This window comes from Sus scrofa, chromosome 14 (genome assembly GCF_000003025.6).
Source record: "Sus scrofa isolate TJ Tabasco breed Duroc chromosome 14, Sscrofa11.1, whole genome shotgun sequence".
NCBI classification, from domain to species: domain Eukaryota; kingdom Metazoa; phylum Chordata; class Mammalia; order Artiodactyla; family Suidae; genus Sus; species Sus scrofa.
The window spans coordinates 85458852-85747209 of record NC_010456.5 but is presented as its reverse complement, the minus strand read 5'-3'; the positions used below and the strand labels follow the sequence as shown (position 1 = coordinate 85747209).

Genomic DNA, 288358 nt, shown 5'->3' with positions numbered 1-288358 from the left:
TGAGATTTGGAAGCTGCCCACTGTGATGGTCCGTCTCATCCATGAGGAAGGGGGTAAGGCAGACGACCACGTAAGATTCAGGATAGGGGATCAGCATCCGTCATACTGAAGGCACCTTAGGAATCTACCCAAACCTGTGCTTCAGACCAGGGAAATGAGGTATGCTGAAGGGACAGTGGCTCATCCAAGGACACACAGCCCTCCAGGACCCCAGGATTCAACCTCAGCCCCTGGTTTTCACTCACGCCCTTACCTCCTTCCCTTGCTATTCCCCACCTCCCATAAGGTGTATGCCTGAGCAAAACAAGGACCCACAGCTCTGCAAAGCCTCACAGGTAGTGCCAAATCCTATGGGTGGGTCTGCCTTTCCACAGGCCAAGGTCAAGAGCCCTCTATCACACTAAGACATATTATAAAGCTCCACTTGAAAAAGGAAACAGTAGAATATCAGGTCTTTTATAGGACTGCATCCAATGATTCTCAAAGTGGGGTTCCAGGGCCCATGAAGGTCCCCATGACTTTTTCAGTGGGTCCATAAAGTTGAAGCTATTTTCACAGTAACACTAAGGTACAATCTGGATTCTACACTCAAGTTCTTGCATGAACACACAGAGGACTTTTCTGAGGTGACTTGAAAATATTGCTACAGACTGAAAGGGGCTCCTGAAAGTTTGTCAAATGACGAAGAGGTAGGTGCAAACTTTATTCTATCGAATCTATTGAATACAAAGGCAGAGATGAGAACCCAGCTGTCTCCCATCAGCTAGACATAAAAGAAAGGTACAAAAATATAAAGCAATGCCACTCTTCTCATTTTTTATTCTAATTTTTGAATTAGAAAACATACTTATTTTTAAATGTTAGTTTTAAATGTTAGGTTTACATTTTTAGTTATTTACTTAGTTATTTTTAAATATTTAAATGTTTTATTTTTAATGCGTTCATAACCATATACATTTAAAATTTACCTTTTCTAATTTATAATATCATAAACATTGATTGCTAGGACCCACTTAAACAAAAATTCTTTGGGATCTCCACTAATTTTTAAGAGTATGAAGAGGTCAGAAGACAAAAAAATTTGAGAACCTCTAATTTTATTTTCCAGCTTATCTTTCAGTACCCTTCCCTGCCCTGACCCCAGCACCTGCCCGTGTCCCCCACCTACAGCGGATGGTCCTCCTCTCTCATCCCTGTGTTCTCAAGGGACATCTAGCACATTTCCTATCAGGTGCCTCCCTCTCCCTCTCCCTCCCTCTCTCTTTCTCTCTCTGTTTCTCTCCCCTCACCCCAAGCTGTGTCCTGGCCCCAGGCAAGGCTAGGCCGACAGTGTTCTGGACATAGACTGGTTTTCTTTCCTCTCTCCTGCTTTCCTGACAAGCTGTCTTTCCTCCTTCCAAGTGCTTCTAAAACAGCACTTTTCCCCAGAGACTGGCCCCCAAACCTCTTTAAGGGGATCACAGACTGAAGAACCTGAGAGAATAAGGCTCACATCTGCCTCTTTATCATCCAGACATCATTTCAGCAGCCCCAGCTCCATGTCAGATGCTGAGGATCCAAAGATGAGAAAGACATGTCCCTCAGCCTGCCTACAGTTTCCAGGGAAATGAAAACAGAGCTAGCAGTTCTGTCTAGGAAAGCCGGGAAATGCTTCACAGAAGATGTGACATTTGACGTGGATTATACAAGATGAGGAGGTGTGTAGGGGGTGAAGAACGGAAGACATTTGCCTTGTGAGAGAAGAGTCACACAAATGTGAAAATGCACAGCATGTTTAGGGAGCTGAATGGTTCAACGTGGGTAGACTACAGTGAGTGAGCATGTGTGTGTGTGAATGTGCAGGAGTGTATTTGTGTGTGTGTGTGTGTGAGCATGTGTATATGGCTCTGTGTGCATGTGTGCACATGCACCTGAGTGCATATATGCATGTGTATGTGTGTGACTATGTATGTGAGCTTTGAACACATGTGTGCCTTGTGTGTGAATATGTCCATAAGTGTGTCTGTGAATGTGGTGATGATGAGACAGGAGCACCTCTTGAGAGAGAGAGGAGGAAGTGGGAGGGAAAGAAATTGTGTCAGACACCTTACACATTTTCTCTTATTTAATCCTGGCCACACAGTCTTGCAATGTGGCTGTCATGGTACCCATGCTACAGAAAGGATTAGTGAATTTTCCAAGGACATGCCAGTACAGGTGATGAAGCTGTAATTCAGGCCAAATCTCTAACCAGCCCTGATCACAGGGAGCTGAGACTAGGACACTGGAATGTTTGGAAGCCCAGCTCTCCCATGTGTCCACCTATCAAGTGGAATCTCACTGAATCACTGAAAGCCTGTGCGGGGCAACTCTGCACCTCTGCCACTGAGGCAGAAGCTAATACTTTTTTACAAATGTTTTCTTGCAATTTCTCTCTCTCTCTCTCTCTCTCTCTCTCTCTTTTTTTTTTTTTTTTTTTTGTCTTTTTAGGGCCACACAAGGCATGTATGGAGGTTCCCAGGCTAGGGGTCTAATCAGAGCTATAGCTGTCAGCCTATGCCATAGCCACAGCAATGCAGGATCTGAGCCATATCTGGGACCTACACCACAGCTCAGGGCAACACCGGATCCTTGACCCATTGAGCAAATCCAGGGATCAAACCCGCAACCTCATGGTTCCTAGTCAGATTCATTTCTGCTGCACCACAATGGGAACTCCTTGCAATTTTAAGAGCGAAGTGTTAACACAAACCAGGATTTCAGTCTTCTGGAATGGTCCACCAGAAAATAAAGTGGGACGTCAAGGTTTGAGGAAGTTGGGAAGGACCATCACATCCTCTCTGCTTGACAGGGCCACTGAGTTCTTGGTTTAGCTCCACACAGAAATGTCCAGGAGAGGCCAGGCATTGCCAGGCTCACTGACCTGGGTTCTCCTGTCCTTCCTCCTGTTAAATCTGTTCCCTAAACAAAGGTAACTTGAACTCAACACATCCCTGCATCTAATTCAGCTAAATGAGAAAGAGACTCCTCCTTCCAGCAGGTACTAGGAAGTGTGTCCTGTGCCAGACATTGTCCATCCCCTCACTTCAGCCATATCCATGTTCTATAGGCTATACTATATTTCCTATATCATGTTATATAAAAGTATATCATACATCATGTATTACATATTTCATGTACCTTTATTATATATTTGATACATACATATTTTATACATTTATACTCAATTATTTATGTATAAATATATAATTAATGAAATACATATTAATTTATGTACTTGACAGTTAATAAAGCTAAATATTTTCTATATTTAACACATAAATACATAAATATTAAACATATCCCATGTGCCTTACTATACATTTTATTTTTAGTATAATCATTTGAATCAGTTATTAGTCACTCCATGAGAAAACTAAAGCCCAGCAGGCTTAGATAACTTGTCTAAAGTTCTGCAATTAAGAAGTGACAAATACACTTATGATGGAGCATGATAATGTGAGAAAAAAGAATGTGTACATGTATGTGTAACTGGGTCACCATGCTGTACAGTAGAAAGAAAATTGTATTGGGGTAAAGTTAAATTAGTTAAAAAAAATTTAAATAATAAAATAATAAAAAATTTTAAAAATAGGAGTTCCCATCGTGGCTCAGTGATTAACGAATCTGACTAGGAGCCATGAGGTTGTGGGCTCAATCCCTGGCCTCTCTCAGTGGGTTAAGGATCCAGTGTTGCTGTGAGCTGTCGTGTAGGTCACAGACACGGCTCAGAACCCACATTGCTGTGGCTGTGGCTTGGCCAATGGCTACACTTTCCATAGAGATTAGACCCCTAGACTGGGAACCTCCATATTCCGCGGGTGCAGCCCTAGAAAAGACAAAAAAAAATTTAAATATAAATAAATAAATAAAACTATATAATTAAAAAAAAAAGAAGTGACAAATGGAATCCACACCTACATCTTCCTGCAACCAGACTGTGCCTTTTTCTTTGTGTCAGCTCTTTGGATGGATCTCATGCTCAGTCAAAACTAGGATGTGGCCTAAGGCAACCTGGACCCTGCAGCCTCACCTCTGGGCATCCTCCTCTGTCCCCAAGCTTGACTTGGGGAGGGGGGGGCCCAGTCATCACCAACCCTTCACATCCTGAAGGTGGTGGAAGCACTTATAAACTGACTTTTAAAATCCTGGCCTGAAATTATTCAACACAGTGTGGATTATCTGGAAATATGATATTACAGAGCCCTTAAAAAGCATGTTTACAAAGTGTTTTATGGCCCTGGAAATAAATGCTTATATGTAAAATTAATAATAAAAAAATAGTAATAGGTACACATTCACATTCATAGCATGAGATCAACAATGCAAAAAAAAAAAAAATTCATAGAGGAAAAGCCAAATAGGAAAGTCACCTAGGGCTGACAGTGGTTATTTCTAGATGATGAGCTTAAGAGTGTTTCTTCTTTTGACTTTTCTGTATTTCACAATCCTCCACAATAGATACGCATTGCTTTACAATGGGGGAGGGGGGTGATATCTAAAACCTGACTCGCCTTGAAACTGCGTGGTGCCCCTTTCCAGTGTATTTCAAAGGGCCTGAGGCTGGAACACGGTTCCCCATCTGGATAACCCGCCAGAGCCTCTCAGCGGGAGCTCAGCCCTGGGAAAACACGGCAGCCCTGCGTGGGCCTCTGGTTTGATGTCTCTGCCCTCTTGTTCTCCATTCTCACTTCACCCAAATTTCCCTGGAGAAAGCAAAGTTTGCAGCCTGAATCCAATCTTCCCTCCCCAACCCATCTGCATTGCTCAGCTCTGCAGCCTCCGAACCAGACACCTCGGCCTGACTGCTTCCAAAAACAAGTGAAACAGGTGAGAGACCTCATCCCTGGGGGTCTCAAAGCCCCGCCCCCTAGCCCTGTATGGGAAAGTGTGCAACCCTCTCAGAGGACAGGGCCCAGAAAGGCACCCAGATATCCAGAGTGCCAAAGGAACTGCATCCCCTCCCTCTCTGTCCATTGCTGTCACCCAGGACCACATATGTGGCACTAGCAATTCATTTCTGCCTCTCACAGGCATTTAATCAGGGCTTCCTACAGGGGAAGCTGGACAGCTCCTTCCTGGAGGAGGTCAACATCCACTGGGGGACAGACTCATAACAGCACACTGGATGGGCAGCAGAGGATCTGCGCCATGTACAGAGGAAGGCAGTGGGAAGAGCAGACCCTGCGTCTGGGAAAGGCTGGAGAAAGCAGTTGTGTCTGAGCCAGGTTCCTGAAAGATGAGGTGCAGCTGAACAGGAGAGAGGTAGGTCAGAGTTTTGTGCAACGTAAACAGTGTAAGCCAAGGAGCAGACACACAAACCAGAGTGTTTGGGGTCTCTGGCGGTAGGTAACATGTTTAAGATAGGAGCTGAAACCGTGTGCAGTGCCTGGGAGGTAGGAGTCACTCCTTTTTGCAAAGAGAGCCAGCCAGGTCTGTAAGCAGATGAGCGACCATCAGGCTTGTTCTTAGAGGAATGACGATGGTGGCACAGGAGAGAAAACCGAAGGCAGAACAGCCACGGGGAACTACAGTGGACACTCTGTCTGCCCAGCCCCTACCACTGCAGTGGAAACCTACCAGAGAGTAAGAATCTCATATTTATTCTGTCCTGGTTCACAAATGAGCAGTGACATAAACAGGACACATTACAGGCCCTTTCGCAGTCCCAGGCCTGCTGGGGAACCTGATCTGAGCTGGCCAGCGAGTCCCATGCCGGGGAACTTGGCACTGGAAACCAGATAAGCTTAATTTCATCTCCTAAAGGACCCTGGTCTATAACCATGAACCTGAGAGAAGCTGGTGGTCTTATGTGCTACCAGATAAAGCATAGAGGGAGCTATTCCCCAAGAAATGAAGCAAATGATACAGGAGAAACAGAGAGAGGTGAGGTCATGATGGAAAGCTATCTGGGCTCAGCACTGCCCAGTCTCTGGTCCCACTTCTAAGGCCCAACTTTGGCTCAGTCCTTCCTTTGCATTTCACGGGGTTAGAAGGAGAATCTTTTTTTTTTCCTTTTCGGTTAAGATTTCAAGTTCAATTTCTGTTACTTGTAAACAAAAAGTCCTAATAAAGTTTTATTTAAATGTTTGAGCAACACAGTGCGTTGAAGAGAAAGGGAGTTATTTGGGAACTACTTAGATTATGAAGTCAACCAGACAGGAGACTGGCTGCTTTGTCAACCAGCCAAGGTCAATTACTTATAGAGAGCCCCCCCCCCTTTGCCTACCCTCCAAAGGCATCGGTAGGCTTCAAAAAGGGCATGCATCTATCTAGGGCTCCAACTATCTAGAAACCACCCATCTGCAAGCAGGTGCCAGGGTAGCTCAGGAAAAACAAGCAGGATGTCCTCTGCATAAGAAGGGGATGGAGGGTCCTGGGCAACTGGTGAGTACCTTGGCCCCTACACCCACCTAGAGGGTGGCTGAATAACTAGCACTTTTGAGCCACTCCAGGCTGAGTTCTCTGTGGCCCAGGGATAAATGGCATCCTTGCCTTGGTGGGGAAGCAAGGTGCCCATAGAAAACTAATGAGAATACAGGCATCGCCAGGGACAGGAAAAATGGCAGACGCTCCAGGGCAGGATGGAGCTCCACGGCTGGTCTGAAGACATCCACTCCACCCCCACTCCTCCAGTGTTTGTAAATGTCACTCAGAAGTCACTGAGCCCTTCAATTAGAAACCTCTGTATTCACACTTTAGCTGCCAAGTTCAGTAGCTTCATTTTTCAGCTTGGGAAGTTTTCCATCTTAAAAAAAAAAAAAATCATGCGCAGGTTTTTTTTGTTTTTTGTTTTTTTTTTTCCTGATCCAGATTTCCAGATTTCAGTGCAGCAGCATATTGGCTGGCCCCATTTAAGCGAACAGGAAGAGGGCTCAGCCAAGCTTCAACCTGGCACAATTTACCCTGGGCATCTTTTGGAAACAGACTCCAAACTAAAGAAAAGGTGTAGCCTTTACCAGGTGGATGGAGTTCAGCCAATTCTGACCCAAATCCGCATTGCAAGTATGCTAAATGAACAGGGAGGGCCTGTGCAGCCTGGGAGAAGCCCATTTCTCCCCTGCAAAAGCTTAGCCACTGCTGCAAGTCCTTCCAACCCCAGGGTTTCTGGAAGGCAGCTATGCTCACCACCATACTGCCAACACCCTCCAGGGCTTCTGAACAGAAGCAGTCTCCATTTCAGCCGAGACAAAGGCTGACCTCCACTCACAGAATCACTCCACAGGGTTGCAGCAGAGTTCTTTCTTTTGATACAGCCTAAAGACTCAGGAGATATTTAAGCATAAATGTCCTTCCTCCCTAAGATGAAAAGTCTTACTTTCATTCTTGTGGAATGGAAGAGAAAAAAAATCTTATTTTCTCCCCTCTCTGGTTTCGGGTGGGTTAAGCTATGAAGCCAATTCTCCTGGATTCTGCAGAAATTCCCTCCCTGACAGGGCCCTCAAACCCTTTTATAATGAAGGTCCTGAGCTATTTTACAAAAGGCTCTTCAAAGCTCAGAGCAGACAGGAAGGAACTGGAGGGCCCCACACAGCTGCCAGTATTGCAGAGGGGGAGCAGGTGGGCTCGATGGTGGGCCCTGTGACCCATTAAACTGTCCATCTTATGTCCCCTCTGGGGTGTGCAAAGCTCCTCAGGGTGGCTGTCAGGTACAAACAGGCAGCCTCTTTTTATTTCCTGACCCATGAAGCCATTCTCCTCTGTGCCTTCGCTGAATGTTTATTGAGCACTTAATATGTACCAGATGCCCTCATCATTCCAATTTTTATGACACTGTTTCTTTTTCCACTCTGAAGTAGGCAAAAGTTTTCAGGATTCTCTTTGCCCTTCAAACACCTCCAGTGTGGAATGCCACACCAGGGATAGGTATACATGGTGAATACTAGGTCCAGCTTTGTCCAGAGGCAGACAAATGGTCAGCTTCATGGGGCCAACCACAGCCAGCCAAGAAGGAGCTGCTGAGTTCTGTGGCTGGACCTTGAGACGGACTCAAAGAAAGTTGCCTCCTAGGAGCCCAGCTTCCTCTCCAGCCCCAGGGCTGTCACCACAGATAACTGCCCCCTTGTAGAAGCTCAGAGGACTCCAAGAAGATGTACTACAGCTCCTCTAGGTCTCCAAGTACAAAATCCTCCCCCTTGCCCTCTGCAGGTCCCAGCCTTGTGCCTGGGAGGCCTACACCTGAAGGGCAGACCTGGCCTGCCAGGGAGGGGAGGCCACAGCATCCAGATAGCCTGCCACCTCCATGGGGTCCCCTCTATCTCCCTGCCTTCCTCCCTGCAATGGCCAGAGCCCCTCCCTGTGATGCTGGAACAAAAGGCCCCTATGGAGCAAGAGCATCACTCCCAAGTGTGGGGGTAGGCGAGGGGGGCAGTAGGCCACTGAGAGCCAGGCTGAGGGAGAAGCTGAGCAGGTGACTATGAGCCTGGCCTTTCCACCACTGCGGGAGGATGCCAATTCTAGGTGGGCCAATCCTACAGAGCCTCTTCAAACCAATTTTTTAAATGTATTCAACATGGTAGAAGAAAGCAAAACAAATATTCTGTTAGGACAAATTGTATGTTTCTGTACTGAAGAAGGGGTTACTTTTATCTACAGAACATTATATAACATTTTAACAAATCCAGGCCTGTCTTTCAATTCTCAATGTTTCTACACCTTTCTTGAAAGCATTAAACTCACAGGAGATGAATTTAACTTACAAGGAAACAGTTACAAAATCTGGCTGAAGATATATTTAAAGGTTGTTTTGCTCTGGCATTTACCTCAGCAAAATATTCTGTTATCTAGGGTTCTTGTTCTCTCCTTGGATGTTTATTTGTTTGAGGGGATGTACAATTTTCTCAACCAGACACCTCCTGAATTTAAAAATTCCAGAAAAAGTAACAGCTTTCTTCCAGCAATCATGCATTCTTAGGTCTTAGGACTTCAGCCCACACTGACTGCCAGCATCAGGCAGCGGGCTGCTCCCTGGTCTCAGGCTGAGGGGTGTGGTCTGTGGTTGTTCCATTTGATCTACATACGTGCCTGTTACAAGATTTACATAAGAGACAAGAGACAGGTCAGCCCTGGAAGACCAAGGGAGGAGAGAGAAATCTTCTAAGGTGTGTGTATGATGAGTAGGGCATGTGTAGTGGTATTTGTGTGTTCTGTGTTTGTGTGTTTTGTGTGGTGTGTGTATGTGGGGGTGTGTAATGGGGGTGTATGTGGGATATATGTTGTCTGGAATGTAAGGTGTGGGGTGTTTAGTGTGTATGGTGTGTAGTGTGTATAGTGTGTATGTTTAGTGTGTAGTGGGGGGGTGTATATGATGTGTGTATTTAGTGCATAGTAGGGGTTGTAGTATGTATGATGTGTATGCTTGTTTGTGTGTGTAGTGTGGGGGTACGTATAGGAGCAGTGTATCTAATGTGTGTGTGATGTGTGTACAGAACGTGAGTGGGAGGGGGTGTAGTGTGTATGATGTATGTGTGTGTGTATAATGTGTAGTGGAGGGGGTGCATGTGTAGTGTGTATGGTGTGTGTGTAGTGTGGGGGGTGCTTGTATAGTGTGTGTGATGTATGTGGTGTGTGTTTACTATGTGAGTGTGGGGGGGTATGGTGTGTAGTATGGTGGTTCATGTGTAGCATGTATGATGTGTGTGTGTGTGTGTGTGTGGTGTGTAGTATGGGGCTGCATGTGTAGCGTGTATGGTGTGTGTGTGTATGGGTGTGTAGTGTGTGGTACAGTGTAGGCTGCATGCAGAGAGGTATGATGTGGATCATATTCCATCAGATCCCCTGAGCAAGCAGCCCCTTGTAGCCAGTGTCCTGGAAACAGCCTGTCCATCCATGGGTCTCCCTGCCTGGTGGGCACCTCTCCTTGGCAGAGACATCAACTGAAGTGGGCTCAGAGGACAGCAGGGCAGCCTGGAGATCCAAGCGCCCACCAAGCCCCCCTGGAGCTCACTGGCGTGAGTGGTGGTGCTCTAGAGGAAAGGTCCCCTTCTCTTGGATCAAGTTTCCACACAACCCTGTGAGGTTTTGTCCCTGTGCTTCCAGGGGACCAGGGTATCCCCCAAGGGTAAAGCCAAATCCACCCTCCTGGTACGAGGGAGGCTTGCAGTCTACAGACAGACCACTGTGTCTTGGCCACTCAGGCTCCAGTTATGAGCAGCCTGCATTGCCTTTACTGCTTCTATTCTACCTAACCTCACAGGGGTCCCCAGACTAGTGTCCCCTCACCCCTCCTCCTGAATGCCAGTGCCTTCTGGTCTGTTCCCCACCCCCACCCCACGCAGTCCTCTGACCCACAGTGGCAGTGGCTGTGAGAGATGAGTCCACATAAAACTGGATAGAGGCAGCGTACATCACAGTGGCATATCCTGTGGGGCTCACAGCCTATGAGAGCTCCTGTACCTCTATGCAGAAGAGCAGCCTGTTAGGATACAGACCTGACTCCCTAGGCCTCCCCAGTGAGCTTGATGGAAGGTAAGGGATCTGCAGAGGAGGGCAAGGATGGGCGCAGTGGGGATGACCTGCCCCGACCAGGGTGTTAAGAGGCCCTGGCAGGGCAGAAAATCATGGCCTCCACTCCAGCTAAAGTTTCTCCTTCTCCCAAATATCTCCCAACCTGGACAACAAAATTCAGTGATCAATAAATTAAAGCAGGGACCACAAAATTCAGTGATCAATAAATTAAAGCGGGGACCACCTGAGCCAGGTCTGTGGTAAGATGGAGGCTGAGGCCAGAGAACAGTGTAGGAAGGAAGCCACCATGGGTGCCCTGGCCACGGAGAGCCCAAGAGCAGGACCTGCCCTGGACTGGCCAGGGCTGGCCAGCCTTCAACTAGGTCATCCCGCAGAACAAATAAGCCTTCACCCAACGCACTGGGAAACCTGAAATAGGAGCCAACAATCAGGTTCCAGGCGGGAGGAGGGCCAGCCCACAATTGCTCTGTCCCATCAGACAGGGCTGGTAAAACCCCAGGTGTGCAGGCCACCCTACCACTGAGACAATCAGGATTCAAAACCTTCCCTGCAACTGAGGAGCTGATCACAAGGAACTGAGCCTAGAGGCAGAGAAGGCCAGGCTTGGGCTAAAAGCATTTGATAAAATGTCAGGGAGAAAATACAGGTGGTGGGTACCCAGTGTTCCCTGTGAAGGTATTTCCTCATTGCTATATGTTAGAAAATGGTTATGATAAAATATTGGGATGGTGGGGGAACAGGTGCACCTGCAGGAGACAGGGGAATGTGAAGTGATGTAGTTCATGTGAAAATCCCTGAGTCCTCAGGCCCTGCTCCATGCCCCACCCCAACAACCAATCAGCTCCTGGTCCTCAGAGGCCCTTCCGGTGAGCTCAGCTGTCCAGGGGTGTAGTTTTCTCTTTCCCAGCCCTATGAGCCACAGCCACCATGATAACTGGACTATCCTACATTCTAAAATTGTGTCCTTGATTTTGGCATTAAAATGTTACTCTTTATAGTCAATGATGATGATAACAGGTAGGCTTAAAATAAAAGGTTGGGTTAGTATCTAAAATTCTTTGGGGAAATGGAACTAACCTGTGAAGACCAGATCTGGGGACCTGTGATATAGGGGAGAATGTGAACTTGGAATCCTACAGGCATGGTCGGAAACCCAGGTTTACTACTCACTGGTTGCTCACTTATTCACTTCCAGGGGTGCAAGCGGGAGGCCCTGGTTTCCACATCCTTCAAAGCAAGAAACTTAATTGGCTCTTGATTTTAAAAAAGGGGGGGGAGATATTTTGGGAACAACTGGGAACGTTTGAGTATAGACTGGGTTTTAAATTATTTGGGGATGTTATTTTCTCAGGTGTAAGGATAGTATGGTGGCTATGTGGGAGAAGTTTCTTATTTTTAGGAGATACATGCTGAAGTATTTAGAGGTGAAGCTTTATGATGCCTGCAATTTCCTGTGAGATGGCTCAGAAGGGAAAAAAAGAGCCAGAAGCAAATTCGACAAAATGTTAACGACAGTTGAACCTAGATGAGCCATCTATAGGTGTTCACAACACTATGCTCTTAAACCCTCCACAGTTTAAAAGCTGGCATAATAAAAAGTTGGAGGGAAAGGCTTTAAAAACACTCCATCTGCTGATTTGGCCAGCTGGTTAAGTAAAACAATCTATCAGAGAGATTCTTGTCTGAGAACAAGGAACGGAAGGGCAAACCTGTGACCCAGCCAGTCACTCACTATTCTCAGGAGCCCCGTACCTCACCCACCAAATCAAGACAGTAGCTGAAGAAAGCCTTGATGAAATCCTGTTCAGGAGATCTATCTCCCCCTAGGATATTCTTAAGTTTCAACCCTACCATTAATGCTTATCAACGTGATTCTGGGTTGTAAATTTTATGTATATCTGGGGTTGGCTACTTGGCCAAGAAACCCCGGAAATAACAAAGGACTTCTAAACCAGTTGTGAGAGAGAGACAGAGATAGAGAAGAAGAAAGAGGAAGAGATGGAGGAGGAGGAGGACAGGGGGAGGAGGGAGAGAAAAACCTCTGAGCAGATACCTGGTCAGTGATCACTGGAAACTTTTCTAAAGCCCAGATAATCGGCCCAAGGGCACGATAAAAAATGTCTGCTTCTTGAGCTTCACTACCAACTTTGCTTAGTGCTAATCCTTCTTGTTAATGCTCTTAAGCCTCAGCATATGTTTCTACCTTTATACACCCTCTTGCAGAATAAACTATTTATGGTCCTTGACCATTCATGAGCTGAGTGCACGCCCAGGCTGGAATCAGCACTCCAGATGGCCTGGGGTGGAGTGGTAACACCCTGTGCCTCAGGGAGATTGGAGCCAAGGTTGGGAGTTGGGAAGACTTCTCAGGCAGGAGGCGAAGACAGTGCATATCTTGTTATCTGATGCTCAAGTCCTTCCCAAAATAGGAAAGCTCTGATCTTAAACCCAATTTGGCAAAACTGAGTAGAAGATCAAGTGCAAGTAGTCCCAGAGCACTTATGACACCTGCTGTGGTCAAGAGGTCCTTGAAAGGACTCCTTTGCACTTAAGAGGAGAGGGACAGTAAGCCCAGTGTGGGGCCCTGCAGCAATCTCAGACTAAAGACCAGGGAGTGAACATGAGGACCAGACCACAATGGCCAGAGGTTCTGGCAGCAGCCCACTACTCCTCTCCAGACTGATACTGTTTTTAGTTCTTGGTCCAAGACTCAAGCCAAGATTCACACCAAATTGACTAGTCAGCGGAAGTAAAGTAGAATAAAAATTCACACTGAGATGGAGGTTTATCCTACCCCTGAGGGAGAAATAAATTTACCTCCCTTTAGTGAAAACAGGAGGCAAAAGATTAACTGAGGCAGCCAACTTACCACCATCATGAGTAACTCACTACAGTTACCAATAGCCTGAGCTCTACTGCTCCCAGGACAGAGCCTTCCTATGTAGGAGAGCTGACAGATAAGAAGGGTAGATTCAGAAACACTCAGTGATGCAGCAGGATAAACCACAGATAGGACATGCCTGGGAGTTTTCAGTATCTCAGGTCCAGTGAACTCCTTCTCCTTTATTCTAAATCAAATGTGTCCACATACATATGGAGTCATTACACTCTGCATAGGCTCCTCTCAAACTGCAAATCACTTCCTCTCAAAAGATGATGTCAGTATCAATGAGACTTGGGGTTTTCAGCATAAGAGAACAGAAACACAGATATCAGATTGTTATGGTTAAGTAAAAACTCAGCAACCCTGAACTAGCATTGGAAGCGTCAATATGTATTTCATTTACTACATACATACAAGTACACATTTCCTAACTATATGTACTGGAAAGGTCTAGAAATAACAACAAGCCTAATAGCAATAAGTATCCCTAGCAGTCAGGTGGTGGTCTCCAAATCCCATGAAAGGGAGCGAGAGTTCCAAGGGGAAGTGTAGATTCCAGACCAGGATGTAAACAAGATGAGTCCATTACATCTTGTTAAACTGGGAAGTGAGAAAGCCATCAGTCACAAGCACAGGACTTAGAGCCACTTTTAACAGATTGATCTTCCAGGCAAAGAAGAGGCAAACTGAGCATCAGTAAGGATAAAAGCTACAATGGATTGACCCCTATTTGATAGATTACAATCCATGAGTTCCACAATGCTGCTCAATAGAAGAAAAAAAAATTTACATTGGTCACCTCTGAAGAATGTTCTGGAATCAGCTCACTGTTTTGAAACCTTACAAGTAAAGGGGAAGAATTAAGCCTAATTCTCATTCCTACACAGCTAGATTTCTAGATAATCCAATAGCCAATAAAGTTAGGTTTTTTCTTTGTAGATGTTTTCCAGTTTATAAATGAAGAAAAATGATAAAACTTGAATGACACTCTATTGCTACTTCTAATGAATTAATGGCCCTAGGTTATGATCATCGTGGCTGCAAATCATGAAAATAAGCAACCAGACATTCCATGACCCCTAATGGGAGTCACAACACCACCAAGGAAGTAGCCCTGCCAACAAACCTCTCCTGGATCTGGTTATGCCTCTGTATATATTTACAGGCAATACAAGAGACAAGGAACATGTAATCAATCCAGAGGATCAACCAAACTGATTGTGGGAAACTCTACAGGAGAGAAAACAACAACAAAATGCAACAAAATTTTAAAAGGGGGGAAGTTCCTGTTGTGGCTCAGCAGTAAGGAACCCGACTAGCATCCATGAGGATGCTGGTTTGATCCCTGGCCTCACTCTGTAGGTTAAGGATCTGGTGTTGCCATGAGCTGTGGTGTAAGTCAAAGACATGACTTGCTGTGGCTTTGGTGTAGGCCGGCAGCTATGGTTTCAATTCAACCCCTAGCCTGGGAACATCCATATGCTGCAAGTGCGGCCCTAAAAAGCTAAAGAAAAGAAAAAGAAGGAGAGGCTTAAAAGACATCAGCTAATCTCAAAATGTGTACCTTATTTGGATCCTGATTCAAATAAACTATTTAAGGAGTTCCCATCATGGCTTAGCAGTAATGACTCCATGAGGACTCAGGTTTGATCCTTGGCCTCTCTCAGCGGGTTAAGGATCCAGCATTGCCGTGAGCTGTGCTGTAGGTTGCAGACACAGCTCAGATCCTGCGTTGCCGTGGCTGTGATGTAGGCCTACAGCTACAGCTCCCATTCGACTCCTAATCTGGGAAACTCCATACGCCGTGGGTGCAGCCCTAAAGAACCAAAAAATAAAATGAAATGAAATAAAATAAAATAAAATAAAATGAAATGAAACGAAACGAAATGAAATGAAATAAAATAAAATAAACTATTTAAAAATCACATTTATTAAACAATCAGGGAAGTTTAAACATTAACTGAACATCGATGTTGAAAGAATTATTATGAAATTTTTAGATATAATTATATTTGGGCTATTTTTTAATGTTCATATGATTTGTCAGGGATTTGCTTCAGAAGGATTCAGGAAAAAAGAAAGCTGGCCATGGTTGATAATTATAAAGGCTAGGTGATGAATATATAGAGAATATGAGTTTCTCTTCTCCATTTTTGTGTAATTATTAAATAGTTCATAATAAGAACATTTTTAAAGAAAAGAGAAAGGTAGTTTCTTCCCAATTGTCATGCCTATCTCTCTTACTGTATTGCTGACCTAGATATATGTGTCTTGATTCAGCTGAATCAATACATGCTAATTCTTCTTTTAAAAGCATAATACTCAAAATATTTCTAAATACACACATCTGATAAGATAAATTTCCTAAGCATGCTACCTAACCTACAAACTCCTTATGTAAATTTCCTTTTTGATTAGCAACTCCCATCATGTCCTTCCCAACACCTGTGGCAGGTGTCTTACTAAACCTATGGGCATTCTGTAAAAACCAACTGCTGAATAGCTCCCTGACTCTCCCATCAACACCCTCCAATCTAGAAGCACTACAATGGAAAGTGTATCGACACATCACTAAATAAAAGTGACAGATAAGCACCACTCAGAGACAGGAGGAGAGGACATGGTGGGACATGGCCTTTGCTCTCCACTCAACCTGTGTCTTCGCTCTGCCTCTGGGCAGATTATATTCTCTGTTACCCCTTCAATGAGTTTTCATGGAGAAGGAAATAAGGTGTGTACCTATTAAAAAGAGATCCAGACATGTAGTTCCCATTGTAGTACAGCAGAAACAAATCCAACTAGTAACCATGAGATTGCAGTTTAATCCCTGGCCTCTCTCAGTGGGTTAAGGATCCAGCATTGCCGTGAGCTGTGGTGTAGGTTGCAGACACGGCTCAGATCCTGTGTTGCTGTGGCTGCGGCGCAGGCTGACGGCTATAGCTCCAATTTGACCCCCTAACCTGGGAACCTCCATATGCCGTGGGCATGACCCTAAAAAGACAAAAAGACAAAAAAAAAAAAAAAAAAAAAAAAGTCCAGACATAGAGAAAGTGCCCAAAGTAGGCAAGATTCCTTCCCACTGGCAGTGGAGGCCAGTAAGACAATGGGAAGCCCAGTGCAGTAAAGACGAGGACTCAGAGGAGCCACGGGAGCCAGAGACAGTGTTCAAGGCATAGTACCACGACTGGGAAATCTTAGTGCACACACGAGGTAGATCATCAGGTCCCAGGAGGTGGGGAGGCCACTGTGAGACAGTGTCCACACAGGAGATACAGGGCCACTGTTCACTTCTGACCTGCCGTCTCCATACACCTGCCCCTCACCGTACACCCGGTCACCCTGACCTCCACCCCACATAGTGCAGCTTCCGACCAGCTCAGCCTCTCCAGCGTGACCCAGTCTTTGGCCTTCCTCCCTGTGGCACTTGCAGACTCCAATTGGCATTTTTCCCTGGCACAACCTCTTTGTGTCTAATAATCTTATCCATGGGTCTCAGGAAATCTAAAGGGGGGGGGGCTTAGAGCAACAAATTCAAAAGATCCATGAAATCACCCCTTGAGGATCAAAAGCTACAGGCCTGCACCAACCACACAGAGCAGGGGCCCTTGCCACGCACAACCAGGGATTCCCAGACCAACTGCTCCCTCCTCCCCCGCCCCCGTAGAAGCCCCTCCCCTGCCCTAGGACCTATCCTCATGAATTGGCACCTAGGTAGGCAAAGGATAAAAGTAGAGATGAAGAAATGAAGGCTAGATTGATGTCTTTTCCTAACTTACCCTGCGGGGGCAAAGTGACCACAAGGAAAAGCCAAGAGGTCCTTTAATGAGCATCTGTGAGGTTCCAGACATAGGCTGGGCTGCCTAGGGCCGAGGTGAAAAGATGGCACAGCATGTGGGCTCCATTTCTTCCTGGCACAGGGCCCACCTTGATGCAGGAAGGCTGAGGCATATACAACACTGTGTAGCCCCATCTGAAGGGCACTCAGAGACAAAGGCCAGGGAGGAGAGGCAGGAGTGTGAGGCCTCTCTCAAGGGACAGCCAGAGAGGACCAGAAAGGAGACCAGAGAAGAAGAAAATGAGGGGATAGTTGTGATCACATGCGACATTCCCCAGGACCCCGAGATCTCTAAGCACAACTGGAAAGCTAAAATGCTGCCTTTGCTGTGACAGTAATCAGCCACCAGCTTTCAGATTAACATCAGGGATGTTATCTATTGGTACGTACATGCTGACGTTTCTGGGGTATTCAAAGCACACACATATGCTATGAGCGCCTCTCCGGAGAGAGTCAAAGAAAAGAGGCATCATTTTAGGCACCTAGGACACAGCTCCTTGCAGGAAGGACAGAGTTTATATTTGGCGAGGGAGACCAGCTCTAACTACACACAATAGCCTGAGATCTAAGGCAGCTTGAATACCACAGATAACAAGAAAGTTGAAATTCAGAAAAGTTTAAGGTCAGTATATGCTGAGGACTCCAGGGAGGCATTTCAGAAAAAAAAAAAAAAAAAAAAAACATGTTTGTTCTTTATCTGAACATTTACGAAGCACTTCTCAGGAGTGTGCTGGGCATTGCTCCAAACTCTGGGGACACAGAGAGAAGTCAGGGCTGCCCTCAAGGGGCTCGGAGCCTCGCAGGGGAGCGGGTTGCAGCCTTGTGACAAGGTCTCTGGTGCAGTCCATCCGGGGGCTGTGGGAGTATAGAAGGGGGCCACTAGTGCCATCCAGGCAGGAGGGAGGCACTAAGTCTTCCCAAGGTAAAAACTGCTCCAAGCTTAAAGCAAAGGAACAAGGCAAGTCCAGGCAGGAGAGAGAGCAGCAGGGCCCCTGAGCTGGGATGGTCTGTCCATGGGAGGTCAGTGGGGTGGGAAGTAAAGGTGGGTACCAGACCCCAAGAGTCCTTGAGCCCTGATGAGACAGGAAGTATCAGAAATGCCAGCTGGGAATTCCCATAGTGGCTCAGTGGTTAACGAATCTGACTAGGAACCATGAGGTTGCGGGTTTGATCCCTGCCCTTGCTCAGTGGGTTAAGGATCTGGCATTGCCATGAGCTGTGGTGTAGGTCGCAGATGCAGCTCGGATCCTGCATTGCTGTGGCTCTGGCGTAGGCTGGCGGCTACAGCTCGGATGAGACCCCTAGCCTGGGAACCTCCATGTGCCGCGGGAGCAGCCCAAGAAATGGCAAAAAGACAAAAAAAAAAAAGAAAGAAAGAAAGAAATGCCAGCTGGACTCCTGGCTCTGGGGAAAAGAGAGAATGAATAAGCTTCATTAGTCAGAGGGAGGCGCTGGAGGGGGAACCAGAGCATTGGGAAGAAAGTTCATCTCTGCAGCCTCAGCTAGTCTATCATCTTCCTCTAGGCTCCTTCTCTTCTGCAGCTAAGCAGGGGGTCCTTCTCTTCACACCAGATACAAGGACCCAGAGAACTGTGGTCTGTAAGAGTCCTAAGACTAGTCCCTAGTGCTGGAGCAGCTCAGTGCTGTATTCTCAGAGCCAACCCAGTATGCTCCAGGCAGCATCACACAAACAACCTGCTTAATAACCACGCACTCAGGATTGTAGCCAAGAGTGCCCAGCCACTCTTTTCTAGGTAGAAACCAAATCAAGCTGATTTATTTTAAGTGAGAGTTACACAAGTCATCACCAGGTCTGGATTTAAGCTTTAAGAATTAATGAAAGGAAAAAATTGTGAATGTGCCCAAACCACAATCCAAATGAAGCTTTGTCCTTGAACAATCGTAACTTAGGACTGTCATCTGTGGGCCTGATAATGAAAAGGAGACTTTATCCAGCCCCTTCTCCAAATAATAAAAATTGATTTTTGACCAAGGCCAATCTATTGTTCCAGATCATTAACTTCAGAGAATAAATCATTTTCTGATGCAGTAAAACTGGTTTCTGGGGGTTTGATGTTTCAGGTGGTTGGCAATGCAGAACTGAGAGCCTTTTTCAGCGGGAAGCAGTGCTGAGGAGGACAAAAAGGCCTCCCTTTTCTGATTTTCCGACTTCCTTTCAGGCATCTGAATTCCAACTAGAGCTGGGTGCCTTCAAAACAATCCCACTTTAGCCTTCTCATCCTGAGGCCTGAATTTCAGCTTTTCCTTTAGGAATGCCTTCTGCCCACCTGTACTCTGGGTCACACCACCAGCCACGGACCCATGGGGCCCTGGTTGTGCCAACCTGACTTGGAGAGCAGAGCAGGAGAAAGTGGGGTGCCCCTCACCCCCAGGCCCCAATCCATGGCGCTCCTTCTGAATCCAAATGAGCCATAAGCAAACCTTGTTATTATCATAAGAAGTTGGAATTGTAAGACATTCAGGAAAAAATACATTCTCTCTCAAGAGTGAGCACACATTGATATTCTTCTGATTTTTATTCTGAATCACAAAGGCACCTCTTCCCAGCAGGGGGAGAGGAACTAGCACTTTTCAAAGGATCAGCAAGTGGCAGATGTAGTTCGAGAATCAGCTTAACCTGTCATCTCACTTGATTCTCACAGTAATGGCATGAGAAGAATTTTTTTGAACCTTTGGAACAGATTGAAAAACTGAGGCTTAACGAGTTCCAGACCACTTATCTTTAAGTCTTAGAGTAACAGTTAAAACCCAGGCCTTTGAAGCCCCAGCCTCTGCTCTTGCCTCCAGCGTGGGGAAATCCAGGGAGAAGGCACTTCTGTGGCCCATCCTTCTGGAGGCTAGGGTGGGAGCAGGGGGGATGTCCCAGGCACAGTGGGGACAACCATAGCAGGCTTCCTAGTGCAAAGTCCTTGTCAGACACAGGGTCACCTAAGTGGGGGCTCTATGAGACAGGATCAGTGAGCATGGACCCATACACAGTGTAAGAAGCCCATTTGGGTCCCATCACCAAGAGGCCATGTGGCTGAATAGAACTGCATCCATACAACACTCTCTGTAGCCCCAGCCTGACTCCTGTGTGACCCTGAGTTTGGCCAAAGCAACTCCCTGGCTCTTGTAGCTATAGCATCAACGTTCAGAAACCATCAGGTCCAAGTTCACCGTAATCCCATGAGCTCCCTTCTCCCATAGAGGTAAGGGCCAGTTAGCCATGTGTGCAGAGTCACATACACACAAACACACAATCACACCAGGGTGGAAGTCAAAATGTTTAACCACTAGTATTACATGAGACTGGCAATCAGGACAGACAATGGTCACAAAAAGTCAGGACCCACCTGCCCAGTGCACTCACCAGCAGAACACACCCATGAAGCCATACTGGTTGCATCTAGTATAGACCTTGAAGTTAAGCTGAGCTGATGAGATTCTGTCTCTGGAAATTCAGAATTAGGAGAAAGAGGGACTAACCTCTTAATGGAGAAGAAGTAACTGGCCCATGGTTGACCAGCATTTGACATCCTATGGGTGCAAACAAGGGCCAATGGAAGAGAAAGAATAAAACTGACAGGTAGAAGGCAGAGGGGAGAGGCTCTTCTCATGGACTTTTCGGTTCACGGTTGCTATCCTTTCCTAAGCCCAGAGGCATTTCTGCCCTTAGAATCCATAAAACAATACTTCATTTAAAAACAACAATGTCCCTTTGCTTATGGATCAGGGTTGAAAATTATGCTGTGAAACTCAGATTGGAAAACAAAATTGCATTCTTAATTCTCCATCCCTATCCTCCTCTTCTTTGAAATCCCACTTCCTGCTAATGAAGCAGCTCTTCCTGGTTCCCTACACCTGCACAGGTGTGGGTCTGGAGCAGTGAGGGGGTGTTACAAGATTGTCAAAGATAAATCCATCTCTTTTGAGATAAAACAGCCTCTATCAGGTTAAATTTTATGAGTCAACGTTTAGACTTGCAGGTTACCCCCCTCCTCCCTCTCCTAGCCAAGGTCTGCTGTGTTGACAGCCCCCTGTGGCCCATGAGGGTGGCCTCAGATGTGTACCTGTCTTCCAAGTCCTCATTGGCTTCCCCTGTGGGATGTCGAATGGCCTCACTCAGCCCCCTGACGCCCCCTGGTGTCCTCAGGCGATACAACTGTAGGCTCCCAGTCTCCTGCCTCGCGGATACCTTTGGCATTACTGGCTGTGAGGCAGACCCTCAGGCATCTCAAGCCCTTTCTCTGCCTAAACATCCTATTGCCATTCTGTCCCTCAGCCACAGCCAGCCCAGGCCACTGGTTCCAGAATGTTAACTGCATTGGAGGTACAAGACCCCTGTACTTCTGGCTTCCCCTCAGCAGCCCCAAGTTCTTCTCTTCTCAGCCCACTATTCTATCCAACGCCCAGAAGGCCAAGTGGGAGAAGGGTTCCTTGTTCCTAGAACCCACATTTCCTACTCCCTAGACCTCTGAGTCTCAGCGTCCATCCTTAGATGCGACGCAGAGAGAAAAACTGCTTTATCCTAAGGGAAGTCACCAGAGGAGGCATTTAAAAAATATTACCCTCTTTTCATTTAAATAGTCTCGAGTCATGTTCTTTTACTTGTATTGATTCTTAATGAGTACAGGACGGGACAAGACATTCCTGCTTGGATCTTTCCAAGGACAGTCTTCGGGGCCTCAGCCTTCTGAAAACACAAGGATTATTGGGGGGAGGGGCTGCAGGGAGGGAGGGGTTCGACCTTTGATTCTTCTAGGACAGAAGGGTCTCTAAACAGGGAGAGGAGGGCCTCTGGGCCAGTTGCTGCCCATACCCCTCCTCAGGTGAGTAGGAAAGTCAAGGGACCTGGCTGTCTGGGGTTAGCTGCACCTGAACACGTGTGCCTCTTTCTACTTCCTGCACCCTGATCCCTGCAGGGCAGGGTCCAGCCCAGATGCCAGGTGCCAGACAGAGGCTGATACCCTGCTCACCTGCCCAGTTCTCCCCGTCTAGATTTGACCTTGTTCCTCATGAGCCAAGCCACTCACTGTCACAGACTCAGCAGAAATCACAGTCCTGGGTACCTCCCTCCCTCCAGGACTGGGAGGAGAACAGCATCTGGCCAAATCAGGCCTGAAGCACCCACAGCTCTTTAGATACTGTCATTGGAAAGCTTGCCCCTCCCACCTCCCAGATCAGGACTCTCTGCTGCTGCCAGCCTCACCTCGCTGCCCAGGCCTGCTCACTCCACTCCTAGATCCCGGGCCTCCCATGGCCATGGCTTCCCAGGTCACTGAGGTCCCAGCAAAATCAGATTGTCTAGGATGCAATGCTTCTGATTACTCCTAGATCCACATAAAATCACTCCTCAACAGATTGAAAAGGACACCACCACAAGCTTTTTGCCTCCCCCCAGAGAGTCATTCTGGCCTCAGTTATTTGTGGCTCAAGGACACAGGAAGCACGCCTAGAATTCTCTACAGGGTCCTCAGGTCCATTGGCACTGCTGCCCACCCTCAGACCTCTGTCTCCCCCTATGGGGGCTCTGCTCTTCCTCTTTGTGGAGTCACTGTGGCTGGGTAGGTTGAATCCGCTTCTGCAAATCCCAGAGGCTTGCCCTGGGGGAGGGGAGAGGAAGAACTCTGAGTGGGCAGGGGTGTGTTAGTTGCTGAGCTCCCTGGTTTGAGGTTGCAGAGAGAGAGCTGGGACAGTGGGATCACTGGGCTTCTGCACATTTGCTCCCTGAGGCAAGGAGGGCCTGCAGCTGACTTCCCTGCAAACCCGTCTTCATCGGGGACTGAGCATCTTTGACTGAGTTTAATATCTGGACTTGAAAATGTGTTACCATTTATAAAGTCATCTTTAATAATTTCATGCCATAATCTTCAAAATTTAATAAGCCCTCCAGAGATAATTAATAAAAATGTAACCTAACTTAAAAAGTAAAATGTAATGGCATAATATCTTCAGATATTAAAAGGCTGTTCCCTGGCGTCTTGTCCTGTGATCCTTTTCCCACCTTTCTGGGAAACTTGGATTTTTCCCAGAACTTCCCTCAGTGGAGGAGGGAGGGGAGATTCAGACCAGAACAAAGAGTTAAATCCTCACCTTTGAGCTCAATCCTAAGAGCTAGGTGCTTAAAAGGGAACTGGTTTTCCTTTGATTTTTAAAGAACATATTTGACTTGGATGAGGTGGAACCAGATCTCTGAGAAGCAGCAAGGAGTTGAAGTCCAAGAAAGAAGGAGGATGGGATGAAGGAGGAGGATAAGATGGGACAAAGAACAAGCTCCCTGCAGAGACCAGGCTGGGGGTCATCAACAGGATTTGGAAGTGGTGACACCAGGAATGGGACATGACATGTGTTTCTTTGAAAGGACAGAGAGAGCTGAGGTATGTAGAGGGAGAACCTGAAAGCAGAGGGTGGGAGGCTTCCCCACTTCTTCCTGAAATATTTGAACATTATCACCTAGATGCCTTACAGCAACATAGGACCCCTGGAGGACAGAGCTGGTGGTACAGTATGTTTAGGTAACATATTTATCAGGATTCTTGGTTTAAAATAAAGAAAGCAATTCTGACTAAATAATCAGAAAAGACATTTATCAGTAAGATATCAGAGTCTCCAAAGAACAGACAGAAGGGACATAGAGCATGCAAGCTTATTTGAGCAGTCAGCTGGGAGATCTCCGACCTTTGGCCTCTGCCCTTGCAGATGCCATGGCTGAGTGTCTGCAGCTGGTGCAATTCATTCTCTCTGCTGGCTGCACAAAGCTGACCCATGTCCTTCTGGAGATGATACCATCTTTCTTGCACTGCCAACCCTCTGAGACTCAGCCATGCCCACTTTTGTCCCCAGCCTACTCCTCACTCACTGGTAGGACTGTGCCACAACCTCTGGCAGGCACTACATCTCATAATCCTCAGCCAATGTCTGCAGCCCTCTCTGAGGGGTGCAAAAATTGTTGTGGATTTTCTCTAGGCTCTGCACAAGCTGAGAGAGCTAGGGTGGGTGGGTGGGCAGAAGCTGGTTCGGGCCTTCTCTGGTGCCAGAAAATATTTCTCATTTTGGCTCCCCCAAATCCAAACATATCTCCTATTTGGGGGAATGACAAGACAGAAAGGAAGCAGTTCTACCTCTGAAGCCAAGGCATTCAAGAGAAGGGAGAAAGTACTAAATCTTCCCACCTACCACCTACAGAGTGGACACATGACCTGAATATGGCAAATCAGGTGCTATCACCAGGCCTTGGCTCCTGAAAGAAGCCAGGGCTCAGGGTCAGGTAGCTGGTTTCCATGGTGGCAGAGGTGGGATGAAGTCCAGCAATCTAGCAGCAGCAATGCCCATGGCCAAGGTGAACAGGGCTCCACTCTCAGCTGCCCCTGTCCTGGAAGAGACAGCTCCATGATGGTACCTGGCTACACCCTGCCTTCTTGGTACTTTCCTAAGCCCTCTCTGCCACCTTCCTCCAAAGCCAGGACAATGGAGAAACATATACTGAGAACACACACTGAGAACTTATTTCTCCCCAGAGGTGAGGATGGGGCGGGGGGGGGGTGTCAGATATGAATTTGGCTAAATACTTAATCAAATGGACAACGTTTTAAACCAGAAGAAACTGCATTACCAAGATTAAAGTTGGTTGGTTAGTACGTGGTGAGAGGGTGGTCCTGCCTTCACTGAAAATGTAGTCTCCTGAGCATGTTCAGACCAGTGATACAAAATAAAATTGTTTTATGTCTGGTATAGATAGATTAATATTAGGTGTAGGGAGTTCCCGTCGTGGCGCAGTGGTTAACGAATCCGACTAGGAACCATGAGGTTGCGGGTTCGGTCCCTGCCCTTGCTCAATGGGTTGACGATCCGGCGTTGCCATGAGCTGTAGTGTAGGTTGCAGACGCGGCTCGGATCCCGAGTTGCTGTGGCTCTGGCGTAGGCCGGTGGCTACAGCTCCAACTGGACCCCTAGCCTGGGAACCTCCATATGCCGCAGGAGCGGCCCAAGAAATAGCAACAACAACAACAACAACAAAAAAAAAAAGACAAAAGATAAAATTAAGTGTAAAAAGCTCCTAAGAAATTATATAGAAAGAAGGCACTGCATATCTGGACATGGTAGGTGGCCACGAGTGGGTCCAGGGGGAAAGAGGAACTCAGCCATGGCTGGGGACATGCTCACACAACCAGAAGGCATCCCTTGCTGCTGATGAGAAACAGTCTACCCTGGAAGACTTGGGACAACACCTTTCTATTTTCTTGAGCTTTCCTGTCTTTTCCAAGACCCTGGAATTTTCCCTTTTACTCAGGATTGCACTCTCTTCCCTGTCCTAGGATGACGGTGCCTTTGGCCCTGTGCCCTTGGACCACTATCCTCAAGGCCCTGCACCACACCACTGCAGTATCTACTCCCAACCCAGGGCCAGGCATCTGCCCTGACCTGTGGAGCCAGTATGCCCAGAAAGATAATCAGACAAGGGGACGCCATCTCAGGAGAGATGAAGGAAAGGAACGGGGCTGGGACCAGACTACAGGGCAATGACAAGAGCCCACATAGAGCCAGGATGGGTGGCTGTGACTCAGGAAGGAGTGTGGGTAGTTGGACATAGGAGAAAAGAGGACCAACTGGCATTCCAGGAGCCCTCGCCAGACTCCCCACTCATCAGCAGACGGCAAAGGGGAGATGGGGCTGTGAACCTGGTACCCCTCTACCTGAGAGGTACATTTATTTTATTTTATTTTATTTTATTTTTGGTGTGGGGGGGGCACACTTACAGCCTATGGAAGTTCCAAGGCTAAGGGTGGAATTGAAGCTGCAGCTGCCAGACTACACCACAGCCACAGCAACAGCAACACTGAATCCACGAAGCTTGTGGTAATACTGTATCCTTAACCCACTAAGCAATGCCAGGGATTGAACCCACATCCTCATGGACACTAGCCGGGTTCTTAATCCATTGAGCCTTGGCAGAAACCCCAAGAGATATATTTCTTGATGGTGTGGACCAGAAAGAAAGACAATTGGACTGTCTACCTAGAACTCAGGGGTAGAGATGATTTCAACAGCTCTTCAGTGAATTTCCAAAGCCCCAGATGGACATCACATGTTTGGGGACAGGAGAGAGAGCAAGACAACAGCGTTCTGCTCGCTCACAACCACAGCTGACAGAGCCTGATCCTCACTCCTGGGCAGTCACTAACCGCTGAAGGTGACAAGGAAAGTACAGTGCCTCTAACAGCCCCAGAGGAGCCCATCCCTGCCCTTCCATCATAAGGGAGAAATTCCTACTGCTGAGTGACAAGACTCCCCACTACCTGAATTTGTGGTTAGGGACCCTGCTAAAAGCATCTCCTATACTCCAAGGAGGTGGGATTTAAATCGAGGTTGAGATTGAAGGTGTAAATTTGGATGAAATTTTAATATCCAAAAGAGACCTAAAAGTTACGGAATCTGACCATGATGCTATTAAGGATGGGAGAGAGATTCAACGGGGCATGGATAAAAGAAATGACTGGGAAAATATAAAACTGCTCATGTCTACATCCCTCTGATCTGAGCATCCTCAACCAGCCAGGTACTAGGAGGCTCAGCTCAGTTACCCACCCCCTGAAGCACCAGATGGGCTGAGAGAGAGCATCTGCTCCCATGTCATCATTTCCTTAAGGAAAGGAAACCATACACCTGGCTTTTCTTTTCCCCTGTTCTGTGAAGAGGCAAAAGGTGGAAAGAGGTGAGAAGAAGAGGAAGAATTTACACATGTTGGGCTTAATGCTTTCTATATACTGACTCCTATATCCAAGCAACCCATTCAACAGATAGCAAACCTGAGCCCCCAGGAAGTGAAGCAATGAGCCCCATTGTTCTCAAATTGACACCCAGGCATGTCTGACCCCAAAGTCACACCCCTTCCTCTATGTCACAAAGAGTATAAGATGACACAGCCCCTGCCTAAAAACATCTTCCCCTTCTTTGCTTTCCCCAATTCACACCACTCTGCATAGGCACCTCCCCCTACACCTCCCCCAGGGCCCAGGTCTGTCGTCATCAGCAAGACAGATCCTGACATCTTCCTGGATGTAGGGAATCATGCTGAACATCTGAATCTGAGCCCTCTTCTGCGGCCCCTGTGAGAAGGTGGCCGTGATGACAGACCTTTTTCTTGAGCCATACCCTGACCTCAATGGATGGGTGCCTTTCTCACTTGAAAATATGCCATCTTAGAAGGCAAAGTTCCTTCCCTAGAAAATGCTACTCTGTTTTTACAGGTTCAACTCCCCACACGTGGTCAACCAGCCTAGAAACTGTGCCCCCAGAGGGAATTTCTGCCAGGATTACTACGAGGGGCTTAAAACAGCTCATTTCCCTCCCCAGACTGCCTCCTACCCTGTCTGCTGGGTCTCATAAGCTCATTCATCCCCCTCAGTCATCCACTGGACTAGTCTTTACTGAGCACAGGGTGGAGAGGGGACCAGTTAGTAGGGAGAGTGGGGAGCCCCAGAATTCAGGTGGAGGTGGGGGAGAGCTGCTGACAAGACTCAGCAAGCAGCTCACAGGGGCCGAGAGAGATCTGAGAGCACAGCAGGAGGAGGCCCAACCGAAACCCAGAGGCCGGGATGGCTGAGGAGGTGACATGTCAACTGAGATTTGCTGACTAAGAATCTGCCTGGTGCTTGAGGTGGGTGGAAGTGAGGTATGCACTGGGGTGGACCGAGTCTAAGTCTAAACATGGTTTCTCCTGCTTCTGAAAAAGATGGAGTAACAGGGACTGGATTTACCCTCCTGCCTTGAAACAACAACAAAAACAGATAAAATGTATGAAATTATGGTTTTCAAGACACTAGATATCTCGCTTTGAAGAACGGTGATCTCTGAGAGATGGGAAACCCACAGGGGGAGCTTTCCTCCTTGAGAGAGCAGAGCGTCAAGGGGGAAGGCAGGGCTCAGGCAGGGTCCCCGGGCTCTGTGCATTGAGGAGACAGCAGGGAGAGGCCAGGGACTCCAAAGTGGAGGAGTTTGCAGAGGAGAGTGTGGGTGAGGACAGAGCAGCACAGGGAGGGAACCCCAGAGATGTGCAGGTCGTCCTCTCTGTACTCAGCAAAGGGGCGTGTGTGTGTGTGTGTGTGTGTGTGTGTGTGTGTGTGTGTGTGTGTGTGAACCACCTGGGGCTTGAGTGGAAGGCACCTGCAAGGATTAGAAGGATGGGCACCCAACAGGGCTAGCAATAGCATCCATTCCCAAAGGCCAGACTGGAAAACCAACTCATGAAATGTGGGTCCAATTTACAAGGGTCTCAGACTTCAGCCCCAGATGTGAAATCCTCAAAAGCCCCTCAGACAAGAACCCGCTTCTCGGAGCCCTGTGGTGCTTCTGGGCAGACAGGCATCACACTCCTGTCTTCACTGTCCCTACCCAAACCTCTCCTCCCAGGCAGCCCTAGGCTCACAGCGATTAAGTAGACCTCACCCATCTTGGCTGAAGCCGCAGCTCCTGTTGCCACCCCACTGCAGATCCATCAGACTGCAATCATGGCATTCAGTGTAGTATCCTGACACACCAGCTCTGGGTGTTCTCTTCCCTGGCCTGGGACAACCAGTTTGAGTGCCTTTTCTTACAGCTCTTTCATTTGGCTCAGTTTTAGAAGATCTGAAACCTCTTCTCCTTTGGAACTTGGAGAACCTTCTGGGGACTGGTCAGGAATCAATAGATGTAATACTGATGACCACACTCAAGACTGTCACTCCACATAGCCCTGAAACAAATGCCTGAGCAGCGGAGACTCCTGTTGGGGGGCACCCTCTTCCCCACAGTGCACACTGCCCAAAGACCATCAGGAAAAGAGAGTGAGGAGAAGGAAGAGGAGGATGAGGAGAAGTATCAGATGCTTTGCCAGGCTCTGCCCACCCAGGCTGGTCCTGGAAGACAGGAGAGAAAGGCAATCCTTGCAGCTGCCAAAGCTTTAAGAGGTACACCTACTGTGAGATCGCCTGAAGGGCAACATGAAAATGTACGAAAGCCCAGTTCACCAAGTCTTCAGAAACCACCAGCCATTTCTACTCATGCTGAAGCATTGCCCTTGGCTGTCCATTAATTTTTTTTCTCCAACTGAAGCTGAGGACAGTGGTATTGTCATTGTCCCTGGAGAACAAGCCCATAGACAATGGCTTAAGGAGTTTTCTGTTGCATGGAACACTTAAAGGGCAGAAAACATTAACTGTAGGAAATGAAACAAGGAATGTGTGCACAGAGAGAAGGCAGAGAAATAACTAATGAACACTTTCCTTCCAGGCCTTTCATTTTCTGACTAGAGGCACCTAGTGTGACTTAAACTGTTCCAGCAGATCTCAGGAGTTATTAAGAAGAAGGTTATATAGGTTTGGGATGTGTTTGGCACTTGCCTCTAGTGCCTTGCATTGCCGATCCTAGGGTTAAACACATATTCCCCTGGTTGCCCTTCTCTGCTCCTTCCAGCTTTCTGATAATTGTAGAGGCAATACTTTCACTGGATGAGTCCCAGGGGACTTCTCAAGCTTCTCTTCCCCAAGTACACTTCTCTTTATTCGACGTGCTCTGCCCTTCCTCATGGCTCCCGCACTTCATTCAAGTGTCTGGGTTTATTTTATCTCATCTCTAATAATTTATTTTCATTTCTTCCATACATCCTCAGAATTCTGACTTATGAGATTAGAAGTTTTTCACCTCTTGAACTATTTAAACCCTTGAGTAAGGAAACACTCTCAAAATACATAATATTATTTGATTAAACTCTCAGGAACATAGCATTGATATAAATACTTACATACCTTCAATTTTTTTTTAATTAGAAGAAATTTATTAGTAACTAATAAACTAGTTTCAATTACGGTTGATGTCCTCAAACACAAGCTATCTCCACCTCATACCTTCAAGTGTGTGTGTATCTGAACATATGCATATGACATTATGATCGGTGTCACTTAATCAAAATATAATTCACACTGCATAAAATTCAGCCCTTTAAAGTGTACCATCCTTCAGTGGGTTTTAGTATAGTCACGGAATTGTGTTCCTATCACTGCTATCTAATGTTAGAATATTTTAATTACCCCCCAAAAGAAACCTCATACCCATTATCAGTCACTCCCCATTTCACTATCCCTGAAGTTCAAGTGAACACTAACTTATGTTCTATTTCAGTGGATTTGCTTCTTCTGAATACTTCATGCAAATGGAATCAAAAAATACACACCCTTTTGTGACTGTATTCTGTTGCTTAGAATAATGTTTTTAAGGTTCTTTTATGTTGTAACATGTACCCATACTTCATCCTTTTTTATTGCTGAATAATATTCCATTGTAATGGATATACTATATTTTGTTTACACATTCATCAGTTGGTGGACATTGAGTTATTTTCTGCTTTTTAGATACTGTGAATAATCCTGCTGGAGTTCCTATTGTGGCTTGGCAGTAATGAACCCTACTAGTATCCATGAGGACATGGGTTTGGTCCCTGGCCTCATTCAGTGGGTTAAGAACCCAGCATTGCCATGAGCTGTGGTATAGGTCACAGACGCAGCTCAGATCCCACTTTGCTGTGGCTGTGGCATAGGCCAGCAGCTACAGCTCCAATTCAACCCCTAGCCTGGGAACTTCCATATGCCACTGCTGCAGCCCTAAAAAGACAAATAATAATAATAATGCTATGGACATTCATGTACATGTCTTATGTGGACATGTTCTCATTTCTTTTGAGAATATACAGTTGGCTGTCCATATCCACGGGTTCCATATCTGTGGATTCAAACAACTATGGATCAAAAATTTTTTTTAATCCAGAAAGTTCCCAAAAGCAAAATTCAAATTTGCAGGGCACTAGCAACTATTTATATAACACATTGTACAAGGTATTATAAATAATCCAGAGATGGTTTAAAATATACAGAAGGATGTGCATAGGTTATATGCAAATACTACACCATTTCAGAAAAATGACTTGAACATCTGAGGATTTTGGCACCATTTCAGAAAAATGACTTGAACATCTGAGGCAGAGGTCCTGGAACCAATATCCTATGAATACAGAGAGATGATTGCACATAGAAATGGAACTTGTGGGTCATATTGTAGTTCCCATGTTTAACTTTTTGAAAAACTTTCAAAGTATTTTCCAAAGTGGCTGCACTATTTTACATTCTCGCCAGTAATACATGAGGGTTCCAATTTCTCCACATCCTCACAAACACTTGTCATTATCGATCCTTTTTATTATAGCCATCCTAGTGGATGCGAAGTTGCATTTCAGTTTGGTTTTGATTTGCATTTCCATAACAACTAATGATATCGAGCATCTTTTCATGTGCTTATTGCCCATCTGGGTATCTTCTTTGGAGAAATATCTATTAAAATATTTTGCCCATTTCTAATTGGGTTGTCTTTTAATTATTAAGTTGCAAAAGTTCTTCTTAATATTCTCAATACAAGTCCCTTATCAGATATATGATTTGCATGTATTTTCTCCCATTCTGTGGGTTGTTTTCACTTTCTGGATAATGTGCTTTGAAGCATAAAGCTTTTTCATTTTGATTAAGTCCGATTTATCTGTTTTTCTTTTGCTCCTTATGCTTTTGGCAATATAATAAACAACCACTGCCTGACCCAAGTTCACGAAGATTAACTCTTTTTTTTTTTTTTTTTTTGGTTTTTTGCTTTTTAAGGCCGCCCTTGCAGTATATGGAAGTTCCCAGGCTAGAGGTCAAATCGGAGCTATAGGTGCCAGTTTATGCCACAGCCACAGCAATGTGGGACCCAAGCCGCATCTGAGACTTACACCACAGCTCGTGGCAATGTCAGATCCTTAACACACCGAGTGAGGCCAGGGATCGAACCCGAACCCTCATGGATACTAGTCAGATTCATTTCCTATGAGCTACAACAGGAACTCCCTAGTCCTATGTTTTAATCTAAGAGTTTTGCAATTTCTCTTGCATTTAGGTCTACAGTCCAATTCAATATGTATATGTTGTAAGGTAGAGGGTTCAACATCATGTAGATATCCAGTTTTCCCAGAAGTGTTTCTTGAAAAGACTATTCTCCCCCTGCCCATGAATTATTTAAAATACCTCCCTTATGGAGCTCTTAAATGGAGTTAATGAAATAATTTGTTTTGTCTGGTAAAAAGGAGGCACTTGAAAAATGTTAGCTCATATTATTAGGTGCCAGGCTCTGTGATGAAAATATATAAATCAACAAGATGATCTGCTTTTGAAGAGGTCTCGCTCTAGTTGGAAAAACAAAAATTTAATCCTAGGATAAACCATGATGGAAAATAATATATTAAAAATATAGTGGGAGTTCCCCTGTGGTGCAATGGAAAAGAATCCGACTAGGAACCATGAGGTTTTGGGTTCAATCCCTGGCCTCGCTCAGTGGGTTAAGGATTTGGCCTTGCCATGAGCTGTGGTATAGATCGCAGATGCAGCTCAGATCCTGCATTGCTGTAGCTGTAGCAGGATTTGACCCCTAGCCGGGGAACCTCCATATGCCAAAAAATATATATATATATACACACATATGTTTGTGTATGTATGACTGAGTCACTTTGTTGTACAAAAGAAATTGGCACATTGTAAATCAACTACATTTTAACAAAAAATCAAATAAAGACAGAAAAGGACACATATACATTATAAAGCACAGTATGATCCATTCCAGAGGTTTATAGGTGAAAGATGCTGTAGGAACACAGAAACTAGATCTTGGGAAAGTCAGGAAAGATTTCAGGGAAAGAAAGTGGTGGAAGGACATTCTAGCTGGAAAGGACTCCCTATGAAAAGTCACAGAGGCCTGGAATAGCAGCCATGTTTTAGGAAAAGTAAAAATATACAATGTGGCCCCTGTTTCAGATCTTAAGACAAGGATGATAACAGATGAGGAGGAGGGGGAAGTAGAGGTCAGTGCACAGAGGGTCTTGTGAAAAGTAAGAATGTAATTTTGTCTGTAATAAATAGCCCTCCAGGGAGAACCATGATTGGTATTGTGTTTGCAGAACATAGCTTGGAACTCTGGCAGCCATGCAGAAGGTCTCTGGAGGAGAAGTGAATAGAAGGAAGGGAAACAACAGAAGGCAAGTGCTTCTGTGTTAAGGTGGGTCCTCTGCCAAAGTGGAAGAGAAATTCTGAGAAGTAGCATTTAAGGTCCCAAGCCCTCTGCTTCTAGAATCTCTAGCCACAGGGCTCTAAATGGATGCTACCCTTGTGCAAAGATCCCTGGCACCTTGGGGAGAAAGGCAATAGAGAAAAGTCACTTATTGAGCACCTTCTATATTCTAGGAAGTCACTCTTGGAGGCATCACTTGCCTGTAAGGAAAAGAATCCAGCTGAGCTAACCCAAGCAAAATGGAGAATCCATGCAAAAATTCAGATAAAGCTCACAGAATTAAAGGGCAGAAGGAGCACCCTGGACAGAGTACCAATATTATAAATTTGACAATTAAATTAATAAAATGATAAAAAATTCACAACTATAACACCACAGTAGTAACTGCTTATAGGCAAGACTCACAGATGTATGCTAAAAAAGAGTGGGCAGGAGTTCCCGTCATGGCTCAGTGGTTAGCGAACCATGAGGTTGCGGGTTTGATCCCTGGCCTTGCTCAGTGGGTTAAGGGTCTGGCGTTGCCGTGAGCTGTGGTGTAGGTTGCAGACGTGGCTCGGATTCCGAGTTACTGTGGCTCTGGTGCAGGCCGGTGGCTACAGCTCCGATTAGACCCCTAGCCTGGGAACCTCCATATGCTGCGGAAGCCGCCCTAGAAATGGCAGAAAGACAAAAAAAAAAAAAAAAAAAAAAAAAAGTGGGCAAACTTAAAAACAAGGATATTTGCGTAGCCTTAAAATATCTTCACACACACAAAAAAAAAAACCAAAACATTTCTATGATGGTTTTAACACATGCCCCCAGAAATATTTTGGTACTCCTCCCTCTTGAGTTTGGGCTTGAATTAGTGACTCGCCTCCAGACTATGGGAAGGCAAAAATAGTAATTTTACACTGGAGAACACTGACAGATACCACCTTAACCAAGCGGTTCGAGTTAAATCACCAGTAATAAGTCATGTTGATGTCAGGTACCCCTGATATGATATAAGAAAGGCACTGCATCCTTTCACTCTCTTGTATTCGTAACCCAGGACTATTCACGAGAAAATACCAGACGAACCCAAATTCAGGAACATACACAAAATACTTGCCCAGTACTCTTAAAAAGTGTCAAGGTCACGTACATTAAGGAAAGACTAAAAATAGCCACAAATCAGAGGAGACCAAGCAGATAGGACAACTACAGGCAAAGTGATATCTTGTATTGGATCCTGAAACAGGAAAAAGACATCAGTCAGAAAACTGGGGAAATCCAAAAGAAGTCTATACTTTAGGTAGTAGGGTGACCAACCATCATGGTTTGCCAGAACCAAAGAGGCTCCTTGGGCATGGGACTTGAAGTTTTAAAAATCAGAATACCCCAGGTTCATCTGCAGCTGGGGGCTTCCTGGTGCAGGACACTTTCAATGCTAAAACCAGGAAAGTCTCAGAACAACCTGGATGAGTTAGCTACACTGGTAATTCCACTGTACCAAGTTCATTTCCTAGTTTTGACTCATGTATTCTGGTTATGGAATGGTAACATTAGGGGTAGCTGGTGAAGATTATACAAGAATAGCCTGTACCACCCTTCCAACACTTTGGTAAATCTAAAATTATTTCAAAATTGAAAGTTTAAAACAAAACAGTTGGACTAATAAAAATAGTGGGGAGGAGGCAAGAGGGGAAAGGAGATATAAATATCCTAAATGCCTCTCTTTTCGTGGCAAAAAGTTGAAAGATAACAGTCAAGGCTCTGGAGGGAAGCAAAAATGGAAAAGTGTGGAAGTAGACTTCCCTGTCTATCAAGGCTACGCCAACAGGTCTCATTCCTCTAGCAGCTCTTATGTCCTAGCAGCCTGACTTCAGTCTTCTTTCTCCCCAGCTTTCCCTCTCTGCACACATGGCACACGGCCGTCCCAGTTCCTCATGAAGCTTCATCCAGCACTCAGCACTATAGAAGCAGAGTCTCTGAGTCCTACTATAAATTCCAGGTTGGACAAATCCAGGTCTTGTGTCCCGCCCCAACCAATCAGCTACAGGCAGGACTGGAGGTGACAGCCCCCCACCCCATCAGCAGATGTAAGAAGGTGGGCGACAGGCAGGCCAAGAGGTCCCCAGATCAGTAATGCTTATGGTAGGATGAAGTGAGAAAAACACAAATAATACTAAAGAATACATAATGTTATTGTTAGTGTAGCTTCTAGAGAGATAAGCAAAGCTGTTTGGGGTAGAGGGTGGGTTTTGTGGGGGTGTTTTAAAGCGCACACTCATTCTTGCTCAAAGCAAAGACCAAAGGCTGCCATGACTCCCTGCCTGGGTCACATACAGACCTCCATGAAAGACCCCCTGCTGGTCCCCTCCTCCCCAGCTGGCCACCCTTTTCTCTGCTTCCAGGTGACACAAGAGAGAGAGCCTCCTCCTTCCTTTGTTTTCTCTCCAGTCTTATCACTTCAATAAAATTCTATACCTTGCCTCATTTGGGTGTGCCCTTTGAAATCTTAAAAGCCTGTTTGGGCAAACAAATAGTTGAAATTTGACTATATCTTGCTCTTTTTATTCCTATTTATCTTACTCATCCTGAAGACCACATGAAGGTCCTGACTGACTAGAGATGAGAATACATACAAGGAAAGCATACAGGAAATGGCAAATGTCAGGGGAAGACAGTAACAGAAACAATTACCACTGCATAACACAAACGTGTACCAGAAGAAAAAGTTTAACATGAGAAAAACTTGCAATAGACCTACATGATTTAAGTGTGTTTAGAGGTGATTCCTCCTTGGAGAGAAAAGATAAATATATCACGTAATCCCCAGATATTTGTCTCAGAAGATGTACGATCTCTGCCTCTTTTCCTTAATTTTGTTCTTTCCCTTCACAACCAAACTCGCGGTCAACTGGTTCAAGTCCACTGAGTATCTGATTCAGGTCAGAGATTTATTACTTTTGGTATGCCTAATGATTTCCATCTTTGATTCTATTGTTTTAAATTTATGAAACCTACACTTCCTATCTGCACTTTCATTTTTTCCCACCTTCCTCTCATTTTTATAAAAGAGGGACAAAACACCGAAGGAGCTGCATAAGGTCCTTCACTGCTGTGTCAACAACGGCATGCTGTGGCCAGAACTGGACTCTTGGCTGGCAGGCAGTTCCTCAAGCACCAGCTCAAAGGGTTGTTTATCAGCTGATGGGCAAATGTGTAAGTTCAATAATGCAAGGTTTCATCCCTTTACTAAATACTGTACTAGAAATGTTGAAAAGGTGTGTTGTCAAATGCTGAACAACAGAGTTGTATAAAGAAAAGTTTAGCTCTCTCACTCTCTCACATGCTTCACCCCCAGCGCTATGCCTGGAGATAATCAGTGTTCACTCCTTGGCATGTTTCTTTCCACATCTTTCTCTACACAAACAAGAATGTTTATAAACATATGTACACAAATATTACTTGACACTTTGTTGTATTATTTTTAATATCAATGGATTCATATTATGGACATTATCTTCCAACTTTTTTTTAAGTCAACTGTTTACAATGGACCATCTTCTAGATCTTTGTACAGAGATCTAGTTAATTTTACCTTATGCATAATATTTCATATCGTGGATTTATCAAAATTTACGTAACAATTCCCCAAGATGAACCTTCAGATTAGTTCCAGTTTTCTGACACTAAATTTTCTTGTACATTTATAGAAAAAGGATAGCCCTATTGTTTCTGTAAAAGAAAGATAGCCAAAACTGGATTTACAAAGCCAAAGGATTTGTATGTTATTTATATATTTAGATATGAGCATATTACAGTCCCAAAAGTTACAGAAATTCACATTCCCACCAGCAATATTTACAGGTGCTTATTTCTCACTATTAGGGTATATTATCAATTGCTTTAACATTTGCCAACTTGATGACTGAAGAATGGCATCTCGTTTTCGTTTGCATTCACCTGCTTCATTAGTAAGATTAAGCATCTCTTCAAATGTTAATTGGCTAATTCTGTAAATTGTCTGTTCATATTCTTTGCCAGTTTTTCTGTTGAGTTATTTGTCTTTTTCTTACTATTGCTGCCATAACTTGCTGCCATAACAAATTACCTCAAACTTGGTAACTTAACACAAACTTATAGCTATGAAGGTCAGAAGTGAGAAATGAGTCTCACTGGGCTAAAATCAAGTTGCTGGCCAGATTATGTTCCTATACAGAGGTTCTAGGAGAGAATCCATTTCTTTCCCTTCTCCAGCCTCCAGAGATCACCTACATTTCTTGGTTTATGGCCCTTTCCTTCATCTTCAAAAACAACAACAATCCCAGTCTTTCTCATGCTGCCATCTCTCTGGTTTTCTGCAGCCAGGAAAGGTTCTTTGCTTTTAAGGATGCATTAGATTGAACTTACCTGGATGATCCGGGCATAGATTTCCGTGTCAAAGTCCATTAATCACATCTGCAAGGCCCTTTTGCCACATAAAGCAACCTATCCGTAAGTTCAGAGGATTAGGGTATGAGTGTTTTTGTGTGCCATGATTCTGCCTACTACATTTAACAATTTTTGGTCATGCTCATGGCATTTAGAAGTTCCCGGGGCACAGACTGAACCCACACCACAGCAGCGACCCAAGCTGCAGCAGTGACAAGGCTGGATCCTCAATCCACTGAGTCACCAGGGAACTCCTCCTACAATTTGTTTTTTGATACTGTTTATGACTCTGCTCTCTTCAGATTTAGAAGTCATTTTCCTTTCACCCACCTTAAGGGTGCGTGATTATTTTGAGGTAAGCAAGCATCTCCTGCAGGTTTTGAGTCTAAGCACACACAGCTTAAAGAACCAGAATCACACCCCCACCAGATCTTTCATGGTAACAGATTAATAACGGGGTTGGACCCTGAGAATGGGGTCATTTGGGTAGATTTGGATGAAACTGAAAACGTGGAATTCCCAAATCTTTCTCGGATATCTTTGCCAAAAGAAGTCTCCGCTCTCGCCTCAGTGATAAGTGCATTGCTTTGCCTTGCGAGAGCCTTGATCTTACATGGGATCAAGAGGATTAACTACAAGAGGAGTTCCATTCTCCTTAAGATCAAGCCCCTTCACCCCACCAGCACTTGAAGACTCATTACTCAGTTCAGACCCCCAGTATAACACAGGGTATGAGTCTAGTAGGACAAAATGTGGAACTCTCCTGGTTTCAAGTTTGTAATTACTAAGGGAGAAATTATTCCACCAGTGACACTGGGAGTAGAGATTCCCACATGGCAATTTTGAGTTTCTCATGCCATTACACCAGCAAGCAATAATGGGGATTAACTACACAGACTGGGTTACCTGACCCTGATTATCAAGGAGAAATAGAATGGCTGCTTCCCAGTGGAGACAAGGAGGAGAATGTCTGAAATAGTGTAATTATATATGCAAAGTACTAACTGACAACTAAGAATGTTATCCCAGCATAAAAATCCTTTACGTCCCTCAAAATAAAGACAAAATACAGGCATTTTTTCAGAAAATCAAAACTAAACAGATCTGCGTTAAAAGAAACACTAAAGAAAGTTCTTCAGGCAGTAGAAAAACAATTCTAAATAGAAGCATGGATTTCCAGTAAAAAAAAGCAGACAGAATTAGAAAGGGTATACATACTTATAGACAGGCAGACATACAGATAGATCTAAGTGAATACTGACTATATGAAACAAAAACAATAATAATATCATGTGGGGTTTTAAAATATACATGCAGGAGTTCCTTTTGTGGCTTAGTCGGTTACAAACCCTACTAGTAACCATGAGGGTGCAGGTTTGATCTCTGGCCTCACTCAGAGGGTTAAGGATCCAATGTTGTCGTGAGCTGTGGTGTAGGTCACAGACACAGCTCTGATCCTGCATTGCTGTGGCTGTGGTATAGGCTGGCAGCTGCAGCTCCAATTCAACCCCTAGCCTGGGAACTTCCGCATGCTGCAGGTGCAGCCCTAAAGGCAAAAACAAATAAAATAAAAGTGCAATTAAGATACATGAGGAAAATAGTAAAAAGGGCAAGAAATACATTAAGTTAAGGTATCCTAAAGCCCCTTAATTACTAAGATGGGAAAGATAATTTGTTAGAGTTTAAAAAATTAAGGTCGCCACTATAATAGCTAAGATAACCATTTTAAAAATAGTAAAAAAAAAATATAAAAGCCATCAAACTAATAGAGAAGAGGGGAATTAATTATCAATTCCATTCCTGTGCATATATCCATACAAAAAAGTATTTCTTTTTCTTTTTTTTTTTTGTCTTTTTGACTTTTTAGGGCCGCACCTGCACCATATGGAAGTTCCCAGGCTAGGGGTATAATCTGCTGGTGTATGCCAGAGCCACAGCAATGCCAGATCCAAGCCGCATCTGTGACCTACACCACAGCTCACGGCAATGCCAGATCCTTAAGCCACTGAGCGAGGCCAGGGATCAAACCCACAACCTCATGGTTCCTAGTCGGATACATTTCCTCTGCGCCACGACAGGAAATCCCAGACAAAAAAATATTTCAAAAAGATACATTCAGAAGTTTCCATTGTGGCTCAGCAGTAATGAACCTGACTAGGATCCATGAGGGTGTAGGTTCGATCCCTGGCCTTGCTCAGTGAGTTCAGGAGCTGGTGTTGCCATGAGCTATGCTGTAGGTCACAGACATAGCTCAGATCCCGAGTTGCTGTGGCTGTGGTATAGGCCAGCAGCTGCAGCTCCAATTCAACCCCTAGCCTGGAAATTTCCATATGCTGCAGGTACAGCCCTAAAAAAAAAATACATGCACCCCTAAGTTCACTGCAGCACTATTCACAATACTCAAGACATGGAAAAAACCTAAATGTCCATCAACAGATGAATGCATTAAGAAAATGTGGTACATCTATATGATAGAATACTATACACCTATAAAAAGAACAAAATAATGCCATTTGCAGCAACATGGATGCAACTAGAGATTCTCATACTTGGTGAAGTAAATCAGAAAAAGAGACAAATACCATATGATATCACTTACATGTGGAATCTAAAATATCGCACAGGAGTTCCCATCATGGCACAGTGGAAACGAATCCGACTAGGAACCATGAGGTTGCGGGTTCAATCCCTGGCCTCACTCAGTGGGTTACGGATCCAGCATTGCCGTGAGCTGTGGTATAGGTCACAGATGCAGCTCGGATCTAGCATTGCTGTGGCTCTGGCGTAGGCCAACAGCTACAACTCTGATTAGACCCCTAGCCTGGGAACCTCCATATGCCATGGGTGCAGCCCTAAAAGGACAAAAGACATAAAATATCGCACAAATGAACTTATCTACAAATCGGAAACAGACTCACAAACACAGAGAACAGACTTGTGGTTGCCAAGAGGGAGAGGGGAGGAAGTGGGTGGGGAGTTTGGGCTTAGTAGATGCAAACTATTACATTTAAAATGGATAAGCAATGAATGAGGTCCTACTGTATAGCACAGGGAACTATATCCAATCTCTTGGGACAGAACATGATTGAAAACATATGGGTCACCCTGCTGTACAGCAGAAATTGACAGAACAATGCAAATCAACTATAATAGAAAAACAGGATTTCTTTAGGTTAAAAAAAAAAGAAAGAAAGAAATGCAAGAGGCCAAGAAAAGTGAAGAACCTCTTGAGGAAGAAGAACCAGAAGGAATAATAGGAGCTACTCAATATAATGACTTAGAAAACCAAAATAGTTAAGGCAGTAATTACAGCAATGTAATAGACTATGGAGTCCAGAAATAGTCAATCCAGTATGACTCCTTGGTTTATAACAAAGGTAACTTTGTATAGCAGAGGGAAAAATAATGGACTTTTCATCAACCTGGTGTTGGGTCAATTTGATAAACATGTGGAAAAAACTTGAATCTTGACCTCTATGCCACCAACAAAAATTAAACATATGTGTATTAGATGGGGGGAATGCTCTGGGGGTTTGGGATGGAAATGATATAAAACTGGGTTGTGATAAATGTTGTACAACTATAAATGTAATAAAATTCATTGAGTAATAAAAGAAGAAAAAAGAAAAAATATATGTGTATTATACATTTAAATAAAAACATAAAAATTCTAGAACAGAGGATATTTCTTCATTATCTTGGAGTAAAGAATCATCTCTTAAACAGGACCCAAAAGGAATTAACTTTAAGGAAAGTAACTACTAAGTTGAACCTGATTAAAATTGAGAACTCTTGTTCTCCAAAAGATACTGTTAAGAGAATCAAAAACAAGCCATAGGATGAGAGAACTTTTGCAATATACATATGTAAATAATAAAAGACTTGAATCTATAGTTTATAAAGATCTACTACAAGTAAATAAAAATAAGACACTGCAGGGAGTTCCTATTGTGGCTCAGTGGAAGACAATATGACTAGCATCCATGAGGATGCAGGTTTGATCCCTGGCCTTGCCCAGTGGGCTGAGGATCCAGCGTTGCCGTTGAGTTTCGGGGTAGGTCACAGACGTAGCTGCGATCCTGCCTTGCTGTGGTTGTGACATAGGCCAGCAGCTACACTCCAATTTGACCCCTGGCCTGGGAACCTCCATATGCCATGATTGAGGCCCTAAAAAGACAAAAAAAAAAAAAAAGATACTGCAATAGGAAAATGGGAAAGACTCCTGACTGAATGGGTACTTCATAAAAGAATAGAAAAACCCTCAATAAACATATGAAAATATACTCTATTTCATTAGTCATCAAGAATATTAAAAAAAAGAATGAAAGTGTATACTAAAAAAACAATGAAATATGATTCCACACCCACCAAAACAGCTAAACTTAAAAAGATGAGTAAGACCAAGAACTGTCAAAAATAGCAGCTGGAACTCTCATATTTGTTTAAATACATTATGATTCCATATATCTACACAATGGAATACCACTCAGTTTTTTAAAAAGAATGAGGTATTTATGAGTGCTTACATAGAAAGAACTCTAATTCATGTTTCTAAATGAAAAGAGTGAAAGGAAGAATAGTATGTGATCTCATACGGATTTTAAAAAGAAAAGATACAAACATGTAATATTTACATATAAGTTAATACACTTATCGCTACATAAACTTTTTGGAAATATACACGAGAAAGTGTTGAAAGAGTTTTTTAAAAAAATAGAACTGAAGGTAGAGAGAGGCTTTTACATTTTATAGTGTTCACACTTACCAAGTGCATATGCATGTGTACACATTCATTTACATAATACACATATACACAAACACATGTACACACTCATTATGCAGCTCACTGTTTTTTGTTTTTTTAGGACAGCACCCACGGCATATGGAAGTTCCCAGGCCAGGGGTCGAATCAGAGCTGCAGCTGCCGGCCTACACCACTGCCTGAGAAACATGGGATCTGAGCTGTGTCTGCAACCTACACCACAGCTCACAGCAACACCAGATCCCCGACCCACTGAGCAAGGCCTGGGATCAAACCCACATCCTCATGGATACTAGTAGGATTTGTTTCCGCTGAGCCACAACGGGAACTCCCCATTTTTCGCTTCAATGTCTAAATATCTAAATCTTTTTTTTTAAAGTTACTATAATCTTTTAAATGTTGGCAAACACAAAAAAAAGTGACTTGATAGAAAATTGACAGAACACTGTAAACTACCTATAATGAAAAAAAATAAAAATCATTTTAAAAATGACTTGTTTTTTAGAATATCAATCTAATGCCCTAATTCTAGAAATGATTATAGAATAGCCCAATCGACCACTGAGGACAGGCTCGGTTTAGGGAAATAAGATGCCCCATCCCATACTGGAGCCATAGTCCTGCCATAAGCAGGTCATGGAGCTAACTTCAGGGTGGAGAGTCAAGGCAGGAGGCTAGCCCTACAGAGGGAGTGAGGGTTCAGCTTCATAAACTCTGGGCACCCATAATTTGTTAAAACAATTCATATGCTACTCCAATGAGAGTGAACAGAAGCGATTCAGAGGAATTCCAGAGGCGTCATTGCCCATCACCTAGCACTTCGCTTGTTCTGACATTAACCTTGCTCCTGACCCATCCCCAATGCTTCCTGATTTCTGACTTCACTTTCACAGCTTTATCTTTGCAGTCAGCTAACTTTTATTATTTTAACAATGTCTGGGTGTTTTGCTTTGTCCTTTATGATCTCTAAAAATTTGATTCATTCTACTTTTAGTTGACTTGGATAGATAACCACTCCTGACTTTTTAAGACATAAATCACAGTCCTAGTGCCGTTGACCACCACCAGGCGAACTCTGTATAACATCCACAGGGAGTATTGATGCTGATCATGTCTGAGCAAGAACTTGCTTTTACCTAGACCACAGCACCCCTAGTCTGCTCACAGGAGAGCCTTGAGCCAAGGTGTACAGGCCTAGCATTTACAGCCTGTTCAACAGACCTTAGGAATGGTAACTGTGGGTTAATTCTGCCATCTGTACCTTCATTCATTACATTACTTGGGAAAAACATCAAAAGTATCTTAATGTACACATTATATGACAGCATTCCTTGATAATCACAGAAATTTTATTTTAAAATTTTAAAATCATGCAATGAATCACATTCATCATATGATTACAATGAATGAATGTGATACAGTGGCTAAATACAAGGTAATTTTACAAAGATCTTTAGACTGTTTTGTTTTTTTCCCCTGTCACAGTCAGGGAATTCCTAGCATAAACAATGAATTTGGACTGTCTAAACTGAAAAGAAATGTATGAAAAGATAGAGAAACTCTGGGAGGGCCAGAGATTCGGACGTGGCATTACTTATTCTACAGAATTAATTCTCCCACAGAAATGGAGCAGTAGGGTCACTACAACTGCCCTGACCAGGCCCAGGCATCGCAGCATGCGCCATCAACCCATAGATGCAAGGCACCACATGTCACAACCAGAAAATCTGTCCCTGCAAGTTTTTACGTACTTTACGTACTTTACCTCAAACATGCCAGAATGCCTCAGGACATCCTTCTACATCACTGGCTTCTGATTCAACGTCTGGAAAGATATAATTAACTGGCAAAGCTGAAGTCAAAGGCCTGAGTCTTGGTTTCAAGGGAGGATAGGAAATTTATAAAGGGGACATGGTCTCTGCCTCCCAGAAGATGCACAGAGTGGGAAAACTTCCAAACATGAGAAATGTGTGCAGTGCTTCTGAGTAGCCAAAGAGGATGAGAAATGTCCACTGTAGTCTCCCTTTAACTGCCCAATGTCGACATATGACCTTCTTCCATACCTAGCCTTCCAAATCCCAATAGTTCCACCTAAAATATGAAACTGTGGAGTTCCCGTCTTTGTGCAGTGGTTAACGAATCCGACTAGGAACCGTGAGGTTGCAGGTTCCATCCTTGGCCTTGCTCAGTGGGTTAAGGATCTGGTATTGCTATGAGCTGTTGCGTAGGTTGCAGCTCAGATCCCGCGTTGCTGTGGCTCCGGTGTAGGCCGGTGGCTACAGCTCTGATTACACCCCTAGCCTGGGAACATCCATATGCTGCGGGAAGCAGCCCTAGAAAAGACAAAAAGACACAATAAAATAAAATAAATAAAATAAGTAAAGTAAAGTAAAGTAAAGTAAAGTAAAGTAAAATAAAATAAAATAAAATAAAATAAAGTAAAATAAAGTAAAATAAAATAAAGTAAAGTAAAGTAAAAAGTAAAGTAAAGTAAAGTAAAAAGTAAAGTAAAGTAAAATAAAGTAAAATAAAATAAAATAAAATAAAATAAAATAAAAAAGTAAAGTAAAATAAAATAAAATAAAATAAAGTAAAGTAAAGTAAAGTAAAATAAAGTAAAATAAAATAAAATAAAATAGTAAAGTAAAGTAAAGTAAAATAAAATAAAATAAAATAAAATAAAGCAAAGTAAAATAAAATAAAATAAAATAAAGAAACCCCAGAAAAAGTACTTAAGCCTTTCCCTAAAATAGAGAAAATCCAAAGCCTTATTAGGTATTTCACCCAACTCTACATTTAGGCATACTGAATAATATCCATTCTTCCTCCAGTTCTATGGTAATCATGTATTGATATTCTGGGAGTGATGGGCCTAAATAGTAAAGCTCAACATCATAACACACCCTACATAAATTACAGAAAAAGGAAGACATGTACAAATCATTTTTGCAACTAGATATGAAGCCATATTTAGGGATTTAAAATTTCTGTCTCCACTACCCATCCTACAATCTCTTTGCCTTCAGCCAGTCCTTTAGCTGATCATGATTCTTTTCCTGGGTATTTCCCAGCCCAGCCTACCTCTGTCTAGCAGTACTCTGCAACGGCTGGGAGAATGCTTGCTAGGAAAGAAGTTCTCAGTGTGGGCAAAGTGTGAGGCCAAGCAGGTAGGAGGTGGGAGACCAGCTCTGCCTGCTGCTGACATCTGCCCACTGCATACCTAGTCCTTCCCAGGGCCCAGCGCCTTTTGTTCGAGGCCTCTGAATACTTGGTGAAGCCACAAGCAGAGGATGAGTTCTAGTGACTGCATGTGACGGCATACGAGCTCTGTGAAGCAGAAAACAGAGGTACTTAGACTGTTGCCAGAATCCAGTGCAATGCTTGCTTCATGGTGAGAAGATAAGGTGAGGTTTGAGTCAAGAGCACTGATCTGAGGAGCAACTGCTGTAGCGCAACGGGATTGGTGGTGTCTTGGAAGCACTGGGGCTCAGGGTTCCTTCCCCCACAGCACAGTGGGTTGGGGATCCAGGGTTACCACAGCTTTGGCTTGGGTCGAGACTGCAGCTCAGATCTGATCCCTGGCCCAGGAGCTCCATATGCTGCAGGGTGGCCAAAAATGAAAAAAGAAAAAAAAGAAAAGAAAAAAAAAACATAGATCTGAGGCCAGACAGTGCTAGATGTAAAGACAATCTCTGATTCTTGTTAGCTCTTGTGCAAAATTCTTACTATCTCTCCGTCTCCATTCTTTGTAAAATGGAAATAAGAATGGCAACTCCTTTGTAGAAGTGCTCACATGATTAAGTGAGATAATGCACACAAGTGCTTAGCATAGCTCTGGAACACAGTAAATGCTCAATATATTCAGCTAATATTATTTCTTCTTACCATTATGGGCACACAATAGATTTTTTTAACTTAATAAGTGAGCCTCCATTCAAGGAGCCTGGGGTCCCCAGCTTAGCCTGCTGTGCTGGGGCTGCCCCAGGCACCTTCCAGATTTGTTTTGCTCCTAAATAGAAGATCTGGAGGGAGCTATAGGGTCCCTTCCAGAGCCCTACCTACTGCCTCAGATCCAGGTCAATTCTGAGCTTCTACTTGTTCCGTTCTTAGCAGCATCTGGCTCTGGCATCCTTCTAAGCATCCACCAGAACAGAGAACCACTACTGGCTTAATCATCAATCCAACCACCACCCAGAGGCACAGGCTGCTGGACCTTGCTCCCCAGCCCTAGCTGAGAGGCAGATGCAGACCAGACGAAATCTTTAGCCCCTTGTTTCTATGGGCGGATGGCTGGCCTCTCCTAGTTGGCCATTCTCACTTCAGCCTTGGGCTAAGGTCATACTGAGGAAAAAAATAGACTGATTCACTGAAAATCAGTTTGCCAAAGCCAATTAGTAAATGATTGAGTTGTCAATTTTTTAGAGTTAACTGTTGTTTTAGTTTCTTCATAGCTTTTTGTAGCCATTCAACCACAGAGCAGCCTGCCCAGGTCACTTGCACATGAAATTCCTCTTTGCTTCACTATTCAAAGGCAGACTATTTCTTTTGTTTGTTTGTCTTTGGGGGCTTGGGGGGTTTTGGTTCATTTGCTTGGGGTTTTCTTAGCTGCATTCTCCATTTATGTAAGTTCCCAGGCCAGGGATGGAATCTGAGTCGAAGCTGCAACCGGCAATACCGCTGTGGCAACAGTGGATCCTTAACTCCCTGCACCACAGTGGGAACACCCCAGAGTACTTCTTAAATGGAAGGTATTTAACTGTAAACCACTGGACTTTCTCCTAAATTCAGGTTCCTATCTTCTTTATTTTTAAGGGCCTTTGCCTAACCCTAGCCTTTGCTTCTGAGCCTTCCTTACATGTGTTTCTTGCTCAGGCAACAGAACATTCACAGCCACCATTCCTAAACAGGGTTGAGGGGTTGACAGTTTTCAGTGATCTGGTCATTCAGTGATTTAATGATTCAGCAAAATTTATTTTCAGCAAATTAACTTTTGGCAAATTAGCCATTCAATAAATTAGCTTCCGTTGAATTGACCTAGTTCCATCGGCAATCTAAGTTCCCAAGTGATATTTTAGAATAAAATGCCAACTGGTAGCAAAAAAGAGTCACATTTTTCTTACATTGTAAGGGAATTAGGACTCACTAACTCTTAATCAGTCTGCATGCCAATATGCAAGAGTACACACACACATGCACGGGCGCACACACGCGTGCACACACACACAAAAGCACTCTTTTAACAAAGCATGAGGTTGCCGCATAGAGCAGCCAGAGTCTATTTGAACTGATCCAGCAGTACTCAAGAGAAAGGAGGTAAAGAGGATGGAATGAGGCCACTTGGCATGCTTCCACCTAGGAACAAGGGACTGTGGAGGCCTGCATACGCTCAAAGGTTGGTTAGTGAAAAAGAGAACCAAGTTCAATGGCTTCACCCTACACGATTGGGTCTAATAATCACAACAGCCAAAACATACTGAGCACTCAAAAGCACAGGCATCATCCTAAGTCCTTCTGTCAATTCTAGAAGGTTAAGTATTGTCAATTATCACCACAACACAGATGAGAGAAACCAAAGAACAGAAGAAACTGGCTCGATGTCACACTGCTAACAAGGGGCAGACTAGCATTTAAATCCTGCACCCAAGCCACTCTGCTTCTCCAGTGGTTGTCAAAGCTTGGTGGCAGCACTGGGAAGGATGACATCAGGGCCACAATGAGAAGAATGGAGCAAAGCCAAAGCCCAGGAGGAAGAATACGAGACCAAAAGGGAAAGAGGAGAGAGAAGAAGGACTAAAACATATTAAGCTCCTCTTCTGTGCAAAAAATCTGGTTGGTACTTTTCTCCAGTAGTGCTGACACTGAGGCAGTGCACCTGCTGCACCAAGACAGAAAATGCCCAGAGAGGCCAGCTGGACTGTCAGGGCTCACAGCTTTGAAGTGGTGGAGCCAGCCTTCACATTCAAATCGACCTGACTGTAGAACCCACAAAAATGGGGCTCAAACTCGGGGCTGAGAAAGCTGAGAAGGAAAAACAGAAGATGGGAGGATTATCTGCATGTGAGGCAGGTGAAGCCTGGTTCCAGAGAGAACACCATCTCTTTTCTCAGAGGTGACATTTGAAGAAAACTCAAGACCAGAAAGCAATCACCAGACTCTTGGAAGTGTTTTTTCAATGAGTGGAAGGACATTCTAGAGAGAGCCCTCGCCTCCTGGAGGCCTCCAGGCTCTTGCAGCCCTTCCCTGCTGTCAAACACAGTCCACCGAGCCATTTAATTTGGCAGAGCAAACACTGGTTATCAGTCAGAATGCTTATCAAATGTCAATTAGTGCTCTGCCATAATTGATGTCTAATTAACATACCATCGCCTGTTGTTGGATGCCAATTAAATGCCTAAACCATCCTTTTCTATTTTATTGTACCAACAAGACAGTAATTGTACATTTCTCAGTTCAGTAACTTTGGAGTTAATTTTATTGTGAGCCTTTTGGAATATGGAAACCCAGAGAGGACTCTCAGGCAGATATTTAATTGATATGCTGCTTTGATATTGCTAAAGTCTATCTGATGTTCACTACCTTCCCTGGGAAATCAAATCATTCCTTTCTGTAAAGGTCAAACTCTGCTTGAGGTGTTGGTACCACGCTTGGGCAAACACATGTGACAGGAAGGAGCTGAGCAGGTGAGCAGGGAAAGGAGAAAAGTACGGAGGACTCGGCTTCCCTCCCTCACTGCCCAGCCCGAACTGTCTCCAAGAAGAGGCCGTTAGAAGGGACTTGCTAACTGCCCCGGACTCAGCGGGATCCAGGCTCTAGAAGAGCCAGCAGTGGGGACGTGAACAAGGCTGAGTCTCAGGCCCTGCATGCATAGGATGTACTGTGCATGGTTCTCAGTTCAGTCTAGAGAGGGAACTCAGCCATCTTCACCCCCAAAGAAGGGTACAATGGATACCTGGAATCCAGGGCACTGCAGAGCAGCCAGAAGGCTGAGCAGAGCCCACCTGGCCTGTGAAAGGAAGTGGCTAAGAGACATGTCTTTTAGCATGAGAGACAGGCCTCAATCTGGTCCATAGGAAGATGTGCCAGGTATTAAGAAGCACCTCTCAGCTGGAAAGCCACCCTTTTATCTCAGCTCCACAGGCAAAGGACAAGTTCTTTCAACTCATGGCAGGAGTGGGAATTAAGCAGACATGACCACTGTGGGACTGCCAGTCAAGGAGAACTCTTGGCAAAGCCTGAGTGACATGGAGAAGGGAACAGGAGAGAGTGGAAGGCCATGTGGGGTGGTATCCTATCTGAAATGATACAAGGAGACCAGAGATCACGCAGGCAGCACAATGTCTGGCACGTGCAGTGTGTAAGCAGCCTGCAACCGAATGCTCTCACTCCCTCTACTTGTGGGCATTGTGGACGCCCCCCCCCTCAGTAGACACCTGTACCAGTTCCCCATCCCGAGGCCCCCCAGGGTGCTTCTGTCTTGGCTGCAAGTTCATTACACTCACCAGAGAGTTAAAGGACTACGTGTGCCCTGACAGAATTAGAATTTCAGGGAGTGGGGTCTAGGTTTTAATATGTTTCAGAAGCTATCATCACTTTCACAGCCACCCAAATAAGACTAACAGGCAGCTAGGTCTAAGGGTCACTGACTTACATCTGTGTTTTCCAGTGCAGCTTAAAACATGAGAATCACTGGGAAGCTTTAAAAAAAAAAAAAAATCCCAGCCTCTGGGCCCTACCCACAGGGTTTGCTCATACACAGCTCCTCTGGCAAGGGAAGGGGTGCCCCACCAGCCACAGCCACTGAAGTTGCTGATGGGGACTTGTTGTATAAATGAATCAAACATGGCCTCTGTATTGGCCTCCATATTGCTTTTACTTCTTCACCGCAGGCTGAGAACCCTTAGCTCAAAAGCCTGTCAATGCTAAACTCAACATTTTACACATCCAGTTTGCTTTGCTTTGTTTTGTTTTATTTTGGCCACACCCCTGGCATACAGAAGTTCTGGGACCAGGGATCCAACTTGTGCCACAGCAGCAACCCGAACCACAGCAGTGGCAATGCTGGATCCTTAACGCACTAAGCCACCAGGGAACGCTCCATTTTTTTTTTTTTTTTTTTTTTTTGTCTTTTTAGGGCCGTACCCGCAGCATATGAAAGTTCCCAGGCTCGGGGTTGAATCAGAGCTATAGCCGCTGGCCTACACCACAGCCACAGCAATGCAGGATCTGAGCCATGTCTGCGACCTACCCCACAACTCACATCAATGCCAGATCCTTGAACCACTGAGCAAGGCCAGGAATCAAACCCGCGTCCTCATGGAGACTAGTTCAGGTTTGTTAACCACTCAGCCACCACAGGAACTCCCCCAATTATTTTTAAAATAGTCCAAACAAGCACATTTTCAGCCATTTAGAGACTGCCTGCTTTACATACACCACCTCACCCAACTGTTGTTACCTATTGAGAAGATGGGGCTTTGCCGTCATAAGGCCCCAAGCTACTAAAGGGGCTCTCCTTGCCATGCTGCTGAGAGACCTCACCAGAAACATAAGCCCACCTCTCGATCCCCTTCTTTCCCGGGGAACTCCCTTGTTCCCCTGCCCTCTGAGTAGCAACCTTGAGATGCCACAGCCTTCTGGTCAGGACTCCTTTCTCCCATACACAACCCTGTTCAAGCACCACCCAACAAAGCTTATTTTTTCACTGCCTTTCACGGTCATATCTTTTTCCTTAATCAGCACCCCAAACCCTTACACCTCTCCAGGCCCGTCAATCCAATGGGAATTGGAAATGCACTCCAGAAAAGACTCCCCTTGGGACCTGGAACTCATTCTGTGCGTGGGGTCAGGCCAAGATTGAATTGTCCTGGTTTTCCAAATATTCTGGCAGAAGTTGCCACACCATCAATTAGATAATCATTTTTTCCATTGTTTTGATATGCCATTTTTATTGTGACCAAAATTCCAATATTACGTGAACATATTTCTTTTTTCTTTTCTTTTTTCTTTTTTTTTTTTTTTTTTGTCCTTTGTCCTTTTAGGGCCATGCCTGCGGCATGTGGAGGTTCCCAGGCGAGGGGTCGAATCGGAGCTGTAGCCACCAGCCTACGCCAGAGCCACAGCATTGCCAGATCCAAGCCGTGTCTGTGACCTACGCCACAGCTCACAGCAACGCTGGATCCTTGACCCAGAGTCAGGCCAGGGACTACATTTTAATATTGTCCATGTACATATTCATTTCTGGACCAGTGCCATATTCTTTCAATTTCTATCCCTTTATGATAGATTTTATTATATGAAGGAAGTTTAATTTATGGAAATTTTTCATCTCAGGGTTTTCTTGGCTGTTCTATGTTTATGATTTCTGACAAACTTTAAGAATAATTTGATTAAGTGTTTAAAAAATAAAATAAGACCCTGATAATATTTTAATTTAACTGGAATTCTATAGACAAACTCAGGGAGAACTGCCATCTTTGTGGTGCTGGGAGTTCTGGTCGTTTAATTCTTTTTTTTTTTTTTTTTTTTTTGTCTTTTTGCCTTTCCTAGGGCCGCTCCCGTGGCATATGGAGGTTCCCAGGCTAGGGGTGTAATCAGAGCTGTAGCCGCTGGCCTACGCCAGAGTCACAGCAACTCGGAATCCGAGCCACATCTGCAACCTACACCACAGCTCACGGCAATGCCAGATCCTTAACCCACTGAGCAAGGACAGGGATCAAACCCGCAACCTCATGGTTCCTAGTCAGATTCGTTAACAACTGAGCCACAACGGGAACTTCCGTTTAATTCATTTTTTGAATAAATCATTAGAGAGGCCTTCTACATGTGGAGTATACTGAAGGTGCTGGGGACACTGAGCAATGTCAGCTATGATCCCTGTCTTCTCAATGTTTATTTTGAACTTTGTTTACTTAAGGAAACACTCACACATACGTGAGAAAGGAACTGTGGCCACAGAGTGGCTGCAAGTGGGCCTTTGCTAATGAACATGATTAGGATTCCAGACTGCCATCCCCCACATGCTCCAGGGCAAATGATGGAAGAGACTCAAGACCCCATCCCCCACATGCCCAGGGTAAATGATGATTAAAGAGACTCAGGACCCCATCCCTCACATGCTCCAGGGCAAATGATGGAAAGGACTCAAGACTTCATCCCTCACATATCCCAGGGATAGTGATGGAAGAGACTCAAGACTCCGTCCCCCCATATCCCAGAACAAATAACGATGGAAGAAACTCAAGAGCCCATTCCCCAACCTGTCCCAGGACAAACCATGGAAGGGACTCAAGACCCCACCCTCCACGTGTCCCAGGGCAAATGAAGGAAGAGGGCAGTTGCACTGACTCCACAGAGCACCCAGGAGCTGCCCTCCCTCGAGTGTGTGTCCACACGGAGAGAGCCTGGAAGCCTATTTAATGACTCAGAACAGGAGTAAGATAGGAAGAAACTGTAAATGAAATGTCTAGATGTAAATCTTGAGGACTGTTGCTAATGGGTTCCCTTGGGAAGGGGACGGAGAGGCTGGCTTCTTACTGCCCCCTAAGAGCATAGGGATGCCTCGGGAAGAAGAGTTGTAACAAAATTGGAGTTCCCGTCGTGGCGCAGTGGTTAACGAATCCGACTAGAAACCATGAGGTTGCGGGTTCGGTCCCTGCCCTTGCTCAGTGGGTTAACGATCCGGCGTTGCCATGAGCTGTGGTGTAGGTTGCAGACACGGCTCGGATCCTGAGTTGCTGTGGCTCTGGCGTAGGCCGGTGGCTACAGCTCCAATTGGACCCCTAGCCTGGGAACCTCCATATGCCGCAGGAGCGGCCCAAGAAATAGCAAAAAGACAAAAAAAAAAAAAAAAAAAAAAAAAAGAGTTGTAACAAAATCAGTAGGATCCAGAGCCTCCTTGCTTTTCAGAGGACGGAGTTGAGAAGGGTCACTGGACTTGGCAGCCTCCCCGACCCCTTGTCCTGGCCTATAGGGGCCGTGCCCTCCTCACTCCTCACAGGGTGGGTCAGCTGCTCGTGCTAAGCCCCTTTCCCAGAGTCTCTTCCCCAAGGCCTTCTCTATCTCAAGCCGTCTTCCGCCTTCCTGATCTGCCTGGGCAACGACTCCCCTCTGTCAGATTCTAGGCCCCAGCACCTCATTTCTAGGCAGACCTACCTCTAAAGCAGGCTGTGCTCAGGCAGGTCACCCCTCTCCTACAGTCCAAGTCAGCCAGCTCCTCTGCTCCCCGTGGTTCACTCCTCCTTCCTCTATTCCCAGGAAACACTGGCGGGGGCAGCCTGGCTCTGGCCCTGAGGGAAATGCTAGAACACAAGCATGCAGCGATGGACAGGACAAGGTGTGCAACAGACAAAGGCATCAGCTCCACGATGCAGAGCAACAAACAAGCCACTAGGAAAACCATCCACTCACAGAAAAGAAAACTTGAATAACCAACAAACACAGGAGAAGAGGTGCAGCCTCACCAGTCACGGGGAAGGCGAATCAAAGAGAACTTTATGTTCTTCCAGTCAGAGTGACAAACAATTAAAAGTCTCCTCACAGTCAGTGCTGGGGAGGACTGAGGGCAGCCGGGCACTGAAATCCCTGGAGGGCATGTAAACAGGTACAACCCCGGTGAGAACTCAAAGCTCCTCATAGTTGAGGATGCATGGACCCCACATACTTATGAGCCCACATGTCCACCCTGGGTTATCCGTTGATACCTTCCTGCCTGGATCTCAGGAGACACGCTCAGGGGTGTTCCCTGCAGCCTGTTTATAACACTGAAGAGTCAACAACAGAGCCATTCACTGGGAGGAGAAAGGATAAGTAAACTAGGGCTTATTCTTAAAATCAAAAGCCCTCCACTGTGGTACAAACGAGCAAAACATATTTACACAAACCAGCATGATTTCTTCTCAAGAGCGTAAGGTTGCCTAGAGATTCCATCCAACTTCAGGAGCCTGGGAGCGGAGGGAAAGGGAATGGGGAACTGGGGTGTCAGTGGTATTTTTTTTAATCTTTATCTGTTCAAAGAGAGAGCTAAAACAAATGTGGCAAGCTGTTGTTACCTATTAAATCTGGGCTGTGAACATATTTGTTATTTTCTGTAGTTTTCCAATGTTTGAAATGTTTCACAATAAAAAATTTTAAAGGCTATTTTGTAGCACAGTCCTTAAGGAACGTCCAGACTCCTGGGACATGAGGCAAGGAGGCAGCTGTTAGAGCCAATAAGGAAAGAGCCAGGACTGAGAGCCTGAGAATAGACAGAAAAAGGCCTGGGAAGACTCAGGCGAGGCATCAGAGAAGGGGCGACATGACCTGGGTCCTGAGAGATACATAGGAGTTTTCTAGCTGGAGGGGGAGGTGACTGGGCACCTCAAGCAGATGTGTGTGCAAAGCATAAGCATGGGGAAAAGCACAATGACTGAAGGACCTGGAGTGATCTGAGGAGGCTGGGGTGGGGGCAGAGGCCTAACTAGGACAGGCTCTGTGACCACACGGACTCTGGCCTCATCCCATGGGGGGTAGGACCATTGGGATGACAAAAGAGGAATCTGACATTATTAGGTTTTGTGATCCACAGAAGGGTCTTGGACAGTAATGATTCAAAAGGAAAAAAAAAAAAATGGGGGCTCAAAACAAGGCAGCAGCAGCAGAGCAGGCAGAAAAGCGCTTGGACCTAAGAGCTATACGGAAGTGAATGCAGGACCCAGGCTGATCCACCTTCTGAAAACCTCCCACTGGGCTCTGGGCTGGACCCTGCTTCACCACCCTGCTTCCCTGTCATCCAGCATTGTCGGTGACTATAAATCACCAGGCTCTGGAGGTGACTCGCTCACAGAGGACCAGCATTTGGGGATTGTGGGATTCAGGTGGAGTCCATGGCCCCGGCCTGGCCAACCAGACCACGGTGTTTGAACTAGCTTAAGGGCTGTTTGAGGAATGAGCACATGGGTCAATCAGAGTCAAAGGTAGGCAATGACACTTTCCTGGGAGCCCCAGGAAGGGACTCTCTCTCTTTCCCCAGAGCCTGCCAGGATGTGACTACACTGCCAGGGATAGGGGCCTGACCGAGACGGGGAGTCTGAGACAAGACTCAACATAAAGGAGAATGGAGCACAAAGAAGGAAAAAGGAGAAGCAGCACTCTATGGCTTCCTTTAAGCCCAAATCAAGCCACACCTGAACCCCTTCTGCTGAAGCCAGGTTGCACCTAGTTTTCTGTCATCTACTGAGTCAATCCCAAGGCTTCATCCCTGGCCCAGCGTGGGGTCAGTTCCCCCATCTTCGATGTCCGGTCCCTTGCTTGGCCGCTTAGACCGTGGTCTGTCTCCTCCTCGGCCTGCTGTTGCCCAGTGACCTGAGGTTTGCATCCATCCCATAGGATCCCTGGGGTCACACCTGGGAACCGCTGCACCAGACCTTGAGGGCCAAATGCCTGAGAAGACCAAAGTGATGGCTGGCAGGACTCCAAGAAAGGGGCTCAGAAGGCCACACCCCCCCTCTTTTTCGGGAAACACGCAGTCATACACTCTTTGTTCATCCTCCTTATGGAAATGGGGCCTTCCACCTTGGCTACACTGCAAGAGGCATATTTAACATCACCCTTTTCAATCTGTGACAGCCATTTCTGCATTCTCTTCTCATCGCCATTAACATAGAAATAGCTCTATAATGACACCAAGCCGTACAGAGCATCCTTCCCGTTTATCTCATTATAAATGAAACTATCTTGTTATTTGGGTAAACTGGAAACAGAAATGTTCTGTGTCAGATGTCATGGGGCAATTGCTTCTCATTATTTCATCATACCGAAAGGAGTTGGAGTGGCTGCTGAAAATCTGCTCCTGTTTTGGAGTTTTAGAAACCACATTTCAGAAAAGAAGCTCAGACTTGGAACACAGGGATCCTCTGGGGTCCCTGCCTTTTCTGAATACTCCCTGGTGTTTTCTGTCTTTGCACAAACCAATGTCCAGAGAAGACATGTGACGGTAGGGAGTGGGGAGGGGGTGCAGGTAGGGGAGGGATCCAGAGCTGGGCAGAAATCCCCACCATGTCCAAGTGGGCAGCAAGGAAGGAAAGAAAGCCCACAGTGATGGCCAAAGGCCAGCTGTTACTGCCCTCCAGGAAGCCTCTGGAGGCTTCTACCTACTTGTCAAACCAGAGTGGAACCTTAGGAGCCTGCCTTGCCTCCTCTTTCTCCGAGTTCTAACACTGAATCTGTATAGTTTGCCGCCTGTCCACCTTACCTTGGCCCACTGCTCATGGAATGGTTTTTCCTGGCTGGTGGCTGATTGCTGTGGAATACCTGGCCTGGGCCCTCAGGTTCCCAGCCACAGTGCATTATAGCTCTGGGGAAGGAAACCACTTATCTGCTGTGTAAACTCAGCACAAATCAGGGTCTTTGGAACAGTGTTGTACTTAAATTACAGAAGGACTTGGACGTCTGTAATGCTTAGAAATATTCATCTAACCAGTGGCAGTCCCTGCTGTGGCTTCGGAATAGAGATGGGACAACTGCCCTACCTCCACCCAAAAGAGAAAATAAAACAAAATCAGAATCTACCCACAGGCATCAACATTTCTATAAAAGTTGGACTGGGTGGCTTAGCAGTTTTAGCAAGCCCAACTAGCATCCATGAGGATGTGGATTCAGTCCCTGCCTCAGCTCAGTGGGTTAAGGATCCAGCGTTACCGTGAGCTGTGGTGTAGATCACAGACATGGCTCGGATCCCATGTTGCTGGGGCTCTGGCGTAAGCTGGCAGCTACAGCTCTGAATAGACCCCTAACCTGGGAACCTCCATATGCCATGGGTGCAGCCATAAAAAGACAAAAAAACAAAAAAAAAAAAGTTGGACTGGGAGACAACAAACAATGAGGTTACAGTATCAAGCCAAGCTCATCTGTAAAGTCTAGGAGGACTTCCATCCAGGGATTGGGGCAGGGGTGGGGTGCTCACCTTGGACAGGTATGCAGGCCATTTGCCTGAGCCCTGACTACAAACTGTGTCCTCTCCCTGACAAACACATACACACACATCACACATACACACATTCATCACACACATGTACCATACACACACACTATAAAATCTCCTTCTGCAGGAAAACCAAAAGCAGTCTGACTTACACAATCTTCAAAATATTAGTGTCTCCATGAAGTTGTTTATATCATGGAATTGAGCTATAAATCATCCAGGCCTGACCCAAAAAAAGAGCACTAATCATTCAGCTTTGCCGAACAACCACCACAAACCCTCAGCAGTGTGTCACAATCAACACTTACTCTCATGCTTATGAGTGTGTCCCACTGAGGCCCCTGGGTCATGGCTGGGCTCCACAGGGCAGCTCTGCTTCAGCTGTGATCTGCCCACTGTGGGCTCAGGCCTGAGCTATACCTGCTCAGCCTGGGGCCCAGGATGAAAGGGCAGCAGCTACAGGGGAGACTGATCTCATGTTCAGTCCCCAGAGGGCAGGAGGCAAAGCCAACCCATCAAGCCTATCACAAAGCTTCTGCTAACCTCATGTCTGCTAGCATTCCACTGGCCAAAGTCATATGGCCAAGGCCAACAACAGGGCCAGGAAGTACAACCTGCAGAGCACGTGGCCATGGCAAGATAGATCCTATCACCAATACTTCAATCTACCTATGGAGACTTCTCAGGGTTTTTATGGATGAAATCATCAGATTTCTGAGCAAAGTGTTGGCAACTAGGTTCTTTCACAAGAACCACAGGAGATATATAGATATATATATATATATATATATATATATATATATATATATAGCAAGGACAAAGGAGTTTAAAATCAGGGACAATGGAGAAAATCATCTTTAATTGGGGTACTTGTTGGGGGACTTGGGCTCAAGAACTCAGACCCAAGAAACTTTATCACAGTGGGTCATGGTGAGGGGATGGGGGTGGCATGGACAGCACAGGCTGTAAATTAAGAGGTGGGAGACACCAGATACCCCACAACCAGCCTGGGACTCTGCACGTACACGTACTCTCCTCACTCAGCCTAAAAGGGAAAGGGGTGTACCCAGCTGAGTCTAGCTGCCCCACTGGTGAGTTGTGGAAGGGTGTGAGTTTCTGTGTGTGCAGTTGGGGGGTGGGGTGGGAGGCAGAGCTAAGTCTATACTTGGGAGGAAAGGACCCCCTATTGAAATAGGGATCTGGGTCAGGCAGAGGTGGGGGAAGGAGTTAAAGGGTGAGCCTGGGCCTGCCCCATCCATCCAAGCTGACCGCAGACATTGCTCAAGGCTGCACCTTAAACTCCCAGGGATGGACCTAAGCCAGGAGCTCAGGGCAAGACCTCGCCACAGGCACCCCTCACAGATGGACAGGGGATGAGTCACAGCTCTGTCATTGCTTCAGATCTAATTGCTGGTGTCCCCTAAAAATTTCCTACATTGAAATCCTAATCTCTGATTCAATGGTATTTGGAGTTGGGACCTATAGGAGGTATTTAAACCTTGCAGATGGTGCTCTTGTGAATGAGATTAAGGCCCTTAAAGCAAGGACCCCAAAGAGCTCCCTCACCCCTTCTGCCAAATGATAAGACAGCATTCAATCAGGAAGTGGGCTCTTACAGAACCTGACCTCAGACCTCCAGCCTCCAGAACTAGGAGAAATAAATCTCTGTTGTTTATAAAGCTAGTCTGTTGCAGCAGCCCAAACAGACAAAGACAGGCACCCTGTGTTAACCCCTCTCCCCCACAAAAGAAAAACATGGCTGGGCCTCCCCCAAAGGGCCGAAGGATGATCATCCTTGGGCTCTTTTACTTCTCCCCCCTACTTTTTGCTCATCTTCCAATTCTCTCTCTTCTATACCATCCTGTTCTCCCTCAGGGTCTCCGTAGGGGCTCCCTCCTTGCTGGCCTCCTTGGAACACCGGTACTGCTTCTTGTTGGAGTTCCCTCCAATCTACCTTCCTCCGTGGGGCCCTGTGGGTTGTGTGGAAAGCCTGGGCTCAGAGTCAGGCGAGCCCGGGTTTGGCTATAACTGGCATGATGACTATAATTAGGTGTGATGTGCATGTGGACACAGCAGGTGTGAAGTACGATTTCACACTGCCCATGTCCTTGTTAACTTGGGCTCCTTGGATGAGAAATGGTGGCTAGCAGTTTGGGTTTTACGAGTTGAAAGGTCATACAATGGAAGAGAAGGCTTTTCTTTGTTTCAGACCCAGCCCAACACTGCAGGGGACACCCCCTGCCCCAGAGCACCTGTGTGTGGTCCTCAAGATGGAGGCAATGGAACAGGCCCTGTGGTTGGGATGAAGAGGAGGCAAAGCAGAGATGATGGTAGGACCAGTGAGCTCCATAGGCTCAAGGCCTCTTGATCCTGGCTGGACCACTGACTCCCCAACTGAGGCCAAGGAGGGCAGAGGTGCTCCGATATGGGATGCCACTCTAACCCAGCTTCCTGCAGCCAAGTCACCCCTGACCCCGGAAGGAAAGGGGGAGGGCAGGCACATTCCCAGCCAGCAGACAGAAGCATTCACCTAAAGCGACCCCACTAAAATGAAAAGTGGCTGACTTACCTCAGATTGTCAAAGAGCTGCTCTCTAGTAGAAACGGGAGCTGTGAGTCAAGCAGAATTGTGCTGTAGAGAAATAACACGACTCTTTTGGTACATCCAAGTCCATGACTGTCCAATTCACATCTGCCGCGTGCTATGGAGGAATTCAAGCAGCAGAGTCGATGAGTCCCCCAGGGCTGCCCAGTAACTCCATAGAGGCGGCCGGGGCACCCCTCTAAGCCAGGACATATAGGCAGAGGCCGGAATGTCCAGGGCTCCTCCAGCCTACGTGGGCCGGCGCTGTGGGGTCGGCAAAGGAAGGCTAAAGGCTCTGCAAAGAGAGAAAACCCAGCACCAGAATAATGAGAAGTGAGGATTTGCTCAGAATGGAGCCTGAGCACTGGCGCTGTTCCATCAGGGACCAGCTCTGGTGCCCTGGGGACGTACCTGAGGCGGGTGAGATGTGGGCACGGGGCTGGCGGAGTTTCTTTGCGGGGAGGGGCCGGGGATCCACGCAGTGGCCCGCGCACCTCCCCTGCCGCCCAGATGCGCAGCCTTCTGGGGTAGAGACAGTGTTTGGGGCCTCAGGGGCCTGCAGGAGGAGGCCCAGCCCTTCCACCTGAGCTGGGTCAGGCACAGAGTTAGTGGGTTCTGCCCGCCAACCCAGGGAAGAGCACCACGCCACCGAAACCGGACGTTGGAGGCGGGCGACATCTAGAGGCCAAGACAGGAACTGACACCTACAAAGCCAGGCCGGGAAGCCAAGGGAACAGAAGGGAGGCCTTTACCTTATCTGAGGTTAAGTCAGCCACTTTTCACAGGCCCTCTACTTGAATCCCCATAGAACAGGCCTGGGGTACGGAGGGAAAAGCATTTTGGAGTCTTTTGGATCCGAGTTCAAATCTCAGCTCACCGCTTCAAGCCATGCGATGTGGATTAAGTTTTTTCCTCCCCCAGCCTCAGTTTCTCCCTCTGTAAAATGGAGATAATCAACATCATTCTATAGAAATGGTGTCTTCCATACAAGTGGCTCTGTGACAGCTTCTTGTATCCCTTCTCCTAGAAGCAGCCCTCTCCTGGCTAGTCAAAATCCGCAGTTCCGGGATGGCCCAATCAGAGCCCTCCCTTGGGATTCCCACACTGAGCCTGGGAAGCCACTGTGCCCAAGGGCCAGGGAAGAAGTCCAGAAGTAGCTGCATGGAACTGAAAAGCCCCCGTGCCAAGCTGAGTCCTGCCAAGTACACAGCCCTTACAGGAACACAGCATCAATCGGCAGGTGGTGCAGAGGCTACAGAAGGGTGTCTGGTCCCCCAACCAACCTTCCAGGTTTCCCCAGGACTGAAGGGGTCTCTCTGGTGGTGAGACTTTCTGTCCTAGAACCAGGCTGAATCAGGACCAGATGGTCAACCCTGGGAAGACAGCAGAGGACTGTGCCCAGACCTGGGTTCTGGAATCTAATCACACAGAGATGGGTGCTCATGCACATAGGGCTGGGGCATCCACCTGCCAAGCAGACTTTGAGAACCATGCTGGCCCTGGCTGGGAGCCCTGACTTCCAGGGCCACCAAGGGCTGATCCCCTGAAGGCCCATCCACAGGAGACAGTAAGTTCCCGGAGCAGGACCCTGGGGGCACTCATGTGTGTAGGAGCCTTGCAGCTGCCTCCTCAGCACATTAACTGGAGTAGCTTTTAATGATTTTAAATAAAACACTTTATGAAGGTCAAATTCAGCGTTTCTGCCTGCTGCTATCCAAAGTTTTAAATTCCACATTATCATACAGTCAAATATATTACAACTGTAACCAGCTACTCTTCTAGAGGACATTCACCTTTTTAGTAGATTTACTTGTCTCCACATGCTGGCTCCTAAAAAAAAAAAAAAGAAAGAAAAGAAAAAAACCATGAATTGCTGTCTCTAGAGCCTTTGAGAACATGACTCATCATTTTTAACACAGATGCCAGTGCTAAGGACATTGGGGGGCCCTCTATATGCACCTCATCTGCACCAGGACTTGCTTCTCCAGCCCCTGCAGCCTTGGGACGAAGTGTGGGTCACTACACACCCCTCTGGCATCAAGTGAAATGTCATCTCCTCCGTGACCCCTGCCCTTGCCTCCAGGTCAAAAACAGAATCCTACACACCCACTCGCACAGGCTCTTTCTCTCCTGTCCTGCTTTTTTTTTTTTTTTTTTTTTTTAAGTACGCATCACCACTTAAAGCTCTATTTATCATCCATTTTCTGTCTTTTCCACCAGAATGTAAGTTTCGTGAAGGCAGGGATTTGTATCCTTCTCCTCTCATTAATGCATTGCTAACACCTAGACCTAGGGTTGACATAGAGCAAACACCTGACAAATATTTGTGGAATAAATGAAAGCCAGACCTTCACTTATGAAATACAGAGTTGATGCAACACCCCCCTGGTCCTTCACAGTTGGAATTTTGCACCCTGGCTCTCTGAGAAAAGTATTTTCCGAACCCCCATTCTGGGCCTGGACCTGCCCTAGGCACCTTACAAGAAACCCACTTCACCCCACCAGGGCTGGAAGGTCTAGGCCACGTTAGACAAGGATGCTAAACTCAGACCAGAAAACTTAGAAGCTGCCACTACTAAGAGAGCAGGGATTCAACTTTGAGGTGACTCTAGGTCCTGGGGCCACAGAATTGCAGTGGTTAAGGTGAGATTCCACAGCCCTGCACCACCTACAGCTCGGAAGCTGTGGGCAAGTTCCTTAAGCTGACTGTGCTTCCTTTTCTCACCTGTAGGAGAACCATGAGCACCTATGTCCCTGAGCGGTGATGGTATTAAGTGAGGTTCCCCATGAGGCATGCAGTGCCCCCAGCCTGCATAGGGTGGTCCCCAGTCCCCACCTCCCCAGTTGTCTGTACCTGGACAGGGCAGGGTTGCGCCAGCCCCTCTCGTTTGGAGAGTCTGGAGGCTGGTTCTTGGTACCACTCAGGACGGGACAGAAGATCAGGAACCCCTGTTTCAGTTGTCAACTTTGTGGCCAGCCCATTTCTCCTACCTCAGAGGTTCCCCAACTGGGGGCACAGTCTGGAGCCCTGACAAACAGACCAACCGGAGGTGGGGAGGAGGCGAGGAAGAGTGGGGAGGCAGGGAGGAAGGAGGCCGGGGACTGCAGAGGGTCCCAGATGGGGCTCCCTGCCTACCTGCCTGTGGTTCCCAAGCCTCCGTGGCGCCCTGTCTCCTGTTCTGCGCCCCCCCCACCCCCCGCCGCCAGGAAAGAACCCCCAAAACAGACTCCAGTCAGTCTCCCCTGCACTTGAGAAAGACTGTGTGCCCTGTTAACCTCTTCCATCTCTCAACAACCCTGCAGAAGAAGCTTCTGTCACCTTTCCCGTACTATGGGCGGGAACCTGGGTTGTACAAGAGGTCCCTGCCAGGGTGCCCCTAACGAAGTCATAGGAGAGCCCCAGGCACAGCAGCGTCACCCACCCTCCCACCCTTAAATGCTAAAAGATGATCCAGCCCCTCAAAAAGGCACTCGAGGAGACGACCCCAGGCTCCTGAGACCCTAACAGGAGCTGTCTTGGGCCCCCAGGCTTCCTGCCTTTCTCGCTCCTCTCCGATCCAGACTCAGAAGCTGCTCGAGAGCGGAAGCCGCGCGCCCTCGTGTGGCTATTTATGGGAACTCGGATCCTGGAACCGGGCCACAAAAAGCTCAGAATCCACAGGGAAAGGCCCTCCAGGAAGAAAGAATTACTGGAGCAGGAGGAGGAGGAGGGAGGCCCCAGAAGCCCTTAGACAGGCCTCACTCAAATTGGAAGACACTTGATAGAACTGGATCTCATATGATAGCCACCCCCTGAGGAGTATCTCCCCTCTTCATCTCTCTCCTGTACCCCCAGTGTTCCTCTTCCTCTTGGGGGCTCAAGAAGCACCCTTTAGCTAGGGACTTGGCCTTCCCATGAGAGCTTCAGCCTGAACTGGATCCAAGGCCCCTCCATCTTCAGGCCTCTTAAGTTAGGCAAGCATAATAGAAATGATCCAGTGTAACAGATGGCAAGACTGACAAAGCTCACTAAGCTTCATCCCTCCAGTTATTCCTCAGGACTTGTGGCCTGTGCACCAAGAGCCAGTCTTTCCAGGCTCCCAAGCTGTGTCCTCTAGGTGTTACTAGAGGCTTTCAAATCTACCCCCCAAAATTCAGGCCAGACCTGCACAGTGAATCTTGTGTCTTTTTAGGGCCACACTCATGGCATATGGAAGTTCCCAGGCTAAGGATCCACCTGGAGCTTTAGCTGCCAACCTTTGCCACAGTCACAGCAACGCAGGATCCAAGCCGCCTCTGCAACCTACACCACAGCTCTTGGCAACACCGGATACTTAACACAATGACTGGGGCCAGGGATTGAACCTGCATCCTCGTGGATGTTAGTTGGGTTCATTTCCGCTGAGCCATGACAGGAACTCCTAGAGAAACTTTTATGAAAGAGAGACTCACTTCAGGTACACGGGGTTGTTCATTCTGGACCCCAGAAAAACAGACCTGCTTTCAGCTTCCACCTCTTCCACTGTTGACAATACTACCCCCACTCCTACCCCCATCCCTGTCTGGGGACTGTTTACCTGTTTACGCACAAGTTGTGTGGGCCTTTTGAACATTTTAGTCAAATTCTCCCATCCTAACCCAGTTTTGGCATAGTTCCTATCAGGCTTTTGAAAATCCTCTCTGGAGCCAGGTTGTGTTTGGAAAACAAGGACAAAGTCTCTCCTCTAGATGGCAGGGAAGATTCTCAGGTGTCTGGGACATAGCAGGGCAACCACCATGCCCAGTCCACCTGCTCTCTGCTAGGAGACAGGAAGAGGGGAGTAAATGTTCTGGACCAGCACCAAGAGAAATACAATGCTATCCCACACATGTGGTTTTAAACTTTTTAGAAAACATTTAAAAATTTAGAAAGAAATAAGTAAAATTAATTTAACATGTTTTATTTAACCTGATGAAATAATTTATTTCAAAATGTAATGAGAATGAACATTATTAATGAGCTATTTTACTTTTTTATATGAATTTTGGTATGGATTTTACACCCACAGGACATCTCAATTCAGACCAGCCACGTTCCAAGTGCTCACCAGCCACTTGGTCATGGATACCTTATTGGACTGCTCAGGTCTAGGCAGCTCACCACACAACTAAGCACTATAATTGTCATCCTCCAAAGTCCAAACCAGGGTGTCAGGTCCTTGGTGCTGCCTTTGAAACACAGCTGTGACCGAAGTACCATCAATGTAAGGCGCCTGGGGATGAAAGATCTAGTGGATAGTTTGCTGAAGCTTTCATAGGGCATTCCCATCCAAGGAGTGATTGTCTAGGAAGAAGAGGAGGCTGAGCTCCTGTTCCATGAAATAGGCACACCTGTTCCATTGAGATTCTAGGTTGGGTTTTCCAGGTAAATGGATGTCCACACGGAAGGCACCTCCAGCATTTTTAGTGCTATTGTTGTTGAATTGCCAAGACCAGGAAAACTCTTGTGATGTATTTACTTACTTTTTTTTTTTTTTTTTTTTTTTTTTTTTTGTACTGAGAAAAATAGAACACTCAAGTTCCCCTCTTTGCCTTGGCTGCCAGGAAACTCAGAACCAGTCTGCTGTCAGTTAAAATATTTTGCCCCAGTCACACATACATTATTATCTAGTTGTTGTCCCTTCACTCATACTTTAATGCCTTGGGTATTTTGCAAGGGTTCTGACTTCTGAAATACTAAGAAATTTTAAGTCTTTTGGAAATGGGCAAGGTATGTATGTGTAAGGAAGTTTCCAGATGGTACCACTAGATGGCAGTATGGTTCAATAAAATATTTTGGCTTCAGCTGGCCTGCTACCCCCAACCCTGCCCCAGTGACAATTCTGCTATTTAATAATGGAACTGAAGAGTAGTATGTAAGTTCTTATAATGATGATTGGTACGCACAGCACATCAAGTTTACTAGCTACTGTTGTAATTAACAGTAAAGCACTCATCAGAGCTCTTGGCACCGTGCTTATTTATAAACTGAGGTTTGTACTAGTTTGTCTGTGAGAATGAACCTAGGATGTTTGAAATGGGACTTCCATTTGGCCCATAGGCTCTTCTGTATATGAAGTTGTAGGATTGACTGCTGGCTCCGCTGATAACAGGGCACTGAACCAAGTCAGCTAATAGCTCAGTGGCTATCCTGTAAACAGAGATTGCTGGGTTTGGGGACCCCTGAAGGAGGCCAAGGATACATGTTCCTGCTCAGAAGTATGGGGGAGCACAGGAGACAGGGCACGGACAACTACAGGACGGGGAGAGAGGCAGATATCAACAGGGAGGCGACAAGGGATTGGCTCTAATGGATATTGACCTATATAGACTGATGGGATTTTGAGGGTCACCAGAGCAAATGGGCTGTCAGAGGGTGGGGAATGGAGGTCTCTCAGGCCCTTGCTGTTTTCTTCGTCTGGCTCTGCCTGTGTGTATAAAGATATGTGTGTGTGTGTGTGTGTGTGTGTGTGTGTATACATGTATATATACGATATATATACATGATACACATACATGATATATTTCACCTCATCTCTGAGTGCATCCTTCTCTAGGGTTTCGCTTATTTTTTTATATGTGGCTTCACGTGGTAAATAAAGTTAACAGAGAAAATGCAACAATTTTGTAGGCCATGCTATCAAACGTTTCTAATTTTCTTCTAAATAGCTCTTTGCATATAAAGGTATGTAAGTGGCCTGCATATTTTTCATGTTTTAACCTTTTGTACTTCTGTAGTTGGTCCATTCTGCAACTTAAGTAATGCTTTTTGTAGCATATTTTATGAATACAAATGGCTTTAAGTCCCTGGTCTCCTCTGCTTCTCCCTTAAAATTCCTGGGGAGCTCTGAAAGGCAGATCAGTGGGCTTTGCCCCTACCCCACCTCCCTTGGCCCAGCCCCAATCTCCTTTTACAATAAGAGCAAGTCTAACCAAGGTCCAGGGTTGGGGGAGGTGGGCCTGAGATGAGCTGCCCAGATCAGGCCAAGACCCTTTCCTGACACCTCCTCTAAGATTAGCCTGGATCTTTGAGCCTGATTAAGATGGCAAGGAGTTTGGAGTGCACATGTTTTCATCTCAGCATCACTCTGCAATACAAGTTTAGAGACAACATCCATTAATAATTTATCACAGGTCCTAGTATTTTTGAATTTCATTGCAATTCACATCTACACTTGAATGTGTGTGTGTGTGTGTGTGTGTGTGTGTGTGTGTATCCTAAGTCTCAACTAAAAATTTGTCAAAAAAAAAAAAAAAAACCGTCCCTATAACACAAGTATTTTGAACTCATCATTGCTTAAACGTCTCAGGCTGGTTAACTGTATCATTAGCTACCAGAGATTACATGATCATGATCTAATTTTAGTGTAATCTTTTTTTAAAAAAATTCTAACACAAATGCACATTTGCCGAGGAAGAAGTTTTGGAGGTGAGTTCACATGTAAACTGCAAACATCTCTTCAGTGATACTTAGTCCTCTTCCATTTTTCTGTTTGGAGATCTTGTTTTGTCCTGCTGGGATTTGATCTCTTCCATGACAGGGACGGTCTCATTCACCCCCTACCCCACGATCGAATCCAGGGGCCTGGCACACATCAAGTTTTTCAATAATATTTATTGAGAAGAATGGAAAGAGTTACCTTTCACTTTAGCAGATTAATGAGATGTACTTTTGCAGAAACTGTAAATCATCTAAAATATTAACAAAGAAGCATTATTCATACTCAAAATAGATTGCAAATGAGTGAATTTATGAGGGGATTAATAGGTCATATTTTGGAATCTAGAAAAACAGCAATGTTTTTATGGTTGAAAAATCAGAGAAATGTCTGTGAAGAATTGTTTTTTTCCACAGAACGAATGCTAATTTGAGGGTTATTTGGGGAAAATTCATGAAGGTTCCTTTAAATGACCTAAAATTTCTCCTCAAAGACAACAGGGCAAAAAATGGCAAGTAGCCAAACCTATCTACTAGACATACTAGACTTTATGTCTCTGAAAGAGGTGATGTAAGGAAAACAAAGCCCCAACATAAGTTGAATGTTAAAGGTAGACTTCAGAAAACTGAGATCTTATGGGCTGAGGTCAAAAAGGAAGGGTGACTTAAGACTGTTAAAAAAACTAGAAGTGAAGTCTCAACCAATAACCTAAAAGAGAAGGCAGACTATTTAAGAATATAAGATACAGCTGAAAAAGGAATTCTTGAATAAAATCAGGTTTATAAAAGGCCTGGTTTTCAAAGGGAAATGAAAGCATGTAACCAAGAACATAATAGAGACACAAAGGTGAGAATGGCGCAAAGGAATTAAAATCCAGAATGAAATGAAAGAAGGGGAAAAGGAGTTTTGCCCTTACGTTCAGAACAAGATAGTGCTGGAGGGGATGGTGTTAAGAACCACCTGTGGGTCCTTAAACTGATGGAGGCAGAGGCCATGGGCACACCCAGCAGCTAGAATGGTGATAACATACGTAAGGCGCCCCAGCAAAATTACTTAAACCCAATCAACAGAAGACGTTAGAATTAACTTCTACTTGTCCTTTCTGTGGGGGGAAAAAAGGATTTTCAGAATGGAAAATGTAGCAAAAAACAGTATGAAACAAATGACTGCTTATGATGACAGATTAAAAAGGAACCTTTTTTTAGTTAATCTAAAACTTGCTAATAACTTGGCCTTAAAACTGATAAAAGTGTCTTAAGATCCAGTAAACACAGGAGTCCCTGTTGTGGCTCAGTGGGTTACGAACCCAACTCCTATCCAGGATGCAGGTTTGATCCCTGGCCTTGATCAGTGGGTTAAGGATCCAATTGGTCCTAAGTTGTGGTGTAGGTCGCAGGTGTGTATCACTCTGGTGTTGCTGTGGCTGTGGCATAGGCCGACAGCTGCAGCTCTGTTTTGACCCCTAGCCTGGAAACCTCATGTGCCATAGGTGTGGCCCCCCCCCCCAAAAAAAGAATGCCATCATCAAATTTCCTTCACTCTTTCTGGCATTTATGTAATGATTTGGAGTTAATAGCATGACATAATCACCACATCAACTTTTAACATCCTATTATATAATGTCTATCACATATAGCTGAATTGTAAAATAAATTACGAATTCCCTAAGAATACTTTTTACTCAATCAGGGGAGAGTGATGCATGTGCAGAAGGGACTGTGTGAAATGAGAGTTTGAAAAAAAAAATCAACCAAATGAACAGTATTTTAGATCTTGTGGGGAAAAGATATGAGAAAAAAGTACACTGTGGACTTCAATGTTGAGGACAAGGAAACTTATAATTATGAACTTTATTTTTATTTACTATGCCAACATTTTCAGGAAAGAGACTTTACATCCAGTTTTTATAATTCACTTTACAAGCAAATTCTAATATACAGTATTTATTCTGAACTTTTTAAATCAATGGGAAAAACAATACTGCAGATATTAAAGATCATGGTGTTTCTGTCTTTTGTCAGTAATGACTTAAGAGATTTTAAATTCTTAAGGTCAGTATTATTTTGCTATGGTGATGCTTTACCAAGGAGAAAGTGAGTAGCTTTTTCCCAACAAGGTTACAACATATGATGTATCTTTAATTACTAGTACAGTTGTAGATCTGTGCTCACCATCAAAATCATTTCTCCGAACATTTCTTTCAAATACTGCAGCAGAAAAATTGAAGGGAGGTGTGGAAAGAAAATTTTAAAATATAATTCAGGCATCGGAATTAAGAAAAATAGCAAGGCCATCATCCCCAAGGAAAAACATCAGGTTATTTGTATTACAGCTATAATTAATGTTCAAGTGTGTGCATAAGCATGCAAACATAACCACCCCAACTAATTCATAAACACGAAAACTATTATGTAAGAGAATAAACTGAAACTATGCTGCAGTCTTACCGCTCTTCATTGCAAGCCTACTTAGTGATCCCAAATTCCATCCTCAGTGCCCTACAGACCAGGAAACCATCAGGACAACTCTGCTCAGAAATGAAGAGTGCATCTCTGTGTCTGTTACACCATCTATGCTACAAGATGATTAAGAAGTGACAGCTACGGGGGATCATGTTCTCTGATGCATTTGAATAAAATACTTAAGGGGACAATGAAACATTCAAAGAACTTAGTGCTTTAATGGGAAAAGTGACATGCTTAGGATATAACTGTGAGAGGCTGTACTTCAAACAGCAACAATACATAGAAATTCATTTCAACAAAGAAAGCCACACCCAATAGGAGGCATTTCGATATTTCAGGCACAACTCCAAGCAATTCAGCTCATTTAAAGTGCAAATCTGATATTTTCTTTCAGATTCAGATTTTTACTTGTTAAAATACTTAATAAAGTTCCCTAATATCTATATAAATACAATGAACAGTAGTCTATATGCCTGAAAATATTGCACAAATTAAAAGACTCCAAAAGAAAAGTGCTAGAAGGGTCTCAGTTATTAGAAACATTCTAAATAACTATGTAATCCTTTAATGCCTTAAAATCAACTGCACTTATTATACTGATTAACTCCTTAGGCCAAGCTGTCTTTAAGGAATTTGATATGCATCCCACTAACAGCCAAATGTATTCCACATACTCTATTTTCTCTTTCACAGATGTGAAGCTTCATCAACACCCGTTAAGACTTCTTCCTCAGGATTTGGAACTCTTGCACTGCAACCATCTTCACTGAAATCACAAGAACCAAGGAATAAAAAGTGATCTGAGTTCCCGTGGAGAAGGATTTGGCACAGAGTTGATGGGTAGAAGCACTAAAGAGAGATGAAGCCAAATCTGGGAGAGATCTCTGATTATTCCAGTGAGCCACATCTCCACCTCACTTCTAACTTAACTTTACTAAGGAGCAGAGAAGCATAATATTCTTGCAGTTTTTAAATAAAACTGCAGGCAAATATTTTATTGTTTCACACAAACATCTAGATTTTTTTCTCTTAAATATAGTATGCTTCATAATTATATTGTATTGATGAGCCTTCTGCCAAGATTAAGGCTCAACAGAGGTACAGAGGAATTGAACTGATGGATTAATATTTCTGAAAATTCATCAGGGAGAAAAATATAGATCAGGAGAAGAACTAGAATAAACACATCGCAGGAGAAACATTTTTAACACACAAAGACATTCCCCTCAGACTAAGGGGGTTAAAAATCAAGTAAAAATTTAACACTTTTCCCCTCAAGATAAAGGGTTACTTGTAAATGATGTTTCACAAGAGTCTATATCAATTTCTAAATAAACCAAAGCCTACTAAGCAGTATGTTTTACTTTAGGGAAACATCCCATTAGCAGTATCTGAGATCAGTTTTCTTTCTCCTTCAAAATGAAAGACTACATGTACCCACTTACAGCATCAACTATTACTGCTCCCCCTTGCGAGGAAAAGAAGCTTTCCTGATATGTCTGATCACTTAGTATACTAATGATACCTGGACTATGTGAAAAACTTTCTAAACTTTAGTGCTTCTGCAGCAGAAGTGCTATTAGATGAAAGAATGATACAAGATTCGTTACCCACCTGTTACCAAAGCCAAGAATGGCTGGTATCCAGTGAATGGCGAGTTTACTCAAGTGGTTCCCCAATGGGTAAGGGAAGATGGCATCAAAATGGTAAACACCTCTTTCCAAATCTCCACTAAAGCACCTGCTGTGCTGCTTCTTGAAAAAGGGATGATGTACATTTTTCATAGGGAACCTAGAAATTTGAGTGACTTTTTGGCCATAATCTCTTTTGGTAAATTTTTGGTCAGTTGATGACAACAAAACTGACTTTGTAAATACTATCTGTCTGAAATACATTAATTCTAATGAAAGCAGTAACAGGTGAACAGCCTAGAGATGCCATGATTTGGAAGAAGGAGAGGGCAAGTGCACTGAACCACTGATGAGTGGCCCACAGCACGATTAGGTTAGTGTGTGTGGTCCCTTGGCAGTTCCACAGATACCTTCTTAGCACACTAAAACAAGTAAGCATATTGCCATCGAAATAGCTTTTAAAACCTTTTAATAAAATGCAATTTCCCTTTCCAATTTTATTTTCCTTCCCAAATCTACTTTTCAAGAAACTGTTATTCAAACACGGACAAACATAAAAGGGAAACCTGGAAAACTCAGAAAAACACAATTACAAATTCCAGTTTTCTCAAGATAGTCTTACTTAAATTTATAATTATACTCAAAATATTTTAACTCATTTTGCTATAGAAAATAGTTTTAAATCCCTATGTTTTGTGCAAACATTTCAAGTCCATTATTCCAATCTTCAGATATTAGCAGAAAGTCAATAAATATAAGTATTACAATAAACACTTAATTTAAAATATATGCTGTGGAACCTTAAACAGCTATCATGGATCCATAAACCTATAGGGTTCAAAATGGAATTACCAGCAAAACTCTAGCACCAACGTATGTTACAAAAGAATACATCTTTAGATCAGATTTCAAGATGTATCCTCACTCAAGCTTTCCCAAATGTATCCAGTAAAAACAAACACAAATGGGGTGTGTGTGTGTGTGTGTGTGTAAAACAAAATGTTAAAGCAACATATAATTGATATGTTTATATATATTTATATATATATAAAATGTGAAACATTGTAGCCTGGAGAATTTGTTTGGTAAACAAATAAATATTGAGACTAGAGAGCAAAGAAAAATAAAATTTACATAAACTTCCCATTAAAAGCCCGATCTCCTTTATTCATCACAGAGCGTTTGCATAGACCTTTTATATATACAAATCACTGGCCAGAACTCTGTTTACAGACTACCATTTTCCATTATCATCAAATCTTTAGTTAAAATAGTAACCATATTCACAGGAGGGACAAGTGAAAAGGGTGAGGCTCTCAGAACCACAATTAACACAGACCTTAAAAGGACTAGATCAGCAAAGCACATCTGTTGCCCACCAAATGGAATATTATGAATTTTCTAATGTGCAGAGAGATGGATAACATGATTAGAGCCTTCTGTAGACTTGTGAGTGGGTAAGCAAACTTTTTGTTTACCTGAGACAAATATGCTCAAATGCTATGTACTTCAACCAGGATATAAATGGAAGAGCCGAACTAGAAGAAGCTTCCACATTTTAATTTAAGATTTGCAAGCTTTCAAAGGAACCTCCATCATGGTAGCAAACTGCACATAAAGCTAGTACAGAACAGATTGTTGTTGATTTTTTTAAATTGGCAGGTGATGGCTATGTATTTAATGTATCTTTGGTTTAGGAAGACGAGAATATTGATTAGAGGCCAAACAATCCCCAGAATTCAAATTGTCATTAGTATTCTGCATGATTTCTTTTCTTCTTGTCAGTGGCCTTGGGATGCTTGTCTTGGCCTGGAAGTTTTGAGGTTCTAGGCGGGGGTTGCTTATTTGTTTTTGTTTGAAAGAGCCAGAAGGGGGGCGGAGCTTAGATACTTTTGGATTTGGATTATTTGCAAGATTTGTTTGACTAGAGGTTGGCTGAAGTTTTGCTGAATTATCTGGTGTGATTGTTGGTGACTTCTTACAAGTGGGAGTCCTACCTGGAGATGTTTCAGGAACTGGAGGAGGTACCAAAGAATTTAAGATGGATGGCTTCAAAAGATGCAAGGACTTGGGCTGAGATGCGTAGCCCTCTGGTAAAGTTTGATTTCTTCCAACTCTCTTAGCCTGGTCTACTGTACTTGACGGGGGAAGTGTCTGAAGAGAAGTGGGTACAACTTGCATGTCATTAATTTGATCATTTGCCAAATGATAAGGCTCTTGACAATTCGTGGTCATGTTCAAGTTTGCTTCAGAAGGTGTACTCTTCACCACATCCTTAGTGAATAGCGGGCTCGGAGAAAAAGGCTGATCTTCCAGACCATGGTTGCTTTCCTGTTGCAAGCCATGTGTAAAGCCTTCGTCCAGATGTGCAACACCCTGATGTTTGCTCTGGACTGTGCACTCACTGTGGGCCTCGATATGTTGCGGCTTTATTAGTTTTCCCTGGGCGTGGTCTGTGGGTCTGGGAAGGCTGCTGGAAGGCTGTAGTACTGGAGGCTATTAAAATTAAAAATAGTATTAACAAGAATTCATTTTAGAAATATCATCCAGAATCAATATAAGTTCCAAATAGGCTGTGTTGATACTTATTATGTTTTAATATGGAAAGTATGTGGGGTTTTTTTAAATCAAAAAATAAATTGCAGTATTCAAGTAATTCATGAGACACACACTATGATAATGCAAACAAAGAAATGGTACAGGCAATAAACATTAAACAACATCCAAAATCGAACAGGAGAAAATAAGTATCCTAAAGTACTGATTCATTGCTGAAAAAAGATTCCTATCCTACTGGCTCATTAATTATTTAAAACTATATATAAGAGCTTGACACAGTAATTTCTACAGCACTTTGGATTAATCTCCATAAAATTTTCAGATAGTAACTATGACCTTCAGAATATTACCCATTTAAAAATTTTTTAAAAAAGGAAAATTGTATAATACCACTTCAGTACACTTTGCTAAAAGATGCATTAATTTAAACTATCAGGTGCTGTACTTCTATCAAGAATTAAAATTACCAGAAGATAAACACAGTTTAGAATGATTTTATTCTCAGTATATATGAAACTGTAATTAAACAAAAACAGATCAACACATTTATCTAATATTAACCTACCTTTAATATTCTTGTTGAAAAGTTTTAGAATAAAATGTTTTCACAGCTTATTTCTTCTGTCCCACTGCCATTCTGTTATGGCTGATATGGGGAAAACAGATTTACACTTCCCAAGAGTGAATGTCCATAAATAAAACTAAAAATAACCAAACTTTTTTTTGTGTGTGTCTTTTGTCTTTTCAGGGCCTCACCTGTGGCATATGGAGGTTCCCAGGCTAGGGGTAGAATCAGAGCTACAGCTGCTAGCCTACATTACAGCCACAGCAACACCAGATCCAAGCCAAGTCTGTAACCCACACCACAGCTCATGGCAACACGGATCCTTAACCCACTAAGTGAGGCCAGGGATCAAACCCACAACCTCATGATTCCTAGTCGGATTCGAAAATAACCAGACTTCTGAATGATGTCTGAGAATGAAACAGATGTGAAGTTGCCTGTAACTTGACCACTAAAGCTCAGAAGCCTACAATAGCAAAGTTCTTAAGGCCGATATGCCTTGTACACACTTCTTTGGAGCTCACTGTGTGATTACATTATATACAAACCAGAGGAAACATTCAACTTTCATTACTTTGGGGCATTCCGTAAAGAAATATGAATCTTAAAGTTATCTTTCAATGAGCCAAATAGTTAAAGTATATGGGTGATGAGCCTATTGGTCATATCGTGATATAGGGATGGTTGCTATAAATATTTTAAAACACATACACATACATACACTCACATATACTCTCTACTAACTAATGTGGGCTGAAAATGTCAAAAGGTTTGGCAAAGGGGCTTTAAAAACATTAACATTTTTGAAAGACCATTTTTTATTCATAAAATAATTTCTTTACCATGCTAATCCACAAACAAATCTACACCATATCTCTAATTTCTCCAACAGAAAGGGTGAATCTATTTATAATGCTTGTGTTTTGCTACTTTTTTCACCTCTTTGACTAGCACTTGACAATAAGTGCCAGAGTCAGTGTCAGGGATCAGATGGTGAAAGGGTTATGGTGACTGAGAACAAAATTCACTGATTCATGGAAAGATGGTTGGTCGTGATTGAATGGGGTTTACTTGCTATTTAAAAAAGTAATAAAGTCAAGAAAATGACTGCTCAAAATTAATCTACACAGAATATTAAACTCTTTCTCATCTTGGAATTTTTTTTTTTTTTTTAAGGGCTGCACCCACGGCATATGGAAGTTCCCAGGCTAGGGGTCTAATCTGAGCTATAGCCGTTGGCCTACGCCACAGCCACAGCAATGCAGGATCCAAGCCGCCGCGTCTGCAACCTACACCACAGCTCAAGGCAACGCCGGATCCTTAATCCACTGAGCAAGGCCTGGGATGAAACCTGCAACCTCATGGTTCCTAAATGGATTCATTTTCACTGTGCCTTGACAGGAACTCCTCATCTTGGAATATTTAAAATAAATAAGCTATCTCAAGATCTAATTCAAGATAAATGTCCTACTTAAATTCACCGGACATTTTCACAATATATTACCACCAAGATGATTTAGAGGTAAAATCACCAAAGAGTTAATTCATGGCTCTCTTCAAGGTAGAAAAAACTGACCAGGCCAAAGTGATACACATTTTAGAAAGATTAGTAAAGGTATAAAGGATGACCATATTAAGCAAACCAAAATTTACCTAAGGAAAAAACAAAGCAACTAAGCAGGAGAAAAGTACAACAAATGGCTGATTGAATGGGGATTTGTTTTCCCTATTTACCTTTTTTCATCTTTAAAAACAAGATATTCTAGTCTCGAGCTAAAAATCTTGAAGCAATTTAAGATCGTTGAAAATATCAGTGACAATTTTAAAATGATTTTATTGTAATATGTCTATTACCCATAAAAAATGTATAAACATGTACTATCAGCTCAAAGCATAAAAAGGTAAAATTTTCTAATTAAGACAATGTATTAAACTGATTATTAAGATAATCAAGCCTCAAAAGTTCCCGTTGTGGCTCAGCAGTAATGAACCCAACTAGTATTCATGAGGATGCAGGTTCAATTCCTGGCCTTGCTCAGTGGATTAAGGATCCGGCATTGCCATGAGCTGTCATACAGGTCACAGATGTGACTCAGAATCTGTGTTGCTATGGCCAGCAGCTGTAGCTCAGATTCAATCCCTAGCCTGGAAACTTCCACATACTGCAGGTGTGGCCCTAAAAAGCAGAGAAGAAAAAAATAAAGACAATCAAGCCTCCAGAAAAGGGGCAGTATGAACTGTAGATAAATTATCCATTTTCAATTTTCTGATTACTTATACTACCCAAATAACTAATGCTTATAAGAGAACTAAATGGAAATACATCAGAGTGTCAGAAGATGTTCTGCATGTATTAAATGCAATAAAGCTTAATATCAAATAATAAAGATTAGAAAATAATCAGGTTTTTAAGAATAATAAAATTTTGAGTTTTTTAACTGAGAAGAGTTAGAGTCCACGATTACACAAAAAAAGTCTACAAAACATTTAATTACATTAAATAAATCCATCATTTCTAAATGTTGAATAAATAGTATTTCTATTTTTATTAAAAGTTTATTTTAGTGATATAATTTCCCTATCCCAAAATAAACATCTTGTTTTATTATTTATTATTATTTAGTTTGGAAATCCATTCTGCTACTTATAAAGAAAAAAGTCTCTTGAAGAAGATCAAGACATCGCCTCAGTGAAGATCAAAGAAATGACTTACTCCTGATGTGCAAAAGATTGTGTGGAACTGGTTTCCCACTAAAGACTGGACTGTTATTAATTACCTGCTGGCAAGTTGAACAAGCTAGTTGCCTCTTAACATCTGCAGGCAAAGCAGAGATGTGTTCTGACAGCTTGCTGCTTGTAGTACAATTACCCAAATTCTAAACACTCCCACCATATTAATATAAAGCAAGATGTTAAAAATTCATCTTACCCAGATTTACTACTGTACTACTACAAATGGTTTTTAGAATGAATTCTAAATATAAAAAGAAAAATCCCATGCTCTCATGGATAATAAGATCAATAGGAAGGAATATCAAAAACCACTCAATCATTTTTAAAACTGTCTGGCATATCGTGCACTGTAGTAGGTATAGGAAAAAAAAAGAAGCTGAAAACAATGCATTCCTGTGGTTGAGAGGCTTCGTGAGAGAGTGAGAGAAAGACAGAGACAGAGTCACATAAAAAAAAATGAAGAGACCATGTCTCAAGCATAACAACATGTAGGAAAAAAAAAAAAGAAAACACGTGCCTGGTTCAACAGGTCACAGAAGGCATCCAAGAACTGCAAACATCTTGACTGAGTTTTAAGATGAGTAGGAGTTTGCCAAGTAGATAAGAAGGGAAGAACATACTAAACACAAAGGCACAACAAGAAAATGATATGTTCCAGTAACTTCAAATTGTTAGACTGAACTGGCAAGCACAATGCTGGTGGGAAAGTGTTGGCAAGGGCCAGCTCATAAATGAACGCAAGTCAGACCAAGTAGTTCTCATTCTGTACAATAGATGAGGGGAGACATTGATGAATTTTAAGCAGAGGAATCATAATATCCAATGTGTATTTTGGAATGTCACTCTGATGGAATCAGTGAGGAATGTTACAGAAGGAGATGAGACTGTTAAGCAGAACAGCCAGGTAGTACGCTATTGCTTAACAGCCCAAGTTATAAATATAAGAGTTTAAAATTAGGATGTCGGGAAGGAGGAAAGTTGGAAAGGATAGAAACAGATTTTGAAGGTGAGACAGATAGGTGGCTAGCTGGGAGAAACTTAAAGATGAATTCTGGGTTTCTGGTTTTGAAGATGTAAGATGTGGTACTGCTCTGCATCAAAAAAAGACATCTGGGGAAGTTGCCCACCAGCCCATTCACTTCACAGCTTCAGTGGCCCACAAGACTCAGAGACAAAAGGAATCTCCCCACTTCTGGGGGGATGTCAGGAAACCCCATGCAGTCACAGACAACCAGAGCTTTAGTACTCCATCCCTGCAACCTGTAGAAGGGTTGCTTACTGAAGGTTTAAAATGTGGACCCATTCCTAGACTTAAAGAGCTAAGTGCTTCTCATTGGATTCAGCAACTTCAAGTCTTACTTTAGCAGTCAGATAATACACATCAGCACATTACTCAGAGAATTCTCAGATGGAACAGTTATAGGTATCAAGGTCAAGAGGGCCAGCACCAGGCACTACTGTTGCTGTTATGCAAGGGATTGATAGGCATCTTAAATGATAATTTTTTGGGGGGAGGGGGTCTTTTTAGGGCTGCTCCTATGGCACATGGAAGTTCCCAGGCTAGGGGTCAAATCAGAGCTGTACCTGCCGACCTATGCCACAGCCACAGCAACACAGGATCCAAGCCATGTCTGCAACCTACACCACAGCTCATGGCAACACCAGATCCCTAAGTCACTGAGAGGCCAGGGATCGCACCTCTGTCCTCATGGATACTAGTCGTATTTGTTTCCACTGTGCTTCAATGGGAACTCCTTCAATGATTATCTTAAATGTCTACTCTGTGCTGTTTACAAAGATAACCAGAGACTATGAGCTCCTTAAGGCAGGTATCATGCTTTATTACTCATTTTTTGTTGCTGTAGTTAGTATCCTCAGAATTAGGCACATGGTAGGGATTAAATATATATTTGCTAAATAAAATAATAAATGAATATTTGTAAGTAGTACATTCCAGAATTGCTTTTTTGGTAATAAACTATCAAAATGGTATTTCTCTATTAGGTCAATGATAACAGCAGTAATTTCAACAAGTTTTAAAAAAACACTGATGGAAAACACATAATTAAAAAAATTTTTTCTCTAGGTAAGCTTGGGGTCAGCTTAATGATTCATGTTTGAAGCATAGCATGAAGGATTCATTATATGTTAACATGAACACAGCACTTCCCAACATGACCTGCACCTCCTATAATGACCTACCAGCTATGTCAAAAATGTTTTTTAGTTGAAAACTAGGTATTTCTGGATGAAGTGTGTTAGGGAAACTGTCTTAACATACATTCAACTACTTTCCATTTCTAATTCTAATAATGAAAATGACTGTAACGTGTAAAACATCTAGGATAGGACCTCACAGAACACATCAAAATTGCTCAATAAATGTCACTCATGGGTATTAAAAGTTGTGAAGATGATTAATTCAAGCCAAAGCCCTTTTGTAGCTGGGTCTTGGAAAAAAGAAAGCAAATTCTAAACTAGTTGCTATATAATACAAGGTTTCTAGGCTCCAAAAACATATTTTGGAGTTCCAGCTGTGGTGCAACAGAAACAAATCTGACTAGGAACCATGAGGTTGCGGTTTCGATCCCTGGCCTTGCTCAGTGGGTTAATAAGGATCCGGTGTTGCCGTGAGCTGTGGCATAGGTTGCAGACATGGCTCGGACCTGGCATTGCTGTGGCTGTTGGCGTAGGCCAGCAGCTGTAGCTCCAATTCGACCCCTAGCCTGGGAACTTCCAGATGCCATGGGTGTGGCCCTAAAAAAGGCAATTAAAAAAAAAACATATTTCAATAATGTCATTCATATCTTAATGTTCAAATCCACAGCAGGCAAAAATTTGATATGACACAGAGGTCAAGGTTCCTCAAGTGCCCTCCTGGAGATAAACCAGAGCTAGGACAAGCAAGACACTTTAATGTTTACAGAGAATGTTTAATGTATATGAAGGAGCTGGTATAACACTCTTAGCTTTTGAAGTCAGACTGATCTGGGTTTCAGTTCTGGCTCTATCACTATCAGATACTGGGTAAATTATCTTACTACTCAGAAATGGGATTTCATAACTGTAAAATGAGGATATTAAGAGTACCAGCACCTCATTCAATTGCTGTAAATAATTAATAACATACACACAAAGTGCTTATTATATTGTCTGAAAAACTACAAATATAAGAAGTATACTCTGGACTCTAAAAGAAGGGCTCCCAATGGTAGACAGTCCAACTCTTAAGTCTGCAGGCATGATCTCTAATTATCACAACACCCTAAGTGGAAGGCATTGTCTTCTTTTTGAACATAAGTAAACCGAAGTTTAATGAAATTAAGTAGTATGTCCAGACTCACACACTTTATAGCAAATGGCAAATCCCGAATTTGAATTGACGAAGAATTTTAAATGCAACACTAAAACTTTATTATTCTGTGATATGTGGGTTAAGTCCACTGAGTTCACAGACTTTCAGAATATGCAATATAATCAGATAATTATTTTCAAAACTCAAAAAGCAGATTTAAAACCAACATTCAGGTATTAACAACATTCAGGTAGATAAAGCCCTATTTCCTTCTTAATTGATCTGTCTTACACAGGATAACACTCAGACTCCAAATTCAAGCCATACTGTGGAGCAGAATTTCTGGGAAAAAGTAGTTCCAAATGGCCCACTGGAGGAAACACACTGAATACAAGGAAAGGCAAAAAGCACTCATCACTAAGAAAAACTCTTCACCTTTACTATTTCATACCAATTCCAAGTCTAGCATTAACAAAAGAAAAAAACGCTCGTATCAGTTTCTGTGAACATTCTTGTCACCAACAGTAAGATGGTAGCTAGTCAAGCCCTGAAGGAGTAAAAATATGTCAATGTGTGTATGCAGGAGGGCAGAAAATGTTCTAAAGCATAAAAACACTATTGCATAACGGATACAGGAATTACCTAATATTATTTCTTGGTTCATCTAAGTTTATTATTATTATTAAATACATTTTATAGATTAAAAAGAAAATGGAAACAGGGCCATCTGTAACATGCCTGTAATTTCATGCAGGCTCTGACATGCATCATGCAAACTGGGGAAGGAGGTGATAATGAAGGTGGTAGGAAAAAATCTGAAATTGTACTGTACCACGCTTTGTCAGAGAAGTAATGGACTAACTTCTCAACTCCTTGCCAATGGCATAATGGGAGAGCAGAGACAAGAAAAAGACAGGACAATGGTGTCAGAGACCACATACAACACCAAGGAATTGCCATGACTGGGTAGCAGCCAACAGTTATTTACTTTGCTTTTGTTGCATTTTTCTAAGTATCATTATTTTAATATATTTATATAAAATGAAAACATATTTTAATAGATTTATACTTTCGCTGAAGTTGTCTGCAAGTTAATACAAATATTTATATCCACAGAACAGTGTATATAAATTTCTTACCCTTAAAAGGAACCACTTGAAGAATCTTACCAAATAGAATATTGAAAATAATTCTGACACAATGAATATTCATATTCCAAACATCTAAAAAGGTTTGGCTGCATGTAATCCTTAATAAAGAAAGTAGAAATTATTTTTAATAATTTCAGGGTCTTGCATATTATAAATAAACACAACTCAATGTTAGTTTATTACTGCTGCTGCATTAAAGACCAATTAGAGAATAATCTAATCTTCAAGTATGTCTTAAATATGATGTTCTACATTGCAAGGCTCAATACATCACTAGAGATGGAAGACATGATGAATCCCTAGTGTAACTAGATCCAAAGAATTCCACTCCAAAATTCACAGGAACCTAATCACAGCTTCCAAGGATTCCTGGGGACTAGAAATGCTCTTACTCCCTAGATCTCAGAAAAGTGCCTCTAAATCTAAGAGAACTTGGGGAAGACACCTGACTAATAAAATGTTATAAACAAACAATTTCTGAAACAAGGAATTCAATGGTTTTTATAAGTTGATCAATTAACCGCTTTTAAAAACTAAGTGAATAATAGTGACTTAAGCATTTACAACACAGGCATAATCAGTGTGAGATGCTGAATTTTCTAGAGCCTACATCTCTAAGATACAGAACCCATTGGCATTTACCTCTGGGATGCAGAACAGTTCAGAGGAAAATAAAAACCTAAATAACATCATAATAGTACAATTCCACTGGTGTGACCAATATGCATGGCGTATTTATCCAGAGTAGGATACTGCAGGCACTATGATACAGCAACAAATACAGCTAACAGAACAATTCCACAATCTATAGAGCAGGTTGTTATGAAAGGATTATACAGATAACAGCAATTGCTGTGTTTCTCGTAATTGTTAAAGTATTGAGGGAGAAAGTAACCTATGCCTATGTTTATGGGATGGCCTCCTGGACCATGAGTTTGATGCACATTTCTAGTCAATTACCAGTGACGAATATGCACTTCAATTAGCCGCAAAAATGAACACAATGACATATTCTATATCAATCACACTTTAAAAAAATAGCTTACTGTAAAATCAAATTGTTCAGTTTTTATCAAGTTATTTACCCTTTTCCATTTCACCAATGAATATATTTTATCTTTATGAAAAGTCATTCCCAGTGCTAATTTCTCATCAAAGCACTAAAGCTGATGTTCTCCTTACATATACAATTGATTGCAGTCACTTACGGAAGCCAATCAAATTGCACCATGTTAATGTATACTTTATGAATATGTTTGACAGTTTAAGAATACACATTAAGCACCTCTACAAAGAAAATACCCCTTAATCAAGTACCATCCTTCTACTGCTGACACTGAGCTATACAAAATAATAAACTGCAATTCAACAACATCTCTAACAGGGGAAAATGGAAACAATATCAATGTCAACAGCAGGAAAAAATTAAATAAATGATAATATCCCCATGATAATGTATTATCATGCAGCCATTAAAATGATGTTTTCAGGAAATATTTACTATATGAAAAATGCTCATATGATACTACATGAAAAAAGCAAAACAAAAATGGAGAAAACATGATCATTTTTCTAAGAGAAAGCACTGTTTCATGAATCTTTTATCTAAATTTTAAATATACACACATGTATGTGTTGGCTGTAAACACATAGTTTCATTCAGTAAATACATACGGGGCTATGATGTAAAATGAATTTGTGTCACTTGCCAAAAAAGGTTTGTGAAACAACTCCTGAAGATTATAAGAGGAGGAGTAAAATATAAGACAACAGAATGTCATCCATAATAAAATTCTGATGAATAGACTTAGTTACTATTATACATTTAGAAATTATGCAACATTGTATCAAGAAACTACTGAGCTATTAAGGGATATGGCTATTAAGACACAAACAAGTATTATTTTTGTTGCTTAAAAACTTTTTCTTTCAATTTAAATTACTGCACATGGAAGGTAAAGGTAGGTAGACTTCTAGTCTTTAAAGCAAAGTGCTAAAGAGCAAATTGTAAGTCTTTTTAGGCATGGTCAGAAATAGGTATTATCTCAAAATATACTTTTTGAAAAGCCAAGTATTCCTAGAAGCATATGCTCTGACAAGAAATGTTATCTGAGATTACCATAAAGGCTTTTACTTGCTAAAAGTAATTATTTCTATTAAATTTCTATACTGTGAAACCTAAATTTTAGGCTACACTTATCATTCCTAATTTTACACAGTTGGAAATTAGAAAGAGTCTACCAATGTCAGTTAAGTCAATTTGGACAAAAATGCCTACCAACAACAGGAAGACCCTTGAATGTCTAAATGTAGATTATTTTCTGCTAACTTAGAGAAAATTTTAATTTGACACTGGAAGATAAGCATCAAGTTAAGACTGGTAATACACTGAGAAAAGAAATAGAAGTCAAAAATTTCCTGAGAAAGAAAAAAATATATTAAAGACCAGAATGTCCCTTTTATTCGCCCCCCTTTCTTTCCTTTTTTTTTTTAATTTTTATTTTTTTAAGGGCTGCACCCACAGCATATGGAAGTTCCCAGGCTAGGGGTTGAATTGGAGCTACAGATGCTGGCCTACACCACAGCTATAGCAACGCCAGACCCAAGCCGTGTCTGTGACCTACACCACAGCTCACCACAATGCCAGATTCTTAACCCACTGAGTGAGGTCAGGAATTGAACCTGCAACTTTATGGTTCCTAGTTGGATTCGTTTCCACTGCATCACAATGGGAACTCCCCTTTTACCTCCATTTTTAAAGAATCATTCTTCAATTCACCAGGAACATTGGCCACTGCAGCTTTCTGGAGTGACCACAGCAAAGCAGCCCATGCAAACATTTGTTATTTCACTCTGCAGTATCTACAATAGGCTACCTTTTTAGGCCTAACTACTCTCATACATTTTAAAAAACAAGACCAGAATAACAAACTTCCTTACAAAGACTAACAGCCAAGTTTACCTGGCTTCTGCATTTACCAAAAAAAAAGGTAGCTCACTCAAGCTGACATTCAAGAGGGCATCAAAAAGAATTTATTATTGAACATGATAATGTATGAGGAAGAGGATTCTCTCAACTACCTACCATCACGTACAGAATCAACCTCTCCAAAAATCAGCATTAGCAAGCACATATTGACTAAATGTGGAGATGAATATTATTTTACTGAATATGTACAAGTTTAGTATAGGAAAAGGGGAGATCCATTCCAAAACCCTCTGAAAAACTACTGGATTTACCCTTATAAGTTCATACCCTTTTCCTTCTCTATACTTTATCGCTATAAAATAATAATTATTATTGAACTCCTCCAGCTGTTATCAGGGAAAATTAAAAATAGTGTAGTAGTTTAAACGTTTCCATTAAAGGAAACTTGGAAGCTCAATCAATACTATCAAAAAGTCCTCCAGTCATCACTTTCCACAAACAGGGTCCTATGGTCTCACTGATCAAGTCTTAGGGCCAGTTCTCTTAGCTGCATTAGGCAGGAGAACTTACCCAATGCATTTGTCTCTTCTAGGCGGCAAACGCATCCAAACTCTGGAGAACCAAAACTTTCTCTTTGCTAACTTGGAGATCCAGAGAAAGGATTCTGATCTAGAAAAGCTAGAAAGACATCTTGATAGTAGTGTTGAACAACAGACAGTGCTGCTGCATAACTGGAAATGAAAAAAATAGCTCAGAACCCAAAAGGAAGTAGGCCAAAGACTCAGATGAGGGACAAGAAAATTCTAAAGCTATACAAATGAGAAACTAGTGAAATGGGTGCTCCTTGGAAACATGTTTCCAAAATAAATCTAAAACTAGTTGTAATACTGAATAATTAACCTTAAACTTCAATTCCATTTTACAGCTAGCTGAGAGGCAGAATAGGGGAGGAGAATAGTGGGGAAAAGCGCAGAGACTGAAAGGGGCTTCAGAAAATTTAAGGTAGGTACATCAATCTGAGGTAAATCTGTCAACCATGCAGCATACTGCTTAGAAGCCTAAGAATACATTATTAAATGTTATAAATGCCCTTTAAAATTCAGATTAGCTCACTTGTAATTTAGTATTATTCTTTATATACTAGCAATCTTTAGAGGAGAAAAGAAAACAACTTTATTGAAGAAAAGGAAGTAAAAAGGAGGATTTACAAAGGTGATAGGAGATGGAAAAGGAAAGAAAGAGGGATGTTTCCGCTCAACAAATTAACTTGCTACTAAAAAATGATATAAAAGCCTATGTAAACTCTCTATTCCACTGTTAAAACAGTGTAAAAGGGAAGGAAAGGTATACTGGCCAAAATATAAACTTCAAACCTTGCCTCAAATTTATGTTGATACCTCATAACTGACTAATTCAAGAAATAAATTTCTATTTGAATAAATCACAATAAATTTTAAGTGCTTAAAATATCCTCCTTTTAGACCTTTGATACTTCACATTACTTACATAAGGATAGTTTATGAAAAAAACTGATAGGAATCACAAATCAGGGCAAATACATGGAGAAGGCATAAAAGTGACTGACAGTATTTACATCTTTTTCATTAATATTAGCTTTTGGGGGGTGACTTTTCAGAAAAGATAAAATATAACCAACTTACCAGGTATACTTAAGTACAAAACACAAAATAATAAACACTGTTTTGGAAAGCAGATTTAACGTAAACAAAAACATTTTTTAAGTCAAACAATTACTAAATCATTAGAAATGTTAGTAAACCATGCATATTCAGAAGCCATTTCTTCTTACTGTAAAGCAGCTGATAAATTACAAGGACATATTAGTTGTTAAAAAAAAAAAACCCTTAAAAATTATTTAAAAGATTTTTCTATTAGATTACAGTGAAACACAATCAAAGCCTTTTGATTAGGAAATATTTAAAGAAATGTGCAATGGTCTAGTAAGCCTGCTCCCTAAACAATATGCATCTGTTCATTACACCACTGTGGATAGTGTATACATTTTTAATATGACTAGATTTAAAAAAAAAAATTTTTATTCATATACCTCAAGGTCATGAAAATAGAAAATACATTAAAGACAGATGCATGTCGGTAGGTCTAGGGTCACTGGCAATAGGTTTAAACAGCATTAGAATGGAATTAATCCCAGACAGCTTTCCTGAGGCTCTAAGTAGAAGTCTATTTTACATGCAGTCAAAGAAAGTGTTAATCAAGAGTGGAGAGCCCAGGGAGTGCTGGTTTAGCATGTGCCTGCAGGTCACTCTGGACGGAAGAGAAGGTGCTGGGGAGGGACAGTCATGCAGAAGGGAATACCATGAACAGGAAGCCAGAGCAGGATAGGAGTGAGAGACACAGACTCACTCTGTCTGCGGTGCGGCGGAACAGTCCGTGGGATCCCTTGGAAGGAGCCCTGCCAAGGAGAGAAGGAGGGAGCAGAATACCCACCCTGTGCAGAGAGAGATGGGGGCAGGGAGGTATAATAAAAAAGGGAACCGAAAAATAGAGAAACCACAGTCACACTTTTAAAAAAATAACAATAGTGTTAATGAAAAGATAGATTTCATTTTTTAAAATATAGGCAGTCCAAATCACTAAAAATACATCATAATCCATATCAAGTTATTTTTCATATATTAAGAAAAAATTATTTTCCTCTAATATTTGTAGTTAGTGCATAAAATAACATTTTTTCTAGCATACAATTACATTTATCATTATGTATCTTTTTTTAAAGTAGCAGGTTCCAGGGGGTTTTTTGGGCTTTTTGTTGTTGTTTTTTTACAAAAAATGAAAGCATTTAAAAGGTAAGATAGACTTTAGGTGTTAAACATACAGAAACTTCATCAACAATAAATCAGGAAATAAAAAATTACCATACAAAAATTTGCACTGCTTTTTAAAATGATAGGTTTTCAAAGGATTAGCAGGTAAAATAAAGAACATCAGCTGAAGATAGCAGAACCAACAGAGCATTCAAAAGACTTAGGATGTGAGAGTGAGTACTATGTGACATATAGGCTATAGGTTTCACATGCAAGCTTTTTTTAAGGCCGTATCTGCAGCATATGCTAATTCCCAGGCTAGGGGTTGAATCGAAGCTGCAGATGAGACCTAGGCGACAAGCACAGCAACACCAGAGCCAGATCCAAGCCACATCTGCAACCTGTGTGTAGCCTGCAGCAACGGCCAGAGCCTCAACCCACTTAGCAAGGCCAGGGATTGAATCAAGATACTCATGGGCTATGTTGGGTCCTTAACCTGCTGAACACAATGGCAACTCTCTACATGCAAGCTTTTTAATTTTAATAACTTGTGGTTTCTTAACTTTACTTATTTTAATCTGATTATCAGAACTGGAATACAACTAGAGTTCCATTGTGGCTCAGCAGATTACAAAACCAACTAGTATCCATGAGGATGTGGGTTCAATCCTTGGCCTCACTCAGTGGGTTGAGGATCTAGCATTGCTATAAGCTGTGGTGTAGGCCAGCAGCTGCAGCTCCGATTCAACCCCTAGCCTGGGAATGTCCATATGCCACAGGTGTGGCCCTAAAAAGCAAAAAAAAAAAAAAAAAAAAAAAAAAGGAATACAACTGAAATGTCATTTACATCAATTTCTTCATGTTCCAAGTAAAACTGGGTCTTTAAGAGAGAATTGTTCAATGTAACACAAATAGAATCAGATTGGGTTTCGTGTCTCTCTGTTCCTAGTCTCCTCATGAGACAATTAATCTGATATAGAAATGATGTGTTAGAAGATTACTATTTTACTGGTGTTCAGAGATTCTCAGGAACATTGGTCAAAATAAAACACTTTTATCCACCCTTGTATCAATATTTCTTGATTCAAGTTCAGTATAATCAGACACTTCTTTAAATTTAAGAGCAATCACTACTCACTATAAAACAAAAACCAAAAAAGATCCATTTTGTATGGTGATAAAGGGACAAAACACAAGAAACTAAATAAAATTAATGATCCTTAGAGCATCCTAGTAAATAAAGATCCTACCTTTTAAAATTATTATAATGTCTCCACCAATTTAGCCATGTATACTTGTGAAAATAGAAAATATTTAACAGGGTGATGACCCCAGGGGCTTTCCATAGATATTACATGATACAACTCCATTTTGCTGTTTCAGAGATGTTTTGACCAAAACTTTTACACAAAGTAAGTCCTTAGCCAAGAAGCAGCATGAACTTCCCTCACTATGGGTTTCATCAGGGCCAGCTTCTACTCACCACACTAGGTAAAGAAACTTTCAGATAGGGATTTTTACATAAGCTAAACCAGCTATAAAATATGACTGACTAAACCTTGAGACTAGGCAATTTCAGAGACAGCAGACATGTGAGCAACACCAAGCAGCAGCACTAAGAAACAGCATGTGTTGGCTCCTCATGGTTCCATGTCTACTGGAAGTGTTTCTACAAAAGGGAAACCCTAACTTAGAAACTTAGATGACGCATAATTTTTACGATGCAAGGAAAGGGTGGGAAACCTGATTTTGACAGCATTACCAATGAAAGAAAAAGTTCTCAGATGGACTGATCTGTTCCAGCGATGAATGCTGGAATACACTGCACTCCAGAATTGAAGACTGCTGGAAGTCAAGGCAGTTTGAAGATAGATTTGAGAGCCAGAATGTCTAGTCCCCACATCTGGAAGACATGTCCACCATCTTCTGGCCCAAAAACAAGGCCTCACTGACCTATCATCTGATTTTATACTTTGCTGTCTGTCCATGAGTGTCATAAACAGAGTCAGGCAAAGTCTTTGATTTAGTATCTAAAGCCCTTAGCACTGAGATTGAAATATAGGAAAAAAAAAAAAAACTGGTCAAAGTTCACTGAATGAATGAATGAATGGACCTATACTTTAAAAGCTGAGAAATTTACTACTGAGAGGGGAGGGGTTGTCAAATCCTACTACCTAGTCCAGGTTTAAAGCCAAACCCAGTGACCTCCATACAGATGCACTGTCCAATATGGTTGCTGGCAGCTAAATGAAGCTAGTGGATAGTCTGAATTGAAATGTGCTGTAAGTGTAAAATACACACAAGATGTCAAAGACTTAGTATAAAACAAAAAACAAAAATTCAAATGTAATATATCCCAATATTTTCTTTATATTTATTACATGTTCAAATGGTACTATTGGGTTAAATAAAACATTTTATTAAAAGTAATTTTGCATTTTTATTTTAATTTGTATACTGAAGCATTTATATTATATATGTAGTTCACATTATATTTATATTGGAACACTGCTCTAGAGGACAGAGAGTGCATTAATTCTTTCTTAGTTGATGCCATAAAGATCCCTAAGCTCTGCCCAGGAAAGGGCCTTTGCTCATGTGAGTCTACTTTAAATCTTGTGTTGACTTTTATGATGAAATGGTATATACGAAATGCTTTCTGCTGGACCATCCGTAGTGGCTGTGTATAAAAATAAAAAGCAGTAGGTATATATAAATATATCACATCCAAGGGGGAAAAAATATACTTGTAGGAAAACTTAGAATACCTGACATATAATTTGATCATATGCCTAGTATGTAGCTACCCTTCAAATCTGTGGGACAAAACACACACATACATATACAAACAAGAAGAAAATGAAGGAATAACAAAACATTAAAAATAAAAATACAGGAGTATCTGGACTCAGGGTTTAGAGGAACTTTCATTTCTCTCAAGATAGTTCTTATGGAGACCAAATGAAAACATTTTTCTGTGCACTCTAACTCTGAGATAAAAGAACTGTAAGCCAAGTCCTCCAGAACACTTGCAGCTCTTCCTTCAGCAGCTACTTTTTCTTAAAGCAGAGATGAGAAGAGACGAGAGTTACCACCCGGGGTTAAAGGATAGGGAATTTTTATCTTAGCACTGAAGAGATGAAACTTTCCCTGATTCATGAATATTAGTTTGCTTGTGTCTCCCTCTTCTGGGAGAGCTTAGAAAGCCTCCTGGAATGGTCTTCCTTGCTCCCAAAAGTGTCTGCGGCACATGGCACTGTAGCACTGAGCTTTCTTAGTGGATGAAACTAAAGATTTCTGTCTTCCAAAACATTCAAGGCCTCCCTCCCCTACTCCACTCTGAATATACATCTTTATCAATCTTCTCCTGTACCTTCCAAGTTCCAATCCTACATATTCAAACTCCTCTACCTTACTGTCCTACCAGAATCTCAAACTCAAGTGATTAAAATGTATATCTAAAATCTTTAGCAGTTTTCTTCCCAAATAAAATATTTCCTTTTGGTTCTCTGATTTTCTTAACTGGCATGCCATCCTTGCAGTCATCCACATTTGATAACATATTCATCTTCCATTCTTCACATTTTTTTCATCTAATCACTTATCAAGACAACAGATTCTGCCTCCATCTTTTCTCCATCTCCATGAAAGCTTAAAAATCACAGGCTTGGAGTTCCCGTCGTGGCGCAGTGGTTAACGAATCCGACTAGGAACCATGAGGTTGCGGGTTCAGTCCCTGCCCTTGCTCAGTGGGTTAACGATCCGGCACTGCCGTGAGCTGTGGTGTAGGTTGCAGACACGGCTCGGATCCCATGTTGCTATGGCTCTGGAGTAGGCCAGTGGCTACAGCTCCGATTCGACCCCTAGCCTGGGAACCTCCATATGCCGTGGGAGCGGCCCAAAGAAATAGCAAAAAGACCAAAAAAAAAAAAAAAAAAAAAATCATAGGCTTGTCTTTATCTCCTCTTGCTTAGGCTATTACAACTTCTAAATAGTTTTCCATACCTTCAGTCTGTTCTCACTGGGATTGATTTAATTTTGCTGGGCCCTGTGCTAGGCCACTTGGCACACAGGAAGGAATGAGACACAGCCCCTGTCTCAGGACAGTCTCAGTTTTTCCTCTCACATTACTTTCCTATAGCAAAATATAATTAAGTCTGGCCCCTGCTAAAACTTTCTGGCTGCAGAATTAAGTTCAAAGTTCTCAGTCTAACATTAAGTCCCTCCATAATGGGATCCAAGTATAAATCTTCAAACTTCTCTCCTTTCTCATAGTATTCTTATGTACTCATTACTACTACCACCAGCAATAACTACACAAAAACATGGCAAAGCATATTAAGTTATTTTAAAAAATAGAGAGGTAACAATCCAAATGTTAGTTTTAATAACAGAAGAAATTTCCTCTGGTTGGAAAATGTGTATTCAATCCATGCCCAGGTATACCTTCTGGGCCTCTAGTGCCCAGTGATCTCATACATAATCTTACAGAACACCAAGATTACTCTGAGACCATGGTAACATGAAACAAAACAAGGTCACTTCATAATTTTGTCTAAGTACAGATAAAAGCTAGATCACACTGTTCCAACCACAAAGTACCCTAGACTTCTCTATGTTCTGATAGCACCTAATCTGAGCAAACCCCTGCTTCCTGAGACCCTCCCTCAAATGACCCAAGAAAAGCTCAAATCCTATAAGTTTCTTTCTGACCCAGGCTTGAGATCATTTCTCATGATGTCCTTGTGTTCTCCTTGGCCAAAAGAAGTCATCCACCCAACTTGTTTCACTGAGTATACACCTGGGGTTTGGCTCAAGGTTATTGACACTTCATCGCTCTGAATGATCAGGATAGCTATATTGTTTAGAAACTTTAGGACTAAGTAAGAGAGATATTATTTTCTGCTATATCAGGAATATCAATGTAACTTGTTGAAGGAACCCTGTGAGCACAGTACTAAAGAGACATTCTCTAGGAAAAAAAATTTAGTTACATCTGACATTTAAAAAATAGTATTTTTAAAATTATCTGTAAATACATTTTTCTAATTACCTAAGAAAAAGAAAAGTTAGAATGTTCCAGAATAAAGGCCTAATAAATTACCACTCTGCTAGCTAAAGAGACTAAAAGAGGAGCAACTTTCATTACCTCTTACGGAAGCTGATTAATTTATTCTGAGAGACTGATTTGATTATGCTACTTCTTGGAACGCTAACCGAATCATCTATGCTCACTGCCTGGTGTCTAATATTAAATTCTTTCCTTCTTTTTTTTTTTGGCTATGCTTGTAGCATGTGAGCTTGTGGAAGTTCCTGGGTCAGGTACCGAACCTGTGCCACAGTAGTAGCCCAAGGCACTGCAGTAACAACGCTGGATCCTTATTAACCCACTGCACCACAAGAGAACTCCAAACGTTTAATTTTTAAAGTAAAATCTATGTCTTGCCAACACCCTCAACATACAAGTCAGGAATCAAGTAATTTAATGTAAATTAAACTACATTACACAAATGAAATGGATCCCAGTAGTGGAAAATTTTGGTGCTGTCTTTTGTTTTCTAACTGCTATGCAAACAAACTTTGCTTCTTTCAGTGGATATTTTAAACAAAGCTCCAAAAATGCCCACTTTAGGGAGTTCCTGTTGTGGCTCAGTGGTAATGAACCTGATTAGCATCCATGAGGATTTGGGTTTGATCCCTGGCCTCACTCAGTGGGTTAAGGACTGGCGTTGCCATGAGCTGTGGTGTAGGTCACAGCTGCAGTTCAAAGCCCATGTTGCTGCGGCTATGACACAAGCCGGCAGCTGCAGCTCAGATTCAACCCCTAGCCTAGGAACTTCCATATGCCACAGGTGTAGCCCTTGAAAAAAAAAAAAAGAGAGAGAGAGACAGAGAAAAAATAACTAAATAAACAAAAATGCCCACTTCAGTTCTGGTACTCTGTATTAAAGGACAGTTATTTAGATACCCTTAAATATAATCAGAGAAGTCACTCAACTGCTCTAATATCTATATTTAAGTTGTACCTAGCCTTGAAAAGCAATTCTATTTTTCAGTTATTGGTTTCAGGTACTATTGTTTATAAAATCCAGTGTAAAAGACACACATAATAGAATTCTTGTGTTGTCATTACATGCATGCTAGAATGTAATGCCTCAGTCCAAAGATGGTTCCTATCAGCATTTAGCTCACTGAAACATGGGCCATATTCAATGTTCAATGTCTAACATTGACTAAACATTATTGTATGACCACATGATAAATATCACATTTATACACCAAAATGTGTGTGTGTGTGCGTGTGTATGTGTGTGTTTCACTTAAAATACTTCCAGTGGCATACTTTAAATATAAGTAATAGCAAATGTAAACAAATAAAAGACCTTGGTAAAGAAATAAATCCCTTAATTCCTTCAGAAACATAAATAAATAGGAATGTAATGTCTCTCCAACTGGGAGAAAATGGCACATCTAAGTTTAAAATCAGGACACTAATCTTAACATAAAAATTAGCCAATAATGCTGCCTACTCCCAAATCAGAAAGGCATGTAGTCTAAAAGAAAAAGGACTTAGGACAGAGTTCTTGAGACAAATCTTTGAGTTACATTGTTCTTTTCATTTAACATTTCATCTAATCCCCCAGGCAAGGGGGAAAAAAAAAGGAGCAGAATTTTTTGCTAGTACATATATCAGGACTGCTAAGACTAGGTAAATTGTTTCTCCTTTGGGAATCATAAACAGTTGATACTTTTTTTGTGATATGTCTGTGATAAATTTTTCTTATTCAATATTTTGTTTTATAAATAGTTACAATAGGAACACAACCATGATATTTTGAAATATATGCATGATCCAATAAATCTGAGACATGAGAACATAATTCTAAGTACAAAAGATTACAAATAATGCTGACCAAATTCTGATTCTGGAATTTATATAAATTTTATTCATATCTACTATATCTTTTAGTGAATAAAACTTTGATTCAATACTAGAAACTAATTCCAACAGAATATTCAAAATTGATACAAAATTATCTTTCTCCACTGCTTTGCTATATATAATAGTTCTTAAAATTTGAGAAAACTAGTATCAGATCAAATTGTGTACAATTTGAGTTTTAACTGATAAGCAGCTTTTCTCACTGACACCACTTCTATACTCAATTTTCAGAGTAACCCAGGCTGGGTCATCATGTGACTCTTTTGGGTCCAACTTGCAATCCCTTCTTTGAGATTCAAGGGCATAAATAATGAGTTTTGAAGGTGTGAGTCTAGAATTTTTTAAGATGTTCAAGCAAATGTTCTGTAAAAATATATATCATGAAAATTTAGAATTTACTTAATGTATAAAATAACTATTCAAATCAAATACTGATGTTATATGCTTTTAAAACAATATTGGAAATGCATAAAAAGCTTATAATTCAGTCAGAAATAATGCTATTTATAAGAACATGCATGTACAAGGATCAATACTGTCATACCATATTCAAAATAAAGTTTTATAAGTTTATACGTTTAAAGTGTATCCTTATTTCTCACATAATCACTATTTTCCTGCATACTCCTAGTCTCTTCAAGTATTCTTGAGTGAATGATTAGGCACCTTCCACAATGTTATCCTTCTTTTCACGTATCCATTTCACCATTTTGTCTGGGTATTCTGTCCCTCAGATGAGAATATTTGATCAGAAGCACAGTTATCTAGTCTCCTTTGAAGGCACCATCTTTTCCTACAACTCATCCTTAGCCCTGTCCCTCTTTTTTTTCCATTACCTAAATATGAACTCCATCTTTTTTATTCTCCTTTGCTTTCTTCCAAAAATTACCTTCCCTGACTTTCCCTTCACTTATTTCTCCAGGTAGCTTTCCTATATCCATATCAATCTACTTCATCATTAACTCTAGAGATGCTTTGACCAATATGGTATCCACTGGCCATATGTGGTTATTTACATTTAAATTAATTACAATTAAATATTATTTAAAATTACCTTCTGTAGTCATGGTTCTGAACCACATTTTCAAGTACTCACTAGTCACATGTAGCTAGTGGCTACTGCACTGGACAGCAATGAAAATTCTATGGAAGAGTGCCAGAAATTCCCGTCGTGGCTCAGGGGTTAACAAATCCTACTAGCATCCATGAGGATGTGGGTTCAATCCCTAGCCTCACTCAGTGGGTTAAGGATTTGGCATTGCCATGAGCTGTGGTGTAGGTTCCAGACGTGGCTCAGATCTGGTGTTGCTGTGGCTCTGGCATAGTCTGGTGGCTACAGCTCCAATTCAACCCCTAGCCTGGGAACCTCCATATGCCGCAGGTGCGGCCCTAAAAATACAAAAAGACAAAAAAAAAAAAAAAAAAAAAAAAAAAAAAAGGGAGCCAAAATAAAGTAGCCTCTCTTTCTCAGTTCTGGAACTCATCCTTATCTACTCACATTTTTGCTTTCTATGATTCAACTACTACCTTCACTTTTCTCACCAGGCTCAATTGCTACCTAGACATTCCCAATCCTTTGACCCTTACAAAACTTTTTATGCTTTAACTATATTACATCACTAGTTCCTTCAATAAGCACTTGTTAATGGAGGAATCATTATTCGTCTGTGTATTTTCTTCCCCAATCCCCCACTTCCACTTCAAGAGCCAAACAGCTGAAATGAAAAAGGCTCACCAAACTTACATGGAAGAAATTATTAGCACTGTACTTTATATAGAGCACACAAAAATAACTACTTATTACATAAAAAGAACTATTTTATAAACCTTAAAGGCACAGAGCTAAGTTTTAAAAATCAGATTGTTGATTAATTAATTATTGTAATTCCCTTTCCACTTGTGTTACTAGGACTCCTGCATAATATAAGGCAAAAGAAGAGTCAAGGCTGGCTTATCAGGTCTTCTCTTGCCAAGAAATACCTATTACTTGCACCATACAATAGGATAATGATGACTAATGGCCATGATAATTCTCTGGCTCAGGTACATCCTAAACTGAGTTCAGAAAGTATATTTTCAGCACTAAATACGTTTTAAAATAAAATATTTTCTGAAAAACAACAAAGAAGACAGGCTGCATGGTTATTTTCTACTGTTTAGAAGAAACCATTCCCTACCCTAACTATGTCTAAAACATAACCTTTACTGTCTGTATCTTAATCCATTTATACTTTCTAACAGCCTTGACATTTATTTGAGTAATCATCATAATAGAAAGTATTTGAAAAGTGTCAACAAAAAGAACATGCTACATCATATATTTTCAGAGTCACATGCTGCTAAAGAGAGAAGACTGCACTTTGGATGTGTTTCTTTTCAGGCATGGGGAAATACTACTCTCATAATACATGCAATGAGAGGGAAACTAGACACTCAAATAAAATGACCTACAGTATGCAGAACAGAAAAGCTATTAAATGCACATTCATTCATAAAAGACACAGAAGAGAAGCTTTAGAAAAAGCACATAAATACTGAAGAGACAAGGAAAATCAACTTACCTAAAAAAAATTGACAGCCATGGCAGGTACAAAATTATTAGAGAAAAAAGAGTAGAACAAAACATCAAAATAGTAAATGACAAGAAAAAAATAACAACAGCATGAATTACTTACAGGAATTCTTCTCCAGGGTGTTTGGGTATATTTATCAGCATATGTACATTTTTCTTCTTTAGATTTTTGGTTGCAGTTACACCGAGTTGCCTGAACAAAAACACAAATTTTTACATTGGTATAATTCTACATATACACATATACATACAAAGTAATCAGGGTCTCTCTTAGCGGATTAACAAGAAAAGGGTAAACATAAAGGTCTATTCAGTAGTCTCCCACCTTTTTCACAGATTGGGTTTTAGAATCACACAGTAAGGCTAAAATTTTCAGTAGTTCAAATTACCCTTAGCAATCTCTTATATTGCCCACAAAACATACTACCTATGATTTTATGTATAGAAACAAATGTATATAGATGTAGAATATATATAGCAATATACAGTACAAAGAATTTAACTCCAAAACTTTAAATATTTCCCTCAACTATTATGTTACTACAGTCACTGATGCAGGGGTTCTTAATTTTTTTTTTTTTTTAGGGCCACACCTGCAGTGTATGGCATATGGTTCCCAGGCTAGGGGTTGAATCCAAGTTGCAGCTGCCAGCCTATGCCACTGCCACAGCAATGTGGGATCTGAGCTGCATCTGCAACCTACACAACAGTTCAGGGCAATGCCAGATCCCTAACCCACTGAGCACAGCCAGGGATCAAACACACATCCTCATGGATCCTAGTCATAATCATTAACCGCTGAGCCATGAAGGGAACTCCCTTTAAATTCATTTTTGATAGGGCTCTGTTAGATATTAAACACCACCAGTCTACAAGTAAGGTTGCCTCTTCACATGTAAAATGCTTTTAAAAGTACCTTTAATAATGTGTTGATTTTACTGGACTGGAGTATTTTGAAGGATCTCTGCCCTTTGACAAAGAACCATCTGATCATCTCAGTTCATAAATAAACTCTCATCACATGAATTCACTCATTTAGTCATTTATACAACACAAAGTAACACACCTATGGTCTCTCAAATAAATACCAAATTTTAAAAAAGAAAAGACTGATAATGAGAATTTCTCCTTAGTGTGAAGTTGGAATATAACCTTATTATTTATTAAACAACCCCGCTGGAGGTAAATATACTTTCTTGTAGGAAAATCTATATAAAAAATTCTTGATTACTGCATCAGGCTAAAGTACCATTTTTCTTTTAAAATATTCAAATTCTTTCTTAATTGCAATTAGATCATCACAATTTCCATAATCAAAATAAAATCTAATCAAAACAAAAATCTCTTTAGTACAGACATATTTCCCATTCCAAAACATGAGATAGTTATTGAAACAAAATTCAATATATAAGCAGATCAACTTAGATCTCTTGGAATTAAACATAATAGAACTTAATTTTTAACATATATGGGATATATGTAAAGAAGGAGAAAGATAATACAAAGCATTTATCTTAATGCAAGCACATTTTATTATAGCCTGACTGCTGCAATTCTAGAAATAATTTCCTTTCTGTACCCTAACATATGAAGAACAACAACTGGCAAATATTTGAATTTTCCTAATTTGGAAAAACCCAGTTTTTAGTGACATTTCAAGAGACAGAAAAACATCTACCCAAATCATTCCTTCTGGGTGGCATATTTTTTGGCACATCAAAGATCTATGAATATGCCTTTGTATATAAATAAAAACGTGTTTAGCTACAAAATATGAAGGTTATAATCCTTTTTTCTAAAGTGCTCTAGATACAACAATTTGTTACGCTCTATAATACATTTTTGCAAAATTTGAAGCTTAATTTCCTAAAGGTGCCTTTTTTTTCTCCCTAAAAATTGACTAGGTTGGTTGGGTTTTGTCTCTAGCTTTTAAATACAAATACTGGTCTCACTCTTTTCAAAATTTTATATTTGATAAGTCCTCAATTTGCAATATTCGGTTATTCTTTTTTCACATTCGTAAGTTTTCTTTTCTGACACCCTTAATCATAACATCCGATCCATCTATCCTTACTCTTTATTCTTAAACTGGATTTCTGATCTGACCCCAGTGGCTCAGAGTTCAATATAGTGTATCTTTTATATTCTGAGTGAGATTACTATTTCATATTCCTGAATTGCTTTGCTATGCCAAAAATGAGCTTTTGATTTTCCACAAAGATTTTCTTTGGTCTGTTATGATTGTTATGCCATTCTGTTCTTGTTATCCTGGCCTTTTGTTATTACAAACTAAATTATAATTAAATTCAAGAGACAGCACATACAGTTTTCATATGGAACTAACACTTGATATTGTAACAATTACACAATTATAGATATTCAAACATAGCTTTGAGAGACTACCCAACATCAAAGGAAGAAACTTTTTTTAGAATAAACTTCACTCCAACAGACAGCCATTCAGATTCCTAAGACTGAATATCCAATTTCATTCATCAATAACATGAATGTTAACTGCTGAGTTTATAATTCCCAAACAGAGGCAACTGAAGGTAGGTTGAGTTTTTCAGCTTGAAAATGTGTTATTTAGACTGAAAGTTAAACCACATACTTTTATTAGAGTGCATATAACCTAAAAATAACACAATACTATGTGATTTTAAAAGCCAAATATAAAGTCCAATTTCAATTCTGGCTAGTTTTATTAAAAATATACATATTACCCAGTTTGAAAACCTTCATTTTACACACTACAATACTTACAAGCTGATGTTCTAATAGTTGGATTTTTTCATCTTTTTTCTTTATTTCCTCTTTAAGTTGATTTATTTCATTTAACAAATCTTCATTCTGAAACATTTAAAAAACTTAACATGAAGCATTTAATTGTACTTAAAAACTCTAATGATAAGCAATAAATCAATGATAAAGATTGAGTAAGTAACTGTTTATTTAAGGGGGAAATTCTTCTTAAATATGCCAGCTGTTAACCATTAAAAAAAAAAAAAACAAAAACCACTTTGGTCATCCAAGAATTCATAGCCTAATGTAGTCTGACATGTAAACAATGAACAATAATGGTAGCTCACACTCACTGAGTACTAATCAGGTGCCAAGAACTAAGTACTGTTAGGTATCCTAGCAGGTGATTGCAATTCTGAGGTAATTACTATTATTCCTATTTTACAGATAAGAAAACTAGGAACTAAACCATGTAGTAAAATAAATTACACACAAAACAGTAACTTCAGCTAGATTCCAAGGAATATATAAAAGTGTCTGTCAAAAGAAACGAAAGGCTCAACCAGCAGAGGAAACTGCATAATTAAAAGCACAGAGTCATGGCTGGTTCGGAAATCAGCAGAAAGGTAAAATGTGCCAGAAGGTAACAAGGCCAATTCTTTTTCCATCAACTACTTTCATGATAACTGCCTAAAACAAAGCTTAGTCTATAAGAAATTCTAAGCAGTATTAGTGGAAACCTATCATCAAGGTAAGTAGGAATCCAGTTACATTTCCAAGTATTACTACCCTAGAGTTAGGCCCATTTTGTTCATTATTCAATTATATGCAAATACACACTGATGAAGTAGAAGCAAGTAAATTACAGTTCACTCTTGAAACAGTACAGGGGTTAAGGGCGCCAACCCTCTGGAAAGTAAAAAATCTGGGTATAACTTTCAGTTGGTCTTCAATATCCACAGTTCTTCCATATCCACAAGTTTCACACGCTTGGATTCAACCAACCACAGATCGGTGTAGGGGTATTTACTGAAAAAAAAACCGCATTTAAGTGGACCCATGAAGTTCACACCTGTGTTGTTCAAGGGCCAACTGTAGAATATGTTAATGATATATTTTTCCATAAAGAAAAATGAGTAAGCAAGTAATTATGCGTTAATGAGCAAAATATATCATCTTCCCCAGACACACCGAGAACAAAAAAAAATTATTCAGTCTCAGAAGAAGAAGAGATCAGAAACAGACATTTTATGAAGGTTTTGACATATTAAGTAAGCATCGTAATGGGGAAGAAACAATGGGGAAGGAAGGATTTTATTTTATTTTAATTTTTTAAAAATTATAGTTGATTTTTCCATCATGGTCTGTCCCAGCAGACTGTATATAGTTCCCTGTGCTAAGAGTAGGACCTTGTTATTTATCCATTGGAAAGATTTTTTAAAATACTGTTATGTATACCATAATTGGAAAAGAGCATTTATTGTATATATTAAAAAAAAAACCTTCCAGTTGAATTTAAAGAGTTTAGATACTTCAAAAAAAACCATAAATCAAGACCCCAAAAATAGATGGATTACAAATCATTAAGGATACATTTTTAAGCTAAGTAGTAAATGAAGCTATTAACAAATGATAAATATACTTGGTTATATAAAAATTTAAATCACCTACACAATTAACATTACAGTTAAAAGCTGGTGAAAACCTATGCTAATATGACAAATAACTTATATCTCAAGTATGTTAAGAGCCTGTTCAAACATATAAGAACGTTTTTAGGCCCCAATAGATAAATAGTCGGTTCTCACAAATATGCATACAACTGGCAAAATGTTCTATTTGACTTATAGAAGAAATACAAATTAAAGTATTAAAAAGGTATTGTTTCATAGGTAATAAAATTAGGGGGAGAAATACTCAATGTGATTAACAAGACTGCAGAAAAATGGTACATTATCAGATATACTAATTGACCTTTCTAGACAAACATATGCCTGAATATATAAGAATCATAAAAATACTTGCACTCTCTGATTCAGTTCTCCAATTCCTATGCCAAAGAAATGATCTTAAGTACAAGAAAACCTATAAGATATTATCTTAAGTTTACAAATTTACAATTGTCCTATAAGAGTACAACTGAAATGTAAGGTAGCAACTTGATGGAATACTACAAAACTATCATTTGCTCATTGCTAGGTTCTGCTGGTGTTGGAGGAAATGGACTTAAAATGAAATCAAAATACAATGCAGTAATAACATCTATAAGCCAACATGCATACAGCACTTATTTTATGATAGGCACTGCTCTAAGGATTTTACACATGAAGACAGCCAAAGGAGAACACATCAGGAAATGGGTTAACTCCAGCAGAGTCTTAAAGGATAAATAAGTTCTGAAGACACAAAATTGGCAACGTTTGGTTTTAGGGTAAGAGATTTTAAGTGTCATAAGACAATGCAGAGATGAGGTCAAATATAGTATATTTGGAGAATGACAAGCAGTGACGCTGTTCCACAAAGGCTGGGGTGAACAGTGGAGAGCAATGTGGTCAGTAAACTAGGGAAGGACCAGATCATAGAGGGCCTGAGCATCAAGCATGGCTTTAGCCACGGAGTAACTGATAGATCTGCATTTGGGACAGCTTTGAAGGCTGTTTGGAGGATATATTTGACAAGGCAACAACAAAACTAGGCTAGGAACTGGTTATCAAGATGTTGTAATACGCCAGGTAAGAGCAGGAACCTGACTCAAAAGATTGATCATAGGGAGGAGAAGAAAAAAGAAAAGAGGTTTTGGTGGTTCACTGCATGTGAGAGAAGAGCAGTGAGAACAGTCAACAGTGACATCTCCAATTTCTAGCTTAGATGATACAGTGAATAAACAGAGACTGAAAGAGGAAAAGTATGTCCAAAGAGGTTGTTTTAGAGTTTCAAATATATTGTTAGAGGGACCTGTACGTGGGATACACAGTGCAAATGTCTAGTGGGCAAATGGATTACCAAGTATGAAAGAGACTGATTTTATGTATTATCAACACATATGTTACATGTGAAATCATGACAGTAGAAAGTTCAATGAGGAATGGATTGAAGATATAAATCTACACTCTAAAGAAGAAAATGAACCTGCAAAGAAAATGGGAGAGGGGGGCAGTGTTGAGAAGCATATAGGGAATTCAAAGAGAAGTGACACAAAAACAAAAGACAAAACAAAGGCCATGCCAAATGTCTACAGCATTAAAAAAGTAGCTATTATCATTTTTCCAGGTTTTCACTTTAACTGAAAAGGTAGTTTAAGGAGAATCAAGAGAAGGTTTATTTGATTTACTGAACTTATGATATAGAAATAGAGAAATTTATAAAGTGAGGAAGAAGAGGCAGTAGAGAAAGCACACAGAAGAGAGGAGAGGAGGAGGATGTACTTGGGTCTTCAACAGCAAGAGAAGACAGAGGCGAGAACATGAGAAGAAAGGGTGGTCTGCCACAGCATAGTCATCACTTTTCTGCCATAATTGGAACAAAGTGAATGAGAGTAACATAGGTACAGATAGGTCAGATGTCAGGAAGGCAGAGAGTAGAAGATTTGCTTGACAAACCCAGGCTACCTGCAGAAGTTGAGAAGAATGGCTGAGTAGAGTGTTCAATGTCTGTAACAGCACCACAGGTGAATGAAAGCGGGAGCTGTCCTGAGATAAAGGAGACATATCAGGTCCAGCGGCGACTTTAGACCCTAAATTTGAATGGCATTACTCATCATATCGTATCATTTGAAACTGAACTACAAATCCATCTTGGATGAGGTGATGAAAATGATGGATAGTCTAGTGTACCAGAGAGAGGTAGTATGAGCTACTGCATCTAACCTTAGAAAGAAGGAAGAAAGACCATGAATGATCTGCCTGGAAGGAAAGGTAGTAGGGACAGGAAATAAACACTGGGTCAAAATGGACCAAGGACCTAAAACATAAGGCCAGAAATTGTAAAACTCCTATAGGAAAACAGGCAAAACACTCTTTGACATAACTTGCAGTAAACCTTTTTGGACCCACCTCCTAATGAAAATGAAAACAAAAATAAACAGGACATAATTAAACTTAGAAGCTTTTGCACAGCAAAGAAAAACATAAAAAAAAGAAAGAAACCCACAGAATGGAAAAATATTTGCAAATGAAGCAACCGACAAGGGGTTAACCTCCAAAATATACAAACATCTCACACAGCTTTATAAAAAAAAAAAAAAAAAAAAAAAAAAAAAACTCAATCAAAAAATGGGCAGAAGATCTAAATAGACATTTCTCCAAAGAAAAGAGATGGCAAAAAAAGAGAGAAAAAAACGCTCAACATTACTAATTATTAGGGAAGCACAAATAAAAACTACAATGAGCTATCACTTCAGACCAGTTAGAATGGTCACCAGCAAAAAGTCTACAAACAAGAAATGCTGGAGAGGGTGTGGAGAAAAGGGGACCCTCCTACACGTTGGTGGGAGGGTAAGCTGGTACAACCACTATAGAGAACAGTATGGAGGTTCCTTAAAAAAGTAAATACAGAATTACCATATGATCAAGAAATTCCATTCCTGGGCATATATCTAGATAAAACCATAATTTGAAAACATACATGCACCCCAATGTTCACTAAGGCACTATTTACAACAGCCAAGACATGGAAGCAACCTAAATGTCCATCAACAGAGGATTGGATAAAGAAGATGTGGTACTTATATAAAATGGAATATTACTCAGCCATAAAAAGGAATGAAATAATACCATTTATAGCAACATGGATGGACCCAGAGATTATTATACTTAGTGAGGTAAGTCAGAGAAAGACAAATATCATATGATATCACTTATATATGGAATCTAATAAAAAATGATACAAAATAACTTATTTATAAAGCAGAACAAACTCACAGATTTCAAAACCAATCTAAGGGTTACTACCATAGGAGAAACCATGGTGGGTAGGGAGGAACTGGGAGGATGGGAATAATATATACACACTACTGTATAAAACAGGTAATTACAAGAACCTACTATATAGCACAGGGAAATCTTACTCCATAGTCTGCAATAACCTATATGGGAAAAAAAAATAGAGATCTATATTTCTGGTTCACTTTGCTGTACACCTGAAACTAAGACAGCATTGTAAGTTAACTACACTCCAATAAATTTTTAAAAAATAAATACTGTGTAATAATATGTCTATCATATAATGTTAAATAGAGACAAACTATAAAGGAACATGGAAAAAAATAAAGACACTAATTCAGTTAAAAAGAATTTCTTTATATGTGAAAAACTTTTCATAGGAAAGAATTCAGGAAACGTCAACTTTACTTCTAAAATATCAGTCACAAAACTTAAACTGAGAGATAATCAGAAATCATCTAAGTCATTGTCCTCAATACATGTAAAATTTTTGTTAAGAAAAGATGTCGTACTACAGACCTATTATTGTGCTCACAATAGGATAGAAGCCCAGGGATGGGAAGAAATTTGCACAAGGACAGGTAGATAACATGTTGAAAAGATTAGATAACTAGATACAACTACTATCCTATATTATTTTGATTTTTCCTTTTATATATAATTTTGTTCCTAATAAGTCAGTCCATAGCCCATGAGAGAACTATGCTTCTCTGACCCCTAATCCCAAACTTGGCCACTTGGCCTATTTCAGAAGCGACATGTGTCACATCCAAGTGGAATCCACAGGTTATTCTGCCAATGCTACTTTCCCTCAGGTATGAAATATATGTCCCAGATTAAGGGCTGATACTTCAGTCTGGATCCCAGAATGAAGAGGACACATGAAGTCCCACTGATCTACAACCAAATGTAACACACTGAGAAATAACAAGAAACAAACTTTTATTACTATAAGCCATCAATTTTTCAGGCAGTTAATACAGATGAATAGCACATATTAGCATACTTTGAAAACAGAATTTGAAAGGAAATAATTTTACTTGGAAATATGAAAGAAATCAAGAATACTTATACGTGCTTAAGAAATAAATATGTGATTCAGGTAGCTACGAAAACCTAAAAAGCTTTTTTCAATGCAAAATAGACCTAAATATGAAAACTATATAAAAAGAAATACCTTCAAATACTAAAATGCCTCTGCATTCTATAATTATATCTTTAAATACAAAAAAAATTAATCTCACTTTTAGTTAATATTTTTTCAATATCATTGATTATATATGAGGCATCTATTATCCATTTTAATTTTTATTAGTAATATTTTTAAATCTTTTATTTGTAAATGTGAAAAAAGAATTTAATGATTTAAAAATTTTTTGAAAAAGAATTCTGTAACCAATATTAATACAGGGAAAGATGATTATTCAATTGATAAAACAAACTCAAAGTACCACAAGGATATCATTTTATCTTAATAAGGTAGTAAAAGTCAAAGTAACTCTAATAAAAACCCAAGACAACAAAGCTGCAGGTTTTAATACACTTATTATTCAATGTTTTAATTTCTACTGCTTTATAATTTTAGTAATAAAAAATTCTTTTGAAAAGTTCAGCAAGGCTACCTAGTCATCATACCTTGTATATTTGATCACTGTCTTCTGGTTCTGGACTGGATGGCAATGAGAGCTGAACATCATGCAATGAACCACTTCCATCATGCTGTGAGAAAGAAGTAAAGGAAAACACAAGATCAATAAAATTAACTACAGCATTCAGTTCAATCTAATTAACCCCTGACCAAATGCTAGCATGGTAAACAGGAAGTAAGATTCTGGAAATCTCCTTTTCCTCTTTAAGCAGATGGAAATGTGAAAGAGGAAACAAGAGAACTCAGGAAAGAACACTTTGTTGAAATAAGTAACATACACTATATAAGTGGATGACATAGAAAGCCACTGAAAGTTTTAGAGTGAGAAAAGGAATATGGGAAATTTCCTTAAAAATTTTAAGATTAACTCACCCAAGTAAAAATGTAAAATAAAAGCCAAATTAAACTCAGATGTGGTGTTTTGAGTATAAAGGAGTCAGAAACAATATTAAACGGCTCAAAAAGGTCAGACCACAAAAATCATTTGTTTAAAAATACAAGACACATGAGTATACAGATATATGGCATGTCTCTATTTATATATGAATGCCAAGAACAGGCAAAACTAATTTATGGTACTAAAAATCACAGTGATTAACTCCAGGGAAAGTGTTTATTGACAGTAAAGAGCAATGATAACCTATAACGATGTTGGAAACATCCTATAACGATGTTGGAAACATCCTATGTTTTGTCTGTATGGCGGTTACATGGGTATATACAAATGAAAAGTACAAGCCTTACACTCAAGACTCAAAACTTAAGCACTTCACTGGCTGTATGCTATACCTCAATTTAAAAAGTTGAAGAAATTAAATTTTTTATCCTTAAATCCAATTTTTAAAATGACAGGATAATAATAACTCCTACCCCTTGCTGAAAGGGTTAAGGAATAACTGGCTCAAAAATGGTATTTTCAGTGATTCACAGACCATCTCAAGAAAGATGAAACACTAAAGAATATGCTTGGGATGATGGTGAGGAGCTGAGCTCCTGACCAAGGCAGTACAACTGCAATTCGATACTTTATTTGTTCAGATGGTACTTATTAGCTGCCTTGGGACACCCACGAAGTGAACAGCCTTTAAAGAGCACGACCCTAACAACATTCCTCACACCCATCTGTCCTGAAGAAAATCTTCTAGACTATGGATGTCCTGCACTGAAATAGGAGTGCTAAAATAGGAGACATAAATATGTAGAACATTTTCTTCTTTATGTATTATACTGTATATCTACTAAATCAGAATCTCTAGGGATGGGGCCTAGAAATCGGTACTTAGAAAAATTCAACAGGTAATAGCGATTGATAGAGTGCCCGTTGTGGTTCAGCAGGTTAAGAATCCAACATCAGGATGTGGGTTCAATCCCTGGCCTTACTCCATGGGTTAAGGATCTGGTGCTGTGCTTGTAGCAGTGCAGGTTGCAGATGCAGTTTGGACCCAGGGTAGCTGCGGCTACAGCATAGACTGGCAGCTACAGCTTCAATTTTACCCCTAGCCTGGGAACTTCCATATGCTGCAGGTGCAGCCATAAAAAGAAAAAAAATTAGTGACTGCCAGTGAAGTATAAGCATTTGTCAAATTTCCAACAGAGATAAGTCACATTTTTATTGGTGACGCCATATAGAAAATAAGAATTGGACTTGAGAGAGATCATAATGTCCTAATAAATAAAAAATATTCTCAGAACACCACATTAAAAATATTTTAGGGGAGTGGGGGGATGTGCCTGGGTTATGGGATGGAAATCCTGTGAAATTGGATTGTTATGATCACTATACAACTACAGATGTGATAAATTCATTTGAGTAATAAAAAAAGAAACAAAAAATAAATAAAAATATTTTAAAAAAGAAAAAGTCAGAAATTTTACAAGACTCATCTCAGTAAAAAGTTCATCTCTGGTGTAAATGCCTTGACATATAAAAACAGGGCCAGTCCTACATACAAGTATATATTAGAGAAAAGAGGGACTGCAAAATTTAACTTATTTCCCAACAGTCACAATATCTTCTTGCCCACTACAAAGCAGGAACCCCAAGAAACAGGAGACAATGTAAGCACACACACTGTCTTTGCCTGGGAAATGGGTACAGTTGCGGGAAGGGTGCAGCACAACAGGAAAAATAACAGATCAGCTTTCAATGTGGAGGAATAATGAGGAGAGCCCAGAGAAACAGAAAATATCAGTAAGACCATCAAGAAAATGACCCCAAAAAGTTGCATATAAATTTCTAGGTTCAACAACCTTGAGCACCCCACTTGCTTGGATCTGATCCTAATCTGCCTATCAAAGCCTTTGAGAAATAAACTAAGACTAATGCCCAGGTCCCAAGGTAGTCTTTGAAAGGTATACACTCAGAATAGAGCTAGCAAGCATGGGTAGGATTTGTAAACAACTGATATTACAACCACAATCCAAAAGTAGCTAATTAGAACTTGTAGTCTGACTCCAACCAATTTATTTTCTGCTTAAAAAAAAAAAAAAATCAATATTCTCCAAGGGATTTAAACAAGATCAAGAGTTTGATAACACAACATTCAAATATCTAAGATGCAATCCAAAATTATTCAATGTACAAAGAAAACCTCAACTCACACAGAAAAAGACAATCAACAAACATCAATGCCAAAATAAAAGAGCAGCTAAGAGCTATTATAACAATTCTTTGAAAGTAAGAGCAAACTCTATAAGGGAATGAAAAGAAAGTCACAATAAAGACAGAATACATAAAGCGGAAACAAATGAAAATTTTAGAACTGAAAAGATTCAATAAGCAAAAATTTTAAATGCAGATGAACTAAATACCAGCATTTGAGATAATGGAGTGAACTTACAGATCAACAGAAACCATCCAATCTGAACAATAAAGAGAAAAAAAGGGGAGTATGGGGGAAAAAACAGAGCCTGCTGCAGAAGCTGTGAGGCAGTAACAAAAGAGCTAATATTTGTATCATTGAAGTCATAGAAAGAAGGATATAAGGTAGAAAAAATATTTGAAGAAATAATGGATAAACATACCTCATATTTGGTGAAAAACATAAACCTATATATTTGAGAACCTCGATTAAAAAAATAGAAAATAGAAAATAGAGTGAGCTTTCTGAACAAAAGGTAATTTAACTAGAAGTAAGAGAAAGATAATCTTCAAACATTGGGAAAGTAAACAACAAACTTCTAAATCATCCATGGGTCAAAAGAAGACGTCTCAAGGCAAATAAGAAAATATTTTGAACTGAAGGAAAATGAAGACAGCACTTATCAAAATTTGCAGAATGCAACTAAAGCAATGCTTAGAAGGAAAAATCATTATATGAGATGCTTATAAGTAAAATAAAGGTATCAAATCCATAGTTAGAGCAAAATAAACCTGGAACAAACAGAAAGAAGAAAATAATAGAGTAGAAATTAATGAACTTGAAAATCAAGAAACAGAAATCAATGAAACCAAAAGGTTTTTTTAAACAAATGCAAAACCATTAGCAAAACTGCTAAAGGAGAAAGATAGAAAGCACATGTCAGAACACAAGACATATATCAAGAATGAAAGCAGGGATACCATTACAGATATCTCAAGCATTAAAAGTAAATAAGGCAAAAAATACTATAAGTGACTATGCACATACATTTGACAACTTCTATGAAATGGAGAAATTACTCAAAAACCACAAACTATCAAAACTTACACAAAATTAGACAACCTGGGTAGATGCATGACTACCGATAAAATGAATTCATAGTTTAAACCCTTCCATAAAACAAAGCCAGATGTATTCCTGGCAAACTCTTCCAAAATTTAAATGATTAATATCAGTTCTATACAATCTGTTAGAGAAGACAAAAACCAAGTTAATTAAATTAGAAAAATAATCAAATCAATTAATGATACCACTGTATAAGACTACAGATCAATATTTCTCAAGAAGAGACACAAAACTCCTTTACCACTATATCTGTGAATCAAATAAAAATATATATTTAAAGGAAAACACATCATGGGCAAGTGGGTAATTCTGAGAATGTAAAAGTTAGTTCAGTAGTCAAAAAGCAATATAACCCACTAAATCAAGAGATTAAAAAACTGTATTATTATTCCAGCAAATACAGATAAAGTTTCTGACAAAATTCAACATCCACTCACAATAAAACTCAGTGAACTAGGAACAGAAGAGAGCCTGTTAAAAGAGGAAATTCTAAGAATTCTCATCACAAAGAAAAAAAGTACTTTCCTATTTCTTTAATTTGTATCTATGATATGGTGGATAGTCACTAAACTTACTGTGATAATCATTTCATGATGTATGTAAGTCAAATCGTTATGGTGTACACTGTATACACTGCTATATGTCAATTTTACCTCAATAAAACTGGAAGAAAAATACAGAGAAATAGAAATAAAGCCATCTCCATTTAGACAATATAATTACTGGTGTAAAAAAAAACCCCAAGTATCTATAATATTATTATGAGAAGTAACAATTAGGAAAGTACAAAGATATAAGACCAATACACAAAAATCTACTATTTCTATGGCAAAGAACTGGAAATTTAAAAAGAAAAATTAAATGCCACTTATAACAGACCTAAATCCACAAAACAAGCATAAATAAAAAAGAAAAAATTGAATTCCAAAATAAAAAAAGAAGTACTTAGGAATAAAACTAGCAAAATATAGACAAACTTTCTATATCAAGAAATAATATATATATGAGAAAGAAAGCAGAGATGACCTAAGTAAACAGAGAGAAATACTCTAATGATTGAAATGCAGTATTACTCAGATATCAACCCTTTTCCAAATTCAATTAGAGATCAGTGTCTTCCCAACCAATATCCCAGTAGGATTTTTTGTAGAAACAAAAGAGCTGCTTCTAAAATTTACATAGTAGAGCAAAAGAAATCAAATAGTCAAAAAATTCTAAAAAGAACAAAGCTGGAGGAGTTACACTTCTTTAAGACTTACACTAAAGTTATTTTAAGAGTGAGTGATCAAAAGGACAAGCATTGATCAAAGAAACAGAAAAAAGTCCAGAAAGACTCACGCATATATGCTCAAAAGCATTTCTGACAAAAGTGCAAAGACAAATCAATAGAGAAAAGACAGTCTTTAAGAAATGGTCTTAGAATATCCCTATGCAATAAAATTCCTCACACCATATACAAGAATTCTCAAAACAGTAAATCTAAATGTTAAACTTCAAACTATTAAACTTCTCCAAATAAACAGAAAATATTTGTGACCTTTGGCTGGACAAAGATTTCTTAAATACGATACCAAAAACATGATTCATAAAAAAATAATAAACTTGACCTCAAAAATATGACTTCTGTTTTTTTTCTTTTCTTTCCCCCTTTTTTTTTAGGGCTGCAACTATGGCATATGGAAGATCATGGGCTAGGGGTCGAATCAGAGCTATAGGTGCAAACCTACGCCACAGCCTAGGCAACATGGGATCCAAGCCACATTACACCACAACCTGCGGCAACACTGAATCCTTAACCCACAGTGAGGCCAGGATTGAACCCGCATCCTCAAGAACACTATGTTAGGTTCTTAATTGGCTAAGCCACAATGGGAAGTCCTGAGACTTCTGTTTTTTAAACAAACAAACAAACAAACAAAAACTATCAACAGAATGAAAAGAGAAGCCACAGATTAGGAGAAAATATTTGCAATAATTCAGGTAAAATACTGATCATGGATTCTAATTCCTGGAGAGAATTCATAAAGTGACTATTATTACAATAGTAACAACAAAAGTAATAATAACATGAAAGTCTAATGTTTTTAACTGACTTCATTAACACATAATTGTAAGTACTTGCCCAAAAAGCTAAATCCATTTTTTCAAATCATGTATCTACATGATAAAGGACTTATAAAGAACCAACAAAAATCGATAATTGGGAGCTCCCTTCATGGCTCAGCAGTTAACAAACCCATCTAGGATCCATGAGGATGCAGGTTCTATCCCTGGCCTCACAGTAGGTTAAGGATCTGGCACTGCCATGAGCTGTGGTGTAGGTTGCAGACACGGCTCAGATTCAGCACTACTGTGGCTGTGGTATAGGCCAGCAGCTGTAGCTCTGATTTGACCCCTAGCCTGAGAACTTCTATATGTCATGCGTGCAGCCCTAAAAAACAAATAATAATAATAATAATAATAATAAAACAGATGTTTTTGTTAATAGGCAAAAGAACACTTTATCAAAGATATACAAATGGCAAATAAGCCTATGAAAACATGTTCAAGAGCATTAGTCATTAGGCTAATGCAAATTAAAACCACAATGAGATACCAACACACACCTATGGAAAGGGCATTTGTTCCCCTTTTCAGCCACACATGAGGCATATGGAAGTTCCTGGGCCAGACATCAAATACAAGCTGCAGCTGCAACCTACATCTCAGCCACGGCAATGCCAGATCCTTAACACTCTGTGCCAGGCTGGGGATTGAATTCAGGTCACCAGAGAGCTGCTGGATCATTAATCCACTGTGCCATAGTGGGAACTCCTGGGAAAGGCTTTTGAAAAACACTGACAATACCAAGTGTGGATAAGAATGCAGAATAACTAAAACTTTCATGAGCGCTGGTGGGAATACAAACTCACATAACCACTTTGAAAAACAGTTCAACAATTTCTTAAAAAAGTTAAATATATACTGGAATTCCCTTGTGGTACAGTGGAATAAGGATTCAGTGTTGTCACAGCAGTGGCTTGGGTCAATCCCTAGCTGCGGGTGCAGCAAACAAAAAAAATTAAATATACACTTACCATACAATTCAGCAATCCCACCCCTAGATATTTACTCAAAAGAAACGAAACCACGCTCACATGAAAATCTATGCATGAATGTTTATAGTGAGAGGCTTTAGTCAAAACTGCCCCAAATTGGAAAGAGACACAGATATCCTTCAACTGGTAAAGGATAAACAGACTATGGTATATGCATATAATACTACTCAGTAATAAACAGAAACAAACTACTGATACGTGTTATAGCATGAATGAATTTGAAATTCATTACAGTAATTGAAAAACCCAGACTCCAAAGACTGAATAATACACAATTCCATGTATGTGACAGTCTTGAGAAGGCAAAGCTACATAGCCATAAAACAGAGCAATGGTTGTGAGGAGCTAGAAGTAAATAAAGGGATTGACTTTAAAGGGGGGAAAAGGGAAAAATTAAGGTGTAACTGTAATAGCTACACAGATGCATGCATATGTCAAGGCTCACAGATCTGTACACAAAAAAGACTGAGTTTGACTGCATGTACATCATACCTCAATACAACAATACTAGGTTGAATGGTGTCCCCCTACAAATTCATGCTAACCCAGAACTTATGACTATGACTTCATTTGGAGATGTAATAAAGTTGAAGTCATACTGGGTGAGGGTAGGGCCTAAATCTAACATCACTAGTGCCTTTATAAGAAGACAAACTTGGACACATGGGTCATGTGAAGACGGAAGCAGATTTGAGTGATGCATCTACAAGCCAAAGAATGCCCAGGCCTGACAGCAACCTCCAGAAGCTAGAGAGGCGAAGAAGGGCCGTCTCCTAGAGCCTTCAGAGAAAAGATGGCCCTAATGACACTTTGTTTTTGTTTGTTTTGTCTTTTTAGGGCCACACCCATGGCATATGGAGGTTCCCAGGCTAGGGTTTGAATCAGAGCTAAATGTAACTGCTAGCCTGCACCACAACCATAGCAATGCCAGATCCAAGCGGCATCTTCGACCTACACCACAGCTCACAGCAACACTGGATCCTTAACCCACTGAGTGAGGCCAGGGATAGAACCTGCGTCCTTGTGGATGCTGGTCAGATTTGTTCCCACTGGGCCACGAAAAGAACTCCCCTAATGACACTTTGATTTCAGATTTCCAGCCTCTAGAACTTCGAGAGAATAAATTTTGTTATATGCCATCCAGCTTATAGCACTTTGTTATGGCATCCCTAGAAAACTAATATAAGACCTGACTAATAAAAAACAATTAAAAGCAAACAAAAAGAAACACCAGACAAATCTCAATAATCACAAGTAAAATAAAGCTGACATAGCAGTATCACTATAAGAGGTTATAATGAAAGTATAATTAAAGATGAAAAGCATTAATGAGGGTAAAGAAAAACTTTAATTAGTGATCACAGAACAATCCACCAAAAAGACACGCCAATCATAAAGATTTATATACCTAATAAAATATCCTAAAGACACTAAAAGATTAATATAATAATATACTGCTACTTGAAACATAGAGAATATATGTCTTATTCAAACAAATGAAAACAGATCATACTAACCCAGGGGTTAACAAACATAGTCTACAGGACAAATCCAGTCAACTGTCTACTTTTATTACAGTGGATAAGCTAAAAATGGTTTCTATATTTTAAAATGGTTACTTTTTTTGGGTCTTTTTAGGGCTGCACCCACAGCATATGGAGGTTCCCAGGCTGGGGGTTGAATAGGAGCTGTAGCTGCCAGCCTATACCATAGCCACAGCAACACCAGATCTGAGCTGCATCTGTTACCTACATCACAGCTCATGGCTCCTTAACCCACTAAGCAAGGCCAGGGATTGAACCTGCGTCCTCATGGATGCTAGTCAGATCGTTTCTACTGAGCCATGACAGGAACTCCATAAATGGTTAATAATTAAATTATTTTATTAATATCTACATAACTTCAATTTTGCCTCTTGCCTAAGACTGCTAAAACTATTTACTATATGGCCAAAAAAAAGTTTTCCAACACCTGCTTTAGGACACAAAGGAAATACCAACACATTTCAAAGGATTTATATCACATAAATATTATTCTTTATTATTAATGTATTAAGATTAGAAATCAATTAAAATATGAAAGCCTCATATACCAAACCAGTATTTTTGAAAAATGAAAAAAATTCATTGAAATAAAATAAATTTATAGTACAGCCCAAGATAATTGGGACAGTCAGTAATGATTAAGGTATTGCCATGCCTCAAAGGGAAAAGAAAAAAGGCTTTCAATTTTTTAAAACAGTCTAGTAGTCTAGACTCATGAGATCAAAGACGGAAAAAGCTTATTTCCATCAAAGCATAAGAGCTTAAAGATCATGAATGTAATCTTCAACTAAATCAATAATAAAACCACCTACCCAAATAACTTTGATATGAAATAATGGTAGTAGTCTCTATAAAACCTTGACTAAGATGAATAGTGTTTAGGCCAAAATCAGGAAACACTCTGAGAAAAGCTTTTTAAGCACAGGGGAAGGGAATCATAAAATGTAGAGAAAACATTCTTTTAAAAAAAAAAACACATTGAATAACAAACAACTATGAACGAAATGTTCATGCTTCACACTACACATCCTAAGGAGCTAACATTTACTGACCAGTGCTGGCCGCTGTTTAAGCATTTTACATAAACATATTTAATAAATGCATTAATGAAAAAGTAATACATAAAAATTATAAAACACAACTGCACAAAAGTAAGCAATTCATAGTTAACTGATTGTCCAAGTATTCTCCCTACTTTACTAAGTATCTTAGCAGTCTCTATGGGTTCTAGTTAGGATTTTTAAACTCTGAACGCAATTAACCTTAAGCTGATTAACTCCTGTCATTAGCATTTTACTACAGATTCAAAAAGACAGGAAAAACTTCTGTTCTAGGATCGCTTAAGAGAACCGATGCCAGCGAACCATCTATCACTTTCGTTTTTTGACAAAGCATAAAGATAAACTTGTGTTCTAATATTAAACTCTTTGTATTAACTTGTTAGAAAACCCTATAACAAACTCAGTCTTACCCACGTGGTTCTTCCATGCGTTTGCAAAAACTGGGATCTTCCTATGAGTTCCAGAGCAGCTGCAATGGACATGGACACTTGAAATGACTAACCAAAAAGTTTGGCAGTGTTGACTAATCTCTGCTGACAAGCATCATCAGTGATGTCAACAAAGCTGCCTGTGTTTCAAATATGCTACAACACAATTACAAGAGGCATCCTAGGAAAGGGAATAGAGGAAGAGAAGAGGTGTTTTGTTTTGTTTTCATTTTCTTTTCAAAAGTCACTTTAAAAAAAGTATATGGATGAACACCACATTATACAAAATGTAGAATGTGCACTGAAAATAATTTTTGAGTAATAATATAATTCATCTATGGGATTTAAAATCTAGTGATCCAAACTACATTTAAGCCTGATTTGCAGTGTTTCAGAGACGAGCTGATCCTCACAGATGGTTGGGACAAAGACATTTTAGAATCAGAATAATCTACCTGACATTCAGATTGACAGAACATTGCTGTATATGGGTGAAGTCGGTAATATTCTAAACAAACTTTACTTACAAATTAAAAGTTTAGACTTTTTAATTAAACCTGTGTTTAATTTGTACATATGTGAATCAGGATATGCTTTTCTATAGGTTTCCTTTTTTCACTTAAAAATATTAGCTGTAGATTTCTAATTATTCTACATTTAAAAATATTTAACAGCAGAAATTGGCACAACACTGCAAATCAACTATACTTTATTTTATTTTATTTTTTTGCCTTTTCTGGGGCCATTCCCGTGGCATATGGAGGTTCCCAGGCTAGGGATCGAATCAGAGCTGTAGCCACCAGCCTAGCCAGAGCAACATGTGATCCGAGCCGCATCTGCCACCTACACCACAGCTCATGGCAACGCCAGATCCTTAACCCACTGAGCAAGGCCAGGGATCGAACCCACAACCTCATGATTCCTAGTCAGATTCGTTAACCACTGAGCCACGACAAGAACTCCAAATCAACTATACTTTAATAAAAAATTTAACTCTTCAAACCATCTGGGTTTACTATAATATAGAACAAGAAACTAAATAATTGCTGCTAGAACTAGTTTTTTCTCAGCATTTACTTCAAAACCCATCTGTATCCAACCGATTTTAGTAGGTACTTCAACACATCTGAGTTTTTTATTCTCTTCCACTGTTCTGCTTCTGTTTGTGTCAATATTATACCCTACTCTAGGAGTTCCCGTCATGGTGCAGCAGAAACAAATCCGACTAGGAACCATGAGGTGGCTTGATCCCTGGTTCCACTCAGTGGGTTAAGGATCCAGCGTTGCTGTGAGCTGGGACATAGGTTGAAGACGCGGCTCAGGTCCCGCGTTGCTGTGGTGTAGACCAGCAGCTGTAGCTCTGGTTGGACTCCTGGCCTGGGAACCTCCATATGCCTCAAGTGCATAAAAAAAAAAATATTACCCTACTCTAAACGGTTTTCCCTTCTCTTTTTGTCCTTCTCAATGTACACAAATCTTATGCTTTGGTAGTAACAATTTTTGATGAATCCCCAAAATAAAGCTGTTGTGATTTTGGCTGAAATTGTATTACCTCTACAAATAGTACTGGGAAGAACTATGGGTTCCAATCATACACTCCGATTATAGCTTATCTTTGTTGTTTTAAAAACATCATTCTTTCCACCCACCCAAAACCCCATACACACAAATACCCCAATCTTGGGAGATAGGTCTCCTAGGTGCCTCTCATGGACTGGACTCCCTGGCAATGCCCTGGAAGGAAATGCTAAGGCATTCACATGAGATCTGGCTTCAGGGGAATTAGCAACTCTGTTTAGAAGCTTGAGGACCCTAACAGTTCAGTGTGTCCCCCAGAAATTCCCATGTGACACGCCAACACATCATTCTTACAATTATTTAATACATACATGTCCTCCTAGACTATAAGGTAGTTGTCTTGGTTACTATATTAATATCCATGGGATATGGTAATTTTTACAATATTTATCCTTCCTACAGATCATAAGTGTTTTCTTTAAATATTTCATACAAAGTTGTACAGGGTTTGTTTTTTTTTTTTTTTAGGACCACGCCTGTGGCGTATAAAGTTCCCAGGTTAGGGGTCAAATCGGAGCTAGCGGAGCTATGCCACAGCCACAGCAACAGGGAACCTAGCTGCATCTTCGACCTACACCACAGCTCAGGGCAACGCCAGATCCTTAACCCAATGAGCGGAGCCAGGGATCAAACCCACTCATGGATACTAGTTGAGTTTGTTACCACTGAGCCACAACAGGAACGCCTGTAGGGTTCTTTATGAAGCATCACAAACATCTCTCAGTAGATTTACTGATAATCTCATGTTTTACTGATGAGGTGGTTATTTCATTATTTCAAATTTAAATCTTCATTATCCTTGGAGTCCTGAATATTGTACTGTTTTAACTACTAGAACAGAATTTTTTTGGAATATGTCCCACAATAAAGAATATATTTTACATTACAACCATATACACATATACTTGAATGTGTATCACGCATACATGCATGTGTGCACATACATACATCTAAAAGGATGATACTGGATAGATGGCAGACAGAGAGGTAGATATAGATGTCACTCTAAAAACAAGTTCACAAAACAGTATCTGTCCCCTTGATAATTTTCATACTATTCTATTTTATTAGAGAAAAAGGCTAGTTATGATGGACAAAATTTATCTCAAAACTCGCTAACCTATTTTATTTTATTTGCTTTTTAGGGCCGCACCTGTGGCATATGGAGGTTTCCAGGCTAGGAGGTCTGGTCAGAGCTGTAGCCTCTTGCCTACAACATAGCCACAGCAATGTGGGATCCACGTCATGTCTGCGACCTATACCACAGCTCATGACAACACTGGATGCCTGACCAACTTAGCGAGGCCAGGGATTAAACCTGTATCTTCATGGACTAGTCGTATTCATTTCCGCTGTGCCATGACAGGAACTCCTCACTAAACAATTTTAATGCACAGTTTTGAGAACAATTCACTAGGTATAGGAAGAGAATTATGTCTTCTTTCTTTGCATCTTCATTACTACCACAATCCTTGATACTCAACAAGTATTTAGTAAGGTATACTGAATGATGAAATAACAATAAATGAATTATTAAAGTAAATGGAATTAGTTTTTTGAGCAGCTACATAAAATTGTAAGCAATACAAATAATTAAAAACCTTTGACCTTCACATTTTTATCATTGTTGATGTTGCTATTATTGGCAGCAAATTAATAGTTAACATTTATTAACTGCTTTCTATGCATCAGACACTATGCTTAGTGCTTTATCTGAATTTCCTTATGCTTCCTTTACAACAGTCTTAAGATAGTAGCTATTGTAATATCTATTTCTTTTATAAGGAAATCCAGGCATAGGAAGCTTAAGTACATTATCCAAGATCATACAACAAACAAGTGGAAGAAGTGGCCTAAATTAAAATTCTAAAGTTTTTAATATATCTATTCTTACTAACTTTCATCATTAATCTAGAGATTCAGCATTATCTCAATTATCCCACAACTGAAACTAACTCAAATATCGATCAACAGGTAAATGGATAAAAATAAAATTGTGGTACTTATGTATATAATGGAATGCTATTTAACAATAAAGAAGAATATACTGAAACTCACAAAACACAAATGAGTATCAAAACCATTATGATGAGTTAAAAAAAAAAAATCCAGAAACAAAAAGAACACACATTAGATAATCTAGAAGATAAAACTTTTAGATGAAATTCTAGAAAGAGCAAAATTTTAGTAAGACAAAGCAGAACAAAGGCTGCCTGGGCCAGCTTTGAGACAAGACTGACTGCAAAAGGACATGAGAGAATTTTAGCAGCAAGAGAAAGTTCTGTATCTCTCTCTCTCTCTTTTTTTTTTTTTTTTTTTTTTTTTTTTTGTCTTTTGTCTTTTTAGGGCCGCACCTGCAGCCAGGCATGGGGATTCAGAATTTTAGTGGGTTAAGGGGGGGCATCTGAATAGAAGAGATGATGACGGTGGTGGTGAGAAGCTCGTTACAGTCAGGAGAACTGGTCAAAAGAGTTTAAAATGTATATATGTATTCGCTTTTTATGGCCGCATCTGTGGCCCCAGTTCCCAGGCTGGGGAAGAATTGGAGCTGCTGCTGCCAACCTACACCACAGCCACAGTCACACTAGATCCAATCCATGTTTGCGATCTACACAGCTCATGGCAATGCCAGATCCTTAACCACTGAGAAAGACCAGGGATGGAACCCACATCCTCATGGATGCTAGTCAGGAATTCCCAAAAGAGTAAATACATTAAGGTCACCAAAGTTGAGAGAAAACTGAGGAAGTGCTGCAGTCTGAAGAAATCTACAGAAACATGACAAGTAAAAATGGTGTGTGATTCTAAACTGAATCTGTCTACTATAAAGGATACCACCAAAACAAACAGCAAAACCTGAACAGGCTCTGAGGATTAAATGGTGGTATGGTGTCAGTGTTGATCTCCTGATTCTGAAATGTGCAATAAAGCCACAATTAAATATCACTTAGATTCCATTACATGACAAAAACTGACCAGTTGGATAATACCAAGTGTTGCACAGACATAGAACAATGGCGAAAAAAAAAAAAGCATCTAACTACTTGAAGGGAGTGAAACAGATTGAACAATTTTGGAAAATAGTTTGGTATTTCTAGAGTAGGATGTTTCCATGCTCCATGATTAAGAAATTCCACTTCTACTTAGTTATTACTTCAGAAAAAATTTCACACATATATATCAGGAAAACTTCATATCAACATTATTTGTCATAGTAAAAAGAAAAAATCTACGTAGAAACAAAATGGATATCAAGAGTAAAATGAACAAAGAAATTGTTCATAGAATAGTACAAAAATGAAAATGAATGAGGTAGAACTAAACATAAGTATGAAAGGACCTTAAAGAAAATGCTGAATGTAAAAAGCAATTCACAGAGAAATACAGTATAGTTCCATTCATATAAAGTACTAAAAGAGACAAAACTAGTGTTCATAAGGACACAAAGATGGTTAAAAAAATAAAAGAAAAAACAAGGGAAATGGTAGATTCTGGAAAGGGAAGACACTGCAATCAGGAAGGATCACATAGCTTCTTAATGTCTCATTTCTGATGGTGAGTACAAACTTGCTTCACATTATTCATTAAAGCATTATGTTGTGTATGCTCTTTTATGTATATTTCATAAACTTTTCTTCTCCTGGATTGATGGGAAAAGTCTGAGGATAGAGAAACATGAATACATGACTGTTCTGTGGTTCTCTGTGCTCAAGTGGTAATCATTCTTAGGGCACTCACTTTTAGTGCACTCACCCAGGATGCTGCTGCTGTAAATATTCCATCCAATACCCTGCACCCAACAACCCTCTCCCCTCACACACAGAGAGGGATACTCAGAGAGAGAGACAGACAAGAGAACTATGTGAGGGGCAAATTATTGGTTTATTCTCAACACTGGAGGCAAAAGGAAATAACAAAACATTTGTATATCATGCTTGACAGTTCATAAAACACTATTGTATACTTCTCTATTTTTATCACCCAAACAGGTAGGCAGGGTATGAATCGCCAGGATCAAATATTTTGCAATCCCAAATAAAAATGTCAGAAAGAGGTAACATCATGTTCTTCTCATTATTCCACTTTAGATTTTTCATTTCTTACTCCAAGGTCAAAACAGATGCTGACTGTAATAATATGATAAAAACCAACAGGGAAAATAATGAAATAAGAGGGAAGAAAATGGATAAGCATAACTACTTTGGAAAACTGTTTTTTATGTATCTACTAAAGCTGACTCCACTCATATACCTAACAAAAATACACACATATATATTCATCAAAAGACATATGTGATAATATTGTAGCAGCTCTATTCATAATAACCAAAATTTGGAAAACTAAGTGTCTATCAACTGTAAAACAAATGAAATAAATTGTGGTATATTCACATCATGTACTGCTTTACAGCAATGAGAACAAATGCAAAAAATGAATGCTTCACAAATAGAATGGTGAGCGAAAGCAGTCAGATATAAAAAGTGGATATAACATACTCCTTCCTTTAGGTAAAGTTCAAATACAGGAAAACATTTACATTTTCAGAAATCAAGGGGTCACTATTAGAAATGTGGGTAGTGACTGGAAGGGGCTTCTGATCTGAGGTCCTGGTGAAGTTCTCTTTCTTGCTGAGTGCTGGCTCCATGAGTATTTTCAGTTTATGAAAACTGACTGAGATAGACATTTATGAAATGCACCTTTCTCTACATGCATATAATGCTTCGAGTGGTTGAAACAGGAAGTAAAAAATTAAAGTAAGGAGATATGATAATGCTAAAAAAATTTATTTTCTGTATGTGACTATGTCTTTAAATCAGAATCAAAAATTCTTATTTAATATTAGAAAAGGAATACAAAAATACAATACCTTTAAAAACTGCACCCAAAAAAATCAAATACCTGGGAATAAACCTGACCAAGGAGGTGAAAGACTTATATGCTAAGAACTATAAAACATTTATTAAGGAAATTAAAGAGGATTCAAAGAAATGGAAAGATATTCCACATTCCTGGTTGGGAAAAATTAATATTACAAAAATGACCATACTACCCAAAGTGATATACAGATTCAATGCAATTCCTATCAAATTACCCATGACATTTTTCACAGAACTAGAACAAATGATCCAAAAATTTATATGGAACCACAGAAGACCCAGAATTTCCAAAGCAATCCTGAGGAACATAAACCAAGCAGGAGGCATAACTCTCCCAGACTTCACGCACTGTTACAAAGACACAGTAATCAAGACAGTGTGGTACTGGTACCAAAACAGACATACAGACCAATGGAACAGAATAGAGAACCCAGAAAGAAACCCAGACACCTTCAGTCAATTAATCTTCGACAAAGGAGGCAAGAATATAAAATGGAAAAAAGTCTTTTCAGCAAGTGGTGCTATGAAAATTGGACAGCAGCATGTAAATAAATGAAATTGGAACACACCCTCACACCATGCATTCGAAATGGCTTAAAGACTTAAAAAGAGAACATAGGCAAAACATTCTCGGACGTTAACCTTACAAATGTTTTCTTAGGTCAGTCTCCCAAAGCAACAGAAATAAAAGCAAAAATAAACCAGTGGGACCTCATCAAACTGACAAGCTTTTGCACAGCAAAGGAAACCATAAAAAAAAAAACCAAAAAGACAACTTACAGAATGGGAGAAAATAGTCTCAAACGATGCAACTGACAAGGGCTTCATCTCTAAAATACACAAACAGCTTACACAACTCAACAGCAAAAAAGCCAACAATGCAATTGAAAAATGGGCAAAAGACCTAAATAGACATCTCTCCAAAGAAGATACACAGATAGCCAACAAGCACATTAAAAAAATGCTCAACATCACTAATTATCAGAGAAATGCAAATCAAAACTACTATGAGGTACCACCTCACACCAGTCAGAATGGCCATCATTAACAAGTCCACAAATAACAAATGCTAGAGGGGGTTGTGGAGAAAAGGGACCCCTCCTGCACTGTTGGTGGGAATGTAAATTGGTATAACCACTATAGAAAACAGTATGGAGGTACCTTAGAAACCTATATATAGAACTACCATATGATCCAGCAACCCCATTCTTGGGCATATATCTGGACAAAACTTTCCTTGAAAAAGTCACATGCACCTTTATGTTCACTGCAGCACCATTCACAATAGCCAAGACTTGGAAACAACCTAAATGTCCATCGGCAGATGAATGGATTAAGAAGATGTGGTATATATACACAATGGAATACTACTCAGCCACAAAAAGAATGACATAATGCCATTTGCAGCAACATGGATGGACCTAGAGACTCTCATACTAAGTAAATAAAGTCAGAAAGACAAAGACTAATACCATATGATATCACATATCTGGAATCTAATATATGGCACAAATGAATCTTTCCGCAGAAAAGAAAATCATGGACACGGAGAACAGACTTGTGGTTGCCAAGGGAGAGGGGGAGGGGGTGGAATGGACTGGGAATTGGGGTTAATAGATGCAAACTATTGCCTTTGGAATGGATAAGCAATGAGATCCTGCTGTCTAGCACTGGGAACTATATCCAGTCACTTACGATAGAGCATGATAATGTGAGGAAAAGAAATGTATATGTGTATTTGTGACTGGGTCACCTTCCTGTACAGTAGAAAACTGACAGAACACTGCAAACCAGCTATGATGGAAAAAATAAAAATCATTAAAAAAACAGAAAAAATACAATGTAAAATGGATTAGAATGTAGTAGACTTTCCTCAGTAGCTAAAGTGGATGCTAGAAAAGCAATGCCTTCAAATTTCTAAGGGAAAACTCACTTCTACCCCAGCCAAACTATTCCATCCCTGCCAAATTATGAATATCAAAATGTGAGAGTAGTTAAGAGAGATCTTCTATAATGAAGTAACTACAAAAAAATGTACTATCCATTTACCATCTCTTAAAGTAATTAAGGATATTCCCCAGCTAAAATGAAGAGAGTAAACTAAAAAAAAAAAAGAAAAAAAAAAGCTAACATTATCCAGGAAATAATGAATCCAATTCCAGAATATAACCAGAACAAATCCCAAAAAAGTTCTAAAGAAGCTACGGATAACAACCTGTTTAGATTCAAAAAGGTTGACTAAGATGGAGAGAGGGCAAAATTACTGTTTTTTCACTAAGCCTCTGGACACTATGAGAATTTTTTTGAACCATTTTTTATAACACTAAAGTTTTTTTTAATTCAGTAATATTAAAAGGGAAAAATTAAGAGGCAGTTATATGAAATATTAGACTAATTCAGCTTTTAACCTCTTTTGGGAAACTTTAAAGATGTCCTAAAAAGATTCTGAAATTTTCCTCTCATAATTTTGTTTCCACTGCATAAACAAAGGGGAAAGTCAATTTGATCAGTATGTGTATGTACTATGTAAAATTTCAGAGCCAATAATGACAGAAAAGATCCATTAACATATTCACAGTTTTTCATAAAGTACCTCAACAGTTTTCTATTTTTATGGTGTTTAACACTGGTTACCAACTGATCTATTTTATACTGAATTATGTTATTTCTCTCATCATTATAAGTAGCCTTGTCTTAATTAGATGGTATTTAATCATGTTTTATGTTTCAGAGCAATAACCCAAACACAAAAGAGGGTATGTGGTATAGCTAGTACAATGACTAACTCTAAGTAGATATTTAACATATATTAGCTATTTCCCACATTTTCTACCTCCTCTTTTGCTTGACTCTGAATCTCCTTATCAGAGAATCTCCCCAGACCAGCAAGCAGATAAATACTATAAACAGAATCTACCTCCTAGTTACAGTTAAACTAGGTTGTAAGCTCTTTGGGTATTTCAGTCATGGAATCTCGTTCTGCCTTGAGATGAGTCCAACAATCTCAAATCCAAAAAGGATCCTTCACTTTCTTACTCCCAGCCTTAACACAGAAAAGGGTCTTTTCAAAAGGCAGTCAAATATCTACAACAATGGAATAGTCCAGAGAATCTACAATCAAGCAACATAGAATAATTTGCATGACTAACAGGATATTTACAGGATATTGTAGTTATGAGCATAGGAGCCATATTCCACTTAAACTAGGCTTTACTAAGCATATATCTTGAGCTTGGTTTTAATGGCCACCAGAAATTCTAAGACTTGGTTCCCACTCAAAAGAAACTAGAATATACAACCCTGAGGAAGGTAACTCAGAAAGTAAGTTGACCAAAGAATCTAGACTGTTTTTTCTCAACAATAATTTTAAGTTAAACTTGGCTAGTCAACAAAAGACAAATATAGATTTAAAACTAAAAAAAAGATATTCATGTTTAGGATAGCAGGAGGTTTGGGACTGGCATACGCACACTGAGATAAATCGAATGACTGGCCAATGGGGACCTGCTGTAAAGCACAGAGAACACTACTCAGTATTCTGTGACAATCTATGTGGGAAAATAATCTGAAAGAGAATGGATGTGTGTACATGTGCAACTGAACCACTTTGTTGTACAGCAGAAATTATCACAACCTTGTAAGTCACCTATAATTCAATAAAGCTTTAAAAAATGAAAAAAAGACATTCCTGATTTAAAATTAGTATTTTATTCCTTAGCTTTCTGTTTTGCATTGGCCCTTGTCTGTATGTGCTACATGTTCCAACAAAGAAAGTACAGTTGACTCAGAAGCCAGGTTCTACCATCAGCTCACTCTGTGTATGAACAAACCACATCACTGCATGAGTCTAGATTTTCTCAATGAGAGACAGAGGGGATCCAGAAAGATTAAACTTGAAAGTTTGAGATGAAAGTGAAATTATATGACTATGATCATGTAAACGGCTATTTCTTATTTCCAACTTAGCTGAAATTATAGTAGCAGTCACTGATGACTGAATACCTATGTTTCAGGTATTAGATCACTCAATTTACAACTACTAACTCTAATTCTCTCAATAATCTTACAATGTTGGTACTATAAAAATGAGGAAACAGAAACAGAGATTGGCTTACCAAAGATCACACAGCTATGCTGGGGACTGTGGAGACTCTCATGTAAAATCCCATGTTTTTTTCTTCTCAGAAAAGTTTCTACTATGAACTATTTACAATCATTTTCTCTCCACAAATCTAAATACACATTAGAATCTCAACTTTACTTTGAAAAAAGAAGTAGATCTATTTTGCAATTCAAAGTATGAGAGCTGAAAATGTTCACTGCGTACTCACCTGATGTAGCAGCCGTTTCAGTTTGAGTAACTGAGTTTTTACAGCGGTGCAATCCTGAACCATGTGCCGGAGGGTCATCTCATCCAGTATCACTGTATTTTCTGGTACATCTACAAACATCTTCTGAGCCTGGAAAAAGGGGGTTCCTCCATAGCTTTCAAAATGACCCAAAGGAGATTCTCTATAAGGAGAGCCTCTGGAAGGACAAGGGAAGAAGTTGGAGGGAAAAGATATACAATATAATTTCAGAAAGAAATAACGGTTATGAAATTATTATAGTGATTATTACAAATCATTTATCATTATCACAAAACCTTCAACTTTTACTCCCCTCAGATACTAAATTTGTTTCCACTGCAAGGTTCAATCAATTTTAGCTGTCATGAATACAATTATCATCTGTATTCCCCCTTTTGTGTATTTTACACATTGGATAAATAAATTTTATTCCTTAAGAACTAGAGTAGAAACAAAAACCTCTGGGAAAAGGCCTCATCAGGAAAAAATTACAATTATTTTCTTTCCCTGCACTCATTGTCTGATCTTTGGCTTTTAACTTTAATTACCCTCTTAAACCTCATGTTTTTTTAGCCACTAACTATGCTACCCTTATTAATTTGCAGTTTGGACACACCCTTAGGCTCCTATTTCTTGAAAGTCCCAGCAGACAGTTAAGACAGATAGACTGTTATTCTTTTAATCTGAGTCACAGCTTGACAGCAAGTTATTTTGTGGGTATCAATAGAGTGATTCTAAAGTTTATACAAACAGGCAAAAGGCCCAGAATAACTAATATAATACTGAAAAAGAAAGTCAGAACACTGACACTATTTGACTTCCAGATTTACTGTATCAAGTGACTGTAATTAAGACTGTGGTAGAGACAGAAAGATCAGTGGAACAGAATCCAGAATCCAGAAATACACTCATATATATAGTCAACTGATATTTGGTAAAGGAGCAATGACAATTCAACCTGGGCAATCTTTTCATTTTGTTTTGTTTTTTGGCCACATCTGCATCAACATATGGAAGTTCCTATTCTGGGGACTGAACCCACACCACAGCAGCAACCCAGCAACTCCAGATCCTTAACCCACTGCACCACAAGAAAACTCCAATGATGGCAATTCAAAGGAGAGAGGATAGTCTTTTCAACAAATAGTACTGAAACAATTAGTCATTGATTTCCAAAAAATGACCTTTCACACCTTTCACAAAAATTAATCAACATGGATAAAAAACCTTAATGTAAAATGCAAAACTACAAAATAACAAGGGAGAAAATTCAGGTGACTTTGGCAGTACATTTTTAGATAGAACACAAAGAGTACAATCCATGAAAGAAAAAACTGACAAGTTGGACTCTATAAAATTAAAAATGTCTGCTCTATGAAAAACACCATTAGGAGAATGAGAAGCCAAACCCACACTGGAGAAAATATTTGTAAAATACTTATCTGATAAAAAACTGGTATAAATACCTCTTAAAATTCAACAAGAAAATAACCCAACTTAAAAATGAGCTAAAGATCTAATCAGAAATCTCACTAAGAAAATATACAGATGGCAAATAAGTATATGAAAAAATACTCAACATCATACATCAGGGACTTGCAAATTAAAACAATGAGATGTCACACACACCTATTACAAAAGTTAAAATCCACAACACTAAAGGCTGACAAGTTTGTGTATGAACAGGAGCTCTCACTCATTGCTGGAGGAAATATAAAATGTACAGACACTTTGCAAGATAAATTGGCAGTTTCTTTACCAAACTAAACATATCTTTACCATAGGACCCAGGCAATCATGCTTTTGGAGTTCCCGTAGCAGCTCAGTGGAAACCAATCAGACTGGTATCCATAAGGATGTAGGTTGGATCCCTGGTCTTGCTCAGTGGGTTAAGGATCCAGCATTGCTATCAGCTGTGGTGTGGGTCACAGATGCAGCTCAGATCCCGTGCTGCTGCAGCTGTGGTGTAGACCAGCAGCTGCAACTCCAATTCCACCCCTAGCCTGGGAACCTCCATGTGCCATGGATGTAGTCCTAAGAAAAAAAAAAAAAAAAAAAGACACACAAAAAATCATGCTTTCAACCTATTTACCAAAATGAGTTGAAAACTTATCCACATAAATGTTTACAGCAGCTTCATTCATAACTGCCAAGTTTAGAAGCAATCAAGATATCCTTCAGTAGGTGAATGGATAAACAACTGTAGTTCATCCATATAATGGACTATTATTTAGTGATTAAAAAGAAATGACTGTTCTTTAGTGATATAAAGCCATGGAAAGACATGGAGGAACCTTAAATACATACTGCTATTTCCAACTACATGACATTCTGTAAAAGGTAAAGTTTTGGGGACCATAAAAAGATCATTGTTTACCAGGACTGTTGCTGAGGGTAGGGATAGGTAGAAGAAAGGGATGAACAGATGGAGAATGTGGGATTTCAAGAGCCAGCAAAATTACTCTGCATGATATAATAATGGTATATACACATCATTATACATTTGTCAACGTCCACAGAATGTACACATAACTTAATGGTTCAAGGCATTTAAAATGAATCCTAATGTAAACTGTGAATTTTAGTTAATAATAATGTATCTATATTTGACTCACTAATTGTAAATATACTACACTAACATTGCAAATATTCTACACTAATGTAAGATGTTAACAGCAGGGAAACCATGTATAAAATAAGGTGAGGGAGTGTATAAGAACTCTCTGTACTTTCTGCTCAAACATTCTGCAAACCTAAAACTGCTCTAAAAAATTAAGTTTATTAATTTTAAAAAATCATGACAGAAGGAAAAGAATTACTTATAGAAAAGAAGAATAAAAGACTTCTAAAAATCCAATCCTCTATAAAAGGTCAGAAAGCACTGGTAAATTTTTCAAAATCAACTTTTTAAGAACTCTAAAATCAATTACTTGTAACAACTGAGGAGCACTTATTGGAGGAAAACAAAACAAAACAAAACTGAATCTCATGAGAAAAACCAGCTCTGTGGCATTTTATTCTGTTTCCCTGTCTATCTTCCTAGCCCTGTGGTGGCTTGAATGAAAATAACTTTACAACTGCAGTAGCTATGAAATTCAGCAATCTTTAGGATGTGGGATAGGAGGTAAACTGGGTTTAGAACTCTCCAAAAGTACTGAACTGATACTATGTGACCTAAATGACACCTCCCTAGAAAAAGGCCATTCTCAGCAGTTGTTTTATTTGACCTGATTCAGAGTTCCCTCAGTCGGAACTGTCTTATCTCTAGTACATTTATTAAAAAAAAAAAATTAAAAAATTAAAAAAATTCAGTGGCAATTGTTTAAAATCTCAGCTGACTGAGATATCAATACCAGTGGGGCAAGCAAGAAGATCACCAAGAAACAGAAGAGGCAAAATTGAGGAATGAGATGTTGAAGAAAGGCTTTGAAAAGCATTAACATACTCCTGGGCATAGAGAAGGCCATGTACATGTACAGGGCTGTGTGCATGCCAAGGAAATACCTGAGAAGGTCTTAATCTCTCACCTTTGGCTGACCTTGAGACTCTGAGCAAGCAGGAAATGAAGGCCAAGGCAGTGCTGCAAACTGCTTATCAGGTTGTTGAAGGCATCCCTGGACACACACATAGAGCCCCTTTGGCAAAAGCTGGGAAATTTACTGGTTCAGAGCATTGAAGGAAATCATTTTCTAATCATCAGCTCAACAAACTCCAAAATATGATAAACTAAATGAGTAACAAACATCATAGTTAAACTGTTGAAAGCTAAAGAAAACATAAAGAACCCTGAACACAGCAAGAAAAAAGTGATTTATCATGTAGAAGTATGATTAACAGCTAATTTTTCATTAGAAAGCTTAGGGGTAAAAAAATGTTTAAAAGAAAGCCCAAAAGACTGTTAACCAAAAATTCTATATCCAGCAAAACTATCCTTTAATGTTAAAGAGTAACTAAATCCCAGATAAACACAAACCAAGATAATTTGTTGTCATCAGACCTTGGTTACAAGGTATACTGACTTTGGAGACTTCACCATTGTTTTCTTTTCTTTTTTTGGGGGGGGAGGGGGGTAGGCGTACTCACGGCATATGCAAGTTCCCAGCCTAGGGATCAAATCAGAGCTATGGTCACTGGCTTACGCCACAGGCACTGCAATGCCAGATCCAAGCTGCATCTGCGACCTACACCACAGCTCATGGCAATGCTGAATCATTAACCCACTGAGTGAGGCCAGGGATCAAACCTGCATCCTCATGGATACTAGTCAGTTTCATTTCCACTGAGCCACAATGTTAATTCCTGAAGTTGAAAACTTCAATAATGTCTTCTCATTAATGGACAGAGCAACTAGAAAGAATATCAGGAAGGAAATAGAACACTTGAACAACACTACAAACTAACAAAACCTAACCGCTATCTGTAGAACATCTAAGAGATTAAATTAGTAATCAAAAAACTTGCCACAAAGAAAAACCTAGGCCCAAATAACTTCAATGGTGAATTCTACAAAACATTCAATGAAGACTTAACAAGAACCTTCACAAATTCTTCCAAAAACAGAAATGAGAGAAACACTTCCCAATTCAATCTATGTGATAATATAAAAACCACAGACATCTCAAGAAAACTACTGACCAATATTTATTATGACTATATACAGAAAAATCCTCAACAAAACACCAGCAAATTGAATTGAGTAACATATAACACCATGACCAAGTGGGATTTATTTGAGAAATGCAAGGTTGGTTCCACATCTGACAATCAGTCAATGTCATGTACCACATTAAGAGAATGAAAAGATAGGAGTTCCCATTGTGGCTCATCAGAAACAAATCCAACTAGTATCCATGAAGGTGAGGGCTCAATCCCTGGCCTCACTCAGTGGGTTAAGGATACCGCCCTGCTGTGAGCTGTGGTACAGGTCACAGATGTGGCTCAGAACTGACGTTACTGTGGGGTAGGCCAGCAGCTGCAGCTCTGATTCAACCTATAGCTTGGGAACTTCCACATGCTGTACATGTGGCCCTAAAACACATAAGGAAGGAAGGAAAGGAGGAAGGAGGGAGGGAGGGAGGAAGGAAGAAGGAAGGAAGGAAAATGATTATCTGAACAGACATAGCAATAGCATTTGACAAAATCTAATACTTATTTCATGATTTTAAAAAAACACACTCAATTAAATATGAAAAGGAGGGAACTTCCTCAACCTGATAAAGATATCTATGAAAATCCACAGCTAATATCATACTTAACAGTGAAACACTGAATGTTGTTCCTACTTTTGGAAACAAGACAGAAATGTCTGCTCTCATCCCTGCTATTCAACATTGTACTGGAGATTCTAGCCATAGCAATTATGCAGGAAAAAAAGAAAAGTATCCAGATTGGAAAGAAAAAAGTAAAACTATCTCTACTCTCAGATGACATATCTTACATACTAGGGAACTAGGAAGGCAGAAGGTTAAATGCATCATGTGCATGAACACTGGAGGCTACACTCAGGGTTGTAACAAAGCCTATAATGAAGAGGGAAAGGGAGCCAAGGGTAAGATTTTTGAGATAGGGACAGGGACCATTAAGGAAGAGCTGGTACAGCCAAATGCCCTAAGTGTCAAAGGAAAGAGGCTTAAGAATATTTCATTTAGAAGTGACGAAGAAAAGTGAAGAAAAAGACTTCACCTCTAAACAGTAAAGCACTGGAGTCACTGGAAAATAAGAATCTTTTATGTAAGAATGCTACTGAAGAATTAGTACATTTAGGAAAAAGTTACAAGCAGGAGAATGTAGGTGAAGAGATCCAGGATGTGGGTTTGTTAAGACGTGAGAAAATCTGACATGGCTTAGTGGAAAAGGGAAGGTCTGGGGAGAAAAGAGTGAAAGCTTGGATCAGGTGAAAAGAAAAAGCACTACTGACAAAAATATAGATAAAGTAGATCAGTGTTTCTGAACCACCAGTCCTCTGAGTTGTAGATAAGACATAATCTTATAATAAAGATGAGAATTGAAGGACAGAAGGAAAGGGAACTAGCAACACTCAAGAAGTCATAGAAAGAGATAAGGAACTTTTATACATATATATTAAAAGGCCCTGGGGTTAGTATATCCAAATCTTTTAAAAATTAAGGAACTGAAAGAAAATAATTGTTGTATGGTTTGCTGGAGTAAGGCTATCTTGGATGAGGTTCCTCTCTCTACCACCCATCCCCATAATGGGCTCTGAGAAATCTAGCAAGTCCCAATCCTGCACAGCCACCCAAGAGCCTGAGGGGATTAATAAACTGGTTAACCTATAATTAGTCATAACAAACCATTGCGTGTCAGTCCACTTGCTGGGGAGTTCTATGCTAAATCAGTCAGATTAGCAACCCCCAAGAATGTTGTACATTTCTCTCTTCACAATGAAAATAACAAGTGTGGAAGATCAACAAATCACTAGTCCCTCAAAATACACTGTGTAGAAGGAATCTGTGGTCATTTGTTTTGGGAAATGGCAAGTATTTTATCTTCTGCCAATTTTTGCCACATCACAGGACTATAACTGTATATTAAAGGCACTGTGGAGTTTATTATTTTTAAAAATTGTGAACTTCATTTAGTTTGTTCTTATACTCATCTGATCAGTCTCTCTTTTCTCCAACTATTGACACCCAGAAATATAGTTTTTGGAAAATGTTGCTTAACGTTCTAACAGATAACTAATCTGTCCATTTTGGACATTCTGATTAATAGTCTCTCAAAGCTGAAATGTGCCACACTTTATCTTAAAATGCATAGATATTTTCGCTATCTGGTGTCAGAGATAGCATTTATTCATACGTCTAAAGGATTGGTAGGACTGTTTCAAACATGGTTTTTACATGCTATTTTTTTCCATCGAGTACTCACCCTTCTATAGAAACTGATCCTCTGCAATTGCTAGAGTCATACTTATCAGTTCAATAGTAACTTCCTTTATACACTATTATCCTAGACAAAATATGCATGCTCCTAGAGTCCTGTACACATCACTTTATTTAGGCATCTATTATCATTGCACTGTACTGAAAGTGTATTATAACTATCTATATACCAGTCTCTCCCATAGACTCAAACCCTGGCAGCAGGATGTATTTACTACTCATCTTTGTAGGCGATGCCAGAGGCATAAGAATCTACTCACCTAATAACTGCTATGGTTCCAACTGAGCACAATTCTTTTTATCTTTCTCAAAACAATGCTCCAAAAAAACCATTACCAATCTATAGCTTTTACCTCTCACACCACCTCTAAATTCATTCTAGCTTGAGAATTTAGCACAGAGCTCAACATACAGGTTCTCGATGAATACTTGTTAAATGGTTGAATAAATTATATTTTATAAGCAAAGGTTCATAATTTAGTGAAACTTCTAAATTTTCATGAGTTTCTTAAATTTACCTTCTTACAAACCAACCATTAAAGATAAAAACATCATCATTCTGAGCAAGGAAGACTATCTTTATATTACATTGTTGCCTGATAATACCAACTGTCTGATGCCCATTCCTTATCAAAAGCCCATGGGTGAGCAACAGCCACAATGCCTGGAAGGATATGCACTCCATACATTCTTCCAGATCTAAATTTTATCCTTGCATTAAATTACCAATAGAAGGATCTTTAATTAGACCTCATTGTTTCACGATCTACTGTAGAACTGCCTTTTCTCACTTGTACTAGAGTTCCTTTTAACATGGATTGCAGAATGTAAGTAAGAAACAGACTTAAGGAATTAATCGTTATTTCTGCTTTGGGAAGCTGTGTGAGACCTGTCCATTATATAGCAAGGTATTCTCCTTATAGGAACTCATGCAAGGCAATTCTTTCATATTTCTGTCTCATAAAAGCAAATCGATTAAAGGAGAAACATATCCTTTATCTTCTGTACATTTTAAATTTTGTAATAGATCATGCTTTGTTCTTTGCTTTTGCTGCAAGGAATCTTAGAGCCAATTTTTTTTCTCTTACTTCAGAAACTATAAGGTACCTTTAGTTCCCCCACACACACTGCCATTATTTATTTATGTGAATTTATTTATTTATTTATTTATTTTTCATTAGGGCCGCACCTGCGGCATATGGAAGTCCCCAGGCTAGGGGCTAAATCAGAGCTACGGCTGCCAGCCTACAGCACATTCACAGCAATGCAGGATCTGAGCCGAGTCTGCGACCTAAACCACAGCTCATGGCAATGCCAGATCTTTAACCCACTGAGCAAGGCCAGGGATTTAACCCACATCCTCATGGGTGCTAGTCAGATTCATTACTGCTGAGCCACAACGTGAACTCCCTTCTTTATCCCAATTTTATTATTTGTATTATAAATGTGCTCCAAATGATTTTAAACCCTAGGAGAATGAGTTGAGAGAGGAAAAAGGAAAAAAATTAAAATAACAACTTCCATTTGGGTGCCTACGGTAAGCCAAACACTGCTCCAGGCACTTTTATCCCTCATCCTTGAACACTGAGAGAAAGGTACTACTATGTTTTACAGATAGTAAACTGAAGTAGAGAGGGGTTAAAAATTTATCTAAGCTCAAAAAGCTAAGTTGTGCCAGGCCAGGGTTTGATCCCAGGTTTGAATGACTACATAGCCACATTACACATAAGGTCTGATCAAATGAAAGATGATGCTATGCTTCAAAAAGAAAAAAAAAAGAATTCTAGTGCAGGACTTGAGGAATTTCAAAATTTCAATTTCTTATATAAGTAAAAATAGACAAATCCAATTTTACAGATTAATATTTTAAATATAATAAACTTTAACAAAGTCAACATCTGATCATTCCCAAATGAGAACTAGAATGTCACACCAAAATTTAAAATCCAAACAAGCAGACAGAAATATTTTTGTTCAGGACAAAGCTAATGAAAAAAAGATTTGAGCCAAAAGAAAAGAATTAGACATATCATTCCAATTAGTACCACATATAACTTGAATAATTTTCTGGTGCCTCTAAAAACAAGACCAAAAAAAACAGTTTTTGAGGGGTCGGGGGAATAAGATTCAAAACTAATCAGAAGAAAGAAAATATAATTTAAATTAGTCTCACCTGCTCAAGTCACTTTTTCCATGGTGATGATAGTGGTCAGGATGGCTGAGGTGGTAATGTTCCTGTCCACTCCACCTCTGGGGTGGCCTTTTCCAAAATCCTTCCTGAGACTGCCGAACATTTCTGTCTGATCGGTCAAAGCGGTTCATATTGTCACACTCCACTACACAAAATCAAAAGCAAAACACTATTAAACATGTATGCACACTCTATAAAAGTTAACTACTTATAACTTGATAATTAAATGCTGCTGAAAATATATAAGTAGTATTCTAAAAATACCAGCCATTTATGTTAGCTAACCACAAAAGCAAGATCTCCAGAAGAAAAATAACTAGTTCTTTTGGTGAAAATTAAACTTTATATTATTCAAACTGAAGTAAATTTTAGAACTTTCATATCAGTCACTGAAGTAACAACAGCCCCACTGTTTGAAAACAAGCAAGTGATCCCTGAAATCAACATTATACATTTTAAACACCAGTAATCAGTTTTAAGAGGTTTTCATCATTATAAGTAGTTGGTTCTGACTTTAGAATGAAAACGACAAGAAAAAGTAGAAGATTTTAAGTTCTATAGAGAACTCATTCTTAAAAATGAACGCCACAATCAACTTTTACTGATTTCAAGAAGTACAAATTAGCTTTTCATCACAAACAAATCATATTTTTTAAATTAAGCTCACAGTTTTAGAAAATAAAACGTTCTAATCTGCCGATAGTAGAGCTTGTTCAAAAAGTCTAAAATACCACTGAAAACAAAGCCAGTACTTTGCAGCAACAAACAGTACACTCCCTGGAATCCAAATGCCACAAAAACATGAAAAGAATCTCTTTGAAACACCCCAAGCTTCTCCTTCACTTACCCAAACACTTTTTCCTCACATATCTGAGCACTCACTAAGAGAGTTACTTTGTACAAGGGAGACATTGTGTCCCCTGCTGCCTACTCAGACATAGTTGCATACAAGGCACTGAGACAAACAGGCCTTCCTTCCTGCTCAACTCCCAGCCCTCCCTGTGGGAAGCAAGCCCAGTTTACCCTGTGACTCCATCTTCGCTCAGGGCTTACATAGCTACTGAGTTAGGACTGTTACTAAAAATACAGCTGAACACTAACCCAAGCCAGGAACAGGAGAGGTTTCTCTAGTCTAAGAATTATTACATGAGAAAGTTCAAATCCTGCATGTTCAGAATTCCTTGTGATTAGGAAAGCTTTAGAAATCAATGTAATCCTGCCCAATTAAAAAAAATTATTTCAATGATTATCGTCACTTAACTTAAACCTGAATTTGATATATGCAAAGTGTTTAATAACAGTATACCAGATAAAAACAAACCTCCCCACTCCAAAAAAAAAAAAGTTGATGTAGTTAAAGTATAGATATTCAATACTCACATACTATTTAAATAAGGTTTTAAAGGACATTAAAATTTTATTTACTAGAAAATTTCCATTAGAGGAATCAATTTCAGAAAAAAATACATTTTATAGTTTAAAAAAAAAGTTTTTAAGGAAAAAAATTTTGTTGTTTTTGGCCACACCTGCAGCATGTAGAAGTTCCTGGGCCAGGGATCAAAACTGCACCACAGCAGTGACAACACTGGATTCTTAACCTGCTAGGCCACCAAAGAACTCTCAGAAAAAAATTTTAGAGAAGCCTTATGCTTGTGAAATAGCATTAGTGGTGGTTTCTTGGAAAACATTAAGGATTCTCTGACAGAACAAAAGAAATACAGAAAATAAAATGGAAAGCCAAAACAATGACAAGATGGAGTTAATTTAAAATCAGTGTCCAGAGCAATGAAGGAACAGGGCAAATAAGACTAAGAAAGGAAAAAAAAATCCTTCTAAAATGTGTAATACCATAGAGAAGGATGGGGCTAACCTAAAGCCATTCCAGTTCAAAGAGAAATTCAACCCAATATGCTATCTACCCATAAGTTTAGGGACAGAAAATACAGGCCTTCTAAAGTGATTTCTAGCTCCAAGAGTAAAAGGCAGCATATTTCAGTAGTTCTTTTAATATGAGTAGGAGACAATAACATCAGGACTCCTACCGTTTAGAGAGGGAAAGAAAATCTAATACGGCTAACTGAAAGGTATGGGATATGGAGATGCCTATGTCTAACACTATCCATTTCTTCTGATCTGATAAGGAATGAAATATGATGCCAAAAGTAACCTAGATTCTTTCTCTGATAACTTAAAGTCCTAAGATGATAATGGATAACACAGGTAGTATTTAAATCTATAACTAATAATGGCTATGAATATAGCAGGAGGAAATTACACATCATAGAGTCTGGAAAGAATGCGCTTTGCACAAAATTTTATAATCTGAGCAGGAAAACTTTTAAATAAAATTTGGCTTGAAAGAAGAAAAGCTCCTGTTTCAAAAAAGTCATGAACTTGTTATTACTAAACACAATTAGCACTGAAAAGGAAATATACATTTCCAGAAGAAAATACAATAATCAGAAAGTGGTCGAGCAATAATATTGATTTCATATGACTATATCTCAATAAAATGTTTAGCAAAAATGTGACCTTAAGAAATATACATGAAATAAGTGCAATTTAACAGGCACTTATAACTTGGTGGGGTAGAATTCAGAAAATAATTAGAAAGACATCTTTTTCAACAGAGAAAAGTTTAAAACAACAAGGAAAGAGCACATCTAAGAAAATATACACTATGAAAATTCCCTAAACCTGAGGATGACACTATAAATGTACCAAATGCTAGGCAGTGAGTACCAAATCTATAGACAGTGAGTGACCATGAGAAGTTTCTGAGCAAGAGAATAAAGCAATACAACTAAGCCTTTGGTATAACAAAATGGTTCATCGAAGAGACACTTTAGAGTTAAAAGGGAGTAAATCTCAAATACCCATTGGTCTCCTAAAAGAAATTCAGATTCCAAAATTGTTTCCTTAAGAGATTCTGTGACCAAGGTAAAAGGAAAATATAAAAGAAATCGCTCTCTCTTTTTAAATCCTCCCAAATCTCAATTCAAATCTAAAGTCCTTTCTTTACTCCTCTTCCCTCATTCTTTTTGATTTCCTCTGCCTCATCTCTCCCTTTGACCTCTTTCCCTACTCCTCAAGCTGACCAGGAACTTCAAAAGCTCTGTAACTCTTAAAGTTAACCTTCCTTCGGAAGAGAGAAAAATGCCTTAAGGTCAATTGCTTAGATCTGGTCTCATCCTGACCTGACAGCCAGGGCTACAAACTTTCTAAGGTCTACCCAAGAATGGGAGAAATTTAACTTCTTTAATAGTTTTTGGAACTGATATTCCAGGGCCCCCAGGTCTATACCCATTAGGTCACACATTAGAGGGAATTCGAGGTACAATGGGAAAAGCACAGTGTGAAAAACCTAAAGTTGACTCAAGAACCCATGACTGACTGTGGAAGAGGGAACTTTTTCTCAATTCTCTTAGGGTCTGAAAATAGAACTGACATGATAGATTAACAGGAGAAAAACACACAAATTTATTTAATATGTGACATGGGGAACCTTCATGAGGAAATGAAGAAACAGTTAGACCTGTGGTTGTTTTTTGTTTTTGTTTTTTTTGGCGTCGTTGTTTTGTTTTTTAATTTTATAGCTGTACCCACAGCATATCGAAGTTCCCAGGCTAGAGACTGAATCCAAGCCACAACTGCAGTAACGCTGGATCCTTTAACCCACTGCACCAGGCAGGGGATCGAACCCACACCTCCACAGTGACCCAAGCTGCTGCAGTCGGATTCTTAACCCACTGCGCCACAGCAGGAACTCTGCAGACCTGTGTGTTTTTATGCAGAGAATAAAACAAGGGAGAATATGACAGGTTAAGGAGTATGAGATAAGTGTGGTAAACTGAGGGAAAGTTAGGATCTTCTTGGTCTCATTTGTCTTCAGAGATAAGGATGCTCCTTTTCTCTAGGTAGGATAAAGTGGGTGATTAATCAGTGTTCTGAGGGGGAATCAAGCACCCAATTTGGTGATGTTCTTATGTGAGGAAACCCTCTCACATGAGGGTTTTATGACCCATTTCAAAGAAGATGGATGAGAGGGTGAGGGAGTTAGAGTGACTTTTCTGCTTCTGTCATTTTTTTCGTACTCATTCAACTTAAAATATTCAATATGTAAAGGTGCCATATTTTGGGGTATTGTGTCCTGAACTCCATTAATTGCAGGGGAAATCAGAAGAAGTTAGAAAAGGACTTTTTTCAGAGGCTGTCAGTAAAGTCTCTTCTGTGAACACACACTGGGCTCTGATTCAGTTCTGTTAAGCAAAGAAAGAATAAATCCACTATAGATTTCAAGGATAGACTAACGCCATTAGACAGTAGGAATTGATTCCGAAAGAGATATGACCCCATCTCTCTCCTCACTTTCTATGAAAGATTTTAAGGCAGAAATAGGGTAAATGGCCTCATTGTTAGACTTCCAATGCTTGGAAAGAGCCTTAGAAAGAAGCAGAATAAGACTCAGAATAAAATGATGTCCTTCAACTATAACAATTAAATGTCTCCACATGGAAAATTAAACACTGGAGGAGGAACCTTTTTTTTTTTTTTGGTCTTTTTAGGGCCACTTCCTCGGCACATGGAGGTTCCAAGGCTAGGGGCTGAATCAGAACTGTAGCTGCCAGCCTGCGCCACAACTACAACAATGCCAGATCCGAGCTGCGTCTGCAACCTACACCATAGCTCACAGCAACATCAGATCCTTAACCCACTGAGCGAGGCCAGGGATCAAACCTGTGTCCTCATTGGGTTCATTAGCTGCTGAGCCATGGTGGGAACTCCTGGAGGAGGAACCACTTAATATACTTTTAGATATTATAAACAGCAGGCATTGAAAAAACACAAGTGTCTTGTACTGCCTAAGAAATAAAAGGGAAAAAAATAAAGTGGGTGATTAATCAAAGTGTTCTGAGGGGGAAATCAAGCACCCAATTTCTGGTTTTACCCTTAAACTCAAAAGTAAACTGTTCTAAACATTAAAAAACAACCTTGCAAATACATTATTTATATAGGCACTAAAATATCATCTTTATAAACTCTCCGACTATTCTATAACCTCCCCCTCAGTGTCACCTAACCACCCAGGAGAGATATCTCCAATAACTCAGACAGTTCCCAAATCCTAGCCCATAACTGTCCCAGAAACATTTGACCAACACACATTCTTTCCTTGTCTGTTCTTCCACATATAAAACCTTAATAGGTAATGACTGACTACACATGTGCAACTGCCAGATAAATATTCTCCTCATGGCCTTTCTTGAAATCCCAGAAGATTCCCCTATTCCTGATGAAGCCACAGCAAACTAGAATCCAAATCAAATCCAAAGAGAAGATCTCAACAAGGTGTCGGTTTTCCTGCCAACAAAAATTCCACTGATATTGGCAGAAGTAATGGGGCTAAACCCATCAAAACCAAGAGTGACCCATTCAAAACTCTACCCAAATTTGCATAATAGCCTCAAAAACCAGAAGCTAAAGGAAACTAAAACCAACAGTCAAAGTATACTAGAAGACTCCTTAAACCTTGTACCAGTCCCTGTAACATTCCTATCCTCCCAATAAAAAAAAAACTCAGCAGCAGTGGGTATAGTCTTCAGGACCACAGACCTATGAAGAAGTCATTCCCTACTTTCCAGCAGTACCCAATCTAAATACTGTTTAATCTTTGGCATTTCTGAAGGCTACATATTTTAGATTAAGGTTCCACTTTCTTCAGTGTTCAATTAGCTCAAAAAATAGTCAATACCTGTTTGCCTCCTAGGAAAACTATAACCTATGGGAGATGTTATGCCTCAAGACTTCCCTCCTATTTTACACAAGTCTCCAACCAAGACCTCCAAACTTTAAATTTCCTTTCAATTCTACTTTTACCAAATATTTGGATAACTTTTTGTTGTGCTCTAAAGATGAGGCAGGCTCTAAGACCAATTCCATCTCTCTACTTCTTGTTTTAGCTCAGAAAGACATAAGGTTTCCAAAGAGAAATTTGTTATAGTTCTGTCAAAGTAAAATGCATTATTTAGGGTGTAATTTATTCCACAGAAATAAATCTCTCATTCTTCACTACCGGCCCTTAAAACTTCACATTAAATCTCCTGGATCATCCAGTCTCAATATTTTTCCCCTATAATCATTAATGGTTTATGTCTTTCCTCTGTGTTCTACAGTGTTTTTCCACTTGATTTTCCAGGCCACTAATTCAGTTTTCAACAGCAGCTACACTTTCTGTCATCAATTGAACTGTTCTGTTGGGAAATCTTTTTCTACAATAAGCTCCAGAAAGCACTGCGCTGCAAGTGAATCTAAGTGCTCTCATTACTATCTCTTTGGACCACTCTAATCCTGGGAGTTCTGCTGTTTTCCCTGTTCTTCTTCCTGGATATTGGCTGTGATTTTTCCTTCTCATTTGACTAGAATTCAGCACTGATTGCTAAAATATCCCAAGTGACAGCAGAACCACAGAGTAGGTAGAGTAGAGACTGCTCCAAGTTCTACACGCTAACCTTCAATAGAATATATTATAAAGCCAATATCCTCTGCCACAGAGCTTCTCACAGTGAACAGAGTATACTTTCCAGGCCCACTGGTGTTAGGCCTGGCCACGTAACTTGCTTTGGCCAACAGAATGTGGGTAGAAGCAAGTGTACTGGTTCTAAGTGAAGACTTGAAGAAATATTATATGTATATATCTGTTTTCCTTCTGCCATCTGCCATGAGCACCACCTGCTCTAAGGAGTCCTGGTTTCAAAATGAAGAAGAAAGGAGTAGACTTGGTCCCACAGACTGAGCTGAACTAGCTAATCCAAAGATCTGTAAATGAGGAAAATAAATGTTTATTTTGTAAGCCACTGAGATTCTAAGAGAGCAGAGTAAAAGAAAAAAAAAAAACAAAAACAAACAAAAAAACCTTATTAGGTATGATAAATATGAGAAGCAAGCTGGCTCCTAGTACTCAATGAAGCATTAGAACAACCAAACAGCCTCTCTGAAATATCCTTGCATTTTTCTAGCATTATGTACAAAAAGCACTTCACCACTCTTTTTAGCTCATCCTTGGCCCCTGGAAGGCCTGAAAAACCTGGAGAATGTTGACAGGGAATGTGCAGCTCTCTGAGATTCTTCTTCCCAGGAGGATCCTCTTCATTTCAACCCTTGCCCCAGGAGCTCCCTAGATCTCTCTGGTTCTTGATCAGTCTTCTTTTTTTTTTCTTTTTTAAGGCCATACCCGTGGCATATGGAAGTTCCCAGACTAGGAGTCGAATTGGAGCTACAGCTGCCAGCCTACACCACATTCACAGCAACACAGAATCCAAGCCTCATCTGCAACCTATACCACAGCTCACGGCAATGCTGGATCCTTAACCCACTGAGCAAGTCCAGGGATCGAACCTGCATCCTAATGGATACTAGTTGGATTCATTTCCGCTGCACCATAACAGGAACTCCTTGACCATCTTTAAGATGGAAAATCCAGAGTTCCCATCGTGGCACAGTGGAAACGAATCCAACTAGGAACCATGAGGTTGTGGCTTCAATCCCTGGCCTTGCTCAGTAGGTTGAGGATCTGGTGTTGCTCTGGCTGTGGTGTAGGCCAGCAGCTACAGCTCTGATTGGACCCCTAGCCTGGGAACCTCCATATGCTGCGGGTGCAGCCCTAAAAGATACCCCCCCCCCAAAAAAAGGATAGAAAATCCTACAAATGCTGTGGCAGTGGGGGTAAGAGCACCCAGGCCTCTCTTGCACATGGATTATCTAAAATCCCACTCTCAGTAGTTTTGGGGATCCAGAGAGGAAGACAGATCGCATTTAGGAGAAAAATGGACAGAACAATTCATTCAAGTCACCATTTTCCCAGATTTTTTTAAAAAATATTTATTAACAATGATTTTTACTGCTTTTCATGAGTCAAATGATATCTCTGTTTCTCTAAATGTATTTTTTCTTAAAATTGATATGAGACAAAGGGAGGAAAAATTGGATATATACATAGGAAAAAAAAGGACAAATCCTATGTACCACCTGCTTTATGGTATAGGGATAAAATAGTACTGGATCATACAGAATTATATCAAAGATCTACAAAATAAAATTTTAAATTTTTATTTTATTCTTTTGTAATGATTTTTATTTTTTCCATTACAGCTGGTTTACAGTGTTCTATCAATTTTCTACTGTACAGCAAGGTGACCCAGTCACACATACATGTATACATTCTTTTTTCTCACATTACCATGCTCCATCACAAGCGACTAGATAAAGTTCCCAGTGCTATACAGCAGGATCTCATTGCTCATCCATTCCAAAGGTGATAGTTTGCATCTATTAACCCCAGATTCCCAGTCATCCCACTCCCTCCCCCAAGGTTTTAAACTTTTAAATAAGTTTGCAAATGAACCTATCTAATATCACTTAAGATTTGTTCTCAGTCTACCTCCACAGAGATTAGGAAGTCTGTAATTAACAAGTATTAAATCAGCTGTAGTCAAGTAGCTCAAATATATACTTCCAGAGGTTCAATATTGTCCCTACTTACCATTCTCAAGAGGTGCATCCTCAGGCAGATCCACATCAAGCATAAGGTCATCATCTTCAAGGTCACATGATTCAAGATTATTCAGAATATCCTATGGAAAAAAGCAGAAAAAATGTTATAACCTACCTCAGTGTAATCACCAGTTTTGAACATACTGTATGAGAATCTGATTATACTCAATGTTTGTGTGGCTAAGAACAGATTTTTTTTTTTTCTTTTTCAGCTTCACTCATATGGAACTTCAAGGCATATGGAAGTTCCTGGGCCAGGTATCAAATCCAAGCCAGAGCTGCAACCTAAGCCACAGCCACAGCAATATGCTGGGCCAGGGATTGAACCAGCACCTCCACAGAAACAAGCCAGATCATTAACCCATTGAGCCACAACAGGAATTCACAAGAATAGATTTTAAAGATAATTTTTTTTAATGAAAAATATTCAACTGGTTTACTTGGTTAAGCTATTTTTGTAAAATCCCTTTCCTAGTCCTCTTCTCCACCAACAGATTTTTTATTTTTAAAAACTTACACAGAAGTTCCCATCGTGGTGCAGCGGAAACGAATCCAACTAGGAACCATAAGGTTACAGGTTTGATCCCTGGCCCTGCTCAGTGGGTTAAGGATCTGGCGTTGCCGTGATCTGTGATGTAGGTCGGATCTGGTGTTGCTGTGGCTGTGGCTGTGGCCGTGGCTGGCAGCTGTAGCTCCGATTAGACTTCTAGCCTGGGAACCTCCATATGCCACAGGTATGGCCCTAAAAAAAAAAACAAAAACTTATGCAGTATTCACAAACTTCAAGATATTATTCTAAATTACTTTATAGATATAGATTTCTTTAGTCTTCACTCTGATTTAGTAACTAATACAATCTCCATGTAACACATGATGAGACTAATGCGAGATTACCTAAATCCCTAGCCAAAATAGACTGTGAACACAAGAGGTCTACCATCCTTTTAACAACTTCCCTAACAAATCGAATAATCAAAAATGGTAAACAATCTCAAAATCTATTCATATTTTGTATGAGAGGTAGTATTTTATTATCTCAAGGAATTAGACTACTTACATAAAATAATGAAATAAGTCTTTAACGATGTGATTATTCCATTTCCTTTCTTGAGCCAAACACACCTACTACTACCTTCAGCACCACTATGTCCCTGGTTTACCTTAATTTGTTCTTTTTCTACAATAGGACTAGACTAGTCAAACTGGCTAAAAGCATCCCCTCCTGGGTTCTATTTGCAATCTTGTTAGCTATCATCTATCCTCAGAAAAGTAGTGTTTTGCTTGCAAAGACTTACTCTTAAGTCTAAATAACTAAATAAACAAAAACTAAGTTTAAGGTAATGAACTCAGTTTGGCCTATAGCCCACTAGTGAATCCCTCCAATTGAAGAACCAATCCAGTACTGCAAGACCTTGCCTTAGTATCTATAACTAAAAAAGATGATAATCTGCAAATCTTGAAATTATGTGGAGATTATGGACTTGAAAAACTCTTACAGAAGGAGAATATCTACTTTATCACAGATAATATGAATAAAATTAGAATTGTTCCTTATATTGGATATTCCATAAATATCCTCCCAATTTTGTGTTGTTGGGCCTTCCTTCTAGGATCTTGTGTTGTTGGGCCTTCCTTCTAGGATCCAGTAAAAACTAAGTGTACTTGGAATAATTGCTATTATTTAAAACAAACAAAAACTGCATTATTATTTAACCTTAGCATAAGAAAAAGATATTTTGCAGAACCTCTTTTCATCATGAAATATTTGTTGTCCTTAATACAGTCTTCCAAAAAGAAAAAAAAAAAAAAAACCAAGAAAAAAAATAAATATGAAAAAAAAACTGGCCCTGCTGTATAGCACAGGGAACTCTATCCAATATTTTGTGATAATCTATATGGGAAAAGACTCTGAAAAAGAATGGATGTGTATATATGTACAAATGAATCACTGTTGCACATGAGAAATTATCACAATATTGCAAATCAACTATATTTCAATTAAACTTAAAAAAAAACTGGCAAAAGCCATAATGGATAATTCAAAAAAATAAGTATAAAATAAATTGCCAATAAATATGATGTAGAAAGAATGCTAATACACCAATGTGACTTTGCGTGATTTAGAAGAATCTAGTATTCATCTATATTCCAGATAGGATTAGATTCACAAAGCTTCTGGAGGCAAATTTCTTAAAATTTAGATAAAACATTTTTTAAAAAGGAAAAATTCTCCCTCCTAAGAATTAATCTCCTATAAATAGACAAATGCAAAAATATATGTATAAGTGTGGTTACTGCAGCATTGTACAGAATGGCAAAAAAGTAGAAATAGGCTAAATGCCCAATAATAGAAAAGTGGTTAAACAGGAAGCATGATGTGGTCCAACAACAGAATATTATGTTGTTCTTAAAGAAAGATAATAGGAGGTCCCTTCATGGTGCGGCAGAAACGAATCCGACTAGGAACCATGAGGTTATAGGTTCGATCCCTGGCCTTGTTCAGTAGGTTAGGGATCCAGCGTTGCCGTGAGCTGTGGAGTAGGTTGCAGACAAGGCAGCAATGAACCTTTGCTTTTCTAAGTCTAAAGTGGGGCTTGCTGAGATGCACCAGTTAGCAAAAGGAACATTGCCCCCACTGACAAAAAGGTGTTCAATGTTTAATAACTAACTAAACTCTACATTTGTTTTGTGTGGCTTTCTGTAGGTTTCATATTATAATGAAAGGCTTAAAAACATAGTCTTAAAAAATGGGAATGATCTTGTTCTAATGAATGCTAAAGTGGTCAAAAAACTGTATCACTTTGAGAAGTTACTAACAAAGCTCAGTGGAAAAGGAAATGACCAAAGTTAGCAAAGTTACAGGAAGAGAAAAACATTCATGTTCATGCTTCAAGTTAACACTCACCAATAAATAATTATACATGATGTTACGGAAATTTATGGAAAGACGTTCTGGAAAATGGTAGGGGTGGGGAGAAAGCAATCATATATATAAAATATGATTCCACCTTTAATGCTGAAAAATACATTTAAATATCTGAATAGTGATAAACCAAATAATTATTATTTTCCATTATGTGAGATATATGCTAATTGCTCTTTGTATTTTTTGATTTTCATTTTTATACTTCTTTTTGATTTTGTAATAAAGACATACTGCTTTTATAATAAGCAAAACTTCATGCTGAAAAAAGTCTACCTTCCTTGGCAACAGTAAGGAAGTTCAAACCACACAAACCTCGCCTGCATAAGGGAGCCCACCCTAACCACAATGATAACCAGAGCCGCCTGCCCCTCCCCTCTCCACTCAGGCCATCCTGGACCAGTTTGGGTGCTTGCCCTGGTGTTCCCAGAAAGTCTCATTATGTGAGTAATAAATCTTTTCACATTCTCTTGGTGTGGGTGTGGCACCGTTCTTCTTAACACTCAAACAAATTTTGAGGGAGGGGAGTTCATCCTGCCCCTCCATGTGACAACTACAAGACACACTTTCAAACATTCAACACATATAAAAAAACAATGTATGCAAGGCATAATTCTAGGCACAGGGTATATCCATATAAAAAGAGTCCCTATCTTTGTTGAGAGTTTAGCTAAACTACTCCACAATATTGGTGCCTTGGCATCCATTTTATGTGACCAAGCAGCCTGCAGAGGCCTTAAACTAAAACTAGCCCCTCCCATGAGTGATGCCTTAGATAACAGCCCCAGAGTCACAAGCAAACAAAAGTTCCTAATATGACTTCTCCAGTAGCCCCTATGAGGATTAGTCTCCCCTGGCTCCCAGGCCTTCCCTTTGTACAATCTAGGGTAAGACCCCCACAGAGCTTACTAAAATCCTGCACTTTTTAGTTTGAATTGGCTCTAGCCTTAGCCTAGGAACCTCAAAGCACTTTTATTATTAGGGTCCATATTTTGGACACACAGGTTCTTGCCACTCTGTCTTCCCTTGTATGACTCCTCAAGGGATGCCATGTATCACCCATGTGGCCACTCCAGGAGTGCTATATGCTTCCTCCAAGACCTGTTAGTAATAAACATCTCTATTTCAATTTCCCTTGTGGTCTTTTATTGAACTGGAATTCACCAGCCAACACACTGGGTCTCACTTAATGAATGCTAATTTAACAATGTCACAACAACCCTCCGAGATTACATGTCTCCTCTCAAGACATTTTCTTCATGGTATGGTAACTTGGGCAGTGCCATGAGGGTACAGCAGACAGATATATAAGTCTTGGCTAATCAGAGACAACCTATAACAAAGTCAAGTCAAAGACAATCTAAGAAACAAGCAAATTTGAGCTCTAGAACACAGGAGACTATTTTCTGCCTTAGGGCAAGGAAGCAAAAAGCATAATCTACTCCAAATGTTGACAAAAACTATTTTTAAAGACAAAAAGTAAATATTTTAGATTTTAGAGACCTACAGAGAAATCAAGTATATTAATTATGTAGGTACTTATACAAGCATTTAAAGTGTAACCTCTAGAAATGTAAAAAACATTCCCAGGTTGCAGGCTGTGAAAAAGCAAGTGGTTGGTCAAATCTGGATTACAGGACCTACTGCTGACCTACTCTAGTCAAATGACTTCCCAGTAACTCATTAACGCTCGTTAGGGACTGAATGTTTGTCTGCTGCACCCACCCCCTCCCCTATTCAATGTAAGGGTACTTGGAAGTAAGGATTTTGAGAGGTAACAGGTTTAGACAAGGTCAGGATGGTGGGGACAAGATGATGGGATTAGTGTCCTTAGAAAAACGAAAGAGACCAGAGCCGAGCACATACACTCTCTCTCCACCAGGTGAAGATACTGTTAAAAGAGGGCTGTCTACAAGCCAGGAAGAAGGCTTTCACCAAGAACTGAATTTGCCAACACTGTGATCTAGGACTTCCAGGCTCCAAGACTGTGAGAAGCAAATGTCTGCTGCTTAAGCCACTCAGTCTATATGGTATTTTGTTATAGTAGCCAGAACTAAGACAAACACTTTAAATACAGAGTGCAAAGGGAAGAGACAGAAGTATACCTATACATGAACAACTATTTAAGCCACATTAAGGAGTCTGGGCTCTATTTCAATGAGGGGGTATGACTATTGAGTTTAAAGAAGTGACAAATTGAGATGTGTATTAAAGAAACATGATTCTGGTTGCAGTGAAGACAACGGATTTAAATGGGGGTCAAAAAGTTTTATGGCCATTGCAGAATCCATGTGACATATAACAGCACCTGATATTAACCAGTATTCATGATAATGAAAGAATAAGCAATTATGAGACATACTGAGGAGTTAGTATCTATAGAACCAAAGTTAACTAAGTAAGAAAGAGCCATGAATGATTCCTTGGTCCCTGGATTTAGAAACAGATGGATGATTCTGATTCACTGAAACAAAGTATTAAAAAAAGATAACCAGACCTGGGAGTTGAAAAAAATTAATACATAATTTTAGAATCTGACAATTTTGACACATCCACTGCATCTTCAAAAAGACATGACCACCAGACAACTGAATATACAGGGGCGTGGAGGTGAGCAAAGAGATTTAAGGTGTGGGAGTCATACAGATGAGAACTGAAAGATACTTAATAATGGGTTTGACAAGAGAGACAGTGCTGAGAGAGAAGAATGGATTCTGATATTTGTCTTAGACAGTTTTTCCCATATTCATCTTTATGGAAGGTCTCTTTTTCTCCAGTATCAATTTTGAGAAGAGTTCTGTCAGAGATTATTTGACCTTTCAATAAGTATTCAGGCAAAGAGTTAAGAAAAAAATTAAACTATTATAATTTTTCTTCACCAGTTTAGAAATCTGTCATCTGCACAGACCAGGAAAATGCATTATTAGAGGAAGAAAGGAAGCCATATAAGCATGGAGATTACTTAACAGGGAAAGAGTTTCTGTTCCATGTTTGTGATGGCAGGCTCTTCCTCTCACTGGCAAGCCTACACTTGTTGGAAGCCAATATCCACACATACCTGTTTTAGTTGGGAAACCATCTAGTACAATTATTAACTGGGAGTATGACAATGAAAACCTAAATGTGTATACTCTCTGGCTTTCAGAGGCTTCTCACAAGCCTCACTGGAATTAAAACCCTGTCTGAGCACATACTAGCAGAAGTGCCACAGAACTTCCTTGGCCTCTGAGAATAATCTTCCATTTAAAAAGAGTGAATTATGAGATGGTGGACTAGTGCTTCCTTCAACAATTTTTTCTCTTTCACTAATAAGTTGGCAGAAGCCTAAATGTTTTTTGACAAATGAATGATACCATCACTAATTTAAAATAAGTACCATGCAGTAAAATTAATTTTTCTTTTGGCATACAGTTTCTGAATTTTAAATAACATGTAAATTTTTGTAAACACCAATAATCAGGAAACATAACAACTTCTTCACCCAAAGAAACTTTCTTGTACTATCCAGTTATAATCACACCCTCCTCCCACCCATAACCTCTAGAAGACAATGATCCGTTCTCCATCATTACATTTTATCTTCTAAGAATGTGATAGGAACAGAATCATACAGAATATAACTTTCTGAAATTGGCTTATTTTATTCAGCAGCATGCCTAAAAATATCAGTAATACACAACATTACTTTTTTCTGTTGAATAATATTCCACAGCATGGATGTACCAGTTTGTGTATCTATTTACTCACTGAAGGACATTTTGGTTTTTCTAGTTTTTAAACAAAGCTATTATGAACATTCATGTGCAGGTTTTTGTATGGATATAAGCTTTCACTTCTCTAAGGTAAATACCCAAGTGAATGAGATTGTTGGATGATACAGTGAGTTTACATTTAACTTCACAAGAAACTCCTAAACTATTTCCCAGAATTGCTGTAACAATTTGCATTCCAATCATCCAAGGGCCTTTCCCATAAGCCCCTTCCCGGCTTGAGTGAAGACTTAAGGCAGACTTTGTCCCTAGTGTGGGACTCTGCTACCTGGTTCCAAAAGGCACAATGGTGACTTTATTCACAAAGTATTGTGTCTGCTCTAACCTGCCTAGGGTTACCCAAATGACTAACACAAAGTGCTTGTCTTTGTTTTGCCTAACTTGGAAGTCACTCAGGCAGAGAAGCTGTGGGAATTGCTCAAAAACATTTTAAGTCAAACAAACAATCCACAATCACCCTGAGGCAAAAGATTATAGTTGGGATACGTAACACAATACTAAATGACTGAGAAAAAAGACTGAGGAGAGAATTTCTTAGGAAAATTAGGTAACTCAAAAGTGCCATGTACGCTGGGGAATTTAGAAAGCCACAAAAATGCCCACGGCAGAATGGATTCTCAGTAAAGACCTAAGAAAACCCAAACCTTTCAACTCTGGCTAATCTGCAGGCCAGGAAAAAGTAGCAAGGGAAGGCTAAGGTAAAGTTGTAAATGGTCAGGATAAACACAGAAGGACTGCCCCAACGCAGAGCCAATATACAAAGACATGAACACTGAGATGTTTGTGGTTTTACTTGTTAATTTCGACTTTAAGTTTCTGTGGGTTTTTTTTTTTTTCTTTTGGTCTTTTTAGGGCCACACCCATGGCATATGGAGGTCTCCAGGCCAGAGGCTGAATAGGAGATATAGCTGCTGACCTAAACCACAGCCATAGCAATGGCAGATCCAAGCCACATCCGTGACCTACACCTCAGCTCACAGCAATGCCGGATCCTTAACCCACTGAGCAAGGCCAGGGATCAAACCAGCATCTTCATGGATGCTAATCAGATTCATTTCCACTGAGCCACAACAGGAACTCCTTGACTCTAAGATTTTTTATTGTCCTTCTTTTTAATTCTTTGTTCTTTTTCTGCCTCCCTCTCTTCTTTCCCTCCTTCTCTTCCTCTCTTTTATACCCACTCTCCCTCCCTCTCTCTTTTCTTTTCTATTTTCCGTCTAGTATAAAACACTAAAGAAACACAAGCCAAAGTAACAGCCTTCATAGGCCACGCATGACAAGAGATTTTGCAAATATAGTTTAGAAAACTCACTAAAAGAACAGATATACCCCACAGAAAGTAACAAAAACAAACCCCAAGGAAGGCAAAGAATATGATTTTTTGAGTTCCCACTGTGGCTCAGCAGGTTAAAAACCCAACATAATGTCCATGAGGATACAGGTTCAATCCTGGCCTCGCTCAGTGAATTAAGGATCTGCTGTTGCCACAAGCTGGAGTGTAGGTCACAGATGTGGTTCGGATCCTTCATTGCTATGGCTGTGGTGTAGGCCAGCAGCTGAAGTTCCAATTCAACCCCTAGCCACAGGTGCAGCCCTAAAAAGACCAAAAGAAAAAAGGAATTTCCATGTTGTGATATTAAAAAATTTGACTAGTTTTCAACAATATATCACAGGACTCAACACCCCAACCATCTAATCACATGTTTATTTTTTCTTGCATGGGCTATCCCCACCCTGAGTCATCTTGTTAGCATAAACTATTAGGGCCCACCACGAACAAAAACACTCCTATCACTTGGAAAATTCCAAAGATGTAGAGGCTCCCACGCAGAAACTGGGAACAAAAACCAGCTAGATTCTTTATTATACAACACAAGACTTCCTTATAAGATATAACAAAACAATAATCAAGACAGAATGTTACTGGCAAAAGAAAAGACATATAGATCAATGAAACAGAAGAGAGAGCTCAAAAGCAGACCCACACAAATATACTCAACTGATCCTGAAAAAAGAGCAAAGGCAATTTAATGAAGAAAGGATAGTCTTCCAAACAAATAGTGCTGGAACTCAAATAAAATTTATGCAAAATCAACCCAAACACAGGCATCATACAAAAATTAACTCAAAATGGATACGAACCAAAAAGTAAAACAAGACTATAAAACTTCTTGAAGTAAACAAAGTGAAAAAACTACTTTGGCGATGATTTTTAAATACCACCACCTATACCATGATCTGTGAAAGAAAAAATTGTTAAGTGGAATTTATTAAAACGTTTGCTCCAAGGAGTTGCCATGTGGCTCAGCTGGTTAAGAACCCGACTAGTCTCCATGAGGATGCAGGTTCAATCCCTAGTCTCACTCAGTGGTTTAAAGATCTGGCATTGCTGCAAGCTGTGGTGTAGGTCGAAGATGCAGCTCAGATCCTGCATTGCTATGGCTTCAGCTGCAGCTCCAATTTGATCCCTAGCCCAGGAACTTCCATATACCCCAGATGCAGCCCTCAAAAGAAAAAACAAAAACAAAACATAACAAAAGTTTGTTCTGTGAAAGATACTTTTATGAGAATGAAAAGACAAGGTACAGACTGGGAAAAAACATCTGTAAAACACATATCTGATAAAAGACATACCCAAAATATAAAAGGAACTCTTAAAAAACTCAACATTAAGAAATTAATTTTAAAATGGTCAAAAGACTTAAACTGACACTTCAACAAAGATACACAGATGACAAGTATATGAAAAGATGCTCAACATCATTCACCATGGAGGGAACTTCAAATTTAAAACAATAAGACACGTGTATTAAAACCGACTAAAATCCAAAACACTGACAATACCAATGGCTGGTGAGGATGCAGAGCAACTGGAACTCTCACTCCCTGCCAGTGGGAATACAAAATGCTACAGCTACTCTGTAAAACAATTTGGCAGTTTCTTGCAAGGCTAAACAGTCTTAGTACATTACTGAGCAATTGCATTCTTTGGTATTTTCCCGAGTTGAAAACACTTGTTCACAGAAATACCTAAACATGAATATTTATAGCAGCTTTGGTCAAAATGGCCAAAAATGAAGCAACCGACATATCCTTTGATAGCTGAATCAGAGATAAACTGTGGTACAGCCATACAATGTAGTATTATTCATTAATAAAAGGAAATCAGGTGACAAGCCACAAAAAAACATGGATGAATCCTAAATGCATACTGCTAAATGAGAGAAGCCAGTATGAAAAAGCTATATGGTGTATGATTTCAATTATACAATACTGTTAAAAATGCAAAATTGGAGTTCCTGCTGTAGTACAGTGTCTCTGCAGCGCCAGGACACAGGTTTAAATCTCAGCACAGTGCAGTAGGTTAAAGGATCTTGCATGGCCAAAGCTGTGGCATAGGTGCAACAGCAGTTCAGATCTGATCCCTGACTGGGAACTCCATATGCCACGGGGCAGCCAAAAAAGAAGAAAAGAAAAAAGGCAAAACTCTAGAGATGGTCTATACATTAGTGTTTTCAAGAGGTTCATTGCGGGGAGAATTAGATGAAATACAGGGGCTATTTTAGGATGGTGAACCTATTTGTGATACTGTAATGGTGAATACAAGACATTAAGTATTTGTCAAAATCCAATGATCTTTATAGCACAAAGAGTAAACCTTAATGCATACAAATAAAAAAAAGTTTAAAAAAAAAAACCTCATTGAAGGAGGTGAGGGGAAGAAAGGACTGTCCTAAATAACTTTGGAAATAAATGGAGTCTATATAAGACCAAAGGCAGAGGCATTCTATAATAGTCTAACTGATAAAGGTATTTACTTTGGTGCTCTAAATTAACACTTTTTTTGAAATGACTACTCATTCAGGCTATAATAGCAATTCAACAACTTGTGACTTCATTTAATTAGTAAAAAGCATTTACTCCTTAGCCTCAGTGTCCTCATTAACCATAACTAGTTTATAATATCTACATGAGCTAACTCACAAAATTTAGTATTTTCTTCATAAATATTACTAATTACTCATATACTCTATGCTAGGTACTATGCTAGGTAAAAGGGACTTGGTAGTGAACAAATTACTTTTTTTTTTTTTAACAAACTTTTAAGTTTACTAACTTTTTCTCTGAAACACAGGCTCTGACCCAGGAGGAGTTTAGAGAGTCCAATAACTCCATTTTGATGGAAAAAAAGAAAAAATGCTCAGAAAAAATTACTTTGCTCATAGTCCCAATACATAGGAAGTGTGTATAAAGATCTGAAATACAGACACTGATATAACTTTTTTTTTTTTTTTTTTTTTTTTGCCTTTTCTAGGGCTGCACCTGCAGCATATGGAGGTTCCCAGGCTAGGGGTCTAATTGGAGCTGATGCTGCTGGTCTACACCAGAGCCACAGCAATGCGGGATCTGAGCCATGTCTGTGACCTATACCACAGCTCGGCAATGCCAGATCCTTAACCCACTGAGCCAGGCCAGGGATCGAACCTGCAACCTCATGGTTCCTGGTTGGATTTGTTAACCACTGAGCCACAATGGGAACTCCCTGATATAATATTTGTTATGTCTGTCTTACACTATTCTAAAATCTGATTTGCAAATGTCACATGTTTTTTTGTTTGTTTGTTTTTTCTTTAATGGCTGCACCTGCAGCACATGGAAGTTCCCAGGCTAGGGACTGAATCAGAGCTGCAGCTGCAGGCCTACACCACAGCCACAGCAGCACCAATCCAAGCCACATCTGTGACCTACGCCAAAGCTTGTGGCAAAGGTGGATCCTTAACCCACTGATCGAGGCCAGAGATCAAACTTGCATCCTCAAGGAAACCACACTGGGTTCCTTAACACACTGAGACACAACGGGAACTCCTCGTTTGTCTTTCTGATTTGAGATACAAAACTTTCCTTCCTTTCTACTTTCTTAATTCTGTAACTAACTTCATCTGTACTATCCACTTCACAATTTATTAGCAATGCAATTACTCCTCTCAAGTACAACATGATTTTGTAATCCCTCCATGTCACCATACATGCTATTTCTTATGCCTAAAATGCTCACCCTCTCTTTTCCTTGACCAATTGATCAACTTTGTATCCATCTTCAAAATTCAACTCAACTCAGATATCACTTCCTCTTAGCATATCATTCATATGCTAACACAGCATGCATGATATCACTTAAAAACTATATTTATGATTATCTATTTATAAGTTTGCCTGTCATACTAGATTTTGAATTAGGGACCAAAAAAGACTTTTACATATTCAGTACCTTTGGAACTTAATAGTATCTGAAACATAGTAGAAGCTCAATAAACAATTACTGAATCCAACTTCATATTAAATAGATTTAGTCTAGACAAAACAATATGGAGTGAAGAAAAATATGCTTAAAGGGTCGCAACAACAATATATGATAAATTTAAACTTATTTATTTATTTATTTATTTATTTATTTTTGGTCTTTTTGCCATTTCTTGGGCCGCTCCCATGGCATATGGAGGTTCCCAGGCTAGGGGTCAAATCGGAGCTGTAGCCACCGGCCTATGCCAGAGCCACAGCCACGCGGGATCTGAGCCGTGTCTGCAGCCTACACCACAGCTCACAGCAACGCCGGATCCTTAACCCACTGAGCAAGGCCAGGGATCGAACCCACAACCTCATGGTTAAACTTTTTGTTAAAAATTAAATCAACAGGTCAAAAGGAAGCCATGCTAGTAATTAAATGCACATGGGAGATTCGCCAAGTCTGGCCCCAAAAATGTGAAATTAAGAAAAATTTAGTTTCCTCATCTCATTCTGCCCCCTTATCTATAAAACAGTCAACTGAGTTGGATTAGATTCCTTCTATGCCATTAAGTCTTATATTCTGCATCAGAACATACTGAAAGTATCAATATCAGTTTAAGATTTTCATTTACCTATATTAGGACGGTCTCAACTTTCTGTAAGCTGTCCCTTTAGTTACTTGCAACTTGCTATTATGACACGTGGTACCTTAGAAACTTACTTTGTAAATAGGTTATGTCATAATGTGTACAGAAAATAATGAATAATATTAAACATTATATCTAGTTTGAGTTTCTACTTCTTTTGAATTAAATGACATACCATTATGGCACCCACTTCAACAAACATATAATGAATATTTATTGCCAAAAACCTAAAAGAGTGATAAGAGAGAGTGAAATATCAACTATATTCAAGGCACATAGTAGGAACTGGAGATTAAAAGAAACTAGATAGACTTGTATAAAGTAAGAAAGGACCATGGAGAGCCAGTCAAGGAGTTTAGATTTGACATTATAAGGAATGGGAAAACCAACAGGAAAATAACAACTCAAACTGGCAATTCAGGATGATTCTGAGGATCTGAGAATGAATGAGAGCAATAGTACTAATCATAATGTCTGAAAGTGGGGAGGTGATACCTTTTTCCTCTATGCTCAATGAATAACAGAATTTCAACAGCTGAACTCTCATTAAACCTGTTTCCAAAACTGCTGGACCCTCTACATCTCAACTCTGCCACCACCTTGGCCCAAGCCACTACCTTCCCTCACTTGCATGATAGCTTCTGGCATACTGTCTACCTCCCTTCTAATTCGATCTTTATATGGAGCATTTTAAAAATATAATTTGAATTGTGTCCCTGTCCAGCTTGAAATCCCTCCAACAGCTTGTCTTTAATTTTTAGGGTAAAGATCCAAACCTGCTAAGCTCCATAAAAGCTCTATACAATAGCCTCTTCTCTCCTGCCACTCCTCCCCATTGTTTCAGTTCTCAGCCCATACTGGCCTTTTCATATTTCCTCAAACATTCCATGATCCCTTCCTACCTCAAGGCATTTCCATATGCCATTTACTAAAAACACCTAACATTCTTCCAATTACATATACCCTTTTTACCTCCTGTATTCCTGGACCAACTTAGCCTAAACATCATTTCCTGAAAAAGCCTTAGCTAAAACCACACCAGACCAATTTTCCAATAATACACTTTCACACTTTGTGATTCTCCTTTGTGACATTTTTCCCACTTATCAGTTGAAGCTAATTAGTTAAATATTTCAACTACATGTGCCTCAACAAAATATAAGCCCGAACAGAACCCATAGCTGTCTTGGTCACTGTGTTCTCAATGCTTTGCACATAGTAGTCACTCAAATATGTTAAATGGATTGATGGATACCGTCCACTGGGGGCCAGAGGAAGAACGTTATAGCAATGACAACAGAGAAAACTGAGTGCCCAAAAGGTTTCCACAGATTTATATTTGCTTTACAAAGTTAATTTCTGGATCTTTAAAATTATCTGCAGCATTCTAATGTAGGAGTCAGCAAACTTTTCCTTAAAGGCCAGATAGTAAATGTTTTTGGTTTGTGTGCAATACAGTCTGTGATGCAACTATGCAATATTACCACAGTAGCATGAAAGCGGCCACAGACTGTAGGTAATTTAAACTTTACATGTACAAAAATTTATTTACAAAAATAGGTGGGCAGCTTGAAGGCTGTATCTTGCTGTCCCCTGTTAATACATTCTGAAGAAAAAGGAGACAGAAATTAAAGCCAAAAATTTTTCCTTTACATTTTAAACTCATAAGAAGCTTTTCTTGAAATACCATACAAACCTCCCCAAACTCTGAACCTGAAATAGGTCAGCATGGAACCTTCCTTTAATGGCCACAAGTATATTCCCTCTCTTAATGTGGATCATGAGTTTCTGCTGAGGTAGCAACAGTCTCTTTCTTCACATGTATTTCTCAGTAACCAGTAGTAACACACATGAAAATTTTAAAATATATGCTGAACAAATAAATGAACCAAAAAGAGCAAATATACAAATGAAATCCTCCATATATTAGCTTTTTTCCCCTTTCTTTTCCCCAGTCTACTATAGTTCAGTGCAGAAATGAGTAAGAGGGGAAGCAGATGACTTTTTGTTTTCATTTTCAAAAAGAGATTATTCTCCAGTAATTGCATATTAATCATTTTCCAAAAGGCTGACATCTGATAACAAACAGAAAACCAGAGGACAGCAGTAAACAGGTAGAGCAGTGTCCCCCTTATCCAAATAGGATACTTTGCAAGATTCCCTGTGGATGCCTGTAACCACAGATAGTACCAGACAAAACAAACACCGTGTTTTTTCCTGTACATATAGACCTATGATAAAGTTTAATTTATAAATTAGGCACAGTAAGAGATCAGTAATAACTAACAACAAAATTAAACAATTATAAAAATATACTGTAATAAGTTATATGAATGTAGTCTCTCTCTTCTCTCTCAAAATATCTTACTGTTCACTTTTAATGCCCTTTTTTTTCTTTTTAGGGCGGCACCCACAGCATATGGAGGTTCCCAGGCTAGGAGTCTAATTGGAGCTGATGCTGCTGGCCTACGCCAGAGCCACAGCAACACGAGATCCAAGCCACATCTGTGACCTACACCACAGTTCACGGCAACACCGGATTCTTAACCCACTGAGCAAGGCCAGGAATCGAACCTATGTTCTCATGGATACTAGTCAGATTCGTTTCCACTGAGCCACAAGGAGAACTCCACCTTTTTCATCTTAACGAAGCACTTACCATGCACTGTGGCCCTAACTTTTGCAGTCTGAGGTACATGACTAGCACAAACTTCTTTTTCCTTTACAATTTCACACATAGAAGATTTGTTCTTATCTAGGTCTTGGCAACTTCAGCATATACTTTTCCTTTCCTTACTATGTCAGGAACACTTACCATTTCATTGAAGAAAGCAGTCTTTTGCTTCTCTTTGGCATATCCAAATTGCCAGTATCACTCCTCTTAGGCTTTGGGGCCATTATTAAATAAAACGAGGGTTATGTAAACTCAAGCACTATGATACTATAAGAGTCAAAAGTATAGCTATGAAAGTAGCCTCATGGACCACAGACCAAAATTTGGGGCTTTATTCTAAACTGAAACAATACAATTTAAACATAAATAGGAGTTCCTGTCTCGGCTCAGCAGAAACAAATCTGATTGGTACACTGTTCAGATCTGGCGCTGCTGTGGCGTAGGCCAGAGGCTACAGCTCCAATTCAACCCCTAACCTCCATATGCCTCATGTGCCACCCAAAAAAAACAACAAACAGGAGTTCCCATCATGGCACAGAGGAAAAAAATCTGACTAGGAATGAGGTTGTGAGTTTGATCCCTGGCCTCGCTCAGGGGGTTAAGGATCCGGCATTGCCATGAGCTGTGGTGTAGGACAGGTCGCAGACGCGGCTCGGATCTGGTGTTGCTGTGGCTCTGGCGTAGGCCAGCAGCAACAGCTCCAATTAGACCCCTAGCCAGAAAACTCCGTATGTCATGGGTACAGCCATAAAAGGACAAAAAAAAGACCAAAACAAAAAAAAAGACAAACATAAATAACAAAGAACCTAATATTGATTCAAGATCTAAGGTAAAACCTGACTGAAGGATGACATAAACATCAGAAAATTAGAAATTCACTAAGTAAATTAAAATTTTTAAATATAATTCATATCACTGGACCTTATCTAGGTTCTTAATTTCACTTCAAACTATGACAGGTTCTACCCTGGGACAGGAAAAAAGATGAATAAGACACAGGCCAGTTCTTGCCTTCAAAAGTACCTCCCTGTAGGTGGGGAGACCAATACAGTGTAGTACATCAGAAGCAAATAAAGTGCTAAAACTAGAAGGAAGCAATATGGTTAGAAGCAGAGAGGAAGTAGTGATTAACTGTAATTCAAAGAACTATCTACCCACACTAAGTCAGAATTTGTGCAAAAAAAAAAAAAAAAAAAAAAAGATGAAAAACAGCAGTCTTCACTATTTAGCAGAAAGAAGAAAAGCAGAAAACCAGGACATGATTTAAGAGTGCCATGAGGTCCCATCACTGAACAGATAACCCTTAGGAGGTAGGAAGAGATAACAGATCTGAATAGAGCCTCAGAGGATGAATAAACTTGATATACAGAGGAAGCATGGGAAGAGAGCATGCTAGGCTAAAGAACAACACAGGGAAAGGCACAGAATGGGTACACTTAGAGAAATGTAAATTATCCCAAATGGTCTTTGCATGAGATGCAGGTAAGAGAGAAGCAGCATAAGATAAAAGGCCCCTGAACAAAGGGATTTAAAGCAGCATGATCTCACCAGAGTTTAACAAAATAGTAACAGTGGTATGAAAGACTGTTGAATGGGGTGGAAAACAAGCAGAAGGAAGCCAATTTTTTTGCCACCATCATTGGGATAATATATGTGAATACACTTTAAAAAGATTAAAGCATTCCCAGTGCCTTCCTTAAAGTAAAATAACCCAAGCTAAATTAAGAACACTGCTGCAAAATTAGAGAGTAACTTACAACTTATTGGGATTTCCTCTAAAATTTAAAATAAGACCAAATATGAAAAAAACAAACCAAATTTGATATTCTGGTATTCCTCTGCTATATTTCTGGGCTACAGGAAATTCCAAAATTCAGTGCTAAAAAACCTAGGGAATGTCTATTCCCACATAAATTACTGCCAAGAATATTATGACATTCATCATAGCTTTAAGTCTCAGTAAAGTCTAACAGCATCAGTTACCAAGGTAGAATCCCAAATTCTAGGCAGTTGTTCCTTTAGTAAAAACAGGTAAAGAACTGTGTAATAAAATATGTTAGCATCATAAGGCATAACTACTTAATGATATGTCAAAGGTGTTCAAGAAAGAGTCTGAATCTACATTTTAAAGTGAAAAATACTCTGTTTAAAGAATAAGAAAGTTAAACCTGCCTACTATGTGAAGATAGGTCAAGGCTGGTAAAACAGAAAAATAAAGCTAGACACTCTCAGGGATAACCTGGTTCAACCACATGTTTAGCTTTCTATAAAAATCCTTCCAAAAATAAAAGCACTCCATGTGATGATTTAAAATTATCAATCCCTAAATATTTTAGTGTTAGGAACTCAGTCATCATGACATTGAAATTCGACTCTTCTGCAATGAGAATTCTTATACTGGTCACAGCATTGAACCAAAGGAGTCTAAGTATGGTTCACTGTTCTAACAGCAGTGGAAAATGTTTTTGCCTCACACTGTGAACATATAATATGGTTCCGACAGTATCTGCTAGCCAAAAACAAACAAACAAAAAAGCTTTATTCATCTTCAAAAAGTTAAATATCAACTAAAAGTTTACTGATGTTTAAAATGCTCAGTTATCCTGAGTAGACATAAGGCTGAAAATCAAGAATACCAGACTGAGAGTATAACAGTCAGTAAGCTAGTTCCCAAACTATCAATATCAATTTACTCAATTCATCTGAAATTCAAATCTGATATAGGAGTTACTAACTGGTCCACAGCTACTTCAAATTATTACTATAAAAATATAAAACATGATAAATAAAAAAGACACCGCCCTTGCAGTGAGCAAAGATAACTTCAAATCATGACGTGTCAGAGTCCTCAAGACTGCTCCCCTGGTTAAATGGTTTTCAAGAAGGACTCACGGGACTCAGCAGTCACAGTCACAGCTAAGATCTGTTCCAGCAGAAGGACACAAAACAAAATAAGAAAAGGAAAAGACACATGGGATGAAGCTGAAGAAACGAAGTATATATAAGCTTCCAAGAGGCCTCTCCCAATGAGTCACAGTACTTAATTCTTTCAGCAACAAGCTGCGACAACACATGAAAGATGTTGTCTATTACAGATGTTCCTAAGAAATTCTGTGGTTTTTTATTGAGGGCTGGTGACATGGGCATCCTTTGCCTAGCACATACCAAGACTCTAGAGCCCCAGAAGGAAATCACGTGCACAGCAAAAACCACATGTGCAGCAAAAACCACACTGCCCAAACAGTTCAGTCACAGTGAACCATTCTCATCACTTAGGAAAAGTTTTGTATCACAATAAGGGAACTGTTTACCAGCAAAGGGCTGGCCTTTCTAAGGCTAGGCAATCTCAGGCCTGCTATGTTGTCTTTTTTTGCATAGCACCTCAAGTATATTACAAAAGAATATTAATGAAGGAACTCATTATGCCTCATACCAACTTCATATAAAGTCTTAATTGCAAAAATAAAAAATAAAAACAAAAAGAAAATGATAAATAGCTAACATTTATTGAGCTCTTGCCATTTCCCTGGCATATTTTATATGTATGACCTTATTTAATTTTCACAGCGATCCCCTGAGGTAGTCTAAGATGATACTCAGATCACTCAACAACAATTATCATTACCACGGCTGCTACAACACTCAGACATGTACTTCTAATATCAGCCCCAGAAGTAGGTACCACTCTTACCTCCATTTTTTTTCTTACCAAAAAAAAAAAAAAGGAACAGAGAATCCAAAGATTATACAATGAGTACATGACAGAGATGGGATTTTTAGTCTAGCTTGTTCCCCAGCTCTTAATCACTGCACAGTACTGTCTCTCAACATACTAAATACCTTGTGCAGCCCTGGGACAGAAAATTATGTCTTACACACACACACACTAAAAACTATAAATAAAAACATTACTAAGTTTATTTACATAAAAATCTAAAACTATGCATGGTAAAGGCAACAAAAAAAGTTAAAAGCCACTGGCTGAGAGATTATATGTGACACGTTTAAGAAGAATTAAATTCAGACCGCATAAGAAACTTTTTCTTATCAGTAAGAAAAAGATAAACAACTCAGTAGAAAAATCAGTAAAAATAAGTAATTCACATAAAAGGAAATCAAACAGCCAGTAAATATATGAAAAAAACTATAAAATAGTGATGTAAATGCAAATTAAAATGAGTTATCATTGCATACTCAGCTAAAATCTTAAAGTCAGATAATAGCCGAAGATGAGGATCAAGAGAAATCTTCAGTCACTGTTGAGACATATAAATCAGTAGAACCATTTTAGGAAGATAATCTGGCAGCATCTAGTAAAGCTGAAGATCCACATATCCTCTGATCTGGTAAAGCTATTCTTAGGATTATAATCTAGAGAAATCCTAACATATATGATCAAAGAGACATGAAGAGAATGTTCATTCTACACTGTGATTATTATTAGAGAGGAATAACTCAAATGTCCATTAGCAAAGGAACAGAGAGAAAAAAGTGGTATATTTACAAAACTTCATGGTGGTACAGCAGGTTAAGGATACGGCATTGTCACTGCTATGGCACAGGTTCTATACCTGGCCCATGAACTTCTGCATGCCACAGGTGCAGCCCCCCTCCAAAAAAGGTATATTTAAATGATATTATACTGTATTAAAACTAAATAAACTAGACTTATAACAGGAATACATGTATAGCACAAAACAATAAAACTGATTTTTAAAAAAGTTACAGAACACTATGTATCACTTATATAAGTTGTAAAATACACCTAAGAAACAATATGATGTGTTGTTCAGATACACAAACACATTAAAGGTTAAAATAAAAATGAAGATGGCCTATATAACATGACTTAGAATTCATGTTTTAAAGTAAGGCACATTAGAAGAAACTCATTCTTACATTTACACTAGGATGCTAACCAAAGAATTATTTACTAAATAATAAAACCTTCTCTTTATGAGAATCCATTCATATATCAGAAGAAAAAAAGGCTGAAAATCATATTCTAGCTTTCCATGTCATGAATTTTGGAAAAGAAAAAGCAAACTAGGAGTTCCTACTGTGGTGCAGCAGAAACGAATCCTACTAGTATCCATGAGGATGTGGGTTTGATTCCCGTCCTCCATCAGTGGGTTGAGGATCCCACGCTGCCATGAGCTGTGGTGTAGGTCGCAGGCGCGGCTCGGATCTGGCATTGCTGTGGCTATGGTGTAGGCCAGCAGCTGTAGCTCCGAATGGACCCCTGGCCTGGGAACCTCCATGTGCCGTGGGTGTGGCCCTAAAAAGAAAAAAGAAGAAAGAAAAAAGGAACAGAAATCCAATCTAGGCATTCCTGTTGTGGCTCAGCAGTTAACAAACCCGATTAGTACCTAGTATCCATGAGGACATGGGTTTGATCTCTGGCCTTGTTGAGTGGGTTAAAGGATCCGGTGCTGCCATAAGCTGTGGGGTAGGTTGCAGATGAGGCTAAGATCTGACTTTGCTGTGGCTGGTGTAGGCTGGTGGCTACAGCTCTGATTCGACCTCTAGCTTGGGAACTTACATATACTGTGGGTACGGACCTAAAAAAGGAAAAAAAAAAAGAAAGAAAAGCAAAAGACAGATTGCATTTTTTAAAATAATAACCTATTTACTATATGTCAAAAAAATTGACAGTAAAAGGATGGAAAAAATATATATATATAAAACTGGTAAAATTTACTAATTCTGAAAAAAAATACTAATTTTGCCTTAAGACAAAAAGTATGAGGGTTAGAGAGGATTGCTAAATAATGACAAAGTCCAATTCACCAAGGAAACAATAGTAAACAGGTGCACATCTAATAAAATTAACTTAAAAGTATAATAAACAGAAAATTGATAGAATTTTAGAGCCAAAAATGGTAAACCCACCATCATGGTATATCTTTTCTCTTTCTTTCTTTTTTCTTTTTTTTTTTTTTTTTTTTTTTTTTTGCTGTGTATGAGTGTGTGAAGTTCCTGGGCCCGGAATGGAACCCGAATCATAGCAGTGACCTGAGCTGCTGCAGTGACAACACCGGATCCTTAACATGCTGTGCCACAAAGGAACTCTAGATCTTAACACACCCTTTTCAACTTTTGCCATCAATTCCCCATCCTTTCTCAGACTCTCTTCCTCTTAAATCTGAAGAGGACACAGAGACACCATTTTCTTCCAAAGCACAGAATGAACACTTCATCCTATATATAAAAGCCAAATGATCATGGGGGAAATTCATGGATCTTAGAGACTAAAGGTCAACCCAGGTATGTACTGAACTCCTCTAGGTTATTACATCATCTAAGATACAAGAACGAGGTGTCTGAAAAATGTCGGGTGGGTTACTACTGCCATCTGCTGGACAAAATGTTCACCTTCACTTCAATCATACTCAAATCTATTAAGAGCACACATAAGGCCCTAAACTGTAATCTTTTCTGGACTTTCTTTATCTAATGAAATAAAGATGCTGCCTCTAAATTAACTATATGTCCTCTCCATGTTTGTACAATTTAACATGCTTCTAGTAACAACATTTATTTTTTTCCAAGTCACAGGTTTATGAGTGTAGAAAACTATATCACCTGACATCCATCTAGAATTTAATATACCACAAAGACTACCAATTTTCCCATACAACTGCTGAAAAATCATATTCCATATACTGAGTAATTTCAGGGATTAACTCGAATCACATCAACTATACTTTACCCACATGGCATATAATTCACATTATTTGCAATTTTTCTTAAAATATGTATTTAAAATGTATGTTAAGTCTTCTGCTGTGCATCCATATCCAGTTCCCTTGCTTACCAGGCACACAGGAAAATTACACTTCCTGCCCACTCAGTACATAAGATTATTTCAGGTCACTATGTTATGAGTAAAAGTGCCATATGCCATCTGCAGGCCAAAGCAAGTAATTGCATTTATGTGAGACCCTCTGACATGCACTACCAGAGTGACACTGGGCCTCCAAAAGCCATGGTAAAGCCTCAAGATCAAACCAGCTCAGAACACTGAAGACATCTGTCCAGACCTACAATAGACATTTTAGAAGTAAAAAATAAACTTTTATTGTGTTAAGTCACTGAGACTAGTGCACTGAGAATGTTACCTCAGCACAGCCTAGCCTAGGGATTTTTAACAGCAGCTCTACTGATAACTTAGGCTGGATAATTCTTTGTTGTGGGTGCTATTCTGTGCATTACAACACATTAAGCAGTATCCCCAGTCTCTACCCATTAAATCCCAGCAGCACCCCTCAATGTGGAAACCAACAATGTTTTCAGACATTGCCTTTTCCTACTTTGAGAACCAGCAGCCTAGCTTAACCTGAACTATACCGTATGTCTACACGTACACATATATATGTGTGTGTGTATTTACTTATGTACAGACCCTTGAATAACACAAGGTTAAGGGTACTAACCCTCCTCACAGTCGAAAATCCACATATAATATACAGCCTGTTCTCCAAATACACTTTTCCTCCATATTTGCATCCACAAATTCAACCAACCACAAAGCGTGTAGTACTACAGTATTTACCATTAAAAAAAATTCACATATAAGTGAAACCTTGCAGTTCAAACCCATGTTGTTCAAGGGTATTATGAACATATATGTATGAGACCATAGTCAACTCAAGTGTCATATGACAAATATATGCTTTATTATGTATTAACATCACACGTCTTACAGGCCCTTAATAGAAATGAATTCCTACTTCTCAAACTAGGAGACTTCTTCATAAACTTAAAAAATCCAATCAGTATCCCAAGTCTCTGTATAATAAGGTAAACAAAATGTTCCGAAAGGGTATATAAATCCATACATACTATGCTGTTCATTTCAGAGGACTCATAGCTCCCAACTGGGTGGACATTTCCAATGGGCTCCAAGCCCTCTTCATCCCACATGTATGTCCCATCAGAGCTATCAGATGGAGAGAGTTCAAACGAAGAACCAGCTCTGTAATCTGTATCTGGTGAGATCAAGTTATTTCCAGAAGTATGTTTTGAACATTCACTCCTGTCTTCAATTGATGTTTTAAAAGAGAGAAAAAAAGTCATTAATTCACAAAAATACAATTATTTCTCAGGTTCAAGTTCTAATAAGCTCTAATAGTTTGATATACTATAGCAAAAAAGTTGGCAAAAAAGGCATTCATAACTAGCATCCTCTAAATTTAAATTAAAAAGACACAAAATCTTTAAAATAACCTACTGAAATGTTTCCTAATAAAGAAAATTCATTGAACCGCTTTTCACTTCTGCAATATTTCTAGAAATGTAAAAAGTCTCATATCATTTGAATATTTCCTAAGACATTTATTTTTAAGCACTGCCCAGGAAATTCCTTACTCTGTGTATATTATTTAATCTTGCAGTTGCCTCTTTATAAGGAAATAACTTAGCCAAGCAGTCACTCCTAACTAAAAGACTCTCTGACAGTCAAAGTCGTATGCACATCTCCAGGCATGGCCTAGTCCCCCAACCAGACTACATACCTATATCTAATTCCTCAGTCTGTTCTTTTTTCAGGCTATATGGGCACAGAGATATATTTCTGCCAGCACTGACACCAGGATTACCAAGTAAAAGAAGAAGTGTTTAACAGGTACTTTCTCACTTTCCTCAATTAAAAAATAAAGCTCCTCTGAAAGTACAACTATTAAGTTTGCTAGGCAAGAAATCTAAGTCCTCCTTCACAAAAATGAAAATTGCCTAGGATAAAAATTAGATCAGACATAACCTATATTAGGTTCATTCACCCTTTGGTATAGCTCCACTCAACAAATAGCAGTAATCTGCTACCATAAAGGAAGAGATTGCCACTGATGTGAGGAAGCAGGAGAAAAAATATTTCTTTTTTGGGTTGTTTTTTTTTAGGGCCACACCTGGGGCATATGGAAGTTCCCAGGCTAGAGATCAAATCAAGGTTGTAGCTGCCAGCCTACACCACAGTTCAAGCTATGTCTATGGCCTACACCACAGCTCACGGCAACACCAGATCCTTAACCCACTGAGTGGGGCCAGGGATCAATCCCACATCCTCATGGATACTAGCTGGGTTTGTTACCACTGAGCCACAAAAGGAACTCCCAAGAAAAAATAATTTTGAAGCAACCAGGAATAGGCCTGTGTATGACAAAGAACAAAGGTAAGACACCACAGGGGGAAAAATGTTTTTACAGATGATGTTTCAGAGTAAAAAACAGGACAAGGAACAAAAGTCATAAGGAAGGTAAATGTTGCCCCATTCCAATTTTATCTAGATCCATCCCTCCACGAAATTATCAGTATTGTGGAATTAAACAGAAGATTAATCCTTTTTTTTTTTTTTTTTTTTTTTTTTTGTCTTTCTGCCTTTTCTAGGGCCGCTCCTATGGCATATAGAGGTTCCCAGGCTAGGGGTCTAATCAGAGCTGTAGCCGCCAGCCTACACCAGAGCCACAGCAACGAAGGATCCGAGCTGCATCTATAACCTACACCACAGCTCACAGCAACACTGGATCCTTAACCCACTGAGCGAGGCCAAGGATGGAACCTGCAACCTCATGGTTCCTAGTCGGATTCGTTAACCACTGAGCCATGACAGGAACTCCAACAGAAGATAATTCTAAATGTAAATTCAGTTATATTATCCAGGAGAATGCAAAAAAATAAGGACATTAATATTTACCAGAGACACTTATATCTATCCACTCTTCAGTTTTAATGAAGGATTTTTCATTTTCCTTAGGGGAATCAAATATATCCTTTGGTGGTACATTTTCATGCTTTTCTTCTTTGAGAGAAATTTCCTCTGGAGTTATTCTAGTTCTGTTGGAGTCTTCCATATCTATAAAATCATCACTAAAGTCTTCACTTAGATCATTCTTATCAGAAGATGACAAAGAAGACAAGGAAATGTCATCCACATCATCACTCAAGTATCTAATTTTAGCATCATGCTTCACGGTCTGGTCATTTTCTGTTCTGTAACTATCATTTTCAATTAGTTCTTGGTCCTTATTAGCAGCTCTGTCTTTAGTCACAAGTGTATCATCTTCCTCTATACATGTGTCAGCAGGTGAATTTTTATTACCATCAACTGTGATAGTTCCAGAAAATGGCGGTCGGCTAGATTTCAGTAAAGAGGGGTGAACCATCCTGTAACCCAAAGTGGAAGTTACACCTGGGCCATTTGGTAAAGCCAACTTCTTTCCACCAGCAGCATAAGGCCTATTAAACCCATACCCTAAATGTTCATTCCCATTGAGTACTTCCGTCTGTCGGGAATTTCTTGTTAGCATACTTGACCTCAGAGGCACTCTAATGGGTGGCTGTTGGTTCTGATAAGGCTTTGTAAGATCTGCAGCTCTATTGAAGGAATGTGATCTGGTTATAGATGAAGGTGGAAGGAATGAATTCTGAATGGAATGTGAAAAACTTTGTGACCTTACCATTTTTTCACAAGCAAGAGATTTAATATTATCTAGGGATTGTGCTAAGCTTTCTCCAGAACTGCTTCTGGTAGCACAGGAGTTTGCTCTAGGCCTTTGTATGCTACCAGTTGATCGGTTTCCATAAAATCCATTCAACTGTGATTTTGGAGCACTGACTGAAGCATACGAAGTCCTTCCTAATAATGTGCCTTTGGTGAATTTACCCAAATTAGATGGTCCAGACAAAGACTTTTGATTTAACTCCTCTGTAGATGACACAAACATAGTTGTTGGCTTCGCTAATTTTGATGTGAATAAAGAGATACTTTTCAAACCTCCCTTTATCCCATTTTTATCAAATACTCCTTGAGTAGGTACATGTTTTTCAGGATCAATTACTTTATCATGTGAACTCTGAGTATTGTTAGGTTCCTCAGGACTTTGTGCACTAAACTGGTATTTATTTGCCGTTCTCCAATTGAATGAATGGGACGATGAACAATCAGAGCCATTATTTTTGATGAAACTTTTGATGTTGCTACTCTTTGACGTTCCCAATAAATTAACAGGTTTTCCATTTGGCATTGGCTGCAGTGTACTTCTTACAGATTTTGTTCCATACTTTGGCAACCTGGAACCCAAAAAAGTCTTGATTTGTGTTTTTTCTTCCATGAGCTATATGGTGCATTTGTTCTTAAAATTTGACAGAATCTGAGGAGACAAAACAGCAGATTGAACATTCTTAAATAAGGATAATTACATGATTATTACATAATATGAATACATATCTTAAATAATTAAACGTGGCAAAGCCCAAAAGCTACTCGTGATTCCTACAGATCTCTTAATAAATACTGAATGCACAAATTAATAACTTTATGTTAGAAGAAAATATAGAACATTTTGGTGAACACTTTATAAATTTGGGCTATGGATGGTAATAGCAAAATCCAGAAATAATAAAATTAGACTATTGAATTTGTACTAAAAAAAAATTTCAACAGCACATTTTCCAATTTCTAATCCAAATTATTTTTTTCATTTTCAGTAATATTATTTGTTAAAAATAAAAAAGTGATCTTGTTTTTCTTTTTAAAGCATACATGATCTTATAAAAACTGGAATACATATTAAAATCTTCATTATTAAAGTTATGGGAAGGCTGTTCCAGTAAGTGGCCTGAGGTGACCTCTAAAAATGGCTCACTATTCACTTGACCCAGAAAACCCCACAAAATCATGCAAATGAAGATGTTCAAATCTTCGTGTTCACTTTAAAAACACTCGTGAAACTGCCCAGGCCATTAAGGGTATGCATATTTGAAAAGCCACCAAGTATCCAAAGGACGTCACTCTACAGAAGCAATGTGTGCCATTCCGTTGTTACAATGACAGAGTTCATAGGTATGCCCAGGCCAAACAGTGGGGCTGGACACAGGGTCAGTGGCCCCAAAAGAGTGATGAATTTTTATCACACATGCTTAAAATTGCAGAAAGTAATGCTAAACTTAAGGGCTTAGATGTGGATTCTCTGGTCATTGAGCACATCCAGGTGAACCAAGCCCCCAAGATGTGGTGCAGGACTTACAGAGCTCATGGTCAGATCAACCCTTACATGAGTTCTCCCTGCCACATTGAGATGATTCTTACTGAAAAAGAGCAGACTGTTCCTAAGCCAGAAGAGGAGGTTGCACCAAAGAAAAAGATATCCCAGAAGAAACTGAAGAAGCAAAAACTTATGGCCAAGGAATAAATTTCACAAAAATAAATGCAAATAAAAGTAAAAAAAAAAAAAAAAGTTATGAGAAGGACGTTCGTAAAGAAACCAACAGCACAAAAAAAATTCTTCTGGCACTGAGGGCTACGCTATAAGCTGTCATTTTATGTAACTATCTCAAAAGAATTTCTATCTAGTAATATAATACACTACAGTTATTGGTAGGGTAAGAGGTAAAATGATTTATCACATTGATTAGCCCATTAATCTCAACCTCTCACATTTATTTTATAGGTAATAGAAAAACAACCAAAAGGTTCAATGAACATACAAGACCATAAAGCTGAAAACGAGTATCCTCTATTTAGGTAATTTTAATAAATTATATCATGTGATAAGATTACAAAGATGAGATAAAAATATTAAAATGTCCTAACATTAACAGAAATATAATACACTCGCTATATATTCACTGTGGTTAATATAAAAATGTTACAAGACCACACACAAGAGCAAAATTCAAATAAAAAGAAAAATATATGCCTCAGGGTCACTAGCGTTTTTAAAATTATGTACCTTAAGACACTGTGTTTAATTTTTTGTTTTTTTTTTAATTAGAGAAAAATGATTCCAAGTCTTCCCTGGCCTTAAAAATTAGAGTTCCTAGAGTACACATGTGTTATTAGTCATACCAAAAATAAGTATTTAGAAAATCATACTCACTTTTAAGTAAAGACAATGGATCAAACAGAATTACAGAACTTCCTATCCCAATAACTAATAAAAGGGACAGACTGTACACGTGTGTGTGTGTGTGTGTGTGTTTGTGTGTGTAATTTTTCAGCCAAAAACCCACCAGATGTAGTCAAAAAAGAAAATGTTTAAACTAAGAACCTTTAAACTTTAAAAAGTACTGGTCAGACCTTAGAAAACTAAATACAGAAATACCATATAATCCAGCAATCCCACTCCTGGGCATCTATCTGGGCAAAACTACATGCATTTTGTAAAAAGCTACATGCATTCTGTCCACTGCAGCACTATTCACAATAGCTAAAAATACATGGAAACAACCTAAATGTCCATCAACAGATGAATGGATTAAGAAGATGTGGTATATATACACAATGGAATACTACTCAGCCATAAAAAAGGACAAAACAATGCCATTTGCAGCAACATGGAACTAGAGACTCTCACACTAAGTGAAGTAAGTCAGAATGAGAAAGGCAAAAACCACATTATATCACTTATATCTGGAATCTAATATACAGTACAAATCAATCTATCTACAGAAAAGAAACAAACCCATGGACTTGGAGAACAGACTTGTGTTTGTCAAGGAGGAAGGGGGAAGGAGTGGGAGAGACTGGGAATTTGGGGTTAAGAGATGCAAACTATTGCATTTGGAGTGGATAAGCAATGAGATCCTGCTGTATAGCACAGGGAACTATATCTAATCACTTGGGATGAAATATGATAGAGGATAGTGTGAAAAAAAGAACGTATGTTCATGTATAACAACATGTATAACTGAGTTACTCTGTTGTACGGCAGAAATTGACAGAACATTGTAAATCAACTATAATAAAAAAAAATTTTATTTTATAATGATTTTTATTTTTTCCATTATAGCTGGTTTACAGTATTCTGTCAATTTTCTACTGTACAGCAGGGTGACCCATACATGTATACATTCTTTTTTTCTCACATTATTATGCTCCATCATAAGTGATGAGATATAGTTTCCGGTGCTACACAGCAGGAAAAATCTTTTAAAAATCTTTTAAATGGCTGTTATTCTTACAGAAATTAACTCAGAAAGGTTTTAAGAACCAAATTTGTATAATCAAGGTAAATGGCAAACAAAAACCGTTTAATAAAATAAGTTTATCTTCTCCTTTTTTCAATCAGTGGTAAGTACAATACAAGCATACATATTTATTCTATTACAGTAACATTCTAAAACGTATATAGGTTTACTGATCAAATAAACCAGTATTACTTACATACTATGTTTACGATTATGAAAATGCAAAACTTTAAATTTTAAATTGAATGATTATCCTGATAAACTTTTAGTTTACTTTTTATAGTCATGTCAACTTACAGATAGTTTCCAAGCACTTTATGGTAACTTAAATCCCTAGACTACCTTGTGGCACAGTGGGGTTAAGGGTCCAGCATTGTCAGTGCAGTGGCGGGAGTTGCTGCTATGGCTTGGGTTTTGATCCCTAGCCTGGGAACTTCCATGTGGTCATAGCCAAAAAAATTTAGACTCTACAGTAAAAATCATGATCAAACAGCAATACGTGCCATGAGCAAAAAAAGGGACAGTATATCCATGCCAGATGATTGCCATCTCCATTTTCTGATAATGATCTTTAGCACAAAATATACTCCACACCTACAAATACTTTCAGGATTACCAGAAAGAAATTGGTAATAATACTAGATATAAGGGTCATTCTGCATATCACTAAATAAAACACATTAGAGATTCTGTCCTCTGGTGAGTCAGTTTGTGAGTCAGAAAGGCTTTAACATTTCCCTGCCAGTCACAAGTAGACTGAGAACAGAACATTCTGTTCTTTTACTTCTCTATGCTTCTAGGTAACTATCTGAAACAAGGGCAATATATGTTATCTCCCAAGAACATCTTCAATATAACACAATAAGCCCACAAAAAAGACACACTGTTATTTACTACAAAGTGTTTGGGGGGATGGGGAGATGAGAACCTGACTGCACTATTTCCTATCAAGAATATTTATTGATTTCTAAATGCACAAATAATTACAACCTAAATGATATCAATCGTCTTGGACTGTGGTCGTGAGACTAAACTAATCTGACAGCTTAACTATAAAATTTTCATATCTGCTTATATTATGAATATTGTCACTTCATTTGTTGATGAGCTACCTGTCTTTAAGTATCATAAAAGTTTCTCCTACATTCTTTACAACTTTAAAATAAAACAGACAGGAGTTCCCGTTGTGGCTCAGTGGTTAACGAATCCAACTAGGAACCATGAGGTTGCAGGTTCTATCCCTGGCCTTGCTCAGTGGTTTAAGGATCCGGCATTGCTTTTAGCTGTGGTGTAGGTCGCAGATGCAGCTTGGCTTGGATACCTTGTTGCTGTGGTGTGGCATAGGCCAGCAGCTGTAGCTCTGATTCAACCCCTAGCTTGGGAACTTACATACTTCCATATGCTGCAAATGTAGCCCTAAAAAAGCAAAAAAAAAAAAAAAAGTAAATCAAAATTTTTTCATTTTAAAAGGAATCCACTGGAGTTACCACTGTGGTTCAACGGAATCAGCAGCATCTTGGGCGCTCTAAGACACAGGTTCGATCCCTGGCCCAGCACAATGGGTTAAGGAGGCACTTCCACAGCTGTGGCTTAGGTCCTGAATGTAGCTTAAATCTAACCCCTGGCCTAGGGAACTCCATATGCCAAAAATGAAAATAATAATAAAAGGAATCCACAATGAGATAAGAAGGGAGAAGCAGGAGCAAACATTACTGAGCACTTACATGAAAGGTACCAGGCTTACCACTTTGTCCTTGTTAACTGTTTAATCTTAACATTTTAAGGTGGTAGATTTCATCTCATTTTAAATAGATAAACCACAGTTCAGAAAAGCTAAAATACTTGTTCAAAGTCACAAGCTCATAAACTACTGAAGAGAATTCAGGTTCAAGTCTACTTGACTCTGGGATCCATGAAGTCTGTCTTCTTGACAAAGGAATAAAATATTGTGAGAGGTTTACTGATGGCTAGGGTCAAGAGTGAAGGAATAAACTGGATAGCTAAGGTTAGAAAAGCAGCATGAAGCCTGCAAAGAACCTAGGTATTAATTGATTAAAGAAGTTTTTGCAGGGGAACAAGTAAGAGCTTTCATTTTTTCAAACTCCTTTCATATCCATTACCTTATCATCTGAGGAACCACCCACTCACATTCTTTTTTTAGTTTTTCAAAGAGCTTTTTAGACAGTGTGAATTGCATGCATTTTTAGGGATTTTAAAGGCATAAATTCGCTAGAGTCCAAGGGCAATTAATTAACTGAACAACAATGCTAATGACATGTTCCTACCAGTCACTTCTTGAAACCTGCTTTCACATTCAAATAACTAATTTTTTTTTTTAATTTTTTTACCTTGTGTTACTCAACCCCTTCCCCCATATCCCCTTCTCCCATGTTTTTTGGCTGTCACCTATGTCAAACTGATTCAAAGCCTTGATTATAGCAATTAAATAAGCAAAAATAACACCTTCAAAAGCAAATGTTTAAAACAATACAACTTCATTCCAGATTCTTCATGATTTTAAAGAGTGCACACCAAGCTCAACACAAAACCCCATTTTTGTATCTAGCTACAACTTTTCACTCAGGCAGATAGGGATCAAAGCAACTTGTGAAAGTCTCAAAATGAATTTGGTGGTTTAAGAACATTAAATGAGGAGCTCCCGTCGTGGCGCAGTGGTTAATGAATCCAACTAGGAACCATGAGGTTGTGGGTTTGATCCCTGGGTTAAGGATCTGGCATTGCCGAGAGCTGCAGTGTAGGTCGCAGACGCGACTCAGATCCCGAGTTACTGTGGCTCTGGTGTAGGCCGGTGGCTACAGCTCCAATTAGCCTGGGAACTTACATATGCCACCGGGAGCGGCTCAAGAAAAGACCAAAAAAAAAAAAAAAAAGAACATTAAATGATGTTATTAAACATAAATTCAAAGTATATTACTTTCTGAAACTTTAAAAAACAGAATACTAGTAGGTAAAGAAGACTAGAAGCTCCCCTGACAAAGCCACAAATGGTCTCCCTCCAAATTTTATTATTTAGTTCAAGTAAAACTCAAAAATTGTGTAAGGCATTCAAATGAATGTGGACTCCTATCTCTTGACAAAAAGCCTAGCATTCCTGAGACCACACCACGTTTATGTTCCCTTCACTGGAGACCAAGTTCTTCGAGAACACAAATCATGCCTTTCACTCATCTATTTCCATACTGTGCCCCTCGGAAACAGGATGGTGTTTTACAAATCAGTTGAAAGTAAGAACAGCCATATCCCTTAACACTGACTTTCTGAGAATTTTGTTAGTTTTACTTCAAATCAACAATATAAACATTTATATGTATAAAGCATAACACAGCCTGACACAAAATAGGTAGTATATTTCAACTATTAACTGAGATCCTAAAGAACTATCAGTTTCAGTTTATAAACTGTTATTGATCTAGGTAAAATAGGTACCCAAATTCATGATACTAATTTTTCCTGCCCCTCCACAAACCACACTAGGTTATTAACCCATTGAAGGAGCCACTCTCTTCCCTGATGGCTTCCTTCTTGCACGATAATTTATCCTAATTTAGAATCTCAATCCTTACCTACATCCATGGCACCTAGCTCTTTCAGGTTTTTTCAAGAAACCTAAAACTTTTGGCATAAAAAATTATTTAAAAAAATAACTACATTACAAAAGAAATAGGACATGACACAGCAGTCTCAGTCTGATTGTGCTCTTTAAATGCTCTTTGTGTGATTAATTACAAGTATTTTAAATAATTACTCTGCAACTTTTAATAGAAGGAAGACACCCATACTTTAACATTTTTAAAAAGTAAAAAATCCTCAAACTAGGTAACAACATTTAACCAATCCCTAGAGGTACTGACACTGAGAATCCTCTTGATTTGGCAAAAATCAAAGTGATTTAAGTTAAATGCAATGTTTCCATCTATAAGTTGATCATGATGTAAGACATAAGGACCACTAAATATAAAAGCAATATTTTTGTGCTTAGACTAACTCAATTCAACTTCTTCCTATGCAGAGAAGCCCCACTGAGTTCACCACATACCTCCACCTCAGATTACTACACTTTTTACAACACTTTTTTATTAAGCACCTGCGAGACAGGATTCTAAAAAACGAACAAGATATAATACCTGCTAGAAGCTTATGATCTGGCAAAGGAAGGAATGTTTTCAACATGATAATGACTTAGAGTACATTAATTCAGTCATCAAACATTTATTGAAAGCTTCTTTGAAGACATTTATTCAAGGATTTACTACAAATAAGGCTCCGTGCTAGTAGAGGCTGTGGATATAACAGACACTCCAATATAGAGAAAAAGACATATAGACAAGAAAAGGGCAATGAAGTGCCATATTTGCTACTGGAGAGTGTATAGGGTAGTACATGGGGGCACAAAAAAGAAAGTGCTTAAATCAAAGAAGGGGATTTCATAAATGGCTTTATAGAGGAGGCAATGCTTGAGTTGGGTCTCAAATGATAAGTAGTAAATAATAACAAAGACACTGAATATGAGAAGCAATATAGCCTAAGTAAAGAGCATTAACAAAAGCAGAAAAACAGCATGGCATATTCAAGAAACTGCTATTAATTAAACAAGGGTAGTGAACAGGTTCAAAGAAATGCACCAAGTAAAAAGAGATCAATGGAGAAAAAACAGCCAGCTAAAGGTCTTAAACACTATACTAAGAAATTTGAACTCTACTATGAGCAGTTAGGAAGCCAAAGGGTTTTAGGCAAGAAAACAAAAAAAATGATCTGATCTGAACTGTGAAAAGTTACTCTGATTTCAGTATGAAGGATGGACCAGAAGAAGAAAGGGAGATAGGTTAAGAAGTCTGCATTCGCAGCATATGGAAGTTTCCAGGTGAGGGGTCAAATCAGAGCTACAACTGCCAGCCTCTCACTGCCACGGCAACACAAGATTTGAGCTGCATCTGCGACCTAAACCACAGTTCACGGCAATGCCAGATTCCTGATCGAACCCACATCTTCATGAATACTAGTTGGATTCGTTTCTGCTGTGCCACAACGGGAACTCCCAGGTTAAGAGGTTTTAACAGTAGAAAGGTGGCAAGAATTAGAGCAAAAAGGTTAGAGAAAAGGTACAAATACATAAGATATTAGCAATATTGAATCTCGAGAATTTTATCACAATAGTGGACATAAAATGAGAGCACAATATTTAATGAATAAATGGATGAATAATTTAATGACTGATCAAGTGTAGTTGATGGAAATGGATGAATAACTGACTGACTGATTAGATATAGAGGAAAAGATTTAGGATTCTAGGCACCAGAGGATGGTGCCTTTAACTGAGGGCAAATATTACATCTGGGAAAAGAGATCATAAACTTAGCATGTCAAGCTGACTCTAAGGTAACTACAGGGGTGGAGGTGTTAATTAGTCATGTAAATAAGTCTGAACCACAAGGGCAAGGTCTGGATGGGGATAATGATTTGGGAATTGTCAGCACAGAGACAAGAATCATTTAAGGATGTGGCATTGTCACTGTTGTGGCTCAAGTAATTGCTGAGGCAAGGGTTCAATCCCTGGCCCAGGAACTTCTACATGCTGCCAGCATGGCCAACAAATGAACAAACAGAAAGCTGAAAAAGATGCTCAGTTTAATCTGAAAAAAAAAATGTAGCCACAAGAGGAGATGGAACAGTTAGTAGAGCCTCCCGAAGAACTGAAAATAAACAATAAGCAAATTACCTTTTTTTCCAAGAATATCACAGTAAGAAAAAAATTCACTTTTTAACAATGAATTATAACATGGGAAGGAACTGTATCTTAAAATAACTCTTTATGCAAACATAGCTAAAGCCAAGAAAATGGAACACGGAACTACTACAAACAAAAAAAGAACTAAAATCTCTTATACATTAAGTCAAAGAAGATACTTCTAAAGGAATTAGAGGTAGCTAAAAAAAAAACAGAGGAAAATGAAAAGCAATTCTGTAAACAGGAAGATGACATAAGAGCACTGGAAGTAGAACTGTCTGATTCAAATGATGGAGAGAGAAGTTTTGAAAAGCAGTTTGGGGAAGAAATCTTAGGTAAAAGGAGAGATACAGAGATATTGAACTGGAAACCAGTCAGCTTAGTCATTAAAAGGAAGCTAAGGAACAAATAAGGAAAAATGAAACTATACAATGACAACTGGGAAATTCTGAGCGAGACGAGAGGACAGATGAAAGAAGACATATTTTTGTAAAGAGGTAGCAGGTAAATTTCAGGGAAATCTAAAACTTATTATAGGACAAAGAGAAGGTAAAGAGATGTTGGAAGAGTATACAAATACATGTAGGCACTGATTGTTTGAAGGAGAAAAACAAACAAGCGGAAATTCTGATTGATTTAACTGAGAAATCAAAACTGTCTGAAGGTGAAAAATTATTATGTTACTTAGGGTGAACTGCAAAACAATACTAGAATGGACCACTGTGAGGGAAAACACCAGCAAAGGAGGACAGAAGTTCCATAAAATCTCAAAATGTTTTATCAGAATTCTATCATCGTAGATGAAAGATTAAGGTAGATTAAAGACTGTAAAATGGAGACAGACTCAATCTCTTCATGTGGAGTGATTCCATGTGTATGTACTAATGTCTCTTACTTGTCAGATCAAAGGAGGCATGTCACATTCAGTACACTTAGAGCAGAGTGAGAAACTTGCCTGCAATACTTGTTAAAACCCAAAACAGTACTATAAAATGCAATTATTTTATGTAAACATTTTTGCTTTTTTAAATGTTTCATACAAGGAAACCAATGTAGAATCTAAGATGGTTACAGCTTCAGCAGTTTTTATAATGTTCAGTTGGATTTTTAAAATTAATTTTGCAACATTTCAGTCTCTTTTATATTAAATTTTGGAAGTTAGATTTACTGTAGTAATATCCTAAAGCAGTTTTTTTTTTCCTACTTAATAATGATTTGATATCCTTGTAAATATACAACAAGAACAGAACAAAATAAAAAATACTGGGGGAAGGAATAGGATGGACTGGGGATCTGGAGTTAACAGATGCAAACTATTGCACTTGTGGATAAGCAATGAAATCCTGCTGTATAGCACAGGGAACTGTGTCTAGTTACCTATGATAGAACACAATGGAGGATAATGTGAAATAAAGAATGTGTGTGTGTGTGTGTGTGTGTGTGTGTGTGTGTGTGTGTGTGTGTGTGTGTGTGGCTGGGTCACTTTGCTGTACAGTAGAAACTGAAAGAACACTGTAAACCAACCATAATGGAAAAATAAAAATCATAAAAAAAAGAATTAGGCAGCCACAGTACATTAACAGAATCAGTCATTAATAAAACAACAACAACAAAAAGTATCAGAGGGCATCACACATAGTGAAGACAATTTCATGACACTTCAGTTTCTGTTGTATGTATGTGTATGCAGCATGTAAAATATTCTGAACATTCTAAGTTGTAAAATATAAAAGGATAAAACATTTTACTGCAATGTCTAAGAAACTTCTTTAGTGTAGATACTCCTAAAACGTAAAGACCCAACCAACGAACTTCTGCATATACAGAAAACTTTGCACACCAGCTGTCCCTCAGCCAGGGGACTGCTCCCCTCATTTTTCCCTTGTCCCCAGTGCTTCTCCCATAACCAGCTGACCTGAGTAGACACTGTCGCCTGATGCCATTATAAAGAACCATATGGGAGTTCCCGTTGTGGCTCAGTGGTTAACGAATCTGACTAGCAACTATGAGGTTGCAGGTTCAATCCCTGGCCTTGCTTGTGGGTTAAGGATCCAGTGTTGCCAAGAGCTGTGGTGTAGGCTCCAGACGTGGCTTGGATCCCGCGTTGCTGTGGCTCTGGCGTAGGGGGGTGGCTACAGCTCCAATTAGACCCCTAGCCTGGGAACCTCCATATGCTGCAGGAGTGGCCCTAAAAAAAGACGAAAAAAAAAAAGAACCATATGTCTTCAGGCCATATTCACACACCTCCTCTCCTGCACCCCTCTTTAAGATTTGGCCTCTTTAGCCTGAAAAGGAATGTGTGCACAAGAGTCACCATTTTGTCTGCTTTCACTGTCATGAATAATCCCATCCCCTACAATCTCTTATTCTAGCACTACCCACAGAACCTTCTGCAAAAATGGAAATGTTCTATATCTGTCCTGTCCAATACAGTAGCCACTAGCCACAAGCAGCTCTTGAGCCTTAGAATGTAACTAGACTAAGGAACTGAATATTTATTTTAAATTTATTTTCCTTTAACTCATTTAAATTTAAAAACTACATAAAGCTAGAGCCTACCATAATGGGTGGTACAGTCTTATACACAAACTTAAAAACAAAGTATTTATTCATCTCCCCTTCTGCCTTTTCAAACTCTTGTCCAGTTACTATGTCAGAGAAAAAAATCCTTTTGTTTATTTTCACTCCACTATAAATAATAAAGTGTGCCTAAAGATAGATAAGCTTTGAAAATTAGATAAACCAGTGAAAAATACTTACCATGAAAAATATTCTAAGTAAAATTAGATACAACAAATAAAATTGCTATTAACAACCTCTATGCCCTTAAAAATGTCACTGCCATACAGTGTACCTTAAATTTAATAAATAAGAATTTTAGAATTAGGAAATTACCAATCATACAGGAAATTCAATCCAAGAAGTTAAGAGACTTGCCATTCAGAGTCTGCTGACCACAGAGCCAGCTTTTCTAATATAGACTGTGCCCACAAATTCTTTCAGAATTCCCTCAACAACCATTTATAACAAATTACTAGATACAAAGAACAATAAGACAGAGAAATGCAAATCAAAACTACAGTGGGGTGCTAACAAACACAGGCTAGAATGGCCATCATTAAAAAATCTACAAAAATAATAAATGCTAGAGAGGGTATGGAAAAAAGGGAACCCTCCTACACTACTAGTGAGAATTGGGGAGTTCCCGTCGTGGCGCAGTGGTTAACAAATCCGACTAGGAACCATGAGGTTGCAGGTTTGGTCCCTGCCCCTGCTCAGTGGGTTAACAATCTGGCATTGCCGTGAGCTGTGGTGTAGGTCGCAGACGCAGCTCAGATCCCATGTTGCTGTGGCTCTGGCGTAGGCCAGCGGCTACAGCTCCGATTCGACCCCTGGCCTGGGAACCTCCATATGCCACGGAACTGGCCCAAAGAAATAGCAAAAAGACGAAAAAAAAAACAAAAAGAATTGGTACAGCCTCTATGGAAAACAGAATGGAGGTACCTTAAAAAACTAAAAACAGAGTTTCCATTTGATCCGGCAATCCTACTCCTGCGCATATATCCAGACAAAACCATAATTCAAAAATAGCCAAGATATGGAAACAACTTAAATATCCATCAACAAATGAACAGATAAAGAAGATGTGGTATGTACCCATAATGGAATACTGCTTGGCCATAAAAAAGAATGAAATGCCATTTGCAGAAACATGGATGACCTAGAGATTAGCATACTTAGTGAAGTAAATTAGAAAGAGAAAGACAAATACCATGAGCTATGACTTAAATGTAGAATTTAAAATATGGCACAAATAAATTCATCTACAAAATGGAAACAGACTCAGAGAGAGAGAACAGACTTGCGGTTGCCAAGGTAGGGAATGAATGGATTGGGAGTTTATGGTTAGCAGATGCAAACTATTATACACAGAATGGATAAATAACAAGACCCTACTGTATAGCACAGGGAACTATATTCAATATCCTGTGATAAACCATAATGGAAATGAAATATGAAAAAGACTGTATATCGACATGTATAGCTGAATCATCATGCTGCATAGCAGATTAACACATAAATCAACTACATTTCAATAAAATAAAAGAACGGTAAGGTAGAAATCCCTCTCTCAAGCCCATCATTCTTCTTAAATGTCTACCTATCTTTTTAATGCATATCTAATAAACCCTGATTTTATCTCATATCAATTAAAAAGAATAATTTCAATCAATTTTATTTTCTGGATTTAACTAATATCCAATGGTGTTACTATTATTTTGGGTTGAAAATATAAAATAATGCTTTTATGAGAAGAAAATCTAAGTGTTGAATATATTTAAGTTTGAAGATTATAATAATTCAATTCTAAAGATATTTCTCTGTTAAAAACAAAAGTATGAATTTATTTTTAAGTTTGTTTTTAAATATGCTAGCTATGGTATAAAAGTAAGCTTTTTCTCAGAAAAAACTTTCTAAACTTGTTATAATTACCACTTAATTATTAGTTTTGATTAAAAATAATATTAAAGTAGTAGCCTATGTCAGGATATTAGAAACTACAGTATTGGTAGAAAACATTTAAATAAGTCCAAGATTTTGGTACCTTCAAGAAATAACTTAGGAAAGAACACCCTGGCCCTAGAAGTCCACATGCTGCAGAGCAGCCAAAAAGGAAAAAAAAAAATTATTGTATCAACATTAAATTTAGTGAAGTAATTTATACAGTGGTTGTATTAATATTTTTAAAACCCTATTCTTAGGAAGTGCATGACACAGTATTCAGGGGTAAAGTATCATGATGTATGCAAATGCTTGGCATGTGTGGGCATATACAAGAACATATATACGTAAACATATATGTACACACGTACATGTATATGTAGACATGTGAAAGCATGGTAAGTAAATGGCATAAAATACTAACCATAAGTAAATCTGGATTAAAGACTCTGTACTAGTCTATTTTTTTTTTTTTTTAATGGCCACACCTGCAGCATATGGAAGTTCCCAGGCTAGGGGTCGAATCAGAGTTACAGCTGCCAGCCTACACCACAGCCACGGGATCTGAGCCTCATCTGTGACCTACCCTGCAGCTTGCGGCAATGCCAGATCCTCAACCCACTAAGTGAGGCTAAGGCTCGAACCCACATCCTATAGGGTTCTTTACCTGCTGAACCACAACAGGAATTCCTCTTTATACTACTCCTTTCTTCTGTTTTGTTTTTTAGGGCAGCACCCATGGCATATGGAGGTTCCCAGGCTGGGGTCCAATAAGAGCTACAGCTGCCAGCCTACACCACAGCCACAGCCACACAGGATCCAAGCTGCGTCTGTGACCTACACCACAGGTCATGGCAATGCCAAATTCTTAACCCACTGAGCGAGGCCAGGGATCAAACCCACAACCTCTTGGTTCCTAGTGGGATTCACTTCCGTTGTGTCATGATGGGATTTTATACTATTCTTAACAACCTCTTGATTCCTAGTCGAATTCAAATTTGTTTCTGCTGCACCATGACAGGAAATCCTCTTTTTCTTTTTTTTTTTTTGGTCTTTTTGCCTTTTCTAGGGCCACTCCCATGGCATGTGGAGGTTCCCAGGCTAGGGGTCCAATCGGAGCTGCAGCCACCGGCCTACACCACAGCCACAGCAACGCCAGATCCAAGACACGTCTGCGACCTACACTGCAGCTCACGGCAACGCCAGATCTTTAACCCACTGAGCAAGGCTAGGGATCGAACCCGCAACCTCATGGTTCCTAGTTGGATTCGTTAACCACTGTGCCACGACGGGAATTCCAGGAAATCCTCTTTATACTATTCTTACACTTGCGACTTCTCTGAGTATGAAGTAATTTTCAAATTAAAAAAAATTTAAGCAGTGAGTCTAAGATTTCTCTTATTCATGCTAAAGAATTACAATTCTTTTCAACCCATCTCATATGTATTCCCCCCGCCCCAACCAATCTTGTCTTTTCATTATCCAGCGTAGTGTTCCCATCAGGGAGACAAGAAGCATATACAATAGCTCTATAAAGAGATGGCATGGAGTTCCCTGGTGGCATAATAGCTATGGATTCAGTGTTATCACTGCTGTGGCTTGACTTCAATCCCTGGGCCAGGAACTTCCACAGGCCGCAGGCACAGCCAAAAAAAAAAAGAGAGAGAGAGATGGCATGATAAGAGGTGAAAACTGTAATAATAGGCTTCTTGCAAATGGCTTCTTGCAATCTGCAATCTCCCATGAAGTACAATATCTATATTTCTGCTCTTTGGAATGTTCTTTGTCCTATGCTCTGATGTATATCAGGCTGCTGGATGACAGTGCTTCAGTTTTACATTTTCTCTTCTCATGTAATATACAGCAATAAATCTCATGGTGGAATTAGCATACTACCGTGATATCTACCTGGATTAAGTGCTCTTCCTAAACACTCCCATAACCTCTCTGGGCATAGCAATTATCAAACTATCTTTTTTTTTTTTTTTTTGTCTTTTCTTGGGCCACTCCCATGGCATGTGGAGGTTCCCAGGCTAGGGGTCTAATCAGAGCTATAGCCACCAGCCTACACCAGGGCCACATCAATGCTGGATCCAAGCCACATCTGCGACCTACACCACAGCTCATGGCAACACCGGATCCTTAACCCACTGAGCGAGGCCAGGGATCAAACTCGCAACCTCATGGTTCCTAGTCAGATTCGTTAACCACTGAGCCACGACAGGAACTCCCCAACTATTTCATCTTTAAAATCATGTCTACTTTCTCTACTAGACTGGAAGCTTCATGAAAAAAACGACCATACCATATTTGTTTTTGTTTTTTTTTCTAATTCCTAAAGGTGTAGAAAAAACACTCAATTAAAGCTAATGAGTGAAGAAATAGAAGTTGCTTAAAAAATCTAAGTAGGTTATGACTACAGTTCTGGTTAAAGGTTTTGTTTGTTTTCTTTTTTTACCTTGTACATAACAATATGTAGAAAAAGTCTTATTCTAATACAATAGCAAAGGAAACAAAACATCTAGAGTTTGCTGATAAACAACTGAAAATGCTAATAACACTGCACAAAGTCAAAATTTAGTTTACTTCAATAATACAAATAATTAATACTTTCACAAAATATGATTGATGAAGAGTTAAAGGCTGAGCCCTGAGTATCAACCACACCTTAAAATCAAAGTACGTTTATATTTAACCTATACTAGCCAACTAGTCAAACAAGGCAAGGAACACTTCGGTGACAAAAAAAATACAATATTCTAGAAGGAACTTCGTTCTCTATTGCGAAAGAACTTTTAAGTTAAATTATGTCAGATAAAAATACTCAACTTAGGAAACAAGTTAAAAAGTAACAATTTTACTCTGAAAGGCAGTTTTTCAAATGCTATAATTAAATTTGCCAAAAATATGATTAAATGAGAATACATATAAAATACCTCAAAAATAGAACTATAGTGTAGAAATACGTGTTTACCCAAAATGACTATATGGTAATACTCAAAATGTCCCACTATCAAAATGTTAAAATACCAAATACTTAAAGGATACTTCCGGAGTTCCCATCATGGCACAGCGGAAATGAATTCGACTAGGTTCGATCTAGGAACCATGCAGTTTCAGTGGGTTAAGGATCTGGCATTGCCATGAGCTGTGGTGTAGGTCGCAGACACGACTGGGACCCCGCACTGCTATGGCTGTGGTGTAGTCTGGCACCTGTAGCTTCAACTGGACTCCTAGCCCGGGAACCTCCATATGCCGCGGATGTGGCCCTAAAAAAAAAGCAAAAAATAAAAATAAAATAAATAAATAAAGGATACTTCTGAGCCCATAATATTAACAAAACTTACATGAGTCCCTAGTAGGGCTTGATCCTCTTTTTGTACTTAGAAAAACCAAAACCCAGAGATTCAAATCCAAATATAACACTGCCAGCTTGTCCTTCCAACCACTTAGGTCAGAATAGCTCTTCCTCTATTTCATGCCTGGTACTGCTGAGGTCTACCTGTGGGCTATGTCATTTATCTCTTCCACTCATGAGAGCTTCCTGTCACTTGGCACATGACCTTGTGTGCTGCCCGAAGTTAACGCTCCGGACTCCCCTAGAGTTGCCCAAATGCTCCAACCCCATCTAGGGGACAGCAGGCAGCTCAGCTCAGTCTTCTGCCCTCTCTTATTATGAGTAAGAGAATACAATGTTTCCTACTCAAAGTGGTACTCTGTCTACATGTATACATGCTGTGGATTCTCCTAGTTCCCTTTAAGATCTTTCCAACCCATGGAATACAGTGCACATGTCAATTCACAATAATTCTCAACCCCATCTCATCTTCTCCAACACTACCTTATTCCCTTTTCTTGGGGGGGCGGGTATGCTTGCAGTGTGTGAAAGCTCCCAGGCCGGGGGTCAAACCCACGCCATAGCAGCAACCCAAGATGCTGCAGTGACAAAACTGGATCTTTAACCTGCTATGCCACAAGAGAACTCTGCTTATTCCTTAATCTAGAATCTCACCACCTCTAGCCAGTATTCTAGCATAAATTTCCTTAACTCCCTATCTTTAGTTTTTTTCCCTTCAATCCATCCCTAGTTTCCCCCAGAGCTGATATTTTAAAATTGTAAATCTGATCACATCACTCTTAAATTTAAAATCCTTCAGAAACCCATGAAAGAACAAACACCTTAAAACAGAACACCAGGTGACAGCTATCGAGAATTAGTGTGCCAGGTACCTACCTGCATTACCTCATTTAAATCACATAACAGTCCTGCAATGTAGATGTTTTCATTACTCTTATTTTGCAGATTTAAACAAACTGAAACTTAAGAGAAATCACATATTCTGTCCATAGAGAGAGGGACAGTAAGCAAATGCAGTTAAGATTACAAAAGCCTTCAAAATATGGCTTTTATTCCTCTGCAGCAGCTCTCTCCCACCACTACCCAGCAAACTCTGCCTTCCACTTACACCAAACCACCCAAGGATCTGTGACCATGCTATAATCTTTCAGAACTCCTTATCAGTCTTGGTGCCACATTACTCCCTTGGCTCAAAATGCATAAAAAAGAATGAAATCTTGCCATTTGCAGGAACATACATGGACTCAAAAGGCATTATACTAAGCAAAATAAATCAAAGATATAAAACTGTATGATATATGGAATATGAAAAATATAACAAACTGGTAAATACAACAAAAAAGATATAGACCCACAGATATAAAGAACAAACTAGTGGTTACCAGTGGGGGAGGGACCATATAAGTTGGGGGAATGGAAGGTATAAGCCATTGGATATAAAATAGGCTCAAGAATATACTGTACAGGAGTTCCCATCATGGCTCAGTGGTTAACGAATCCGACTAGGAACCATGAAGTTGCGGGTTCCATCCCTGGCCTCACTCAGTGGGTTAAGGATCCAGTGTTGCCATGAGCTGTGGTGTAGGTTGCAGACGCGGCTCGGATCCCACGTTGCTGTGGCTCTGGCATAGGCCAGCGGTTACGGCTCCGAATGGACGCCTAGCCTGGGAACCTCCATGTGCCATGGGAGCGGCCCAAGAAAAGGCAAAAAGACAAAAAAAAAAAAAAAAAAAGAATATACTGTACAACATGGGGAATATAGACAATATTTTCTAATAATTATAAATGGAAGGTAACCCTTAAAATTGTATACAATTTTTAAATTAAAAACAAAAAAGGCCTGTCAAAAAAAAAAAAAGCCCATTCAGGGACTTCCCGTCATGGTGCAGAGGAAATGAATCTGAATAGGGACCATGAGGTTGTAGGTTCGATCCCTGGCCTAGCTCAGTGGGTTAAGGATCCAGCAATGCCATGAGCTGTGGTGCAGATCACCGATGCGGCTCAGATGTGGCGTTGCTGTGGCTGTGGTGTAGGCCGGCGGCTACAGCTCTGATTTGACCCCTGGCCTGGGAACTCCACATGCCGTGGGTGTGGCCCTAAAAAGGACAAAAAAAAAAAAAAAAAAAAAAAAAAAAAGCCCACTCAGCCAACATGGTCCACTTTGGGAACTCCCTCTGAAGACTTTTTTCCTTTCTTTCTTACCTCCTTTCGTTCTTACCTCCACCACAACGGAGCTCCCTAGGCAGAATACAAGGCAAAATGGTGCACATACCCAACTCTAAATTTTAAAATGCTATGATAAAGAATGCTCAGAGTTCTCATCGTGGCTCAACAGTAACAAACCCAACTAGTATCCATGAGGATACAGGTTTGAACCCTGGCCTAGCTAGTGGGTTAAGGATCTGGTACTGCTGTGAACTGTGGTGTAGGTTGCAGACTCGGCTCAGATCCTGCATTGCCGTGGCTGTAGCGTAGGCCAGCAGCTGCAGCTCTGATTCAACCCCTAGCCTGGGAACTTCCATATGCCTCAGATACAGCCCTAAAAAGCAAAAACAAAAAGACAATGCTTAAATCAATTTTCCAAGGTAGTTTCCAAGTGAAAATCTAGTGCCAGACTCATAAACCCTAAATTTATCAGAAAGTAAATAAAGAACGACAATGAAGCAATAGCAAAACCCAATAAAAATACACTTAAAACTTTTGTAAAACTCCCAACATGTAAAATTCAATTATTTTGAAATATGTGCTACATCATCCAGAATATAAAGGACTCAAGTTTTAAAGTGTTTTCTTCTGCAAATTTGGACTTCTTTAAATGTTACAAGCAAAACAAGTTCTATTTAAAATCTGTTACAAACCAAGAAAAAATTCAAGAAACTAAAGAGCTCTTCTCTGACTATATCTGGGTTCAGAAAATGATGATTCAATACTAAATGACTTGTGCTTATGAAACATGTTAGAAGATGGAGAGGTACAATGATTATGTTATCACATCTGCAGCATCAGTATATTAGGCCAGCATCTTCCAGAAACATCCGACAATGATATCAGGAGTCTCTCCTGGTATTAACTGACAGTTAAACAGCATCTTTTCAAAGTACTACTCAAATATATTAGCTTACAATTCCCCACACTAAAGCCCCCATTTTTATCTATCCATAGTCTCAAGATACTCCTATACTTAGCTGCTCTTTAACTGGCATTTGGATACTAAGTACCAAGCGTTACTTTCAAACTTTTTTTTTTTTGTCTTTTTGTCTTTTTAGGGTGCGGTTCCCAGGCTCGGGGTCTAGTCAGAGCTGTTGCTGCCAGCCTACGCCAGAGCCACAGCAACGCCAGATCCAAGACGTGTCTGCAACCTACACCACAGCTCATGGCAACGCCGGCTCCTTAACCCACTAAGTGAGGCCAGGGATCAAGCCTGCAACCTCATGGTTTCTGGTCAGATTCGTTTCTGCTGCACCACTACAGGAACTCCTAATTTCAAACTTTTAATGTCTTTTCTAGCTCATTGAGAAAATGTTCTAAAAGATCATTTCTGGCACTTATCCATGTATCTTTTACTGCTTTCCCCAACTAATTCTTACAAGTCATATTCTTAACCCTTAAACAAATTTCTTATAAAAAGCATAAATTATTTCCTAACAATGTCCCCTAATAGACATATTTAGGAAATTGACCTTCAATGGATACACAAATTCTGTGGTTCAAGCACTATTTCAGGTGGCATTCCTAATGGATACAACCAACATGCATTTCCTATAAAATATAGGACCAAGGAGAAGACTTACGTTCAAAGGGGCTTTTACAATGGTCTACGCGGAATATTAGAGCCTGACCCAAGGAAACAGTAAAGGGAATGGAGAAGGAAGAGCTCCATCGGCAGAACTTGACAGCCAAAGGAAAATGAAGGATAGAAAAACACAAGTCAAGATGATTCTCAGGTTTATAATTTGTATAACTGAATGACTGGCAGCATCATTGACCAAGGCATGAAATGAAGTGAATATGTGAGTCTGGAGAAGACCATGTACTAATTTTTGATGTTTTAAGTCTCAGGTTTTCTGTTGAAAATCAGGTGGGCATTCTAAATAGCAAACATAGAGACTGAAATGCTCAAGAGAGAAAGCAGACTGAATAAATGAAACAGATATGAGACAACAAAAAATAACACATATTCAAGAAAGCATAACAATGAGGAACAAAAGAGGTCAGGCTGAAACCTCGGAAAACAAGAACATTAAGAGACAGGAATTAGTAATGACAGCTGAGAAAGAAGAGGTAAGAAAGAGAAGCAGGAGAGAATGATATCATGGAAGGCAAAGAAAAAGAGGGTGTCAAGGATATGGGCATGATTATCTAAATGGTTCACACAGGATTTAACTGTTAGGAACTATGTCCAAGGATAGATATAATTTCAATAAGAAGAGGCGGCAAGAGTAAAAACACTGTTGGGAGGGGGAAACAAAAAAGGCAGAGGGCAAAGGGCATTTGGTACGGAATGCAGAAGGGTTTTGCTGGAACAGAAGGTTCATATAGCAGAAGACAAGAAAGGAAGTCTGGGCCAAAGGCTTTGCATTCCAAATTTTATTCTATTTTAGACTTTATTCTGTGAGGAAAAGAAAAACACGTAACTTTTTTTCTTTTTGAGACAACTATTCTGGTGATAGCATCCATGATGAACTAGAATAACCAGAGAGTTATAAGCTATAAAGTAGACATTTTTTTGTTCTTTTTTTTAGGGTTGCACCCTCAGCATATGGAGGTTTCCAGGCTAGGGGTCCAGCTGGAGCTACAGCTACTGGCCTGCACCACACCTCACAGCAATGCTGGATGCTTAACCCACTGATCAAGGCCAGGGATCGAACCTGCAATCTCGTGGTTACTAGTTTGATTCGTTTCCATTGCACCACAACAGTAACTCCTATAATGTAGTCTTAATATTATCAAAACATAGTAATGAAGGCCTGAAAGAGGTTGGCAGTAGACAAAGTAAGAACTAAGGGATTCTCTAATCCCCAGGTTCCCTGGATATTCCATCATTTCTATATTTATTTACACTCACCATTTTGGCATCATAATCACCTGTGGATGGGGACCTTTATTCAGTCGCTAATCACTAATACTAACAAAACAGGCACATTAAGAAGAGGCCAAAAAAATTCTGTTGAATTATAAAACAATTCAGTAATAATGAGACATAGAAGTGAAACAGACTGAAAATTACTGCCAAGGAACCTAAGTGACTTATAAGATGGTGATATAGAAAACACTAATGAAAAAGTTAAGATCCAGTTTAGGGAATGAGTTTAAAATATATTTGGAGGGGGGATGTCTAAGGGCAACAGGCAAAAAAAAACATCAAACAGAAAAAAATGAAACCACAGTAAGAAAAAAACAACAAGGGGGTTAGGAAGAGCGACCTTCTGCAGAGCCAAAAATCTACCTCCCCGTACTGAGTCCCTGTGTATACTCAGATTTAACTAACCACAATAATATAGTACTATAGTATTTACTATTGGAAAAAATCCATGTATAAGCGTACCCACGAAGTTCAAACGTGTGTTGTTCAAGGATTGACTACATTCAGATATTCAGACAAAAACAGAAATTTGAGATACATAATGAAATAATCAACAAATCTTATTTGCTCATAAGAACAAACATTTAACAAAATATTCTACCTTTAAGATTTACATATTCTGTACAAATTAAGTGGATATAAAATACGTCAATCAAGGAGTTCCCGTTGTGGTGCAGTGGAAACAAATCCAACTAGTATCCATGAGGGTTCAGGTTCGATCCCTGACCTTGCTCAGTGGGTCGGGGATCCAGCGTTGCCATGAGCTGTGGTGCAGGATGCAGCTAGGATCCCGAATTGCTGTGGCTATGGCTCAGGCTGGCAGCTGTAGCTCCTATTTGACCCCTAGCCTGGGAACTTCCTTATACCACAGGTACAGCCCTGGGGGGTGGGGGAAGGTTGAAGTAATTTAACAAGATAGCTAATGATATTCTGGAAAAACAAACAGAACAGTATGTACAAAAGCATGAGACATCAGAGTTTCTCATCTTCGTGGAACCATGACAGAAGATGAGGGCCACAGCTCATGGAGGACCTTCTGCACACTAGTAAGGAATTTGACCTTTATCCTGCAGTCCTGTGGTCAGAAATCTCAGATGTCTGTTAGAATTCCCTAAGAAGCACTTCAAACCCCCTAAAGCAGAGTGCAAGTACAGGCAGGAGATGGAAACAAAGCAAACTAGGATGAACTAACTTCCATAAACAACAAGGAGCCACAAATGATTTTAAAACAAAAACAGAACCTGTTTCAAAAATCCAAAAGTCAGTAGCATGGATCAGTGGCTATGGGAAAAAAAATCTGGAGGAAAACCAGTGAAGACAATAAAGAAGCAACTGCAATAATGCTCCAGCACTAAGTACTGACAACTACTTACTCAAACATAAATGAACAACAGAAAATGGCACATAAAGTGCTGTAACTGTAATATGAGCTTTCAACATGAGTTTCAAACTCATCTTGGATAACAACTCAATCATCAGAAGCAATTACAGCAAAAGTACAGTCAGAGACAGTAGAAAAGAAGAAAGGGAAAAAGAGTAGCCATTAAGTTTTCCCCTTGAAAGTATTTCATTTAGGAGTTGCCACTGTTGCACAGTGGGTTAAGAATCCAACATGGGTTCCATCCCCGACCCAGGAACTTCCATATGCTGCAGGTGCAGCCATAAAAATTTTTTAAATAATAATAAATTTTTTTAAAAATTACTTCATTTATACAAATACTTTATGATCAGACTATCACAGCAAGCAGAGATCATCATATCAAAATTCAGAACTTACCACACGGCTAAAACTGCAAAACTGCTGAGAATGACAATCAGTGGAAAGTTAACAGATAAAAAGGCTAACAACAACAGCAAAGACCATTTAACAAATTTCAGGAGTTCCCATTGTGGCACAGCGGAAACGAATCCTACTAGGAACCAAGAGGTTGCAGGTTCAATCCCCGGCCTTGCTCAGTGGGTTAAGGATCTGACATTGCCATGAGCTCTGGTGTAGGTCACAGACATGGCTCGGATCCCAAGTTGCTGTGGCTGTGGCACAGGCCAGCAACTACAGCTCCAACTGACCCCTAGCCTGGAAACCTCCATGTGCCACAAGTGTGGCCCTAAAAAGACCACCAAAAAAAAAAAAAAGAAAGAAAGAAAGAAAGAGAACTCAGTACATAAGAACATATATATGATAATGATAGACAGACCTTGGGGTCACAAATCAGGATAAAATTAATTTCATTTATTTTTCAAAGAAATGGCTTTTGTAATTTTTTTTGTCAAATTCCCTTGACTGGGAGTTCCCGTAGTGGCTCAGTGGTTAACAAATCCGACTAGGACCATGAGGTTGTGGGATTCGATCCCTGGCCTTGCTCAATGGGTTAAGGATCTGGCGTTGTTGCCATGAGCTGTGGTGCAGATCGCAGAAGCAGCTCAGATCGCAAGTTGCTGTGGCTGTGATGTAGGCTGGCGGCCACAGCTCTGACTGGACCCTGAGCCTGGGAACCTCCACATGCCACGGTGCGGCCCTAAAAAAAAAAGAAAAAGAAAAAAAAATCCTTGACTCCACATCCCCTCAAGCTATCACCTTGTTTTTCTTGGTTTCAGTTTAGAGCAAAGTCCTTGAAAGAACGGGCTATTTCCAATTCCTCTCCTAAAGTTCTCTCTTAAACCCTCTCCAATCAAGTTTTCATCTCCACTAGTCCACCATGAACAACTTAGGATCACCAATGATTTTCATACTGTTAAATCTAAGTCACAAGTTAGTCCTTGATCTAATAGCAGCTGAATAACAGCTGACACAACTGATCACTCACTTCCTCCTTCTTAATGAAACATTTCCCTTGGGTTCAGGGCTACCACCTGATCTTAATTTTTCTCCGGAGGGTGCTTTTTACTCTCCTTTGCTAGTTCTAACTCTCCCTCTCCCAGTCCCTCTGTCTCTGTTAGTACCATGGGCAAAGTCTTTGGACTTCTCCATTCACGCTCACTCTCTAGAGTACCTTAATCAGTACTAACTGTGCCCATCACAATCTCATTTCTTCCACATCTCTGCTCAAACACCACTCATCACTGCAGTGTTCTCTAGCTACCTTATGTAAAACAGCAGCATCCCCCTGACAAGTTCTTTCCACCTTATTCTGCTCTTTGTTCCACAGCACTGTAGCAGCTGACATTTTTACATATATACTTTCTTATTTTCTATAATTTGTTATTAGAATATAAGTTCCACAAGGTTAGAGAATGTGTTTCCTTCACTACATAATTACTAGCAAGTGCCCAGTGGATATTTGTTGAATGGATAGATGGCACAAATGAGGAAAATCCAGACTCAAAATCTGGTCTCAAAGCCTGGGTTGAGGAAATTTACACTGCAGAAATCCTCATATCCTGAAAAAATGTCAACTGCAAAGCGGCCACAACAATGGCCAAGACTACAACTCTAGCTAGTGTCAACAATAAATAAGGGTTGATAAGTCCAGACTATTTGTAAAGTAAAGGAAATACATCAAGGAAAAAAATTAAAAATAAAAGAAAGAAGAAATGGCCATCCCTGCCTCCCTATTCTGTGAAAAGAAACAGTACCTGGATATGTTTCCTGTAAGCTGGCCTACCAAGTCAGACCAAAATATCACCAGACCCATTCTACACACTTAAATAGCTGTTATGAACAGTAGTCCCTGCTTTTCTAAACTAGGGTCTTCTGAGAAAACTGTAACTCCCAACCCTAGCCCTCGCTGCCAAGACATAATGGTCAGAGAAAGCTCTCAAATTTCCCCAAAGCACTCAGGCTGCAACCAAATATCATTAATACGATGACAACAACAATTTAAAGTACTTTCTGGTGTCTGCCTATCTTTATTGTCTCAGTGCATTCACTAGGGTATCAGTCATCAAAGATTGCGGGATCTTGGTATGGGGGAGGAGTGTGTATGTGTGTGAGTGTGCGTAAGAGAGAGAGGGAGGAAGAGAGAGAGGATTCAAATAAACAGGATCTGGATTTATTTTTTACATTTTAAAGAGAGGTAGATTTTCTATGGAATAGAATGCATCTGTTAAAATATGTCACCTGGGCTCTTCATTACGACACCAAAAAAGAGATCACAGAAGGACCAAAATTCTAGGATATCCAGCACTCCTCAGCTAAAGAGCTGTACTGCATAGAGTTAAAGAGATGAGGTAGGAGACCATGCCACAAGGTACAGCTGGGAGCAGTGATGGGGAGACAAGAGTGCTAACAACCATGAAAAGGGAGAGGAAGAGAGGTATAATTATCAATGTTTTTCCTCCCCCCGCCCCAGCTTCACTTTCATTCTACTTACCAAAGTACAGAAACTGGGCAGATGAATACTAGGAAGGAAAAGGCAGAATATGAAGGACAAAGATGCTCTGAAGCAAATGGTAACAGAAGAAATCAAGCACAAATTCATTTTCCAAGTGACTCTTTGAAAAACAGACATATGAAGTTAGGGAGTGACCAAGAAAATTTAAAACAAGTCCCCATATCTTAGAAAACTACAGAACTATATAGAGAACAGAGATTCTTAGTTATTTGGAATGATAGTCCCAGGGCGTTTTTTTTTGTTTTGTTTTGTTTTTTTTGTTTTTTTTTTTGGCCACTCCCAGGAAGTTCCCAGGTCAGGGACTGAACCCATGCCATAGCAGTGCAGTGACCTGAGCCACAGCAGTGACAATGCCAGATCTTAACCTGCTAAGCCACCAGGGAACTCTGTGGGATATATTTTAGATCAACAATCCTCAAAGATGATCCACATATTTCAAACTAACTTATGGCTCAATATGGAAAAGGTGAAATCAAACTTCAGCTTTCATGGATGCAGCCTTTAAGAATCCTCTGGCTTCCCAATGGCTCCAAATATCAAAATAACCAATTAGAAGTCTTCAAGTCAGAGATGTAACTCTTGGGGGCATTCAAAAGCAATCAACTTGGCAGAGAAGAACTGAAAACTCAGAGATTACACCTATCATATTCTTGATTGGTCAATTCACTTAAAAAGAAAGGAGTGTTCTGATTGGTTGCTCTCTATAGGCTGAGTTTCCCCAGTATCAGAGCTTGCAGCAAGCAGATGTTAGAAGCTAAAGAGGCCACAGGATACTTTGAGAAAGGTATTGGGGGAAAAGAAGTCAATAACAAAGTAAAGTCAATTTAACTCTATACAGCCACTGGCCATGGGCAAATCACATTAGGGCACCAATCAAAACTGTCACCTGAGGGGACATTCTATGTTTACTTTTGAGCTAATACTACCTCTCCTTAACACCCCTCCTTTAATCCTCCACTGATGGCTCTCCCCCTTCCTCCTGAGAGCTGTCACTCTCTAGAGCTCCTCTTCCTCCAGCCACTCTGTGACTTTGGTGATTTGGTGTTTCCTACCTCAGGTTCAGTTTCTTGCCATCTTCCTGTGTGAGCACATGCCTTCTACTCAGTCCCTGTCCTTCACAAGCACATAATCCAGTGGGGGAGGTAGATATGTCACTAGCTCAGGTACAATAAATCACAACCAATGCTATGAAAGAAATATAACAAAGTGCTGTGAGCACATATTCATCTGTCATTACCCCATTCTTGATTATCTGTCAATAAGTCCAATCAACACTCCAGCTTCCCACTCTCATATCAGTTACTGAGCCCTGTTATCTTTCCATAAAACCCACTGATTTCCCCTTCCAACTTGCAATTCAGGCTTTGTTCCTCATTAGACCTACTTCAGCCACTTACATCAGAAAACACAATTTGATATATTTCTACATTGCCACACTAGCCATCTCCCTAAAAGATATAACATACTATATCATCCCCTCGCTTTGAAACGTCTAATATTTTTCCAGTATCTAGGAGATAAGTTCAAATACTTAGCAGACAAAATAAGATAACATACTTTTCAAACAAAGCCCTTTAAAAGCAAGCAGACAGTCTGAATTCTAGTTCCAAAGCTTACTAGCTATGTTAACCTTTGGCAGGTCACTTTACCTCTCTCATTGGCAAAAAGATGAAAAGAACCTACTTCTTAGGGCCCTTATAAGTAAGAAATTCCATCCAAGTACCCGCAAAACACCCAGCACTCCAATCAATGTTAACTATTACCCCAGGGTTGTCTCGTCCATCTAGAATGTCTTACTCCCCAAAGGAAGCACATAACCAAGGTTTTATTTTCGTATATTTCAGAATGATTAACAGTAGGAGTTAAATCAGAAATGATCTTCTATTTAACTCTGAACCAGTAAAAACTTCAATCAACCAAAATACTGCTTTCATGAAATTTTTGGTTCGCCTAAATTTACTACATTTATTAAAAAACAAGTACCTATTTATAAAAAAAAAAAAAGATTAGTTTCGTTTTTTGTTTCCTATTCAAGTTCAAGAAGAAAAAAGGCAGCAGTTTACCAATGAAAACTTAGATATTTAAAAGCATGTCATTCTCTATAAAATCCACATAAATTAAATACAATTTCAACTGCATGTGTCATTTGTTGAAGATATATACATATCACAAAACGAACTCTAAAAACTTAAGAAAAAAAAACATGCACCAGATGGTGGAGTGACATTTGTTCACAGACTTCACAATCAAAAGATGAAATAATAAAATTTTAAGTCAGCAATTTTAATAATTTTAAAATTGCAAAGTCTACAACAATATAACAAAAATAAAACAGATTACAAACTTATTTCCAGAGAATGATATATTTATGTCAGGTACTACTGAAAATTGGTAAGAAAAATCCAGTAAATTTATAGGTAAAGGACAATTAATACAAAGAAGAAAATAAAATTAGAAAAATACTACATGTCCTTTTCTATTTGAATTAAGATCTTAGATAACAGGTATTCTTATACCCATTAGGAAAAAAAAAAAATTAAAAACAAAAGCCTGTAAAGATAAAAGATAAACTGATCAACTAAACTGACAGAAGCAGTGTAAATCAATACTACCTTTCAGAAATACACCTGGCAATATTTTCCAAAAGTGACAAAAAACCCTATAATCCCCCTCCCAGGACTTTACCCTAAAGGAAAGAAGCGAAACAAAGGACATCTACACATTAACTGCCTCTCGTGAAAAATGGAAAACAGCTTAGATGTCCAATTATTAAAAATAAGTAAATCAATTCACTGTATCACTGTATAATTTAAATGCACAAAAACCATTAGCATAAGAATATTAAATATTAATGCAAATATTAAACATTTATGTTTTGATTACAGTACAAAATCATGTATATATGAGAAATAAACCTGTTGGGACTGATCAGGCCTACCACAGAAAGCTCACATTTTAAAACTATTCAAAAGCATAAAAATCACAATTTTTCTTTCCAAAAAAATCTATCACATAGGAATAATCAGACAGGCTTTTCTTTTGTACAAACTAGCCATATATGTAATTTGAGCCATGCTACTGGCCAGCTGTAACCTTATTTTATTAAATCTCATTTTACCATCAAAATTTAACTGTACATTGGGTCTCCATATGGTGAGCAGAAATTATGGGGCACTCTGTCCTGCACAGAGATCAAAAACTCTCCAGACAAATGGAATAGAGAAGGTTGGGTTTCTCCTATATTCCCAAATGAATCATGTTTCTTAGCCCTAAGTGCTCTAAGATCCCAGGAGTGGCAGGCAGGTAAGCAGTCCCAGAGGGTGACAGTGGAAGCTCATTTGTTCTCCCACTGAAAAATGGTTAAATTCCTCATTTTCCCCCAAAGTACCATAGAATAATGAAAAATACACAAGCATGACGTCAGGAGATGTGGGATACGGTTGACTCTAAATAACCTCAAGCAAGTTACTTGCCCTTTTGGGCTTTAGTTGTTTAATGCGTAAAATTTTAAAAGTTAAACTAAATAATCTATTAATGCTTTCAAGTTCAATATTATATTACTAGACCTCCTTGACCAATAAATGACCAAATCCCTCAACCTCCCCACTGTAATTATAAAACAAGACTTAGAATTAGGAAACTGGGGGCAAGGGCACATATGGTCAAAAACACCTGGATTGGATCCCACCTCTGTCCCTTTCTACCTGCATGACCTTGGGCAAATTTCTTTGTCTCAAAATCAGGTTCTAAGATTAAAGAAGCAGCAATCCCTACTGGTGGCCTTATCCTTTTTATCCTTATGTCATAAAACATATGGTTATTTCTGTCCTAAGTTGGGTTTCATTTCTAACCAGCAACAACAATTCTGACTTTATTCTTGGAAATTTTGAAATAACTTATGCATTCCTCTTTTCTAAGTTTTCTAACATGGAAAGAGGTAGTAAACATATTTCGCTCATGTTAAAACTATATTCAACATTAGGGGCATTCCTCAAAAATTCATTAAGTAAATAGTTTGTGAGCCCCTGTGCCATACCACAGCACGTGTTAGAGCTGTAAAGGTCCCTTCCCTTCAGAAGCCCAAAAGTCTGGTGGAGATAGACATATTAACAAATCATTAACTACCAACTGACAAATACTAACTGCAGAATGAACAATGTACTAATGGATCAGTGGAGACAAGGCAGGGGTAAGCTGTTTGGACAAGATTCAGAGGTTATATTTTGGTTAGTATTGAAGGGCAAGTTGTTTACTAGATAGAGAAGAATTCTCAATAGAGACAACAGTGTAAAACCACAAAAGAAGGTATCATCTTCAGAAAACTCTAAGTAGTCTTTGTATGGAGAGGGCAGGCAAAATGGTAGAAGATGAAATCAGCAACACAAGCAATTACCAGAAATCATGAAGTACTCTGACTTTTATCAAATACAAATTATGAAGAGTCACTGACGGCCTTTTAAACATGGAATCAAAGTCCTCTTTCTCCACCAACCAAAGAAGATGAGTCAGGACAACAAACAGAAAATGTAGGTCTGAATGTGGAAAGGTAGGATAAATTGTTTTGTTGTGTTTTTTTAAATGGAGAGCTCCTGCTGTTCAGGATGGCTTCTGGTGGTTTCTGACTATGGCATATTAATACAACACTAAAGAAAAACAGTATACATCACATCTAAATGGTTCAAGAAAGTGTGTGTTTATCTAAAGATTATTTGACATCAGTACTGTTGAGAACACCAAAGAAAACAAGCCAAAAATACTAAAGACATTAAGTAATAAAAGAGGCAAACAGTGAAAATGTCTAAGACTGACTACAAGCAAAACATTTAAGAATGTTTAAATCCTTATAATACATATATTGATTACAGTTATGACTTTTGTGAACATCTTTTGCAAAAGGTATCTTAAATTCCCTTTGGTTAAAGAAGTACCACCACCCAACTCTCTTTAAACTAGCCTAAAAGATGATGCTTAAGAATGGGGGGGGGAAATGGCAAAATTAATAGGTTCCATTAATATTTTAATGCTCAGGAAAAAAGAAAAAGAATGACTTCCCAAAGGGTTATTCTGAAAAGTCTGAGCTCCATTTATCTCACCAACAGAAATGAAACATACACATTCTAATCTGAGACTGCTAAGAGTCCCTGCATCAGTAATTTCCACACTGTTCGGGCCTAGTGTAGGAACAGCAAGCCTTTGTTGGCTGGGTAGCCTACAAAGATGAATTTGCAATTATTGAAATTCAAATTCACGCTTAGCCATCAAACCCTCAAAGAGTCATTCCCTTTTCGCCTGACAAAAAAAAGTAGGTGCATTAAAAAATACATATGTCTGTCTGTCTGTATGTATGTATAAAAACAGCAGATGCCTAAAAAGGAGAGAGAAGCAGCATCTGAACCTATGGCAACGGTGTGGTCCACCAAAGTTTTCTCTCAGGATGTTTCAGGGTGTGTCTTTGTTTGGGCCCAGCAATTAAAAAAAGTCATTCTGGGAACCCAAGTACTTCCCCTCTATCAACCTCACAAGCATCCTGGTTCTGAAATCACTGGGTACCTCAGCCGCGCCCTGATTTCTCCTGAGAGAAGGGCCGCAAACCCAGCGGCCCAAGGCCCCCTATGCGCCTGTCACAGTCCCAGAGGCGAGGGAAGTCCGGCCTCCGGGCTCCGCGCCCTCTCGGCCTCAGGCAGCTGACGGGGGCTCAGGGGGTAGCTCCGGAGAGCAGGAGACCAGAGAACGCCACTGCCTTATCCTAGACGCCCGGGCCTGGGCACCAAACCGCGCCCCCCGCCCGGAGCAGCCGCGGTCGCTCGCCCCGCCCCGACTCCGGCCCCGGCTCCCGCTCCGACCCCGGCTCTCACCGTGCGGAGGTCGCACTGCCTCCTCTGCCCGGCTGCGGGTCGCCCAGCGACCTACAGGCCCAAGGACGGCAGGTGAGGCGAGGGGCCGCCCATCACATCCCCGCCAGCCCCACCGCCTGACCCGCAGCAGCCAGCATCACGTCCACGGCCTGAGGGAGCGCTGGACTCCAGAGCCACCGCGCCCCCTCCCTCGGCCGGCGCCTGCATGGACTCCGCCCTCCCGGGCCCGCGCAACGCGCGCGCGCAGCCCCGCCCCCCTGGGACGGCCTGCGCAGGCGCGAGCCTCATGTGGCTAGGCCCCGCCTTCGAGCCCGCCCCCGCCGCCCGGATCCGGCCTCAGCCCACCTCTGGCACCGCCCCCGCCTTCTCACCAGCCTTTCCCAGGCTCCGCCCCCACTTGGGGACCCGCCCACCTCCTCTGACCTTGCCTCTATGCCCCCTGACTCAGGCCTTTGCTGGGATCCATATGTGACTCCAGATTGGTGGCTGAACCACCTTCAGCCGGCCTCCTGGACCAACATTTGCCGTTTAACTGAAGTCAAACCTGTCAACTAAACCTCCTGACCCCGAAAAGTTAGTAGTCTAAGCTTTGACACAGACATAGTCTCCCCTCCCACCTTCTGATAAAGTGGACACCTCCAACATTTTGTGTTTACCAGCGCATCCCTGTTCTCTATCATATGCTCGCTCTGGGGCATGCCTGAGCCACACACCCTGCCTACCACACCAAAACACCGGATCCTGCTGAGATTGAAGGGAAGGAAGGGGCTCACTGTAGCTGAAAATGGAAAAGAACTTCATGACACCATCAACCTGGGTTTCTTTTGTCAAGAACCAGGACCTCCTTCCCTTTGTGATTTCCTTCACCTACAGCAAGAGGCCTTCTCTTCCTCTCTGTTTTTGAGGGCTGGGCCTGTTGAGTGCCCTGCCCCTGAAGGCCTCCAAGTTCCAGTCACTGGAGGTAAAAGCCAGGGAGCTGCCTATATCCGGCAGTAGACTAGATGTTATCTGAAATCCTCCTGTGCCATACTTACCAACAGCTCCACTGCAGTAAATAGTGCTTAAGGTGGGAGTTTCCGTCGTGGTGCAGCAGAAACAAATCCAACTAGGAACCATGAGGTTGTGGGTTCGATCCCTGGCCTCGCTCAGTGGGTTAAGGATCCAGAGTTGCTGTGTGAACTGTGGTGTAGGTCTCAGACGGGGGCTCGGATCTGGTGTCGCTGTGAGCTGTGGTGTAGGCTGGCAGCTACAGCTCTAATTGGAACCCTAGCCTTGGAACCTCCATATGCCTGCAGTGAAGCCCTAAAAAGCAAAAAAAAAAAAAAAAAGTTGGGAAGGATTAGCTCTAAACTCTACAATTTAATCTTTGGATGAAGTCAGGTCATTAAAAAGGCAAACACCAGGAGTTCCTAGAATCTGACTAGGAACCATGAGGTTTCAGGTTCAACCCCTGGCCTTGATCACTGGGTTGAGGATCCAGCGTTGCCATGAGCTGTGGCGTAGGTCGCAGACGAGGCTTGAATCCCGCGTTTCTGTGGCTCTGGCGTAGGCCAGCAGCTACAGCTCTGAATTGACCCCTAGCCTGGGAACCTCCATATGCTGTGGGTGCATTTGGTCTAAAAAGACCAAAAAAAAAAAAAGGCAAACACCAGACTGAACATTTGAACAGATCCCTCAGGAAGTGCAGTTACTAACTTGTGCTTTGAAGTTTATGCCATCAGCTAAATTGAGAGGTGGTTCAAGAAATGGCTCCTGGAGTTCCCGTCGTGGCGCAGTGGTTAACGAATCCGACTAGGAACCATGAGGTTGCGGGTTTGGTCCCTGCCCTTGCTCAGTGAGTTAATGATCCGGCGTTGCCGTGAGCTGTGGTGTAGGTTGCAGACGCGGCTCGGATCCTGAGTTGCTGTGGCTCTGGTGTAGGCCGGTGGCTACAGCTCCGATTGGACCCCTAGCCTGGGAACCTCCATATGCCGCGGGAGCGGCCCAAGAAATAGCAAAAAGACAAAAAAAAAAAAAAAAAAAAGAAATGGCTCCTAACACTTGTATATGGAATCTGGTGAAGATGCTACATACTACAGTCTGCACTTGAGGACCTGGGAAAGGAACATCTCTCAGTTTCTAAAACCAGAAGAGCCAAGTTTCTCCAAACTGCTCAGTTGCTCTCTTGTGATTATCAGAACACTTGAGGTGATCATGTTTTCTCTTTTCTTTGATAGCTTAAATACTGTCATCTTTCTCTTCTTCCTCTGCAAAGGTGACTGGGTGCTTGTTGCTTATGAATAGTTCCCAGCTTCATCTGATTTTCCTCATTTCCTTGGTCATTATCATGTCACATTAATTCTGTCACATCAAGCTATATATAGAAAAGCTCTTAATATTAAATATAAATATGTTGTATATACATATTATATATATCCTTAGAAGTCTGACCTCTGAGGGTCTGAAGTCTGAAGTTAAGGGCGAAAGGATAGATCAAGATGAGCAGTATGGTTTACAAATTTTAGCGTGAATCAGAATCACCTGGGGAGCTTAACAAAACATTGCTAAGCACCACCCCCAGAGTTTCTGATTCAGAAGACCTGGGGTGGTACCCAAGAATTAGTACTTGTGATAAATTCACAAGGGAGTATGCCCAGGGACCACACCTTTAGAACCATTGTGCTAAACTACCTCTTCAACAAATCTATGCTACAATCATCCTAATCAGGTAGGAAATGACCATCTCTCAGGAACCTGTGAATGACTGATTCACAAAGAGAGACAAAGGCTTAAGTGTCATGTGTTATCATGTGGAGAAATATCACAACTGTGGCAGTCTTCAACACAGGATGGGCAGCAAAGAACAGCTGAGAAGTCCAAGGCATGACACCAGCTCCATGAGCTGGGGGAGTAGAACAGAAGATGAAGAGTCGTGGCCAGATTATAAACTGCTGTGGTGGGAATGATGGTGGCTTGATAAATTTTCCTTGTGTCTTTTTGGATGGTCCCAGTGGTGTCAGGGCATAGAAACAGTGAATAGAATGATCTTTCAGGATCAGAGCCTGGTCTTGCTTATTAAAAAAAATAGTATCGTAGCACAGAATGTCTCAGGGAATGAGGTGTGTGACTTATAGACGTCTGTATGGGGATGCCTCTAGGGAAGAGTCAGCAAGCATAAACATTTTTACCATGTATTTTTTTTTTTTTTTATGGCCACACCCATGGCAAATGGAAGTTCCTAGGCCAGGGATCGAATCCAAGCCACAGCTGCCACCTACACCACAGCTGCGGCATGCAGATCCTTTAACCCACTGTGCTGGGCTGGGGATCGAACCTGCACCTCCGCGCCACTGTAATCAGGTTCTTAACCCACTGTGCCACAGCGGGAACTCCTAGTTTATATTTTTTAATTAGATTAACAGAGTATCTACAATAGAATCATAATAGACAAACCAAGGAAATGACTTTTCTCACAATTCTCAAACATACTTAGTACAATCACAATAATATTTCAGTGTATTGTCTTAATTTTATGGACATCTTAACATGTTTTACTAGTTTGGAGTTAATATTCCTAAGGACTTTCTGTATTTATTTACCTATTGCTTAAATAATACACATTTGTTATCTTTGAAAAGATACTCAACATCACTAATTCCTCAGTGAAATGCACATTAAAACCACAAAAAGATATTATCTCACATCTCTTAGAATGACTATTATCAAAAAGACAAGAGATTAAAAGTGCTGGCAAGGATGTGGAGAAAAGAGAACACTTGTGCACTGTTGGCAAGAATGTAAATCGGTACAGCCAGTATGGAAAACACTATAGAGATTCCTCAAAAAATTAAAAATAAAACTATCACATGACCCTGTAATCCCACTTCTGAGTATATATGTGAAAGAAATTAAAGCACTATCTTGAAGCTAGATATGCACCTCAATGTTAATTGCAGCATAATTCACAATAACCAAGACATGAAACAACCTAAGTGTCAGTGGATAAGGAAGATGTGATGTGTGTATGTGTTACACATATGAAACATTATTCAGCCATTAGAAAAGAAATTCTGTCCTTTATGACAACATGAATGGAACTTAAGGGTAACATGCTAAATGAAATAAGTCAGGGAAAGACAAATACTGTATGATCTCACTTGTATATAGAGTCTAAAAACAGCCAAACTCATAGAAATGGAGAGTATAATGGTAGTTGTCAGGGGCTGAGAGGTGGGGGAAATGGGAAAGTGCTGGTCAAAGGATTTCCAGTTATAAGGTGGATATACTTCGGGGTTCCAATATATAGCATGTAAACTATAGTTAATGAAAAGGGTATTATATACTTGAAAGTTGCTATGAGAGAAGAGCACCATAAAAACAAAATGGTAGTTATGCGAAGGATGTCTTAACTAACCTTACTGTGATAGTCATTTAGCAATACATATATGTGTCAGATCATCACACTGTACACCTTAAACTTATACAATGCTATGTATCAATTATATCTCTATAAAGCTAGGGAAGATAAACATTTATTATCTTAAAATTCTGGAGGTCAGAAGTCTGAAATAGGTCCCCTGGGACTAAATCTCCTGTTGTTCAGGGTAAGGAATAAATGCAATTTTTTCTTTTCATATGGCTGCCCAGTTATCTCAACACCATTTGTTAAAATGTCCATCCTTTTCAACAAATGGTACTGGCACAACAGAATATTCAAATGAACTAAAAATATCAACCTTGATATTTACAAAAATTCTATACAATCTATACAAAATTTCACTGTAAAACTTAAAAATCACAAAGCTTATTATAAAAGAAAACACAGGAGATGATGTTTGTAATCCTGGCACAGGCAAGTATTTCTCAGGCAAAACCCAAAAAACATTAGACATAAAAGAATAAATCAGTAAATTAGACTTCAGCAAAAATTTTAAGTCTGGTCATCAAAAGACATAATTAAGAAACTGAAATAGGCAAGCCACAGAGTGGGAGACAATATTCACAAGAAAATAACTTACATCGAGAATATTTAAAGAAGTCACTAAATCAATAATGGGGAGACAAATGATCCAAAATGGGCAATGGTCTAGAACAGACTCCACAAAATGAAGCATGTAGATGATCACATGAAAAGGTGTTTAATATTATTAGTCACCAGGGAATTGCAAATTAAAATCCAAGGAGATGTCACTTCACACCCACTATAATGGCTAAAAATTGTAAAAGACTGACAACATCAAATCTTGGTTAAAAAAAAAAAAGAGAGAAAGAGCAATAGGGACTCTCATACACTGCTGGCGAGGATTTAAAATGCTGGAACTGTTTTGAAGCTCACTTTGGTAGTTTTTCATAAACTTAAACATACTCCTGCCTATAGCAACTTTCCTTTTAGGTATTTGCTCCAGAGAAATGAAAACATAGCCACAAAATGACTTAAGGAAAGATGTTCTACAAGGCCAAAAACTGGAAATAATCACATACCTATTAGAGGTGAGTGGATAAACAATTGTGGTATGTTCATAAATGGAATACTAGGTCAGCATTGAAAAGGAATGAACTACTGATAGGTCCAAAAGAAGACAGACACCAAAGAGAACATACTGAATGATTTCATTTCTATGAAATTCCAGAATAGGAAATCAGAACAATAGTTGAGTGGTTGCCTTGAAGGTTGTGGGGAGGAGGGAGAGTGATATTGAATGGAAAGTGCCAGGAGAAAGCTTCCTGGGGTTCTGAAAATGTTAGATATTTTGATTGGCATAGTGGTTTTATTGGTGTATAAATGTGTCAAAAATCATTGGACTGTATGAATAAAAACCTTTCATGTTATAAGATAATTATACTTTGATTTTAAAAAGTATTTTTTTTTAAGTCCATCATTTCCTCACTGATTTGAAATACTGCCTTTATCATATGTTACCTTTTCAACTAGTTTCATTTCTGGATTTTTAAATTCTGTTCCTTGATCTTCCTGTATATTAATGGGCCATTACCAAATGTTTTAAATATAGAAGCTGTATAATATATTCTGATGTCTGGTAAAATTAGCTCTGAGCTTCTCCATTGCTCTCTTTCACTCAGGAGTTCCTGACTATTTTTTCTACTCCATTCTTCCAAATAAATTTTATAATCAATTTATCTTGTTCCAGAAAAAAAAAGCAGTTATTTTTATATTGGAAATGCTTTGAATGTATTAATTAGTTTAGGCAGAGCTGACATCTCTATGAGGCTGAATCTTCTGATCCAGCAACTTGATATGCCTTTCAATTTTTTCAAACTCAATTTTGTGATTTCAGAATTATTTTACAGTTTTCCTTTTTGGATATTATGTTATATTTATGCCTTGGTATTTTGTACACTGCAACAAATGTGGCCTCCTTTTACATTAATGTCTTCTGTTTCTGGTTTGCAAGTAAACTTCTTCCTGTTTTTTTGTTTCATTTGGCTGAGCCCATGGCATGGAAAAGTTCCTGGACCAGGGATGGAACCCAAGCCATAGCAGTGACAATGCCAAATCCTTAACCGATAGGCCACCAGGGAAGTCCCAAGGACTTTGAGTTTTGTATTTTAATTAGATTTTAAAATTTTAGTACTTTACTAAATTAGATTGTTTGTACTAGTTTTCCCATTAATTCTTTGGGGTTTTTTAGATATTTGATTTGTCCTCTGTAAATAGCCCTGGCTAATGCTGTCAACTCTCTGTTATCTAGTAGAAGACATAACAACATTGTTTTGTTCATTTCTGTAGCAGAAAATCTAGTAGGATACTGGCTTTTGAGCTAAAGTATATGTTTCTTTAAAATCATATTAAGTTTACTAAGTGTTTTGACTTAAGAAAACATGCAAATAGACATTGAATCCTGTCAAATGGCTTTTCTACTTTTGTGGAGATGAATTAATGAATTTCATAATATTGCATTCTTTTGCTTTCTTGAGCATAATGTATCTTTTAAATTTGCTGTTAGATTCTATTCTAAGGTTTTCTTTACATTGAAAATCTTAAATGAGAAGGGTCTGTAGTTTCCTTTTACTTGAATAAAAATCTTTACAATTTATTTCAAATAAAATTGAAATGTATTGGAAAACAACTTGGCAATTTTTATCAAGTTTGGAGATTAATATTATATGTGCTTCTTAAAAGGAAATGCTCTGAAATAGTTTAAGTAACAATGAATTATCTGATCTTTTTTTTTCTTTCTTGGATGCTTTGTGGTATATGGAGTTCCTGGGCCAAGGATTCCCATTGCACCATGAAAGGAACTCTGAAATATCTAATCTTTAACAATTATGCAGAATTTCTTTTAAAACCATTTGGCTTACTGATCCTTTGTGTATTAATTTTTGTGTAACAACTCTTAGCCTTTTCATTTCTTTTATAGTAATTAGTTTGCTTAGACTTTATGTTATGATCAGTTTTGGTAATTTGTGTTTGCCTAAAACTATAGATCTTTCTTCAAAGTTTTCATTTTTTTTCTGCACAGAGTTGTATAAAGTATTTTCTTCTTAAAATTGTTTTTCCTGTTTTTATGCTATTTCCTCCTTTATCTTTGTGGTTTCTCCCATTTTCAAAGTATAAGTTAGCTAATGGCTTACCTCTTTTTATGCTATTTTCCTCTTATATTTGTGATTTCTCCTTTTTAAAAAATTCTCCTTTCTTGGAGTTCCCGTCGTGGCACAGTGGTTAACAAATCTGACTAGGAACCAGGAGGTGGAGGGTTTGATCCCTGGCTCAGTGGGTTAAGGATCCAGCGTTGCTGTGAGCTGTGGTGTAAGTCGCAGACACAGCTCAGATCTTATGTTGCTGTGACTCTGGCGTAGGCCAGCAGCTAGAGCTCCGATTAGACCCCTCGCCTGGGAACCTCCATATGGCGCAGGAGCGGCCCTAGAAAAGGCAAGAAAAAAAAAAAAATCCTCCTTTCTTAAAAAACTTAGCTAATAGTTTGTGTATCTGGTTGTTTCTTTTCAAATAACCAGCTTTTGGATTAGTTCTACCCTCTTCTGTTTTCCAAATCAACATTTATAATTTCATCTTTATTAATTCCCTTCTTTTAGTTTACTTTTTTTGGGGGGTGGGGTGGGGAGCATACCCAAGGCATGTGAAAGTTCCTGGGCCAGGGATGGAACCGGTGCCATAGCAGTGACTCAAGCCACTGGAGTTGGATCCTTAACCCACTGTGCCACATCAGGAACTTCTCTTTTAGTTTACTTTTTTTCTAACTTTCCATTTTGGATGTTACATTTATTTATATAGATGTTTCCATTTTTATTGCACTGGGTAGTTAAAGCTATAAGTTTTCCTGTGATAACTGCTTTAGTGGTCTCACGGAGATTCTATATCATGTTTTCATTATTATTATTTTCAAGAAATTCTGCAATTTTATTTTCCTTTTAATCCAACAGTTATTTAATAGTTTTTTTAACTACCAGGTAAAGGAGTTCTTGTTGTGGCTCAGCAGTAACAAACCCAACTAGTACCCATGAGGATGCGGATTCAATCCCTGGCCTCACTCACTGGGTTAAGGATCCAGCATTGCCATGAACTGTGGTGTAGGACACAGATGCAACTGGGAACCCATGTTTCTGTGTCTGTGGCATAGGCCAGCAGCTACAGCTCTGTTTCAGCCCCTAGCCTGGGAACTTCTATATGCCGCATGTGTGGCCCTAAAAAGACAAAAATAAATAAATAAAATAAAATACCAAGTAAAAGGAAATTTTAGATTTTTAAGAAATTCTGTCATTAATTGCTAAAACTTTTATTGCATTATGATCAGAGCATGTTATTTGTATATTTCTATTCTTTGAACTATCCTGATATTTTCTTGGTGACTTAATATTTGGATAACTTTCATGAATTTTCCATATATATATTCTTTTCTATAGGTACAGAATTCAATGAGTTTTATTATAGATCATTAGTTCCCCTTCTCTGCTTAACAACAAAAAGAAAACCAAAACTGCAGGACACTCAAGGACAACCTCTAACACAGAAGACAGAGGACCCCCCCCCCAAAAAAAAAATAAACAGACTTGAGAGGAGCCAGAAACTCTGCAGGAAGAAGAAAACTATCCTCCATTCACTTGCCTCTTCAAAAAAGTATAAAAATATGTTCAAGGAAGTGTAAAATAAGAAATATTCTTGTGGAGTTCCCGTCGTGGCGCAGTGGTTAACTAATCCGACTAAGAACCATAAGGTTTCGGGTTCAATCCCTGGCCTTGCTCAGTGGGTTGAGGATCCAGCACTGCCATGAGCTGCGGTGTAGGTTGCAGACGCGGCTCGGGAGCAGCCCTAGAAAAGACAAAAAAAAAAAAAAAATTCTTGCATCCATGAAACGAAAATGGATGTCATAAATGTTCTGAAAACACAAAAGAACACTTACCTTGGCAACGAAAGAGATGCAGTAGCAATGAAAAAAACTCAAAAGAAGGGATGGAAAATAAAGTTGAGAAAACCTGCCAGAAATGGATGCAAACAGAAAAAGAAATTGAGAATGAGAGATTCAATAATTTAATGAGATCTCCTAAAGGTATGCCAAATTCCTGGGGTACAAAGAGAAAGCTCCTCACTGGCAGATGATTCACTGTGGGACATGGGTTTCATAGGCACACCCAGGAGGATGCTCAGGATGCATCTTAGCACCCAGACAGGGGAAGTGCCCACTCCCCCAGTTTTCTCTCCCCACTTTGCAGCCTGCCTTGGCTAGCTGTCTCTGGTGCAGAACAGCCTTTCTCTCATCTGACATCCACCGTGGCCACTCCAACAGTCTTCTGCCCCCATTCACCTTAGGCCTAATCCATTCCAGTCTACATACTACAGCTGGGACCACTCAAGGATGGGCCAGGTACTGGATCCAAGGACCCAAAGGACTTCCTCTTGTGCCCTACTCCCAGGCATTTCTTAGGGTGCCAGATCCAAATCCATCTTGTACCTCTCCTACAAACCTTCATTTTGCTTCTTTTCTGTCATAACATGACTTCAATCCCTTTCAGGCAAAGCTTCGCAAAAAGGAGTTCTACTATGAGTTTCCTTGTGGCACAGTAGGTTAAGGATACGGCATTGTCACTGCTGCAGCTTAAGTCCCTTGCAGTGGTGCAGTTCAGTTTCTGGCCCGGGAACTTGTACATGCCACAGTCCACAGGTGGAGACGAAAGAAAAAAAAAAAAAAAAAAAAAAACAGTTCTACTAAGTTAAGGAGGGGCTACCAATTCTTAAGATACACAATGGCCACTCTGCTCCTTCAGGGGTGACAGGAAATGCTTTCTTTCTGGATGAGTCATTATTCCTGAGGATGGACAGAAGTCTACTTGCTGAAGCAGCAAAGATACCAATGAAGGTTTAATTTTTATATCCTGGAATAAAACCAATATTCCACGTGGCTCTTTAAACAAATGCAACAGATATACAAGTACTGATGGAAAACTACCAGGAAGTATTATGTTTTACTGAAAAACCAAGTTTCCCTCTGCTGGTGGAATGTGTAGCTCTGGAGCCTGTCTGGCTCTAAATCCTGGCTCTGCCACGTGGGCTTTCTGAGGCTTTGGAAGTTACCTTCTCTGTCCCTCAGAGTTCATATCTGTAAACGAGATTAAATGAGGTTATAAGAATAAAATGAGTCAAGACATGTAAGCCCTTAGAATAATGCCTGACAGAGAGAAAGTACTAAATAATTAGCTATTACTATAACACCCTTCGATTTATGTAAAAACTAAAGTTGTGAGGGGGATGTAAATTTATTTACACTACTATTCAGATATGCAGATATATTAGTTTGCTAGGGCTGCCATAACAAAGTACCAAAGACTGTCTGTCTTAAACAACACGTTTGCTTTTTCTCACCATTCTGGAGGCTGGAAGTCCAAGATCAAGGAAAAGTCGAAGTGTATGCAGTCCAGTATTGGTATGGGGGCTTGGCTCCTTCAGTTTCTCTTGAAGTTCCTCTACCATCCTTAGGGTGTGGCTTTCATTTTAAGGTCTATGCCAGCAACTGTGTTCCAGGCATCAGGATGGAAAAAGGAATGAAGAAAGGTCAAAAGGTGTGCTCCAACGGTTTCTCAAGGAAGGTTCCTGAAAGTGGCCACAAGATACTCCCTCTTGCATTTCCTCTGCCAAACTTTAGTTCATGGCCCCACCTAGTTGTAGTGAGGCTGGCAAATGTGTTCTTTCTTCTCTAGAGTTTTGTGCCCAGATATAAAACCTATGCCTATAAAGAAAAGGAGAATGTGTATTAGAGGCAGTTTCTGCCAGAGACAATTCAGTGCAGTGTCTGACTCCTTCTCCCTTCAGTTTCCTCCTTTGCATTATCCTGAGCACTAGGGCACTGAGCCAGGGAAGCCAGACTCTGCTTGATGTGCCTGATCCACAGACATCTTGGGAGGGAGAGGGACAGGAACTGAAAGCAAGCAGAAAAAATGAGCAAAATTTTTTATCCGGGGAAGGTGAAATTACTCTCCAATGAAAACATTATACAAGAAGAGGCTAACAGGTTTTAGAACATATAAGAGGGAAGATTGGAGAATTAAAAAATCTAGATCAAGAGGCATTCCTGTTGAGTCTCAGCAGGTTAAGAACCCAACATAATGTCCTTGAGGACGTGGATTTGATCCCTGGCCTGGCTCAGTAGGTTAAAGATCCAGTGTTGCTGCAAGAGTAGGTCAAAGATGCAGCTCGGATCTGGTGTTGCTGTGGCGGTGGTATAGGCTCCAGCTGCAGCTGGGACCCCTAGCCTGGGAATTTCCATATGCTGGAGGTGAGGCTATAAAAAGAAAAAAAAAATCTAGACTGAGAACAGGGACCATGCTTTCCTGTAGGGTTACAGTCTTGGTACCTAGAATACAACCTGTAATGTTGTAAGCATTTGAATGTATTTGTTGAGGGAGTTCCCATGTGGCTCAGAAAGTTAAGGATTTGACATTGTCACTCCAGTGGCTTGGGTAACTGCTGTGGCACCATTAAATCCCTGGCCTGGGAACTTCCCCATGCCCAGAGTGTAGCCAAAACAAAAGAAAAAACAAAGACATTTGCTGAATTGGGGAGAAAAAGGCTATCCCTTTAGGAAGTGATAATGCAATAACCTACATGATCAAGAAGTAAGGAAACTGAGATATCCTGCTGCCCTGAGCCCTGAGAATAACACAAACTGTACCTCATGGAAAGCAACCCCTTGTTTATCTTATAGGATAAACACACGCAGATAAACCCAAAAGGATTGCTGATTTGATATTGCTGAGCCTTGCCCTCTCCATTTAAATGCCATTTGTCCACTATGGCTTGGGAGGTTTTGTGACTCTGGGCTCCTGGCCAGGCATCAGCCTGTCATTGTTGAAGGTCCACAGATTCCCTTCCAGAAAGAGCCATTTCCCTTTTCAGTTCAGCTGTTCTGTGGTTCCAACTGCCTCGCTCCTCTCCACCACTGGCAGGAAAACCAGGGAGAGCTGCAGGGAGGGTGCCAATCCCTGAGGGTGGGGTGGACTGTATTGGGTACCTTTTACTGGAAGCTACAGTGTGGGGAGAAGAGGACAGCTTTGGCGGAGGGAGGTTCCCCAAACAACCCAAGAAGTTTTTCCAAAATTCAAAGCCAAAGAAATGTACTGTCATTAACAACAATGAGCAACTCTCCATGTACTAAATTTTTAATGGAGCTCCTTTAAGTCACAATATGAAGGGGAAAGAGTCAGGTGCAGAATAATTTGTATAGGGAAAATGAAATAGGTGTGTATATACAAAAATATTTGTTAATTTCAAAGGCCATCTCTCAGAAGATACTCAAGAAACTACTAACAGTAGTTGCTTTTGTAAGGGGGATTCTGTTACTAAGAGATGTGGAACGAAAGAATATAGTTCCTCTGTATGCCTGGTTTAGCTTTTCAATGCTGTATCACATGCAGAAGATTTCTTCAAAATAAGAAATAAATACAGGTGGGATTGTAAATTGGTGCAACCACTATGGAAAGCAGTATGGAGATTCCTCAGAAAACTAAATATAGAACTACCATTTGATCCAGCAATCCCACTCCTGGGCATCTATCCAGAGAAAACCACGACTCTCAAAGACACATGTACTCCAATGTTCATTGCAGCACTATTTACAACAGCCAAAACATGGAAACAACCTAAGTGTCCATTGACAGAGGAGTGGATCCAGAAGATGTGGTACATATACACAATGGAATATTACTCAGCCATCAAAAAGAACGAAATACCAGCATTTTTAGCAACATGGATGGACCTAGAAACGATCATGCTAAGTGAAGTCAGCCATACAATGAGACACCATCATCCAATGCTTTCACTGACATGTGGAATCTGAAAAAAGGACAGACAGAACTTCTTTGCAGAACAGATGCTGACTCACAGACACTGAAAAACTTATGGCCTCTGGAGGAGACAGTTTGGGGGGTGGGGGGATGTGCCTGGGCTGTGGGATGGAAATCCTGTGAAATCAGATTGTTATGATCATTATACAATTACAGATGTGATAAATTCATTTGAGTAATAAAAAAATGAAAAAAATAAATACAAATTATAAAGTAATAATAATAATTTAAAAACACAACCGTAGAGTTCCCACTGTGGCTCAGTGGTTAATGAATCTGACTAGGAACCGTGAGGTTTCGGGTTCGATTCCTGGCCTTGCTCAGTGGGTTAAGGATCTGGCGTTGCCATGAGCTGTGGTGTAGGTCGCAGATGCAGCTCGGACCCCACATTGCTGTGGCTCTGGTGTAGGCCAGTGGCTACAGCTCCTATTAGACCCCTAGCCTGGGAACCTCCATATGCCACGGGAGCGGCCCCAGAAAAGGCAAAAAGACAAAAAAATAAAAATAAAAAATAAAATAAAAATAAAAACACAATCAAAAAGGAAAGTGCCAGAATCACTGGTTGCATCGGTTAGAGCAAGAAGGCTTGAGGGAGGAATTAGCAGACAGGACTAGGAGACAAGAGTGCAAAACGCAGAGAAGCCTGAGGAGTTTCCACTGTCATAGCTCAACAGTTAGCGAACCCAACTAGCATCCATGAGGTTGCAGGTTCGATCCCTGGCCTCACTCAGTGGGTTAAGGATCTGGCATTGCTGTGGCTGTGGTGTAGGCTGGCAGCTACAGCTCTGATTGGACCCTTGGCCTGGGAACCTCTGTATACAGCAGGTGCAGCCCTAAAAAAGACAAGAAGACCCCCCCAAAAAAACAAAAAACAAACAAACAAAAACACAGAGAAGCCTGGTGCCAGGACCACAGTGTGATGTGAGCAAACCAGAAGGAGGGTTATGGGAAATGAACATTGGCCCTTCTCTGGAGCTGGGAGTTTATGGTTAGGGAGTAGGAACACTCAAGTATATTTCAGCTGTCGACCTAAAGAAAATCACACAATATAAGAGTTATGAGTTTAAGTTTTATTCAGGGTCTTACTGAGGACCTTGGAAACAGCTGCCCAGTTAGCTCTGAGGAACTGCTCCCAAGAGGTAGGAGAGGAGCCAGTTTATACTTGATATTTTTGGCTAGGAAATACATATAGTCAAGCATACATCATGGTAAAAGATTACTGCTAATCACCAAGAACAGATATCTCACATTAATGATTTTAGTTGTTTTTTTTTTTTAATTTTAATTTTTTGTCTTTTGTCTTTTTTAGGGCCGCACCTGTGGCATATGGAGGTTCCCAGACTAGGGGCCTAATAGGAGCTGTTGCTGCCCACTTACGCCACAGCCTCAGCAACGCCAGATCCAAGCCGCGTCCACGACCCACACCACAGCTCACAGCAAGACCGGATCCTTAACCCATTGAACGAGGCCAGGGATTGAACCCCCAACTTCATGGTTCCTAGTCGGATTTGTTTCTGCTGTACCCTGATGGGAACTCCTTAGTTGTTTTTTTAATGAGAAGATGTTAAGAATATGGGTCACTGAAATTCTTCCCGAGATAGGCAACTAACTCTCTAAGGTCTGTTTATCCAAAGTACAGGGTGCCTCATCCTTTTTTTTTTATCCCGAATTCCTCTCAGGGCGCACTGTCAGTGGGTAACTGTAGTGGGTTTTGATTTAACCTTTGAATAACTGGGTGATGAGTGATGCTCTCTCTTCTTTACTCACACAACCTACAGTAAAATCCCACCGTAAACCACTTAGAAAGGTTTCTAAAATTCTATTTTGTAAAATGTCCAAGTCTATGTTGGACATTTTAAACTACTGAAAGTTTAATGATTAAAAGATGAGGGTCAAGTCTTTATAGCTGGGACTTCCCCAAGTCCATCCAGATCCTGGCTGCATATAGTGCTACCTGCTGGTAGAAGGCTGCCCCAACAAAATGCTCACAGAGGTGACTGGATTCTGTGGCTGATTCAGGCATCCAGGATAAGAGAACCATCCCAGGATCTCTTAACAGTTGTTTTCCCACTGACCTGGAGCCAGTAAGCCAGGAGAATCCCAGGAAGTGGGAGGCCATATTCTTTTCATTTCATTGCCCAATCTCACTTCTAACATCCCCCTTCCTTTGAGGGAGATAAGAATTGTATCTGGCCCCACCGGAAAAGGAAGAAGAGGACTGAGAGGAATGGAGGACCAAAGCACTGATCTAGGTAACTTAGATCTATTATGTCCAAACTCACTGTTTTTTGTTTGTTTGTTGCCTTTTAGGGCCTCATCCGAAGCATATGGAGGTTCCCAGGCTAGGTGTTGAATAGGAGCTGCATCCACTGGCCTACACCACAGCCAGAGCAACACAGGATCCCATCCACATCTGCGAACTACACCACAGCTCATGGCAGCGCCAGATCCTTAACCCACTGAGCAAGGCCAGGGATCGAACCCGCAACCTCATGGATGCTAGTCAGATTCGTTAACCGCTGAGCCATGATGGGAACTCCAAAGCTCACATTATTTATGGGGCCACCTTCAGCAGGACTTTAATGCCTATACATATGAAAGACAGTGAGAATGCTACATGTTGAATTAATAGGATACAGCCAAACCATCTAAAGAGAGGAACTTCTAGCCTCAAATGTTCTATTATATAAGAAGAAAAAGGCCAAGGGGGGCCCTGATGTGACAGGATGATGCAACTGAGAGTGGCCAAGGAGGTGACCACCTGTGCCAGGATCCCACTTACGTAAAATTTCCTGTTTATAATATGTGAGGGTGAACTATATTTTTTGAAGCTCAAGATGATGGAAGCAAATGAAGTAAATAAGCTTTCCATTCAAGACGTTAGAAAACAAGTTAAAAAAAATCTAAAGAACAACATAAAATTAACAAAAATAACTGAATCTGAAAAGAGGCAAAAAGGAGAATTAATAAATTCAACCAAGTAAAGAAACACAAACCAATAGACAAATGTCTGGTAAATGTAATAAAGAAAAAAGATAACACAATTACTGCAGGGACAATCTTCTGAAAACATTAAACTATGTATTTTTTAAAATATTCACTAAATTATGTTCCCCAGAAGCCACTCTGCCATTATGGCCCCAGGGAAGGTGGCCAAATGTCCACTATAGAAAGAAGGAGACATTAATAACAAAGAAGTCATTTTCAGACAAGAGGGGAAATAAAAGAAAGCCTTTTTGGTTCTAGGAGGAAAAGAGAGAGATATACACAAATGACTTTTGATGCTACTGTCCTTGTGATTATCCCTCCCCACAGCTGGTCCTAGTGTTAAAATGGGGGAAAATGAAGAGAAAAACTGCCCATTCAGATCGAAAGCCTAAAGCAAAGAGACTTTGTGTTTCTCTTCCCATTTGGTACTTTGGAAGGATGCCTCTCACAGGGAGTTCCCACACATCATTTCAGGGGTGAGGAAGATGCATGGAATGCTCATCCAAAGAAGAGCTAAAGGCAGCCCTTCCTCACCCCCCACCCCTGCTTCTCTTGTAGAATGCAAGGAATCCAAAAATTCTCTTAAGCTCCTACTAACATGTGGGGTGAGCAGCTGAGCTGAGAACCAATAAGCCAGCCACTGGACCACTTCAGTGAGAGCAAATGACCCCGAAGCAAAGACTGGTAGAGATGCGGAGAACTGTGCAAAGTGTAATCTTTAGACCTGCTTCAGCTGGGAGCTACTAACCAGAATCTCTGGGTGTGGCACCCAGGAATCTGGATAAGCTCTTCAGGTGATGGTTCTACTTGCTGAGGTTTGAAGAGCTGTGGTGGAGACAGCCTAGTCAGGAAAAGTGTCCAGACTCAGAAGATTTGCAGGAGTCATCAGTCAGGGGCTCAGCTAGCAGGGAGGGGCTCCCATAAACTTTAGATGAGACCCCATAACCAGAGTACATAGCTGGAAAGTCTGCCCCAGGACCTGCCTCCTCATCCCTGCACACACTGTGCTCCTTTCAACCCAGATACTGATTTCAGAAGTATGAGACTAAATATTGACAATTTATCTCTAATAAAAGACATAAAGCAGAAGAGATAGAGAAACTTTTTTTTTTTTGTCTTTTTGCCATTTCTTGGGCCGCTTCCACGGCATATGAAGGTTCCCAGGCTAGGGGTCTAATCGGAGCCGTAGCAGCCTACACCAGAGCCACAGCAACTCGGGATCTGAGCCGCGTCTGCAAGCTACACCACAGCTCACGGCAACGCCGGATCTTTAACCCACTGAGCAAGGGCAGGGATCAAACCCGCAGCCTCATGGTTCCTAGTCGGATTCCTTAACCACTGCGCCACCACGGGAACTCCGAGATAGAGAAACTTTTAAATGGTGGTTCTACATTCTTGTTATTACCCCACCTGATAGAGACTACCTTGTGATAATTACAGAGAAATTTAAAAACTGTACTCTTGCACCTGAGGAGACTGCAAACTTTTTTTTTTTTTTTGTCTTTTTATTTAGGGCCACACCTGCAGCATATGGAGGTTCCCAGGCTAGGGGTCGAATCAGAGCCATAGCTGCTAGCCTACACCACAGCCACAGAAATGCAAAATGTGTCTGCAACCTACAACCACAACTCATGGCAACACTGGATCCTTAACCCACTGAGTGAGGCCAGGGATCAAACCCGAGTCTTCATGGATACTAGTAGGGTTTGTTAACCGCTAAGCCAGGACAGGAACTCCCAGAGACTGCAAACTTTTTACCGTACCTCATACACACAGTTTGAATGGTAAAATGCTGTTTGTAATTGGCAATGGAAGCTAATAAAGATTGATACAAACATGCAAATTTTTAGGCAGCCACTAAAAAATTATGTTGACTTTTTTCCTAAAGAGTTCATGATTAATCTTAACTGGTAAAAAGAAAATTATAAAATAGTATCACAAGATTCATTTTGTAAAGAGTTTGTGTGTGTATGTATACACACATGCAGTAATAAAACTTGAAATATACACACCAAAGATATTGTGGTTATCTTTGGGGGATAATATTATAAGCAGTTTTTCTTTTTTTCTCATCTGCATTGCCTCTTTTTTTCCTATAATGAATACAAATTATTTGTGTTATTGTACAAAAAAGTTATACAAAAATGTTTATGAAAGTAAGTTTTAAAATAAAGAAAGCATAAATTTAAAAATGAGGATGACTAAATTAAAAATAAAGCAATAGCTATAATTTATTGAGTGCTTACTATGTAATAGATGCTATTTTAAGCACTTTGCATGGATATATATTTAAATCTCACAACTTCTTTGTGAAGTAGGTCATTTTACAGAGGTAGAAACTTAAGCTGTGTGTCCCCAAGGTCACATAGCTAGAAAATATCAGCGTCAGGGTTCCAGCACAGAAGATGGGACTGGTACACCTGCTCTCTGAACCAGCAGTGTTAATGAGATTTGCCATTAACGTGGGAGATATTATTTCAACCAAACTTCCAAGGGATATATATACATATATATATATATATATACATATATATATATATAGCGTGACAAAAATGCCCATAAATGAAAAAAGCAAGACAGGGTGCTGTGTGAAACATCAGTGTCTACCTCACACTCCCCATTCAAGGCCAGATACACAGGTAGAGAGGTCTGACCTGTGTCTCTCAAGAGCGGTTCTTGCAGGGTGTCTTCAGCATTAGAGGTCTTCCCTGGACATAATGTACCAGATGGCTGGTGTCTGCTTGTCCTCCAAGACAGCACAGACAGGGTGGGGTCATGCAAGAGGTCCCGCTTTTCCATCACCTTCCCGTGGTCCCCAAGAGCCCCTCTCCCTATACCGGCCATATAAACAGGCACACTTCCATTTTTCCAAATAACTTCGCAGATTTCAATTATTTGGTAAAAGTTATACACAAACATGGCTGAGAGTGATGGGGGGGAGGATGATAAAGCAATACCTTGCACCACCTCTGACCACTCCCTACCCTCCCTCGACGAACACTTTTCATCACAATTTATTAATTTTAGATATTCTCTCTTTATTACCTTTAGCTCTGTCACATCACCTTCCCCTCCTTCCATTCTCCCAATATAGCTTGATTAACATTTTGCTTAAATCAGTAAACAGAGGCTACCTTATTACATTCAGGTTGACAATATTCTTTGTAGAGCCAGGAAGTGTTACGAGTACATTTCTTTTCTTTCCCGAAGTGTTAGGAGTACATTTCTTTCTTTCCCGAAGTCCTAACACATTTTCTTTCCTTCTATTAAACAATTACTACAAAACACAAGGCCTCTGATGGAGTTCCTGTCATGGCTCAGTGGAAATGAACCTGACTAGCATCCATGAGGATGCAGGTTCGATCCCTGGCCTCTCTCAGTGGGTTAAGGATCTGGCATTGCCATGAGTGTGGTGTAGGCTGCGGATTCGGCTCTTATCTGGCATTGCTGTGGCTGTGGCGTAGGCCAGCAGCTATAGCTCCAATTCAACCCCTAGCCTGGGAACCGCTTTATGCCTCGGGTGTGGTCCTAAGACAAAAACAAACAAACAAACAAAAAAAACCACAACCAAAAAAACCCACAAGGCCTCCAAGGTATCAGGTATACAGTGACCTCCTTCTTCTTCCAGGAGGCAGGGCCCCCTCCCACTGATACCTGTCTACTCTGCCCTGGGCCTGCTGCCCTGATGTCATTCAGAGGCTTGGATTGGGGCAGTGAGGCAAGAGAATTTGTCACACTGAAGGTGGTAATCAGCATTTCTCCCCAGAAGGTGAAGAAACATACCAAAAAGAGGAGCTCCTCAAGAAAGGGGTCCCTTTCAGGGTGCAACCCAGGTCCTAAGTTGGCTCTGGGCCCCCTGCTGTGGTGTGCACCAGCCCCCCTGTGGTGATGCCACTCCACCCAACTTTTTTATTTCTTTTTATGGCCACACCTGTGGCATATGGAAATTCCTGAGTCAGGGGTTGAACTGGAGCTGCAGCTGCCGGCCTACACCAGATTGCAGCAATGCTGGATCCTTAACTCACTGAGCGAGGCCAGGGATCAAACCTGAATCCTAATGGACACTGGGTTAGGTTCTTAACCCACTGAGCCACAAAGGGAACTCATCTCCACCCAACTTTTGAACACAGCCCCCATGAAGGAATAGGATCCCACTCCCCACACCCATCCCCATATAAGGCCTGGAAACCTATCCTCAGGACTGAGCCTGTCCTCCCCTGGGCTTTGGAAGGCTGATGGTAATTCCCAGCCCAAACCCTAGTCCCCTGCACATCCTGGCCTGGGAGGGCTTGGCCCTTGGATGTCAAAGGTCAGGACAGATGCTGCCACTGGGTCAGCTTTCCTTTGCCACGTTCCTACCAAGGAGTGCACCTGTGGGATCCAGCTTGCTCAAATTAGGCATCTGTGAGATCCAGCATCAACACCCACGTATCTCAAGAACAAACAGCAATGCTAATAGTCAGGGACGGTGTCCAGACCCACGATGAGGAAGGACTTCCTCCCTAAACAGCTCCGTAATTAGGAGTGTAACTCCCTGCTTTCTGGGAGTCAGTAGGCTGCATTGTTAGGCTGTGTCGTGTTTGTTTTATTTCCTGCCTCTCCTTGGGGCGGGTCTGAAAAATAAAGGAGCCACATCATGCTTCAGAGGAGGCTCCCTTCATTACCCTGAGAGGAGCTGTGAGATGACACTTCTAACCATGCCTTTACTTCATTCTCACCCAAGGGCTTTTGATCCCCCAAGTTGTTCCGGAGGAAAGGGAGATAATGGTCAATTTTTCCCTTTACAAGGATGTATATAGTGTTTCCAATTTTATATATATTGGGGAAAAAACTGGAAGGAAATATACCAACATGTCAGCAGTTTTTTTCTCCAGGCATAGATATAGCAGTGATTACTTTTTTATATACTTTTTGCATTTTCCTATTTTAAAGAACTATGTCTATCATGAAGTGCTATTTAACTAGTGTTTAAAAATATTTATATATATATATAAAACATAGCAGGAGTAAGAGAGCCTGTCTTGGAGTTCTCGTTGTGGCTTAGCAGTAACGAACCCAACTAGTATCCACAGGACTCGGGTTCAATCCCTGGCCTCACCCAGTGGGCTAAAGGATCCAGCATTGCCATGAGCTGTGGTGTAGGTTGCAGGCACAGCTCAGATCCCACATTGCTGTGTCTGTGGCACAGGCCAGTGGCTACCGATTCAACCCCCTAGCCTTGGAACTTCTATATGCTGTGGGTGTGGCCCTAAAAAGACACACACACACACACAAAGAGAGAGAGAGAGCGAGCCTATCTTGAGTATGAACTGGAAGCAGGCCTATTTGGAGACATCTGAACCCTGGGGTGATGGAGGCAGAGGTCTCTTTGCAAGAAGGGGCATTCAAGATGGTCAACCCAGAGAAGTGTCTGGCACATAATAGGCACTCAAAGTACCTTTTTAAAATGCCCTCATGAGTGAATGAGCAGAAAGGAATTCCCGTAGGTTGAGCCTGATCCAATCAGGAACTTGGTTATCAGAAAGAGCCAGACCTGGCATCTCTCAGCATTTTCTCTCAGCCCAGCCTTTCATGTTCTGGGAGAACAGGATGTGGTAAGTAAAGCCAAGGGAGCTGGCCTTCTAAAGACAAATACCCTGCTTTTCAACCACACAAGAAAATGCATCACAGAAAGGAGGAAAACTATACTCACTCCCTTACTTCTTTGAAGACCACCCACCGTCTTTGGTAAGAAGGACTCTCCATGAAACTGAAGTCCAGCCTGTCCCAGTGGGGCTGAGGTGCTTGGTGAAGCAGCGGCAGCAACAGCTGGCCGCATGATCTTTGTTCTGAGCAGTTTAGCTTTCAATCTGTGGATTACTGCTATGAAGATTCAGCAGAGCAGTTAAGATGCTCTGTGACAATTTCCTGCTTAGGGGGAGAATTTTCTGTTTGTGTGTCCCCCCGCCACCATGTCTAAAAGCTCGTCCTTGAGAGTCATGAGATAGTAACATATATAGGAAGTGGGATTTTCCACTTCAGTCATCCCTGATCATTAAGTCTGTAGCCTGACCTTTGCTCTTACCTCCAATAACACTGCAATTCTCTACGGGTGCTCTTAACATTTTTTGCCAAATCTTAGCTTCTCGGGAATTGAGACCCTACTTTCAGGTTCAGGTGACTATTTTTTTTTCTCTCTCTCTCCTTGGTGATACATCTGCATGAAATGCCTCAAAATACCCTTGCTCAAGAGAGTCTGCGGGAGGCAGATGTCCCCAGAACAGTGGGTTTCTGAATAAGGAATGTCCACTTGAAGTAAAGGCACATATGTTTTCTACCTCATTTTAATCTCTAGGTGATGAAGAGAAGCCCTCTGGAGGGTGGAGAGTCCTCTGCATCATCTTTTCTAAACATGGGATCAGGAGGCTCACAAGCACCCCTCAGAAGCCAAAGGGGGGACAGGACCTGCCCAGCTGGGCTTCTGCATAATCTCAGTGGGCCCTGTGATGATTAATTTTATGTCAGTGTGGCTAAAAGATGGTACTAGTTATCTGGTCAAATGCTAATCTAGATACTGCTGTGAAGGTATTTGTAGGTGTGATTAACAGTATATCAGTTGACTTTAAGAAAAGCAGGTTACCTTCCATAAAGTGGATTGGGCCTCATTCTATCCATTAAAGGCCTTCAGAGCAAAAAACTGAGGTTTTCCCAGAGAAGACATTCTGCCTTAACATAGAAATTCAGCCTGGGTTTCTAGCCGGCTGGCCTGCTTTACAGATTGCAAACTGGCCAGCCTCCACAATTACATGAGTCAATTCCTTAAAATACATCTTTTTTCTCACTTTCTTCCTTCCTTCCCTCTCTCGCTCCCTCCCATCCCCTCATTCCCTCCCCATATACATATATCCTATTGATTCTTTTTCTCTGGAGAGTTCTGATACTGACAAGGACTCTCTCCTAGACCTTCTTGACTAGGTCTCATCCTTGGCCTGATGAGCCTAGTTTCACCAAAGAGTCCCGCTAATCCAGTTTATGAAGAGCCCCCACCCCACCCCCACCCCGACCCTTTGCTATCTAATCAAACCCCTCTTCCTCTATCTTTTATCAAGAGCTAATCAAGTTCCTTTTCCTTCCAATCCTTGATATCTAACCAAGTTCCTTAGTAAATTTCTATTCTCTCCTCCACCTAGCCTTGGCCATAAATCCCTATTTATCTGTTTTATGTTCAGAGCTGAGATGTGCTTCTCCTGTTGCAATAGTCTTAAATAAACTGTCTTGCCATTTTTAACAAGCATCCACTGAATAATTTCTCTTTAACAATATAGACCCTCACTTTGCTGTACAGCAGAAATTGGCACATTTTATAAACAAGCTATACTCTAATAATAAACATATAAACCAATACAGACCCTAAGCCCAAGCTCAGCTATTATAAGGATTTGTTAATATTACAGAGTCAAACTCAGTTTCTGGGTGGCAGCTATTTCCCATGTTCTTACAGCAGCCGGAAATACTGACATTATCAAAAAGAGAAAGACAAATACCATGTGATATCACTTATATGTGGAATCTAAAATATGGCAAATGAAACTACCTATAGAACAGAAACAGACTCAGACATGGAAAACAGACTTGTGGTTGCCAAGGGGAAGGGGAGGGAGTGGGATGGACTGGGAGTTTGGGGCTAGTAGATGCAAACTATTACATTTAGAATGGATAAGCAATGAGGTCCTACTGTAGAGCACAGGGAACTACATCCAGTCTCTTGGGATAGACCATGATGGAAGATAATATAAGAAAGAGCATGTATGTATGTATGTATGTATGAATGACTGGGTCGGTCTGCTGCACAGAAGAAAATGGCACAACACAGTAAGTCAACTATACTTTAATAAGAAATAAAAGAAAAATGTTTTTAAAGAAATACTGATATCAAGAACAGCCCATGGGCTTTCTTGGGATACAGCAAGCAAGTGGAGGGGTGAGATTGGGTTTTAGTGCATCTATTAAGGCGTGTGGTAGCTCTAATGGATGGCAAAGTTTCTGAATCCCTTGGGTCTAAGTTGGCAAACCAGACAGCTGGCTGCCATCTGTTGTGAAGTAGGGCGCAGGAACTGTGTTTAATTACAAGCAGCTTTTCTTATGTATAGGATATCCTTTGTGAGTTTATCTGCAAGACCCACAGGGGCCTCTGTGATATCATATTTAGGGGAAGATAGGGAAGCCATATTAGGTCATCAGAGGACTGGAGAACCTCTCTGCAAAGCAGCTGGTGAGCCACAGGGGTGAGGCAAGTGCTCCTCTGGGTGAAGGAGTCACAGTGACAGCTGGTAGGTTGAACACAGTGCTGTCATTCTTCTGACAGTCGGCATTCACAGAGGACTGAGCCCAGCTGTCATTGGAGGGCACAGAAGCCTCTTGCCCCCAACCTCTGAGCAAGGGGCCACAAGGGGGATATAGCTAAGCCAAGTGTCCAGCAGAAAAATCCAGTCAGAATCAAGGTCAGATGGACAAGGACAAAAGATTGGGGGCCTGGGATTCAGTGGGTGCCTGAAGCTTCACTATAGTACAGTTGGTTGGTTGAGGCCATGATGTCCTCCTGTCCTGGTTGGAAATGTTTCAGGAGATGGGTGTGGCTGCTTCTGCCAAGGAATGTCTGTCTGCAGAGGAATGACAGGCCCACAGGCAGGGCCTGGGGCAGTGAGGCCAAGTCTGTCCTGTCTTTCCAGCTCTGCTTCAAGGAATATGGAGACATGCTAAGGAGCGTCTCCCTTTTATTGTTGGAAATCTGCTCTTTTCCTTTAGTGACCTGCGTCACAGCGCAGTAATGATAAGGATAACAAAAGCAGGTACAGTTGATTGAATACTTTCCACAGGACAAGCGTATGACATACATAATTACATACAATCAACCCTATCATTCCCATTTTACAGATGGGAAAACTAAGGCTGACAGGGTTAAGTAAATGTTCTCAAATTACACAGTTAATGAAACTATGTGAACACAGACAACTTGAGTTGGCACTTAAACCCACCATGCTATTATCTTACCCTGAAAGATTTATCCTAACGTATGGTGTTTGCCAGCCTGACCACGTCTCAGGTGACTATGAAGGCTTGGTGCTCTTAGGCTTAAGTCACTGTCCCAGGGCACTGCCAGTCCAAGTTTTCAGGGCTTCCTTTTTTCCCACTGAGTAGAAATGAAGCTATTTTCAGGCTCTTTCCAGCACCTAAAGGAACTCACCTGCAGGCTGAAGAAGGGGGCGCTGAGGGAGCAGCATCCTCTGACTGCAGAGCACTAGGATAATAAATATCCAACAGTATTTATTATCTAATCCAAATGCTCTTTAGTTCTCCTTCAATAGGGCAAGGGTCCAGTGTGTTGTTGACGTTTTGAAAATAACAGCACACAGAGTGTAAGAAGATGGACCTTTGAACTGAGAGGAACCTGGAATGAAACTCTTTCCTTACTGCTGCTTAGCGAGATGACCTTTAGTGAGTTACTTAAATTTTCTGTGCCTCAGGTCCTTCATCAGTAGAGAAATGCTGACACATCTGGTGACGTACAGTGTTGTGAGAACCAAATAAAATATCTTTTTTTCGTCTGTGTTTATTTAGGGCCACACCCGCAGCATATGGAAATTCCTAGGCTAGGGGTCAAATCGGAGCTGAAGCTGCTGGCCTACGCCACAGTCATAGCAACAATGGATCCTTAACCCGCTGAGCAAGGTCAGGAATCAAACCCACATTCTCATGGATACTAGTTGGGTTCGTTAACCACTGAGCCACAAGGGGAACTCCAAAGTAACTTTTATAAAGTAGCTAGTCCAGTGATATGGAGTTCCCGTCGTGGCTCAAAGGTTAACGAATCCAACTAGGATTCGTGAGGTTGTGGGTTCGATCCCTGGCCTTGCTCAGTGGGTTAGGGATCCATTGTTGCCATGAGCTACGGTGTAGGTTGCAGACGCGGCTCGGATCTGGCGTTGCTGTGGCTCTGGTGTAGGCCGGCAGCTACAGCTCCGATTAGACCCCTGGTCTGGGAACCTCCATATGCCACGGAAGCGGCCCTAGAAATGGCAAAAAGACAAAACAAACAAACAAAAAAAAAGTAACTAGTCCACTGATAAAGAGTACACATTCAAGTATTCACTCTTTTTCTTCTCCTTCCTAAAAAGGTATATAGGTCCAAAGGCAGCTCACTTCAGACCCAAAGACCTTTTTGTTTAATTTTGAGGCGTTTTTTGTTTGCTTTTTTTTTAGGGCTGCACCTGTGGCATACAGAAGTTTCCAGGCTAGAGGTCAAACTGGAGCTGCAGCTGCCAGCCTACACCACAGCCACAGCAAGGCCAGATCTGAGCCACATCTGTGACCTACAGTGCAGCTTGCAGCAACGCCAGATGAGCGAAGCCAGGGATGGAATCCACATGGATTCTAGCTGGGTCTTAACCTGCTAAGCTACAATGGGAACTCCCTGGGTTTTGTTTGGTTTTGGTTTTTGGTTTTTTTTTTTTTTTTTTTTTTTTGGCTGCACCCTCTGCATGTGGAAGTTCCTGGGCCAGAGCTCGAACCCATGTCACAGCAGCGACTTGAGAACCACAAGAGATCCTTAACCTGCTGCGCCACAAGAGAACTCATTTTGTTTTAACAGACTTTTTTTCCTGGGGCCCTCAGCTCTGCTCACAATATCGTGTTGGTCACCCATGAGCCCTATTCAGTGTAGGAGACAATTACACAAGAGCATGAATACCAAGAGGTAAGAATCATTTGAGGTTCCTGAAGACTGCCTCCCAACATTTGTATAGAGAAATTGTCATTTGTTCATTTGTCAGGGCTGGAAGTCAATCATTCTGCCCTATATCCCATGGCCACCTGCCTGATATCTGTAGCAAATAGTTTTTTTCCAGGCAATAAAGAAGAGAGGGTGGCTGTTTGGTAGGCAAACAAGTAACTGTCTGCCACAACATTATGCACTTGCCAGAAAGAAACCCTTCTTGTGCCCACCATACAATTGGCCTCTACATGTTTTATTCCAGCTTATTAACCAGAATAAATTGCTCTTGTGTCTTTTAGGCTTGGTTTGCACAAGCCAACTTTGTGTCTCTGTTGAATAGACAGCCTTTTCATGGGGTGGGGCTGGATCTCTGGACATCGAGTAAGGGGGGAAAATGAGGCTGATGTGCAATAGTTTCTTCATCTCTGGACACAAGGGTAAATAATGCTCCTACCACATTTGGCCTGATCACAGGTGCATAATTCTGAAGCTGCTGCTTGCTGGGTTAATAAGCAGGTTGAAGGAGAATGTTCGGTGACTGCTCCCAAGGCAGTTGTCTTCAGAAGCATTTGAAATATTTTCAGAGCACTGTGCAATGAGAGCATAAGAGGTGAAAGCAGTTTCTATAAGTATTTATGATTATTAACATTTGGTTCCTTGATAGTATAAAGGGCACAGATGAGTTCTGAGGTAGAAAGATGCCGTTGCCTTAACATCATAGATGGCTTTTCACTCAAAACTTTAACTAATCTTCTTTCTTTCCTTCCTCCCTCCCTCCCTTCCTTTTTTAAATTTTGCCTGCCCCACAAGATCCTTAATCTTTAACACTCAAAGATTAACCCACTCTGCCAGGCCAGGGATGGAACTTGCATTCCAGGGCTCCAGACATCACCGATCCCTTTAGGCCACAGCAGGAACTCCCACCCAAAACTTTAATACAAAGAGCTCCAAACAGTAAGTAACAAATCTTCACGTTGTAAAAAAAGGTGGATGAAGTAAATGCCACATAGTCCCATTATTCTCTCCAACCTCCAAACTGAAGACAAACCCAAAGATTCTCAGATAGAAAATGTATTTTTCTTCTAATAGAGATTATGGGGTCCGGGACAAAAAATGCTTGAGTGTGGGCTTTCTTTATTAATCAGATGTGTCCTCTCAACCTACAATGAATGTACTGTGTAGAAAATCATACCACACACAAGGCATGCCAGATGCAACTGAGCCATTTGTGATGAGATTATCAGACAAGCAATCATCCTTTTGGTGTCAAGTCTAGGAACACTTTGGTTGGCTCTATAGTCTGTGGACTTTTTTCCTAAGTTTTTTTGGAAACATTTTATAGTTTTACATTTTATATTTATGTCCATGATCCATGTTAAGTTCTGCTTAAAGTGTGAGACTTTTTAAGTCAATTTTTGTTTGATTATGGCTATGGACTTTGTTTTTTGTCTTTTGTGTCTTTAGGGCCGCACTGGCAGCGTATGGAGGTTCCCAGGCTAGGAGTTGAATTGGAGCTACAGCTGCCAGCCCACACCACAGCCACAGCAACTCGGGATCCAAGCTGTGTCTGCAACCTACATCGCAGCTCACGGCAATGCCGGATCCTTAACCCACTGAGCAAGGCCAGGGATCAAACCCGAGTCCTCAGCTGTTAACCACTGAGCCACGATGGGAACTCTTATGGCTATGGACTTCTACTGCACCATTTGTTCAAAAGCTTATCCTTTCTCCCCTAAATGGTTTCTGCACCTTACTCGAAAATGAGTTGGTATATTGGTATGGGTCTTTTTCTGGGCTGTCTGTTCTGTTCCACTGATCTATGTGACTGTACTTCTGCCAATACTATAGAGTCTTGGTTATTGTAGCTTTACAGTAAGTCTTGAAATTGAGTAGATGGATTCCTCTGTTTATTCTTCCTTTTCATAAATTTTAGGGTAAACTCCTTTGTCTTTCTATATACAATCTTGAAAAGTCTCCATCTACAAAAATTGTTGTTAGGATTTTAATAGGAATTGTGCTATACCTGTATATACATTTGTGGAGAATTACCATCTTTATTGAGTCTTCCAGTTCACAAACACAATGTTCTGTTTATTGAGACCTTTGATTTCTTTCATCAGCACTGCATAAACTTCAACACACAAGTCCTATATACGTCTTACTAGATTTACACCTAAGTATTTCATTGTCTTTGAGCAATTGCAAATGGTATTGTGTTTTGTTTCCACATGTTAGTTCCTAGTATAAAGAATTGATTTTATATGTTTTCCTTTTATTCTGCAACCTTGCTGAACTCACTTATGAGTTCTAGTTTATTTATATACTTGTTGGGATTTTCTACATAGACAATCTTGTCATCTGCAAATGGAGGCAGTTTTCTTTCTTTCCAATCACTATGCTGTTAGTTTCCTTTTCTTGCCTAGATTTTACTGGCTAGAACTTCTGGCACTATATTGAATACAAGGTGTGAAAGTGATCATCCTTGCTTTGTTCCTAATCTTAGGGAGAAAGCATTCAGGTTTTTTCATCTTTAAGCATAGCATTTGCTGTAAGTTTTTGTGGATGCTCTTTATCAAGAATAAAAATTCCCCTCTATTCTTATTTTTTCTGAGAATTTTCATTATGAATGCATGTTGGACGTTATCAAATGCTTTTTATACATCTACTAGTATGATCATGTGATTTTTATTTTTGTCTGTTAATATGGTAGTCTATAGTGACTAAAGAAAAACCTAAAAGTTCTGAATTACATTTTATTCAGGGACCTTACTGAAGACTGTAGCCTGGGAAACAGCCTCTCACATAACTCTGAGGAACTGCACCTAAGGAGTAAGGGAGGGGCCAAGATATGTAGGAGTCTTTGCTAGAAAACAAAAACAAAAACAAGTAGTCAAGCTTCAAAAGATTACTACTAATCACAAAAACTAGACATCTCAAGTTAACAATTTCAGTGTTTTTCTATGTTTGGAAGAATCTGGACTCATTGAAACTATTCCCTAGATATGCATCTTAACTATTTAGGGCCAGTGTTCTGTTTTTCTCCCTCCAGAATCTCCTCAGGGTGCACCATGGGGAGGTAGCAGCTGCAGTGGCTGAGAGCTTGATGGCTGCAGCATTAGTTGCTTATTGGAAAAGCAGGCAACATTCTTTGTTCACTGAAATGCCAGGAGATATTCTTTGTCCCAAATTACATTGATAGATTTTCCCATATTGAACGAGCCTTGTTATTCCATTATTTTTTATGGAAGTATAGTTGATTTACAATGTTGTGTTAGTTTCAAAGTGATTTAGTTATACACACACACATACGTGTGTGTGTGTGTGCATACATGTACATATATATAGACTCTCTTGATCATGTTTTTACATACAATCATTTTAAAGTACTTTGTTTCTTTTGTTTTGTTTTGCCTTTTTAGGGCCGAACCCACAGCATATGGAAGTTCCAAGGCTAGGGGTCAAATCGGAGCTGCAGCTCCAGGCCTACGCTACAGAACAGCATCACCAGACCCAAGCCATGTCTGCAACCTACACCACAGCTCATGACAAAGCTGGATTCTTAACCCACTGAGCCAGGCCAGAGATCCAACCCGCATCCTCATGGATACTAGTCGGGTTCGTTACCACTGAGCCATGATGGTAACTCCCTAAGTATTGCTGATTTCTACTTGCTGATAAAATTTTAAGGGCTTTTGCATCTATATTATGAGGTATATTGGTCTGTAGGTTCTCCTGTCCTGTCTTTGTCTGGTTTTGGTGTCAGGGTAATGATAACTTTATAAAATGAATTGAGATGCCTTCCCTCCTCTTCTACTGTTAGAAGAGATTCCATAGATTTGGTGTTATTTCTTCTTTAAATATCTGGTAGGATTCTCTGGGTCTAGAGATTTTCTGGGATTTTTAAACTATAAATTTAATTTCCTAATAGTTGTAGGGCAATTCAAATGATCTGTGTCATACGGGATACACTGTGGCAGTTTGTGCTTTTTAAGGAATTGGTAAAATTTAAGTTTTGAAATCTACGTGTTTAAATACCATTTTCCCATGGTATTTAATTAAATTGAGATAGTTATTGTCTAAATGTTTTTTGTCTTGCTAGGCTGCAGCTTTCCTGTTAGCTCAGCTAGATAGAGCAGATTTTAATTGGGTTCTTTTTTTTTTTCTTCCTTTAACTGTCATGACTGAGCTGCTGGCTTCTTCAGCTTCAAATTTGTGATATATGAGGAAACCCAGGGAATTCACCACTGTGGCATTTCTTAGTCCTAAGGTCTCTAGGCAGTCTTTTTTTCTCTCCATTTTTAAGCCATTTTTTTAATGTTTGTTTCATACATAATGTCTAGTGTTTTTAGCTACACTTGACAGGAAGAACAAGGAATAGTAAGTCTATTCCAATTTCCTGAAAGCAGAAGTTTGCTCACTGTGGTTTTAATCTGCATTTCCCTAATGCCTAATGATGTTGAACAAATTTTCATGTGCTTATTCGTAATCCTCTTCAATGAAATTCAACTTGTTTTTTGCATCACTCATAATTGTATTTAAAATTTTTTATTTAATGACATTTGCATATATACTTTATGCTCTGGTACAGAAATTACACCATTGGAGTTTCCATTGTGGCTCAGCAGTAACAAACCTGACTAGCATCCATAAGGACAGATATTTGATTCCTGGCTTTGCTCAGTGGGTTAAGGATCCACTTGAGCTATGGCATCGGTGGCAGACATAGTTCAGATTTGGCATTGCTGTGGCTGTAGCTTAGGCTGGCAGCTGCAGCTCTGATTCCATACCTAACCTGGGAACTGCCATATGCCACAGGTGCAGCCCTAAAAAGCAAAAATTAAAAAAAAAAGAAAGGAAAAGAAAAAGAAATCACAGCAGCATTTGCATTACGAGTGAACTTATCAAAACACAGAATACTGTGCTGGCATAGTACCAAAAACTGTATGCAAAAACTGAGTCTTTTTCATACAACATAGATTTAAAATGTTAAGTATATATCATATGTAATGTTTTCTAGTTGCACATTCAATAATTAAATTTTACTTATTTTTTATTGAAGTATAGTTGATGTACAATGGTGTGTTAGTTTCAGGTGTACAGGAAAATGATTTAGTTATATATATGCGTGTATATATTTATATATGTGTATATATAAATTCCTACATATATATTCTTTTTCAGATTCATTCTCAGATTCAGTTATGACAAAATATTGAGTCTAGTTACCTGGCTATACAGTAGGTCCTTGTTATCTATTTTACATATAGCAGTGTCATCTTTTCTTTTAAACCTTCATTCCTATTAGTCTTCTCAATCTTTTGATCTCACTTCCTCTTCTGCTAATAGCAGATTTTCTCCTTCATAAAGAAAATTGGAGTCATCAATGGGAATTTCCTTCAATTTCTGACACTATAACCACAACACATCCGTCTCCCTCTTTCCATTCTTTCTTTCCTTCTGCACAGGGTCCTGTCTTCTTTCTCCTCTCAGAACCCTATGCTATTAATTATTGCTTATCTCGCCCATGTGTGCAACTGTCCCTTCTCAGCAGAGCTTTCCCATTAACATCTGAGTTTGCTCAAGCCTCATGCTGCTGCTGCTGCTTTTTTTTTTTTTTTTTTTTTTTTTTTTGTCTTTTTGCCATTTCTAGGGCCGCTCCTGCGGCATATGGGGGTTCCCAGGCTAGGGGTCCAATCGGAGCTGTAGCCACCGGCCTATGCCAGAGTCACAGCAATGTGGGATCCCAGCCGCATCTGCAACCTACACCACAGCTCACAGCAACACCGGATTGTTAACCCACTGAGCAAGGCCAGGGATCGAACCCGCAACCCCATGGATCCTAGTCGGATTCGTTAACCACTGAGCCATGACGGGAACTCCTCAAGCCTCATACTTCTTAAGCAATAGTACACAGAGTTCCCTTCCTCCCCCACATGACTTTATTTATCCTTTTTTACCTCACAGTTACAATTCTTAAAATAGTCTTTCCTATTTCCAGTCTGGCTTCCTTCTCCTCCTGTCACTGAAGACAGTTCTTGCTCAGGTCAACAATGGCCAACAAGTCACCAAATTCTGTGTACACTTTTCCATCCAAATTTTACTTGACCTTTCTTTCTTGAGAGACTCACTTCCCTTTACTTCCGGGTACCCCGACTGCAGGTTTCTCCCCCACTACTCTGGATGCTCATTCTCTGTCTTCTTTCAAGATGTTTCCTCCTCCAGCAGACTATTAAATGTCTTGAGGTTCCTCAAGGCTCAGTCAAGGCTTTTTTCTCCTCTCTGTTAGGGGCTACATGGGGGCTCATTGATAAAAGGGCTCTTTATGCTGACCTATGAGACGGACCACCTTGCTTAAGCGACATCCTGTTTTCGTCGCTGGCGCCTACTGTCCCAAGACTGCAAGACCCTTCCCCACTTCACTGTGGGACACCACACACCTCCAGCTTTCTCAGGATTATGAGACCGCCATACCATGAGACACCTCTGACTTTCTCATGACTACATGACCACCAGAGTTCAGCTGCAGGCGAAAGATAAACTAAACTCTCCCCGCCTCAGGGAATCCCATTTTCCATCTGCGGGGTATAAGAAGGCCCCACGAGAAGGGCGGTGGGCTGGCTCTTCTCAAAGGTCAGTCACCCTCTCCCTTTCCCCACGAAGAAATTTTCTTCTCTTTGCCTGAACACCCGGCTCGTTCTCTTTTTCTCCGCACTCACCTTACACTCTCCATGTATGATCTTGCCCTGGGAAATCTCACCAGGACTACAGCTTCAGTTATGAACTCTGTAGCGAAGATGTACGCGTCTATGTTCCCATCCAGCCTTCTCTGAGCTCCAAACCCTTAAACTGAATCCTTCTCCCTTTGTCTCCGTTTGGCATCACACAGCTATCGCAACCACAGCAACCCGAGGCTGAACTCATAATCCTCCCCCTTAAACCCAGCCACCTTCCAGTGTTTTCCTCCATTTCCACTGCCATCGTCACAGTCCAAGTTAGCACCGTATTTTCCCTGGGTGTTCGTAGGCAGTCTTTTACTGATCCCCTGCATCCAGTCCTCTTAACAAAGACTCTTCTTTGTGCCAGAATGTCAAAATATAAATTGGATTATATAGACTTACGTTTAACCCACTCCTATGCCTTTCAATCGCACTTAGTATAAAGTCCAAAATCTCTGAACAGACCTATGTGATCTGACCAGAGTCTCTTGTCCAACCTCAGCTTATATCATTCCTTCCCTTTCATTTGTTACTTCAACCCCAATAGCCTAAGAGCAATGTGTCCTTTCTCATCTCAAAAACACTCCAAATAGAGTAATACATACACACTACTGTATAAAATTAGATGGCTAAAGAGAACCTACTGTGTAGAACAGGAAAATCTGCTCAATAGTTTGTAATTACCTATACAGAGAGAAAAGAATGGATATATTTACACAAATGACTGATTCACTTTTTTTTTAATTTTTAATTTTTTTGTCTTTTTGCCTTTTCTAGAGCTGCTCCTGCGGCATATGGAGGTTGCCAGGCTAGGGGTCCAATCGGAGCTGTAGGCGCTGCGCTGGCCTACGCCAGAGCCACAGCAATACAGGATTCCGAGCCACGTCTGCAGCCTACACCACAACTCACGGCAAGGCTGGATCCTTAACCCACTGAGCAAGGCCAGGGATGGAACCCGCAACCTCATGGTTCCTAGTCAGATTTGTTAACCACTGAGCCACGACGAGAACTCCAACTGATTCATTTTAGTGTATGCTTTAATAGAATATTGTAAATCAACTACATGCCAATAAAATTAAATTTAAAAATTAAAAAAATAAGAAAACTTAGAAATACCCCCACTAAAAGCATATGACTTTCTCAAACTTCAGCAATGCTAAGGTCCAGAGAGTTGGCGTAGGAGGTGGGGGGCAATTCCTGTTCTAAAGATGAAAGCTCCTTCCTTTAGGACCTAGAGTTAGGAATCTGCTCTCCTCCCAGCCCATTTCCAAATCTATCCTCCATCTGTGGTGTCCCTTGGATTTCTCCACCAATGTTTGCTGTCCCCATTCAGATCAATACACAACCAAATGGATCCTGGCATTGGGCCATGGTTTCCTTATCAGCATGGCTCTTATGGCACACAACACTGGAGCAAGCCCAGTGATTGGCAAAACCACACTACAAGTCACAGGATAATGTCCCTTACACTCTGACATTCAGCCCCTAGCACACCCCTTCCCTTACACCCCCATGGGCAGACTCCCTTCCACCCTGTTCCAGCCTTGAATGCAGGTGAGATGTGAAAATTCTCCTGCAAGGTGTCTATCAGATATTGATTTTAAAATGACTGTGAAGGGATTTCCCACAGTGGCTCAGCAGAAATGAATCTGACTAGTATCCATGAAGATGCAGGTTTGATCTCTGGCCTTGCTCAGTGGGTCAGGGATCCAGCATTGCTGTGAGCTGTGGTGTAAGTTGCAGATGAGGCTTGGATCTGGCATTGCTGTGGCTGTGCTGGAAGCCAGAGGCTACAGCTCCGATTTGACCCCTAGCCTGGGAACTTCCATGCTGCAGGTGTGGCCCTAAAAAAAAGACACACAAAAAAAGGAAATTTTAAAAAATGACTATCAAAAAATGTATTCAGTTGTAGAAGCAAATTCCACTGAAGAATGGATGGACAAATGGGGCTTGGAGGATTTTGTCAGTATGATGTAAAACCTGTATAGAGGGAAGGGAGGCACTAGGGGGGAACATCGGAGTATGAAGTGGGACCTTACTGCTCTGGTGAGGCACTACTTTGGAAAATGATTGTGAGCCAGAGCCAACTATATTTCAGAGACTGGAGAGCTAGGAAGAGAACTTGCATCACCTCCTCTGAGAAGCCCTCCTAAATACCTCCTGTAATTTTTAACTTTCCTCTGAGCTCCTGGAGAACTTTCTATTTACACAATAAAACTGAGATATTTGGTGAAATATGTATTATCCCATCATTCCTGCTAACAGTCTGTGGCATTCTGAATCAACTTCTATTACAGCACTTGTAACAAATAATAATGTATGACTTTTATTTTTATGCTAGGTTGTAAACTCCTAGAGGGAAAGGGTTCTATCTTACCTCCTTATCTTCACCTCCAGAAAAAAAATGGGTTCTTGTAAATATTAGGCTGTTATTGAAGGAGTAAGTGATTGAACTCCAAAGATGGTGACCATTGAGGACAAGTTTGAGAGTTATCTTGCAATGCTGTGGCTTTCTTAATCCTAGAGAATCTTAGAAACTACTCTTGCATTTGTATCTAAATAGTTCTGGGGGGTTTCTATCCCAAATGTATCACTTATTAATAATATCTTCAGGCAGTTTTTAAATAATCATTTAGAGCCTCAGTTTTCTCGTATATACAATGTAGATAATACTGCTTAAGATCATAATATTGTGATCCTAGTATGGTTCACAGGATTAGATGAGATGACACATGTAAAGCCCATAGCACAGTGTCAGGCAATGCTGCTCATAATTGTAAGTGTTTATTCTTCCTGCCTTCTCTAACTCCAGGGAGCCCTTTAATCATTTCCTGTTTAACATAAGCAAGGGTTTGGCAAATGCACCTGCCAACAGCAACTGATGAATAATAGTGTCTTTAATTCTCTCATGCCTGAGCATCCAAAGGCCTTCTTTGAAACCCAGACAGGCAGAACAACCAAGGTGCTCCATTCATGGGGCTCCTGCCCTGACACAGCTAGGAACAGAGGGTACCTGCTGCCTTGTGGGGCTGGCCAGGTATGGAAGCAGGGGCTATAAGGCACCTTGCCTAGGAGGCTGGAGGCTTGAAAACTGGGGGCAGGTAGGCAGCCCCAGGACTTACCTCAAAAGACAAGCAACCCACAGACTCCTAGAAAGCAAAGCAGAGGGGTCACTGGACCTTCCAGGATGATGGTCCTGGGGGAAGACAAATGGGGACAAATTATGCTAGGGTCTCTCTAGTTTAATTATAGCCTGGTGGTGGCTTTTCTCCAAATAAACAAAAAATTCAGTTTTTTTAAACTTTGAAAACAACTGATGCAATCTGAACCCCTTACTAGATGAAAATGAAGACCAGAAAATCCAGTGACCCATCCAAGGTTAGAAAGGAAGAGGGTAGGGAAGCTGGGACTTCAAGGTGGCTGTTGTTCTGACTGGGAGCCCAGGGTTTCTTTCCACCTTACCTGTTGCCACTCTGTTAAGTCACCTCCCAAAGCACCTGAAAAACACCTGAGCAGGTGCTGTCTTGAGTCATGGACATATCTCATATTCAAGATTAGTTTACTGGACCACAGGTACTTGGATCTTCTGGGTTTGGAGGCTTGGTTTAGAATCAAGAGGACAGGAGTCAAACACAGGCTCTGATGTCATCAGTTAACCTGAATATCAGTTTTTGATTAAAAAATGGGCCTCCAGGAGTTCCTGAAATAGCTCAGTGGTTGATGAATCCGACTGGGAACCATGGGGTTGTGGGTTCGATCCCTGGCCTCGCTCAGTGGGTTGGGGATCCAGCGTTGCCATGGGCTGTGGTGTGGGTCACAGACGCGGCTCGGATCTGGTGTTGCTGTGGCTGTGGTGTGGGCTGGCACCTGCAGCTCTGATTGGACCCTATCCTGGGAGCCTCTGTATGCTGTAGGAGTAGCCCTAGAAAAGACAAAAAAAAAAAAACCCACAAAAAACAAACAAAAAAAAGGGCTCCGAAACCCCTTCATGCTTCCTTCGTTTATTCTAAGGATCACGGAAATCAAAGAACTGGAAAAGGTTTTTCACTTTAATTTTTCCCAATCCCCATCTTCACTGTGATCCTCTGTTTACTCCCCTAATAGAAGAATACTGAGGCTCATGGCTTTATTTGGTCTGGAGAATCAGTGGCCCTAAACCTCTCATCAGAATCCCAGGGCACTCCTCTCCTCATGCTGATTCTTAGCCTGTCAAGACAGACTGTGCCAAGGCTGGAAGTGTATCACTCTGTCCCACACCTAGAGGATGCCAAGTGGTGTGGGTGACTCCACCCAGGACAATTCTCTTTAGCTCCTGCTCATGTTTCCAAATGCTCACTGGTCTCAGATACCTGAGCATCTAAGAAGCATCTGCGCTTACTCTCCTCCAAGACTGTGTGTCTTTCTCATCTTAACATAAGACCTCCAAACACCTTAGAGTCATCCTTACATTCTTCCGTGCCTTCAAACCTCATATAGTGCCCATAATGGAAACTGTGGGACATCAACATCTATGCCGTTCTCCCTACTATGTAGCACCTATGCCATTCAGGTGGCACTGACCACACCATACCTTCACTGGTCCAAGCCAACTAAGGTAATTTCACCCCCTTACCCTTGGTGATTTTTTCTCCAAAAATTCTCATTTAAGCTAGCCAGTCCACTGGCAGTAGAAATGTAGTGAGAGTATTACGCCAACCATTCTCTTGGCAATAGATAATTGGTTCAGAGATGGCTCAATCAATCCCAAGATCAAGATTTTTGTTTTATCACTGTTGGAAATGACACCTGCTTCTCCTCCATGCAAATGGAGCCATCTTGCAGCCATGCATGGTTTCTCGCTCTTGAATTCCTCTTTCAACTATGTATAAAGCCAGTGTAAGGAAAAACAAACACACAGAAAGGGGGGAGAGATGGAGGACGACCAAGAATGATTGATTAACAAAAAAAAAAAAAATAAGGCTAGAGCCCTGAGTAAACCTTACCTGAATCCTCCATCCATCACACTTTTCATTCATGTACATCTATACGTTTCCCTTATTTTCTGAAAAGTTAACTAACATTGTGTTTTGTTTCCTGAAATAAAAAGCATTTAAACTGATAGACTTATTCAATATATTAGCAAGTCTACTGGTTGCATCTGCTTCCAAAACCATACCGTATTTGCCTCTCACTCTTACTACCACCACCATCACCGCCATCCCAGGTCAAGGTGACAAGTCCTAGCCTGGACTATTGTAACAGCCCTATTTCACTTTCCTACCTCCACCACTGGCTTCTTCACTATAGTCTCCGCACAGCAGCCAGAGTCATCAGTTAAAAATGTAAATCAGATCTGTTACTTTCCTGATTAAAACCTTTCAAATGCTTTCATTTGCTCTTAAAATAAAACCTGACCCCCCCTCCCCCATGCTCCCACTGCAGCTCTGCTGGATGTGGCCCCTGCATCACCTCTTGCTTCTCCTTGACTTCATCTGCTCCAGCATCATGAATCATTATGTTCCTTGAACAGCCCAGCCCATTTCCAATGCTGTTCCCTCTGCCCAGAATGCTTTTCCACGTGCTCTCCACCTGACTGTCTTATTCTCATCCTTTAAGTCTCAGTCAAATATCACCACCTCGGAGCTGCCTTTCCTGACTATCTCTCCAGTCACTTCCCATCTTATGCTGTGTTTATCTCCTTGCTTAGCACAACTCATAATGGTCTATTTTATATACTTGTTTATTGTCTTAGAATGTAAACTGCTAGTGAGGACCGTGACTGACTTGTTTAAACTGTGTCCTGATGTAATTAAGCTAAACAAATATTTGTTGAACACCCAAAAGCAGCTCAGCAACATGAAATTCTGGGGTGGGGGGGGGGTGGGTTCCCAGGGCGCCACCCAGTGGTGGACTGAGGTACAGGGTGGAGGTCTGCGGAACTGCATAACCAAATGACACATCCTGAAACATTGGTCTGAAAAGTAGAGAGGGTGAGAGAGAATGAATGCACTCCAGTCAGCTGCTGGGAAGGGAAAGCCAGGCAGCTGGGACCAGGGATCACTGTGTGCGGCCCTGGCCGAACACACCACAGCTTCAGCTGTACCAGTTTCACTCTGGAGCTTGTTGGAAATGCACAATCTCAGCCCCACCTCAGACTTAATGAATCAGAGTATGCACTTTACAAGATCCCAGGTAACTCGTGTGCACCTTATGGTTTGAGAAACCCAGCTCTCTACTTTGTGCACATGAACTGCCAGCACTGATACTTGAAAACCTCTGGGCCTGGAGTCAGGAGTCCAGCTTCCCCATGTACTGTCTGGCCTTGGGCAGTAGGTTTAACCTCTTTATGCCTTTCTCTCTCCATCAATTACAAGACCTGACCCTATTATCTTGTAAATGATACCATGGTGATAAAACAAAAGCTTTAGGCTGCTGGGTCTCTGATCTTTGGGATTTGGGGAATTAGTAAGAGAAAGATGAGAGCAAGCCATAGGACAAGACAGGAATGAGTAACAAAGAAATCAACTTCTAGAGAGAAGTGGATATATATGCATAAAATATTCATATAAAAAAGGAAAGAATGGCCTCAGAGATGACTCAGCGTAAATTTCAGCTAAACTACTCTTTATAAAGTGAGAGTCCATAGCCCTACCCCCACTCCCAATCAATGGTTCTTAATCCTGGCTGCACTGTAGAATCCTCTGGGAGCTTTTAAAAACCCAAACCCACTCAGCCCTTCAATTACAACAGACTCTCTGGGGGAGGGACTCAGACAGTCTGTAAAGCTCCTCTGTGCTTCTTAAGCTTTAAAATACACACCAATGACCCGAAGGTCATTTAAAAAGCACGCTTGCATTCCGGGAAGTCAGAGGTGGGGCCTGGATATCTACATTTCTAACAAGCTCCCAGATGCTTCTGATCCAGGGACCACTTCAAATCGCCAGGCCCCAAGATGATTCAAAGGTGCAGACAAGTTTGAGAATATGCTTTTGAGGATGTTTTGTGGAATTAAATGAGGTTGGAGGTGCGACACGTGTTGCATATAATTGTCATAATTCTCCTGTATGCCCCTTTCTTGAGTGAATAACAAAAATCAGGGAATAATGAAGAATAGTCAATAAGGTCCCCCATGGAGGGAATCTAATACTTATTGAACACCCACTACATACGATGTACTTTAAAATATGCCACCCCACTTAGCTGTTTAAGGATCTGGCATTGTCACTGCTGTGGTGAGGGTTTGATCCCTGGTCCAGGGACTTCTGCATGCCATGGGTATGTCAAAAAAATAAAAAACAAAAATAAAATGTGCTACCCCAATGAGGCCATTTCGATGGGAGTGGTACAAATTCAGAGATAAGAGACTTGCTCAAACTTGGTCACTTGCATAAAAGGCCAATCCTAGATTCATGCCAGGTCTTTCCAATACTCATGCCCAAGTGCTTTCCAAGCCACACCGCTGGGCACCTCTCACCTAGACAGCGAAGGATTTGCATGTTTTGTGACAGCTGCAGGAGGAAGGGCAGCTGGGCAGAGGAGGCCTCACAGGCAGACAACAGAGGCTATTGTAACAGCAGCTGCAGGGAGGGAGGGAGGAACAGGTGTGCAGTGCTGGGGCCAGCAAACGGTTTAAAATGGGAGTAGCAAGTTACCTCAGCCAAGAAGAGAAGGAAGATGTAGGGATTGTGATTTTGGCCTTCACCCAGGGCTTTTCCAGGCCTCATTACCTTAGAAACATCACCATCACCAAGTGACATTTACTGTACCTCTGCTGACACTCAGGCTGCTTGTCCAGGCTGGGTACTTTCAATGCCCCCTTGTCCTATACCCCATACTGTACAGTGTGTCCCCATATGTAATGTCAGCACTTTCCAGATGACCAATCCAAGTCAGAAAAATTCAGGGACTGCCCCAACTTCCTACAATTAGACAGAGGGAAAGGCCAGACCAGATTTTCTAACCAAATCCTATGCATAGGACGACTATGAAGGTTTACATTTGGCTGGGCTTTCAATGACTATCCTGTGGGCAGAGAAAAGGGGAGCTGTATAGGGGCCATCTGGGAATCCTCTGTACCGTAAGGGTGAGGCTCTTTCTGTTCCCTTCAAGGAGCAACGTGGAATCACATCATTATGTGAAATAGAAAACAACTACATCAGGCTTCTGTGACAAGAGAAGAAAAGAAAGCTTGTCTAGGATCTTGAGGGAATCGATAATTTACCCAGGTGGGCTTGCAGGGGAACCCCAGGCTCTTCAGAAAGGCACTTCCAGGGCTAGAGGCCTAGGAGGAATTTATTTATCTTTGAGTTAGCACTGCCACCTTGTGGTATAAGCTAAGCATTGCATCATCCTTATCAGCCAGGTAAGGATCTACGCATTATCAAATCGATTCCCACTCCCTACCCCCCCCCGCCCCCACTCCTTTTCTCTTCATTTAGCTTATAGGACAAGACAGACAGTAGAAATATTGACCAGGATTGGACAAATAATCCAGGAGACAGTTTGGTGAGAGGGAGAGTGAGTTCATATTTGAGCAAATTGAACTAGGTATGTCTCTAACAAGGAAAACAACAGAAACTCTTCCAATTTCATGGTGAGGAGAAAGACAGAAATAAATTAGGCCTACTCCCTTGCCACTGAATTTATTTATCTATGAAGGAAATTAGCAAAATTCCTTTACTTTTAAGAGAAAATATAGATATAATTTAATCCGGTCTAAATATGAGAGCAGATACTACAGAACTCTTAGAGGAAAACATAGGCCAAACACTCTCTGACATAAACAACAGCAACATCTTCTCAGATCCACCTCTTAGAGTAATGACAGTAAAAACAAAAATAAACAAGGGGGACCTAATTAAACTGACAAGTTTTTGCACAGCAAAGGAAACCGTAAACAGGACAATAAGACAACTCACAGATTGGGAGAAAATATTTGCAAATGAAACGACTGACAAGGGATTAATCTCCCAAACATATAAACACTTCCTGCAGCTCAATACCAAAAAAAACCAAACAACCCCATCAAGAAATGGGCAGAATATCTAAACAGACAATTCTCAACAGAAAAAATAAAAATCGTTATTAAAAAATGAAAAAAAAACCCAGACAATTCTCCAAAGACACACAGATGGCCGAAAAACACATGAAAAGATGTTCAACATCACTATTAGAGAAATGCAAATCAAAACTGCTATGAGGGAGTTCCCGTTGTGGCTCAGTGGTTAACGAATCCAACTAGGAACCATGAGGTGGAGGGTTCGATCCCTGGCCTTGCTCAGTGGGTTAAGGGTCCAGTGTTGTCGTGAGCTGTGGTGTGGGTTGCAGACACGGCTCGGATCCCGCGTTGCTGTGGCTCTGGCGTAGGCTGGCAGCTACAGTTCCGATTGTACCCCTAGCCTGGGAACTTCCATATGGGAGCGGCCCTAGAAAAAGCAAAAAGGCAAAAAAAAAAAAAAAAAAAAAAAAAAAAACCAAACCAAAACAAAAAAACTGCTATGAGTACCACCTTAAACCAGGCAGACTGGTCATCATCAAAGTCAAGAAACAGTAAATGCTGGAGAGGGTATGGAGAAAAGGGAACCCTCTTATACTGTTGGTGGGAACATAAATTGGTGCAACCATTATGGAAAACAGTATGGAAATTCCTCAAAAATCTAAAAATAGAATTACCATATGATCCAGCAATCCCCACTCCTGATCATCTATCCAGAGAAAATCATGACTTGAAAAGATACATGTTCTTCAATATTCACGGCAGCACTATATATACAACAGCCAAGATATGGAAGCAACCTAAATGTCCATTAACAGAGAAGTGGCTAAAGAAGATGTGGTACATAGACACAATGGAATATTAGCCATAAAAAGGAACGAAATAATGGCATTTGCAGCAGCATGGATGGACCTAGAGATTATCAGGGTAAGTGAAGTTAGTCAGACAGCAAGACACAAATGTCATATGCTATCACTTACATGTGAAATCTTAAAAAAGGACACAATGAACTTATTTGTAGAACAGAAACAGAAACACAGACTTTGAAAAACTTATGGTTACCAAAGGAAATAGGTTGTGGGGGTGAGGGGGTGGGGGAGGGATGGACTGGGATGGAAATGTTCTAAAATTAGGTTGTGATGATGGTTGTACAACTATGAATATAATAAATTCATTGAAGTAAAAAGAAAATATAGCTTAGGGCCATAGTTATATTTTCTTTGAATCAGTCAGGCACACAGTCCCTCATCTTCCCAGGAAAATTGTACCAGTGGTGATCTTTGGGAGGAAGCCAGGGATTGTACAGATCAGAGACAACTTACTACTTTGTTACTTTAATTCAGGTCCACTTATCAACAGGCAGAGCCATCTTTCCCAGCAAGAAGATGGGGTGGGATGGAGCATATTTTTCAATTTACTTATACTTCTTTTAGGAAGATCTCATATAAACTTTAAAGTCAATGGATCTTGGAATGGTAGGCACTCTTAAGAAAAATTTTGTGCCTTTTAAATTGGGTTATTTCTTTTTTGTTGTTGTTGTTCCCAGGCTAGGGGTCGAATTGGAGCTGCAGATGCTGGCCTACATCACAGCCACAGCAACGTGAGATCCAAGCTGCATCTTTGACCTACACCACAGCTCATGGCAAGGCTGGATCCTTTAACCCCTGAGAGAGTCCAGGAATCTTCATGGATACTGGTCAGTTTCTTAACCCAATGAGCCACAAAGGGAACTCTGACCTCATTTGATCTTAATCATCTCTGGAAAGGCTCTATCTCCAAACATAAGACACTCTGGGAGTTAGGGCTTTAACATATGAAGCTGAGGGGGACACAAAACATATGCTCTATAACAAACATCTTACTTGAAAAAGAATGTGACTTCTGATAGCGTTTGAAAAGCTTCTACGCTTTTGAGAGCCCACTCAGACCGAGAAGATGGGAAGGATGGGCCAGAGAGGGCTTTTGACTTAACCAGGCCACCCAGTAAAGGGAGTGGAGGGTGGCAGGGCTGGAGCCTAGTCTCCACACACTAGTGCACACTTGGGGCCCTCCTCTTCTATAGGTTACATGTAAAAAAATCACTGTGACATATAGGTCACCAAGTCAAAGAGAAAAAAAATAAAAGAACCCCCCCACCCCCACCCCTGGCAAAATTAGTTTGAGGCTGAAATGCCCTGTGGACTGAAAGCAGGTGGGGAACAATTCTGTTGAGACATGCCCTTGAAGCAAGTGAAGCTCAGAGGGCATGTTTAATTTATCTAGAATGAGTGAAGAGTTTAGTTTTGAGATAAAGACTTGCAGAGATTCAGAAGAAAACTTCTGGGTAATCTTGATAACCTTTACGACTGTGCCTGAGTCCACTTACTTGGACACAGTGGTTCCCTGGCTTCTACCTTTTTTTTTCCTTTTTCTTTTGGCTCCTCCGCAATACATGGAGCTCCCCATCTAGGGATCAGATACCAGCTGCAGTCGCAATCTACGACACAGCTGCAGCAATGCCGGATCCTTGACCCACTGTGTCAGGGGTCGAACCTGCATCCCAGTGCTCCCAAGACACCGCTGATCCCATTGCACCACAGTGGGAGCTCCCTTGACTTCTACTTTTAACCTCTCAGCCACTTTAGCACCTCTTTTTCACTCACAAATGCCATGGAGCAATAAAGAGGCCATGGACTTTTCCAGATGTAACCGCAAAGGATCTCAGCCCTGTATCACCCATCAGTGCAGCATTTGACACATAGCAGCTGGTTCATTAAATACATATCAAATGACTAGAGGAACAAGGGCTAAATGAGAGCGGCAAGGATTAGGGGATCAAGTGGATGCTGAATTCACAAATAAAAAACAGATGGCTTGAGGGGGCATTTCTGGAGCCTGGTGCTTGCCTAGTTCTGGTTGTCCACTCACCTCTTGGTGGCCTCTTCCATTTTGGTGGCGCCATATGGGCTGATGCCAATTGGCCTGCAGTTCTGGTGAAGCCTGAAGGGGAGGCTTATGCGGGTCCCTTCGGGCCAGTGAGGAAGCACTGAGCCCTCAGGTCTGTGGCCTGGGCAGCAGCTGTCTCTGCGGTTTTCACTCTTCTTTCCAGGGCTGGGACTTCTCTCCTGGTTCATTCTTCCTTCACCACCATGTGGCCTCAGTTTTCCTGGCATAAGGAGGACGTAGGGGGCGGACGGTGCTGGTGTGTCTGTATGCTGTGTCTGTGGGAAGCATGGGGGGAGCCACCACTCTCCCCACCAGGCGGCATTCGGGGCCACATGAGTGAATGGAGGAACGAGACCTGGGTGCCTGAGAAAGGGTGAGACGTCGCTTGGCAGGAGCCTGAGGGGAGGCTGGGGAAGGACCTGTCTCCAAAATCAGGTCAACGGAAGGGGCCAGGAAACCAGTGCTCCAAGGAGGCGGAAGTAACCTCTTTACTCACACAGGTTTTCCTGACTGAAAAGTGATACCGTTTCCTCGTAGGAAATGGGCAGAGGTAGCGGCTGTGAATCGACCCAGGGTGCGGCGGTGAGGGTGGAGTGGGGGCAGTGCACAGAGCACGGCCAGCCCCAGAAGATTCTGGGTTCCAGGGGGCTGGACTCGAACGTCCTCGGGAGCTGGCCGAGGTCCAGGGCTGGGCGGCTCTGACTCCCCTACCCGCCCGGTTACTGTGCCAGGAACCCCTCACGTGGGACTCTGCTACTCCCTGTCCTTTGGCTCCCAGAGGTGGCCACCCTGGAAGGGCGGGATGGGGGGATGCCAGAAGGCTGGTGAGAGAGAGAGAGGAGGAGCCGTGCGCACAGAGTGCACAATACTTTCGAACATGGGCAGAAAAACCTTAAAGTGACGAGGTTTCCGAAAGCCGGTCCCCGAGCGAGAACGCAGGGCTGCGGCCGGCCTTGGGGCTTCTGAAAATACGGCTTCCGGCAGGGTTCTGGGCGTGCCCCGCCGCCCCGCCGCCCCACCGCCCCGCCCCGCGACGCCCCGCCGGTCATGTCAGTCCCTCCCGTCTCCTGCTGATCCCAGAGAGGCTTAGAGCTGGCCTTCCGCTCCGCTTCGGACTTGGGGCTGCAGGGCTCCAGCTAAAGCGGTCCTTGGCCACGCCCAGCTAGCCTCCCTCCGCCCCCTCTGAGCACCCGCGCGGGGCGTGAACTGCTTGGGCGCCAGGGCCACTCTTGCCGGGTGACTGCAGCATCCTGTCACCTTCCAGCCTTTCTCTCTTGGAGTCTGGGGTCACCTCCCCTCTCTTCTCAGTGTGTTCCCTTTTACCTTGGTGTCTCTAATGGTGACGTGAAGGTGGGGGAGGGGGTCCTCAATAAAGACAATATAAAGATCCGTGGGCTATGGGGACAGAATCAGCGTCTCTGGGCCCCAGACTGCATCGCTTTCTTGGAGTCCCACTCAGGCCGTTTGGGGTGTCGGTTCAGGCCCCACTCCAGGGCGGAAGACAAGGACCCTGTGTGGGCGCTGGACTGAGGCCAAGTGGCATCTTGTCTCCACAGTGCCGGGCACAGGGCGTGGTCTAGGAAACTGCTGTGGGAAGGCTGCCTCCCCTCCCTGCCCCCACCTGGTTTTGCAAAATGACTGAACTGGCCTCTGCTTTGGGCAGACTTCCTGCGAGTTACATGTTTCCGGGGCCTGATGTTTTGCATCTGCAAAACTAGCAGGGCAGGTCCTGGTCCTCAGGGACCCCAGATGCTTTTTTCATGACCACCCTAACCCCTCTGCGGACATGGCTCTTTCTCTCCTCAGCTTGGTGAGATTGGCTTTCAGACTTTCTGTCTCCACGGTGCCTGAAGCAGCTGCCCCTCCATTCAGACCTTCTGGAGAGCCTGCCAGCCCTATGCCAATCACCTCCATTTCCTTCTAGGGCCACGAGTCCCACCTGTGTGCACCTGACACCTCTTGCCCCTGAAGCTCCAACTCTGTGGAAGGCACAGCTGTTCATCCAGGGTCAGGGACCCCAGAGTTAGTGTCTTAAACTCAGAGGTGCAGCTGATGGGGGAGCATGTGCCCTGGGCAAAGAGCAGAGCCCCCTGAGTCTCAAACTGTCACCGTGGAGCCTCCTCCTGGCTGATGGCACCTTATCTTCACAAGTCTGGAGTTTTAAATAAGTTGTCCTGATGTCTTAATGTTGGCAACTAAGCAACATGGGGCTTAGCTGTCTTTGATGGGTGCTGTGGCTACTCTCAGTGAGCATTTCACATGTTCTCAGTAACGTTCTGGGCCTTTCTGCACAGTCAAGTCACCATTACTGTTGTCACATCTCTCAAGCTGGAAAACAAATGCCCTAGATCATGATTTAATAAGTGGTGTTTGAATGCTAGCAGCCTAGGCCCGGCTCCCACAAGTAAGCTTAAGGCTTCCAGCCCTTTCTATGTAAGACTCTGAGTCCTAACAGCTGTTCTAATGAGCAGCTTCTATGTGTATGCTCAGTACACACTAGCATGTTCAAGCCTCATGGCAGACCCGAAGTCCAGTTAATAACGTCTTTCCATCAGGGGTCAGGATGCTCAGTTCAGAGAGCATGACTTCCCAGGGTCTCTCAGCCTCCGGGTGGAGGGCCATAACCAACGCTCGGGTCTGTCTGGCTCCCAAGTACCAGCTCCTTCCATGCAACCTGGTTTCTCTCCGAATCCCCTGTGTCCGGCCTTGGGCCAGGCTCAGCAGGGCTATCAGGGATGGTACTTGAGTGTCTGAAACTGGGCAGGACTCCCGGGACAGCCTTCTGTGAGGGGCTCAGTGCAGCCTCCCTCCTCCCTGGAGAGGCTCACTGCTCTCGATCCCGCTCTCTTCTCTGTGGGGAGAGGCACTGCCAGATTCCCCTGTGCACCATCTCGCTGCCCAGGGCATAGTTGATGGCGTTGACCGTGGGCACCATCTTGGCGATGAGAGCCGGCACCTGTTGTGACAGAAATGTCCAGGAGAGAAGTTTCAGAGCCTCTGCTCCTCTTTCTGCTTCCATTTGGTGACCACAGTCCCCTAACCCCACTCCGACGTGTCCCCAGTTGCCAAGCATCTGTCTTGGCTTCCTTCTGCAGCCTCTAAGCCTTCTCTGACTAGCTGGTGGGTGAGGCATGGAATTCCATTTCTCCCTGGGTGCCAGTCTCAGCCTCTGGTCCCAGAGTGGCTGCTGTCTGTCTGGCTGTCCCTGTCATCTCACATAAGGCCCAGGTAATGTCAGGCAGTGGCCCTGTGTGGCCAGGGGTGTAAGCAAATACCCAGTGTGTTCTGAACGTTTGAAGGAATAGAGAAAGAGATTATACTGGAGGCCAGAAAGCCGGAAAGAGGCGAAATAGAGGCACAGAGGTGGAGAGACTTCTGGCTTTGGGTAGTGGAGGGGATCATACCATCTGCAGCTTGGGGGAGATGGAGGTCACATCCGCGAAGGTTGCATATAGATACAGGAGGGCATAGGGACCCCAGGCGAGCATCAGTGTCCTGGCTGGCAGAATGGTGTTCACCTGGGGAGATACAGGCATGGGAGGGAGGCATCGATTTGCTCCAGGTGGCTGGCAGCCCCAGGAAGCCCAGGGACCAGGTTGCCCCTCTGCAGGGCTGTGGGAAGATGCTGAGCCTGTGAGGGAACCTGGGACCAGATGCCTCTCTGGTCTGTTTAGGCCTCTTGTTCAAGCTTACTTGACCTCAGTAACCTTGTCTGTAAAGTGACCTGGTAGTGCCTGCCTTGCCTGGAGGTGGGGGCTAGGGTGGACAGTGAGCTTCCATCCTGGTCTGTGCTCTGAGAAACCCAGGGCTCCGTGAATGTGGCTGTGTTCCTGAGGGTCCTCAGGCTGAGCTGCTCTCACAACTCAGTCCCTGATCCAGCTCGCCAGTAGCAGCCGCTGGTAGTTCAATCTGTCCTGAGTTCAAAGGGGCTGCTTTCCCAACAAGTAAGATAGTTAGGCAGCAGGTGATGCAGTCCTACCTGTGGCCACAGGAGAGTGCACGACTTAAGCTCTAATTTCAAGATGGAACTTGCTAAATTCCCACTCCGCACCTCACTCAAATGTTAAAATTCTGAAGCTAAACATCAGTGTCTATTTTCTCACCGACCCTGTGGCCCTTTAACAAAGAAGGCTACTTAAGCTCACACCCAGGGCCCCTGAGATAATGCGTGGAGACCCCTGCTGATGCTACTGGAACAGATGGTTTAAAGTCAACCCAGAAAAATGAGAAAATCAGGGTGGCAGCCTTCTTTCCCGGCTGATTTAACCTCCGATAAGTGTAGCGACCCCCTGGCAGGGCTAGGGGCTGGCACAGTGCAGAGGACAACCTCTGAAGCCGTGATGAGCAGGAGAGCAGCACAGCCCTGACCCTCCTTCTGACTCAAGAGAACCTGGGTCCACAGCTAAAATTGATTTGTACTTTTCCAATTCATAGGAAAAAACAGCAAATGAAGTGTCTCAACAGTGATTTTTTGGATGCACTATGACTGCCCACTTGGGTGGTGGAGTCCCAGATCTGGGTTTCATTCAAATCTTTTTACTAATTGTGTGGCTTTGAGTTGCTTACCTAACGATTCCCTTTCAGCCTCAATTTTCTAGTCTATGACATGGGGATAATAAACCTTCTTTCCTCAGACAGTTGGTGCAAAAATGAAATGACATAATGCACATCAAGTTACATTAATATCTGGGTTTGTTGTGTTTGTTTTGTCTTTGGTGCTGCTTATGACTCTCTGCTAGAGATTGTTCAGATTACAAAGTTAAAAGAAAATTGCGGCAAGATAATATGAATGCAGAAACTGAGAAATGGCCGGGAGGGCTTATCTGAAGCATTGTTTTTCTTGGACAAATATGCTTGCTGGTGAGATTTTATGGCATGGGTAACACCCTGTGCCTGTGATTAAATTAAACATCTCTAGGGAGTTCCCCTTGTGGCTCAATGGACTAAGAATCCAACTAGTATCTATGAGGATGCAGGTTTGATCCCAGGCCTTGCTCAGTGTGTTAAAGGATCCTGCCTTGCCATGACCAGTGGCGTAGGTGGACAGACATGGCTCGGATCTGGCGTGGTTGTGGCTGTGGTGTAGGCCCCTACCCTTGGAACTTCCACATGCTGCAGGTGTGGTCCTCAAAAGACACAATGAAGAAAAAAAAAAAAACTCACAAAAAATCAAAACATCTCCAAGCAATTTAAAAGTAGCATTTAAGATGTGCACAATTTTGTGCCAATCCCCCATGTCCCTCGGAAGAAGCAAGTGTAATGGCAAGGATGGCAGGGCACCCTGGCTTTAGGGTTCTAGGGTCTTGGTAAGTCTGAGCATTTCTGATCCTCTCTCCTAGATCTTGGCCAAGACCCAGCAGTGGTCCAGGTGTGTTCCTGCCCTGATACTCCCTGCTTTCTGTACTGAAGATGGATTTTTCTCTTGATCATTGAAAACATAAAGCCCCTGATTGCTGTCACATCATTCAGGTCCCCAGTATTCCTGAGAGCGACACAGATTCCTCCTGCTCCAAGAGAGGCTCCTTACCGGGGGACGGCCAGTCTTCCCAAGTTTCTGCTCCATGAGCCGATAGGAGGTGACTGTGATGAAGAGGGGCAGGAGGAAGTTGAAAAAGGCCATGGTAAAGAGGAAGCTGGTGAAGTTTCTGCAGGCAGAGGAGAGGGAGGAGTCAGAATGGCCTCTCAGATCTGATCAGCTTCCCTAGAAAGCCCATCAGGCTTGGCTCTAGACACTTGGAGGTGAGGTCTAATATGAGAATTCAGAGTGTGGCTGCTTCCAGGTCCCAGCTGACTCCCTATGGAGCCAGGGGGCTACTAGATCCTCCTAGAACCTTTAGGAGCTAGGGAGCTGAGACAGGGACAGTCCTCCTTTACCTTGCTGTCGGACAGTTCAAGGGCTCAACCTTGCTCTCTGTAGGTGCTCCAAGCATAATGGTGAATGGGATGCTTGAGCTTGGGAAACTAAGTGGAGATGTCAGTGGACCAGGAGGAAGGATCATTCAAGGTGTGTTCAAGGATATGGAAGGACCCTGTGGATGGACACTGTATCACTGAAGAAGTCATTGAAAGAACCGGAGAACAGCCTGGGGTCCCAGGTAGTGGTCATGGGGAGGCAAGAGGGCTGACCAGGAGCAGGTGGGGGCCACAGGGAGGCAGAATCCCATTCCGTGAAGGGGAGAACACATCACCTTGGTGCTGTCTGCTAAGGAGGGCTGGGAGGGAGGGCTGCCAGAAGGCCTGGACACCAGCTGGGGGAATGCCCTGGAGGGACACTTAGACCAGACTTGGGGTTCTCCAATGGGTTTCGCCTGGGAAGCCTGTCATCAAGGCAGGTGCTTTATGTGTGGACAGGAATGACCTGCTAAAGCAGATGAATGTCCCTCCCCAAGGCGGTCCCTAGAGGGAGCTCTGGACTCCCCAGAGCCCTGTGGACTGGAGCAGTAATAAACCTGTGCTCCACGATGGAGTGCGCCACCCTGCGTTTACTCCTGTCTCTCCAGGGCCTGGCTCACAACAGGTGCTCAACTCAGGGAATTTGGAGAACTGAACTCTGTGCCAAGGAGATCCTTCCCATTGCAGAGACCTTCTAATTCTTTGACTAGCAGACCAATGATATGGCTCCCTGTGGAAGCTGGTAAGTCAGAACTGGGACATCTTTCAGTGCTAAAGATGACAAAAGGGCCATGGGGCCCAGAGACTGTTTTAACTTACACAAGCCAATGGGTCCCTGGATAGCACCTCTTCTGGGGCCCAACTCTGTACCCCAATTTACATAAAATTCCCATCATTTGGCCTGTCTTCAGAGTGGGTTTTCTTAGTCTCACTGTCAGCTTGCCTGTTGATATTTTGACTAAGGAGTTGAGATTGTCTGGCAAGTGTTGACATGTCCCCATTTGGATTTTCGGCTCATACAGCTGTCCTACAGGCTCAAGGCCAAGATTCCCCCCGGAAAGGAGCTGCTCCCCTACCTCACCTGTCCACCCTGGAATAGTCTAGGGTGCAGCACGTCCCCAGCGGCTCATAGTCATAGTGGCCCCAGCCCAGGAGGGGCAGGGCTGCCCAGAAGGTAGAAGACAGCCACACAAAGAACACCAAGGAGACAGCTGTGTTCCAATCCAGTCGGCTGCCTGAAAGGAACACAGGAGGATGGTTAGGGGAGGGGATAGCTTGGCAGAGAGAAAAATAAAAGACTCCACAGTCACACAGCATGTCCCTAAATCCCGGCTCTGATGCTTAATCCCGCAGTGCCTCAGGCAATTTAAGAGTTTCTCTGAACCTCAGTTTTTCTCTAACAAAATGGGAATGATGGTCCCTGCCTCAGATGATTGTTATGAAAAATAAAAGGGATAAGGAATAGTGATGCTCTCCTAGAGACACCCTATACCATCTTCTTTAGAGGACACAGAGAAAGAGCAGATGGCAAAGAGACAGGTGTGGTTCCCAAAGCCAAGTTAAGAATGAAGCATGGAGAATGGTTCAGGTGAGGGTGATGGGAGCAGGAGGCAGAAGTTGGGACTTACCAGCATTTTTAGCTTTTGCTCAGAAGGAGGCCACTGTCTCTGCTTCTGGGATACCCTCTGAGAACTCTCAGCTTTGGGGTGGAGCTCCATCCCAGTGCCAAAGGCAGAGACTGGCTTCTGACAGCATCTTTGGTATGACCAGCCCCACTGACCTGACCTCCTCCATGATCCCTCCACTTATGCCCTTCACAGCCTCCTCCAGCCTTTCTCCCCAGTGGTCCTCCTGGATCTGGCTTCAGATTGCTTTTCCTGGCGCCTCCTTTGTCCCTGGTTTCCTTGCATGTGTGCTCCTTTGTCGACAAGACCCCAGGGCAGAGGACAGGACTCCAGGTGGGGTTTGATCAGTAGAGAAGAGCAGGTCTACAAACTCCCTGATCCCAGCACTTTGCTTCCACTGATACAGCCTCAGATGGAATTTGCTTGGATATGTCCCCTTGCTATGGATTGAATGTTTATGTCCCCTCCCTCAAATTTACATGTTGAATTGTGATCTGCTGGTATTTGGAGGTGGAGCCTTGGGGAGATAATTAGTTCCTGAGGGTGGGGTTCCCATGATGAGATTACTGCCCTTACAAGAAGAGACACAGAGAAAGGATCTCTCTCCTCCATGTGAGGACAGAGCAAGAATGCAGCCATCTGCAAGCTGGGAAGAGAGCCCTCCCCAGAACCCAACTGTGCTGACTCCTTGATCTCAGGCTCTCAGCCTCCAGAACTGTGAAAAATAAACTTCTGTTAAGCTGCCCAGTCTATGGTATTTTATTATGGAAGCCTGAGCAGACTAAGAACCTCCCTCCTATCCCCCAACTGTGGGGAAAAAAAAAAAAAAAATGAATATCCACCTTGACCAATGTGGCGTATTAGCCTCTGCAGTTTTAGAAACAGATGATGAAAGTGACACATCATCCATTAATGGAGTAGATGAGCTCACACCTCCACTTCCCTCTGTTTTCATGCTGCTCCTTTGCACCCTCCAGCATAGGAAGGCCTTTGATCCAGAGGCCCCTGGAACAGGGATTAACTGCTCTATATTAAGACAGAGAGTCTAGGAGTTCCCATCCTGGTGCAGTGGAAACAAATCTGACTAGAAACCATGAGGTTGCAAGTTCGAGCCTTGGCCTCTCTCGGTGGGTTAAGGATCTGGCATTGCTGTGGCTGTGATGTAGGAGGGGGCAGCCATAGCTCCGACTGGACCCCTAGCCTGGGAATCTCCATATGCCATATGTGCAGCCCTAAAAAGCAAAAAAAAAAAAGACAGAGAGTCTATTGCCACTGAGATGGTGTGCATTTGTGTGTTCACGTGTGTGTAATGGTCCAAGGGAGCTTCGGGCACAGGGTTGTGGTAGCAGTGGTAGAAGAAGAGCTTTGTTAACCACTGAGCCAGATAGGGGAGGAGGGGCTCCCCTGCCAGATAGGAGTTTGGACAGGATAAGAACAAAGCCTTTTTTTTTTTTTTTTTTGCCTTGGAGAAAGGCATGTGACTTTGTGGAGAGCAGGGGGCGGTGTGTGTCTGTGGCAAGGGCAGATCTGTGGTTTCAAAGGAGAGATGCCCAGGGTTTGAGGCTGTGCTAGCCATGGACTCCAGAGTAGCTTCTATGCCAGGCAAATCAGGATGCAGAGCCCAGGAGACAAAGGGGGAGACTCCCTCTGGAGGCATCCATGCCAAACCCACTCCCAGCTCTGCTCCTAGAGCTGTGTGACCCAGGGCAAGCTACTTAACTTCTCTGAGCCTCTGCTTCCCAGTCTGCAGGCTGGTAGGGTTAACTGAGCCATGGCCTCCCCAGAGTATGTTTATATATCTCTGTGGTGAGTGGGATTCTATATGGTCTCTGGGTGAATGTGCTTTTTTAATTTAATGTGTATTAAAAATTATAAGGACATTGAAGTTGTGATTTCACAGACATTTTTTAGAATGAGACTAAAGCAGATGTTTAATTGTTTGTAAAATGAGTTTTTTCTTGTTGTTGTTTTCTTGTTTCGTCTTTTGCCTTTTCTAGGCTGCTCCCGTGGCATATGGAGGTTTCCAGGCTAGGGGTCAAATCGGAGCTGTAGCCGCCGGCCTACGCCAGAGCCACAGCAATGCGGGGATCCGAGGCGTGTCTGCAACCTACACCACAGCTCATGGCAACGCCGGATCGTTAACCCACTGAGCAAGGGCAGGGACCGAACCCTCAACCTCATGGTTCCTAGTCAGATTCGTTAACCACTGCGCCACGACAGGAACTAAAATGAGATATCTTTAAAGAAAAAAATCAGGTAAATTACAGAGCAGGTGGTACACTGGTATGGCTTATATTAAGATGGAATTTGACAATACAGCTTGGAAAATCCAGAGCTACACTCATTTTCCATGAAGGCTTTGAATGATGAAAGTTCCATGAAAGTGTAATGTGCAAAGGCACATGCTCAGTTACCCCCTCCCGCACACACACAAAAGCCACCTCTCTGCCTCCCAGCAATGCCTGAACAATGCCTATCTTCAAGGGCATTTTTTGTATCCATGATCTCATTTGATTTTCAAAATAAAACTATGAGGCTGATTACAAAAATCATCTTGCAGAGGAGGAGACTAAGGTTCAGAGAGGACCTCTGTCTTGCTTGAGGCTGCAGTGAGGGGACAGCCAGCCAGCATTTCCAGCATGGGCCTCAACACCTCTCCTGCACTCCCTCCTTTCCTGAGTGCCTGCCCTACTCTCATGCACACTTACACCTACCCACACGTCCCTGAACTGGGAAACACTGAGCAGACCTTAGTCCTGATCACCCTTGGAACGTGGAGGTCCTTCCACTATGGGACCCCAAAGACATACGTGTGCAGTAGTGGTGATAGCGCCCCCAAGCGATGGCTGCGCTGCTGCAGATGCTAGCCAACGCCGTGGCAAAGCCCTGGAAGCCGTGAGCCTGGCAGCCTTCGGAGCCATAGGGCCAGCGCCTGTGGAAGACACTGGGCATCAGTGACCCTGCCCCCGTGCCTGCCCTCCTCCCACACCTGCCTGGCAGCAGCTTGGAAGGCACCTTCAGCTCCTCAGAAAAGGGCTTTATTATCTGTCTTTCCTATGGGAAAACTGGAGCCTGGGCTGCAGTCTCTGGGTCCTTCACTGCACCTTGGTTGGACCAAAGGGTCTCTCTGGTGATCAGATGACTGCATCAAAGGATACGGAACAACTTGGTTGGGAGGCGAGCTCATGCCTGAGGCTTAGAGAGGAAAAGATACAGAGCCGAGGTCACATAGCAGATGAAGGCAAGGTCAGAGAGTAGACCCCCAGGACTCCCAACTCTCAGCCCCACGGACCGAGCAAGGCAGAAATTTCAGTCGCCCCTCCCCCACCCTGGGAAGGGGTAGGCGAACAGGGCAAGGACTCCACACTGACCCTCATGGTCAGCCCTGAGCTTTCCATACGGAAGCTCTAGCTTCCGCAGGAATGTCCCATCTGCTTAAGAAAACAATCCTGTAAACACCTTCTGAGGCTACATTGGAAGACGGTGGTTTGCACATAAGGAAGTCTTAGACACTTGTCAAAATCCTGTTTGCTTTCACAAACACGTGTTTAAGGCTTCCTAGCTGTGAAGCATTGTTTTAAACTATTTACAAATGACAATTCAGTATTGCCAACTACCCTATGAATTAGCTAATAATTTACTGACGAAGCTGAAAGAGAGAGAAAGAAGTCAGGATTCCAACCTAGGCAGCCTGGTTGCAGGGCCCATATTCTTAATCCCCACAGTCAGCCAGTTCTGTTAATCAGGTCCAACTCCCATGTTCCAGAAATCAGCTGTGGTTCTACAGGGATAGTCTGGGATTTGGCTTTAACCCAGCTCATTTTGCCCTCTCGCTCCCCTACAGTTTTCTACAGGAAGGAAGAATGTCTCTGGCCTGCTGCCCAGTGCCCAGAGATAGGCCCCAGAGCCCAGGGACTGGGGAGAGGGGTGGTACCGGAGGAGGCTGGACGTGGCGGCAACGAAGGCGTTCAGGCTGATCCCGCTGTCCGCCAGAGCCAAGCTCAGCACTAGCAGGTGGCTGGGAGTCCGCAGCTCCGGGGTCTTGCAGAAAGAGAGGATGGTCAGACTATTGAGGCTGAGACCGGAGAGAGCTGAAAGGAAGGGGAGAGCTGGCATTGGGGCTGGAGAGGCCCCTGGGGTCAGAATAAGGCGCTATAGGGGATGGAGCCTCAGCAACAGCGTCCCCCCTGCCCCCTGACTGCTCGCACTCAGCATCCATCTCAGGGCAGCTCATCAAGCACCCCAAAAGGAGGGCTAGCCCTCCGACACCAGACGCCATGAGCTGTACACCCTGTCGTCTACCACTGCACAGTCTGATGGGAAGGCCAATGAGGAAGAAATCTAGTGAAGCACAGCATGGTTCGTGCTGGAACAATCGTAATCATGGACGAGCACTTATCACATGCCCTGCAGGGTACTGAGCACTTATCACATGCCCTGCAGGGTACTGAGCACTTTAAGTGGATCCTCTCACTCAGTCTTCACCTGGACCCTGTCGTCCCCATTTCTAGCTGAAGCACCGAGGCTCAGAGATGCCGGCCAACTTGTCCTAGGTACACAGCTTGTAAGTGGCAGAGCTGGGGCTGTAACTCAGGTCTTTCAAACTCCAAAATGCCTCCTCCAATGCCTGTGGAACAATGTCAGGAAGGGCCTTGGAGAGGAAGAGCCATTGTAGAGCTGGGAACTTCCCAGGATGCCAGGCAGCAAGGTGAGCTTGGAGCAGGTGGTCTCCAGCAGGACCCAAACCCAACCTTGAATTTCAGCTTTGTCACTTGCTGCTCCTTATGCTGGGCTGCAGCTTCTGCCATCTAAAGTGAGGAATTGGGAAGGATCCTGCCTTCAAACTGTGATTGTTCAACTAGGAAGACAAGGTGTGGAAGAGCATTCTAGAAAGAGGGAATAGCAAGTGCAAGATCATAAAGTCGTAAACTTTCGAAGTGTATTTGAAAACCTAGAGGGATGCTAGATGGTAGGGTCTCCTGTGGAGGAGGAAAGGGGGCTGGGGCCGCCAGACTACGATGTCTAGGGCCTCCAGGACCAGCTGCTGCTCCCTTTCCACAGTCTATTCTTTTTTTCGAAAAAAAAAAAAAAGTATTTTTCTGGATCTGCTTTGAACAAGGTCTGCATCTCCCATCAATCTAGTCTTGGGTTCCACCAACTCCAGGGTCTACCGTCCCACCTCTGGCCTTGGTGAGTCTTTTAAGGATTCTGGGTTGAAGCTTTCACCTCAGGGACCTGAGTCGTCCCTACAGTGAAAGGGTTTAGGGCCAAGGAAATGGGAGTAGTGGAAGTAATGGTGGCGCCGGAGAGGAAAGAATTGATAAACTTAAATCCTTGGATTTCTATCTAGGCGAGCACTGTATACCCTGATACCATCTAACCTTTACCACCACCCACTTGGAATGTCAGGGAACTGAGGGTCAAAGAGCTCAAGTGTCTTTGCTATAGTGACACAGATAGTGGGTGGCAGAGCTGTCTGTTTCCAGAACCTACCTGGGTTCTACCAGAGACCTGATCTTATACAAAATTTGTAGCAGGTTTTCCATTCTTCTGGCTGTGGGGGCATGACTGGTTCTTGGTCATGCCCTGGGCAGGTGTCCCCCATCTCAAAGTCCCTCTCTCCCTGACTTTCACCTGCCTTCTCTCTCTTGGCTCCCAGCCTTCATGCTGTGTCCCACAGGTGCAGCTATCAGAAGACTCTATGGGTCCAGGCCCCAAGGAGTAGGGTTTAGAGACTTTGCAGCTGTGACCTGGGTTTTGGGAGCCCACTGAGTTCCCACCCCAGCTCCTGCCTGGCTCACCTTCCACCAGCAGCAGTGTCCCCACCGCCAGCACCTCCAGTTCCCCGAAGCCGGTAGGCAGGGCCCCAGGCTCTGCCATTCTCTGCCCTTCTCACAGCTGACCCAGCTCTTCTCTGGCTCTCCCAAGCCAGGCCCCTCCATTATAAAGGGTCATTCCACGTGCTGGCACATGCAGGTTATTATGCTAGACCACGGGCATCTTTTTGCTGCCCCCTCTGGCCCCCCAAATCTTCCTCTTGGCCCAGGCAGAAGAAACCCATTCATCAGTTAGACAGTGCAGCCTTTGTGAAATGGCTCATTCTGTTCAGCCCCATCGGATTAAGGACCTGGAATCCAAAGGATGTGTGGCTGAAAGCTGAATTAGAAAAGAGTTGCATAACCAAGGGAGGGGTAGGAAGCAAAAAAAGGGATTTGAGCTGCAGCTGAGCCTGAGAACCGGTCAGGAGCCAAGCCCTCCCATGTTTGTAGGTGCTGACAAGCTGAGTGCCTGTGTATACACATGTAACAAACAGCAGGACCCTATGGGGTCTTCCCAGGACAGTCCCCTCCCCTTTATCCTCTGTTGTAGCTCCTCAGTGAATAACCCCAATAATAGTATCTCTGGCATACTGCCTGAACTTTTCAGATGCTAAAAACTGCAACCAAATGGAAAAAAATGATCTACCTGATGATCATGAGCACATAGCCTCCAGACTTTTTAGTGCCTAAGGATTGAGTTCTGTTACCTCACCATCAACCAATCGGAGAATTGCACATGCCATGCAAGGAGAACAGGTGGCATTTGCTCCCCAAACTCTAAACTCCCTGAAGGGTTTCAGAAAAGCATTTTAAAGGCAAGGCAAAGGAGAAGTAGTTGATTCTTGGTGGTTGGTTGTTGCAAACTTCTTTGAGTCAGAGCCCTTTGTTTTTGCAGCTGTCCATGTGGGTCACAATGTCCCTGTAAACCTCCAACAAGAGAGATGTTATTCTCTGTTCTGCAACTTTTTATCTCTCTATGAATGGGAAAGTATTATACCCTTAAAGGTCAGAGCCTTTAGAATGGGATATCCTGTGTATTTCAGGCTCTAGACAAAATTCTTAACTCTAAACAAAAGCAACAGAATAACAAGAAACAGATCTAATATGGACTCAGATTTGTTCTTCCCTATTTCAGTACTAGCAATATAGTTAATGTTTATTGAGTGCTCACTAAGGATCAGGCACTGTGCTAAATGATTTTATGATGATTCTTACAACTCCATGAGTTAGATTCTATCATCCTTTTCATTGCACAGGAGGAAACTGAGGCTCAAAGCTGTTAAGAATGGGCCTGAGATCATGCAGTGATTCATGGGTAGAACTGGAACAGAAGCCAATCTCCCACCTCCCCGGCTCCCGCTCAAGCTGCTTATTTTACTCTGCAAATGTCCATTTCCCATGCCCTTTCTTTCTTTGCTCCCCACTTTTGTCCAAGTTTTAGCACCCCTCAGGGATGAGCTGACAGTTCACATCCTCCTGGAAGCCTTCCTTGATAACCCAATTTTCACAGTCTTCCCTGTTTTTCCCAATTTCTATCTTGCTTTACTGCAACCTATGTCAGGCTTTTTTTTTTCTCATATCTGCAAGATCACAAAATATTCAAGGGAGGAAAGAAAGTCAGGACGGGCCTGTGAATCAAGGGTCGAGTTTAGGAGAGAAGGGAAGGCATCTCCAACAGAATGAGGAAAAGCCAGAGATCAGAGAATGGGCAAGGCTGGCCTTTTGGTTTGGGGAGCAGGAGATACAGGGGGGAAGCACTGAAAAAATATTGGCTGAATTGGAAGAGAGGAAGGGATGGGAACCAATAGTTCCTGGAAGCCAATACTGTTAAAACAGACCTGGCACAGGCATTTTATATGTGTACTGGGACCACAGGTATCTGCCTTGGTCACACCTCACTGGTGTAAGTTTGTCTAGACTCATGGGCATGAGGAGCTGAGGAACCTTCTGGAAAAGCCACAGGAGGAATTCCCATCATGGCCCAGTGGTTAACGAATCCGACTAAGAACCATGAGGTGGAGGGTTTGATCTCTGGCCTTGCTCAGTGGGTTAAGGATCCAGCGTTGCCGTGAGCTGTGGCGTAGCTCGCACATGCGGCTTGATCCCGTGTTGCTGTGGCTGTGGTGAAGGCCGCAGCTCTGCTTAGACCCCTAGCCTAGGAACCTCCATATGCCATGGGAACGGCTCAAGAAAAGGCAAAAAGAAAAACAAACAAACAAAACAAAAACCAAAAAAAAAGCCACAAGAGCCAGGTAGGGCACGCAAGGCCAGAGAGCAAAACCTTGGAGTCAGATGTTAAGAATCAATGAGTACAAGGTAGTATCTTCAGTGAGATGAGTTTGGGGATAGGGGACAGTGGGTTAAAATGGACAGGTCCTTCTCTAAAAGCTCTGGGACATCCCGCTCTGGGACCCTCTTCAGAGTGAGACAACTTGAGGAGGTGGGCACTCTCTGCCCTCATGCTGAGACATCTCGTGCCTTTTTGGCACTGGTGGTTATGCCCAGAAAGGCTCAGCTCAGAGAGCAGTGACTGGAGACTCAGGGTGTCTCAGGGAGGGAGTGCTGTCAGAGTTCATGAGCCCGTGGGAGTCACTTTTGCTGTCGCCCCCAAATACCTGGATCTTCCCAGCACCCCTGCAAGCAGGTACTGGAAATGCCAGTGAAACTGGCCACTCACTACTTTCAAGAAACTTCGGGGCATTCCCGCTGTGGTGCAGTGGGATTGACGGTGTCTTGGGAGCAGTGGGACACAGCCTCCATCCCTGGCCAGGCATAATGGGTTAAGCGTCTGCTGTTGCTATAGTTGAAGCTTAGGTTGCAACCGTGGCTGGGATATGATCCTTGGCCTGGAACTCTATATGCCACAGGGCGGCCAAAAAAGAGAAGAAAAGAAAAAGAAGAGGAAGAAAAGAAAGCATCTGTTCTGACAAGGCTGTCAGGTTCTGAGAAACTTGGGTTGTTTAATTCTCATAAACACCATGAGTAGAGTAACATTACTTCTCTTTGACAGATGAAGACACAGAAGCTGTGAGAGACCTATCCAAGGTCACAGCCTGTAAATGGAAGTGCTAGGATTTGAACCCAGCTGGCCTGACCTGGAGCTTAGGCTCTTTCTAATGCCTCTAGCACCTTCCTCTTATTGCCTTTTCACTATAAGATAGTGTCACTGGACAGAATTCCCAGTGGCCCTTATTAGAGGCCAGGGTCTGTCTTCATCACCTTTGAGCCCAGGCACCCAGTGGGATCTGTGCAGCCACAGCGTGGCTGACATGGGGCAGCCTTGTAGGTGGGTAGCTCTGCTGGCCGGGCCAGCAGCCCCTTGCCCCAAGGTGGCTGTCCACCTCTTGCCTGGCCCTGGATGCTCTGGTGCTGGGCTGTTTCTATGGAAAGGGATTCCCCACCCCCATCTTCAGGGCTGGGTGTTTCCAGGAAGCAATAAGCCGTGAGTGCTGTGTCCGGGGCTCCCCTCCATAATCCCCAGCCTGTCTGTGTTTATCCGATGGCTTCAGGCGGGGGTGTGGGTAGCCCATGAGCCATTGGGCAGCTGCTGGGCTTACTGGGCCGTCAAGACAGAGCAGTCAGGGACAGGGCCCTGCCCGGGCTACAGAGGAGCCAGGAGCCATGAGGGTGGCAGTGGGTCTCCTCTGGCTCCTGGCCCTCGGAGGGCCCTCCCAGGCCGGGAGCACCTGCCCCTCTCAGTGCAGCTGCAGTCTCCATGTCCTGGGTGATGGCAGCAAAGCCAGGTATGGCACCAGGTGTGTGGGGGTGGGTAGCTCAGCCCCCAGGTCTCTTGGCTGGGCTGGGAGGGGTTGGATGCAGGGCCCTCAGACTGAGGCCGGGTGAGACCCCAATCTCCCTGGCCCTCAAGGTCCAAGGGTCTTATGGGGCTAGTCTGTGCTATGTTTTCTTCCAGGCAGCAGGGTGGGGTTCTGCTCAGGTGGTAGCAGGTACCTTTCCACTTGGAGCAGGGATGGGGCACAGATGTGTCAGCTCCAGGAAATCTTCTCTGAGTCCTCCTCCAGGATCCTGTGAGAGGAACCCTTGTTAAGGGCACAGGAATGCTCCCCTTACCTCTTTCTTTTTCTCTCCTTCCTTCCTCTACCTCTCCTACCAGCCTCTATCTCACCCACCCCTTCTTTTCTAGGCCTCTTTTGTTCTCTTGCCTCACCTCCTGGGGGCACCCAATCATATTCCAGGTATTTCTTCCTACCCCACCCATGATGGAACCACCTGCCTCCTCATGCTCTCCCTGCTCCAGGTATCCCCTAGCCCAGCCCCCAGAAGCCTCAGCCTTAACCCCTTTCTGTGGGCTTTTGCAAAGGCAGAGAGTACCCATTCCAGTGCAAGCAAGTGCCCCTCCACCCTTAGCCTCTTTAACTTTCCCCATCCCCACTCTGATCCCTGAAAGCATTTCCTTCCTTGCTTTTTCCTCTTTCTGGTCTGTTCCCAAAGTCACCGTGGTTTGTGGACACTTGCTCTTCCCCCATGGCTCATTCCCTGTCTCTCTTTGGCAGTCATTAAACTGTCTTTTTTTTTTTTTTTTTGTCTTTTGTCTTTTTGTTGTTGTTGTTGCTATTTCTTGGGCCGTTCCCGCGGCATATGGAGGTTCCCAGGCTAGGGGTCGAATCGGAGCTGTAGCCACCGGCCCACGCCAGAGCCACAGCAACGCGGGATCCGAACCGCGTCTGCAACCTACACCACAGCTCACGGCAACGCCGGATCGTCAACCCACTGAGCAAGGGCAGGGACCGAACCCACAACCTCATGGTTCCTAGTCGGATTCGTTAACCACTGCGCCACGACGGGAGCTCCCTCTTTCTTTTTTTTTTTTTTACCTCTTTAGTTCATCCATTACTGACCTCTGTATTTTCTAACTTTCTCAAGGATTTCAGCCTCTGGCTTAGGGTCTTTCCTACCATCTCTCCAGCCTCCTGGAATTTCATTCTCTCTCTTTCATCTTAGATGGGTGTTGGGGAGCCACTGATAGTTTCTAATCAGGGTAGCAACGTTATCAGTGTGACTCTTTCAATGATCTTAGCAATGGGGGTCAGGCTGATTGAGTCTGGGGGCAGGCAGAGAATGGAGAGGCATCTCCAAGGAAGGACACTCCATATGGTCTGAAAAGAGCTCCATTTCTGGTCCAAGTTTGTTATGCTCCGATTCATATGGGCCATATGAAAAAAGAATCTCCCCAAGAGAAGCCAGGGCTGAGCCCTGAGCAGTTCAGGAAAGAACCTATGGCCAAGGAGAGTGTGACAAAGAGCCTCCTGTGCAACCTCTAGAGAGCACAGGACTCAAAGTCACACAACATCAGCAGCAGAGCTGGTCCTAAAAGCCAGAGCTTCAGTTCCATTTCCAGAACTCTTCTTACCTGATGATGCTGCCATGGGCAGGGACCAGGGAGGGCTTTTGATTGCACGTTGGATTTAGGATGTAAAATGAAATTCCAGATGCTGTTTCCAGGGCCTTTAAATTCAGCTATTGGTCATGCTTTCTCTGAAGCTAGACCTCTCACCACTGGTTCTACCTGCGTGACAGTGCCCCGCTCATATGCACTGGCCCATTTGCATGGAGTGTCCTATGCTATGAGGGGAACGAGGCCATGCAAGGCTATAGGGGACCCTGAAGCCCTCACTGGCCATGGGCACAGATTGTACAGGCAGACTGAGGCTCCTTCTGCATCTCAGATGCCTTCCTTAGCACCATCTCTAAAGGGCCTTTTGGAGGCCCCGCCTTTGCATCTGAGCAGCCTGGTGGACCTTTTTGTGCTTTCTGTGTCATGAAGAGAGTGTGTGTACTTGTGGGTACTGGAGTTTCAAGGGGGGATGGGGAAGGTGAGTCTGGGCACCTGAACAGATATGTCTCCATGTCCTTCAGGCCCAGTTTGCCCCCTCAGGACCTGGGCTGTCAGCTTGTGCTGGGCTCTTATTGGTTTCTTTAACCCCTCCCTTAACCATTTTCTCCCCCTTCCAGCCCATGTTTTCCCATCAACCCCCTTCCTCCCACCAACATCCAGACCTTCCTTCCTACAATACCCAAGCCTCTATTATTATTGAAGATATCATTACCTCCAATGCTTTTTCTTCCTTAGCTAGATTATAAGCTGTAAGGGGAGAAGGGCTATTGAGTCTGATAGACTTCTGAATCTCCATAGCACCCATCCCTCAGTAGGAGTTCCATGTATAGCTGAAGAATGGAATACGTGGGTGGAAGTAACTGCCTTGTGGGCACCATTGATAAAAACAAGCCAAAGCCACTGACTTTGAGTAGAGTTATGTGAATTAAGCTGAGGGATGATGCTAGAGTGTGTGTGTGATGCCAGGAAGAGTGTTCCTGATATGATATGAGCAATACATTATGAAAGTACAAGAGAATCTCCCTTACTGAAGCTCAGCAATACCTCCAACCCCACTCCCCTCCTTCAGCGTGAGCAGATAAGCCCTAAAGATGAAATGGGCTGCACAAGGGCTGAGTCCCTTGTGTGCAGCCTCCAAGTTTTATTCTCTTGAGAATCTTTCCTTTTTTACCACTTATATATGTGCTGTTCTCAGTGATGGTGTGTGATACAGCCCTGCATTGTAGGCTCCTTGAGGGTGAGACTGCTTCCTGTGATCCCTCTATCCTCTGCTTTAGAACAAGGTTTAAGTCACTGTTTGGACAGAGGGAACATTGGAAGGAGCTGGTAAGGCTGACCTGATGTACTTACAGTATGGGATGCAGTGCTGGACCCTAACAGTGGTCAGCGGCAATTGGGCTTCTACAAGTGACAGGTACCCAGAACTGGTACACACGTGACCTCATTTAAACCCCTAAATCATCCTGCAAGGTGGAGTCTATTATCTGGGGGAAATTGAGGAAAATAGAGTTTACATAACATACTCAAGGATACACAAGCAAAAAGTCCAGAGGTTAATCTAGCTGTGGAGCTGCAAAGTACCAGCTTTTAAACACCTTGATCATCTCATGGTCCCTCAGAGTCTGGAAAGATTTGAGGTACCCTATGTATGGCTTCCATTTCTGTTACCTTTGCCATATATATATATTTAAGTGAAAAAAAAGCCAAAGCAGTTACAAAAACATACAATTTAACAAAAGAACACTTTTAACTCATAGATGCAATGCAGGAATGCACAAGATGATCTTGGGATTTATGAACAGTATTAATTCTTAGTGTACTGCAGGTGGTGTGAGCAGGTCTAGGTCCTTCAGGCCAGTGAGCAAGATCAAATGGCCCTAGTGGGACCCCTGTGAAATGTTCTGAAAGCGAAGATGCACCCAAACAGAGCACAGGAGGCTGCTTGTTCCCTGCCCATCTCCAGGGCCCATCACAGCCTGGGTTTGGTGTCCTGTGTTCCGTGCAGACCAGGATGCCTCTTGAAAGGTCAGGGAAGAGGGGGGGATCTCCAACGAGACAAGACCTCTGGTCAAATACTGTCGTTTCTGTGACCAGGACTGTGGTGTGCAACGACCCTGACATGACGCTGCCCCCTGCGTCCGTCCCTCCGGACACCTCCAGACTGCGCCTGGAGCGTACCGCCATTCGCAGGGTGCCCGGAGAGTCCTTCAAGGTGCTGAGTCGCCTGGAGCAGCTGTGGCTGCCCTACAACGCTCTCTGCGAGCTCAGCGCCCTGATGCTGAAGGGCTTGCGCCGCCTGCGCGAGCTGCGCATGCCCGGGAACCGCCTGGCCACCTTCCCCTGGGCAGCGCTCAGGGACGCCCCCCAGCTGCGGCTTCTGGATCTGCAGGCCAACCGCCTTTCGGCTGTGCCGCCGGAGGCCGCGCGTTTCCTGGGGAACCTGACTTTCCTTGACCTCTCCAGTAACCAGCTGTTGAGGCTCCCGCAGGAGCTGCTCGTCACCTGGGCTCACCTGCAGACGGGGCCCTTCCTTCCCGGCCACCACGCCAGGCTGGTCCTAGGTAAGAGATGGCATCCCTCACTTAGAACCACCTTGGTGAAGCCTTGTGGTCTTAGGCAAGTTTACTAAACCTTTCTGAATCTCATTTATTTACCTGGAACATAGAAATCACACTTGCCTTCTGGTTTTGAGTGAAGAGAGAGAGAGGCACACATTGGTAGGTAGGTTTAGGAATTCAAGCTGCTAGCCAGGCTGCTGCAGTTCAAACCCCAGCTCTGCTGCTCTCCCCTATCCCACGAGGGGTTGGGAACCATGGTAGGGCCCTGCTGTAGGATGGGTGGAGAGTATCAGAAGAGAGGCCTTTTGGAGCTCCCGCTGTGGCGCAACAGGATCGGCAGTGCCTTGGTAGCACTGGGAAGGGGGTTTGATCCCCAGCCGTGCACAGTGGGTTAAAATCCCACATTACAGCAGCTGCAGCTTAGGTCGAAACTACAGCTGGGATCTGATCCCTGGGGAGGGGGGAGCTCCAAATGCTGAAGGGTGGCCAAAAATGAAAAAAAAAAAAGAGAGAGAGGGCTCCTGGCAGATGTCCCTGGAGCATGCCTTGGCTTTTATGGGGTCCAGCACTGGGAGCTGGAGCATTCCTGGAGTGGTTTGGGAGAAGTTCCTGCCCTGAGGCCCAGGTGTGTCTCTCAAGGAGAGAATATTTATTTATTTATTTATTATTTTTGGCCATACCTGTGGCATACAGAAGTTCCCCTGGGCTGGGAATCAAACCTGAACCACAGCAGTGACAACACCAAGTCTTAACCACTGGGCCACAAGGAACTCCAAGGAAGGAATGTTTCCTGGAAGCAGGGGAGGGCATTCCAGCTCTGTCTACTCTACAGACTTTTTCACCTGATAGAGGACATTGTATAAGGTAGTACTTATATGGAAAATATTGTTGTTTGTTCGAAAATAAAATTTGAATATCCTTTTTATATGTATATATAATATATTTATATTATTTATATGTAATATATATTTATATTATTTTATATATGTATAGTATCTTCTTATTGCAATTGCTTTTCCCTCTCCTAAAAGGTAGCCACTGTTATGTTTATTTGCTTATTTCCTATCTTTTATAATACATTTGCACACACATGCATATACATAAAAACATGGACACAGAAATTTTAGCTGTGTGTTTTTACATAAAATTTCAATATATTGTACATATTAACCAGTACTAACTTTTTTTATCCAGCAATATGTCTTGGATATCTTTGTAAATTACTACAAATGGATCAACTTCATTTTTTTAAAACTATGGCATAATATTCCATCATATAGTTATACTAGGGTTTATTTAGCCATTCCCCCTTTTATGAACCTATGGATTATTTCCATTATTTTGTTAATGTCTATGATGTCACATTCTTGACAATGCATCCTGGTGCATGGAAGACAAATATTTCTCTAGGATAAGAACTGGGAAGTGGAAGTGGAATTGCTAGGTCATGGAGCGTATATGTTGGATTTTTTTTTTTTTTTTTGCTTTTTAGGGCCGCACCTGCAGTATATGAAAGTTTACAGGCTAGGGACTGAATTGGAGCTGTAGCTGCTGGCCTATACTGTGGCCACAGTAGTACAAGATCCGAGCCACATCTGTGACCTACACCACAGCTCACGGCAATGCAGGATCCTTAACCCACTGAGCAAAACCAGGGGTCGAACCTGCATCCTCATGGTTCCCAGTCGGGTTCGTTACCACTGAACCATGACAGGAACTCCCTGGATGTTTTAATATTAATCACAGTCTCAAAAGTGGCTGGGCCAATTCTCATCCCCACCAGTAGTCTGTGTGGCCACCCATATGTGTGTTCACTCTGCAAACTTGTTTGAGTGCCAGTCAACGTGTGAGCTCAATTCTAAGTGCTGGGGATACAGCATTGAACAAGATGGATGAAAATCAGTTCCCCAGTGAAGCTAACAAAGTGGTCAGAATGTTTAACATTTGCCAGTCTGACCAGTGCAGGTTTCATTGTCTGTTAATCTTGGCACTTGCATGAATTCTTGGGGGACTCTGTTGAAATGAAGATCACTGAAGTGGTATCTGTTGAAGCCAGATAGCTCACCACCAGAGCTGGGCAGTGACAACTCTACATCTTGGGATGCAGATGTATTATGAAATGCACTTAACCGGTGACACAGGGTAGCAATCACCGGGCTGGGGTTGGGGGTGGGAGAGGAATGGGTGCTAGTGCTCAAAACGACCAGAGAGTCATGGATGTACAAGCAGGTTTTACTCCACCTTCCCCGACCCTTGATATTTCCCCTTGCAAATATATGTATGTAAATATATACTTTGCTATTGATTATACACTATCAAATTTAATAACAACCCATGGAGGATAGAAAGGACATCACATTAAATGCATTCATTTTATATTTTAGAAATGCAAATATATGAAAAGAAATTGTGTCTTAGAACTGAGGACACACAATACCTCTCTATCTCTAGAAGGTCCTTTGACAGGGTAGGTGCAGTGACCTGCTTTCAGCTCTATGGAGGTGTTTATTTATTTATTTTTTTAGGGCTGTGCCTGCAGCATATGGAAGTTACCAGGCTAGGGGTCGAATTTGAGCTGCAGTTGCCGGCCTATACCACAGCCACAGCAACGCCAGATCTGAGCCAAGTCTGCGACTTACACTGCAGCTCATGGCAACGTCAGATCCTTTAACCCTCTGAGCAAGGCCAGGGATTGAATTTGCATCCTCATGGGTGCTAGTCAGCTTCTTAACTTGCTGAGCCACATCGGGAACTCCTAGAGGTGTTCATTTGAAAGTAAAGAGGGCTGGAGTTCCCACCATGGCGCAGCGGAAATGAATCCGACTAGGAACCATGAGGTTTCGGGTTCAATCCCTGGCCTCGCTCAATGGGTTAAGGATCCTGCATTGCCATGAGCTGTGGTGTAGGTCACAGACATGGCTTGGATCCCACATTGCTATAGCTGTGGCGTAGGCTGGCAGCTGTAGCTCTGATTTGACCCCTAGCCTGGGAACCTCCATATGCCACAGGTGCGGCCCTAAAAAGCAAAAAAATAAAGAGGGCTGAGGATATAACATAGGATTTGATTTCCTGGCATCCTCACTCCTGTCCTCCTCACTCCTGTCCTTTTGAGCCTGTGTCTAAGGGACCCTTGCTCAAAACAGCCACCCTCTTTGGTGGGGTGATGCTGAACGTGCCACTAATACTGAGAGGACAGGGGTTAAGAGTCAGGGGTTATGAAGCATTCTAGAAAAGGATTTTGACATATTGCAGCTATTGCAGAAATACTCATTGTCTGGCCAGTAGCCTGAGAGGATCAGTCCAAGAGTGGCAGCAGTAACTGCCAATTTTGTCTGTATGCTGTATGGCTTATCCAGTGCTTAATATGATTTATCTTTAGTTATGCTCATAGCCACCCTCAAAGGAAACTAATGCTATCATTCTAGATGAAGAACCAGGCTTAAGGTTGCATCACTTAGTGAAGCAAGGAGCTGGGTCTGGAGGCAAGTTCTGTTGATTCTGAGTTCAAGATAGGCCTTCTCCTTGGGGGAGAAGAGGAGCTGGGTTGGGGATCTGAACATCTAGGGCTCACCTCTTGCCTTCCTTCCCACCCCCCTCAGGGCTGCAGGACAACCCCTGGGTGTGTGACTGCCGACTCTATGACCTGGTCAGTTTCCTGGAAGGCTGGGCCCCAAATCTGGCTTTCATAGAAGCCAGGCTGAAGTGTGCCAGCCCGCGCAGCCTGGCCGGAGTGGCCTTCAGCCAGCTGGAACTGAGGAAGTGCCAGAGTCCTGAGCTCCGTCCGGGGGTGGCCAGCATCAAGTCCCCTTTGGGCACCGCAGTGTTGCTACGTTGTGGGGCCACTGGGGTCCCTGGGCCTGAGATGAGCTGGACTAGGGCCAATGGGCACCCAGTCAACGGCACAGGTATGTGAGTTACAGGGACCGCTGTGCTGAGATCTTGGACTGGGGCGGGTGGGCCAGCATCCCAAATGGAGGGGACGGATCAGGTTTGCAGGAAGAGTGGTATAGGCTAAGCCAGGCTCTTTACTCCCATCCTGTCTGCATGGAGTTGAAGGACTCTGCTCAGATGGGGGACATGGGGACAGTGATTTCAATGATGACAATGGCTCATAACTGGTCCTGTCATATTCCATCAGCCCCTCTGTCAAAGATTGGGGGCCTACCATGACAGGAATAAAACTCTGGCTTTTTGGTAGAAGATGCTATCTTAGTAAATATACTATGCATTATAGTACAGTGGCTATGTAGCCAGTATCACTAGGAGTAATTAATGATAGACATTACCAACTATTGAGCTCTTCATGTGTTAAATGTATTATGCACATAATGTCATTGAACTTTAAAGAACAACCTGATTCTCCTTCTCATTTTGTGTATAAGTAAACTGAGGCTCTGAGAGGCTAAATGCTTGGTCTACATCACACAGCTCATATAAGGAGTTGCTGAGACTCCTTAGCCTCTGCCCTTTGTGCTGTGTAGACCAACATGGTTCATCCCTGGCACTGGGTGGGGGGTTTGCAGGAGTCATGGCCCATCTACATGCAAAAAGATGGTGGAGGAGGAACAATTACTCAGCATCTGACCAGAACACCTCCCTTCCCTCCCAGGTTTCTTGTGTTTCCCCTAACTAGCTTGGCAAGCACTGCTCTAGGACCATGGGTTTAAAATCAGTTTACAAACAAAATTGTGCAGGAGCTTCACTAATGTAAAACAGAAAGTTATATATGGCTGTGATTGAAGGGACAGTGAGGCCAGTGAGGGGTGTGCAGAGCTCTTCCAGCTGGGCCTTTGCCTCAGGGTCATTCAACCCACCTTGCCCCAGAGCACCAGCCCACCGCCCCTGAGAGGTCAGATCTGCAGAGCTCTAGGGCCCTGAAAGACACAGTTGGAACATCTTAGATTTAGACTTAGCCTCAGCCTGAGTCTCTCCAAATTTGAGTCCAGGCGATCTCCATCCCCTTGGCTAATCAAAGAAAAGTTCAGTGAAGCCCAGTCTTTCTTGGGATAACAGGGTCTTGGGCAGAATGTACGTAGTCCAAGGCTTGTGAACTTGGCCTTGTCAGGAATCTTAGGGCAGATGGGCCCATGTGTTCTCCCACGTGTGCCTCTTTCCCGACAGTTCACCAGGAGGTCTCCAGTGACGGCACAAGCTGGACTCTGCTGGGCCTGCCTGCCGTGTCTCACCTGGACTCCGGAGACTACATCTGCCAGGCCAAGAACTTCCTGGGAGCCTCTGAGACTCTTATCTCCTTGGTGGTCACTGAGCCCCAGACATCCACGGAGCACAGCAGGAGCCCAGGGGTGCTGTGGGCGAGGCCGATTGAGGGGGCGGAAGCTGCCGCATATAACAAAATGGTGGCCAGGCATGTCCCCCACATCCCTGAGCTTGTCCCAGCCACCGGGCCCCCTGTGCCCAACACAAAGGAGCAACTGACCCTCCAGCATCTCCAGTTGGGGGCCCCAGGAGACCACTTGGATGTGCAGGCTGGACCCCAGGAGGCCCTCATGGTGAGATCTCTCAAGGTGGTGGGGGACACCTATCAGAGCGTGACCTTGGTGTGGAAGGCCCCCCAGGTTGGGAACACAACTACTTTCAGTGTCCTCTACACAGTCTTTGGGCAGCGTGACATGCAGCGGGTGGTTGTGCAGCCTGGGAAGACCACTGTCACCATCCGTGGGCTGGTGCCCAAGATCAAGTACGTGGCATGTGTCTGCGTGCAGGGCTTGGTGCCCCGGAAGGAGCAGTGCATCATCTTCTCCACAGACGAGGTGGCGGATGCTGAGGCCACTCAGCGGCTCATCAACGTGGTGGTGATCAGCGTGGCCGCTGTCATCGCCCTGCCTCTCACACTGCTAGTCTGCTGCAGTGCTCTCCGGAGGCGCTGGCACAAGTGCCGCACCAGTGGCTCCACTGAGGCCACAGGTGCCTACGTCAACCTGGAGAGGCTGGGCCACAGTGAGGACGGCTCCGAGGAACTGTCCCAGCACAGCCTCAGCGAGGCTGACAGGCTCCTCTCTGCCCGTTCCAGCCTAGACTCTCAGGCTTTGGGGGTCAGAGGGGGTAGACGGATCAACGAGTACTTCTGCTGAGGGCTGTGCTCCCCCTAAGCACACAGATGCCTAAACCTGCTCCCCCTCTTCCGCTCCCACAGCTCACTGACACCCGAGTCCATGTTCACCCACTCTTACCCAGTTGGGTACATGCTTACTCACATATTTATACACAACAGCTAATGCTTATATAAGCACTTACTATGTGCCAGGAAGTATTTTAAGTGCTTTATATACATTAACTCATTTAATTCTCATGACAACTCTTTGTAGCAGGCACCAGTCTTCTCCCCTCTTACCTGGATAGGGAACAGGGGGAGTAAGTAACTTGCCTGAATCAGTCAGTTTTTGCTGTGTAACAAAGGCAAAAATCACAGTGATATGTAGCAACAACTGCTTATTTTCACATAACCCACAGGTGAGTGGGTTGACTGGGGTGGCTTTGCTCCATGTGTCCTATTTGGGCCCAGGATGGAGAGTCAGTGGCTTCCTGGGGCAGGCTTCCTTCATGGATGTGTCAGATGTTATCAGAGAAATGAGTAAAACATGCAATGCCTCTTAAGCTCTTAATGCTGCCATTTCTGCCCATACTCTACCTGCCAAAGCAAGTCTCATGGCCAAAACTAAATTTTAACAGGGCAGGAAAGGACTGTTCTCCCATGGAGGTGATGGTGAGGCAGGATATATTTTGCTATGCAGTGATCTACCCTTTATTGCCCACAAGTACATAGCTAAGAATTGGCGGATCTAGAATTTGGACCACACATTTGGTTCCAGAACTGATTAGTCCTTACTACCCTCCTATATTGCGTCTTTTTTTTTTCTTGGCCACACCCACTGCATGTGGAAGTACCTGGGCCAGGGATCAAACCCATGTCACAGCAGCAACTCAAGCCACTGCATTGGGATTCTCAACCGGTTGCACCACCAGGGAACTCTTCTGTAGGTGCATTTTGATTACACTTATGTTAACTTGTAGACATTCACACAATCTCTTTATGCACTTGCCACATTTGTACAATCTCTTTATGCACTTGCCACATTTGTACAGTCACACACATACACACACAAAGACACATACCATCCCCTCCCTGTGTACACTTAGAGATTCTAACATTTTTTCCCTCTGGGTGCAATCCTACCTAGAGGTAATCATTTGATCTTCAGTACAACCTGAGGGTTGGATGATGCCCAAGAGACTACTGCTCATTTACTTTCATAATGTAAGGCTGGTGGGATCTGAGAGTCCCTCTGTGGCCTTTGGCCCAGTACAACCAATGCTGTCTGGCACATGGCTCATCTCTGGTCTCATGTAGCAGCCTTTGTGATTCCAACTGAAACGTACCTGGATTCCTGAGGGTGTTTTGGAGCCTTCTGGGTCTCTCAGCAAAACACTTCAAAGGAGGATTCCAGTTCATTTTGCTTAAATCTAGGACATCTCTGAGATGTCTCTGTGCCCCAAAGAGGGTGAACATTCCCAGATGAAGGGCTGATGTTCTATCTTGTCTGCAGGGCTGAATTCTAAGGAAGACAGGGTGTTTGGTGCCAAGGCCTTTGGGTAACAACTGAGGAAATCTGTGGACAGAAAGTGATGCAAGAAAGCTATTTTGCTAGTATCACCTAAGAGACTCCATATCGTCTTGAATATTTGCTAAATATAAAAACCAGGGTGATGCAGTGGTTTCTAAAATTACTATACTTTTATAAAAGACTTTACAACATATTTTCTTGTTTCCTCTCATTTGATCCTCACAACAACCTGTTAGGGAGGTTCAACTACTTGATTTTACAGATGAGAAAACTGAAGCCAAAATAGCTGAATGATTTATGAAGGATAGTGATGGATTTTCTTGGAGGATCTAAATCTTTGATAACATTCTGGCCAGGATGAGGGTCTTTGTGCTCATGAATATTCAGTGTTGACCTCTGCAGTGTGACCCACAGCAGGTTTACTATGGAGTTTTTCAAGATGCTGAAACCTGGGATCAGAACCACGAGAGCACCAGTGCACATGAACTTGGGATTTCCACATGTGGATATTTCCTGCCTATCACCTAGAGGGAATATCTGACTATAACTTAGGGGTCATTGCTATTGGTTAGAGGACTTATTTGGTTGGAAGATGGCAAAGCCACAGTCCACATCACAGGTTAGCAAACTTTTTTTCTGTGAAGAAAACAAGATATGTAAAACTTTAGGTTCTGTTACTGCGGCTCAACTTGGTTGATGCTGTGTGAAGGCAGCCATAGACAATATGTAAATTAATAAGCATGGATGAGTTCAATAAAATGTTCTTTACAAAAACAGATGGCAGGCTGGATTTGGCTCACAGGCTATAATTTGCCAACCCCTGATCTAGATGTTTAAAGGCATTTCTGCTACGTCTTATGAGACTCAAGACTCAACTGTGATTGTTTGACATATGAGATTGACAGGCACTCCCCAAATCAAAACAAATCTAAATACAGTTGACAAAAGCAACCATCTGTTGAAGTGATAAAGATGTTTTCTTTAAATGATTGGCTGAGCCGATCAAGACTGAACTCAACTCACATATAGTTTTATTGAAGCTTGTTTAAAGAAAAATCAGGAACTTGAAGGTAAGAATGTGTAAGTATTTATTCAGCATTGCATGTGTGTGTGAGAGAGAGAGAGGGAGGGAGGGATGGAGCAAAGGAGAGAGAGAGGGATTTTTAACTTCCCAGTGATTTGTGAAGACCTACCTTGGTGGTCTGAATGGAATGGCCCCAAGATGATCAGCCTCCAATACCCATTGGTCAGCCTCTCTTTGTGTGTTCTGTCTTCTCTGGTTCACTCTTGTAGAGAAGAATCATCCTAGATTGTGCTCATGAATATTCAAGTCATTGGAAAAAACAAATTCACATTGTAAAAAATAAAATGATGTCTGGTTTATATGTCAGTCTTTTGGTATGAGTCTGGTTAGTATGAGTCAGTCCCTGGAAACCTAGTGTCTTCTTATAGTCCTAGGAAAAGAATTTCTAGTCTCCCAAATGCTGAAGACCCAGTATACACTATGGTGATCCCACAGCATGTGGCCCCAGAATCCTTGTTTGGAGGTTGATCAGGATCACGGCATCTTCATGATTTTATTTTGGCAGCGCCTGTGGCATGTGGATATTCTGGACAGGGATTGAACCCTTGCCACAGCAGTGACCCAAGTGGCTGCAGTGACAATGCCAGATCCTTAATCTGCTGCACCACAAGGAAACTCCATCATATCTTTTTTTTTTTTGTCTTTTTAGGGTCACACATCTGGCATATGGAAGTTTCCAGGCTAGGGGTCGAATCGGAGCTATAGTCACGGACCTACATCACAGCCACAGCAACGCCAGATCCAAGCTGCCTCTGGGACCTATACCACAGCAACACTGGATCCTTAACCCACCGAGTAAGGCCAGAGATCGAACCTGTGTCCTCAGGGATACCAGTCAAATTTGTTTCCATTGAGCCATGACGGGAACTCCTATCATGTCTTTTTTTTGACTGCAACATTCCTCCTGATATTCCTCTTGACCTAGGGGGAGGGTATGTCTGATATTATTTAATATAGACACAAAAGCTTGCAGGGTATCAAAAGGCAAACAGAAACTTTATCCTGGAAAGTGGATGTGGCTATTAAAACTAGGCTATTAAGGAGTTCCCTGGTAGCCTAAAATCATCCCACCAGAAGGGAAATGCAAGTGTAGTATTATCAGACCCCTTCCCTTTGTTGTTTAATCTCTTGACTTTAGGGACACCACTTAAATTCTAGATAGTTAGGATAAATATGAACCAAGCTGACTTTAAGTGTCCTAGTCTCCTGTTTTAACCAACACAGCTACTCCCTAGGCTCATGCCAAATAAGGAATCCAGAAGATGAGGGGAGGGAGTCAGGGGAGGAGAAGAAGCAGTGCAGAAGTAACCTGGGTGACTCCAGAGATGACATGCCAGTGGGGTGTTCTTCTCAAGCATCCAGCAGACCACTGGAAGGTTGAGTTGAGCTGATTCATTTGAAGAGGGTAGCATGGGATGAAGAAAGAGAGTAGTAATTACAGAGGATGGAGGGCTCTTTCCACCTTTATATTTTGGAGTGAGAAAACTCACTAATCATTTATGATACCCATGGACTGAATCATATTTTCCTACAAAGCAAGCCTGATAAAACCTTAGCCCACCTGGTAGGGAACTCTGGAGTGAGAATCACCCGTCAGGGTTGTTCCATATCAGGCCAGACTGGCCAGGGCCCTGCGCCCTTGCCACCCTCAATCTCTGCATGGGCCTGCCTTGGGAAGAGTGTGGCCTCATGCAAGCATTCCTCGTTGCTGAGCATCAGCTCACTCCTGGAAGGGCATCTAAGCAGCACCTCTCCAAGTCGGCCACAGCTTTGTGCCCATGCAACCTCCTTGTTCTGATTTTTACTTTGAGAGGAACCCCAGAGATCTAGCTAGACTGTAGAGTTAGACTGTCTGGATGGAAACCCTGGTGTGTGTAATCAGCTTAGCTGGTGACCCATTTGCCCCCTCGCTGGTTAGCTACTAAGCGGATTTTCTTCCCTGAGGCCTTTAATAGGGTATAACATACATCATGAATCTTAGGGGGACCCATGGAATTTCAAGAGTTATTAAAAATTGCCCCATGTAATGGAAAGTAGACTTTGTTACTCTTCAAGAGTCTAGGAGTTCCCGTCGTGGCTCAGTGGTTAATGAATCTGACTAGGAACCATGAGGTTGCAGGTTCAATCCCTGGCCTTGCTCAGTGGGTTAAGGATCCAGCATTGCTATGAGCTGTGGTGTAGGTCACAGACACAGGTCGGATCTAGCGTTGCTGTAGCTGTGACATAGGCTGGCGGCTACAGCTCTGATTCGACCCCTAGCCTGGGAACCTCCATATGCTGCAGGAGCGGCCCAAGAAAATGGCAAAAAGACAAAAAAAAAAAAAAAAAAAAAAAAAAAAAAAAAAAAGAAGATTCTACTGGTGTGTAGGGGGGTGAATTAAACTTTATTGGGCACCTACTGTATGTTAGGTACTTTATTTTTCATAATCTTAATTTTTCCTAGAAGTGCTATAAAGTACTCATTAATCTCACTTTGCAGGGGAGAAACTGACTTTTCGGAGATCTCAAGACTAGGAAGCATAAGCTAGAGAGAAGACCCCCATAGGACTGGATTTATAACAGTCTTGCTCACCATGGCATTCTTTGCCCCTAGGAAGGGTATGGCTTAGAGCAGATGATCCACATATTCTTGTTGAATGAATAAAGAGTGGGAGAACAAGTATCCAAAATCACCTGTTATCTCACTTGAAAATGTAGGCCTTTCTTTTTTTGGGTACACCCATGGCATGTGAAAGTTCCCAGGCCAGGGATCAAATGCATACCCCAGCAGTGACCCGAGCCACAGCAATGACAATGCTGGAGCCTTAACTCACTGAGCCACATGGGAACTCCAGGCCTTTCATTTTTAACCTATGAAATACACAGTATTCAGGAAAAGTTATGAGATCCAGGATAAGAAAATGCTTTGATTTAATCAGAAAACGCAGTCTTGTGTTATAACCTCTATATTAGGATGCTTCTCTGATTCTGGTCATCCAAGGGGAATATGCAACTGTATTAATGCAGTAGAAAATGAATCCACCACACGAGGAGTTGGGGAGATTACCACTGATAGGAGCAGTTGCAGAATTACTTTGTTAACTGTCATCTGCATTCACTTTTAGAGAATGGTGGAAAATTCTAGGTTTTAGGAGTCAGTTGTGATTGTGAAGTGTTAGATGGATTCTGGCCCAAATCACCCAAACCATGGTGCTCAGAATAGCCCTACCCTGCTTGTTTCTTACATCTTTTTGTATGAGACTGAGAGAAGGCAGTATCAGGACTTAATTGGACATCTGGCTTATAGTTTGCTTTCTGGTCTCAAGAATCAGAAAAAGGATGAATTTTCTGACCTTAGATAAGAGAGATAGCTCCCTCTTCTGGGTTCTTACTGAGCTTGTGATCTGGGCCATAACAGACCTCAGAGCACCCAGGACTTTGCTGCTGCTGTGCTGACCTACATTGTTATGGATTACCTATAATAGGATTTTCCACGCGGAAGCTTGAACTATGCTTATTTAAAAATTTGTAAGGCAGTTTCTTACAGAAGAATATGGCTTCAGTTTCTCACTATTTCCTGCTAGTTCTGGTCTTTCTGGATTCACATGCTGCTCAGCCATCGTGTCTGCCAGGATGTACCTGCTCAGAGGAGAGTTTTGGCAGGTGTGCTGTGCTAGCAAAATCCTAGAAGGTTGTGGGGGATGGGCTTTCTTTGGGGATGATGTAGAGTGGGAGAAGACCAATATTTGGCAGAAAATCAGCAAAATCTCTGTGAGACTGATGCTAGTTGGTGCTGAATTTTGGTAAACTGTGCACTTTTACAAAAATGGATCCAACTCTTGTATTTTAAGTGAATGCCATTTTTTTCCTTCTAATTCACAGTCTAATGCCAGGGTAAGCATGATCCCACTTCCCAGTTTCTTGATATTCATCTCAAAGCTGTTCTGATTTTTTGTACAGGACTCTGCAGTGCATGTCTATCTCTTTGGGAACAATCCCAAGGAACCTTCCTGAAGAGTTCAAGCAAGTGAGAATTGAAAATTCACCCTTATTTGAACTGCCTCAAGGGTCTTTCATCAATATGAGCACCTTGGAGTACCTTTGGCTTAATTTTAACAATGTCACTGTAATCCACCTAGGAGCGCTGGAACACCTGTCAGAACTGAAAGAGCTGAGGCTAGAGGGGAACAAACTCCGGTCAGTACCATGGACAGCGTTCCGTGCCACCCCACTCCTGAGAGTTTTGGACCTCAAACACAACAGGATTGATGTACTCCCTGAATTGGCTCTTCAGTTCTTGGTCAACTTGACCTACCTTGACCTGTCCTCCAATAGGCTTACAGTTGTATCCAAGAGTGTCTTCTTGAACTGGCCAGCCTACCAGAAACGCTGGCAGCCTGGCTGTGGGGCTGAGATTCTCTCTAGCATGGTGCTGGCACTGCACAACAACCCCTGGCTGTGTGATTGTCGCCTAAGGGGACTTATCCAGTTTGTAAAATCCATCAGGCTTCCAGTCATCCTGGTAAATCCCTACCTCCTGTGCCGAGGTCCTCTCTCCAAGGCAGGACATCTTTTTCATGAAACAGAGCTCAGCATTTGCATGAAGCCTCAAATCTCAACCTCCAGTGCTAATGTCAGTATCCAGATAGGACAAAATGTGACTCTGCGGTGCTTGGCAAAGGCTAGCCCCTCGCCAACTATTTCATGGACTTATCCCCTGAGCACGTGGAGAGAATTTGATGGTAAGCTACATGCACCCTCTTGACATATCTGGGGGAATGGGGAGGTCTGTAGCCACCCTGTCCTCAATAGAGAAGTTTTAAGCTTGGTCAGTCATGAAGGAAGGGTGCAGGTTAATTGGAACAGGACTGAATTATACTCACCACAACAAGAAAAATTCAAGTTAGTGTTCCACTATTGGCAATATTTTAAATGGTTGCACACAGATCTCTTTAGGATGGGTATGTGTGTATGTTGCTTTAACATATTGTACAAGTATTGTAGATGGTATGTGAACAAATATATTCTTTGAAAGTCTTCTAGATGCAAAACACTATATTGTGTATTTTTAAATCATCAAATTTCTGATGAGAACTTATTTAGAGATTATCTGTTACTTATTTCTTACACTTGTCTGAGCGAACTCACCTTGGGTGCTTGTTTGAAATAAGATTTCCAGGCCTCTGCCCTGGAGATTTCATTCAGTTTGTCCAGAGGAGAGACTGAGAGAATGTATATTAGTAAGTATTTCCTTCCTCTCCCATCCCTTACCCCCCAACTAACTCTTAAGACCAAGGAAGGTTGGGAAGTCCTATATATTGATTGAATTTTACACTTCCCACCACTCTGTTGCTCACACCTAATTGGTTTGAAGTGGTAATACTGGAGCCCATGGAGAGGTAATGACCTCTGTGTGTCCCACAGCTGGGATCCAAACCTGCCTCTCATTTCCTGGAGCTCATGCTCTGCTTTCAAACCTCAGCTGGAAACAACTTTAATGCCACTCTGCCAGGTTGGGGCACATCGCAAAACCAGGGGTGCCTTCTCTAGAAGTATCATGAGGCTATCTAGAAGACAACTAGAAATATCTAGGTAAAACTTGAGAAATACAGTCACCTTGATATTTGCTATACATGGTGACAAAACTCTGGATGATTAAAAAAAACCTAATTAGCTGAAATTTTGACTTTCCCTCTCATCTTACTGGCTTTGGGTTAAATACCAATGAAGGAAAATTATAGGATTTGTAGTTGTACTTTGTTGTACTTAGAGAACTGTAAGATGCATCTAGGTGTCCTTTGTGATGCTCTAGAATCAGTCTCTTTGGCACCATGTTAAATCCATTCTCTCTGAATAATAATCATAGCTAACACTTACTGAGCACTTATTATCAAACTTACAGAGTGAGTACTATTATCCCATTTTGTTGATGAGGAAATGGAGGCCAAAGGAATCTAAGCACTTCATCCAAGACCATATACTTAATAAGGGATAGATTCCAGGTATTTGGCTCCAGGCCCTAAGCCACTCTACTTCTTAAAACTCACAATATGGCACAATCACACTTTTGTAAGAAATCTCCCAGAAACCATGTGTTACCTTAGTAAGGCAAAGGTAGCTTGTGGAAGCAACTAGTGAAGTTGAAAGAGTGTGGTCTTCATAGGCCGAAGAACAAGATTCCAGATCAATCAGTGCCTCTTAATAATTCTCACTATGGACAAGTTGCTTAATTGCTCCAGTCCTCAATTTCCCATGTGCAAAATCTGGGTACTTACCTTACGAGGTTGTTGAGAGGCAAACACCAAATACATGCTTAATAAATGGCCACCACTTGGGAGTTCCCATTGTGGCGCAATGGAAATGAATCCGACTAGGAACTATGAGGTCTCAGGTTTGATCCCTGGCCTCGCTCAGTGCATTAAGGATCCAGCATTGCCATGAGCTGTGGTGTAGGTTGCAGATGGGGCTAGGATCTTGCAACGCTGTGGCTGTGGTGTAGGCTGGCAGCTGTAGCTCCGATTTGACCCCTAGCCTGGGAACGTCCATGTGCCCTAGGTGCAGACCTAAAAAGCAATAAATAAATAAATAAATAAATGGCCACCACTGCCTTTTAACAAAAACCTGGCATTGCTGGATACTCTTCAGCTGTCTGTCAGAGAAATGTCTACCAGGGCTGTTTTGCTCTCTCTCCACCCAGTGCTGACCTCGTCTCCTGCAGAAGATGCTGCTCTGTCTGAGCTGGTCATACCTGCTGCCCACCTGATAGACAGGGGCAATTACACCTGTGTGGCCTCCAACTCCATTGGCAGGAGCACCCTTGTCATCTCCCTTCATGTCCAGCCCATCCAGACCCTGCCTGCACCCCATTCTCTTTTCTCCCCTTCGGAGGGCAATGCTTATGTTGACCTGCGGGTTGTCCAGCAGACTGTGCGTGGGATCCTACTGGAGTGGTTTGCAGTGGACGTCACCCCTGAGAAGTGGTTCACCCTCTACATTGCATCAGATGAAGCCCTCAGGAAGGAGGTGGTTCACATGGGCCCCGGAATCAACACATATGCTGTCGATGACCTCCTCCCTGGTACAAAGTATGAGGCCTGCCTTAGCCTGGGGGGTCAGCCACCACGCCAGGGCCGGTGTGTGGTCTTTGTGACAGGCAGAGACCACAGTGGGCTGGAGGGGCGGGAGCGCCTCTTGCATACCACAGTGATCCTCTGCATTGTGCTGCTTGCAGTGCCCGTGGGCGCCTATGTTTGGGCTGCTCAGGCCCCCTGCAGCTGCAGGGAGTGGGGTCTGCCCCTCTGTGCTCATCGTAAGAGAGCCCCCAGGTGCCCCCTTGCCATCCCACAGCACATGGACCGCTCCTATACAGACAACACAGCTGTCTGTGAGGAAGGCCTGGAGCACAGAGATGCTGAGGGGGAGGGGGACAGGCAGAAAGAGAGGGAGATAGTGGCTGAACAGCCTTGGGCTGGAGAAGGTGAGGGGAATGCTGCAGGCCTCTAGTCCCTAAATTTTTTTTTTTCTTCTTTTTAGGGCTGCAGGTGTGACATAAGGAACTTCCCAGGCTAGGGGTTGAATCAGAGCTTCAGCTGCCAGCCTATGTCACAGCCACAGCAATGTGGGATCTGAGCTGCATCTGCGACCTACACCACAGCTCACAGCCACTCCAGATCCTTAACCCACTGACCGAGGCCAGGGATTGAACCCGTGTCCTCATGGATTCTAGTTGAGTTCATTACTGCCGAGCCACAACAGGAACTTCTCTAGCCCCTAAATTAATTCTCTGTGACAGCTCAATTTGGCTTGCCTCTTTTATTCAACAAGTATTTATTGAGAACCTACTCAGTTCCAGGCTCTGAAGTTGACATAGTGATGAGCGAGACAAAATTCTTATCTTCATGGAACTGATGCCAATGGATTATTGTCCTGTCCAATTGACACTGTATTATCCATAGAGATTGGACATTAATAGGGATCTTCTTTTTTTTTTTTTGTATTTTCTTTTTTTAGGGCCGCACCTGTGTCATATGGAGGTTCCCAGGCTAGGGATCTAATCGGAGCTACATCTGCTGACTTGCACCGCAGCCACAGCAATGCCAGTTCCAAGCTGAGTCTGCAACCTACACCACAACTCATGGCAACGCCAGATCCTCAACCCACTGGGTGAGGCCAGGGATCAAACCCGCAACCTCATGGTTCCTAGTTGGATTCGTTTCCGCTGTGCCACGATGGGAACTCCATGGACATTAATAAATGTTATTTTATATGTATATATATAGCTCTATAACATTTACATGTTTACATGTAACATTTACATATAACTTCACATGTGGAATCCCACTGGAGAAAGGTAGAATTCCACTCCTCTACAGGTAAAGAAATGGAAGCCCAGAAAGTTGCAGTGACTTGCCCAAGGTTACCCAGCTAATAGGCAGGAGGCACCACCCAAAAAGGTTTCTAATTCTATTCTTTCCTTTAAATGTCTTCTTTGAGGTCTTCTTATGTCTCCCATTATTCAGAAAGTGTTATTCTTCCTTTCAATGGTAAGCCCCCATTTGAGGTCACAAATGTTTGATGTTCTAAAAAAGCTCCTTTAGGGGTGATGAGAGCCTGGTGGATGATGTGAGTCTCTATTCAGGAGTGTTCGCATCCCTGTTCTCCCGAAAGCCTGGTGCCCTCATCAGTGAGGAGTGAGGCATTAGCTGCAGCTTCTAGTTCATGGTCCAGTGATTGTTGGAAAGCAGAGTCGAGGGAGCTATATTTGGAAGGGAAAAACCCCTCTATAAGTGGAGTTCCCATTATGGCTCAGTGCTAACGAACCCTATTAATATCCTTGAGGACATGGGTTTGATCTCTGGCCTTGCCCAGTGGGTGGGTTAAGGATCCGGCATTGCCATGGGTTGTGGTGTAGGTCCAGATGTGGCTTGCATCTGGCTGTGGCTGTGGTGTAGGCCAGCAGCTGTAGCTCTGATTGGACCCCTAGCCCAGGAATTTCCATATGCCACAGGTGTGCCTCTAAAAAGGGGGAAAAAAAAAAAGACCCAACCGCAATGCCATCATCACACCAAGGAACATGTATTTTTGAATTATATGTACATATATAGTTACATACACTTATGTGTACAAATGACACACACATATACGTAATGTAGAGAATTTGTTCATGAGAAATTTTTCATGAGAAATTTTGAAGTAGTCAGAGCAGGGCAAGAATATACTTCCATTGGTCACTGGGTCCCTCCTTCCATAGGATCAAAGGCCTTGCACGGGTCTTGGAGGATGCAGCCTTCAGTAAGTGGCCTGGGTCTACCATGAAGGCAAGGGTGGATGTTCTGGCCTCCACTTCTGGCAGAGAAAGCTTTGTGGTGGGGGCGGACAGATGGGGCAGGAGGAGAGAAGGGGCCAAGGAAGAGGAGTGTAGCCTAGCAGGAGGGTCAGGAGCATGTCAGGAGCAGAGACCATGTTCAGCTGCTTCTGTGAACATGGTGATTTAGGGAGAGGGAATACCACCTGGAGAGAGGTTTCTGGGGATCTGGTATTTTAAGACCTTTAGACTGTCCCTTAAAAAATCCTATAGTAAATGTGCACATTACGCAGATCAATTAGGCAACATGACAGCAGGGATAATAGCTTAGACTCTGGAGCCCAGTTTCCTGTGCTTAAATTTTGACTTTGCTTCTTACTTACTGGCTTTGTGACTATTTTCCTGTGCCTTAAGTTCCTCCTCTATAAGTTGAGATTAATAATTGTACCTACTGCACAGGATTGTCCTGATGATTATATGAATTTTTACATGTAAAACTCTCAGAACAATGCCTGGCACATAGTAAGCCCTCAATAAATGCTATCACCATTTAAGGCATGTGTGTCCATTTGTGTTTTCTTTGAATGTGACTCAGCATGCAAAACAGATCTTTTGGAACATCAGATCTTTTTAGGATTACATATATGTGTATGTGTAGAAATACATGCATAT

At 41.4% G+C, this 288358-nt stretch overlaps 4 protein-coding genes, 2 long non-coding RNA genes and 1 pseudogene across 24 annotated transcripts; 4 read left to right on the top strand and 3 right to left on the bottom strand.

Moving 5' to 3' along the window:
- On the bottom strand, positions 69278-203086 carry CCSER2 (coiled-coil serine rich protein 2). Of its 15 annotated transcripts, none has more exons than XM_021073335.1 (13): positions 202844-203080; positions 169694-171149; positions 167848-168044; positions 144692-144782; positions 136135-136297; positions 130587-130718; positions 127042-127237; positions 106405-106488; positions 99851-99937; positions 97191-97280; positions 87124-87256; positions 81539-81578; positions 69278-74050 (listed from the first exon to the last, which is right to left on the bottom strand). In XM_021073335.1, exons 2-13 carry the CDS (start codon positions 171108-171110, stop codon positions 73987-73989), a joined length of 2694 nt encoding a protein of 897 aa, XP_020928994.1. In that variant the 5' UTR covers positions 171111-171149; positions 202844-203080; the 3' UTR covers positions 69278-73986. The 15 variants fall into 15 exon arrangements, with proteins under 15 accessions (XP_020928994.1, XP_020928997.1, XP_020928999.1 ...); XM_021073338.1 differs by having other exon boundaries at positions 87172-87256; XM_021073340.1 differs by lacking the exon at positions 130587-130718 and having other exon boundaries at positions 202844-203086.
- Positions 171157-172321, top strand: LOC106506067 (annotated as a pseudogene).
- On the top strand, positions 207763-211830 carry LOC110256665. The gene is made up of 2 exons (XR_002338524.1): positions 207763-208312; positions 211703-211830. It is a non-coding gene; the product is annotated as an uncharacterized LOC110256665 (long non-coding RNA).
- LOC106506066 lies at positions 211556-249477 on the bottom strand. 4 transcript variants are annotated; one of them, XR_001301050.2, is made up of 5 exons: positions 248469-249477; positions 239710-239783; positions 213657-214020; positions 212200-213393; positions 212056-212108 (listed from the first exon to the last, which is right to left on the bottom strand). It is a non-coding gene; the product is annotated as an uncharacterized LOC106506066 (long non-coding RNA). The 4 variants fall into 4 exon arrangements; XR_001301051.2 differs by lacking the exon at positions 239710-239783 and having other exon boundaries at positions 212068-212108; positions 212200-212272; positions 212762-213393; XR_002338523.1 differs by having other exon boundaries at positions 211556-212108; positions 212200-214020.
- RGR (retinal G protein coupled receptor) lies at positions 250817-262000 on the bottom strand. 2 transcript variants are annotated; one of them, XM_013983386.2, is made up of 7 exons: positions 261805-262000; positions 259938-260044; positions 258814-258935; positions 255460-255613; positions 254014-254131; positions 251891-252004; positions 250817-251442 (listed from the first exon to the last, which is right to left on the bottom strand). In XM_013983386.2, exons 1-7 carry the CDS (start codon positions 261943-261945, stop codon positions 251311-251313), a joined length of 888 nt encoding a protein of 295 aa, XP_013838840.1. In that variant the 5' UTR covers positions 261946-262000; the 3' UTR covers positions 250817-251310. The 2 variants fall into 2 exon arrangements, with proteins under 2 accessions (XP_013838840.1, XP_001927876.2); XM_001927841.5 differs by having other exon boundaries at positions 259938-260094; positions 261805-261972.
- LRIT1 (leucine rich repeat, Ig-like and transmembrane domains 1) lies at positions 265416-278428 on the top strand. Its single transcript, XM_013983385.2, has 4 exons — positions 265416-265565; positions 269273-269739; positions 273336-273641; positions 274858-278428. Exons 1-4 carry the CDS (start codon positions 265444-265446, stop codon positions 275826-275828), a joined length of 1866 nt encoding a protein of 621 aa, XP_013838839.2. The 5' UTR covers positions 265416-265443; the 3' UTR covers positions 275829-278428.
- Positions 281936-285885, top strand: LRIT2 (leucine rich repeat, Ig-like and transmembrane domains 2). Its single transcript, XM_005671160.1, has 3 exons — positions 281936-282045; positions 282343-283124; positions 285080-285885. Exons 1-3 carry the CDS (start codon positions 281936-281938, stop codon positions 285883-285885), a joined length of 1698 nt encoding a protein of 565 aa, XP_005671217.1.

Bases quoted from the DNA above. Each gene is read 5' to 3' on its own strand.
- CCSER2 (XM_021073331.1), bottom strand. From the start codon at position 171,110: ATGGAAGAAAAAACACAAATCAAGACTTTTTTGGGTTCCAGGTTGCCA. The intron at 136,298-144,691 runs GTAAGTAGGGAC...GATTTTGTGTAG, and splicing joins GGATGCACCTCTTGAGAATG to TGGAGTGTGACAATATGAAC. The intron at 99,938-106,404 runs GTATGATGACTA...TAAATGTTTCAG, and splicing joins ACAGTGATCAAATATACAAG to AATGAAGATTTGTTAAATGA.
- RGR (XM_013983386.2), bottom strand. From the start codon at position 261,945: ATGGAGGGGCCTGGCTTGGGAGAGCCAGAGAAGAGCTGGGTCAGCTGT. The intron at 258,936-259,937 runs GTACCACCCCTC...TGTCTTCCACAG, and splicing joins GCCACGTCCAGCCTCCTCCG to GCGCTGGCCCTATGGCTCCG. The intron at 255,614-258,813 runs GTATGTCTTTGG...TGTTCCTTTCAG, and splicing joins CTATCACCACTACTGCACAC to GCAGCCGACTGGATTGGAAC.
- LRIT1 (XM_013983385.2), top strand. From the start codon at position 265,444: ATGAGGGTGGCAGTGGGTCTCCTCTGGCTCCTGGCCCTCGGAGGGCCC. The intron at 265,566-269,272 runs GTATGGCACCAG...TTCTGTGACCAG, and splicing joins GGTGATGGCAGCAAAGCCAG to GACTGTGGTGTGCAACGACC. The intron at 273,642-274,857 runs GTATGTGAGTTA...CTTTCCCGACAG, and splicing joins GCACCCAGTCAACGGCACAG to TTCACCAGGAGGTCTCCAGT.
- LRIT2 (XM_005671160.1), top strand. From the start codon at position 281,936: ATGGCTTCAGTTTCTCACTATTTCCTGCTAGTTCTGGTCTTTCTGGAT. The intron at 282,046-282,342 runs GTGTGCTGTGCT...TTTTTTGTACAG, and splicing joins TCAGAGGAGAGTTTTGGCAG to GACTCTGCAGTGCATGTCTA. The intron at 283,125-285,079 runs GTAAGCTACATG...CTCTCCACCCAG, and splicing joins CACGTGGAGAGAATTTGATG to TGCTGACCTCGTCTCCTGCA.